The following is a 225981-nucleotide window of genomic DNA, read 5'->3' as shown; positions in this document are numbered from 1 at the left end:
CACCTAGCTTTAATGACCGAGCTTGAGTTTAATCCCCAGGACTCACAGGAAGGTAGAACCAACCCTGAAAGTTGTCCTTTAATCTCCCAAAACATGCCGTGACACGCACACACAGAGTGTTGGCCTTGCAAGCCTGGGGACCTGAGTTTGACTCTCCAGCATCCATGTAAAAGCCAAAAGCCACAACACACATCTGAAATCTCATTGTGTGTGGGGGGGGGTGGGGGGAGAGGCACAAACCAGAGTCAGGTGGATTCATGGAGTCATTAGCCAGCCAGCCTAACCCGTTAAGTGAGAGACCTTGCCTCAAAATGTAGGGTGGAAGCGGGAGAGATGGCTCAGTAGCTAAGAGCTGTTCTTCTGGAAACATAGATTCAGTTCTTAGCACCCGCATGGTGGCTTATAACAGGCTGTAACTCCAGTTCCAGGGGATCGGACACTCTCATCGGGCCTTAGCAGGCAGTAGGCATGCACTTGGTACACAAACATCCGTGCAGGCAAAGCACCCTGGTCTTGGTCACTGTTCTGTTGCTGTGAAGAGACGCCATGACCCAGGCAACTGCTGCAAGAGAAAAGCATTTAATTGGGGCCTTGTTTAGAGCAGTAACTGAGAACTACATCCAGATCCATAGAAAGAGAGCCACTCTGGGTTTGGCATGGACTTTTGAATCTCAAGGCCCACCCCCAGTGATGCACTTCCTCTAACAAGTCCACACCTCCTAATCCTTCTAATCCTTTCAAACAATGCCATTCCCCAGTGACTAAGCGTTCAAATATATCAGCCTTTGGGGGACATTCGTATTCAAACCAGCACACACCCATACACATTAAAAAAAATATTAAAAATATGAAAAACAACAAAACATGGAGTTCAGCATCGTGGTGCACATCTTTAATTCCTAGCGCTTTGGGAAACAGAGGCTGGCCGTCTCTGTGAGTTCAAAGCCAGCCAGGACTCTATAGGGAGACCTTTTATGAAAAATAAAATAGCTGAAGAGATTTTTGCCTGCATGTATGTGAAACCATGTTCATGCCTGGTACCCTCAGGGGTTAAAAGAGGGCATAAGATTCCTTTGAACTGAAATTATAGTTATGAGCCATCTGTAGGTGCTGGGAATCGAACCTGGATCCTCTTCAAGAACAATAAGTGCTCTTCCCTTCTGAGCCATCTCTCCAGTCATGTCCCCCACACCCAATTTTGATAAGTGAGCAGCTAGATAATAGTGTCTCAAAAAACAATAAAATAAAATAAAAAGGACTGGAGAGTTTGCTCAGTGGTTAGTTACAGAGGACCCAGGTTTGATACCCTGAACCCACATGGTGGCTCACAGCCATCTGTGATTCCAGTAACGGGGGATCCAACAGGTACACAAGTGATACACACACATGCGTGCAGGTAAAGCTTCATATGCATAAAATAAATAAATCTTTAAAAAATATCTGGGTGTGGTGGTGCATGCCTTTGATCCCAGTGTTCAGGAGACAGGGGCAGCCGGATCTCTGAATTTGAGGCCAGCCTGGTCTCCAGAGTGTTCTGGGGCAGCCAGGACTACACAGAGAAACCCTGTCCTTGGAAACCAAAATAAATAAATAATAAAATAGTGGTCAAGGGAGACAACCAAGGTGCACTTTTGGCTCCATGTGATCTTCTATATTGTGTACCTGCACACACATGTGCACATAAACCCACAAAAAGAGTTTTAATTATTTTAAATTTTTTATTTAGATTTTCTGTTTTATGTGTACAAGTATTTTGTCTGTGTGTATGTATGTGTACCACGTGCATGCCTGGTGCCTGTGGGGATCAAAAGAGGGCATCAGATCCCCTGGAACTGGAATGATGGATGGTTGTGAGCTACCATGTGGGTGCTAGGAATCGAACCCTGGTCCTCTGTAAGATTAACAAATGCTATTGATCCCTGAGCCCTCTCCACCAGGTGTGCCCACTTGCCCCGCCCCTCTCCGGTAAGTGAACTAGTACAATAGGGTACTTTGGATGGGGTCCTAATCTGATAAGTTAAGACAAGAGCCACTAGGGTTCCTTAAGGGGCTTAGGACATGTCTTATTGTAAAGGTGGTTCTGGCCAGAGTTTTAGAAAATTGTAGTTTTGTAACTGGAAAAGGAGAAACCCCCTTAAGAAAATGTTAATTGTACTGAAATTTGTGATACTTGGCTGGTGAGAGTCTTCAACCAGACTCTGGGGTAGGGTTCCTTTCCTTCTTCACATCTCCATAATCTTTCCTGTCTTTCTATCCTGCCTTTTTGCCAGCCCTCGTATATCTAATAAGTTCTGTTGTCTGTCTTCCCTCATCCCTCAAAGCCTCAGCTCTGGGCTTTTCATCCTCATGGCCAAACAGATGGCCATTGAGGCCTGGTTGTCTCCCTTTACTGACATTACTCACTTTGCCTGAGACATGTTAATTTTCTAAGGAAGCATGAAAAACAGGTTTCTGACTACTGGAAATATTTCCATTTAAGTTAACTCAAATTCTGGGAACAGGGCCAGTTGAAATGTCGAAGGAGTTGGGTGGTGGTGGCATAGGCGAATTTGATCCCAGCACTCAGGAGGCAGAGGCAGGCAGATCTCCAAGTTCAAGGACAGCCTGGTCTACAGAGTAAGTTCCAGGACAGCCAGAGCTACACAGAGAAACCCTGTTTCAACCCTCCCCCATTCCTCACCCCCACCCCCCCTAAAAAAAGATCAAATGAGACAAAGTTTAAAAACAGTATCTTAGGCAGGGCAGTGGTGGCACACACCTTTAATCCCAGCACTTGGGAGGCAGAGCCAGGCGGATCTCTGTGAGTTTGAGGCCAGCCTGGTCTACAGAGCGAGATCCAGGACAGGCACCAAAACTACACAGAGAAACCCTGTCACGGAAAAAAAAAAAAAAAAAAAAAAAAAAGGAATAGTAAGAGGGACGAACCCCTCAGACAAAATTAGCCTTAGAAGACGCTGACTTTACCCTTGGTAAGCAGGATTCTCTGGAGCTTCTGCAGTGGACTTCAGGGTGATCAGAGCCGCCTTTGTGGGAGCATTGACTGAGCACAGAGAGTTCATGGGGATCTTCTGGGCAACCCCCCTTCACCTCAGGGGGTTAAGAGTAACGAGTAGTCCAACCCATGACTTTTCTTCCAAGCTAGTCACTTTTGAAGCCAAAGATTATCTCTTTCAGGTATTTGAAATTATGTAGATGTCTTGACTGGGGTAGGGTGGCAAAAGATTGGGGGATTCAGAGAATACTGTCTTTGGTGACAATGCTGGACAGGAGTCCCTGATACATGCTGGTCCAAAGAGCTCACTGTTGCTGTTTATGAAACTGAATTTTCCTTTTAGTTTGAAATCTGCAGCTTATACTTTGTTCCAGCACGGGAGAAACTTATCCAACGTTTTACTGCCCCCCCCCATGTCCCCACCCACGTTCCACAAAAGAACTCTTTTCTCTCAAATTGACCTACACTCCCCCCCCCCCCCCCACCCCCCCCCCCCCCCCCCCCCCCGCTTTACATACAATGTGTAGGTGCACACATGCTAGCCAAGGATGTTAAAGAAGGAGATGTTATTGTTGGTCAGGTGCTTCTAGCCTCATTTTTCTTGCAGGAGCAACAAGGCCTGTGGGGCCCCGGTGGGTGCAGACAATGCCATGGCAGAGGTGGGTGGGGGGTGGGGGGGACTCCCTTCCGTCACTGGTCTCCTGATTCTGCTTGCTGGAGAAGGCTTTGAGTTCCAGGCTGTTGATTTGCCCCTTCTCCTCAGAAGCATCATAGACTTTGTCCCGGTAACAGAGAGATAGGGTCAAAGTCTGCCAAACAAAACACCTAAGAACCTGTAAGGTTGCCATGAAGCTGGCCCCTGGGTAAGATGGACCTTGCAGGCAATAGTCAGCACACAGCCTTGTGCTGGACTAGCGCTGTTTTTACCATAAAAAGATCCAGTGAGCACCAGTTTGGTATTGTTCTCGAGCCCGTAATTTCTGAAAAGACACAGGACTAAGAGGATTATTCTTTATAAATCTTGTGTTTCCAGTTCAAGGATTTAAGTCTCTGTTCACAGACCTAAAAACTGTTCATGGGTTGAGTATGAGACTGAAGTTCCAATCCCAGGCACCCACATGGATGCCAGGAGTGGTGGCTCACTTGTAATCCTAGCACATGACAGAGACGGGGGGAGCTCCAGGGCAAGTTGGCTCACTACATTAGATAAATGAGGGAGTTCTGGGTTTGACTGACAGACCCTGGTGAAGAGAGAAAGACACCCAACATCAATCTCTGGGCTCCACGTGCACACACGTACACATGTCCTCACATACATGTGCACCCACAAGAATATGGACATGCATACAGTCACTCATAGTAAGAAACAGAAAACAGGGTTCTCCAAGCTTTCCAGCTGGGCAAGATTAAACCCCATGGCAGAAACTTCTGCTCATGTCCCCTGTTTATTTCTGCTACCTTTTGTTAACCAGGTAAGTGGCTTGGGTTTCATCTCCAAAGATTAGAGATCAACTTTCAACTCCATTCCAGCTCTAAGCTTTAGGAGCCTCTGTCCTGGGCCCGGTTCAGGAAGTAAAGAAGCTTACCGAAGTAGCTTACCACAAGCAAGAATCTTTGTTACCCAAGGAGCCTGGAAATGCCTTTTTGGCCAAGTAACAGTGAGCTCTCTGGAGCAGCATGTGTCAGGGAACTTCTGGCCACCAAAGACAGTGTTTCTCCACCTTCTCAGAGTTTACCACCCTGATCCAGTCAAGACTTCTATGTAATTCCAGGCACCTATCTGGGGGATCTTTGACTTCAAAACTGACTATTTTGAAGCTCAAATTAAAAAATGCCAGTGTGGTGGCACACACCTATAATCCATCCAAATATGCAGGGTGCTGAGGCAGGAGAATCGCCGTGATTTTCAGGCTGTATAGTCCAGACTAGGTTGAACTCTGTATCAAGATTCTGTTGGGCAGGTGAGAAGGCTCAGGAGATACAGACTGTCAGACCTGTGGGCTTGAGTGCCACCCTGGAGCCCACATGGTGGAAGGAGAGAATCACCTCCACACGTGCTCATACACATCCTCAAAAATAAAAATGTCATCTAGGGGCTGCAGAGGTGGCTCTGGGGTTAACAGTGCAGGCTGCTCCTCCAAAGGACCTGGGTTCAATTCCCAGCCCTGACATGGTGGCTCATCTCCTGTAACTCCAGTTCCAGGGGCTCTGACACCCTCTCTGCCCTCCCTCCTCGGGCACCAGGCACACGCATGGTGCACAGACACACAGGCAAAATACCCGTCCACGTAAAATAATAATTGAAAAATCTTACTGTTAATAAAAAAAAAAAAAAAGGATTCTGTCGGGGTGACCTTCAAGACGACTCAGCAAGAAGTGTTTGCCGCTAAGCCTGATGCCCTGAGTTCCACCCCTGGAGCCTACCTGGTAGAAGGAGAAAACTGACTCTTACGTTGTTTTACAACTTCCCCCCTGTAGCACAGATGCCCACGCACAGACACACAAAACCAAACAAAACAAAAAAATTAACAAAATAAAGATGAAAAGATTTAAAGTTTTTTTTAAAGATGGCTCTGCTGGTCATAGATCTTTTGGCTCATCTGGACAGCCTAAGTCCAGGTCCCAGTATCCATGTCCGGGAGCTGACAGGCACCTGTCACTCCCCCTTGCATGGTGATAAAATGCCTCTGGTCTTAGGCACTAACTCTACATACATGTAAGGAGACACAGACACATACACGTATTTTCTTCCCTGAATTTTATGTATTGAGGTGCGGTATGTGCACATGAGTCCAGGTATCTGTGGAGGCTGGAAGAGAGTGTCAGAGTTCCTGGAGCTGAAATCACAGGTGGTTGTGATCTGATATGGGTGCTAGGAACTCAGGTCTCTGCTCAGCCGTCTCTCCAGCCCCTCATCCATATCATTTAAAACAATCAACCAGGCGGGCGGTGGTGGCACATGCCTTTAATCCCAGCACTCGGTAGACAGAGCCCGGCGGATCTCTGTGAGTTCGAGGCCAGCCTGGTCTACCGAGTGAGTTCCAGGAAAAGGCGCAAAGCTACACAGAGAAACCCTGTCTTGAGGGGAAAAAAAAAAAGAGGATCCCCAAGGCTCATTGGCCAGCTACCCTAACTACTTGCCCAGTTCCAGACCAATGAGAGGCCCTGTCTCAAAAGCCAGGGTGCAGCTGGTGGAAGGGATCAGCAGGTGAAGACCAGTGCTGTCAGCCAACCTCAGGACTCCAGGGGCTCCCCCGCATGGTAGAGGGAAGGGGCCCAGTCCCTCAAGTTGTCCCCTGACCTCTACCTGTGCCGGTACACACACACACACACACACACACACACACACACACACACACACACTTACACAAATGGATAGGAATAACAGCCAAAGCTGTCCTCTGGCCTCTATATAGATATGTGCGTGTGCACATGCCCAAACGTGCACACATGCACATTTGCCACACTCAAAAATTAAAAAGGACTCTGTCTTGGAAAAAAAATGAATAAAAAATAAGAATTAATAAAGCTCACACAAAGCCCCATCCCTCTGCTTTCTCTGCACCTCCAAGCATACAGCTGAACAGCAGCAACCTTAAAGGGTCTTTCCATAAACACAGGGCTTGGGTCCTCAGGTGCATATCCACAAGACTCAGAAAGTGTCATCCCTTGTGCCCTATACCCTATGATTCAAAGTAATTAGTTTGGCCTTTTTCCTTAGTTTCTTAAATCCTGAAATGAGATATGGATTGGGGGGTGTTTACAGTGGGGAGTTCCGGTCCTTCCGGTAAACCTGAGCTTTCTCTCTCTTCTGCAGTCCTCATGGGGAGGACAGGGAAGCAGGAAGAACAAGAGAAAAGAAGCAGCCGTCTAAAAGGAGACAATGAGGTGACAGGTCCCCCTGCCCTGGTGCTGTGTTTCCACCCTTCTTATTTTAAAGACTGGCCATTCCTGGCATGCCCTGGGGATCTGTCCCCTCTGGGACGCTCCTAAAGCACTTGGATCCCGAAACTGAACTTCTTTACCTGGTTTATACATAAACATACAGTAAGAGCCTGTTGGAGCTGGCGTTGTGCAGCCTGGGTCTGTTTCCTGGAAAAGGGTGTGCAGCCAGTGACAGACAATACATTTGTCTACATTTGTCTCTAGTCCTGTTCCCTCTGCAGCCCCGTTCTGTAAAGCCCTCGAAGGGAGCCACTCCAGCTTCCAGCATATCTTTGCTGTTTGGGGAGGCACACACTGGAGAGGATGATATTGTGGTCTGGTCTGCTCATGGCTCCTGAATTATTCACACTCAAGACTCTGGAAACTGTGTTTGAACGTGTTGAGAACTACTGGACTCCATCTCAGGTCCTAAGGGGAACCATAGAAATGTCCCCACTTCTCCCTGCTGCCGTTTGGAAGAAATAACCAAAAGTATAGCCTGGAGCTGTGCCGCTTGTCTGCCTTCATGCTCTCCCAGCACCGACCCCCTGCCGCTTTTAACCCGTTAGACCACAGTAGTGTGTTTTATATCCCCGAGTTTTGACATGCCATTCCTTTAAGCTGGATTCTCTGGCAGATTTGAACAGTTTTGCTTACTGAAGTTAATCGTATTATTTCAACCTCTTAAAGCTAGTACATAGCAGGACATGGTGCCTGATGCCTGTAAAATCCCAGCACGTAGAGATCAGTTTGGGGCTGGAGAGGTGGCTCAGTGGTTAAGGGCACTGGCTATTCCCCCAGTGAACTCAGGGGGTCCTGAGTTCAGTTCCCAGCAACCACAGATGGTTCCTGACCATCTGGGATCTGATGCCCTCTTCTGTCATGCAGGCACACATGCAAATAGAGCACTCATATGCATAAATTAATCTTTTTTTTTTTTTCTTTTTCAAGACAGGGTTTCTCTGTGTAGCTTTGAGCCTTTCCTGGAACTCATTCTGTAGTCCAGGCTGGCCTCGAACTCACAGAGATCCGCCTGCCTCTGCCTTTTGAGTGTTGGGATTAAAGGCGAGCGCCACCACCGCCTGGCAAATAAATCTTTAAAAAAGAAAGAAAGAAGTTTGAGGCCAGCCTAGGCTCCATAGTGAATTCTGGGACAGCCTTGTCTATAGAGTGAGACCCCTATAGATAGATAGATAGATAGATAGATAGATAGATAGATAGATAGATAGAAAGAAAGAAAGAAAGAAAGAAAATATAGAACATGGTACACAAGGCTGTCATATCAGCATTTGAGAGGTGAGGAGGATCAGGACCTCAAGATCATCTTCAGTCACGGCAACCCAGAGGCCAACCTGCGGTATACCAAAACCTATCTCAAAAATTTAACACAAGAACACTAAACAATAGCCAGGTGGACATGGCACACACCTTTAATCCCAACACTTGGGGAGGCAGGAAGATCTCTGAGGCCAGGCTGGTCTACAGAGTGAGTTCCAGGACAGCCAGGGCTTCACAGAGAAACCCTGTCTCGAAAAACAAACAACAACAACATGTCAGTTCATTTATTACATGGAGAACATTTTGCTTTCTCATATGTTTTTCCTAAATAGTTAGAGCCGTTGAGTGTCTTGGGAGACACAGGAGTGGTAGAATGGACTTGCCCTTGGAAGTCAGGCCTGAACTGACCTCCCTGCCCTTGTTAAGGAGTGGACAGGGAGTTCTCTCTAGAAAGGATGCCACTTTCAGCCATCCCTGCTCGAAGGGAATAACCTGTGGGAGAGAGCCAGTGCAGTGGAGGACTTTGGTTATGCTGGCAAGTGACTGGAAACACAGGGAGAGGGCTGGTGAGATGCCCCAGAGGGTAGAGATGCTCACTGCCGAAGCTTTGACCCCTGAGACCCACATCGGGGAAAGAAACAGCTCCTACAAGTTGCCCTCTGACCCTCATCTCCCTGTTTCTTTCTTTCTTTCTCTCTCTCTCTCTCTCTCTCTCTCTCTCTCTCTCTCTCTCTCACACACACACACACACACACACACACACACACACACACACACACACAATACACAAACACACAACACACGACATACACATAATAAAAATGGGGAGGGCCAGAGAATCTTGCCTGGCATGTGTGAAGACCCGTCTTCAGTCTCTAGCATGGGGCTTAGGGGGGTCCTCTCTTTCACTCCAGAAATCACTGATATTCGATCCCTCACAGAGGTGCTTCCTTCTTAGTGGGGAGGAGGGGAGAAATGCTGTTTCTAGTAGCTCTGCATTCAGCTCACTGAGCTGAATTTACAGTACACGATTTGTGCCCCTCTCCATCACTGTATGCCATTATGATTTTGCTTTTGTTTTGAATCAGGTTTCTTGCTATGTAGCTCAGGCTGGCCCCTAGACTCATGGCAGTCCCCTTGTCCCAGCCTTTCACGAGCTGGAATTTCAGGGGTATGCCACCATTAGTGTGTGTGTGTGTGTGTGTCTGTGTGTCTGTGTATGTGTGTGTGTAGACAAGGTCTTGCTTTGAATGTCCTAGTAATCACACTATATAGCTCAGGCTGACCTAGACTCATGACAATACTCTTGCCTCAGTCTCTCCCAAGTGATGGGATTACAGGTGTGTACCACCAGGCCCAATGTATTCATGTTGCTTTAAACCATTTTCCTTCCCATCTGAGATCTTTGAGCCAAGTTTATATTGGATTGCTAACTTCTTTCTCCTATACTACCTAGAGGGTGTCTCTAGCAGGCTCTGCCTAAGTTGACCCAGTTTCCGTAAGGAGACAGACCTGCTTGCCTGCTCAGGTAGGGGAGGAGGTGCTTTGAGGGGTGGAGAGTAGGAAAGTTGAGAGTCATGTGCTATGGAAAGATTTGGGCAAAGAGTAAAGTCCATCTACTGATTTGTTCCTAGCTTTCAGAAATCCAATACTGAGTGCCGGTGGGTCGGTGGTGGCGCATGCCATTAATCCCAGTACTCAGGAAGCAGAGGCAGGCCGATCTTTGTTGAGTTTGAGGCCAGCCTGGTCTACAGAGCAAGTTCCAGGACAGCCAGGGCTACACAGACAAACCCTGTCTCAAAAAACAAAACAACAACAAAAAAAGGAAATAAAAGAAAACCAATACTGAGCACATCAGACTATAGACCATTCTCACTTCCAGATTACCATCTTGGCTTTTGGATCAGTTGGAGTCAGATGAGTACTGATTTTGCCCAAGATGTGTCCCACAGCTCGTGCTTAGAGCCATTAAGAATGAGGAGAGCTCAGTTTACCGCTAGGACACAGCTTAGTCAAAGAGTGCTTGTTTAGTGAGTAGGAAGCCCCAGCTCGGTTCTCAGGATTACATAAAGCTGGGTGTGGTGGCACGTGCCTATAATCCCTGCATTTGGGAGATAAGTGCAGGAGGATCAGAGGTTCAAGATCATTCTCAACCACGTAGCAAGTTCGAGGACAGCCTGAAGAGAGAAAAGAGGAAAGAGGGGACTAGGCGTGGTGGCTTGTCCATGTAGAATATGTGTAATATGGGGAGGTGGAAACAGGTGGATCCTCAGGCTGGCTGACCAGCCAGCCTAGTATGCTTGGCAAGTTCCAGGCCTGTGAGAGACTCTGTGTCAACAACAGGTAAATGGCATCTGAGAAATGACACCTGAGACTGTCCCCTGGCCTCTATATGCACCAGCACACACATACATGCGTGCACATGTACACACACACACACACACACACACACACACACACACACACACACACTCCCAAAAGGAAACACCCCTCAGATCTTTCTGGAAACTGGGCCGTTTCAAAAAGGATCCAAGAATGAGCCACTGTTCCTGAGAGAGTCCCTCAACTGGAGAACCAGCTCAGCTTGTTCTGCCTCTTTAGAAAGAAATCCCTCAGCCAGGCGGTGGTGGTGCACGCCTTTAATCCCAGCACTTGGGAGGCAGAGCCAGGCGGATCTCCATGAGTTCAAGGCCAGCCTGGGTTACCAAGTGAGTTCCAGGTAAGGCGCAAAGCTACATAGGGAAACCCTGTCTCGAAAAACCAAAAAAAAAAAAAAAAAAAAAAGAAAGAAAGAAACCCCTCTCCTACAAGGGTCACTCTAAAAAAAGATTTTTTTTTTAATTTTATCTATTTACTTACTTATTTTGCTTTGCTTTGTTTTATATTGTTTGAGACAAGGTCTCCTGGAGCCCAGAATGGCCTTAAACTCAACTTTGTATCTGAGAATGACCTTAAACTCCTGCCCTTCCTGCCTCCATCTCTTGAATGCTAGGATGATGGGTGAGCTGCTATGCCAGGAATCCAACTCAAGGCTTTGTGCATGCTAGGCGAGCACCCCATCAGCTGAGCTCCAGCTCCAGCCCTAGCTTCGCTTTTGAAGGGAAGCTATACAGTGTATAGGAAAGAAGGCACCTCAGGGACAGGAGCGGTGCCTCGGTGGCCGGGAGCACGCACTGCTCTTGCACAGCACCTGCACTGGGTGGCTCAAAACGGTTTGTAACTCCAGCTCCAGGAGAATCCAATGCTTCTGGCCTCCAAGGGCACCTGTACTCATGTGCGTGCATGTGCACACACACACACACACACACACACACACACACACACACACTTTAAAAATAATAAAAATAAATCTTTAAAGGAAGAGCACACCTCAGAGAAGCAGGAGAGCTATGTTCTAATTCTGGTTCCAGCAGTGACAATCCTTGGGACATTGGCTTAACTGTTTTTGTTTTTGTTTTTTTGTTTTTTTCAAGACAGGGTGTAGGTTTGGTGCCTGTCCTGGAACTCACTCTGTAGCCCAGGCTGGCCTCGAACTCACAGAGATCCGCCTGGCTCTGCCTCCCGGGTGCTGGGATTAAAGGCGTGCACCACCACCGCCCAGCTGGCTTAACTGTTTTAAGCCTCAGTTTTTCCAAACAGAAAATGGGAAAATCCTCTCCCTTCTGAATGGGGGAGGGGAACATTCGAGGGAAGTCATGCATTAACACTCTGAGCTTTGTATTTGTTTTCAGAAAAAAGTCCCAAAGGCCATTTGTGGAGCTGATGATTTCTGAGCCCAGCCTGGCCTCCTTTGTCTTGGGATCCCTGACCACCTGGAGACTTGTGGCTAGTTCCAAAGGGTATGAGTATTCTGACCGTGTGCACCACGTGGGCTCTTCTGGTTGTTGCCCCCAAGGGAAACTTTAAGCAACCGTTTATAATTGTGGCTTGTTGGAACGCGGCCTGCAGCTCGGTGGCGTAGAGCTGTGGCTTCTTCTAAAAGTCTGATTCCAGAGCTCAGTCCATCCCAGGAGGTCAAGACAAGAGGAGTTGAAAATAATCTTAGAATTGTTCTCACACACCCAGGATCCCCAAGGTTAATTCTAGGGATCTCTGGTGAGATGAAAGGGAGGATTGTCCTGCCAGAGTGAGCACCAGACTGCACTTCAGGCTTGCTACGAGCTTTGCTCCACGTAAGATTTGGACAGGAAAACAGACATTCCTCCCCTGTGAGCCATCCATGTTCCCTTAAGATAGCTTTACAAATGAGCCACGCTTTCATGTGCCTGCCTTTGAGAAAGGCTTCAAAGGGCCCAGGACTCCTGGTGGCATCTCAAGTAGTTTTCTAGCTTCATCCTTGTTTCTGCAGATCTGCCCCTGGGGCATTTATTTCTGTTAGGAGAGTGGCAAAAGCAATCGAGGGTGTATATACATCTCCACCACGTAGATTCTTTTTAAAGATGTGTTTATTTCATTTTAAGTGTGTTAGTGCTTACCCGTGTGCAAGTACACCGTGTGTGTGGTGCCCCTAGAGTCCCAAGGAGGGCATCCGGGTTTTCTTTTGAGATTTTATTTTTATTTTATGTGTAAGAGTGTTTGCCTGAGTGTATGTCTGTGCACCATATGTGTGCAGTGCCCACAGAGGCTGTAAGAGAGCATTGGATCCATGGGACTGGAGTTACACAGTTTGGAAGAGCAAACAGTGCTCTTAACCACAGAGCCATCTCTCCAGCCTTTTTTCCTACAGAGTTTCTCTGTGTAGCTTTGGCTGTTCTGGAACTCCATCGTAGACCAGGCTGGCCTTGAACTCACAGAGATCTGCCTGCCTCTGCTTCCTGAGTGCTGGGATTAAAGGCGACGCCACCACCTCTCTCTCTCTCTCTCTCTCTCAACACACGGTCTTGCTATGTAGCCCTGGCTGGCCTATAACTAGATTTCATAGACCAAACTGGCCTTGAACTCACAAGAGATCCATTTGCTTCTGCCTCCCAAGTTCTAGGATCACAGACATAAACCATCATGCCTAGCTCTAAATACAGTTTTTTCTTGTCCTCCCCCCGAGGATTCCATTGCAATAAATTATCACTTTAATTCTTTAATACTTTGCTGTTTAATGCATTTTAAAAATCTCTCTTGACAAGCGGTGGTGGCCCACACCTTTAATCCCAACACTCAGGAGGCAAAGGCAGGTGGATCTCTGTGGGTTCAAGGCCAGCCTGGCCTACAGCTAGAGTTCTAGGACAGTCAGGGCTACACAGAGGGGGGGAAAAAACAAGCCAAAACAAACAAACAAACAAAAACCTCTCTCCTTAATTATTTTTTGAGACAAGATTTCATGTAGCCCAGGCTAGCCTCAAACTCACTATATAGCTTAGACTAGTCTTTTTGTTTTGTTTTGTAAGACAGGGTTTCTCTGTGTAGTTTTGGTGCCTGTCCTGGATCTCGCTCCGTAGACCAGGCTGGCCTCAAACTCACAGATCTGCTTGGCTCTGCCTCCTGAGTGCTGGGACTAAAGGCGCTCACCACCACTGCCCAACCTGAGGCTAGTCTTAAACCCCTGATCCTCCTGCTCCCACATCCTAAGTATTGACAGATGTTTACACTTTTTTTTTTTTAAATAAACATAGTGGGGCTGGAGAGATGGTTCATAGGTTAAGAGCAATTACTGTGTTGCAAAGGACCCGGTTCAGTTCCCAGAACCCACGTGGTGGCTCTCCAACATCTGTAACTCCAGTTTTAGGTGATTCAATACTCTCTTCTGACCTCAGACACTGCACTTATGTGGTGAAAATAAATACATACTGGCATAGCACTCATACACATAAAATAATATTTAAACATATTTTTTAAAGTTAAAAAGAAGCCAGGAGGCAATGGCCCACCCCTCTAATCCCAGCACTCAGGAGGCAGAGGCAAGCGGATCTCCGTGAGTTTGAGGCCAGCCTGGTCTACATAGAAGGTTCCAAGACAGCCGAAGCTATATAGAGAAAGCCTGTCTCAAAAACAAAGGAAAGTTTAGGCGTGATGGTGTAGAGGTGTTACAGCATTTGCCTAGCATGTGTGAGGCCATGGATTTGATCTTCAGCACACACACACATACACACACACACACACACACACACACACACACAAGTTTATTGTATCTTCAACAGAGAAGCTATCACTGAACCCTGAGATGGACTTCTCACCAATTCCACATTCCACTCTCCTGTGACCCTACCTTCTGCTACACATACCCAAAAAGAAAAATATACCTATAAATAACTGAGTATGGCTGTTAGTTTGGACTAAGCTGGAACCCAAGATTTTGTAGCCTTCACTTCCGAGTGCTGAGTTACAGGCGTGTGGCAGCATCCATGGTTCGATTCAGCTTCTTTTCTCTCTGATCCTGGTGTAGACCAGTCTGGCACCTCTATGAGGCAGTTTCTCTGCTTCTTGAGGACAGAAGTGTAACCTGTCTGCTACATCAGCTACAACTCAAAATCCAGAACCACTCTGGTAAAGGAGTGTGAGTGTGTCTATCTCAGAAGTTGGAGTCCTAAAGAACTGACGAGACAGGCACTCATACAGTGATTTCCAGGTCAGCCAGGGATGTGTGTCTCAGTAAACAAATAAATAAAAGGTAGATTGAAGGAAACCTCTGCATTTATACATCAGGATACATTGTCTATTTCCCAGGACCCCCCCCCCAAAAAAAAGTTTTTGTTCTGACCCTTTAGATTTCTTGTTTACTCTATAATGTAAAAGAAAACAAAAATAAAAACAAACAAACCCACCTCCCCCCTCCCCAGCCATGGCTCCTAATAGCAGTCTCTTCTCTTTCAACAGGATCTCTCTAAGATGGACATAGAAGACTGCAATGGCCGCTCCTATATGTCTGGTATGCCTTCTGTATGTCCCATTCAGACGGGCGTGGGAGCAGACACTGTGGATGAAGGCAGAGAGCCTTCAGCCCTGGCACCCGACTTCTACTTGACTAAATGTCAGTCACAGCTGCCACTCAGTGTGGTAGTGCTTGGAGGTAGTATGCATTCCCTGTGGTCTTCCATTCCTGATGGTGGTTCTTTCCAGGCTGTGGAGAGGGGAGGGAGTAAGAGTGGATGTTATGAAATGGATGACCCGAAGCAAGCAGATGGGAGGAGAATGTGGTTCTTTTTCATGTGTTATAAGGTCACCAGAACAGAGTTCTGTCCCACCCAAGTAGAGTGGACCGTCTTCAAAAACTTTAAAGTGGGCTGGAACAGTGGGGACTCTCACAAACTGTAGAACACTTTTTTTTTGTTTGTTTGTTTTTATTTTTCGAGACAGGGTTTCTCTGTGTAGTTTTGTGCCTGTCCTGGATTTCACTCTGTAGACCAGGCTGGCTTCGAACTCACAGAGATCCGCCTGGCTCTGCCTCCCAAGTGCTGGGATTAAAGGTGTGCACCACCACTGCCCAGTGGATAGCTCACATTTTTAATACCAACATTTAGAAGGCACAGGCAGACAGATTTCTGTGAATCTGAAGCCAGCTTGGTCTACACAGTGGATTCCAGGCCAGCTACATAGTAAGATCCTGTCTCAACCCCTACTACTGCGAAAAGTAACGTAATAAATAAATAAATAATTTTAAAAAGAAATCAAAAAATTTTAAAATAAGTAAAGGAATGACTCAATATTTTTAAAAGTGCTCCATGAGTAAACTCAAGTTTGTGTATGGTCAGCATTTGGGAGGCTGAGACAGGTGGATCTCTGTGAGTTCAAGGCCAGCCTGGTCTACAGAGAGAGTTCCAGGGTAGCCAGGGCTACACAGAGAAGCCCTGTCTCAAAACAAAACAAAACAAAATAATGATAATCATTGATACGGTCTGAATTCAGCCAGGAGGCCTATGGTTAACATCTTTTGAAGACAGGGACAGAGGACCCAATTCTCATTCTCCTCAGTCCCTTTCCACAAGCATAGCATGCTACAGACTGTTCATACCTGCTAAATATTCTTACAGAGGGAGAAGACATCATTACCTATTGCGAGAGTGGATTTTAGAAGTATCAGAACAATCAGTTTTAATGAGTTAAAGAGAAACAAGGAGAGGGGAGGACTGAGGTGCAGCGGGGGGGGGGGGGGGGGGGGGGGGGGAGGCTGCTTGCCTAGCATGCATGCATGCAGCAGGCTGTGGGTTTGAGCTGCATAAACCAAGCACTCCGGTGCATACCTGTAATCCCAGCACGGGAAATAAGGAGCTTTATCCAGCTAATTTTCTGAGTAGAGTCTGTTGTAGCCTGGGCTGGCCTTGCACTTGCCTTGTAGCCAAGGCTAGACTTAAACTCCTGGTGCCCCTCCCTGCACCTCCCCAGTGCTGAGATTATAGATGTGTGCTTCCAGTCTGGCTCAAAGTTAGCCTTTTTATTATTACTATTATTATTAATTTATGTGTATGCATGTCTATCTACTGTGTATGTGGGTACCCCAAGAGGACAGAAGAAGGCATCTGATCCCCTGGGACTGGAGTTACAGAAGGTTGTGAGCCACCACGTGGGTGCCGGGAACTGAACCTGGGTCCTCTGCAAGAACACCAAGTGTTCTTAACTGCTGAGCCATCTCTCCAGCCCCCTCAAAAGTTAGTCTTTAAGAATATATATATATATATAGCTAGGCGGTGATGGCGCACGCCTTTAATCCCAGCACTCGGGAGGCAGAGCCAGGTGGATCTCTGTGAGTTCGAGGCCAGCCTGGGCTACAGAGTGAGTTCCAGGAAAGGCGCAAAGCTACACAGAGAAACCCTGTCTCGAAAAAGCCAAAAAAAAAAAAAAAAAGAATATATATAATGTACACTGGGTTTACAGTATATATATATATATATACACACACACATACATACACACACACACACACACACACACACACATATATATATATTACTATCAGAATGTCAGGATCAAAGAAACAGGTATAGTATCACACCGCTATAATTTAGCCTCCTAGTACTTAGGAGGCTAAAGCAAGATCATGAGTTCTAAACCATCCTAAATTATACAGCAAGATCCTAACTCAAGCTAAAAATAAAATTGCTGGTCCTTGCAAGGTAGAGCAGAAGCAGACAGATCTCTATAAGTTCAAGGCCAGCTTGGTCTCAGAGGCAGCTTTAGGCCAGCCAAGGAGGTATCACAATACCTCACCTCAAAGCAACAACAAGAAAACACAGTACGGACTATGGTGGCCGTAATCCAGCACCCAGGAGACGGAAGCAGGAGGGTTATGAGCTCAGGGCTAGCTTGCACTGCATATTAAGAACCCATCTCAATAAAACAAGTCCAAGTGCCATCGTGGAAATGAGCTATGAGGTGCTTTATTAATTTTCTTTAAAGTGGAACCAATGAAGGGATTATTGGCACGCTCTGATGGAGATATCGAAGTCGGTCAGGCACACCTGAGAATCACGGTCCTCGTCTGGGTGATACACAGAAAGATACTGACTGGAGGAATTAGGTTAGGCACAGGTATGCAATGCTTGCCGCATGCTGGACAGAATGACACACTTCAGGTGGGCCGATTCAATGGAAAGAGGCCCTTCTGAGGAACCAGCCAATTCTCCCACCTCGGGTTCAGTCAAGTCTATTCACTATTGAGCAATGAGGACACGGAGAACCCAGTTAGCGAGGAGTGGTTACTGTCAGATGGATAAAATCCAATTCCTGCCGTAAGGTAGGCAAATGAGACGCTGTGAAGGAGGCTGGGGAAATGTCCCATGGGCTCTTTTCGGTAGTCTCTCTGGAGAACGTTGAACACTAAGCAGAAAATTCCTGAGGCCATTGGCTTCACTGTGCTCTGAAGCCAAGCTTTACTTCCTTAAGGCGGGTTGACGTCGCCTAGATGAGAAGTGGCCTCTGCACAGATGGTTTCTGAGTAAGAAGAGAAGCCCACACTGTGCCTGTGATTTGAGAACTCTAGATGTCAGCAGCTACCTTCCGAAAGACAAAGTCAGGGCAGGGCTGACATTAGGTCTAAAGAGTATCCCCTTCAGCTAGACCACGTAGTGGTGGCGCACGCCTTTAATCCCAGCACTCGGGAGGCAGAGGCAGGCGGATCTCTGTGAGTTCAAGGCCAGCCTGGTCTACAGAGCGAGTTCCAGGAAAGGCACCAAAGCTACACAGAGAAACCCTGTCTCGAAAAACCGGAGGAAAAAGAAAAAAAAAAAAGAGTGCCCCCTCGGGGCTAGACAGGGCCAAGACGGCGCAACTGAGGTGTCTAAGAACCAGTTACTGACCCCCCCACCCTCTCCTAGACTGATCCAGAAACAGAGGGTCAGCCCAGTGTCTACCCTTTAACAACCCTTTCTTGGGTCATCATAGATAGCTCTCTGCCTGAAGAGATGAGAGTAGATGGTCTTCCTTACTGGCCACCCTGAAAAGGTGGCATTCTCCTGTTCTTCCAAGGGGTTTTACCACCTCCCAGAACCCGCCGAAAGCCCCCTCCCCACGTCCATTTTAGAGATACAGATAATTCCCACGGGGAGAAGGGGAGGGAAGCAAGATTTACCACACAGATTCCCACCCGACCCCCACATACACCAAAAACAGAAACTGAGTTGCCCAAACCCGGCAAGCAGCTGAGGGGCCACTGCTTGTCCCGAGTGTCTTGGTGCTGTGAAAGGTTTCTGAGAGAACCTGAGGAGAGAAGGATGCTCCGATTGGCAACCCAAAGTTTCTCGGCCCCTCCCACCCCCAAATTCTTGGAATCAGAAAACCCAGTCTTGCGAAGTAGGTCAGCTCAGGAGTGAGCAGTTTCTCTGGAAGGGAGCAGGGGCCTCTTATCCTGATGGAGGACAGACTCATCCAGGACTCCAGCGGCGGGAGCCCCAGGGGCGCAGGAGGGAGCCGACAGGGAGACCGAACCAGCGATCTGAGAGGGCTCAGGGTCACAGATCTCCCCTTGTCAGGCTGGACTGCGATGCTGAGATCCCTCTTCCCGCGGCGGGGAAAGGGGGTTGTGGGAGGAGGGGAGATGGACAAGGGACTGAGTTTGCTGGGGGAGGAGCTTCCTGCCACTTTAGAGCCTGGAGGCTGCCCCTGTGTCCTGGGCCCCATGACCTCTGGGGCCTTGGCTTCTCTAGCTGGCAGAGGATTGGGCCTTCCCTGGGATACCCCCCTCCCTTCTCCCCACAAGCCTGCTCCTCTCTCTCTCTCTCTCTCTCTCTCTCTCTCTCTCTCTCTCTCTCTCTCTCTCTCTCTCTCCCCCCCCCCCCGTGTGTGTGCGTGTGTGTATGTGTGTGTGTGTGTGTGTATCTCTCTCTCTCTCTCTCTCTCTCTCTCTCTCTCTCTCTCTCTCTCACACACACACACACACACACACACACACACACACACACACACACACACTTGCCTCCCTCTCAAGCATTTGTTGTGCGGTTCCTCTTTGTCTGCTGGGCAGGAGGGCAAACACATCTGCCTCCCCTCCCTGTGTGCCTCCCGCTCCCACCCCGCCACTGTCTTGGAAGAGGGATGCGGTAGCCTAGCATCCCCCCACCCACCCGCACCACCACACACACACTTGTACATTTTCTCCTGCCCCCTCCCCAAGCACATCCACACCTCTCTCTCTCTCCCCACTACACACACACACACACACACACACACACACACACACACACACACACACGCACGCACACACGCACACACCCTGGGCTGAGCGGTCCTGCCGCCTGCAGCCGCGGGCCCCTGCTCACCGTGCGGCTGCCCCTGCCTGCGAAATGACGGCGGTTCCCCTCACTTCCAGGAATCCACGCTTCCTGGAAGGTGAGTGGCTGGGCTCACCCCTGCCTGCCACCGAGACGCAGACATGCACACACCACCCGCACTCCCGCGCCGTTTCCAAGGCGGCGGCCGCGTTCGCACCCCAGGGTCTCACCGGCAAGGGAAGGATAATGTAAGTTCAGGCAGAAGGCGGCTAGCGGAGCGGGGGAGGGGGGGTGATGGGGCTAGGGAGCCAATTCAGTAACAACTCCCAAGCCTGCGGAGAGGGAAAGGATGGGGGCTGTGTGTGTGCAGCGGGGGAGGGGGCGTTCCTCCCCGCACTTGGGGAGGATGGGAAAGGGTGTTTGGTGTTGCTAAGCGAAGACGACGGTGACTTGGACAGTGGGAGCTGGTGGTGACATCTTGATTAGGCCTTGGGGACAGAGGGAGGAATGCCGAAACAGGCCTGGGTGGGAATGGCTAGTGGAAAGACCTGAGGTGAGGGAGAGGAGTTTTGACAGCAGATGCTTCATCCCGGAGCAGAGGTGTGAGTGGCCTCAGCCTCCTGCCCACAATAGAGCCGGCGGGCGGGCGGGCGATAGCTGTCTTTCTTGGCTCGTGCACTCACTGGTCCCTGATAGCAGGCTGGCTAGCATCCTGCCACCTGGAGCCCATGGTCCAAGAAGAGAAAGCAGCAGGATGAGGTCCCTGGCAGAGAGGTGCAGAGGCTTGCCGAGCTCCAGGTTATCCCCCAGAGGCGACCAACCACTCAAGGGATGCAGGAGAGGGCTGGTCTCCGTCAGTGTGGGAAAGGCTGGCACTGCCTCCCATCCCTTCCCTCCAGCTTTTCTGCCCTTTCTCCACCTCCTGGTTGCTCTGATGTGAACCTCAGGATTTAGCTTTACTCCCTGGGGGTTCAGCCAATCCATGATGGCTTTGACCAAGAAAATGTCTCTGATACCTGAGAGCAGCCTTAATTCTTGGCTTTGACAGTCTGAGATTTCTTGGAAGTCCCGGGCATTTGAAATTCCCTCACTGGGGTTTCTGGGGCCTAGAGGGGAACTGATGAGTTCCCCAAATCTGACTTTTGTCCCTGTCAGCCTCGGGCTAGAAATCTAAATCCCTGGAGCCCCACAAAAAGACCTTCTGGCCTTTGACACAGATTCCTCCTTAGATTTTAGTGCCAGGAAAGTAGACTGGAGTCTGTTTTCCTCCTACCTTTATCCTAGGGATGACAGCGTCGAGGAGCCTCTGGGATTACTGGTGCTCCTCCAGGCTCCCGCTTTCTCTCCTGTTTCCAGCCCTTCATTGGGAGAGTCACAAAGAATGCTTTCCCCTCAATGTTCCGAAGTACCCCTGTAAGAATATTGTCCCGCCAGATAGCCCCTAGTCTCAGAGGCAGCCCCAGCTCCAGGAGGCTGGGACCAAGTATGGACTTCCAAGAAGCTCCTCATCATTTTAGGATCAAGGCTTTAGCAGGTCCCTCCTTACCAACATTGAGTGATTTGGAGCAAGTCAGCACTAACCTTTGAGAAGGAGTAAGAAGCTGGGTGTGGCGCATGCCTGTCACCCCAGTGCTTCCGAGGCTGAGGCAGGAGGACCGTTGGGTTTACTTAGCCTTCTTCGGCCTGTCCAAACTTCTAGCCTCAGTAAACTCAGTTGAAAGGGCATGTGTTAAAACTGGACCTGAATCTACAAGTCTTCACGGTTCGGGGACTGCTCACATCATGGTTTGCATCTTGAGGCAACTTTTATAAGAAAACCACGACTCATCTAAAGAGCCTCAGCTGGGGGAAATCGGATTCAAGCCAAAAGGCTTTTTCTATAGCTGGTGAACAGGGCTCCTCAGGCTTCCATGGGATAGAATGGGGAAATGGGACTTTAGGAGAGGATGTGAACGGGAAATGGTCCCAAAGTCCTGAGTGGTTGTTTTCTTCCCACTGACCAAAGCTGGAGAGGGATCCCTCAGGAGGGTGTGTTCCGGATTTCTTGCCTCAGGCCCAGGACTCCAACCATTTTATAATGGAATCTTTATTTTGTGAAAGTAAGTATGTGCATAGCTGGGAACTGGGTAAAGTATTAACCAAGGTGAACTCTAGGGATGAATTTTAGGGTCTCTCTCTCTCTCTCTTCTCTCTCTCTCTTCCATGTTTAGGCCTTATGTGCATATACCCATGCATGTTCATGTTAGCAGATAATATAGACGGATGTGATGTTTACCCCAGTAGGTATGTTCTTTTTACATGTATCTACGTATGTAATCTGTGTTTGTGTGTTTATCTACATGTGTTTTTATTTCATTCATATATTTATTTATGCAGAAAATTGTGGGGAGGGGGAGATTTTTGAAGACACTCGTGTTTTTCATGTATGTTATCAGATTTTTTAAAAAACATAATTTCAAAAGGCATTTTTAAAAAGTATTTGGTCAACAAGTTGAAATGGATGCATTTAGAATCATTGATATTTAGCTCTCGAGATAACATCAAATAGTAACTGTTCGATCGGGTCAACGAGAAAGCTCTCTAGAGCCTTCAAAGTTTGGCTGAATTTAGAGAGCTTCATGAGCTCACCCCCACCGAGACAGTAACTGGCCAAGCAGTGGTCAAGGACTCAGCATTATCTCCTCTGTGGTCCTACCCCAGCTCAGCCACTGCCGGCTTAGACACGTGACACAAACTTCTTCTGTGTCTCCTAATTCAAAAAATTAAAGTAACATTGCAGCACCTACTTCATGAGGTGGTTGCAGAGCTTCAAGAAGACAGTGTGTACGAGTACACACTCACTAAATATTAGCGGCTATCATCGTTGTTAACGGATATTATCATCAGGTTCTGGACAGTTCCAGATGCCCTCCCTGCAGACTCCAAAGCTGGGACTACTGGGAGCTCCAGAGAGAGCAGTACGAAAGAATGCCTGTTCCACCTCTCGTCAGGTCCCTGTCCTCTCTTCTACCTGGCCCGCCCAGCCCTGGCCCTGCTTCCTGCAGAGTTAGAGTGGGTGCCGCTCTTCCCCTCAGCCGTAGATAAAGGTAGGGTAGGCCAGACTCAGCTACTGAGTTCACGGAAGTCAAGGTCAGCACTGGGCACCAGGCCCCTGGGCTCACAAGGTAGGGTACTCACATTCAACCTACCTTGTACACGGCTGTAGGAAAAGGGCTTGGGAAATTTAACTGAAGTCTTTTTTTAAACAAGATTAGGCAGCAGACTGCAGAGGCTCCAGCCCAGCTTCACCTGCCGTCTGTTCTCTCCTCCAAGGTAGCGGGGACTCATCTCTGGAGAAGGAGTTCCTCGGGGCCCCAGTGGGGCCCTCGGTGAGCACCCCAAACAGCCAGCACTCCTCACCCAGCCGCTCACTTAGTGGTAAGTGTGACCCTCTGCCCCACTCCCGGCACTAGGCAGCACCATCTTTGTTTGGCCCTCCGTTTGCCTTCTCCTGGCCACCGTTTCCCCATCTTCTCCTTCTGGTTTCCTGCTCAGAAACTCTGAAGTGGGAAGGAGCCAAACACACACTGCTCTCCTAGCTTTTGAAAACAGTAAATAGCTAATGCCAGACTGGGGTAGAATGAAAAGGTGTATGGGTGACATTAAGATAAAGGTCCCAGCAGGGCATGGTGGCACACGCCTTTAGTCCCAGCACTCGGGAGGCAGAGGCGGGTGGATCTGAGTTCAAGGCCAGCCTGGTCTGCAAAGCTAGTTCCAGGACAGCCAGGGCTGCACAGAGAGACCCTGTTGTGTGTATGTGTGGAGAGGGGACCAGGGGGGCATAAAGGTTCCAAAGAAAAATTCTGGAGTTGGAGACAGAAGTGGTCATTGGGTAGGGAGAGGCAGAAAATGAACAGTAACAAGACTCACCACCTCCCATCCCACTTCGCCTGCCTGGCAGGATTCCCCCCCCCCCATACCCCTCCCCAGCTGGCCCTAGATCTGTGACATTCTCTAAATGGTTGAAATAGCCAGGAATGTAGGTCAGAGCTAGTGCCAGAGCTCCTCCCCTGTGTCCCCCTCAGGTTCCTTGGAAGAGGCGTAGGGGTTCAGTCCCTTAGGGGAGAATAAACCATACCTGTCTTCCAGGCCCACTCCACCTTTAGCCTGCCATCCCCTTCAGTCTCCCCAGGACGGTTTTCCCGCCACTGTTACTTGCTGGCTTCCTGCCTGAGGCCAACTCAGACATCAGTCTATGTGTCTTTCTTCCTCTTTTCTTTTCTTTCTTTTTCGTTTTTCTTTTTTAGACAGGGTCTTGCTGTGTAGCCTTGGCTGACCTGGAACTCACTCTATAGACCAGGCTGGCCTTAAACTTCCACAGATCCTTCTGGCTCTGCCTCCCGAGTGCCAGGATCAAAGGCGTGCGTCACCACTGCCCAACCAAACACCTTTCTTAATGAGGTGCAGGAGAGTGCAGGCAAAGGGTCCTCTAAGTCACCTCTTCTGCCAGCGAACAGAAGACATCCTGGTGCATTTCCTTTTTTTTTTCTTCTTCTTCTTCTTCTAAACCCTATTTGCCTGGTGGGGTGGTAGGTGGGAAAGACTGCTTTCAGTTCAGATGAGTTCTGGAACGACCCCGAAGATCATAAATAGGCTATTGCCCCTCCTGACATTTGTATACCTCAAGGTTTGCAGTCGCCCTGTTGGACTCTAGAAGTGTCGTTCTGCCCGGGGAGTGGTTGCCCCTTTGCCTGTCTCTATTCTAAACACCAGTCCCCTGACCCCCAGCCAACTCCATCAAGGTGGAGATGTACAGCGATGAGGAGTCGAGCCGACTGCTGGGGACAGACGAACGGCTCCTGGACAAAGATGACAGCGTCATCGTGGAGGACTCCTTGTCAGAGCCCTTGGGCTACTGCGATGGAAGCGGGCCAGAGCCTCACTCCCCTGGCGGCATCCGGCTACCCAATGGCAAGCTCAAGTGTGACGTCTGCGGCATGGTCTGTATCGGCCCCAACGTGCTCATGGTACACAAGCGCAGCCACACGGGTGAGTAAGAGCTCTGGGCGAGGCTGGCGCGAAGCAGGGGTGTGCTAGGACACTGGCGGGGGAAGAGGCTGAGGACACCCACTGCAGGCAGGGGTGGTTCAGAAAGGGAAGGGCGGATCCGAGCACGTTCTCTAGATGACGAAAGAGAGAAAGGGGTATGAGCCCCTCGGAACATCTGTAACCATCCCGACCCTTTTCTCCAGCTGTTGTGACAAGGAGAAGCTGCTACTCCTTTTCTCAGAGTGTAGAGAGAATGGGTCCTGGGGGCCTCTAGAAGGATTCTTGAAACTTCGGTATAGATTAGTGGTGGGGATGTGTGCATGTGTAAGGCCTTGTGGTGGATCTCAACACCAAAAAATGTTTGCAGATGTCAGAGGGAGAGCTGCCTATAGTCATTCCAAGAGGGACAGAGTTCCTGGGCCTTCTCATCTCATAATTTAAAAGGAGGTGTGGGAGGGGGGAACCTCTGCTTACCCTCCTCAGACTCTGAGCTGAAGCGTTTACCTAATTATTCTTTATCAATAAAAGATCGGGAGTCAGATATTAGGGTAAGAACCTGAATGATCAGAGAAGCTTTGTAGAAGCCACCAGTCACCTCCTACCAATATCTGACTCCCGATCTTTTATTGATAAAGAATAATTAGTTAAAGGCTTCACTATTTTGGGTAGTAGTCTTTTGGCAGGTCTTCTAGGTACAGTACTGGTTGCAAGTCACACACCTCTAATCCACAGCTTCCCAGGGTAAGGGGGGGCCCCCCAGGTGACGCCCTCAGAGTGCGCTCAGAGAACCTTCCCTCCACCCTCCAGCACCCTCATGCCAGTCTTCTGGAACCTGCTCTCTCACCTGCAGGGGAAAGACCCTTCCACTGCAATCAGTGCGGCGCCTCCTTCACGCAGAAGGGGAATCTGTTGCGCCACATCAAGCTGCACTCCGGGGAGGAAGCCCTTCAAATGTCCCCTTCTGCAACTACGCCTGCCGCCGGCGTGACGCGCTCACAGGCCACCTCCGCACACACTCAGGTCAGTGACTATCCAGAACCAGCAAAGAGGGTGACACCCAGCCTGCTCAGAAAAGAGCTTCAGGACTTCTCTGCATTGGAGGGGGGGTGGTGTCTGTCACTGAGGAGGAGTGGGAGCACTCACGGAGCATTCACGGAGCAGATAGAGTCCTCCCTGCCTTGCTGACTCGTGGCAGCAAGATCTGTGAGGAATTTGTGGGACTCTTTACTGGGGTATTTTACTGCCACATTCTGTGACATGAAGCAAAAGGAACATGGTTAACATTCCTGGCTTGTCCTTATGTTTGTTTTCTAAACGTTTTAATGATGCCAACACCATATGTGTCCCATCACCCGGGACTCTGAGCCCTGTGGGAGGGGGAGGGGACTTCTTCCCCCTCTCATTTGCACCAGGAAAACTACACCTGTCACCGTATTTTGTCACCGTCTTTTGTTTTTGTTTTGTTTCGAGACAGGGTTTCCCTGTGTAGTTTTGGAGCCTGTCCTGGAACTCACTCTGTAGCCCAGGCTGGCCTCGAACTCACAGAGATCCGCCTGGCTCTGCCTCCCGAGTGCTGGGATTTAAAGGCATGTGCCATCACCGCCCGGCACCTGGCACCATCTTTATCCCACTCTGACTCCCAAACTACCGAGGTCTCGGACAATCACTGCACCCTCTACTTCCTAGTGGTTCCTGTAAATATCTACAGGCCTCCCAAGCTGGAAGGAGGGGAACTAGACCTCCACATAGGAAAAGACCATCATCCCATTTCTGCTCTGCATCCCAAGAAATGGTGATTTTTTTTTCCTCACAGACAAAGCAAATCCAGAGAGAACCCAGGTACTGGAGAGGTGGGGGCAGGAAGGTCAGGTTTTCAACCAGGTTGGGCTCTGTGAGACCCTGTCTCAAAAATAACAAAGTAAATAAAAGACTTGGAGTCAGTATTGGTTGGAAGGAACTGGAGAAATAATGCTTCCTAGGTGTTTTACTAAGTGTTGGCCTCTTGGCTGGATTGAGCTGACAAGGAGAGGGCAACTGAGGGTTGAGGAGAGGAAAGAGGGGAGAGAATTGTCGTGTCTGACCTCAGAATCTTCCCTGGGCTTCTCTGTTTTTCTAAACCCTCCTGGGTAGGACGTAAGGGGACAGAGAGGCATTACAGCAACTTCCGCCTCCTCCATCCTGCCTTGTTCCAGATTCTCCCACGTAACGGGGACCTCTTTGTCTCTCTGTGTGTAGAGGAAGAGGTATAGTGATTATCACTAACTTATACTCTGTAATCTGCAGAGAATTTGTCTTGTATCTCCTTATGTGACCATCATAAGAATTTCAGACGCAGGCAGGGGAGTAAGAAAAAAAAAATTCCGGATGAAAATGCCCCACCCCCGGCACTCCACTTATTGAGACGGGGTCTCATGTAGCCCAAGCTGACCTCAAACTCCCTGTATAGCCAAGGATGACATTCACTTTCTGATGCTGATCTTCCTGCCTTCTGCCTGCTGAGTGCTGGGATTGCAGGGGTATACCACCACTCCTGCTTACGAGCCTGTGCAGATGGGACCTAAGACTTCCCACATGCTAGGCAAGCACACTAACAACTGAGCTTCAGCCCCTGCCCTAAAGCCCCCCACCCCAACTTGTTTAACAAGGAAACTGATGCTATGGGGAAGGAAATGAATGTTGTGGGCTACAGCCTAGCCTGCTCCCATCAAGGTCCCATGGCCAAAACATATGCTCCTTTTTCTCAGGGTCAAACTATTTACCTCTGGCTAGCCTAGAACTTGCCATGTAGACCAGGCTGGCTTCAAACTCACAGAGATCCAATTACATCTGCCTCCCAAGTGCTGGGATTAAAAATATGCACTATTAGCCAGGTGGCGGCGGCGGCGGCACACGCCTTTAGTCCTAGCACTCAGGAGGCAGATCTCTGTGAGTTCAAGGCCAGCTTGGTCTACAGAGCGAGTTCCAGGAGAGGCTCTAAAACGACACAGGGAAACCCTGTCTCAAGGGGGGCGGGGTGGGGGGGAACATATGCACTACTATGCCCCCAAATTCTTGACAAGGTCGATTGACTAGATTTCGAATGTTGTTTAGGAGACTAAGGGGGAAAGCAGACACACGTGCAGGTCCCATCTCTGTGAGATGCTTTCTGTTACAGATCACACTGTAAGAGACAAGGTTAGAGGACGGGTTCCTCTCCTGCCGTGTTAAACTGTTTCCCAGAGGGTCGTGGGTGGAGAGGGCCACTCATTTCATCCCTTAAGCACTTTGCTGACAGATGAAGGGCAGTGTGGCAAAGGTTGATTTAGTCATAGCCAAGCGTAGACTACGCCGGTGTGTGTGTGTGTGTGTGTGTGTGTGTGTGTGTGTGTGTGTGTGTGAATAACATCACTAATTCCCTAGCAAATGCCTTCTCCTGCCTCCTTGCTCGGTAGCAATAAACACAAAACATACAGTACCGTGCTCCTCTTCAGGTTTTTGTTTTCCCTCTCCTCTCAAAAAAAAAAAAAAAAAAAAAAAAAATCGCCTCCCAAGAGTTGTGTTTAAACTAAGCTACCAGTCTACCAGCCTTTGTTTTCCCATTTTCTTCCCTTCAGAGCTTTATAACACATTCTTTTTAAAACAAAAAGTAAGAACCCAGTTGTTCTCTTCCTCTTGCTCTTCTTCATCTCCTGTTCCTTTGCTCTTTGCCTCTCTTTCCGTCAGCGCTGGGCTCTCTGGGGCTCTCTTGGTAACTCCGCACAGTGACAGAAAAAGACGATGATCAGTAAAACCAGACAAGGGCTAGAGGTTAAAAAAAAAAAAAATACAAGTAAAGGCCAACCACTGCGGGCCCCTCCCGCGATGGGCAGATCTGAAGGCTCTCACTGCTCTGCGGCCTCAGCCCACCAATTTCCCTCCAGGCCAGAGCAGGGTGCTTGCAGCCAAAAAGTCCCCTTGTCTGATAAACAGTATTACACCCGCCTGCCACATGGAAAGGTTAAACCGCAGCCTGAGCCCCAGACCCCGAGATCCTGGGGTGGGGCCTGCTGTGCTTGCTTACCAGGGAGGATCCCCTACTAAGTCCCCTGGTCGTCACTTCCTTTCAGAAGCAGCTGGAGCACCTAGAATCCAGTGTGCAGCGATGTGCCAGGGGGCCCCCTCCCTTGGCGACAGCGTCAACTCTCCCCCAAGTTTGGTTCACCTGTTCTTTGTTGTAGGTGGGGCTGGGGAAGGGATGGCAAGCCCCGCCCCCACCCCACCCCCCACCCCGAAGTTGACAGCGTTCTTTCCTCTGCAGGCTCCTGCGTGCGGCTTCAGAGCCAGGTACGGGGCGCAGTTGGTTACTCTCACACTGCCTCTGCTCTCTCCCCCAGTCTCCTCTCCCACCGTGGGCAAACCCTACAAGTGCAACTACTGCGGCCGGAGCTACAAGCAGCAAAGCACCTTGGAGGAGCACAAGGAACGATGCCACAACTACCTACAGAGCCTCAGCACCGAAGCCCAGGCTCTGGCTGGGCAGCCAGGTGGGGCAGTGGATAGCGCCACAGGGGAGCTGAGGGCAGAGCCAAGAGTTCAGGCCAGGGTGATTCTAGCACCCCAGCGAACACAGGTTACACACTCAGTAAACCTTCCAAGCACCCGTTCGTTCGTAAGCATCCCCGCGAATGTCCAGCACAGCTCTGGGGCAGGTCTACAGGGAGATCCAAACAGAGGAAATCTGGACCCGTACCTTCAGTCTAATGGGAGAGAAAACACAAAGGACAGAGGATCAAGGGGTCGGTGTATATAACTGTCCTCAAATGGTCTGAAGTGTTACTAGATGTTACTAGAATGAGCTTTAGGTAGGGTAAAGAGCCCACAGTGACCCACGCCTTTAATTCCAGTGCTTAGAACACAGAGGCAGGTGGATCTCTGTGAGTCCAAGGCCAACCAGGGCTGCACAGTGAGATCCTGTTTAAAAACAAAAAGACGCTGGGCGGTGGTGGCGCACGCCTTTAATCCCAGCACTCGGGAGGCAGAGCCAGGCGGATCTCTGTGGGTTCGAGGCCAGCCTGGGCTACCAAGTGAGTTCCAGGAAAAGGCGCAAAGGTACACAGAGAAACCCTGTCTCGAAAAACAAAAAACAACAACAACAACAAAAAAAAACAAAAAGACAAAACAAAACAAAAAGTACAGCCGGGCGGTGGTGGCGCGCACCTTTAATCCCAGCACTCGGGAGGCAGAGCCAGGTGGATCTCTGTGAGTTTGAGGCCAGCCTGGGCTACAGAGCGAGATCCAGGACAGCCAGGACTGTTTCACAGAGAAATCCTATGTCAAAAACTAAAAATTTAAAAAAGAAAGAAAGAAAGTCAGCCCCGTTTCCCAGGTATAACCTTCATTGACTACTGACTGGCCGGCTTTCTGTAGGCAAAGGCTGCTGGACCACTGTCACTCATACTCAGCCGCTCCCACCTGCCCCTCCCACAGGTGATGAAATGCGAGACCTGGAGATGGTGCCTGACTCAATGCTGCACTCCTCCTCCGAGCGGCCAACATTCATTGATCGCTTGGCCAACAGCCTCACCAAACGCAAGCGTTCCACCCCCCAGAAGTTTGTAGGTAAGAAGAGTCCTGTTGGAGAGAAGACCGCAGCTTTACGCCATAGCTCCAATAACTCACAGCTCTGATTGACATTAGACCAGAGGCTTGGGTCTGGTGATTTGATTTTTTGGGGGAAAGCAGCCTAGCGGTCTCCATGGTGCTCAGAATGTCCCTGTGTGGATGGAGAGGGACGACATACTTCTAGAGACTTGGGGGATGTAGCTCAGTCTCTAAAACGCTTGCCTTGCAAGTATGAGAACTGGAGTCTTTATCCCCAGAACCTACCCAAGAATGCCAGCTGGGCATAGTGGCATGTGCTTGTAACTCTAGCCCTGGGAGGCAGAGACAGAGGGATGCCCTAGGGTCACTGGCCAGGCCGGCTAGCCTAATTGGTGAGCTCCAGGCCAATGACAGATCCTGTTTCAAAGGATGTGGATGGTACTCCTGAGGATGACACCAAAGGTTGTCCTCTGACCTCCGCATGTATGTACACATACATACACGTGCACCAGCACAGAGATGAATATGCACACCATGCACACACACAGAACATACATAAAAGACAGAGTAGAGAGTGGTCAGTACTGAGGACTCATCGGGGGTTTGAGCTTTTCCATCTTTTGAAAAATAACAAGGATTAGTCTGTGCGGGCTGGTCTTAGAGTCAGTGAGAGGAAGTGAGCATGTGGTTCCCTGACCTGAAAATGGCATTATCTCACTGAGGATCTGAAACTTTATAGAGAATAATGAGGATGAAACTTCAAAGAAATGCCTTGCCCCAAGACTACAGCTTTCCTTCAACCTGACCCTCTGGGGAGTAAATGGGGTGTATTAAATGATGTTACCTGGGACTGTGGGTATAGCTCAATGGTAGAAGATGTGCTTAGCATGTGTGAAGCCCAGGGTTGGGTCCCCAAAGCTAATTAATAATGATAATAATGATGCTGTTATATGTAGGCCCCTGGGCAATTCTGGGCATGACTTAGGGATTCTTCAAACCCAGTCCCGATGAGATCTTACTCTCCACAGGCGAAAAGCAGATGCGCTTCAGCCTCTCCGACCTCCCCTATGATGTGAACCCCGGCGGTGGCTATGAAAAGGATGTGGAGTTGGTGGCGCACCACGGCCTAGAGCCTGGTTTTGGAGGTTCTCTAGCCTTTGTGGGTACAGAGCATCTGCGTCCCCTCCGCCTCCCCCCGACCAACTGCATCTCGGAACTCACACCTGTCATCAGCTCTGTGTACACCCAGATGCAGCCCCTCCCCAGCCGACTGGAGCTTCCGGGGGTCCCGAGAAGCAGGTGAGGGACCTGAGGACCTGGGAGATGGAGGTCCCCTTCTCTATCGGGCCCGAGGCTCTCTGACTGACCCTGGGGCATCCCCCAGCAATGGTTGCCAGGATTCCACAGATACAGAGAGCAACCATGAAGATCGGATTGGCGGGGTGGTGTCCCTCCCTCAGGGTCCCCCACCTCAACCTCCTCCCACCATAGTGGTGGGCCGGCACAGTCCCGCCTATGCCAAAGAGGACCCCAAACCGCAGGAGGGGTTATTGCGGGGCACCCCAGGCCCCTCCAAGGAAGTGCTTCGGGTGGGTGGGTGAGAGTGGCGAGCCCGTGAAGGCCTTTAAGTGTGAACACTGCCGCATCCTCTTCCTGGACCATGTCATGTTCACCATCCACATGGGCTGCCACGGCTTCAGAGACCCTTTCGAGTGTAACATCTGTGGTTATCACAGCCAGGACCGGTATGAGTTCTCTTCCCACATTGTCCGGGGGGAACATAAGGTGGGCTAGCGACCTCTTCCCCCGGGCCTGTCCTCAGCCCACCGCTCCACTGTCCCACCTACAGGTGTCTAGCCCAATTCCTGTTACACCCAAGGAGTTCTGCATCCACTGACCACCTCACTTCACACTTGACTCAGACCCTCTTTGCCTATTCCCTTCTCCCCTGGCTGATGTAAGCATTGTGACAGACGAGTCTTTTTGCTTATATTTCTCCTCCTGAACTCCTCTCTCTCCCCGGCATTTTTGCTGTTTATTAACGACTTTTCCTCGACCTTTTTAAATGTACCACAGTCTCTGGCCGCTCCTTCACTCTCCTGCCCGTGGCTCCCGTCTGCTCTAAGCCTAGATTTTTTTTTCCCCCTTATGGATTCCCACCTCCTCCAACAGCCCCAGGGGTTGGAAGCTCCTCTTTGTACTTAGAGACAGGGAGCTTCTTGCTTTAATCCTGACCCTTATTTATCCGACTCTTCACTTTCGATGTTGATACCTCCCAGTGGCCCCACCTTAGCTCCGTGGCATTATTATCTCCTCTCTGGGACCCTTCTACCTGGTACTTCATACCTCTGGTACCCCTCTCACTCCAGGCAGCTTGCACTATATTCTTAAATGAATGAAGAATTTCCTCACTGGAAGTAGGAGGGGCTGTAGAAACTCTCCCCAGGAACTGTGGACTGAGGGTCCTCTTGACCTCACCTGGGAACACGAGCTCCCTAAAGCCTCCATTCAGGGCCTCCCTCCAGGATGTGATACCGCTCCTCCCTCTCCCCGGCTCACCCCTCAACACCACTCTGGTCTCAACCTGCCACTCCCCTCAGTGGTGGCTTTTCTCTCCTTGCAGTGCCCCCATCTTACATTCTCAGGGGCTAAAGCCAGGCCCTGCAACCCTGTCCGACAGACCGCGCGCTGCAGGTGCCTAGCTGAGAACCAGGGCGCGGGAAAGGGGGTGGGTAGAAGTCTCTCCTCCACCTTTCAAACTTTTTCACTCCAGTGACCTTCCTAGGCTCTCAGGGACTCCTTCTGTCCCCATTTTATGAGAAACTGGTGGGTTGCCGCCCAACAACCGGGGGTCTCTCAGCCCCATCAGTCACGCTGCCTTTTTCCTCTCCCTTCTAGCAGGATTCACCGTCTCATTCCCAGGCTCCTGGGCCCTGTTGTTATCAGTGGCAGGGAGAAAGGAATGTCTCTTTTCTCTCTGCTAATTTTCAGTATAACCAAAAATTGTCCCAGGATGAATGACACGTATGTGCCCGCCGACCATTCCACCCTTGTTCCAGCAAGAATGGGATGGACGCAACTAACCGGGCGTCATCCTTCACTGCCCTTCCATACTCGGCTCCCGACACAGGGCAGGAGGGGCACTCTTCTCTGGTGGTTGCAGGGACCCTGGCTATCTGGATAATTGAGGGTTCGTGAGACCGTGCAGGAGAAGGCATAGCTCCACCGCACGTGGAGGTCTCTCTCTATAGAGTTCCCTGCCAAGGCCACAGCCATCCCACTCTCTGCTTCTTTGAGATTCAAACCAAAGGCTGTTTTTCTATGTTTAAAGAAAATAAGAAAAAAAAAAAAAGAGTAAAAACCAAACACAGCACCTCATAAGTTATAAGTCTCGGTCTTCTCTCCTCCTTTCCCTCCATCTTCCTTCCCACGTGTCCTTTCTTCGCTGGCTCCTCCGCCTCCCTCTGCTTCTCTCTCTCCCTAGTAGGGATATTGAGGGGCACGAAGGGGTGGGCTACATCAGATCCTGGGAATGGGGCTGTTAAGCCTTCTGGAGAGTCTGCTTTCCCTATCATGAGAAGGGCGGGCTTGAAAACACTGTCTTCTCTTCCTTCTCCTGCGTTACGTGGCTTCCCAGAAGGGCCGGATTGACAGGGAGGAGCTTTGCGGGGTGGTTCTTCCTCCTTGACAATGTAGCAATAAGCAGGTGCTGCCAAAGGCAGAAAATGGGGTATGAGCTCCAGAGGGAGTGGTCCCCAGAGAAGGGAAGGGTGGGTCCCCGCAGCAGAACCTTGTCACTAACTCCTGGGATGGCAGCAGAGCTGTGGTTGGTGTCCGCACTTCTGAACTATTCTGGCCTTGGAGCCTCTTCCGGTTAGACCGGCTCCCACCTCTCCTGTGTCTGCCATGGATTTGGGGATACCTCAGAAGGACTAGTTCCTCTGAGGCATCAGAGCCTCTCAGTGCTCCATCCCTCCCTCCCTTTAGTCAGCCTTAGCACCTGTAACCCCCCAGAAACCTGAAGGATTATGCTCCGAGGCTCCCACAAGAGCAGAGATGGAAGGACAAGACCAGGTGCTAGGGAGGAGGGGGCATCCTGTCTCTCTCCCGCCCGTCACTGCACTTTAACCAGGGTCTTAGGTACAAAAATCCTACTTTTCAGAGCCTCCCAGCTCTGGAACCTCAAACATCCTCATGCTCTCTCCCAGCTCCTTTTGCATAAAAAAAAAAAAAAAAAAAAAGAAAAAGAAGAAAAATCAACAACAACAAAACACCAAAACCCACACAGAGAAAAGAGGTGTTTTCTTTTTTATTACTATTCAAAAATAACAATACAGAAAAGTTGGGGGAAGGGAGAGAATTTCTAAATAGACACTTTTCCAGACCTTTGTGTGTGTGTGTGTGTGTGTGTCAGTGTCCGGGCTGTGGAATTTTGTAATACTTCTGGCAGCTTCTTTCCTTGTGTAAATAATATATATATATATATATTTTTAACCAGAAATTATGAAGATCAAACATAGACACAGAAGCAAGTGCAATACCACCTCCCCTCCCCCAGGGTTCCTTTGTAGCCTGTTTCGTGTCCCCTTTGACCCTTGCCCTTTCACCTCTTCTCTCATCCTCTGGTCCCTTGCCTACCCCCCCTTCCCTCTTTCTAAAGAGTTTTTCTCCTTTCTCAAAGGGAGTTAAACCAGCTTTTGAGACTTACTGCAAAGCATTTTGTATCTGTAATATACTGTAAGTAAATATTTGTGTAATGGAGAAATACTACTGTAAGTTTTGTACTGTACTGGCTGAAGGTCTGTTATAAATAAACATGAGTAATTTAACAGCACTGTTTGTTCTTGGAGACTCCCTTTGTTTTCCTTCCGGGGAGAGAGGCAGACTTCATACCACCATTTCTCCCTTCACGATGTAGACGAGTCTAAGCTTGAGGGGGACCCAGACAAGACCACTGAAGTTGCTGGTCTAGCAGAGCAGATTGTTTTTGAGACAGGGTGTATGTAGCCTGGCTGGCCTGGAACTCACAGAGATCTGTCTACCTCTGCTTCCCAAATTCTGGGATTAAAAGTGTGGGCTACCATGACTGGCCTGTATTTTTTTGTTTGTTTGTTTTGTTTTGTTTTGTTTTGTTTTTCGAGACAGGGTTTCTCTGTGTAGCTTTGCGCCTTTCCTGGAACTCGCTTTGGAGACCAGGCTGGCCTCGAACTCACAGAGATCCGCCTGGCTCTGCCTCCTAAGTGCTGGGATTAAAGGCGTGCGCCACCACCCGCCCGGCCTATTTTTTTAGATTATAATTTGATTACAACATTTCTCCCTTCCCTGTCTTTCCTTCAAATCCTCCCCAGTTTCTTCCCAATTCAGGGTCTCCTTTTTTCCCCTTATCATTTTTGCATGCGCGCACACACACACACACACACACACACACACACACATATATACACACACATATATACATATATATTCCTAGATAGAGCCTGGTCAGTCTGTATAATGCTACATGTGTGTATGTTTCAGTGCTGACCATTGGCACTGGATAACCAACTGGTGTGCTCTTCCCTGGGGAGCACCTCTCTTGCACCTAGCTTTTGATGTGGTTCATAGGCATCATAGCTTGGTAGGCCTGTCTGTTGACTCCCTCCTTCGGAAGCTTGAACGGTGTCTCCTGGTACCACGAAAGGTGGTCCTCTGGGAGGAAGCATTCAGGTCAGTTTCAACTCAGGGGTCTCTGGGCCCTGTTTCTGAAGTGCATGCTGTCTTCAGAGGGGTAACCAAGGGCAATGGAAACAGGCCGTATGTTTGGGGGGGGGGTCCCTTGGACAGGAGTCTCTTACCAACAGTTCAAAAGAGGTGTTCTCTTTTTGATAATGTTTGGTGTTGGGGATTTTTTTAGGTGATCTTGGAGGGAGCACCATCATCCCTGATGAGAAGATTCATTAAAAAAGAAAAATATATGTGTAAATTTATACAGGGAGTTGTAGCACAAATTGTTAGAAGGTCTTATTAATAAAAACAAACCTGGAGCCAGGTATTGGGGTGAATGCTGAAAGATCAGAGAGACAGAACAAGCCACAGGCACCTCACCTCGCCAATTCCTCAGCTGATCCTGATTCCTCAGACTGGAAACCTCTGAGTCCTCATCCGAATGGATCTCAGCTGAACTGCTGCTAAAAGCCTAAAAGCTTAGCCAGGCTCTAGTTCCTGGTCCTCACACCTTATATACCTTTCTGCCTGCTGTCATCACTCCCTGGGATTAAAGGTGTGTGTCACCATGCCTGGCTGTTTCCAGTGTGGCTTTGAACTCACAGAGCTCCAGATGGATTTTTGCCTCCAGAATGTTAGGATTAAAGGTGTGAGTGCCACCATTTTCTGGCCTCTATGTCTGTCTAGTGGCTGTTCTGTTCTCTGACCCCAGATAAGTTTATTAGGGTACACAATATATTGGGGGACACAATATAACCACATTTCCCCTTTTTTGTCTAAAATAAAAAAGCTTATAACTAATACAAGAAAAACTATATCCAATAAGTATATATAATATATACAATCAAGAATTACATTAACAATGTCTAGTCCATTAACATTTGACAGATTCAGACAGAAAACTCCATTATATATATTAACAATGTTCAGTCCATTAACATTTGACAAATTCAGACAAAAAATTTTTATTACTTATCCTTTTTAAAACAAGTAGTTCCAGCTGGGCGGTGGTGGCGCACACCTTTAACCCCAGCACTCGGGAGGCAGAGGCAGGCGGATCTCTGTGAGTTCAAGGCCAGCCTGGTCTCCAAAGCGAGTTCCAGGAAAGGCGCAAAGCTACACAGAGAAACCCTGTCTTGGAAAAAAAAAAGTTCCTTTTTTTAAAAGTAGATTCAGTAATCTCCCTTTTATCTTATCAGGGAGTTATGTGTATTATAGGGTTTGGGGTAGATAGTTAATAGTATGATTTCTATGGCTTTTTCAGAAATCCTTATTGTTATTTTTTTAGATTTATTTATTTTATATCTATATATGAGTGCTCTATCTGCATGTACACCTTTATGCCAGGAGAGAGCATCAGATCCCACTATAGATGCGTGTAAACCACCATGTGGTGGCTGGGAATTGAACTCAGGACCTCTGGAGGAGCAGTCAGTGCTCTTAACCTCTGAGCCAGAGGTTGGGCTGAACCTCCAGCCTCCTTATTATTTTATCCACTTCCCTCTTCTGTATTTACCTCCCTCCCCCTTCCCATTTCTCCTCTCTAGTCTCCTTTACCTCCTCCCCCTTTTTTTCCTGTATTTACCTCCCTCCTCCTCCCTAAGAAGACCCCCCCTTTTCCATTTCCTTGATCAGATCACTTGTACTCTGCTACTCCCCTCTCTACTGCCCCCCAGTCCCTGTATCCTGGCGGTGGTTCTGTTTTACTTTCCTGATTTCTGCAGTTGCTCTAGGATATGTACTCACACCTGAAGACTTGGAGCTAGGAACTTTCTATGTGGGTGAACTTTCTGAGTCTGGGCTATCTCATTCACTGTGGTCTTTTCTAGGATTAAATATGGTCTATCTCATTCAATAGGTCCATCTGTTTCCCTGCAAAGTTCATGATTTTGGTTTTCGTTTGTCTGTTTGATGGCAGGTCACACTTGGCTACAAAATGAGTTCAAGACCAGTCTGGACTAAGTGACTATGTTTCAAAATAAAGTGAGAATAACTGTGTGTATCTGATAGACTTGCTCAGTTAAATCGAATGGGTACATACAAGGTAATAACTACAGTGCCTCCTCTGTGCTGATAGGAATAAAAAGGGAATTCAACCCAGGTATAGTGTCATACATCTTTGATCTCAACACTCCCAGCACTTTAATCCTAGAGACAGAGGCAGGCAATCCGAGTTCGAATCCAGCCTGGTCTACAGAGCGAGTTCCGGGACAACCAGGACTACACATAAGAAACCCTGTCTCACGCCGGGCGGTGGTGGCACACGCCTTTAATCCCAGCACTCGGGAGGCAGAGCCAGGCGGATCTCTTTGAGTTCGAGGCCAGCCTGGGCTACTAAGTGAGTTCCAGGAAAGGCGCAAAGCTACACAGAGAAACCCTGTCTCGAAAAACCAAAAAAAAAAAAAAAAAAAAAAGAAAAAGAAACCCTGTCTCAAATAAATAAATAAATAAATAGATAGATAGATAGATAAGTAAGTAAATAAATAAATAAATAAACAAATAAAGGTGGTTCAAAACAAATAAATAGTCCCATCCAAAAAAGAAAAATTTGTCTCATTTGAATCTTTTTTCTCTTTTTTTAATTTGTAATTTATTTACGTTGGTGTTTCGCCTGCATCGGTGTCTGTGTGAGGGTGTTGGATCTCCTGGAACAGGAGTTACAGACCGTTGTGAGCTGTCATGTGGGTGCTGGGAACTGAACCCGGGTCACTCTGGAAGAGTAGCCAGTGCTCTTAACCGCTGAGCCATCTCTCCAGCCCTCTTTTGAAGCTTTTATTTGGTTGGTTGGTTTTTTCGAGACAGGGTCTCACTGTGTAGCTATGATTATCCTGGAACTCACTCGGTAGCCCAGGCTGGCCTCGAACTCACAGAGATCCGCCTGCCTCTGCCTCCCGGGTGCTGGGATTAAAGGCATGCACCACCACCGCCCGGCTTGAGCCTTTTATTTGGAAGGATTAATTTACAAAATGGTTTATTTCCTCCTGGGTCTTCTATTTTTTTACTCCTCCGCCTAGAATCCAATTTCAAAGAAATGAAGTCATGGCGTCTCACGGTGGTGTAGCGCCGCCTTTAGTCTGTCCACTCCGGGCCAGAGTCCGCTCGGATTCATACTACAACTCCCACAATGCATCTCTTTAGGCCTCTCGGAACGGGGAGTGAGCGCCCCGACACCGAATTCCGGATAATTTCCGCTCTGGAGACAACGTAAACCGGATGTTATAGTGCCTTGAATTACTTCCTGGTTCGTAAACGTATAACATTTTAGTCTTCCGCCAGCCGATTAAATAGTCCCGTTGGTACTTTGCTCCACAGATAATTTGTAGGGACTTATTCTAACCCTACGTTTCATCGGAAACGCTAAATAATTAGGTAATTTTGAGTACAGTAGTTGCTAAGAGTAATTAGAATTACACATCTCTAAGATTCTACCCCCCCGGCCCCACCCCCCCGCGTGAGCGTAGGAATCTCGGACTATATAAGAGGGGCCGGCGAGGGGCCGGATCCTCTTTCGGGTCTTGGCTCCAGGATGGTGAGTATCGCCGCGTGGAGAGAGCGCGCGGCTGAGCCCTGGGTGGAAAGTAGGGTCTCGGGTTGCAGGGACTGGAGAGCCGGAGGCTCGGAGGAGGGAGTGGCCAGGTGTCCCCTCTAAGCCCGGGTTTGGAGTGCCTGGGACCTGTGTGGCTCGCCCTCTCAGGGCTGCGGGCGGTGACTGGCCGGAAAGGGCCGAAGCCGCGTGAGTCGCACCCCTTCTTGAACAGCGTGTCTTTTCTCACGTTCAGACCAAGAAAAGAAGAAACAACGGTCGGGCCAAAAAGGGCCGCGGCCATGTGCAGCCGATTCGCTGCACGAACTGCGCCCGGTGCGTGCCCAAAGACAAGGCCATTAAGAAGTTCGTCATTCGGAACATCGTCGAGGCCGCCGCTGTCAGGGACATCTCCGAAGCTAGTGTCTTCGACGGTAAGTGGGCCGCGGCCCCGAAGTGTGTAAGGACGAAGACGGAAAGGGTGTGCTTGGCTACCTTTGGTTTGCATTCAGCTTTGGGCAGAGGGTTCCCTTCATGGCTTAACGTTGAGGTTTGCGCTTGGAGTTTTTTTCTTTTTGGGGTGCAGATCGAGGCTCGTGCATGGTAGGCAAACCCTGCCTGCATCCCATCCCTTCACTACCTGTTTGGGAGAGGGGAGACCGAGGAAGCTGTAAGAGATAGACATCTGATAAACATAGTTCATTGAACTACTTTTAAAACATGTTAAGACTGAGTTGTAAATAAGGCTGAGTGCAGGCAGTTTATGAGTTTTCATTTTTGGCTGTTTCTGGAACTCACTACATAGACCAATATGGCCCCGAATTAACAGCAGAAATCCGCCTGCCTCTGCCTCCCTAGTGCTGGGATTAAAAGCATGTGCCACAACGCTTGGCCGGTGGTTTGTTTTTTTTTTTGTTTTTTTTTTAATGAGAATGGTAGGCGTTATACCTGTAAGCAGAGCTGACTCTTTCTCCTCCCCAGCTTGAGCTGTTCTCACTGTGTGACCCACTCTGGCTTCAAGTATTCCTTAGCCTTTTGAATGGCAACATCTCTTCCAAGAGACGGACTTTTATCTCAGTATATGTAGGCTGTGATATGTGCTTCCATGGTGGCAAGGTGGTTTTGGTTTGCAGGGGGTATTCGTTCATCTCAGGCTGCTGAATGGTTGCTTTGGGTAGGGAAGGTTTTGTGGAGGTGCCTTTATTTAGAGTTGATTCAAATAATTTTGACTAATAGAATAAGAGGGAGTAATGAGAAATGGACATCTATCTGAACTGCTTCTCTGTTCAGCCTATGTGCTTCCCAAGCTCTATGTCAAGCTGCATTACTGCGTGAGCTGTGCTATTCATAGCAAGGTAGTCAGGAATCGATCCCGTGAAGCCCGCAAGGACAGAACACCCCCACCACGATTTAGACCTGCTGTAAGTAAATCTTGCTTGTTTTTCCTTGAGACATGGGGTCTTAATCAGACAAGTATCCACTTCAGGTTTTAGTGTGCTATCATAGGTGTAACCTACAAGAGTTGGTAGGCTGTTTGCAATGGAAGAGTATGGTGTCTATCCTGAATTTGTTTATAGCCTGAAACCATGGTTAGTGGTGATGGGAGGTTCGTGGTTGGGTTCTTTGGTTTTTGTGATGCTGGGGACTTGCTACTTGCTACTGGTAAGTGCTCTGCCATTCGTGGTGGGTGGGTTTAGGTTTTTATTTTTCACACGGTTTCACTATGGCCTTAGGTAACCTAGGAGTCTTCTGTCTCTGGGGTGCTGGAATTAGTAGACTACCTCACCAGGCTTAAATACCTTCTTTTTAATTTAGTTCATCTCTCTTTCAGGGTGCTGCACCACGACCTCCACCAAAGCCCATGTAAAGAGATGGCTTCATAAAGACAGAAGAAAAAACACCTTGGAAAAATAAAATGGGACTTAACTTTTTGAATGTGTCTATGCTAGGTGTGAATTGTGTGTTATTTCATTTTCTGTGTGTGCTTCTGGAGACCGTAAGGCAGAACAAACCTGGTGTTGTTTTAGGCTCTGTGTACCTTATTTTTTGAGGTAGTCTCTGCAGGCTAGCCAGCTGGTAAGCTCCAGGATCCTGTTTATGTGTGAACCAAGCTCAACCTTTTTACGTGGGTTCTGGAGGATAAACTGAGTCAGCCAAGATTATCATATTCCTTTTGTAGGGAGGCTACTCACTGGCTTCCAGCCCTGCAGACTATAATTTGGTCATAGAATGCCAAATTTAATAAAGATGTATGTCAACCATACCCAGCTAAGTTGGCCAGTTAAGTTTTCCTGAAAGCTAAGGCAGTTGGTACCTTGGGCTAAAGAATGATTTGTAAATACAGTCCCAAGGAAAGACAGTGTCAAGGACCTGGAGGTGATCCTGTTTGCAAAACCTTTCATCACATTGAAGGCAAAGCTGTTGAAAGCTGATAGAAAATCAAGCTAAGAATTCTAGGTTGAAGTCTTTCCGTGTTTGTGACATGGTTGCTCCCTAGGTTTATGGGTTTGAGGTAAGGCCTCCTAGCTAGCCTAGGCTGTCCTTGGTGGGTTTGGTGCTAGTTAGTTGTGAGTCCCTGCACCTTCAAGATCTTTACCTCTTTCTCACTGACTGGCAAGGGTCAGCTCTTTCCTCTGAGTGTGGCATCCATCATCAGGTGCAGGAACAAGTACCTTTATCCTCATTCTGGCCCAAATTAACTCAGTGCAGAGTGGTTTGTTTTTCTGGCAGTATCCTATGATTAAGGGCTTAGCATTAATTAGTGGTGGTGCACACCTTTAATCCCCAAACTTGAGGAGACAGAGGCAGGCGGATCATAGGACAACCTGGTCTACAAAGCCAGTTCCAGGATTTCTGCAAAAACCTGTCTGGGGGGTGGGATTAGTGGAGCTGGACAGATGGTGTTAAAGAGTGCTTGTTGCTTGGGTTCAGTTCTAGTACCCACTCGGAGGTCCATGTCTATCCCTAAGCCTATTTCCAAGGCTTCCAGTACCATTCTTTGACCTCCAAGATTACCAGTCACACCTGTAATGCATTTACTTAAGTGTAGTTAAAACAAACTCCACCGCCGGGCGGTGGTGGCGCACGCCTTTAATCCCAGCACTCGGGAGGCAGAGCCAGGCGGATCTCTGTGAGTTCGAGGCCAGCCTGGGCTACCAAGTGAGTTCCAGGAAAAGGCGCAAAGCTGCACAGAGAAACCCTGTCTCGAAAAAACCAAAAAAAAAAAAACAAACTCCACCGCACACCTTTGAGGAGGTGGAGGCAGGTGGATCTTTGAGTTCAAGGAAGGCCACCCTGGTCTACAGAGCTAGTTCCAGGACAGCCAGGACTACACAGAAAAACCCTGTCTCAGAAAAAACAAAGAAACACTGGCTACTCTTTCAGAGGACCTGGTTTTGGTTCCTGGTACATACGTGACAACTCAGCTATAACTGGTTCTGGGGGATCAAAGATCTTTAAAAAGATGGTTTGGTGATTTTATTTTTACTTTTTGCCTTGATGGTCTAAAACTCACACTTGTTATCTGAGCATTTGGGAGTTTAAGGTCAGCTTGGGCTACAGAGCAAGATTGACCCAAATCGGGCTCTGGAGTTATCCTATCCCATTCAGTCAAAGCCAATTGCAAGTTAATCCTTGACTTGCAATACAACCAAGGCATCAATTGTCACCTCTGGGAAGGTCACCTAGGATACAGGCATCCATTTCCTACTTCAAAAAGGAAATTCGCCGGGCGGTGGTGGCGCACGCCTTTAATCCCAGCACTCGGGAGGCAGAGCCAGGCGGATCTCTGTGAGTTCGAGGCCAGCCTGGGCTACCAAGTGAGTCCCAGGAAAGGCGCAAAGCTACACAGAGAAACCCTGTCTTGAAAAACCAAAAAAAAAAAAAAGGCAAAAAGGAAATTCATACACTGTCAGAAGTGGCCTACAATTCATCTTTGTGTAGATGTGGGTGCTGATTCCTTTAGAGGCCTTGGAACTTAAGGAGCAGATGGCTGTGATAGCCTATATGGGTGCTGGGAGTTGAACCAGGGTCATTTGTAAGCAGTCTCCAGCTCCGCTTCAGATCAAAGCTAGCAGCCCACTGTTTAACCTGTTGACTGACGTACTAGTTGGTAGTGAAAATGGTACAATGTTAACCTTTCCACTAGGTTTTGTATGTTGCTGTTGTAATGGACATTGTTAGTGGAAGAGCTTGATGCAGCCTGGAATCTACCTAAATGAGGTGTCCATACTCAAAAGTGTCCAAAGCCGATGGGGCCTTTGGCTCTACCAACTGTAGTTTGGTGTTCAGCTGTGAGGTGGACATTATTAATGGAAAGATGTCCATGGAGGTCCTGGACTGCCTTTGCACACACTCTAATGCTTGGATTTCCCCTTTTGTATATCCCAGAACTAGTGTGGATAAGGAAGGTAGTCCTCATTACCTATTACTATGTAATTTTTTTCCTTTGGTTTTTCAAGACAGGATTTTACTGTGTAGCCCTCATAGTCCTGGAACTCACTCTGTAGACTAGGCTGGCCTCAAACTCACACCCTGCTTCTGCCTCCCAGGTGCAGGATTAAAAGTGTGTGCCACCACCACCAGGCTTTTTAAATATTTTTTGGTGTGGTTTGTTTTTCTCTGTGTAGCCCTGGCTGTCCTGGAACTAGCTATGTAGACCAGGCTGGCCTTGAACTGAGAGATCTGCCTGCCTCTGCCTCCTGAGTGCTGGGATTAAAGGCATGAGCCACCACCACCCGTCCAATCAGTCTTTAATATGTACTTTTAGCTTGTTTTTAAATTAAGTTGTTTTGCCGGGTGTTGTTGGCGCACGCCTTTAATCTCAGCGCTGGGAGGCAGAGCCAGGTGGATCTCTGCGAGTTCGAGGCCAGCCTGGGCTACCAAGTGAATTCCAGGAAAAGGTGCAAAGCTACACACAGAAACCCTGTCTCGAAAAACGAAAAAAAAAAAAAAAGTTAAGTTGTTTTTATTAAAACAGGCCAGAAGAGGGTGTTGGAATACCCTGGAACTGGAGTTACAGAGGGTGGTGAGCTGTCACATGTGTGGTTGCTGGGAACCAAATCCAGTCCTCTGAAGGAGCAGTCAGTGTTCTTAACTGCTGAGCCACCTCTCCAGCCCTAACTTTTTGGTTTGGTTTGTCCTGGAACTCGCTTTGAAGACCAGGCTGGTCTCGAACTCACAGATCCTCCTGCTTCTGCCTCCCGAGTGCTGGGATTAAAGGTGTGCACCACCACTCATGGCTTGGTTTGGTTTTTCAAGACAGGGTTTCTCTGAACAATCCTGGCTGTTCTGGAATTTGCTTTGTAAACCAGGCTGGCCTTGAACTCAGAGTTCTACCTGCCTCTGCCTCCCCAGTGCTGGGATTAAAGACGCACACCACTACTACCTGGCTTGTCTTTGTTTTCTGAGATAGGGTTACTGTGTGTAGCCCTGGCTGTTCTGGCCCCCCCTTTTTTTTTTAATGTGAACATTTATGTAGTGCTGGGGATTGAATTTGGGGCCTTTTGCATGCTGTATTAATTTTCTCCACCCTGACCAAATTGCCTGACAGAAATCATTTAAGGGAGGAAGGGCTTATTTGGATCCGTGGTTGCAGAAAGTGTAGTCCCATCATGGTCAGCAAGGTATGGCTGAAACATGTAAGGTTTATTTCCATTGTAGTGGACATAGGAAGCAGGAGCTGGGCAGGGGCTGGGCATGGTCACACACACCTGTAATCCTAGCATTCTGGAGGTGGAAGCAGGAGAATCAGGAGTTAGACCAGGTCCACCAAAACCTGTTGCTTTTGTTTTTAAGCTAGCTGGAGGGTTGGGGATATACCTCAGGTAGTAGAGCTGACCCGGTGTCTTAGGGTTTCTTTTGCTGTGACAAAACACTATGCCAGCAGCAGCTTGGGAAGGAAAGGGTTTACTTCATCTTTTACTTCCAGGTTATTACCATCACTAAGGGAAGTCAGGCAGGAACTTCAGCAGGGCAGACACCTGGAGGCAGGAAGCAGAAGCTATGGAGGAGTGCTGTTTTGCTGGTGTGCTCCCCAAGGCTTGCTCAGCCCCCTTGCTTATAGCCTCCAGGACTATCAGCTCAGGGGTCTTCCTAGATCAACCGTCAATTTAAAAAATGCACCACAGGCCAGTCTGGTGGGGCATTCTCTCTATTGAGGTTCCCTCTTCCCAAATGACTCTAGCTTGTGTCAAGTTAACATAAAACTAACCAGTATACCTACTGTGCAGGAAGGCCTGGGTCCTATCCCCAGCATAGCACAATCCAGGTGTGGTGATGTACACCTCTAGTTCCAACACTTGGGAGATAGGTACAGAAAGGTCAAGATTTCAGGGTCATCATCAGCTACATAATGAGTTCAAGACCAGCCTGAAATACATGAGACCCTCTCACAATAATTGAAAAAACATCAAAAACTTTTAACTGATTGGAACCAAGAGTGGTTGTAACCTCCACTAGTAACCTACTTCTGCTAATCAAGCTACTTCGTAAAGCTACCAAAGGCCTCTAAAATAGTGCCACACATGTGACCAAGCATTCAAGACCCATGGCTGTGAAGGTCGGTTCAGATTAGAATGAGAGCATGTATCCACCACAGCTTACCTCCACAACTATTTTTAACATACATTTTTTGGTTTTCTGTGAATGGGTGTTTTGCCTGCATGTGTTTTTGTGCACCACACGTGTGCCCATTAATCTTAGAGATCAGAGGGAGTCAGATGTGGAACTGGAGTTACAGATAGTTGTGGACCACTATGTGGGTGCCGGGAGCTGAACTTCTTGCAAGGACAAGAAGTCTGAGTCACATCTGCCCCTTGCCTTTAAATTTTTCTATTATATTTATTTATTTTGTGGGTGTGTGTGGTCATCAGGCCTGATGGCATGCACCCTTATCTTGCTGCCTCCCAAAGTCTATTCTTGCAGTCACTATGAGGGATATGGATATATCCATTTAATGTATTATGGAGTTTGTGACCCCTGAGAAAAGACTACAGACTCAATGAAATTATAAAGATTTATTCATTAGCTGCTAGCAGGACGATAGCCTTGAAGCCCCATGTCAGACTTGTCATGAATAAGGGGTGTGGGAAAGAGTTTTTAAAGGGGAAAACCCCAAGGAGACCTTCAATATGTCTGTCAAGCAGTTAAAGCAACTTAAAACAATTTATGAGAATCTGCATAAGCAAGTTACAGAAGCCACGAAAGCCATTAATCATAACAAGTTATATAGTCACAGCTGTACATTTTTGGGTGGGGGTGGGGGGTCACTGAGTCAGGGTTACTGGGAGCTTATCTTCCAGGGACTGAAATCAGAGACAAAGTTACCAAGATGGATGCCTGGTATAAAATGGGAGTTTCCTTAGCCATCGCAAATGAGTTAAGCTAATGAGTTCTATCAAAGTAGACTCAACATAGGTGAATGAACTAGAACTAGAATATAAATGTATTTGTTCAATAATTTTTTAAATTTTATTTTATGTGTATGGGTGTTTTGCCTGCTCGTTAAGTCTGTGCACCACACACGTGCAGTGCCCAAGGAGGCCAGACGAGGGCACCAGATCCCCGGAACTGGATTTACAGATGGTTTTTGAGACTCAGTGTGGTAACTAGACATGGAACCTGGGAACTCTGGAAGAACAGCCAGTGAGTGCTCTTAACTGCTGAGCTAGCTCTCCAGCCTTGTTCAATAAATATTCATTTCCTATATATTTGAGACTTTCTCTTTTTTTTTTTTTTTTTTTTTCCTTTTTTTTGGTTTTTCGAGACAGGGTTTCTCTGTGTAGCTTTGTGCCTTTCCTGGATCTCGCTCTGTAGACCAGGCTGGCCTTGAACTCAGACTTTCTTGAGAGTCCAAGTCCTATGTTATATAAAGCCAATTGGTTAAGAATCTAAAAGGTCGGGCGGTGGTGGCGCACGCCTTTAATCCCAGCACTCGGGAGGCAGAGCCAGGCGGATCTCTGTGAGTTCGAGGCCAGCCTGGGCTACAGAGTGAGTTCCAGGAAAAGGCGCAAAGCTACACAGAGAAACCCTGTCTCGAAAAAAAAAAAAAAAAAAAAAAAAAAGAATCTAAAAGATCCAGGTGTGGTGGCACACCCCTTTAATCCCAGTACCCCAGTACTTAGAAGGCAAAGACAGGTGATCTCTGAGTTTGAGACCAGCCTGTTCTACAGAGCTAGTTCTGGGACAGCCAGTCTACACAGAGAAATCATGTCTGGAAAAAAGCAAAAAACAACAACAAAAAAGATTTTATTTTTATTCATGTTCATGAATGAGTGTATGTATGCCATGTGTGTGGAGGTCACTAAAGAGGGCAGAAGTGGATATGAGGTCCCCTGGAATTGTGCTGGAAACCAAACTTGGGTCCTCTGGATAGCAGTACCCGCTCTTAACGGATGAGCCATCTATCCAGCCCCTTTGGTTGTGAAGCGTACACGGTCTCTCGTAGCCTAGGCTGGCCTCACTCACCAGGGTGACCTTGAATTTCTGATCCTCCTTCAGTGCTGGGACTGCAGGCACATGTGACCACACCTGAGTACGTGGTGCTGGGGATGGACCCCGGGCCTCATGCTCGCCAAGCACGCACTCTACCAACTGAACCACGTCTAACAACTCCGTCAGGGTAGCATCTCTCACCCCGCCTCCCCCGTCAGGTTTGTTCTTTGTGACTAGGTTTTATTCACTCTTAGACCAGTCTGGCCTGGAATTCAGAGATCCTCCTCCTCCTCTTCCTTCTGCCTTCCCAGTGCTGGGATCAAGGGTGTGTGCCACCATGCCCATCCCCAGGGTAGCCACTGCTTCTAAAATATATATATATATATTTATTTTTAGGTGTATGAGAGTTTTGCTTGCATGTATGTATGTGCACCGTGTGCATGCCTGGTGATTGTGGAGGTCAGAAGAGGGCCTTGGAGCTCTTGGAAATGGAATGACTGATGGTTGTTAGCCACCATGTAGGTACATGGGAAATTGAACCCAGGTCCTATAAAGGAGCAACCAGTGCCCTAACCACTGAGCCATCTCCACAGCCATGGTGGCTTTTTGTTGTTGTTGTTTTTCGAGACAAGGTTTCTCCGTGTAGTTTTGGTGCCTGTCCTGGATTTCACTCTGTAGACCAGGCTGGTCTCAAACTCACAGAGATCTGCCTGGTTCTGCCTCCTGAGTGCTGAGATTAAAGGCGTGTGCCACCACCACCCGGCTCATGGTGGCTTCTTGATAGAACTAACTACTGATGATTTGGGGTTTTTTTGTTTTGGTTTGGTTTTTGGTTTTTCTGTGTACTACTGATGATGTTTAATCATAAACCTAAAAAATACAAAGGAAAGTTAGAAATAGTGGTGCACACCTGTAATCCCAGAATTTAGGAAGTGGAAATGTATAATCTAGAGTTCAAGATCATCTTGAAGCCAGGCGTTGGTGGCCGGCGCCTTTAATCTCAGCGCTAGGGAGGCAGAGCCAGGCGGATCCCTGTGAGTTTGAGGCCAGCCTGGTCTACAGAGTGAGTTTTAGGATGGCCAGAGCAGCACAGAGAAGCCCTGTCTCAAAAAACCAAAACAAAAAAGGTCATCCTGAGGTACATAGGGAGTTCCCAGCAAAGTTTATGAGACCCTGTCTCAAATACCACCACCACGCCCCTAAAAAGGGGGGGGGGGCAGGTAAAGGCAAACAAGCCATTTGGATGAATGAGAAAAGACCTTTCCAGCGTTGGAAGTGATAGACAACGTACCTGAGGCAGGAGCATGCCTGCCAAGCTGTATGTCACAGAGAGCGAGGCCGGCGGTGGCGGAATAGTTCAGGCTTACGATCCTTTATCTTGGGGGCCTTGTTTGCTTTGTCGTGATTTTCAAGCCTACAGCAGTAATGCAGTGCATGTTTACTTAATATATAACATCCTAAAAGGGATTTGGAACAGCCACGAGGATCAGGCTCACTATTTCTGCTGCAAAATACAAGAAAATACATAGACATAAAGTATGTAAGCCAGATGCGGTGGTGCACTCCTGTGATCCCGGCACTTTGGATGAAAAGATGTGATGATTGCTACATGTTAGAAACCAGCCTAGTCGATATAGTGAGTTCCAGGCTGAGTTACATAGTGAAACCCTACTCATCCCTGAAGGTCCGCCGCATTGGGAAGCCGAGGCAGGAGGATTGGCGATTCTAGGTCAGCAAGGGCCACATGATGAGACCCTATCTCAAAACAGGTCTCTGTAACCCCACAGACCTGCAACCCCAACACTTGGTAAATGGAAGCAGGAGGATCAGGAGTTCCAGTCATCTCAGCTTCATAGGCTGAGGCCAATCTGGGCTACACGAGACCTTGTCTTAAAACAACAATAATAAAAAGCGGCAGTAATTCATTGAAGAGGTTATTTTTGCTGGGTTTTGTTTTTTTTTAATAGTGCTTTGGACAAAGCCTTGTACATACGAGGCAAGTGCCCTATCACTAAATTACATCTCCAACCCTTTGGTTTTACAATCCAGTCTTACAGTGCAGCTCACTGGCTTTGAACTTGCTGTATAGCCTAGGGTGGCCTCCAACTGGCAATCATCCTGCCCTTATCTCTCAAATGCTGGGATTACAGGGACGCACCACCATGCCTAGGGTTTGAAGCCTTCTGGGCCATAGAGCAATACAAAAGGGGCACAGCAATAAAGTTTGGGAAGTACTCATCTAGCATTTCAGAAGGAGCTGTAGTACAATAAAAATAATAGCGCACACACCTTTAATCCCAGCACTCAGAGGCAGGCAGATCTCTGAGTTTGAGGGCAGCCTGGTCTACAGAGTGAGTTCCAGGACAACCAGGGCTACACAGAGAAACCCTGTCTCAAAATAAAAAATAAACTCTTTTCATACAATATATTTTGATTCTATTCTTTCTCCTCCCCCCATATGTCTTCTTCTTATTTTTGATATAGAATCTCACTGTATATCTCTGGCTGGCCTGGAAATTGCTATATAGACCAGGCTGGCCTGGAACTCAAGATCCTCCCGCCTCTCCTCAACGCCTTCCAAGAACTGGGATTAAAGGTGTATACCACCGATACACCCAACCTTTTTTGTTTTGTTTTGAGATAGCATCACAAATAGCCCAGGCTGGCTCAAACTCTTTACGTACCTGAGAATGACCTTGAACTCCTGACCCCCCTGCCTCTACCATCCAAGTATGGAATTCTAGGTATTCAACACGATGTCCAACTCTAAAGTTGGTTTTTAAAGATGGGCCTCCTGGTTTTGCTAGCATTTGCATCCAGCCCTCAGGGTGGTGGGTGGGGAGGAGGAAATAGGATCAGGAGTTCAGTCATTCTCCATTCTTGGATACACAGTATGTTCAAGACCAGCTTGTGCTAAAGGAGACCCTGTCTCAAAGCAAACAAAATCAACACTTAAGGCTGGAACGAAGCTCAATGGCAGATCACATGCTTATTATGCGGGAGGCCCTGGGTTTGATCCTCAGCACCCTTATAGACAAAAACAAAACAAACCCCAACCATTTAGGGTTTTGAGGTTACCCCAGTAAAGCACATGCTTAGCCTGTGAGGTCCTGGGCTTAACCCTTAGCATTCCACTACCTGCCTCCCCAGAAGATTAATATTTTAATAGCTTTATTGAGTATCATCTATAGTGCAGGGATTGGTGCTGAACACCTGTAAGCCTAGTGTGAGAGAGAAAGAGAGAGATTCAAAGTGTACAGGGGAGTGGGGACCGTGAGATGACTCACATGTTCCTCAGCACGCCAAACAAACTTGGGTGCAACCATACAATGGGATCCTACTGAGCAATTAAAGGAGCCCATGTTTAATATATGCAACATGCACTCTGTGATGCTGGGGAAAAATTATACCCTGTAGGATTCCATTTACTCTAGAAAATGCAAAGTACTCAATAACGACAGAAAGCTAGACTGTGGTGCCTAGGAACGGTAGGAGTGACAGCATGGGGTATTTTTTTTTTTTTTTTTGATCATGGAGTATTATAAGAGCCAATTCTGGGGAGACCTACATGTTCATCTTGAATACGGTGGGGGTTTCATGGGTATACACATAGGCCAAATTTTTTTTTGCTGAGTACCTATAATCCCAACACTTGGAATGCTGAGGCAGGAGGATTACTTAGAGTTTGAGGTCAGTCTGAGCTACATAAGAAGCTCCAGGCCAACTCCAGTTACAAAATATGGACCCTGTCGATATAACGGGTACCTGTCCCCAAGAGTACCTGAGTACCATCCCTGGACTCACATGGTGGAAGGAGCAAGCCCAGCCACCTTCCCAGCCCCTGATTGTTTATTCTGTGTGTGTGTCATACACATGCAGGGAGGTCAGATGACAGCTTGCAGGAGTTAGTTCTCTCCTTCCACCACGGGGGTTCCAGAACTCGGATTGCCAGGCTTCGTGGCAAGGACCTTACCTACTGTGCTGTCTTGCTGAACCTATTTTTGTTTGTTTGTTTTTTTGACACAGGGTTTCTCGGTGTAGCCCTGGCTGTCCTGGAACTTGCGCTGTAGACCAGGCTGGCCTCGAACTCACAGAGATCCACCTGCCTCTGCCTCCCGAGTGCTGGGATTAAAGGCGTGCGCCATCACTGTCTGGCTATTTTTATTTTTGAAAGTGTCTGGTGTAGCCTCTGCTGGTTTTGAACTCAATATGTAGCTCAGGATGGCCTTGAACTTCTGATCTTCCTGTCTTCACTTTCTACTTTTTTCTCCCCCCATGTGTTTTGCCTGCATATATGTCTGTGTGAGGGTGTCATATCCTCTGGGACTGGATGGAGTTACAGACAGTTGTGAGCTGCCATGGGTTTGCTGGGAATTGAACTCAGGTCCTCTGAAGGAGCAGCCAGTGCTCTAAACCACTGACCCATCTCTCCAGCCCCACTTTCTACTTCTGTGTTTAATCCATATTAAAATCTTTCCTTCCAAGCTGTTCAGCGTGTTACATAGCTCAGTTTTCCTGGACCCTATGTTAAATCTCCGGTAATTGTGAGTTACCCCCAAATATATTGCTTTGATCATTAAAAAAAAAAAACCTTTCCTTAATAAACTTCACATTTGGAGCTAGGGATAGAGCTCAGTTCTCAGTAGAGTGCTTGCCTTGCTTGCACAAAGTTCAGTCACACTGTGTAAAACCAGACATGGCCATCTCAGCTCTCAGAAGGTAGAGACAGGAGGATCGGAAATTCAAGGGTATTCTCTCCTACACGCTAATTCAAAGCCAGTCTTGGCTACACTACACCTTTAAAACAAAACAAAACACTCACACAGCTGGGCATGGTGGCACATGCCTTTGATCCCAACAAGTAGGAGGCAGAGGCAGGCAGATTCTGTGAGTTCAAGTCCAGCCTGGTCTACATAACGAGTTCCAGGACAGCCAGAGCTACACAGAGAAACCATATCTCAAAAACCAAAATAACAACATACACACAACCCCCTCCCCAAATAAACCCTATAACATTGCTTCACCCTGAAACAAAACAAAGCAGTGACAGAAACCCTGTTATTCCTCTATTGAAATGTCTTTACATCTTTGTCGAAAAGTAATACATTGGCTCGGGCAATGGCTCAGTTGGTAAAGTGCTCATCTGGCACCCTGAGCATCTGAGTTCAAGCCCCAGAATCCATGTAAACATGCCAGCACAGTGACACACACTTGTAACCCAAGCAATGGAAAGATGGCTCTGAGGTTAAATGCACTCCTTAGCCAGAGTTCGGTTCCCAGCACCAACATCAGGCCAACATCTCTAACTCCATCCAGTTCCAGGGAATCCCACAACCTCTTCTGGCCTCCTTGAGTTCCTACACAAGAGGTGCACATTAATCCATGCAGATGCACACACACACATACTCAAAATAAATAATAAAGTAGATAAATATATCCCAGAGGTTTAATTATTTTAAATTAGTTCTTTTTTATATAATTTCTTTAACTTTATTTTATGTTCATTGGTGTGAAGGTGTCAGATCCCCTGGAACTGGAGTTACAGACAGTTGTGAGCTGTCATGTGGGTGCTGGGAATTGAACCTGGGTCCTCTGAAAGAAGAGCCAGTGCTCTTAACCTCTGAGCCATCTCTCCAGCCCCTTAAATTAGTTCTTATTTATTGTGTGTGCCTGCATGTTGTATGTGGGACAGTGAGGCATACTGTGAAGGTCAGAGGACAATTTTTGGGAGTCTGTTCTCTCCTTCCATCTTTTCGTGAATTCCATTTTTGTTTGTTTCTCTGTGTAGCCCTGGCTGTTCTGGAACTCGCGCTATAGATCAGGCTGGCCTCGAACTCAGAGATCTGCCTGCTTCCACCTGGGATTAAAGGCTTGTGCAACCGCCGCCCGGCAATTCTTTGATAGGAAGGGCTCTTGGGAACAATATTCTCAGAGCTCCTGCACATCTATAACAGTTTGTCTGTGTTCATTATGGTTGAAGGTTAATTCTGCTTTGGCTCATACACTGTTCCTTGAGTATTTAAAATATGTCAACTCCGTTCTTCTTACATCAAACATTGATGTCAAAAGTCTGGCAGGGCTTTGGTAGCACATGCCCAGAACCTGAACACAAGAAGCTGAAGCAAGGTTGGAGAGATGGCTCAGTGGTTCAGAGTACTTGCTGCTCTGGCAGAGGACCTGGGTTCGGTTATCAGCACCTACATGGCACATACATTAACTCCAGTTCTACGGGATCTAATACACTCTTCTAGCCTCTTTGGGCATACAAGTGTTGCACAGACAGGCAGACATATACACAGAAAAATAAGTGATAAATAACCAAATATTTGAGGCAGCAAGATGGCTTAGGAGGTAAAGGCACTTGCCACTGAAACGTGATGACCTGATTTTGATTGATATACGGGTTCCACATAATGGAAGAAGAAACCAACTCTTGCAAGTTGTCCTCTGACCTCCACACATATACTGTAGCACGAACACCCCCACACCCACTCACCACTGGCCCCCCTCCACACACACATACAATTAGATAAAGGTAATCTTGTTTGTTTGTTTGTAGATACAGAGTCTTTCTACATAGCCCTGGCTGTCCTGGAACTTGCTCTGTAGACCAGGCTGGCCTGAGACTCACAAAGATCCACCTGCATCAGCCTCCCAAGTGCTGGGATTAAAGGCTTGAGTCACCACAACCAGCTAGAAAGGTAATCTTTTTTATTTTGTTTTATTTGTTTTTGTTTTTCAAGACAGGGTTTCTCTGTGTAACAGCTCTAGCTGTCCTAGAACTCACTCTGTAGACCAGGCTGGCCTGAGACTCACAAAGATCCACCTGCATCAGCCTCCCAAGTGCTGGGATTAAAGGCTTGAGTCACCACAACCAGCTAGAAAGGTAATCTTTTTTGTTTCACAGAAATCTCCCTGCCTCTGCCTCCCGAGTACTGGGATTAAACGTTTAGCTAGGTAGTTAAAAAAAAAAACCAAAAACCAAAAAACAAAACAAGGCCAGGCTATGGTGGTGCACACCTTTAATCCCAGTACTCAGGAGGCAGAGCCAGGTGGATTCCAGGACAGCCAGGGCTACACAGTGAAACCCTGTCTCGAAAAACCAAAACCAAACAAACAAACAAATAAATAAATAAAATTTTTAAAAAATTAAAAAAAAAAGAAGAGCCGGGTGGTGGTGGCGCTTGCCTTTAATCCCAGCACTCGGGAGGCAGAGGCAGGTAGATCTCTGTGAGTTCGAGGCCAGCCTGGTCTGGTCTACAGAGTGAGTTCCAGGAGAGGCACAAAGCTACACAGAGAAACCCTGTCTCGGGGAAAAAAAAAAAAAAAAAAGGCGGGGGGGCTGAAACAAGGTCGTGATTTCAAGGCTACTCTGGGTTACAGCTAGACCAAAGCAACAGGACAAAACAGCAGTTACCTCTTTTCCCTGCCAGCTCACAGCTACCCTTCAATGACAATTGCTTACGTCCAGTATTTCAGGTGTCTGTTTTGGGACATCCACGGTGAAGTGACCCGTAGGCAGAGGGTGTTGACCAAGGAAGACAGATTAGGACGGCAGAGTGTGGTTACTGAGGACTCACCAACACTGACGGGATTGTGTCAGGTGGCAGCTGGGACTTGGAGTAAGAGGGACGAGGCTCACAGGAGAAAAATGGCTTCCGTCCAACCCTCTTTATCTCAAGCTAACACACAAAGGCGTCAGGCAAGTTTGTTGCCTAGGCTCATGCCGCAGTCCCAGCCACCCAGAGCACAGGACTGCTTGAGCCAGGTACATTCCTGCTGTTCACACCACCAGCGTTTTCGTGTGACGCACCACATATTGCTTTAATGGTTTTGTTTATCTGTAGCGTGCTGGGAAAGTGGGAGGATGGGCAGCAGCAGGTTAACTCGGGAGTAAACAGGGCGGTTACCCCACACACAGAGCAACTGCAGCCCACTCAAGCTGGGTCCTTACCATAACTATCATCTTTCATTCTTCGTGTGTGTGTGTGTGTGTGTGTGTGTGTGTGTGTGTGTGTGTGTGTGTGTGTGGTGGGTGGTGTGTGAGTGCATGTGTGTGTGGTTTGTGTGTATGGTGTGTGTGAGTGCATGTGTGTGTTCTTTGTGTGTGTGGTATATGTGTGCATGTGTGAAGACGTGAAATCAGTGTTAGATGTCTTCTCCAGTCACTATCTTGTTTTATTTTATGTGCATGAGTATTTTGCTTGTATGTCTGTCTGTGCACCACCTGCATGCTTGGTGTCTGAGGCGGTCAGAAGAGGGCATTGGATCCCCACTGAAACTCAAGTTACAGACGTTTTTGAGCTGCCGTTGGGTGCTGGGAATTGATCTTGGGTCCTCTGGAAGAATAGCCAATGCTCTTAACTGCTGAGCCATCTCTCCAGCCCCACTATGTCATATATTCTTTTGTTTACTTGAGACAGGGTCACATTGTATATCCCTGGTTGGCCTGGGACTCCATTTGTAGACCAGGTTGGCCTCAGACTTAGAGAGATCCACTTGCCTCTATGTCCCACTACCTTATTTTTTTTACATAGGGTCTCACTGAACCTGGAGCTCACCAATATAGCTCAACTGACTAGTCAGTAAGCCCCAGGAACCTTCCTGTCTCTGCCTCCTCAGATCTGGGGGGTCATGAGCTTGTGCTACTATGCCTAGCTTTTATGTAGGGGTTGGGGATCCAACTCGGGTCTTCAGGTTCATATGGCAAGCACTTTACTGAGATCCAGAGCCTCCGCCACCCCTAAACCTTTGGAAACAGGGTCTCAAGTATTTCTGACTGGCCTCAAATTCTCTCTGAAGCTGAGGATGACCTTCGACTCCTGATCCTCCTTCTCTTTGAGGCAGGTTCCCACCATGTTCCCTAGTCTGGCCTTGCATTTGATCTGTGGCCCAGGCAGGCCATGAATTTTGATCCTTTTTACCTAAGTCTCCCAAGGACCTGGGGCTACCAGCCTGTGCCGCAATGTCTAACTTACATGATTTTTACAAGTTTTATGTAAGTTATAGAATGTAACAGTATTCCTTTCTATTTAATTTATTGTTGTTCTCCCCCCACCCCACCCCGTGTGTGTGTGTGTGTGTGTGTGTGTGTGTGTGTGTGTGTGTGTGTGTGTGTTCTTCTTCACACCATGGCTCCATGGGTTCTGGGAATCAAACTCAGGTCTTGAGTGGCAAGCACTCTTACCAGCTGAGACATTTCACCAGCCCTTCCATTCACTTTATATTTGGACAATATCCATTCTTTCAATACATTACATTTTATGAATTCATCCATTAATGGGCATTTGTGTTGTTCCTATCTCACTGTTATTAGTATGAATAATTCATGCTGAGGATGTAGCTTGATGGTGCAGTGCTTGCCTAGCGTACACAAAGCCCAAATTCGATCTTCAGTACTACCAAAACAAAACAAACAACCACGCACAACTGTTTTGATGAGGACTTATTTCTCTTGTCTATATACTCAGGACTTGAACTGCTGGGTCATTTTCTCTTTGGCTCCATTAATAGACATAGTGTTCAGGATGAGCTAAATGATAGTCCCACCTGTAATCTGTTATTCACTCTAGGCTACACACATCGACACACTGGACCAGGCACAGCTCAAAGAGGCTGGGATAACAGTAGGGACTGTCAGCTGAGTTGCCTGAAGAATAATAATGAGAAGACCTGCAAACATTTAGCTGGAGGTAAGAAAACGAATGAGAAACAAAAGATGCCTTCAAGAATCTGAAGGATTGTTACACAGAAAGGGGACAAGGAAACTGTGCATGGTGACTCATACCTATGATCCCAACACCAAGGATGTTGAGGTAGGAGGATCACTGAGAGTTAAGGCCAGTCTTGGCTACTGGGTGAGACCCAGTCTCCAAAATAAATAAACAATCATGGACTGAATTTCAGCTTAAGACTAGGATAGAATTTCCAACCATTTCTGAAATGGTCCTAAACATGCTTTGGCCATTGTGTACTATGTAGTATACAAAGTGTCATTCTCGGCATCGGCAATTATAAAATCAAAATACCCATCAGCTGTGGGAAACATGAAGAAACTCTAGACCCTGGAGTATGAAACACTCAGCCAAGAGGATGAAGCTCGGCTGGTAGAGGACATGCCTCGCATGCAGGAAGCCCAATGTTCCATCCCCAGTACCACAAAAACTGGGAGTAGCAATGCATGCCAGTAATCCCAGAACCAGGGATGTAGAGACCAGATCAGAAAGAAGCTCACAGTCATCCTCAGCCTCCTAACTAGTTCAAGGTCAGACGGAGCTATTTGAGACCCTGTCTCAAGAAAAATAAAAATAGGAAATAGTCAAATATTCCCTTCATAAATGTGCTTTTGTTTGTTTATTTTGAGACAGGATCTTTCTATGTCGTCCTGGAACTTGCCATGAAAACTGGGTTGGCCTCAAACTAACAGAGATCCTCCGGTCTCTGCCTTCAAAGGCTGTGGTTAAAGGTGTGTGCCACAATACCCTGCATCTTTTGTTTTATTTGGGGGGAATTGTCTTAGTCACTTTTCTATTGCTGTGCTAAAACACCATGACCAAAGTGACTTGTAAAAGAAAAGTGTCTAGTTTCACTTACAGTTTCAGAGGACTGGTGTCCATGATGGCTGAGCAAAGAGACATCACATCCTGAACAAGGAGTCAGAGAGACACACTAGAGAAGGTGGAGACTTTTGAAACCTCAAGAGCCGGCCCCAGTGACACACCTCCTCCAACAAGGCTACAGCTCCTGATCCTTCCCAAACGTTTCACCAGCTGGGGACCGAGTGCTCAGACACATGAACCAGCGGGGGCTGTTCTCATTCAAACCACACAAGCATGCCATCCGAAATGGCCCCTGAAGGCCCATGTGTCACACACAGGCTTGGTTGCTGATGGGGTTTTAGGAAGTGGTTGGATCATAAGAGCTCTGACTTCATTAATAGATGAATCCACTGATTAATCTATTAAAGCCATTTCAGATTAATGGCTGTCTTTGGACATGAAAGAAAGTAGGATGTGGACCCCGAGATCTGAGAAAGTAGATCTCTTAGGGAGAGTGCCCTGGAAGTGTCTGTCCTGCCTCCAGCTCTTTCTGCTGGGTTGTAGCCTTCTCTCCAGCATGAAGGGACAGGCTTTGCTCCCCCACATTTTCCCCATCGTGATGTTCCGACTCCCCATGTGTGGGCACAGGAACAACAGACCCAAGTGACCATGGACCAAAACCTCTGCAACTGTGATTTCCCAACTCAATTTGTGTTCTCAGGTATCTTGTCACAGTGTGGGAAGGACTGTCACTTACGGAAAGGTCTTTGCTAGCACACCTCCTGGAGCTACACACAGGTCTGGCTCAGTTTCTAGGGTGATATAGAAGAAGAAAGACAAGGGGAAGGACACAAGTTTTTGTTTTCTTTTCTTTTGTTGTGTTTTTCCAGGCAGGGTTTCTCTGTGTAGCCCTGGCTGTCCTGGAACTCGCTCTATAGACCAGGCTGGTCTTGAACTCAGAGATTGGCCTCTTGAGTGCTGGGATCAAAGGTGTGTGCCACCATCGCCCTGCTAGGGCAGGAGTTTTGTGTCTTCAGATATAGAAGAGGATTTTAGATTCTAGCCATGGTTCTAGACCTTCCTTTCTTGTAAAGTATCTGTGTTGTGCACAAAGTTCATTCTTTGTTTTGCAATACCTGAGCTTTAAGATTACTTGAAGTGATTATGTGTGATAAAAAGCAGAGATAGAGGGTTGGGATGCAGCTCAGGTAGTAGAGTACCTGCTTAGCACACACACAGCCCTAGGCCAGATCCTGGCATGGAATAAAACCAGGCATGGTGACACATGCTTGTAATCCTAGTACTTATGCGTTGGAGTCAGCAAGACCAGAAGTTCAAAACCAAAGCTCAAAGTATGAAGTATGTGTGTGAGTATAAGCCTGCTTGTGCTACAGTGTGACATGTGCGTGGAGGTCAGAGGACAACTTTTGGGAGTATGTTCTTTCCTTCTGTAGTAGGTTTGGGGACTTGAACTCAAATCATCCGGCTTATGTGGAAAGCACCTTTTCCTGCCGAGCCGTCTCTCCGGCCCTGAATTTGTGTTACAAGTTCTCTTCCTCCAGAAAATGTTATTCAAATATTAATACATTTGATTTCAATAAAAAAAAGAGTTTGGTTGCCTGGCATGGTGGTGCTCAGCTGTAGTCACAGCAGGTGGGAAGCAGAAGCAGGAGAATCAGGAGTTCAAGGCCAGCCTCTGCTACAGCCTGGGCTACATGAGACCCTGAGTTCAAGGCCAGCCTCTGCTACAACCTGGGCTACATGAGACCTTGAGTTCAAGACCAGCCTCTGCTACAACCTGGGCTACATGAGACCCTGAGTTCAAGGCCAGCCTCTGCTACAGCTTGGGCTACATGAGACCCTGAGTTCAAGACCAGCCTCTGCTACAGCCTGGGCTACATGAGACCCTGAGTTCAAGGCCAGCCTCTGCTACAGCCTGGGCTACATGAGACCCTGGAAACAAACACAAAACAATAAAAGCTTTTGTTTTATTTTGTTTTTCAAGACAGGGTTTCTCTGTGTAGCCCTGGCTGTCCTGGAACTCATCGTTCTGTAGACCAGGCTGGCCTTGAACTCACAGAGATCCACCTGCCTCTGCCTCTGCCTCCTGAGTGCTGGGATTAAAGGCATGAGTCACCACTGCCCATCACAAAAGGTTTTTGTTGATATACTTTTGTACAAAAGATATGTACACATATAATATTTACCCTTTGATGTCTTCTAGTATAAGACTACATTAAATATTTTCTAGATTGGGCTTTTATCATTACTGCTCATACAGAATTAGAAGACAGCTATGCCCACCCTATACCACCGACACTGTGCTTCCTCTATACAACATTGATCAAAACAACCTAAACAAACACTGGACCTGGTCTCATAAGCCTATAACCCCAGCACTCTAGGAATCGAGGCAAGAGAATCAGAAGCTCCAGGTCATTCTTGGCTATATAGCCAGTTTGAGGCCAGGCTGAGTTACAAGACCTGCTGTCTCAAAATTAACTAACTAATTCAATCTTAAAAACAAACAAGCAAAGTCCCCATTTTAAAAAATGTTTTTAGTCAGTATGGTGGCACACGCTTTTAATTTCAGCACTGAGGAGAGAAAAGACAGAATTCTAGGCCAGCCTAGTTTATACATCAAGTTCCATGCCAGCAAGCCTACAAAGTGAGACCCTGCCTCAAATAAGTAAGTAAATAAATACATGTATTAAATTTGTTTAGTTAGTTATTTGTGTGTGCATACACTCATGACACAGCTTAGAGGTCAGAGAGCAATTTGCAGGAATCAGTTCTCTCCTTCCACCATGCAGGTCCAGGAACAGAACTCAGGTTTTGAGGCTTGGTATAGTCATCTCATTGGTCCACAAAAGCCTGCTTCTTCTTCTTCTTCTTTTTTTTTTTTTTGAGTTTATAAATTTATAATTTCCAAAACCAATCGAATTGTATATAACTATTAAATTAAATTTATCATGCCCAGTAGAATGAAAGATTAACTGTGGTAGCTACTTTTGCTGCCAGGGTCTCCACTGTGCTAGCTGTAGTAAGCAATTATGAAATGGTAATCCCAGAAACAGTAGCAGCGGTGGCCGCCACTGCTATAACAGCAACAACGGCAGCAGCAATGTCAGATTCTCTTCTGGAGCGTGTGGACGTCCACTGGCATGGATACAACTCCAGGAACACGAACCACCAAGGCCCATTTTTCTTGATCCCAGCACGACTTAGGCTGGCAGCTCTTCTGGAGAATCCAAAAGCATGGCTACAGTTCCTAGGAAAAGCCTGCTTCTTATCAGGTGTGACACTGCACATCTGTAATCTGATATTCTGTAGAACCCATAAATTCCAGAGTAGCCTGGGCAAGAGAGTAAATCCCCCACCCCCATACACATAGGCATACGTGACAACCTCTTCTTTCTTTTTCTTTCTCCTCCTCTTTCTTTCTTTCTTTCTTTCTTTCTTTCTTTCTTTCTTTCTTTCTTTCTTTCTTTCTTTCTTTCTCTCTTTTGGTTTTTTGAGACATCGTTTCTCTGTGTAGCCCTGACTGTCCTGGAACTCACTCTGTAGACCAGGCTGGACTTGAACTCAGAGATCTGCCTGCCTCTGCCTCCCGAGTGCTGGGATTAAAGGCTCATATATGACTTCTTTGGGGATACTGGAGATTAATGTTAGGGCCTCACACATACTAAGCAATTAGTTCTACTATTGAGCTGTATCCTTTCTTTCTCTTTGATAGATTCTCACTAAATTGACTGGTCGGGCCTTGAACTTGTGGTCCTCCTGCCTCAGCCTCCCAAAGAGCTAGGATTACAGGATTTAAAAAAAAAAAGATTTTTTAAAATCTTTGATATCGCCGGGCAGTGGTGGCGCACGCCTTTAATCCCAACACTCGGGAGGCAGAGCCAGGCGGATCTCTGTGAGTTCGAGGCCAGCCTGGGCTACCAAGTGAGTCCCAGGAAAGGCGCAAAGCTACACAGAGAAACCCTGTCTCGAAAAACCAAAAAAAAAAAAAAAAAAAAAAATCTTTGATATCAGAACAAACAGCTTTGTCCACCTTCAGTATTATACAGTTATTTTGTATTTCCTTAGTTTCTTCCTCCTCCTCCTGACAAAATGGCCAGCCTGGCGCTCACTATAAACACCAGATGGGCCTTGAATTTTCACCAGTCTTCCTGCCTCTGCCCTGTAAATGCTGGGGCCACAGGTGTGGGCTTGCAAGGCCAGCTGTGTTTACTAGTTCCTGCTCTTTGTTATTTTCCTTATTCCAAGCTAGCTTTGAATTTGCCCCGTAGCCCAGGATGGCCCACGTTACAGTTATGAGACACCACCTCTGACTCTCCAATTTTATGTCCATTTAATTCTTGCCTCAGCCAAATAACACAGAAAGCTGATGGGAAGCCATGCTCTCCCCTCTTCTGCAGAGAGAAGGCACAGTTCACATTCACTTGAAGAGACAACAACATACCTGTGTCGTCTTGCCCCAGGGCTCGGTGAACTCTCCTGTCCTCTACCATAAAATAACCAGGAGGCAGCTAACCAGAGGGACGTCTCCCAGAATCTCATGATAGCGATAACATCACACCGAGGACTGGTCAAGCCAGGAATGTCAGGCTCCTCACATAACTCGGTAAGGCATGCTGCCTTCATTTTAAAGGTCTTCTCAGAATTAACTGAAGAATACCCTGCAGTTGAATGGCCTCTGTCCTCTTCTCTTCCCTTCTTTACAGTACGATTCCAAGAGCTCTTGTCCATGAATGCATTGTATCCCTTCCTGACTTTCCCCCAGGGCCGGCCTCCAGGAAACTACTGCCATGTCCAACAGAGAGCAGCAACCAGCCAAAAAGAATCCAAAAGAAAACTGGGACTTTAACATATTGAGAAAATTAAAGTTAAAAAAAAAATTATGGGCCAGACAGCGGTGGCTCATGCATGCCTTTAATCCCAGAACTCAGGAGGCAGAGACAGGTGAGTTTGAGGCCAGTCTACACAGCAAATTCCAGGACAGCCAGGGCCACACAAAGAAACCTTGTTTTTTGTTTTGTTTTGTTTTTATTTGTTTGTTTGTTTTCCTCAAGACAAGGTTTCTCTCTGTAGCTTTAGAGCCTGTCCTGGAACTCACTCTGTAGACCAGGCTGGCCTCGAACTCACAGAGATCCTCCTGGCTCTGCCTCCTGAGTGCTGGGATTAAAGGTGTGTGCACCACCACTGCCCAGCGAGAAACCCTGTCTTGAAAAACAAAACAAAGCAAATGAACAGAAATGGCAGAATAGGGGCAGGAGATGGCTGACTGGTAAAGAGGTTTGCCATCAAACCAGAAGACCTGAGTTTGGTCCCTGAGACCTGATGGAAGGAAAAAAACCAACTCCTGGACGTTGACCTCCATATGCATGTCACACACACACACACACACACACACACACACACACACACACACACTATAATTTCATTTGTTTGTTTTTAATCTTTCCTGGAACTCAGAGAGATCCGCTTGCCTCTCCCACCTGAGTGCTGGCATTAAAGGTGTGTGCCACCACCACAAACGAACAAACAAAAAAACCAGAGGGGAGAGAAAGGATATAACAATATGTGTGTATCGTAACGGAAGTTATCCTATCTAGAGGAAAACAGAGTACGCAGGAGAAAGGGAAAAGTGGTAGAAACTCAGTTTCTATCCAAACATATTCAGAACATACTTGGATATGAAAGGTATGCACAGTCCTCTGAGTGGACTTTAGGAGAAAACTCTAATTTACCATCTTATGCCTACAAATAACTGGGTGATTCAACTCAGACACGTCACGGGAAGAGACATGGGCAATAGAGTAAAGTTTATGTTAATTGTCAATTAAATAGAAAACCACTTAAATGACACCCCTTACCATCTAGCACCTCTTTTCTTTAGATCCCATAAAAGAAGCCTCAGGCACTAACCTGGAGCTTTCACTTCTTTCACCCCAAGAAGCTCCCTCCATGTCTCTGGCAGCATTTCCAATCTGAGCCGTCACCTTGCCTTTGACTAAGCTTCCTCTCTGTTACGATTATTATTTCTTTTATTTTTGAAATTATAATAATTACATCAGCTCCCCCTTCCCTTTCCTCCCACATACTACTCCTTGCTCTTTCAAATTCATGGCTTCTCTTTTTTCATTAATGGTTGGTTGTTACCTGCATATACGTACGTATGTACATATTCCTAAATATAACCTGCTCTGTCTGTGTAATGTTATTTGTGTGTGTGTTTTCAGGACTGACCACTTGGTGTTAGGTAACCAATTGATGTTCTCTAAGACTGTTGAGGTCCCGTCTCTCCCGCATCCACTTCTGTCTGTCTATTGTTGCTCTCTTTGTTCAGCTCGTGTTTGGGCAGTCATTTTGGTGAGACTTTATGGGTGTAGCTTCTGACATTACTAAGAGACACAATCTCGCAGCAAACTCCCTGATCCTCCGACTTTTACAGTCTTTCCAAGCCCTCTTCTGGAATGTTCCCTCAGACTTAGGTTCCGGAGTTGTTTTGTAGATGTGTCCACTGGGACTGGGCTCCAGTTGATATCTTCCAATCTGTGTGTACCTATTTTCAATTCCTCTGAGTAAGACACCAAGAACCTGGAAGCACCCCATCCAGACACCGACCATTGGAAACAGTGACACTACCTCGAGCCAAGAACTGAGACGGTAGGATTGCTGTAGGTTTGAGGTCTCAAAAGCAGAAAGGGGGCTAATGAGATGGCTCTCTCACACACAAATAGAGAAATAAATGTAATTTAAAGATTATTGAGAGCCAGGCAGTGGTGGCACACGCCTTTAATTCCAGCACTCGGGAAGCAGAAGATCTTTGTGAGTTCGAGGCTAGCCTGGTCTACAGAGGCAGTTCCAGGACTACACAGAGAAACCCTGTCTCGAAAAAACCAAATGAACGAAAAAAAGGTACCTGCTACCAAGGCCTGACGGCCTGAGTTTGGTCTCCAGGATCCACATGGTGGACAGAGGGAACTAACTCCCCAACCCACCCACCCAAGTGGATCTGGACACATACATGTGAACTTGTGCACACACACACACACACACACACACACACACACACACACGCACGCACGCATGCTAAAGCAACCACAAAAGTCGAGGGGGTAAGAATGAAGAAAGATAATGGGACGCAGGGTAAAGAGAGTTCACAAAGCCTCCCTTCTTTCAATTAATGTATCTGTGGCAGCGATGAATATATTCATGGAAGCCTTGACAGAGCTGGTCAGCAAAACGGCAGTTTTGTGCACTGTTTATATCCCGGATGCTTAGGATGCGGTCTCGCTTAGTGGTGAAGAATGAATTGAGTGCCCAGAGCACAGAGACCTTGGATGTAGCTGGGAGTGGTGGGGTCGAGGATAACACAGCTGGCATTCACTGAAAGCTTTACCAAGGCTGAGAACAATGTCGTTACTGAGGGCTCTTGGCCTGCCTCTTCCTTACTTATTTCTTTATTTAGAGACATGATTTCCCTGTGTGTAGTCTTGAGCAGCCTGGAACTAGCTGTGTAACCCAGGCAAACTCCTGGCAATCTTCTTCCTGCCCCAGCCTCTCCAGTGGCTGGAGATTACAAGCCTGAGCCATGACACCCATGTCTGCCTCTTCCTCTTAAGTCCAAACAACCATATGGTAGATAGCACAGTTCTTTTTCTCTCTTGCTGGGCAATGAACTCAGGGCCCTGGACACACCAGGCAACCACTCCACACGCCAACCCTACAACCGATTTTGAGCAAGGAAACTTCTTTGAGAGAACAGGGCCTTGAGTAATGTCTTAGTTAGGGTTTCTATTGCTGTGACGAAACACCATGACCAAAGGCAAGTTGGGGAGGAAAGGGTTTATTTGGCTCACACTTCCACATCATAGTCCATCACTGAAGGAAGTCAGGTCAGGAACTCAAGCAGGGTGGGAACCTGGAGGCAGCAGCTGATGCAGAGGCCATGGAGGGGTGCTGCTTACTGGCTTGCTCCTCATGGCTTGCTCAGCCTATTTTCCTATAGAACCCAGGGCCACCAGCCTAGGGATGGTACCTAGGGATGGCTGGGCCTGCCTACGTCAATAACCAATTAAGAAAATGCCCTACAGCTGGGTATTATGGAGGTATTTTCTTTTCTTTTTTTTTTTTTTTTTTGAGACAGGATTTCTCTGTGTAGCTTTAGCTGTCCTGGAACTCACTCTGTAGCCCAGGCTGGCCTTGAACTCACAGAGATCCACCTGCCTCTGCTTCCTTAGTGCTGGGATTAAAGACATGAGCCACCAATGCCTGGCTGGAATTTTCTTAATTAAGATTCTCTCCTCTCAGATGACTTTAGCTTGTGTCAAATTGACATACAACTATCCAGCACACTGACCACATTGAAAGGCTCTTTGATTACGGGGTATGTGTGGGTGACCAGCCCCCACCTTTTACAGGGTTCCTATGAGGAGAGGAATAAGGAACTTGTAGATAGAATGATAGGCCTAGTGAGAAGAAGAAAAACAGAAACACAGGATAGCTTCTGGAGGGACCTGGGTCAATACCCAATGGCCCAGAACTTTATTCAAAAGGACTTTTTTTTTTTTTTTTTGGAGACAGGGTTTCTCTGTGTAGCTTTGCGCCTTTCCTGGAACTCACTTGGTAGCCCAGGTTGGCCTCGAACTCACAGCGATCCGCCTGGCTCTGCCTCCCGAGTGCTGGGATTAAAGGCGTGCGCCACCACCGCCCGGCTCAAAAGGACTTTTTATAACAATGCCAAGGAGGCGAGGCAAAGACCTCCCCCTTGCTAGATACAGCCAAGTGTAGACCCTTCCAAACACCTGGGACTTAGGCCCGTGGTCCAGTCATCCTCTTATGCAGTCCCGCTGCTAAAGTGAGCTCAGCTCTCACTAGGAGAACTCTGTGGGCTCCCACAGGTATGCAGGTGGAAGAGGAGACCCTTAAATAATCTTAAATAATCAGCACCTGATGGGAGGCGGCCCTCCATTGTTGTGCTGGCTGTCCATCAAACTTGAGTCAGTGTCTGTAGCCAAGCAACATTTGAACACTGAGCTACACCTCAGCCCTGAAAAGAGTTTGAATCTGACCAGATGAAGTCTAGGTATACTATCATAAGAAATCCTGGGTCAAATTCTGAGCCCCTCCCCTTCTGTCACCAGGAGATAGATTTGGAGAAAATTTAGAAGTTTCCAGTTCTGAAAAGCTGAGGTGACATCCTGGATCACATGCATTTTGTGGGTTTGGGTCTGGATACCAGAAATCGAAGCTACAGCTTCAAGAATACTAGAAGCTACAGCTTCAAGAATACTAGGGAAACACCATACACACACACACACACACACACACACACACACACACACACACACACACACACTTCTCTTTTGTGACAGGAGTCCTGGGTTCTATAGGAAAATAGGCTGAGCAAGCCATGAGGAGCAAGCCAGTAAGCAGGACCCCTCCAAGGCCTCTGCATTAGCTGCTGCCACCTGGTTCCAGCCCTGCTTGAGTTCCTGCCCTGACTTCCTGCCCTGACAGACAACTTCTAAGTTGTTCTGACTGGCCTTAAACCTGCTGGCCTCCTGCCTCAACCCGGCCTCCATTAATGGTTGTGCTCTTGCTTATACTAGTGTGAACATTATGTAAGAGGTCCAGGAAAGGCCAAGAGTAGATAAGCCCTTAGGTTGCACATCCGTTCAGGAGCAAGTTTAACCCCCGCGAGGGATGGGGGCAGGGGGGAAAATGTCTCAATGGTTAAGAGCACTTGCTCTTCCAAAGAACCAAGGTTCGAGTCCCCAGACCCACATGGCAGCTCACAGCAGTTTGTAACCCCAGTTCCAGGGGATCCGATGGCTTTTCTTCTGGTCTCCACAGGTACCTAAATGCGTTTGCCGAGAAATCGTGACCTGAGTACCATCCGCCAACCACATGTAAAAGTGGAAAAGAGATAACTGACTCCATGAAGCTATCTCCCGGCTTCCATGCACGCGCAAATGGTAGCACGCACGCGCGCCCCACATACACACGGTAAGAATAACAAACAATTTTTTAAAACAATTGTAGCGGGAGAGCTGGACACGGTGGTGCACATCTGTATTTGGAAGGTAGAAGCAGAAGGATCATTCCGAGTCTCAGATCGACACCGGTCTCAGCCTCATAATATATTCGAGGCCAGCCTGAGCTATAATGAGACCCTGTCTCTAAAACCAAACCAAAGCAAACAAAAACAATAAACAACAGAAAAGAAAGGAGTTTGCTAGTAGTCTTCCCCAGGGAAAGTTCTCCGGGCAAAATATGGAATGAGAACTAATTAAGAGATGTGAAATGCAACGGGTTGGCACCAGGGGGCGCCGGCCGGACCCGTCCGGGACCTAGCAACCCGGGGTTCGCCGCGCCACCTCCGCGCGTGCCGGGGGGTCCCGGGAGCCGTGCGGTTCGTGGGCGCCATCCGCGGGGACCTCTCCGCGCCCCTCTCCACCGTCCCCTCCGGGTGTGAGCGCCGCCGCCGGGGGTGTGCCCCTCGGGGTCCGCGGAAGAGAGGCGGGAACGGCGGCCGCCCGGACGGCGCGGTCCCCCGGAGACAGCTGTTCTCCGCGGCGGCCGTGGGGGGCAGCAGCGGGGACGGCGACAGGTGCGGGAGCCCCTCCCAGGGCAGACGGGCAAGGCGGGCTCCGGGGAGGGAAGGTCTGTTCCCAGGCTGGAAACCACCCCCGCCCCCCTGGGCAAATCCCCCCGAGAGGCCGGGCCGGCGCCGGGTCTGCGGGAGGAAGCGGCGGCCGGAGACAGTGCGATTTCACGCGGCCTCCGGGGCTCGGGTTCCCGGGCCGGATGCATGAGTTATGTTATAGGGGGGCTTTACGTCCCGGGGAAACTGAGGTGGCATGAACGGCCTCGGCTCAAAAACAACCTCCCACTCAAAAAAAATAGAAATATTCACACTCGCAAAGGAAAAAAAACAAAATCCCTCAAGTGATCCAACCGGCTCGGGGAGTTGAGTGATTTGGTTAGGGGGCGAGGCCAGCTTCCAGGGGGCTGGGCTTGGGCGCGCTCCCCACCCGCGCTCACCACCTTTCCCCCGGCCTGGGGACATTTGGAGTCTTGATCTCCTCTTAGCCATCTCCGGGGGAAATTGCTGGAGAGAGAGACCCCTCCTTGACCCTCTCGGCCAAGCAAGCCGCGGGCTGGCGGGGCGGGCGAGCTCGCTCCGGGCGGGTGTCCCAGGCTCACAACCACCGCCACTCCAGCCTCGCACGGGAGGGGGCGCGGCCGTGACTCACACCCCCTTCCCCCTCATTCCCTCCCTCGATCCCTCCCTCCCTCCCTCCCTCCCAGACAGACACCCTCCCCTGCCGTCCCGCTCCGGACTCCGACTCCCGGCTCCAGTTGCAGATTGCAACCTCCGCGGCCGCCGCCGCCGCCCCACCGATTCCCGCGGGCTGCTCAGGTGGCTGTCGCTTCGATGTCCTCCTAATCCAGGGCCCCCCCCCGGGCCAGACTCGGCTGGGACTCCCTTCACCCTCCGCTGGAATCATGAGGGCGATGGGGACGCTGCAGGTGCTGGGCTTCCTTCTCAGCCTGGCCCGGGGTTCCGAGATGGGCAGCTCTCAGGCAGGTAAGCGGCGCGGGGAGCCCCGGCAGCCTGGAAGCGGAGAGCGCGACCTGAGCGCGCGCAGACCCTGGGCCAGGGGTTCGGGTTCCGACGCGCTGAACTGGGGGGTGCGACCCCGAGTTTACAGGAGCCGCCCGAAAGGGGACCCCGTGGCTCGGTTCTCGGAGTGGGCTGGGCAGGGACTGCATTCCTGGATGCCCACCCTTCTCCCCAGGGCGTCGCTGACCCTCTGATGGGTCTTTTTTTCTGATCAGGTTGATGTGAACAGGAGTTTTGAGAGCCTTGCAGAGAGGGCGGGCAGGGACCTTTCTGTAAACCTGAGGAGCCTTGGCTCGAAGGGTCTCCGTTTGCTCTCGGGTTCCCTGGCCCCCACCCCACCCCAGGTTTCAGCAACCCCCCAGTTTCGTTGTTTTGCCGACAGGGCGGAGCTAGGCAAGGGTTGGAAGTTGTTGTTTTCTGATGTTGGAAAAACAAGAATGGCACCTCCTCTTCCGTGAGCGGGGTTGTCCTGAGAAGGTTGAGATTAACCTGAGGGCCAAGTCCAGGTGACATCAGAGAGGCCTCACGGAGGCTGCCCGCCTGCCTTCCCACAAGATAAGCTGGTCCCCGAGTTAACAACTTCTCTTTACCAATACCCAGGTCTATTCAACTAACATGTTGAGCATCTGCTATATACTATACTATTCCCGGGATATATACCCTGAGCTGGAGGTGTGGGGGAAAGGACAATTAGACCTGTTTCTCTCTCCCATCTGAGGTCACCTCTCCCACCTTCTGAACATTCTATTCCGTGAACTCGCTCCTAGACCCAACTTCTGCCCTGCCCCCATTCAATTTATTGTCTAACTTCAGACAGAGCCCAGACTGTGCTTCTCTGTGCCTCCTATTCCACGCCATCTGAGCCCATTCCTGTGGGCATCTCTGGGACCGTGGACACCTGAAGAGTTCTGGAGTTGGTGTAATTAAGTCCCACTGATCTCGCTCCTTCCCCCGCCCCCAGGTCTCAGCTTAGGGTACAGCCAGGGCCCCTTCCCCAGAGTGGGAGTGGGAGAGACCACCTGTGCTTACCCACAGTTGCTGGTCCTAAATTTAGCCCCTGGGATCTTGAGATGTGAACACTCCCAGCTGGTAGAGGGGGTGGTCTGGAGACTGGAGTGGGAAGGGCCAGGGAGTGACTGGATCACTCTTCCATCTGACTGTCGTTCCCCCCCCCCCCCCCCCGCGCCCCCTTAACCAGGAACCCAGGAGTCCGGGATTCCCACTACCCTCCCTAAGAGGCAGAGAGCAAGCGTGGTCGGGTCTCTCTCTCCCCTTTATCTCTATCCTGCAGCCTCTGGGCATCCGGCCCGTCTCAAGCCTTGTATAGCCCCTTTGTCCACGTGTGTGTGTGTGTGGCTGGGGCAAAGTGGAGGGGAGGCTCCTGAGGGGCTGGATGTTCTTGCTCTGTCCAACCCTAGTCAGTGCTCTCTGCATAAGAAGGGCTCTGAATCACTCCTCTTTGAGTTCAGGTCCCGCGCACAGGCAGTTCCCCCAGCTGCCTTGCCCAGGTCCCAGAGTTGCCTGGTTCCTCCTGTGGGTTGTTTATACTGCTGTCCTGCCCCGGCCCTTTGCCCCTGTTTGTAAAATGTGGACTTTACCCTCAGGGTGGCAGGTAACTGAGACCTGCAAGGTCTTGCAAAGCATAAGACACAAAGTGTACAAGGTACTGTGAGCAGGTGGGATGGACTGGCCACTTGTAACGCTTCCCAGGATGGAGCCCAGGGGAAGACCAATACATGTTTCTGAGGCAGGGGAACCAACCGTGTACGTGGTTGTGTGCCAGTCGCAAGCCGCGGTGTGACCGCGCACCTACACATCACTTCCCTGTACGGAGATCCTAGCTCCTCCCTTATCTGGGGAAGAAGGGTTGGCACCTTAACGTGGAAGAGGGGTGTCCTGCCGGGAAGGGGACAGGGGGTGTGGCTGTTTCAGAAATGACTAACTAGTCTTCCACTTCAGCCCAAGGACCCTGGGGTTCCCAGGTGCCCCTGGGAGCTCCTAGCCTGTTTATGCCTCCTTGCGGGATTGACCCACTCTTTCCATCCTGGAGATAGGGAAGAGGGTCTAGAGAAGGGGAAGACTAGAGGGGTGTCGGGGAAGCTGGGGCCTCTGACCCTCCCATGCTGCGCTCCTGCCCCGCCCCAGGGAAGGGTGGTTAGAACAGGTGGTTCGTACCCCTCACCCCCCCCCCCCCCCCCCCCCCCCCCCCCCCCCCCGCCCTCTCCATGTGCTTTCCTTTCTCTGTGTCGGAGGGAAGAGACTTAGAACTCCAAGGGCCAAGACTTCCTATAGCCCGTTGCCCTCCCCTTTTACAAGGGAAAAGTGGAAGGCCAAGACTGAAGTGTACTGGCCACTCTTCTGGGCTCTCCCCTGGAGTGCCTGCTGGAGAGCATTGCCCACAGTTAGAAGTCTTTTTAATGAATCCCTCTGACAGTGAATTTGGGAAGAAGGCTTTGTAGTGGAGAGTCTGTTCTGTTTCTCTCCAGAGCTGCACAGGGATGCTGGGGGAGCTGGAGCATGTTGGCTTAGTGGAAGGGAAACCAGAGTTCAGGAAGGGGGAGGCCGCCAGCTCCTTATCCAGCTTCAGAGACAAAGCTCCCATTGACCCCCACCCTACTACCAGGGTTTCTCCCTCCAGTGAGGTCACTTGTCTGAGCCCAAAGCTCCAGGGTAAGAGGGGGGTGCTGCTAAGGATGGGGTGTCTGGGGTAGGGTGGGGCAGCCCCCTCCTCCTGGATAGAATCGCCTCATTGTGGGCTGAACTGTGGCCCCAGGCACTGCCCCCATCCTCTGCCCCCATCCCACCCTCCGTAGACACAATAGGGGCTGTGTGCTAGCCCCAAAGAGATGTTTATTCCAGGGCCTAGAGAGGCAGGATGGGGGCAGAGAAGTAAGTGCCTTAGTTGAGGAGGAGTGGGTAATCAAAGTTTGATCCCTGCCTAACGTGTCCTTTCTAGGGAGAGGAAAAGTCCCCTGATGTCTTCCTTCTGTATTAACCCCTCTTTGCCCAAATTAGAACCTGAAAAGAGGCACAGTGGGGACTCTGGTGAGGAGAGCAAGAGAAGTGAGGAGGCCCCAGCCTTGGAGGCCTAGTGGGCAGGGTTAGAGGCAACTGAATGTAACTGAGGGCCACTGAGGGGCTTTCACAGAGGGACATCTAGCTTACCTATCCTACCTCCATTTTTACAGTGTGTCCTGGGACTCTGAATGGGCTGAGTGTGACTGGTGATGCTGAGAACCAGTACCAGACCCTGTACAAGCTGTACGAGAGGTGCGAGGTGGTGATGGGCAACCTTGAGATTGTGCTCACGGGACACAACGCCGACCTTTCCTTCCTGCAGGTGAGCATGCACAGCCCCTCCCTCAGCCTCTCCCCTCTCGGTTCCTCTTACCTTTCCCTCTCTCTCAGGACCACCCTCTGCTGCATTTAGCATTCCTAAGACTCAGTAGCTCCTAAGGCTCAAACCTGTGTACCTAGGAGGACAGTGACTATAATGGGGGAGGGGAGGTTCTGGTCCCATAACCAGGGATATGTAGACGCTGGCCACGAGAAAGGGACAGAACAGGTGGTGTTCTGGTAAAAAGAACTGTATAGTAAGCTGTTGTTAGTCTTTGGCTCTGTAGGGGATGCCTACCACCCAGCTCCCAAATAAATCCACACACGGAGGCTCACGGTTAATTATGAATGCCCAGCCTTAGCTTGGCTTAGTTTCTGGCCAGCTTTCCTTAACTTAAACTATCCCATCTACCTTTTGCCTCTGGGCTTTCCCTGTTCTCTTACTTCTGTAAATCTTACTCTTACTCTGTGCCTGGCTGTGTAGCCGGGTGGCTGGCTCCTGATGGTCTTCCTCCTTCCTCTCTTGTTTCTAGATCTCTCCTCCCAGATTTCTCCTTCTACATATTCTCTCTGCCTGCCAGCCCCGCCTGTCCTTCCTCCTGTCTCGATATTGGCCGTTCAGTTCTTTATTAGAACATCAGGTGTTTTAGACAGGCACAGTAACACAGCTTCACAGAGTTAAACAAATGCAACACAAACAAATCTGAAAATAGTATTCTACAACAGTAAGCCGAAGGACCCAGAGGCACCTGGAGAGATGAGGGAGGGACTAAGCCAGAGCCTTCCTCTTATGAGTGACTCTGAGAAGAAATATAGATAGGAAATGAGGTCCTTAGTCATTTCTGTGGCTGTTTGTTCACAAAAGTGGCACAGTAGTGTGACAGCATACTCCCTACAAATTAGGAACTAGAGAGAATTCAGAGCTGGGGTTATAGCTCAGTGGCAGGGTGCTGTCAGAACACGCATGAGGTCCTGGGATCAGTCCCTAGGGAGGCTGGGTACAGTGACATGCACCTGAGGAAACTCATCTGCTGAGGAAGCTGGGGTGGGACAATGCTTGATGGAGCCCAGGAGTTCAAGACCAGTGAGTTCAGGACTGGGGTTAGAGGGTCACCGTGTCTCCGTGGTAGAGCACTTGCCTAACATTAAAATAGTAGTAATAATAAAATGAGTTAAGGGTTCCCTTCCTCAGTGTCTTAAAGGAGAGGAAGCCTGAGGCCTCACCTCGTTGTCCATTCACTGACATGACCTGTTCTATCACAGTGGATCCGAGAGGTGACGGGCTACGTCCTCGTGGCCATGAACGAATTCTCTACACTACCCTTGCCTAACCTCCGCGTGGTACGGGGAACCCAGGTCTACGATGGAAAGTTTGCCATCTTTGTCATGTTGAATTATAACACCAACTCCAGCCACGCTCTGCGCCAGCTCCGCTTCACTCAGCTGACTGGTTAGTGTCCGAGGATTCCCTCTGGTTTTGCCCTCCGAGCCTCCCTGCTGACAGGCAAGCCCTGGAGGATGACCCAAGATGGCTCACTCTGAGCTCATTTTAGCTGCCCACTACCTTGGTGGTCTCCACGTCCTCCGTCCTTTAAGCAGTAGAGGGCCCCAGGAGGGAGCTGGGGGCGTCTGCTCCAGGGAGGGGGGAACCTTACTGTCTGTGGGGCGGGACTGGGAGTTGGATCTGTTGCCCATTCCTCCAACTTTGAAGTGCAAGCATCACTTGACATCCCTCCTTCCCTGGAGTCTTCCCTTTGCCCCGGCCAGCTGGAAGAGAGCAGGGGGTTACGCACCACCTGGGAACCCTCTGCTCTCCCTGTCCCAGTTGCTTGGAGAACACTCAGGTAAGCCTAGGGGATTGACTCAGGATGTCCTGTCCTGCTTTCTCTGCCCCTCCCCCACTGGCTAAACCAGATCTAGACAGGTGTCTGGAGAGGCAGGAGTTTCTGACTCCTCCTCTCCTAGGGCCAGCTTTTCCTGAAGCCTGAGTCTGACTGGACCACCATGTGGTCCCATGACTCCCCCACTCCCACTCCCCACCCCCAGGATCTGAGTGTCCTTGGGATGGGTAGGAAAGTACAGAAGAGGAGTTGTGCTGTGGTCTTCAGCCCGTCACTTTTCTTCCCACTACAGAGATTCTGTCCGGGGGTGTTTATATTGAGAAGAACGACAGACTTTGCCATATGGACACAATTGACTGGAAGGACATCGTGAGGGTCCAAGGGGCTGACATTGTGGTGAAGAACAATGGTAGAAACTGTAAGTGGTGGTGATCAAGCTGGTTCCCGTTGCCCCAGCAAACCAGAGTGACTCCTTTCCCATCCCTACTGGATCCTTTATCTGAACCCACCTTCCCCAGACAGTTACCCTAGGCCCTTGACCCAAGAGCCTGCCTGCCAGGAAGGACCAGGTCAGTCTCTTGGAATCCAAACCAGTGTATCCAGAAAAGAGGCCAAAGTTGTCTGGATGCTAAGCAGGGAGACCAGATCTGGACTAACCCCGATTGCTCTTGCCAATATGACATCTCCCTGCTGCCCTGACCTAGTCTACTGCTCCTGTTCACCCAGGCACAGAATCTGTTTGTCTGGGAGGAACCAAGTTCCTGGGATGGCACCGGGGCTGAGGTTGGCATCTGACCCAGTCCCTCCCCTTCAGCTGCCCAGTGGGTAGTGTGGGGGAGTGGCTCCACCCCTTGTTGACAGGTTCACTAGAGCCCAGCCCTGCTCTCCAAGGGCAGGGAGGGACACAGCCCAGGGCTCTTGCTTCCTGGGATTGAGGTGCTTGTGTGCTGACATCATACTCTGTTGATTCAAGCAAGCCTTTCTCAGCCCTGATGGCCCTGCTTCCCATCTAGGTCCACCCTGTCATGAGGTCTGCAAGGGGCGATGCTGGGGGCCTGGACCAGAAGACTGCCAGATATGTGGGTTTGAATTTCCTTCTACAGAGTTAAAGCTCACACCCTCTCGTACCCCTCCCTATGCAATCTGCCTGTGTCAAGCCTAACAGTCAAAATGAGCGGCGGCCTCTGAATTTAGGCTGACTGTCATACTCTTTTCATAGTGACCAAGACCATCTGTGCTCCTCAGTGTAACGGTCATTGCTTTGGGCCCAACCCCAACCAGTGCTGCCATGACGAGTGTGCAGGGGGCTGCTCGGGACCCCAGGACACAGATTGCTTTGTACGTAGTGGTGCCGTCTGCCTGTGCTCTGGAATGGGGGTACAGGCTTTGGGGAGGAGTAGGGGTATTTAGAAGATATAAATTTTAGGAATCGTTTTCATTCCCAGGCCTGCCGACACTTCAATGACAGTGGAGCTTGTGTGCCCCGGTGTCCGCAGCCTCTTGTGTACAACAAGCTAACGTTCCAGCTGGAACCCAACCCCCACACCAAGTACCAGTACGGAGGCGTCTGTGTTGCCAGCTGTCCCCGTGAGTGTTTGAGGGGAAGGGACAGTGATCGTGGACCCAAGATTCTCCACAAAAGTTTGGGATGCGAAAGGGAGCAAGTTAGATGTTAACTAACTTGATGTGATCATGTGACTTTACCAGTGAGTGACAGTCTATGCCAGTGCCCCTGACTGCTTCCTCCAGGCTGGCTGGGGCCGCTTGGAACCACCAGGAGCAAAGGGGGCTGTGAACATAGCTTAGCTGACAGAGTGCTTGCCTAGTGTGCCCAAAGCCCTGGGTTTGAAAGCCCCAAAACCACATAAACTGGGAGGGACCGTGTGCTGTAATCCCAGTGCTCGGAGACACAGACAGGAGCATCAGAAGCTCGTGGCCATCCTCAGCTACATGAGGAGTTTGATGCCAGGGCTAGAAACATGGCTCAGCAGTTGAGAACAGTTGCTGCCCTTCCAAAGGACTCAGCTCTTAATACCCATATCACAGTTCTAGTTCTAGGGGATCTGACATCCTCTTCTGGACTCCTTGGGTGCCAGGCACAAATGGGGTACACATACATACATACAGGCACTTATATATACACATAAAATAAATAGGAGGCTGGAGAGATGGCTCAGTGGTTAAGAGCACTTGCTGTTCTTCCGAAAGACCTGAGTTTGATTCCCAGCGCCCACACAGGGGTATCTGATGCCTCTGACCTTCAAGGGCACCTGTACACACACAGACAGATGCACATACACGTAATTAAACATAACAAAAATAAATCTTAAAAATATATAATTAGCCGGGCGGTGGTGGTGCATGCCTTTGATCCCAGCACTCAGGAGGCAGAGGCAGGCGGATCTCTGTGAGTTAAAGGGTAGCCTGGGCTACAGAATGAGTTCCAGGAAAGGTGCCAAAGTTACACAGAGAAACCCTGTCTCTCTCTCTCTTTTTTTTTTTTTTTTTATTTTTTTGGTTTTTCGAGACAGGGTTTCTCTGTGTAGCTTTGCGCCTTTCCTGGGACTCACTTGGTAGCCCAGGCTGGCCTCAAACTCACAGAGATCCACCTGCCTCTGCCTCCCGAGTGCTGGGATTAAAGGCGTGCGCCACCACCGCCCGGCAAGAAACCCTGTCTCAAAAAACCAATATATGTGTGTGTGTGTGTGTGTGTGTGTGTGTGTGTGTGTGTGTGTGTGTGTGTGTGTATAAATCTTTTTCTAAAAAAGGGTTTGAGGCCATGTTTTTTTTTTTTTTTTTAAGATTTATTATGTACTCTATGTATATGGGTGTTTTGTCTGTATGCAAAATTTCACAGCAGTGGAGGGCACTGGATCTCATGAGACTCTGTTAAAGATGGTTGTGAACCACCGTGTGGGTTCTGGGAATTGAACTCAGGACCTCTGGAAGAGCAGCCAGTGCTCTTAACCCGATGAGCCATCCCTCCAGCACCTTGAGGCCATCTTAAGAACAAAGAGATGGGGGCTAGAGAGATGGCTCAGAGGTTAAGAGCACTGGCTGTTCTTCCAGAGGTCCTGAGTTCAATTCCCAGCAACCACATGATGGCTCACAACCACTTGTAATGAGATCTGGCGCCCTCTTCTGATCTGCAAGCATGCATGTAGGCAGAATACTGTATACATAATAAATAAATAATAAATCTTTAAAAAAAAAAAAAGAAGAACAAAGAGATGGCTAATCTAGAGGACAGACCTGAGGAACCCTGGGGCTGTAGCTGGGGCAAATCTAATGCAGAGAAGAGGGAGGAGGGGTGAAGAGGAGGGGAAACAGGTGAAGAGTCTTCGCAGCTGGCAGTGTTATTCACATCTGATGGTGACCTCCTCTTTCCTAGATAACTTTGTGGTGGATCAGACATCTTGTGTCAGGGCTTGCCCTCCTGACAAGATGGAAGTAGATAAAAATGGACTCAAGATTTGTGAGCCTTGTGGAGGGTTGTGCCCTAAAGGTGAGCAGGACGCAGTGAGAAATTATACCCAGCCTTTTCTGAGGTGACCCAGAACCCAGCACTGAGAATGTTCCGTGTTTGCAGCCTGTGAGGGGACGGGCTCTGGAAGCCGCTTCCAGACTGTGGACTCTAGCAACATTGATGGGTTTGTGAACTGCACCAAGATCCTGGGCAACCTGGACTTCCTTATCACTGGCCTCAACGGGTAAGAGACTGCTTTCCCACCCTGACCACCAGCCCCATCCACCACACATCCACCACACGACCCGTTTCAATGGCTTAAATCTTTCCATTGCATCTGACTAGAAATGTAAGCATGAAATCTCAGGAGCTACAAAGGACGGGAGAGAATGCATAACTCCACCTTCTACCTGGAGCTTGCGTCCCTCAAGGGCATCCCTAAGCAACAGAGTATAACCCTGAGGAATGATATGGTACAGGGACAGTGTAGACCAGTGTGTAGACCAGCTCAAGTCTTCTAGAAGTTCTTCCTTAAATTTAAATAAAAGGAAGCTGGAGAGACAGCATAGTGGCTAAGATCACATACTGCTCCTCCACAGGTTCAAAGCTCTCTGTAACACCAGCTCCCGGAGGATCTGATGCCCCTAGCCTCAGTGGGTGCACGTGCGTGTTGGCAAACACACACACACACACACACACACACACACACACACACACACACGACTAAAAATAATGAAAACATTGTCTATCTTCATTTTTTAACACTATTGTTTTATTTTATGAGTATTTAACCTGCATGTATGTCTCTGCACCAATGCATGCACCTGGTGCCCACAGAGCTCTGAAGAGGGTGTTGAATCCCCTGGAACTGGAGTTATAGACAGTGGCTAAGGATCAAACCCAGGCCTTCTGCAAGAGCAGCTAGTGGTGTTTGTTTGTTTGATTGTTTGTTTGTTTCTTCAAGACAGGGTTTCTCTGTGTAGCCCTGGCTGTCCTAGAACTCACTCTGTAGACCAGGCTGGCCTCAAACTCACAGAGATCCGCCTGCCTCTGCCTCGCAAATGCTGAGATTAAAGGCGTGTGTCACCACTGCCCAGCTACTTTTTTGTTTTGTTTTTTGAGCATTTTTTAAAAAATCATTTCTCTCTTTTCCTCCCTGTACACACAGGTACACACACCCCTTACCTCAGTTTTGTTTCGAATGAGATAAGGTCTCCATTTGTAGCCCAGTTTGGCCTTGATCTTGTCACCCCTGTTCAGCCTCTCAAGAATTAGTGTTGAGGTTTCAGGTGTGTGCTATCACCTCTGTCCTAGTTTGTTTATTTTTTATGTGTGTGGGTGTTTTGCCTGCATGCATGTCCGTGCACTGTGTGCATGAAGTGCCTGAGGAGACCAGAAGAGGGCATCTGACTCTTTGGAGCTGGAGGTATAGACAGTTGTGAACAGCCTTGGGGCATTTCTTTTCTTTTTTGACGTGAGATGCTCCAGGCACATGTATTTATATTCCCCCCACCACCAGCATCTCTCCAAGGAGTTCTGTTTCCTTTAGATGAAGACTCTGATTTTGGAGCCAAGAGGCTGGTTACAGTACAACAGCGTATTTAAAGCCCTGGGTTTGATCCCAGTACTGGGGGAAATGACATCTAGAAACCATGGGTTGGAGTATGGTGTGTTTATTACCACTGAGTGCCATACCTCTACTTTGTTGAAGTTTGGATTTTTGTTTGTTTGTTTGTTTTTTGGTTTTTCGAGACAGGGTTTCTCTGTGTAGCTTTGCGCCTTTCCTGGATCTCACTCTGTAGCCCAGGCTGGCCTCGAACTCACAGAGATCCGCCTGGCTCTGCCTCCCGAGTGCTGGGATTAAAGGTGTGCGCCACTGTGCCCGGCTGTTGAGAAGTTTTTACTGTTCCCCCCATCCCCCAGAGACCCCTGGCACAAGATCCCTGCACTGGACCCAGAGAAGCTCAACGTTTTCAGGACAGTACGGGAGATCACAGGTGAGGAAGAAGAATGGTTTCCCTGGCTAGAAGGAGCAAATGACCCACCGGCATGCATCACAGTTAAACCACTTAGGAAGAGTCACACTCCAAAGCACAGTGAGGCAGGTGACAGGGAATCTGACGGAGAGAAGACCTCCTGCTTATATGCTTCTCTCCAACCCTTCAGGGTACCTAAACATCCAGTCCTGGCCTCCTCACATGCACAACTTCAGTGTTTTTTCCAACCTGACAACCATCGGGGGCAGAAGCCTCTACAAGTGAGTAAGGGTGTGGAGGTGGTATCGTCTCCAGACACTGAGATGGGCTCTTCTTATGAAATACAGTGCATTTCTCAACCAAGAGGCCCCGGTAGTCTGCTAACATGATGGAGTCAAGGCAAAAAGGGACGGGGAAAACCAAATGTGGTATTGTGATCTTAACACTGGGGAGACTGACTCAGGAGGCTCACAGCAAGTTCAAGACCAGTTTGGGCTACACAGTGAATTCCAGACCTGCCTCAGAAATGCAGTAAGACCTGTCTCAGAAAACACGTCTGATAAAAGAGGGGATTCCCTTGCCATGGCTCTAATTTAACCTGGAGCAAATTTGATGAGTGAAAATAAATCCCCTGTATGTCTAGTTTTCCCTTTGTTGTCTGCCCTCTAATTCTCCCCCCTCGTTCCAGCCGGGGCTTCTCCTTGTTGATCATGAAGAACTTGAATGTCACGTCACTGGGCCTCCGGTCCCTGAAGGAGATCAGCGCTGGGCGAGTCTACATAAGTGCCAATCAGCAGCTCTGCTACCACCACTCTCTGAACTGGACCAGACTGCTCCGGGGGCCTCCGGACGACAGGCTTGATATCAAGTATAATCGGCCTCGAAGAGACTGTGGTGAGAGAGAGGGCCTACCGGGTGAGAACAGGCGGTCTGGGAGGCGAGAGGACCCCGAGAGTGGGATAGGGTTGAGAGATGGAACCAGTGAGACGTGGGTGTGAGGGCGGAGGCAACACGGAGGAGTTCAGAAGAAGGCTTCCTGGGAGCCCTGGGTCTTTTCCTAACCGGTCTGTTTTTTTGTTGTTTTTTTTTTTCCAGTGGCAGAGGGTAAAGTGTGTGATCCACTGTGCTCCTCTGGGGGATGCTGGGGCCCAGGCCCTGGTCAGTGCTTGTCTTGTCGAAATTACAGCCGAGAAGGTGTCTGTGTGACTCACTGCAACTTTCTGAAGGGGTACAGTGTGGAGAAGGCCAAGAGGGTGGGAGGAAGGCCCGGGGGTGGGGGTGGGGGGAGGATGGATCAGCTCAGGTGCTGATGACCTTTAGTCTATGTTTCTTTCTCTTTCCCTCTCCCTCCTCCCTCCTCCCTCTCCCTCCCCCCCATTCTTCCCCATAGCCTACTTGCTCTGTAGCCCAGGCTAGCCTTAAATCCTTCTGCCTAAATCTTCCAAATGCCAGGATTACAGCTCTGAGCCACCATGTCTGGCTTGAGTGAGCAAGTGAGCAAGTGGCGGGAAGGGAGAGACACAGACAGACAGAGAGACAGACAGGACCCAGAGATCTTCCTGCTTCTGCTTCCTGAGCACTGAGATTAAATGTGTGTGCTACCACACCTGGTCCTCTATTGTTTTTATTAGACACTCTGTCGTCTAGGCAGGCCTTGAACTCATGGAAAGCCTCCTGCCGTAGCCTCCCAAGTGCTGGGATTACAGATGTGAGCCACCACTCCTGACTTTGTAGACAGCTTTCTGTCCTGTGCCTCGGTGGGCATGAAGTGGCAGGTCCTCATTACAGGAAGTGACCCCTCTTTCCGTCACCCCTTGCAGGGAACCTCGTGAGTTCGCTCACGACGGTGAGTGTTTCTCCTGCCACCCCGAGTGCCTACCCATGGAGGGCGCCAGCACATGCGATGGCCCGGTACAGTAGCAGCCCTGGGATCCTGAAGGGATGGGCTGGTCCTCACGGGGAAGGCTGGGATTAACCCTGAGATCTCATTCTAAACGTCCTCTTCTGCTCAGGGCTCTGACGCTTGTGCTCGATGTGCCCATTTTCGAGACGGGCCCCACTGTGTGAACAGCTGCCCCCATGGAATCCTAGGTGCCAAGGGTCCGATCTACAAGTACCCAGACGCTCAGAATGAATGTCGGCCCTGCCATGAGAACTGCACCCAGGGGTGAGTGACGGGCTGAGGAAGGAGGGGCCCAGGGAGAGAGGAGAACACAGAATCGGGGTGAGCAGAGAAGCATGAAGAAAAGGTTGGCTGCTTAAGACTCACTCCCAGCTATAAAGGACTGGAGGAAAAGAAACTCACGCCATGAAAGTATACCGTGGTTAGGGGAAGCTGGAGTGACCTCAGCTCAGGAGTTTCATTCAGGAGAGGCTCACTAGTGAGCCAGGGGTGGAGGAGGAGACTGCCAAGAAGGGTGGGAGTGGGGTGTCCTCTGTTTGGGGACTAGGTTTGGGGCTCCAGGATGAGGTGCCACAGTAGGCTTGTTCTGAAACAAGCTTTTATATATGAAGGCTTTGGGAGTTGAGTCTCTACTGTCTTTTTAATTGCTGTATAATTACGTTTATTATTGTAGCTATGGGGGCAGTGTGTGCGTGGGTACTACGGTTTACGGAGGTCAGATGACAGTGTGGGGAAGTGCATTCTCTCCGTCCCCTCGGTGGCTCCCCAGGGATCAGACTCAAGGGCCTGCACTGCTGAGCCACCTTCCTGGCCCGAGCCACCTTCCTGGCCCGAGCCTCTGCTGTCTGCTTACTGAGAGGGTGGTTTTCTTTCCTAGGTGTAAGGGACCAGAACCGCAGGACTGTTTGGGACAAACAGAGGTATTAATGAGGTAAGATGATGTTGGAGACTGCGGAACCCAGGAATATTTGGGAGAAAGTTTGGGGAAGATCCATGCTAGTCATTCTGCACCAGCTCATTCTGCCTTTTAAAAGATGTTATGTATGTTATGTGTATGGTTGTTTTGTCTGCGTGTACGTCTTTGCATGACTTGCTTACCTGGTCTCCTTGGAGGCCAGAAGAGGGCATGGGCTGTCTTGGAACTGGAGTTATGGATGCTTGTGACCCATCATGTAGGTGCTGGGACTTGAACTCAGGTCCTTCACAAGAGCAGCCAATGCTCTTAAACACTGAGCCTCTCTCCAGTGTCTCATTCTGCCCTTCTTTTAAAGTTTCAAAGTGTGTGTGTGTGTGTGTGTGTGTGTGTGTGTGTGTGTGTGTGTGTACAAGCCAGAAGAGGGCACCAGATCTCTTTACAGAGGGTTGTGAGCCACCATGTGGGTGCTGGGAATTGAACTCAGGGCCTCTGGAAGAGCAGCCAGTGCTCTTAACCTCTGAGTCATCTCTCCAGCCCCTATTTTTTATAATTTTATAATTTTGTTTTTATGACAGACAAGGTATCACTATATAGCCTTGGCTGACATGAAACTTGCTGTGTAGACCAGACTGGCCTATAATTCACAGAGATCCACTTGCCTCTGCCTCCCAAATACTGGGATTGAAGACCTGTACCACTATACCTACCTTTTAAAAAAATTTTTTTATATGTATTAGTAATGCCTGAAATGTGTGTATGTGCACCTTGTGTGCCCGGTGCTCAAGGAGGCCAGCAGAGGGCATGGGATTCCTCTGGATCTGCGGTTATGGATGGTTATGAGGCATGATGTGGGTTCTGGGAACCAAACCTGGGTCCTCTGTAAGAGCTCTTAACCACTGAGCCTCTCTCCAGTGTCTCAGCCTCCTCTCCACCCACCACCCTCTTTTTTTTTTCCCCCGAGACAAGGTTTCTCCATGTAGTTTTGGTGCCTATCCTGGACCTCACTCTGTAGACCAGGCTGGCCTCGAACTCACAGAGATCCACCTGGCTCTGCCTCCCGAGTGCTGGGATTAAAGGCGTGGGCCACCACCGCCCGGCCCACCCCTCTTTTTTCAGATAAAGACATTTTATTTTTAATTACACGTATTTGTGTGGGTATGTGCAGTTCAGTGCAAATATACTCAGAAGAGGGTGTCAGATCCCCTGTATCTGGAGTTACAGGTGGTTGTGAGCCACCATATGGGTGCTGGGAACTGAACTCAAGTCCTCTGCGAGATCAGCCAGTGCTTTTAACCACTGAGCCATCTCTCCAACTCCCCCCCCTTTAAATATTTGTCACTTATTCTTTGGAGATTTAGTGCATATATATATAATGTATTTTGATCATACCAATCCACCATTACCTTTCTCCAGACTCCCCTACTGCCCTTTCCCTGTCCCCTTCCTGATTCCCTGTCCTCCTTTTCATTATTGCTATTAATAATCCCAAGTCCATTTCGTGCCAGGCATACGTATGTGGGTGTGGAGCCATCCACTAGGGTCATTCTTTCCTTTTATATACACAGTCCAGCATCACGGGCTCAGGAATTGTGGCTTCCGGCATTCCCTTCCTAAAATTAACTTACACTAGCTTACAAGAGGGAAGTCTCCTATATGGTTGGCTCCTTCAGTGCTCATGGATATTAGTAGAGGTGATTGCTAACTCAGGTCTGCACCATATAAATGACATCTGTGAAGTTGCTGTAAACTTAGGGTGCTGGCCTTTTCTATATCCCATAGTAAAACTCATCTGGCAATGGCTGGGATGGTCGGACTGCCTGTGGCTCTCCTGATTCTGGGAGGCTCCTTTCTCTACTGGCGTGGACGCAGGATTCAGAATAAAAGGGCTATGAGGCGCTACTTGGAACGGGGTGAGGTGAGTATCAGCTTCACTTTGGGGGCACCCTTACAATCTGAGGGTAAGCGGTAGGATGGCGCTTACTCCTCTTCTCTCTCTGGAATTTAGTCCCTTTCCTTAAGGGGACAATGTAGAGCGATGGAGACAGCTCAGAATGCTTGCTTAACATGTGCAAGGACCTGGGTTCAATTCCAGAAACATGCATGTACACATGAGTCCACACCAGAAGTGGGAACATGTATTCTCATCTTGCTTTTGCCATTTGCCATGATTCTGAAGAAACCTCGGTTTAAGTAACTTAGATATAAACAATATTCATACTTCGGGCTGATGGGTAGAGTGGCCTGTGGAAGAGCTTTGAAAAGCTCCATCATTTTGGTACATGGCAGTAACTCCAGCCCTTAGAAGGCCGAGGCGGGGCCAGTCCGACCTACACAGTAAGCCCTCCTCTTAGTGAGAGGAGACAGGGACAGAAAACCAGGCCTAGCCTCGTGGGAAAGGTGGAGCAGACCATACCTCCTGTCCTCCTGCTGCTCAGAGGAAAACCAGCCCTCTGGGTCCTTCTCGTCAGACCAGCTGCTTCAGTCCTAGTGTTCCTGAAGGGCCCGCTGTTCCTCGACTATGATGCTTTCCAGGACTAAAGACAGTGTTTCTTCCTGCCCTCTGCTCTGGGCTCTGCCGCCCTCGGCATCTGCTGATGGGGAGTAGGTGGGACTGGGACTGTGGGGGTAGGCTTTTCTGAGCACCTCCTTCCTGTTCGCACCTCAGAGCATCGAGCCTCTGGACCCCAGCGAGAAAGCAAACAAAGTCTTGGCCAGAATCTTCAAAGAGACGGAGCTGAGGAAGCTTAAAGTGTTGGGCTCTGGTGTCTTTGGAACTGTGCACAAGGTGAGGAACAAACAGGAAGTCTGCACAAGTGGGAAAAAGATGGAGGGGGAATGGGAGAAGAGTGTTGGCAGAAGACTGACAGGAAAAGAATTATTTTTTACTCCATGTCCATCCCAACCTTTCTAGGGGGTTTGGATCCCTGAGGGTGAATCCATCAAGATTCCAGTCTGCATTAAAGTCATCGAAGACAAGAGTGGGCGCCAAAGTTTTCAATCTGTGACTGATGTAAGTGGAAGAGGCAATTCCATCTGCCGCTAGAAGAGAGGCAGTGTTGTGTCCTGGCATGTAGACATATGATCCTGTGTTGGCAGATAGTGTGTTAGGTCCACGTTAGGCATGTTAGAGGGACTTGCGTGTTAGAGGGACCTCTGGGTTGGGTGTGCTTTTTGTGGAGTGCATGTGAACACGTTACTTCCTGGCTAATACCTCTTATGTTTTGCAGCATATGCTGGCCATTGGTAGCCTAGACCATGCCCACATTGTACGGCTTCTGGGACTATGCCCAGGATCATCTCTGCAGCTTGTCACACAATACTTGCCTCTGGGCTCCCTCCTTGACTATGTGAGACAGCACCGTGGGGCCCTGGGGCCTCAGCTGCTGCTCAACTGGGGAGTACAGATTGCCAAGGTGAGAGGGGTCTGGAGGAGGCCCATGACAGCACCTGCCGGACCGGGGAAAGTCAGGGCAGAGGCGGGAGATCCAGGGTCGGAGGTGCTGAGGACGGTCTTCAGGGTCTGGGCAGCTCCTGTTGCTCAGTGACTGGCCCCCTCCTCCTCTAGGGTATGTATTACCTGGAGGAACATAGTATGGTGCACAGGGACCTCGCTCTCCGGAATGTGCTGCTCAAGTCACCGAGTCAGGTCCAGGTGGCAGATTTTGGTGTGGCTGACCTGTTGCCACCGGAAGACAAGCAGTTACTATACAGTGAGGCCAAGGTAAGGTGACAGGGGTCGGGCGGTGGTCGGGCAGGGTGAGCATGGATGCAGTCACTCACGGGGGCTCTTTCTGAGATGAGTAGGCGAGTCAGGGTCAATTCGGGGAGTGGGAGCTGAGAACGGAAGAAATCAAGGGACAATGGAAAACCTGGGGTTTTAAGACAGTAAGAGAATTTATGAAGATTAACTGGTAGCACCTTTAATTTTAATCTTCAGACTCCAATTAAGTGGATGGCCCTTGAGTGTATCCACTTTGGGAAATACACACACCAGAGTGATGTCTGGAGTTACGGTGAGCACACCTGGCTGCCCGCATGTCACCACCAGCCCAAGTCCCCCACTGTCCTTTGTATCTCCTCCTCTGAGGAACTATCCGCCTAACTAACTAAAGCAAAGGCTACCTTCCCTTTACTACTTTTAAACAGACTGTGTCTATTTTTCATACTTACTAGTTAATTTCTTCCTATATCAGGTGTTACGGTGTGGGAGTTGATGACTTTCGGGGCAGAGCCCTATGCGGGGCTGAGACTGGCTGAAATACCAGACCTGCTAGAGAAGGGGGAGCGGCTAGCACAGCCCCAGATCTGCACCATTGACGTCTACATGGTCATGGTCAAGTGTGAGTTGTCTGCTGACCCCTGCCTTGTCTGGCTCCCCCTCCTTCCTCCTCCACGGCTCTATTCCCTTCTGACTCTACCCTCTACATCTCATCCCCAGGCTGGATGATTGATGAGAATATTCGCCCGACCTTTAAAGAACTAGCCAATGAGTTCACCAGGATGGCCCGTGACCCACCACGATATCTGGTCATAAAGGTGGGTAGGGGCTAGAGGATGTCAAGTCTTTTAGAGAAAGGAAGACCTGGTTGGAACTAGAATCCACCTTAACGATTGTCTGCTCCTGTAGAGAGAGAGCGGGCCTGGAATACCTCCTGGGGCAGAGCCCTCTGCTCTGACGAACAAAGAGCTGGAAGAAGTAGAACTGGAGCCTGAACTGGACCTCGACCTAGACCTGGAGGCAGAGGAGGACAGCCTGGCAACCACACTGGGTTCTGCCCTCAGCTTACCAGTGGGAACGCTTCCCCGGCCACGTGGGGTAGGATACCTTCTAACTGCACAAGATTCTGCTCCATGAACCCTCATGAGCCCACTCAGAATCACCATTCATCAGCTTCCACGATAATTGATTTCTTCCTTCATTTTAACCCTTTCCTTTCCTTTCTCATCCTAGAGCCAGAGTCTTTTAAGTCCCTCATCTGGATACATGCCCATGAACCAGAGTAATCTCGGGGAGGCTTGTCTGGTAAGGTCTGCTGCCAGAGCTGGGGTGGCAGAGAGTCTTGCGGGCTTGGAGGTGTTGATAGAAATGTGGAGGGAGACGCTTCAAGGCCTGAAGGTTAATCAACGTCCTGCAGCAGAGGAGGCCCTGAACAACCGCACCTCCTTCTAAACCTGTTTAACTCTCCTTGCTCCTGTTACTTTCCTCCTTAGGATACGGCAGTTTTGGGGGGCAGTGAACAGTGCCCCCGTCCCATCTCTCTGCACCCAATTCCACGGGGACGTCTGGCATCAGAGTCCTCAGAGGGCCATGTGACTGGCTCTGAGGCTGAACTCCAAGAGAAAGTATCGGTGTGTAGAAGCCGGAGCCGCAGCCGCAGCCCTCGGCCACGTGGAGACAGTGCCTACCATTCACAGCGACACAGCCTGCTCACCCCCGTCACCCCGCTGTCCCCACCAGGGTTAGAGGAGGAGGATGTCAATGGCTATGTCATGCCAGACACACACCTCAAAGGTACTGGCTCTCCTCCAGCCTCTTCCTTAAAGCTTCTAATCTTTTTTTCTCCAAGCTCCCCTTAATTCTGTCATCTTCTCTGATATCTCCTAGTCATTTGTTTTCTAACCCACCCCCATTCCTTCTGGTTATTTCTCCGAAGTTCTATACATACTTGAAATTTTTCTCAACCACAGGTACACCCTCCTCCCGGGAAGGTACCCTTTCTTCAGTAGGACTCAGTTCTGTGCTGGGTACTGAAGAAGACGACGAAGACGAGGAGTATGAATACATGAACCGGAAGAGAAGGAGCAGCCCACCGCGGCCTCCTAGGCCTGGTTCCCTTGAGGAGCTGGGTTATGAGTACATGGATGTGGGCTCAGACCTCAGTGCCTCTCTGGGCAGTACGCAGAGTTGCCCACTCCATCCTATGGCCATCATGCCCTCTGCTGGCACAACTCCAGATGAGGACTATGAGTATATGAACCGTAGGCGGGGTGTGGGTGGTGCCGGGGGGGATTATGCAGCCATGGGGGCCTGCCCAGCAGCTGAACAAGGGTATGAAGAAATGCGAGCTTTCCAGGGGCCTGGCCATCATGCCCCCCACGTTCGCTATGCCCGCCTCAAAACTCTGCGTAGTTTAGAAGCCACCGACTCTGCCTTCGACAACCCTGATTACTGGCATAGCAGACTTTTCCCCAAAGCTGACGCCCAGAGAACTTAACCTCTGCTCCCGAGACTCTCCGGGAGCATCTGATGGCAGCTGGTGCCTCTTGAGGGTACCCCTTCCTCGCCCCCTCCTCCCCCAGGTCCCACTCCCATTTCTCCAGTCCTGGACAATGCCATCCAGTCTTTGGAGACTTGTAAACACATCCTTACACAATCCTGTGCTGTGTAGTCAGCTGTGCACTTTCTTCTCGTCCCCAGCCCCAGGGAAGAGAAGGTTTTCCTATTTGTCTACTTTCCCAAGCCCATTCCTCAGCTTCCTCAGGGAGACTCCCTGGAGATATGAAGGATCACTCTCTAAGCCCCTTTCTCTCAGGCTCTTACTTGTTAGAGTTAGACTTTGCTTTCGTTTCTCATCAGACTCTCCTAAGGAAGAGGAGATGAAATAGAGCTAGGAGAGGAAAGTAAAATTTTGGCTCATGAGACTCTTAATCCTATGCAAAGGTTGAGAAGCTTAAAGGTAGGAGTAGATACCAATAACTATGAATTAAACATTTACTATGAGCTAGGCATCGTCCAGCTGAACTCTGCCTGCACTATCTCAATTACAATCTCTACAATTTTTGTGAAGCAGAGCTGATCCTATTTTACCAATACAGGAGTCCTCTTGAGAGTTCCAAGATAGCCAATAGGTCCCTGAGTCTGTGCATAGTACTGAATCCTGTAGTTTTTGTTGTTTGTTTGGTTTTGGTTTTGTTTTTTCAAGACAGGGTTTCTCTGTGTTGTCCTGGCTGTCCTGGAACTCACTCTGTAGACCAGGCTGGCCTCGAGTTCAGAGATCCTCCTGCCTCTGCTTCCTGAGTGCTGGGATTAAAGGCATGTGCCACCATCGCCCAGCCTAAAATTCTTTTTTAAAAATATTTTAGTTGGTGTACAAAACTGAATGCTATAGTTTAGTGCCTTTTACATCTTACCTAAGAACTTTTCATCATGGCCATAATTCTTTTAGTTTGAAGTGCCACAGCAAAAGTAATCCTAATTTGTCTGTTTTTATAACTTCATGGAATTGCTATTATAAATCTTACCATATGATTTTTTCCCTCATATGAAGTCAAGAACTTTCACCTTTTCTCAAATGAAAAACACTTCTCTTTGGCATGTCTGAACTGCCAGCATTACTACTCTTGCATTCTGGGCCAATCTGTAGGTAAAATAAGGGTATTTGAATACAAGTACTATGATATCACTGTCAGTCAGTCTAATAACAAGTGGGTTATTAGGTGACTAATGGGCTATTAACTAATAACTAAGGTTATTTGGTATGGATGCACTAGGCAAAGAGATGATTCATCTACCAAGTGGGATAGAAAAGGATGGTTGTAATGGTGTACAATTTAAATTTTAGGGACTATTTATTTCAGGAACTTGTCATGTAACATTTTCAGATTGTAGTTGATCACAGGTTACTAAAACTGTGGACAGAAAAACCTCAGATAATGGGGGACTGAGCCTTGAAGAAATTAAGCAGCAGGTCCAGGGTTCAAAATCTTTCAATTCCAGTGCTTGTACTTTTACTATAAGGTGTCAGGGAGTACCATGTCAAGCTCTTGTAAGGGGCGCGCGTGTGTGTGTGTGTGTGTGTGTGTGTGTGTGTGTGTGTGTGTGTGTGTGTGTATGAAACAGGGTCTCACTCTGTAGACTGGCCTGGAATTACGTAGCCCAGGATGGCCTTGAACTGCAATCCTGTCTCAGCCTCCCAAAGGCTGTAAGTGTGAACTACCAGACTCCTTGTTAATGCACTGAATGGAGCAAATGCCAACGGCCACGTTTCCCTCCAGCACCCTGGCTTCTCATCTCAGGAAGGGGTGGAGACAACACAGAAGGACAAACAACTGGACGTTTTTGTGTAAGCCATAGCCCACATATGTTGTAGGTGATATACACTCCTTACAAGCCAATTCACAAAGGTTCCGAGACTCGTATTTTAAGAGCTATTCTGAACCAGTAATGAGAAACTTCTGGTGGGATAGAAAGAGGATCCATCTTCAGACCTCAGCCTTCCTGGATGGGAACTGGGGAAAAATGTCTTCTTGTACCATTAAAGTTTTTTGTTTTGTTTTTATACGTGTCTGAATAAAAATGCCAAAGTTTGTTTTTTTATTGTCAACTGAAAAGTGCATGAGACTGTCCCTTTTCTTTGCTTCTTAGCAATGGGTAGCTTTCTCTGCTCCTGACGTTCTTACTATGTCTTATCTAAAGTTCCCAAACCTTTATTTAAATTGTATTTTTAATTATGCGTATGTGAAGGAGTGGGGGTTGGCGATGGTGAATGCAGTGCCCAAGGAGGTCAAGAACGCTGGAGTTACAGGTGGTTGTAAACTGCTTGGCATGGGTGCTGGGAACTCCCTCTCCCCGCAGAAAAACCAGGTTATAACCGCTGAGCCATTTCTCCAGACCCTGTTTCTAGTCCTTTTTATTAACCGGTTTTACTGGGAATCGCTACAAAGTACCAAGTGTAAACTAAAAAGCCAAAAAAGCACAAAGCTGTGTGTGTGTTCCTACACAGGTGGAATACAGAAAGCTTGAAATGATTCGGAACTCATTCTCTTGAGAGTGACCAAATACCTCCTGAACACTTGGCTCAGATGCAAACCTACCGTCGGTCAACAGCGCCATTTTACCCTAGTGCAGTAGGAAGTCTGGCCTCAGATCGGCAGGTCACGGTAAATGAATAATCTCTCAGGCTGTCGTTAGTGCCCGCTCCAGCGCCCTAAGTCTTCCACCTCCGCTCGGCCGCGTCCCGCCCTCCCAGCGGAGGAGGAGGAGGACTGGACTAGTCAGGCCGGTCACGCCTGCCTACCCGGGAGTCCAAGGCTACGCACGGGATAACCGCCCTAGGTGTACAAACACTGACCCGGGTCCTCCAGCTCCACCCTGCTCCACCCTGCCCAGCGGCCTCTCTACCCTTTTCTCCGCGTAGCTCCGCCCCGCCTCGCTTAGCCCGCCCCCCTCTGTTACGAGTCCTGGCTCCGCTCTCCGGTGAATGAGGTTTTTCCCGGAGAGACCACGCTTTCCCCAACGGCTCCGCCTTCCCGCCGGAGCCAAACCCTTCCCAGCGTGCCCGGCGATTCCGGCGTGCGCAGACCTGGGAGGGCAAGGCCCCAGGGCCTGGCGGAGGGGCGCGAGGAGCAGGCTGGGAATTGTAGTTCCCGCGCCCACAAGGGCGACTGGAGGCTGGCCGCCGGCCGGACTCATTGTCCCAGTGTGCCCTGCGCCTCAGCCCGCGCGCTCGCAGCTTCTCGCTCTCTCCGCCCGCCCTCCTGCTCCCTTGCTTGCTCGCGCTTTCCTCGCGGATCGAAGAGACTCTGCCTACAGCTTGTGGCTGGGAAGGGAGACGGAGGCCGCAGCTCAGGGAAAGTGAAGCTGCAGTAGTGGTGGTAGGAAGATGTCGGGCGAAGACGAGCAGCAGGAGCAAACTATCGCCGAGGACCTGGTCGTGACCAAGTATAAGATGGGGGGCGACATCGCCAACCGTGAGTGCGGCCTCGGGGGTCTCGGAATCGAGGCTGAGAGGGAGAGGTTTGGGGCTGTCTCCGGAGGGGCTGGAGCGGCTGGGTCTTGCGGAGTGAGCCACCGAGGGGCGCGTGCCGACGACCGGGGGCGACGTGGTGGGGAGATCTGGTGTCGCCTCGGGGACTGAGCAGCCATGCCTGGGCTGGAGAGTGTGGAGGTGCGGGCCGGCGACCGCGAGGAGCGCAGAGAGGGGCCCAGACATGCTCCGACCCTAGGCGGTTGGTAAGGAGGCAAGGCGCGCCGTCTTCTGCCCATCACCCTTCGGTCTGTCCGGATCTCTGCTTCCTCCGACTGGCAGCAGTGAGGCCACCTCGAAAAGGAAGCTCCCAGCTGTTGGCGACAGAAGCGCCCCTCGGGCAGTCGCGGGTCTTGACCCGTGGGAGCCAGGCTGGCACGTGTTGCCAGGTCCCTGTGCGGACGGCTGGCTCCCCACTTCCTCTACTACCGTGCTTTCCCACCACGTGCTTTGCTGAAAAGTCTTTACTTAAGGTCTTCCTGGCGGGGGCCCCCTTCTCCCCTGGCCTGGCTCGAGGGACCGTTGGAGGGCACGTCTGGAGCCTCTCACACAGCTCTGGAAGAGGTTAATGACTGCTGCCCCAGCCTGTGAAATGGCCTTTAATACTTGTTCTTAGAGGCTTGACAGTGTTCTGCTTAGACACACAGCTGGAAAGAGGCGGGGAGGAACACTGATTTTAGGATCCTCATAAGCATTTCTTACTCGAGCTTTGCTCTTCTTCAGCAGTTGTCTGCCACTCGGGCGGATAACTTTGTTTTCTCTTTCCCCCGAGACAGGGTTTCTGTGCAGCCCTCCCTGCCTGCCTGTCTTGGTACTCCTATAGACCAGGCTGGCCTCAGAGATCTGCATATCTCTGGTTCCCAAGTGCTGGGATTAAAGGCGTGTGTCACCACGCCCGACTCTTCTTTCCATTTTTAAAGGCGACTTCCGGAGATAGAAACTCTTAGGGCTTTAAAATGGTCTTGACAAAATAGAAGAAGGTATGCCTTTGGTTAAACCCGAGGTTTTTTTTTCAGGATTCCAAAGAATAACCAAAACACTGAAAGAAATCAAACCTAGAATTCCCGTGGGTCATAAAGAGGACATATACAAAATAATACTCCTATTTGGAGTGATGTTTTAGTATTTGATGTTATTGGTTTAAATCAGACAAACTTTCCATCCCTACAATTTACAGCTTTAGGCAATTGTGACTTAAGATGATCGTTTTGAAACTGATCACATGTTTAAACCTTGAGTCCCCTGAATCTTTGAGGCCTTAGATTAATTCCCCTGGGCTTATACACTTGTATATGGGGAAATGCATCTACATAAATTTTGATTACTAACACCTAATTAGAGTGTCCAGGAAAGAAGGTAACATTTAACAATGCTTCAACTTTGACTCAGCAATTCTATGTGTACCTTCCCATTGTCCCTGACGCCTATAAATTTCCCTGCTCTGCCTGTGCATACAGGGTATCTTGGGTACAGTTCCCTAATGTTCATGGTTTTGTATACCATAACATCTTTGGAAGGTGCAAGGCCTTCTGTCTAGGTGACAAATGGAGAGAAGTGAGCATTAACCTTTTATTTTAGGAAAGGAAGGTAGAAAGTAAGGCTGGGTATGGTGGTGCATTCTTTTAGTGCCAGCACTTGTGGGGAGACAAAGGCAGGCTGGTCTCTGAGTTTCAGGACAGCCAGGGGTATATCTCAAAACAAACAAACAAACAAACAAACGTTGATATTGAAGGGGGATAGGTTATACTAGGACACAGTTTCCGCCTAAGACAATGGCACTAGGGAGTATTATAAAAATGAATTCAACTTCAGGTCCAATTAGATGATTAAATGCATGCAGGCTGACCTGATGGGATTCTGTCCCCAGGGGTACTTCGATCTTTGGTGGAAGCTTCCAGCTCAGGTGTGTCAGTGCTGAGCCTGTGCGAGAAAGGTGATGCCATGATTATGGAAGAGACAGGGAAAATCTTCAAGAAAGAAAAGGAAATGAAGAAAGGTAAAGGGGAAAGAATTCCCTTCTTAATTTCTCCCATTTGACCCCATCATCCAGTGGTCTGTAACTCAGTCAGTTACCCCCCTGTAACTCCACCCATCCCTGGTTAAGATGTTTGGAAATGTGGAGTAGCAAACGGGATGGGTATAGTTTCCTTCCCAATCTAAACTGAGTAAGTTTAAGCAAGCCCCTAAAATAAAAATCCCTTCCCTTTTCTAAAGGGCAACAAGTGTTCCCGAGACAGAGCAAGGCAGTAAGGTTGATGATTCTTTTTGCAGGTATTGCCTTTCCTACCAGCATTTCGGTAAATAACTGTGTGTGCCACTTCTCTCCTTTGAAGAGTGACCAGGACTATATACTCAAGGAAGGTGACTTGGTAAAAATGTAAGGTTAAGCCATTCTAGAGTAGTTGTCATTTTCCTACACATTGACACAATGTTGGCTCCTAATGCAGTATTCTGTTTTGCCTTTTAGTGACCTTGGGGTCCATGTGGATGGCTTCATTGCTAATGTGGCTCACACTTTTGTAATTGGTGTAGCTCAGGTAGGTAGCATTCTTTTCGACTTTGTTCAGTCTTGGTAGGGGGATGTACTGCCATTTATTATTTTTTTTAATCTCCACTCTGTAGTACCACATAGTTTTAGGATATCTAGAGAACCTCATGTAACTGGCTGACCTTGCGTAGAAACACACATTAGTGAGCTTTCAGGATGATGCTGGTTATATTTCTCCACAGGGGACCCACGTAACAGGTCGGAAAGCAGATGTCATTAAGGCAGCTCATCTTTGTGCCGAAGCCGCCTTACGACTGGTCAAGCCTGGAAACCAGGTGAGGTTCTTCTTCCAGTTGCAAAGCTTGACAGAAGCAAAGGTAAAGATGAATCAGGCCTCACCTAGGAACAGCAATAAACTGAGATCTACCACAGTTCATTTGAGGACAATGTAATTTCTTACTATGGAGCCTATAAAGGCCATTTTTAGATTTTTTTTTGTTTTTTTTTTTTTTTTTTTTTGGTTTTTCGAGACAGGGTTTCTCTGTGTAGCTTTGCGCCTTTCCTGGAACTCACTTGGTAGCCCAGGCTGGCCTCGAACTCACAGAGATCCGCCTGGCTCTGCCTCCCTAGTGCTGGGATTAAAGGCGTGCGCCACCACCGCCCGGCAGATTTTTTTTTTTTGTATGTGCACTTTAACCCCAAAATATTTGAGGTAGGTAACTAACAATGAAACAAGGTGGTTTTTTGTTTGTTTGTTTTTTTTGAAACAAGTTTTTTAAGACTGCATAAAAAGGATACCAAAAGTGCAGGCGAATTCATGCCTAAGAGACCAAACTCAGGAAGTCTAGAGCCGGTAGAGTTCTTATAGCTAACGTTAAGCATGTTAGATTGTCAGTGAACATTATCTCTGAAGTTTTAAGTTTTCAGAGAACCGCTCAAAACTTAAAGACATTGTCTTTTTTTCCTTTTTTGTGCTCTTGTTCCTCACACCTGTACTCAGTTTATATTTCATCCTCATGGTTACTGCTTGCATACTTTGTCCTTAAAAGTCTGCCCTTGTTTCCTTATGATGACATTGACTTCAGAGTTTGCTATTACTTTTATACACTTGTTATTTTTATTGGTTTTTTTGCATGATGGTTAGTCTGTAGCTGTGGAATCATGCAGTCTATGTACTAACTTTTTAAGTCATCTTTTTCCCCCCTGGTGTCACTGATTCCAACTTCCTCCCCCGAGATTACAGGTGTATGCCACCACACCTGGTCAAGAGTAGTCTTGAGCGGGCGGTGGTGGCGCATGCCTTTAATCCCAGCACTTGGGAGGCAGAGCCAGGCGGATCTCTGAGTTTGAGGCCAGCCTGGTCTACAGAGCGAGATCCAGAAAAGGCGCAAAGCTGCACAGAGAAACCCTGTCTTGGAAAAAAAATTAAAAATAAGCTTTATTGTTTCTGTTGTTTGTTCTCCATTGGGTAGAATGCTAAGGAATAAACTCTAGACTTGAATTGGAAAATGGGGGTTTGGGGCAAGGTTTCTCTACTGAATACTTGGTCAGCCTTGGAGGACAAAGCAGTTAACTTTTTTTTTTTGAGCGTGTTTCCTTGTCTTCTGGATTGGGATATAGATCTGCTCTGTTCTTTAAGAACTGTTGTCTACTTGGATCATCTTTTTTTTTTTTAAGATTTATTTATTATGTATACAGTGTTCTGTCTGCATGTATTCCTGAATGCTAGAAGAGGGCCTCAGATCTCATTACAGATGGTTGTGAGCCACCATGTGGTTGCTGGGAATTGAACTGGGACCTCTGGAAGAGCAGCCAGTGCTCTTAACCTGAGCCATCTCTCTAGCCCCAACTTGGATCATCTTTATGAGAGCAATTTTTTGTTTGTTTTTATTTTGAGACAGGGTTTCTCTGTATAGCCCTGACTGACCTGGAATTCATTCTGTAGACCAAGCTGGCTTGAGAGACATGTGGCACCATAGCCAGGCTGCATTTTTTTTTTTTTTTTTTTTTTTTTTTTGGTTTTTCGAGACAGGGTTTCTCTGTGTAGCTTTGCGCCTTTCCTGGAACTCGCTTTGGAGACCAGGCTGGCCTCGAACTCACAGAGATCCGCCTGGCTCTGCCTCCCGAGTGCTGGGATTAAAGGCGTGCGCCACCACCGCCCGGCCTAGGCTGCATTTTTTAAATAAATGTTTTAGTTTATAGGAATGATAAGATTGTGAATGAGAATCACTGGCACTTGATGAGGGGATGTTGAGAATAAGTTGGAAAATACAGATATCTCACCTTTTGTTCACTCTTGTACTTCTAGAACACACAAGTGACAGAAGCCTGGAACAAAGTTGCTCACTCATTTAATTGCACGCCAATAGAAGGTGAGATCTCAGATAATGGGGTTAAAGGTCTGACCATGAGTGGTGTGGTAGAATTAAGGATCCCTCCTGGCTCTGGCTTTGTCTAAGGCAGAAACTTCTCTATGCCGTTTCCATAGCCAGGCAGGCATAATTGCACCATCAACTCCTTACCTGAGTGGATCTGGAAGCTGTTAGGGGGCTGTACAGCTGGTACCATGGGCTTTATCCTGTCTACAGGTATGCTCTCACACCAACTGAAGCAGCATGTGATCGATGGAGAGAAAACCATTATCCAGAATCCTACAGACCAGCAGAAGTGGGTGCCACCCCGTTCTTTGCCTTTTACCATACTGCACTAGCTGTCAGATTTTAAATATGAGTGCAGGTACCCTTAGAAGCCAGAGGCATCAATCCCCTGGGAGCTAGAGCTGGAGGCAGTGGTAAGCCCACCTGGTTTGGGTGCTGAGAACTGAACTCAGGTCCTCTAAGGAGCAGTATGTGCTCTTAATTAATGAAGCATCTTTCTTTTGGGGAGTTGTTAGCCCTGGTGCTGAGAGCACAGGCTTGCACCCTTAGGTCTGGCTTACTCTTAGGGTTCCCTCCATTCCTTTTAGGAAGGACCATGAAAAGGCTGAATTTGAGGTACATGAAGTTTATGCTGTGGATGTCCTCGTGAGCTCAGGAGAAGGCAAGGTAAAAATTTGATAATTAGCCAAAGGGGTGACTTGAAGGTGTGCTCACCAGACCATATTTGACCTGACTCAACTCTCTTAGGCCAAAGATGCAGGACAGAGAACCACCATTTACAAGCGCGACCCCTCTAAACAATACGGCCTGAAAATGAAAACTTCACGTGCCTTTTTCAGTGAGGTGGAGAGACGTTTTGATGCCATGCCGTTTACTTTAAGGTACTGCATAGAGCAACAGGACTGGAACCAGTCTGACTCAGTGTGTGCACCCAGAAGCATCCTCCCTCCCTCCCTCCCTCCTGCCCAGACTTGTAGCTCCTGCCTGAATGCACGTCCTCTTCTGCCCATCTCCTTGTTGAATACAGTACAGAAGAGCAACCCCAAACACGGTTTCTGTGTGAGGGTAGAAGTGGTTTAAACACGCGTAGCTGAGTATGGTGGCACATACTCGTGGTTCCGCAGTGGAGGCTGAGGCAGGAAGCAGAGTTTAAGTTAGCCTGAGCTACATTGAGCAAGAACCTGTCTTCAACAACAGGCCCAGTTGCCTGTGCAAGACTGCAAGCCTAAGTTCCACCCCTGACACCCACCTACCAGCTTCAGAAAGTCGTCCTCTGGCCTGCACCCCAGCCCTGCACCCCAGCCCTGCCCCCAGCCCCATCACACCTGCAGTCACACTAATAAAACAAGTGTTGATGACCTGGGGGTTGTTAAGGAGATCTGAATCTGTCTCTCTTCCCAGAGCATTTGAAGATGAGAAGAAGGCTCGAATGGGTGTGGTAGAGTGTGCCAAACATGAGTTACTACAACCATTTAATGTTCTCTATGAGAAGGAGGGTGAGTCCTAAGAAGGGTTTCATTTTAGAGCCCCCCGTTACACGCTTCCCTCCCTTTAACTTCAGAAAAGAACTAAGTGTAGCTGGGATTTCTTGTTTTCCCATAGGTGAATTTGTTGCCCAGTTTAAATTTACAGTCCTCCTCATGCCCAATGGCCCCATGAGGATAACCAGTGGTCCCTTTGAGCCTGAACTCTACAAGTCTGAGATGGAAGTCCAGGATGCAGAGCTAAAGGTTAGTGTTGAATGGAAAATGGGGAACATGGGGCACTTACCTATGGAAAGTCCTGAAAAGAATTGCCAGAGTAGGTGGGGCATTTCGTCTGTCTCACATTTCTCAGGGTTTGCCTTCCTCCTGTCTTCCAGGCTCTTCTCCAGAGTTCTGCAAGTCGAAAAACCCAGAAAAAGAAGAAAAAGAAGGTGTGTAATGATCTTCTGGTGGGAGACCTTTTCTGATAATGGTGGGGTATGAGCTCGCCCTTCTCTGCCTCAAGCTACTTGGGAGTTGGTGCCAAAGGAGTTAGGAATTGATGTCTTTTTCTTTGTTTCTTTCTTTGTTTATTTTTGGAATGTAGGCCTCCAAGACTGCAGAAAATGCTACCAGTGGAGAAACACTAGAAGAGAATGAAGCTGGGGACTGAGGTGGGTCCCGTACCCCAGCTCGTCACTCCTGCCTCCCCCTTCCCACCGCACCCCAGGCTCTGAAGTGCAGTTGTCTTCTCCACCCGAGCCACCAGCAGAGCGGGGTCTTCTGCCCTCATCCCAGCCCCCCACCCACTCACTCACCCACTCTTTCCAACGAAAAGCCAGCTCCAACTGACTCTGGTCTTGGGAGGCCAGGCTTCCCGAAAGCCACTGAAGACTACTTTCAGTAGAAAAAGAAATTGAATAATAAAATCAGGAGTCAAAATCCATCGTCTTCAAGCCCCTCTTTCTGGCCTTTTCTACTCTGCTTGGTCAAGGTTTGTGGCCCTACAACAGAACCAAGGGGCTAAATTAGCCACCACCACTAAAACCTCAGCTCAAGTTTATGTCACCAATGTCCTTTTCTGTTTCCCACTGTCACCGAGTATTCAATCTGCCTTCAAGGAGGAAGACTGGTATTTTTTATTCACCTGTGGCAGATTCCTCATGATGTATCTATCTGGTTAGGCCCTTCCCATTTTTGATGCTGAAGTCTCTGATAAGAAGAGATTCTTATCATCTATCAAATGGATTCTCATTTGTAAACCTTTGTAGTCATCTTTGTCCTGCAGAGTCCCTGCATCTGCCCATTTTCATAATTGTACAGCAGTAATTATGCCCAACCACGGTTTTTGTTGGTTTTATGTGTCCACGTCCCGCCCCCCCCAACCTCTGGAACCAGTAGGTTTTTCCTCATGTTCCATCTTTGAACCTACATTGAAAATCCCAATGGGTTTTTTGTTGTTCACCATTTGATTTTTTTTTTTTTTTTGGTTTGAGACAGGGTCTCACTGTGTAGCTCTGGCTGTCCTGGAACTCACTCTGTAGACCAGGCTGGCCTCAGAGACCCGCCTGCCTCTGCTTCATGAGTGCTGGAACCAAAGGCGTGCGCCACCACGCCCAGCTTCCTGTTTGAAATATTTTGAGTTCCCTCCCATGAAAGAAAACCCAGGAAGCAGAGGAGTAGACTGAAGAGAAGTGACTTTCAGAAGCTGTGGACTTGATGACTTTCTGGGGGTTTGTAAAGAAAGGTTACAAGTTGTACCTCTGGCATGATGTCCCAGGGAACCAAGGCTCCCATTAACTGAAGAGGTTTCTGAAATGACATGGCATTAAAATAAATTTGGATTTGCTCATAATGTTAATGCGTTTATTCTCTTTTTTTTTTTTTTGTCATTGTGGTGGTGGTGGGAATGGAACAATTTCTCTGTGTGGCTCTGGCTGTTGGAAAACTGCAGACCAGGCTGGCCTTTCTGCTTCTGCCCCTTGGGAGGACTGAATGTGTGCACCACCACTGTCCAGCTGATCTACCTCTTAACAAGCTTTTCCTGTTGCTTACAGAGGTTGGAAGACTGTCACTCAAGGAAGTGATGATCAACTGAAGGACTATCCAGTTAGGAAGTAACACCTTGTATCTGTTTTTAGAAGTTTTCTCTGTAGCCCTGGCTGTACTGGAACTCTTGTGTAGACCAGGCTGACTTTGAACTTTCAGATCCTTCTGCCTCTGACTGCCTCCCAAGTGCTAGGATTAAAGGCGTGTGCCACCTAACTGGTTTTGTAATCCCAAAATGACTACTTAATCTGGAACTTTGGTAAAGTATGCAAGCGTTGTTAAGACTGCAAAGGCAATGTGTGGTAAGTTTGCCGTAGTTCCTAAATGCTGGGATTACGGTATATGTCAACTACACCTCTGTGTGTGTGTGTGTGTGTGTGTGTGTGTGTGTGTGTGTGTGTGTGTGTGTGTGTGTGTGAGCGCGCATGCTAGGCAAGCACTCTACCAACTGAACTACATCCTGAGTCGTTCAAATTGTCTGTTAGACAAGTCTTCAGTGCCGAGTTGTGATGGTCTTGAGTAATGTTACTATATATGAACCACTGCTGAGCTATGAATACTTGAGCAAAAGCTGAAGGATGACTACACACATCCTCTGTTACAGAGTAGTGTATGTTTGGTTTGGTTTTCCTGCGCTCTTTCTATGAGTAATCCTCCTTCCTCAGCCTCTAGTGCTGGTGTTCAGTGTGCCCCCACACCTGCTTATTGAGAGAGACTGTAGAGGGACAGGATAATGAGTCCTACTCAATTTTTCTGCAAACTTAAAACCACTGAAAGTAAACTAAACATTAGCCAGATTCCCTCAGAGTTCATATAAACTGGTAATACAGATTTGTAAAATGTTCTTTTTTCTTATTTTGAGACATTAGCTCAGCTGTCAAATTCCATTAGGGTTTTTATTTGCATTTTTGAAACATTCAGTCAAGCTGGAGTTGTAGGTCGGTGAATAGTGCTTAGTTAATTTAGCAAGATCCTATCTCAAAATGTGAAGGGCTGCTGGGTGGCGTTAGCACACACCTGTAATCACAGCCCTCGGGAGGCAGAGGCAGGTGGATCTCTGTGAGTTTGAGGCCAGCCTGGTCTACAGAGTGAGATCCAGGATAGGCACCAAAACTACACAGAGAGACCCTGTCTTAACCCCCCCGCCAAAAAAAAAGTGAAGGGCTAAACTGGGTTTAAACTAATGCCTTACCAGTATTCCCAGCACCCTGGAGGCAAAGGCAGGCAAGTCCTTAAGTTCTAGGACTGACAGGGCCTATATGTTGAAAGGTGTCTGAAAAAGGAAACTGGAAGGGTTAAAATTGGGAATGGCTCAGTTAATGGTTAAATCCCAGCAGTTTGTCTTCTGACTTTTTTGTTTTGTTTTTGAGAAAGGGTCTCTTAGGGGTTGGGGATTTAGCTTAGTAGTAGAGAGATTGCCTAGCAAGCGCAAGGCCCTGGATTCGGTCCTCAGCTGGCGGGGGTTGGGGGTGGAGGGGGTGTTTAAGAGAGAGAAAGGGTCTCTTTATGGAACTCACTATGTAGATAGATTCAGATGGCTTCAAACTCAGAGATCCACCGTGGACACAATGAGGAAATGTTAAGGAAACCACTGGAAAGGAAGGATTATAATCGATATGCCAGATATGGTTTTACATGCTTTTTTTTTTTTCTTCGAGACAGGGTTTCTCTGTGTAGTTTTGGTGTTTATCCTGGATCTCTTTCTGTAGCCCAGGCTGGCCTCGAACTCACAGAGGTCTGCCTGGCTCTGCCTCCCGAGTGCTGGGATTAAAGGTGTGTGCCACCACCGCCCGTCTAACACACAGGGTCTTAAGTAGCACAGGCAAGCCTGGAACTCACTGGCTTCAAATTCATCTCCTTGCCATTGTCTCCTGGGTGATGAGGTTAAAGGTGTGTGCCACCGTATCCTGGTAGCCAAACATCATAGGAACTGCTTTTTAGTAATTCAGGTAGTTATCACCCGACAATAAAGACTAGGAAGCTGTGTGTTTGTTGTTTTGAGACAGGGTTTCTCTATGCAGTCATGGATGTTCTGGAACTCACTCTGTAGACCAAACTGGCCTCAAACTCAGAGAGATCTACCTGTCTTTGCCTCCTTGAGTGCTGGGATCAAAGGTGTGCACCACCACTGCCCAGCTGGGAAGAGTATCTTCCAGATCTAATCTGGGTCTGTTTCTGCTGGAATCTTATATAAGGACATGGAGGGAGGAAGCTTTTGCTCTTTGACAGCATGTCGGTGCCTGCTAGCAAGCCCATTCCTAGACTAGCATTAGAGCCTACTTCTTCAAGGCTCCAGCCTAAACTGAAGAGCATCTGAGACATCCAGCCTTGTGGACTGAGCAACCACTGGATTCTTCGACTTTCTATTCACAGCCAGCCAGAGTTCTACTAGCCAGACTGTGGCCTGTAAATCATTCTAATAAACTCCCTTTCTATATAGAGAGATATTCTATAAATTGTTACCCTTGAGAACTCTAATACATTACCCTAAAAGGGGAGTTAAAGGGCTCCTAGCTTAACGTAAGAGTTGTAGGCCAGGGGTGGTGGTGCACACTTTTAATCCCAGCACTTGGGAGGCAGAGGCAGGTGGATCTCTGTGAGTTCAAAGTCAGCCTGGATTACACAGTGAATTCCTGTCTCGAAAAACCAAGAGTTCTAAGCCCATGAGACCCTCTCAAAGCAGTGACAAGTGACAGGTGTGGTCCAAAGGACCTGAGTTCATTCCCAGCACCCATGCTGGACATCTCACAACAGCTTGTGGAGACAGCTTCGGGGATCCAAATACCCTCTTCTAGCCTCAGCTGACACCTGCACACCCCTGCTACGCAAACACAGAATAACAAATCAAAAAAAAAAAAATTTCCTAGGTATAGTGGCTTAAAACCAAAGTACCATGATTATGTCTCTTTGTAGTATAAAAGCTTTCTCAACTTGCCATTTTATACCTTCCCATTTCTAATTTTTGTTTGTTTGTTTTGTTTTTCAAGACAGGATTGTTTTGTGTAGCCATGGCTGTCCTGGAATTCACTCTGTAGACCAGGCTAGCCTTGAACTAAGAGGTCGGCCTGCCTTTGCCTCCAGAGTGCTGGGATTAAAGGCCTGTGCTACCTCTACTCGGCTGTTTCTAAAATCTTAAATCTTTAGAATTTCGGAGATCAACTATTTCCACAGCAGTTTAACTGGGGGAGGGTTCTATGTGTGTGTGTTTGTGTGTGGGTTTGTCAAACCAAAAATGAAATTAGGGGCCGGGCGGTGGTGGCGCACGCCTTTAATCCCAGCACTCGGGAGGGAGGCAGAGACAGGCGGATCTCTGTGAGTTCGAGGCCGGCCTCGGCTACCAAGTGAGTTTCAGGAAAGGCGCAAAGCTACACAGAGAAACCCTGTCTCAAAAAACCAAAAAAAAAAAAAAAAAAAAGAAATTAGGAATTATTTATTTAATTATTTACTTTATTATTTATGTATGTATTTATTTAGGCAGGGCCTAACTATGTAGACCAGGTCTCTACTCAGACACCTGCCTGCCTCCCTATCTGCCTCCCAAGGGTCCCAAGAGTTGGTATTAAAGGCGAGCACCATGTATTTATTTAGGCAGGACCTCACTAATGTAGACCAGGCTGGTCTCTAACTCAGAGAGCTCTCCCTGCCTCTGCATCTGCCTCCCACGGATCCCAAGAGTTGGTATTAAAGGCGTGCACCAACATGTCAGGCGAAAACCAGTAATTTTGTTCTGTTTTGTTTTGTTTTTCGAGACAGGGTTTCCCTGTGTAGTTTTGGTTCCTGTCCTGGATCTCACTCTGTAGACCAGGCTGGCCTCGAACTCACAGAGATCCACCTGGCTCTGCCTCCGGAGTGCTGGGAGCAAAGGCGTGCGCCACCACCGCCCGGCGAAAACCAGTAAACTCGTATTACACGCCACACCTATTCATAGTAAAATGGAGGAGGTATTTACCAAGAAACTGCAACTCCCAAGAAGCAACGAGGGAGAAGACGGAAGTTATTTTTTTCCATCTACTTTTTTCAGTCCCATGGTGGAAACAGGTGCTGGTGCTGAAATAATACCATGTCCTTAAAATAAATCTTAGAGGAGGCGGGGCTTAACAACTCGCCCTCAAAATATTTTGTTTCCTCGGGTAAGGCACCCGGAAGTCAGTTACTCGCTCCACTAGCCCCGCCCCTAGGGGGAGCGAGGGGGTGTCACCGGAAGTGACGACACGAGCAGCCATTAAATAGCAGTAGGCCGCACTCCGCGGTCTCTCGGCCTTAGCGCCATCTTCCTGGGTGAGTCTCCCCGGCGGCGGCGTCTGGGCTTTTGAGTCCCATCCGTGGACATCTGACGTCTGCGTCGACCATCACCGCAGCAGACTAACTGTCCCTTGTCTCTCTCTGCCCTAGGGACCCCTGCGCCATGAGAGCGAAGGTGAGCGCTTCCCCGGTGTCGAGCTGCGGCGGCGGGCGGAGATGCGGGCAGCGGTCTCCGCCGTGGCGCCTCGCTCGGCTTCCAAAGGGGCCCCAGTGATGCTGGGTGGGCGAGGCGGGCCGCGGCGCCCTGGAGGCCTGGGTCGGGAAGGGCGGGAGCCCGGGGGTTGGAGCCCTACGAGGCGCCGGGGTCCGGACGCGGCCGGTGTCGCTGCCAGCTCCCGGGTCCTTTGTGCACCGCTTCCCCCGCGGAGTGCCGTGACCCGTGTCTGAGCCTGTTGCTAACGTCCTTTTCCTCTTTCCCTCCCGTGATGGGGTTTTCAGTGGAGGAAGAAGCGGATGCGCAGGTACGTTGGCGGACCACGGAGAGAGAGGGGCGGTGGGGCGCGGCTCGGTGGGGTCGGGCGCGTGGCGCCGTGGTGGGAACTGACTGCACTGCGGGTGAATTTCATCAGCCTTTATATCCGGTGCGGATCGGTTTTTAACGGCTGAAAGGGGGAAAAAAAACAAAACAAACCCGCCTGGTTCGTGTGTGTTTTCCCGTGACAGGCTGAAGCGCAAGAGGAGAAAGATGAGGCAGAGGTCCAAGTGAACGGGGCTTGTGCACCGCGGGGCCGGAAGCTAAGGCATGCCGGAGCCCGGGGCTTTGCAGGTCCCCGGGCTGTGTGCTGCCCTCGCGGGAGTCGGACGGACCTGGACCATCATCGCCACCGGCGGCTCGCCCCGACCCCCTGAGACCCCGCCGCCCTCCGCCGCGGACTCGTTCTGTTCCCACTGTGGCCGGGTGTAACTCGTGTACAATAAACCATCTTTGTCGCTGTCTCAGCTGAGGAATCACACTGCTGTCGCGTGTCTCTTGCGGCTCCGTTGGGTGGGGAGTCTTTGTAGTGTGTGGTCCGCGCCGCGGAGCGTCCGGGACCTGCGCGGGCTCCGGCCTGGGTTCTCGGGAGCCGGCCGTGCGGTGCGCGCCTGAGGTCGTGCGACGAAGTCCGCGCGACCCCCGCGCCCGCCCCGCTGCTGGCGGGCTCCGCCGCCACTGCGCAGAAGTCGGCGCGGTTTGTGTTCCGGGTCCGCCTGGGCCGTGTTGCCATGGTGACGCGCAAGGCTCGCTGGGAGCTTCCTGCGGCGAGCGGCCCGCCGAGTCGACCATAGAGTGGTTCCGGGTCTGGCGGCTAGAGCGTCGCTCCTTCCGCAGGAAGCGGAAGAGCCGTAGGGTGGGCGGCTCTTTGTCGAAGCTAGAGGACCGGCAGGCGGCAGCAGCAACTACGGCGGCGGCGGCAGGTGAGGGAGGCGGGAGGCTGAGGTGGAGGCCGCGCCCGGAGGGGAGGAGCCGGGGCCGGCCCAGAGGCCGCGCTCGGCCGGGCCGCACGAGCCCCCCTCCGCCCGGGCCGGCCCTGCTCTCCCCGGCCACCCGGGCAGAGCCCCTCTAATGACGGACCCCGCCGCACGGGCGCACGCCACCCGTGACGTCACAGCCCTGCCCATCCCTCGGCCTGATGTCACCCCTTCCCGCTCGCCGGGCGCTCCCCGGAGCCGCCGAGCGGACCCGGGCAAACTCCAGGACTTCGGTGAACTCCGGGGTGCCGGGGGCCGCTTTCGTCGCCGCCCCCAGGCCGAGTCCGCCCTCACACTGCGCTGTCAGAGTTGTGGCCCTTGCCCAGCGCCCAGGTTCCGACTCTGATCCCCGTACCCTCATCTGGAGGTAAAGCTCCCCTCACCCTCCACCGAGAACCCAGCTTCCCAGGCTTTAGTGGTCGGTTCCAGCCCTTCTCCTCCTCCCTCTGAGGTGACGTTCAGTTTGAACTTGTAAGAGAATCCTGAAAAGCCACAAAGCTCTTGGGGTCTTGTCAGAATTCATTCCGATTTATGAAAACCATCCCATAACCTTCACGCTTTTTCCCTCTTCCACCCAAATCTCTGGTCTTTTTGTTTCTTGTTCAGAACCCAGCAGTGATGTGGAAGTGGAGACTCACAGGAGCCCCGGACTTCACCTGAGCTACCTCAGGTATTAATTCGGGGACCATTGGGTGAGGAAGAGTATCATATCCGGTTATCCACTTCTGGTGGGGCTTGAAGCACAGGTCAGGCTTTAAGGACATCCTTCAACTGGTCGTTATCTTTTAGTAGGTGGTTGTCATCTCTTTACCACTCGCTCCTTTCATTCTGGGGCCGCTCCGTCCCGTTGTGTCTCTGGCCTCCGATCTGGTTAGTCATTTTAGGGAAATCTAAAAGTAAAGTCAAGGAAACAGTGTGAGTGAGAAATGTCAAAGCGAGGGAACTCGAGAAAAGGTATCCTTATGCCCAGAGGGAAATACATGAACTCCTGTTTGGACAGCAGGGGGAGCCTGAATACTACTTAGGAAACCTTTAGACGGTTAGACACGTGGTAGCAGGGACTCCAGTCCTACTGGGGGATAGAGAGAAGAGGGCTAGAATTAGGGCAGTGGACTGACACTCCAGAGCTCTCTTGGGAAATAGGAGACTTGAAAAGCTTTTATAGAGTCTATAAATAAAGAGGATTTTTATGGGGTAAGGAGTGCCATGGTTTGATGTTAGTGGGATCTTTTCATGGAGGGGGGTGGAGAATGTCGAAAGAAAGGTCACTATTCCCATGAGATTAACTCCTTCCCACCTTGACCTTGCCACAGTTTTGTCCTGGGGACCTAGAGGTAGAGCTTAGAACTTCTTTGCCTGAAGTGGAGGGGTCTGTGTGTAGAGCAGGCCAGGAGAGTAACAGCTTTAAAAACCGCCGTCCAGCTGGTGACACCAGTCACCTGAGCAGTCACCAGGATTTCTAAAATACATGGAGACTTGGGCTAAGTTCACATGGGAGAGGGGCAAAGGCATGTTTTGTTCCTGGCACCCCTTCACCCACGAGCTCTCAAAGCTAAATAGCCCTTCTTAGAGCACTGTTTCCAGTCTCAGTCTCTCACACGCCAACACCTGTTTTAATTTCCCTCCCACAAATTAAGAAGGGGAGGTAAATCTAACACTGCTCTCCCTGCCCCCTTCTTGGCTCATCATCATTAGTAAGGGTGGTTTCATCCCAGCTCTCTCCCTTCTCTGTTAGCCAGGCAAGTGTGAATCACTCCAACCAAGACCAGGTGCACAAGGGCCTGGGAGGGACTTCTGGCAAGTCAGCCAGGCCAGCTAGAATTCTCCTCCCTTAGATTCCCCATCTCCAGAGCCACTGCCCCAGAGGACTGCCCTCTGCGTAGTCAGGAAGAGCGGGAGCTTCTGGAGGAACCCTTTTGAACACCATTTTCTTTTTTAACAGTCACCAAGAGTGGCAAGAAAAGGAAGAAAACCCTGAGTTGGGGGGCACCAGGATGCCTGACCGGGACAACTATGCCAACGGCACGGGGAGCAGCGGTGGAGGCCCTGGAGGTGGTGGCAGTGAGGAGGCCAGTGGAGCAGGGACAGGCAGTGGGGGGGCCACCTCAGATGCCATCTGTAGAGACTTCCTGAGGAATGTGTGCAAGCGTGGCAAGCGCTGTCGATACCGCCACCCAGACATGAGTGAGGTGTCCAACCTGGGGGTGAGCAAAAATGAATTTATTTTCTGCCATGACTTCCAAAACAAGGAGTGTAGCCGCCCAAACTGCCGCTTCATCCATGGCTCCAAGGAGGACGAGGATGGATATAAGAAGACCGGAGAGCTCCCCCCTCGGCTGAGGCAGAAAGTGGCGGCTGGGCTGGGTCTTTCGCCTGCTGACCTACCCAACGGTAAGGAGGAGGTCCCCATCTGCCGTGACTTCCTCAAAGGCGACTGTCAGAGAGGGACCAAGTGCAAGTTCCGTCACCTGCAGAGGGATTTTGAGTTTGAGGCTCGCGGTGGAGGGGGTGCTGGAGGTGGAGGCTCAGCAGGCTCCGTGCCCCCGGGACGACGCCACGACCTCTATGATATCTACGACCTACCTGAGAGGGGCTTTGAGGACCACGAACCAGGCCCTAAGCGCCGGAGAGGTGGCTGCTGCCCTCCTGATGGCCCCCATTTTGAGTCCTATGAATATAGCTTGGCTCCGCCCCGTGGAGTCGAGTGCAGACTGCTAGAGGAGGAGAATGCCATGCTCAGGAAACGGGTGGAGGAGCTAAAGAAACAGGTCAGCAACCTACTGGCCACCAATGAGGTACTTCTGGAACAAAATGCCCAATTCCGCAATCAGGCCAAGGTCATGACCCTGAGCTCCACTGCCCCAGCGACTGAGCAAACCCTGGCCCCCACCGTGGGTACTGTTGCCACTTTTAACCATGGCATTGCCCAGACTCACACTACTCTGAGCAGCCAGGCTCTGCAGCCTCGCCCTGTGTCCCAGCAAGAACTCGTGGCCCCTGCTGGAGCCCCAGCTGCGCCCCCAACCAATGCTGCACCTCCTGCTGCTCCACCACCCCCACCTCCACACTTGAACCCAGAGATCACGCCACTGTCAGCCGCCCTGGCTCAAACCATCGCCCAGGGGATGGCACCCCCACCTGTTTCCATGGCCCCCGTGGCTGTATCTGTGGCTCCTGTGGCTCCTGTGGCTGTGTCCATGGCCCAGCCCTTGGCAGGAATCACAATGAGCCACACGACTACTCCTATGGTGACTTACCCCATCGCTTCCCAGAGCATGCGCATCACAGCCATGCCACACTGACAGGACTAATGGATACTCTACTCCCTGTTACAGTGTCAGGGGCTGGGATCATGGGGCCCTTCCCCACTTGCCTAGCCCTCCCTGGCCCTGTCTGAGGGGCCACTCAAAAACTAGGACAAGAGACTATAAGGAATCTACTTCGTAGGAGCATCTCCTGAGGCAGGGCTGTGCTGGTGTGTTCTCCCCACTCTTGAAAGGGTCCTCTTGTCCTTCAGGCCTCACTCATACAGAGGCTTGCATAGGAGTTGAGACTGGAAGCCAGCAGAAAGAAAGGACTGAGGGACTGTGTTCACTCATAGGAAGTTGGAGATGTCCCTGGTCTTGTCCTCACTTGTGAACAGCACAGGTTCCAGCACTGGTATGGGAAAGAAAAATTCCCCACCCAGAGGGAGAGCCAGGAAAGATCAGGAAAGTGGGTGGTCAGGAGAGAAGGCCTCGTATGAGCCTTCAGATGATTTGGGGCCCAGAATTGCTCATGGGCCCCTGGGAAGCCTGGGACCATAATACTCCAACCCAAAGACTAGGGGAACATTCACTTACCAAGCTTGGCCTGGAAATCTGTAGGGCAGTGCCCACTACTTTCCAAAGAAATAAATGAACGTTATTTTTTAACAAAGGAAGTGAAAATTGACTTAGAGGGCTGTTGGGGAAGATGGGAGCATAAAATAGACTTGATGACAAAAATAAGGTAAAGACCTCCTCTTGTAGCTTGTGTCAGTTGGTGGATGCCAGCGACGAAGGGTAGAGATGTAAAATGGCCAAATGGGACTTTGGTCTGGGGAAGGCACTTTGAGGGATAAAAGAAATGGAGCCACCTAGTCTAGTTTAAAAATAGCCCCATCTGTTTCTAGTCTCTGTCTTCATGTGCTGTTCCCAGGTTACCTTAGTAACCAGGGCTCTTAGGGTCATTTAGGGGGGTAGGTACGAAGGAGGGTGTGTGTGCTGAGAAATGGGGATATGGGTGTTGTGGAGTTGACAGACACTTCCCTTACTCAAACATAGGACAGGTGGTGGTGCCTCTCTGAGTTGTTGATGGCAGTTTATGTCCTGCTCCAACACTTCTTTATGGCCAGAGCTTTAAGCTTTCCAGGCTTCAGACATGCTAGGAAAAGGCAGTTGTGGTATTAGCATACCTCTAATTCTAGCACTTGGAAGGAGGTGACCAGAGGATCAGGAGTTCAAGGTCAAGGTCAACCTGAGGCCTCATCTCAAAAAAATATAGGAAGAGGTGTTGATTCTTCTCTGTGTCTCTGCACAAGACCAGAAGGTTTTAAGCCATTCAAGGGTCGTTGAGAACAATGGCCCCAGTACCTAAATTTCAGTGTCTCCTCCATCTGTGGCTAAAAACTCGGGTGTCTAAGGGGCAGCAAACTGGTACAACAAGTGGTGGTTGTGCTTGCCTCCTCCTTTGCTCTCTTGTTTGGTGGAGCACTCGGGGTGGTCACACCTGCGTTTGGAGATGGGATGCTAGATCATGGCCAGTCCTTGAAAAGGAATGTTTTAAAATTGGGGAATGCTGTAGCACATGCCAGTAGTCCCAGCTACTCACAAGGCTGAAGTGAGGAAAGAAGTAAAGACAAAATGTGGGTCCGTTGAGATGGTGAGACGCCTCAGCAGATGAGGCGGGTAAAGGCACCTGCTGCCAACCATGTTGACCTGAGTTCAAGCCCCGAGTTCCACACAGAAGAGAACCAACTCCAACATGTACTATGGCCTGTATGGCCTGTACATGCTCTCTCTCTCTCTCTCTCACACACACACACACACACTTTTCCTTTTTTTAAAGATTTATTATGTACATATACAGTGTTCTGCCTGCATGTGTCCCTGCAGGCCAGAAGAGGGCACCAGATCTCATTATAGATGGTTGTGAGCCACCATATGGTTGCTGGGAATTGAACTCGGTGGTCTTAAGCACTGAGCCATCTCTCCAGCCCATCCTCCTTTGTGGGGGGGCGCGGAGGAGTTGAGACAGGGTTTCTCTGTGTGGTCCTGGCTGTCCTGGGTCTCCTGTAGACCAAGCTGGCCTTGAACTCAGAGATTCAATTGCCTCTCCCTCCCAAGTGCTGAGATTAAATAAAGGTGTGAGCCCCCATATCTGGCACATAAAAATTTTTTTAATGGGCAAATACTACTTACAAATTTTAGAAATATCTTGTTAAACTTAATGTTTGTTCTTGACACAATTTTGGATTATTAGAAGAGATGGCATATAAATTATTAGGAATATGATTACACATACCGTCATGAATTCTCAAATCCTGCCTTCACTTCCTTTATGCCAGATGTCTAAGAAGAAGTGCTGTGAGAACTGTAGATGACAGATGTATGAATGCATTCCAGCTGCAGATCACCAGCAACACATGTGGTTGGCCAAGCTGGTTTAATATTCATTGCAGTGGAAGAGAAAGTGTGCCATTGAGCATCAGAGTATGCCACATGAAGGTGACAGGACTTGGGGGGGTACATGGTGGCACAAACCTGTAGTCCCAGCACTTGGAAGGAAGAGGCTCTTGCAGAGGACCTAAGTTTGATTCCTAGTACCCACATTGGGTAGCTCTCAACCACCTGTAACCCCGTCTCTAGGGAGTGTCTTGACATTTGGACTCTGAGGGTGCCTGCACAATGCCACATGTACATACCCACACACAAACACATGTCTACACACACACACACACACACACACACACACACACACACACACATTTATATATTTTAATTTTAAAAGGGGAGAAACTTGATTTGGGATTTGAGTAAGTGGTTTGGGGGTTTAAGGAAGTGAGTGTTGTTCTGGATTGGATATGGTCAAAGGAGGCAGGGATCATCCTATAACTGGGCATCTTTATCTAAAACGAGGGCAGGCCACAGGGATGCTAGAGCTGCGATGCTGATGGACCAACGGCCTCTCTAGCTTAGAAGCAGATGTTTGTTTCTTTGTGGCTTGCACACTAACTTGTTTTTGTGAAATTGTGAACTGGTTTTATTTCTTATTTTTTATCTTCATCACAGTCATTGAATGACAGTCTGGTGCTAGTATTTTATATCTGGTTCAACACCAAAACTCTGAGCCTATCAGCTCAATGATGAAACCTGGCCGGCTCTGTCCCGCCAGCTCCTAGACATCAGGAGATTGTGTGTATGTGTGTGTGTATACGTGCTCCACCAGGTTCATATTCCCAGTTCCAGTACTCCCCTCTTCCCAAACAAAACGGAGAGGTGACTCAGTGGTTAAGTGCACTGGCTACTCTTCCAGGGGACCAGGTTTGATTCCCAGCACCCACATGGCTGCTCACGGCAGGCAGTCCGTTCCTCCAGTTCCAGGGGATCCAACATCCTCTTCTGGCTTTTGTGGGCTCTGCAAACAAGTGGTGCAAAGACATGTACTCACCGGGCGGTCGTGATGCACGCCTTTAATCCCAGTACTCAGGAGGCAGAGGCAGGCGGATCTCTGTGAGTTCGAGGCCAGCCTGGTCTACAGAGTGAGATCCAGGACAGCCAGGGCTACACAGAGAAACCCTGTCTCGAAAAACCAAAACCAAACAAACAAAAGACATGTACTCAAGCACACACAAATACCCATAAAATAAATTATCAACAGAAAAGCATTCAAGGTCAGCCTTGGCTACTTAACAGGTTCAAAGCCAGTCAGGTCAGGGTTACATGAGACCCTGTCTCAACAAAAACAAGAAACCACACTGTGAATTTTTCCTGGGAAAAGGTTAACAATCCCCTATTCACCTCAGGGTACGAACAACAGACCATAGTAATGAGCCATTTGAATCTAGCTTGATAAGCCAAAGAGTTGTTATTTTATTTATTTATTTGGTTTTCTCTGTGCAGCCCTGGCTCTATAGACCAGGCTGGCCTTGAACTCAGAGATCTGCCTGCCTCTGCCTCCCCAGTGCTGGGATTAAAGGTGTGTGCCACCACCGCCCGGCTCAGTAGGTTTACTTTAAGGACCATGAGTGAAGTGATACCCAACAGCCATATCCAAGTGTTCCCTCAACATGCATGATAATTTCCATAGACTTCATGAGTGGAGTCTCCCCACCGTGCTTTATATACTCAAGCGCCTCCTGAGACCGTGTGAAGCTGGGGCAGGATGGCACAGGAGGGAGTGAACTGCTGGAATATCACATGGAGGCCTCTAGTGACCCTACACCATCTTTGGGGCAGCTTCAGCAGGCTGAGGATCTTGCTGAGGGGTTTCTGTAGGGTTCTCATAGCTGCTCTGATCGAGAGGAGAGTGGGGCTAAGACAGGAGCCTCAGACCAAATGGCCAAGGGCAAAAGGCAGAGACCCGAGTAGCCAAACTAGCTGATTATATAGGAATCAGAGAAGCTGGGAGAAGGGCAGCCCAAACCTGGGCTGGAGAGTTTGGAGCAGATGGCAGGATGTGCTAGCCACGAGGAGTCTGTAACAGGTAGGGACTGAGGGAGACCGGTGGTGTGAGTCCACCTTGATAAGTTAATAGCACCTCAATTAGCCTTCTGCCCGAGTTTGAGACCTAACAGAGTGCTTGCTACTTTATACAGGAGCCAAACTACCACCATCTGCAAGTTCTGCTGGGCCTGCTCACAAAAGCTCATCACAGCTGGGCCTGTTGACTATTCCCCTCTCTCCTAGGAGGAGGAGGCAGGAGGGTCGTGGGAGCCAACCCTGCCAACCAGCTGTAGGCAGTTCTGCCCTAACTGCCTTGGGCTCATGGCTCGTGGGGGTGGGGCTAGAGGACGTAGGTGGGAGGCTGAGGGGAAGGGGTCTTCTCTACGCAGCCATGAGGAAGCCATCATCCCTCCTGGGTGCAGGTTGTCCAGTGTGGTCGCTTTAAGGTCACCTCTGCTCCTGCTCATAACTTCCTGCTGGCTGCTCTGTAAGTAAGCCTGACTCACTGGTTCCCCGGTGAACTTGGGTGGAACTGTACCTAGTCTTTGGAACTTTAGAATTAGGGGTAGGCATTGTGTATGTCCACAGGGAAGGAATTTTCCCAACACTTGCCATAGTTGGCAGGCTATAACAAAATCTGGGAAGAGATTGGGAAGAACATGGCATTGCTCCTGCTAGAAGCATGAGCCAGACAGCTGAAGTGTCACTGTCTGAAGGTAGATTGGTTACAGAGGGAATTTTGACAGGGTGGCCTGTCCCCAGAGGGTTTGTGGGGGCAGTGGCAGGGGCATGGGCAGTATGGAGGAAACCGACACACGTAACTGGTGGGACCACCTGAAAGTGGGGCATCTGTAGGGGAGTCCCTGGTGGCATTCTGTGTGGTACCACTGACACCTGCTTGATGAGTGTGTCCATATGAGTATGGAGGCACCCTGAGAGTGACACACCAAAGCCCGGGTACCGGAAGTGGCTGCAGAGGTCGCTGGAATGCTATTGGGGACAGTAAGAAATCATTTCTGGGCCAGATGTGGTGACCCATACTTTTAACCTCAGCACTTTTAATCCCAGTAGGTATTAAAAGTTTATCTCTGAGGTTGAAGGCAGCCCGGGCTACATAGCGAAACCCTCCTAGACAACAACACGTGAGTGCCTCTTAAATGAATCAAGCATGGGGAAGTGATTCTCAAAGCGTTCAAAAGCCGGTTGTTGCTGTGGAATTCTTGGGAGCTTTATGGTTGTAGAAGGCCCAAGTGATACTCACCAAGGTGATGAGGAAAAGTCTGCAACAGCTGAGGCCTGTACATGCTAACGGCTGAACAGGGGTATCTACGGAGAGTAGAGATGGGTGTTCCAGCGGACATAAGGCTGCTAGTCTCGAGTCCCAGTGCCCAGAGCGGGTCATCTCCCTGGGTTGTTGGCCACAGAGGTCCTAGAGGCCCCTGAAACCATAAAGGCTACTGACAGGTGGTCGGTTGCAATGGTAACCTGTTGCTGAAGATGTCACTTGGAGAGATAGAGCTAGGGTTGGGCAGAAAGTCTTCCTTCCTGCCAGCTAGCTCCTATAAATTCCAGAAGGTGCGACGAGGGATGCTGGGGCGGACTAAGTCCAAAAACCCTATCTAGCTGCGGCTCCTGTGTGCCTTACGGTGGGTGTGGCAGCCAGTGGGACACTGGCACTGACTGTGGACAGAACGGAAGGCCGCCTCCCAGGAGGCAAGACCTGTCTAGAACTGGGAAGTAGACAAGTATCTGACCAGAGACGCCGTAGGCGCTATTGGAGAAGCAATTGCTATCGCCTGGTCAAAGGACGCACTAGCCCGGGTGACTGCCCACGTTTGTGCTTACAGTCACAGGCTGTTAACACAGGTCACGTCCATTCGGATTATTTCCCATTTCTGTTTTTCATCCGTTTTCCTCACTGGTGTTTGTAGTAGAGGACATACGCGTGAGCCTTGCCATCAGCCACCTTCTGGAAACAGAAGGATGAAGAAAGGGCACACGGGTGGGTACCTCACTGGAGTTAGAACGGTCAATGTGTGTCGCCCACTCCTGGGCTCAGGGACCCTTGTGGGAGAGGGGTGGAAAGGAATGTAAGCGCTGGAAGAAAAGGGAGAGGTTTTGTGCAGGACCGTCTTCCAACACAAACGGCTGCCTTGGAGTTCTGCTGGGCCTGCTCACAGAAGCTCATCACAGCTGGGCCTGTTGACTATTCCCCTCTCTCCTAGAAGGAGGAGGCAGGAGGGTCGTGGGAGCCAACCCTGCCAACCAGCTGTAGGCAGTTCTGCCCTAACTGCCTTGGGCTCATGGCTCGTGGGGGTGGGGCTAGAGGACGTAGGTGGGAGGCTGAGGGGAAGGGGTCTTCTCTACGCAGCCATGAGGAAGCCATCATCCCTCCTGGGTGCAGGCTGTCCAGTGTGGCAGCTTTAAGGTCACCTCTGCTCCTGCTCATAACTTCCTGCTGGCTGCTCTGTAAGTAAGCCTGACTCACTGGTTCCCCGGTGAACTTGGGTGGAACTGTACCTAGTCTTTGGAACTTTAGAATTAGGGGTAGGCATTGTGTATGTCCACAGGGAAGGAATTTGCCCAGCTTCTTAGGTGGGTGCTGGGGTTGGAACTCTGTTCCTCCTGATTGGACAGCAAGCACTCTCTCTGCCACTGAGCCAGCTCTCTCCCGGTTATAGGTTTTTAAAGATCGTTGGCAAACCAGAGAGGCAGGTGGAAAAAAGCCAAACCAACCAAATAGCAAATAATTTTGAAGAGAAGGCTGAATCAAAAAAGCAATGTCTCAGATATCTGAGCAGATCATAGTAGTGTACACCTACAATCCTAGTTACTCAAGAGGCTGAGGCAGGAAGATTGCTAAATTGGAGGCTAGCCTGGACAACTTGTCAAATAATAAAAAGGAATGTGGGAACAGTGTGTCCTATGCTTTTAATCCCAGCAACCTGGAAATAATGGCAGGTGGATCTCTGGGTTCCAGGTCAGCCAGGGCTACACCGTAAGACCCTATCCTGAAATAAATAATACAAGATGGGGGAAGTTGGCTGTACACAGAGGGAAGCCCTGTGCTGTGCAAATGAAATTATATGAAATAAACGGGGTTCTAGAATAATAGCCGACATTCACTTAGTACTTACTATGAGCCAAGGCACAATGCTAGGCACTTTACATATAGTATATACGGTGCCCACACTCATCATTTAAACACACACATACACACACACATACACACACATACACACACACACACTTATGTTTAAAAACACAGTTGAGTGTGGTGGTTCACACCTGGAATTCCAGCATTTGGAAGGGCTGAAGCAGGAGGATCAGGAATTCAAGGACAGCCTCAACTACACAGCAGGCCCCAATCACCCGGGGCTACAAGAAACCTTAGATCAAATAAAGAAAACTGGGTCTAGGGAGAGATGAGTCCGAGTTAAGAACACTGGATGCTCTTCCACAGAACCTGGGTGTGACTCCCAGCGTGCACGCGCACGCACACCCCCCCCCCACACACACACACCCCACTACTCACAACCTTCTGTAACTATACCCTCTCCTGGCCTCCTCAGGTACCAGGCACTCATGTGCCACACAGACCTACAGGCAGGTAAAACACCCATCTATATAAAATAAAAATTTTAAGAAACTGAAAACAAAAGATACACGTATATTCTGCTAGGTTTCTGCGATTGCTGAGGATTGGGGCCAGCATTCAATTAGACAGTCTTTTTGTTTTTTGTTTTGTTTTGTTTTTTGAGACAGGGTTTCTCTGTGTAGCTTTGCGCCTTTCCTGGAACTCACTCTCTAGCCCAGGCTGGCCTCGAACTCACAGAGATCCGCCTGGCTCTGCCTCCCGAGTGCTGGGATTAAAGGCGTGTGCACCACCGCCACCGCCCGGCTTCAATTAGACAGTCTTGACTCCAGACGATAATAAAGCTCTGACAGCAACCAAGGAGGGACAGTAGCCTTTGAAGATAAGTAAAGAAGAGCGTCCCCTCAAATCCTGTCTCTCCTTCCGTCCTCCAAAGTGTGCTGAGATGGAATAGGGCATCAGACCCGGTGCTTCCCGCTGGAGGCAATGATACCGATAACCCGCGTCCTCAGGTCCAGGAAGTGCCATCAGACGCTGCCCCTACACGATGCAGCCACCAGGTGGCGCCGGAGGCGCAAGATCGAGGTCAGACGGAGCCCCACCCTGTGTGCCCAGAAGGCAGGCAACGCCGTTACCCTGCGGCTGCCGGGTCGCCGCTGCGGCAACCTTCCTGAAGGTGTTCTGTACACCCTTGGGGTCTTCTTTAAAACTTTTTAAAATCAGTAACAATAACTATTTTCTAACAGGTCACGTTTCTATTGCTTCAGCGTTTTCCTCTCAGAAAACACAAGTTTTAGAACTGGATCGCTTGGCCCTTTCTCTTCTTGGCTCCTCCCAGTTCAAAATGCTCGCCTCTCTCATGGCCAGCATCCTCCCGGGTCTGCAGCCGGGCTCCACACACGCAAGCCCGAGCACAGTCGTCTTTGTGGTTTTGGCCCTCTCTCAGAACACAGGATTTGTCTGCCCCCCCCCCCCCCCCAACCACTCTGATTCTGAGCGTGCAGCGGGGAGCCCTTGCCCTTCTCATACTGGGTCACTTGGTGAGGCTGATGCTTGCCACAGTTCTTACAGAAAGTCCTTCGGGTTTTAGGCACGTTGACCGTCTGCAGCAGAGGTGTCTATGCGATCGATGAAAACGAAAGACCCGGTTTCCGACGGCCTCGACCGCACGGACCGAACAGGAAAGGGCCCGCCCGTGTGGTGCCTTCAGAGGTCTCAGGATGTGGATGGGTGAGGAAGAGAGGGCAGAAATGTGCCTCCAGAGCTCAGCCTGTCTGCTCAGCAGGAGCCCTTTCCTCTGCTGATGCTTGGAGTTCTGGTGGGTAGAGAGCGCTCCAGCTAAGTTCCTCACTTTGCAGCCGTATTTCCGGCAAGCAGATCACCTATCACTTTTCCAACCTCTGTCGTCTTCTCCCACTTGTATACTTCTGGGAATGTGGAGAGCCTGGGTTAGAGATAGAGAACCGTGCCTCAGAAAGCTCTGCGATAGGATGGAGCAGTCTAGAGAAAGGGAAGTGAAGCTTAAGATTACTCTGTGATGCAGTACCGCTGTTGAGTCCTGTTTCTGCAGCGGAAGTAGGGTCGGTTGGTTACTAGAGAGAGAGTAGGTCTGTAGCTGTGTGTGTGTGTGTGTGTGTGTGTGTCTGTCTGTCTGTCTGTCTGTCTGTCTGTCTTAGTCACTCTCTTGTTGCTGTGAAGAGACACCATGACCAAGGTAGCACTTACAAGTGAAAGCATTTGTCTGATGTAGTGGCGCACGCCTTTAATCCCAGCACTCAGGATGCAGAGGCAGGTGGATCTCTCTCTGTGAGTTTGAGGCCAGCCTGGTCTACAAAGTGAGTTCCAGGACAGCCAGGACTGTTACATAGAGAAACACTGTCTCAAAAAAGAAACAAATAACAACAACAACATGAAGGAGAAGGAGAAGGAGAAGGAGGAAAGAGAGAGAGAGAGAGAGAGAGAGAGAGAGAGAGAGAGAGAGAAAGAAAGAAAGAAAAGAGCCGGGCGGTGGTGGCGCACGCCTTTAATCCCAGCACTCGGGAGGCAGAGCCAGGTGGATCTCTGTGAGTTCGAGGCCAGCCTGGGCTACCAAGTGAGTCCCAGGAAAGGCTCAAAGCTACACAGAGAAACCCTGTCTCGAAAAACCAAAAAAAAAAAAAAAAAAGAAAAGAAAGAAAGCAAGCATTTTACTGGGGGCTCGCTTACACTTCTAGAAGTTTAGTCCATTATCATCTTGATAGGGAGCATGGGGCAGGTAAGCCTGGTGCTGGAGAAGTAGCTCAGAGCTACATCCTCCTGATGTCTAGGCTTGGCATGGGCTTTTGAAACCTTCAAGTCCACCCCCAGAGACACACTTCTTCCAATAAAGCCACACCTCTTAATCCTTTTCAAATAGTGCCAATCCTTGATGACTAAGCATTCAAATGCAAGAGCCCATGGGGGCCATGCTTCTTCAAACCACCACAAGCTGGTAGGTTTTATCTGGCTGTGCTTGTTTTATTAAAGCTGCTTTAAGCCCTTCCAGTCCATCCTCTCTCACTCAGTCTAGCCAATACTTTGGGCCCTTATCCTGGGTCTAGTAGGACCTAGAGGACCAGGGGATGATGAATAATTCTAGAAAGGTCATGCAGCTCACAGGCACCTGTCATCTTTTTTGAGACAGAGTCTCAGGTAACCTAGGCTGTCCTTGAATTTACTTTGTGGCTGGGGATAACTTTGAATTTCTAATCCTCCTGCCTCTACCTTTCGAGTGCTGAGATTACAGGTTTGTGCCACCATATTTGGTTTTATATGGTACTGGAGATGGAACCCAGGGCTTTACCTATGCTAGATGTCTTAGTTTGGGTTTCTGTTGCTGTGACGAAACACCATGACCAGAAGCAAGTTAGGGAGGAAAGGGTTTATTTGGCTTATGCTTCCATGTCATAGTCCATCACTGAAGGAAGTCAGGAACTCAAGCAGGGCGGGAACCTGGAGGTAGGAGCTGATGCAGAGGTCATGGAGGGGTGCTGCTTACTGGCTTGCTCATCATGGTTTACTCAGCCTGCTTTCTTATAGAACCCAGGACCATCAGCCCAGGGATGGCACCACCTACAATGGGCTGGGCCCTTCCACACCAATCACTAATTAAGAAAATGCCTTTCAGCCAGATATTTGTTTGCTTTGTTTTTGTTTTTTGAGACAGGATTTCTCTGTGTAGCCCTGGCTTTCCTGGAACTCACTCTGTAGACCAGGCTGGCCTCGAACTCACAGAGATCTGCCTGCCTCTGCCTCCCGAGTGCTGGGATTAAAGGTGTGTGCACCACCTCCTCTTATAGTCAGATCTTATGGAGGCATTTTCTCGATCGAGGCTTCTTCCTCTCTGATGACTCTAGCTTGTGTCAAGTTGACATAAAACCAACCAGTAAACTAGGCAAGCATTCAAACAACCAAGCCATATCCTCAACCCTTACCCGTCAGCTTGATCGGAGAAGCATGGACCCACCAGCATATGTCCTGCAGAGGGGAGGGTCACCACAGAGGCAATGTCCTCCCTGCCTCCAGGGAAGCCACACTTCAGCAAGAGCCTGACCTATTCCAGCAGATCCCAGTACTGGTAGAAAAAAAGCTGAAGGAGCCAACGGGCTCCTTCCAAGTCCTTAAAAGTGACCCCTGAGGACTTCATCTGATCGTCACAAGAACAAAACACAGGTGTTTATTTTTGGCCACTTACATGGTCTTAAACACCCAAGGAAAATGTAAGCAAAACAGTAACGTTATAAAATAAAATTCTACCAACCCCCGACTGGGATTCTCATCCTGGCCTGGTTTAGTTGGGGCCACCAAAGCTCTTAAAAGTCCTACAAAGACAGTCATTCAATTAAATAGCTACAGCTCGTGTAAAAACCTTCCTTGTCTTTGAAACTCCCAACTTTGGAGGGCCTTCCACTGCATCTCAGGTGACAAAGTTACCAGGAGGCTTGTTTCTTACCAAACCCACAGTCAGACTTAAATCCTGCTACCACTGCCAGGTCCCAGTGCTTGCCCACAGCTGGAAGATGGTATTAGCTTAGAGGAAGCAGTCATTGCCACCAGTACGTGTCTCCCACCACTGAGGACTTTCTCAAACTCTGGGCAAAGGATGTCCAAGCTTTGCTGTGTGATCACCATCCCCCCCCCCACACCCCTTTGACCTTAAGGCCTTTTTTTCTTTTTAAGATGTATTTATGTATTTTATATATCTGAGTGCTCCGCTGGCATGTATGCCTGCACTCCTGGAGAGGGCATCAGATTCCACTATGGATGGTTGTGAGCCACCATGCGGTTTCTGGGGATTGAACTGATAACCTCTGGAAGAGCAGCCAGTGCTCTTAATCACTGAGCCATTTTTTTTTTTCTTTTTTTGTTTTTCGAGACAGGGTTTCTCTGTGTAGCTTTGCGCCTTTTCCTGGAACTCACTCTGTAGCCCAGGCTGGCCTCGAACTCACAGAGATCCGCCTGGCTCTGCCTCCTGAGTGCTGGGATTAAAGGTGTGCGCCACCACCGCCCGGCTTCACTGAGCCATTTTTAAGTGGTCCCTTAAAAGGTAGCTCGAGCCTTTATGGGTCTGATCCCAGGACAGATCAGCAGTGCCAACCAGCACCAACCCACATGCCTCTCAGTCTTGAAGCAATTCCTCAATGATTCATCTTGGTGACCCAGTCATGGGGAAATGCCAAAAAAAAACCAAAAATCTAAAGCCAAAAATAAAGACAGGACCAGTGAGGTGGTTTGGTGTCTGCCATCAAGCTTGACAACCGGGGGACCCACATGGTGGAAACAGAATCAAGCCCCGCAAGTTACCCAACACAGACAGTGGTGGCTCACTCCTTTATTCCCAGCACTTGGGAGGCAGAAGTAGGTGGATCTCAGTAAGTTCAAGGTCATCCTGGTCTACAGAGTAAGTTCCAGGACAGCCAGGACTACACAGAGAAACCCTGTCTCAAAAAACAATTTTATTTTATGCATAAGGATTGCCCCCACCCCAGTCAGCTCAGAACACACTGAAGACGCCAAGTTCTTAGCACAAAGATTTATTACCCCGGAGGGGCAAGCAGGGGTGGGGGTAGAGGTTGGGGGCTGCCTCTGGATTGGACAAAGACAGACAGCAAGCAGCAGCATTTTTTTTCCCCCTCCATGAGTAGGTTTTTAAGGAGAAAAAGGGGGAAGTGTGTGTTAGTATGAGTACTTCCTGCTGATATTGGGCTATCTTTGTTAGGGAATCAGGGGAGCTGGAACTTTGGTCAAGGTTGGGAAGAGCAGGCTGTGCTCGTTGCTGTCCAGGCTCTACAAGACCATCTGGGGCTAGGGAGGAATAGGCAAGATTGGAGCAGTCTGTGAGGCTGGACCATCTGGGGCTAGCTGCTTTGGAGCTACCTAGGATGCAGGTTCCAAGGGAACATCTGGGGCTGCTGAGTCGCTGGAGCAGTTTGGACTTGACTTGAAATCTCCTGGGACAGATAGACTAGGAACAGAAGGTAGGGTTAAGGAGTTTAGGGGAAAATTTTTATCTTGGATATACATTTGAAACTTTTAGACCCATGGTCTTGGTAGTTGGGGGAGGAGAGTCCCCAAGACCAGGGAAAGGGGGAGAGATTCCACCTTTAATAATAGACAGATGGGGAAATTTAGGCTGTTGGTTGATGGGAGTACTTATCTGAGGCCCATTTGACTTGTGACAGATGGATTCAAGTTGATTTCCTGAAGGTTATACAAATTTTTAAAGTTTATAAAAAAAGTTTTAGATATGTTAGCATTACTATTATAATCTATACTGAAATCTATATTGTAAAAAGGGCAGAAGATTTGTGTCTTTGAGTCATAGTCAACGTTTGGGGATCCAAACAAGAACATGGAGACAAGGAAACCTGAAACAACTTTTCATGCACCTTAAATCACTTTCTTAGACCCTCACAACTTATTTACATACACTCTTACCCTCAGACCTTAGACCGTTATAACTTTCATTTACAGACTTTCACAACTAAGCTTTTACATCCTCAACCTCCATAACTTGTATCATTTTCTTAGACTGTCATAACTTCAGACCTTTATAACTTGGTGAGCGGGAAAGGTAGGGGGTCATATAATGGAGGTGGGGTTAGTTCACTGACATACATTGTAGGTTTGAGTTAGGTTCTGTAAAAAAAAAAAAAAAGTTTTATCTGGGGGCTAGAGAGGAGATGTCCCAGCAGTTAAAAGCACTGACTGCTCTTCCAGAGAACCTGGGTTCAGTTCCCAGTACCCACATGGCAGCTCCCAGCTGTCTTTAACTTCAAAAGCTGACACCCTCACACAGACATACATGCAGGCAAGACACCAATGCACATAAAACTTTTTTAAATATATAATTTATTTTTATTTTATCTGCTGGGGTGAGAGTCAGGTGAGTTTGGAGAAAGGATAGAAGAGATTTAATATTAGAGTGAAATATTTGATGTAAGTAGTAAATGATGTCCTGTGTGGAAGGGTTAGGGGGAGTGTTGTCTGAGTTATATAGAAGAGCAGCCTGTAGCTAAGTGGGGTGAGTGTTAAAGGATGAAAGGGCAGCCTGATGAGCCGACATGTCGACATCATTATTGCCTTTAGTGAGAATGGAGGGGTCAGTCAGTGTGCCTTGCAGTGAACCAAGCCAATCTGAGAGATTAAAAGAGAAGCCTTGAGGAGTTATGGATAAATGAGGAGTTAGTAATTGTGTTGTCTTTTTGTTGTTGTTTGTTTTGGTTTTTCAAGACAGAGTTTCTCTGTGTGTATTTTCTTGGCTGTCCTGGAACTTGCTCTGTAGACCAGGCTGGCCTCCAACTCACAGAGATCCACCTGCTGCTCCTGCCTCCCAAGTGCTGGGATTAAAGGTGAGCACCACCATTTCCCGCTTACGTTGTCTTTTGTATTTAGAAGTCCTCATTCCTTCCAGATGACTGAGTGTGTTAGCAAGATATGGAAAGCATATTTTGAGTCAATAAATTATGTATTTTTGGCAAATTGGAAGGCTATGGGCAAGGCTGTTAATTCTGCTGTTGATTGGTAGTGCGTGGGGGTAAGGAGGTTGGCATCGTGTGAGACCACTGTATATCCTTCAGCACAGTGGCCATCTGACAGAAAGGAGACGCCATCTGCATAAAAAGTGTAGGTAGAGGAGAGAAGTAGCTAAAGGACCGTCTTATATGTGAGAGGAATAGGGGAGGAGGTCTTCGAGAGTCTTTGGACAGCAGTGTAGAGGATCTGGGGAACGTTGAGGCAAATAAGCGTGGATGGATTGAGGGAGGACAGGTAAGGAATGTGAATCATGTGTTTTTGATAGAAGTTTGGAGGGATGGAATCCAAGATGGTGGGAGGAGTTGGAGTCCTCTGTAAGTTAGGAGTTGAGAAAGAGAGTCGTGAGACTAGATTGTGAGGGGTGAATCCCAGAGTTAATTGGTTAGATTTAGGAGTAGAGGGGCCGCAGCAAGAGCTTGTGGACAGGGAGGCCAGCCACAGAAGGTGTTGCCTAGAGTTTCTCCAGCAAGTCTACACCTTCTGATCCCTCTCAGGTAGCACCACCCCTAATGACCATGCACTTAAACACAGGAGCCTATGCGGGCCATACCTATTCAAACCACCGCAGCTAGGAACTGAACCTAGGCTGTGGCGAGAGATTCCACAGAGCCATTGCATCTGGCTTGAATTCCTAGGCTTTGAACTACCTTTTGTTTAAAGTCCGAGATTCTTATCTGAGTTCTTCCTGAAGGAATTCCAGAGCTTTTGCAAAACTTAGTAATGAGAGAATCTGCAAACCATGAGGTCTCAAGGCTGAGAATTGTTTACCCAAATGGTTCCTTCAAACAACTCCAGATAAGAGGTCTTGATGCTCAGAAATTGCTTGCTAAAGGCGTAAATTGTGTAACGATAGAGAGGCTTTTTGCGAAGTAACGGGAAGTAATGGGCAGTCAGTTCATCAGAAGCTGGCTCGCTCTGATGCTTTTTGCTAAGCCTGAAATTACATTCTGGAGTGACCCCTTTTCTTCAATGGACCCATGCAAAACAGAATACTGGCATTGGGTCCTCTGCAAGAGTACCCAGTGCTCTTTACCGCTGACCTGTCATCTCTGCAGCCCCACAGTATTTACACTCTTTATTAAATTTCTCTATTGGGAACCAGGCATGGTGCCACATCCCAACACTTACAGTGCTGAGGCAGGGGGATCAGGAGTTTAAGGCCAGCCATTGCTACTTTGAGTCTGAGATATGAAAGCCTGTCTCAAAAACAAAACAAAAAACAAAAAAGACCCGGAGAGATTGCTCAGTGGTTAGGAACATACACTGCTCTTCCAGAGGTCCTGAGTTCAATTCTCAACACCCATATTATGTAGATCACAACCCTAGCTCCAGGACCTCTGACATCTCTTGCCTCCTCAGGCCCCTGCACACATACATCCGCACACAGGCACATATGCACACGATTAGAAATAATGAAAAATCTTTTTTCACACAAAACAATGAAAAAGCCCACAACTCTATTATACCGAGCTTTGCAGAAGCTGCAAAGCCCATGACCTGAGTTCAAGCCCTGGAGCCCAGGGTGGAAGGGCCGGCTCCTGAAAGCTGTCCTCGGAGCTCAGCATGCATATACAACATATATATATATATGTATGTATGTGTGTGACTATGTCATATTTCTATTCCATATAAAGGTGGAAAGAGAACTTCACAAGGATATTCTCTGACCTACACATGCACACACTACACATAAAAATAATTTTTTTTTTTGCCGGGCGGTGGTGGCGCACGCCTTTAATCCCAGCACTCGGGAGGCAGAGCCAGGCGGATCTCTGTGAGTTCGAGGCCAGCCTGGTCTCCAAAGCGAGTTCCAGGAAAGGCGCAAAGCTACACAGAGAAACCCTGTCTCGAAAAAACCAAAAAAAAAAAAAAAATAATAATAATTTTTTTTCAAAAGACCAGGTTTGGTGGTGTATACCTTTAATCTCACCATTTGGGAGGCAGAGGCAGTGGGATTTCTGCAATTTCTGTGAGTTCAAAGCCAGCCTGGTCTACATAATGAGTTCCAGGCCAGCCAGGGCAACATAGTGAGATCATTTATTAAAGCCGTCTGTGTACCACAGGGTGCACGGGGAGGTCAGAGGACAGAGGTCAGAGGACAGCGCTCAGGAGTTGGCTTTCCACTTCCGCCACATGGGTCTGGGGCACTGGACTCAGCTCGTCAGGCTTGGTGGCACGTGCCTTCACCCAGAGCGCCGTCTCTGCGGCGGCTCTCTGCCTTATTTTTTTGAGAACACATCTCACTGAAGTTGGAACTTCTAAGTGGGCTAGTCTGGCCGGTCAGCAAGCCCTTGAAATCTTCCTCTCCGTCTTCCCATAGCTGGGATTCAGGCACATGCTGCCACACTCAGCTGTGTGTGTTTTGGGGGGCCCATGTGGAGGTCAGAGTTCATCCTTCAGATGTCAGCCCTTACCTCTCTACTTCTCAGGCAGGCTTGCTCTGCTTCTTCATAAACCAGGCTAGCTGGCTCTGGAGCCTTTGGAGAGTTTCCTGTTTCCACCTCCCATTGCCTGAAGGTTCCCAAATGCTTTTACAGGAGTGTGGGGATCTGAACTCAGGTCCCCAGGCTTGTGGAGCAAAGGCCTTTCTTTACCACCGAGCTTTTGTTTGTAGGTGCAGAGGACTGAGCTCAGGTCCTCACGGGCTGTACGGATTGAGCCGTCTCCCAGCCCCCAGGCCCCCCTTCCTCTTTCCCTCCTTTCTGCATTCCTTCCTTCCCTTGGTTTCTGCTGTGTCTCTCAGGCTGCCTTAGCCTCCCAAATACTGGGATTACCGCCGCGAGCCATCCTGCTCAGCATAATACATTTTCCTGTGAGAAGTGTTAGAATCCTTAGACATTCCCAACGTCTTATGTGTACTTGACACAAGCGAGGGTCATCTGAGAGGAGGGAACCTGGATTGAGAAAATGCCTCCATTAGATGGGGCTGTGGGCAAGCCTGTAGAGCATTTTCTTTTCTTTTTTTTTTTTTTTTTTTTTTTTTTGGTTTTTTTGAGACAGGGTTTCTCTGTGTAGCTTTGCGCCTCTCCTGGAACTCACTTGGTAGCCCAGACTGGCCTCGAACTCACAGAGATCCGCCTGGCTCTGCCTCCCGAGTGCTGGGATTAAAGGCGTGCGCCACCACCGCCCGGCCAGAGCATTTTCTTAATTAGTGATTGATGGGGAGAACCTAGCCCGCGGTGGGTGGTCCTGGGTTCTATTGGAAAGCAGGCTGAGCAAGCCGTGAGGAGCAAGTCAGTAAGCAGCGACCTCCATGGCCTCTGCATCGGCTCCTGCCTCCAGGTTCTTTCTCAGTTCCTGTCTTCTGAGTTCCTGAGTTCCGACTTCCTTCACTGATGGACTACGATGTGTAAGTGTAAGCCAAATAGACCTTTCCTCCCCAACTTGCTTTTGGTTGTGGTGTTTCATGGAAGCCAACAGTCACCCTAACTAAGATACCTAGCATCAGGAAATTATTGGAAAATGTAATTGCTGCTGCAGTGGGAACCTCCCCCACTTTCGGCGTCTGGTGTCGGTTTAGTCTTCGTTTGCCCTCTGTGATAGAGATGACTAACCCCGAGATTCTAAAAAGAAACAAAACCTCATTTGTTATGTCTCTTCTCCCCTTGCCCACTTCCTACAAGGCTGGAGTATCAGAATTCCAATTCCAATTCTCCGGCTCTTTAGTTGTTTCATTTCACAGACAAGGTAGGGGACTGAGGACAGGATCAATAGGTTGGCAGTCCCAGGCTTCCATTCCAAATAGGGTCATTTCCCTCGCGTTTTGTAAGGGCAGCCAGGAAAAGCTCAGAAGATAAAGAATATTCTGAGACCCCAAACTTGGGAAAGTTGACAAAGAAAATGTAAGATTCGGACCAGCACTGCCCAACAACCACCTGAAATGGGTAGAGAGACGATACTGACCCGGGGCAAGCCCTCCAGACTAGCTCGCTCGGAACTCAGTAATTAGAGTAGCGGCTCTGCATGACGTCACTCCACAGGCGCTCCAATCCCACGTGGGAGGAGCAGTTGCTCCCGCCCCTTTGGGTGGGACGCCACGCCCTGTCCTTCCTATGGCCAATCAAAGACTGCCTTTTGGTTTCTTTCCTCCTCCTTTTCCCGCCACCCAGCCCTCCCATCTTGACCCGCTGGTCCAATCACCGAGGTCCTGCCACCCCAAGCCCTCCAGCTTCCCCGGTCTGCGCGGCGCGAACCAACCCCAACGGGCAGGGGCAGGGGCGTGGCGTGGCTGGAGGTCCCCGGGAGCACTATATATCCCGGGGGGGAGGCGCTGGACCAGACACGGAGCTGCAGGCAGAGTACTCCCAGAGGCTGCCCCATGGAGCGCTCCCCTGAAGAAGAGGACGCGGGCCCCGGGCCCGCGGGGCAGCCCCCGGCCGCCGACCCCGCGAGGGACCCGGGCTCCTCCGGGGTCCCACCTGCTGGCCCGGGCGCAGCGAGCGAGGCCCTGGCCGTGCTGACTTCCTTCGGGCGGCGCCTGTTGGTGCTGGTGCCGGTGTACCTGGCGGGGGCAGCGGGTCTCAGCGTGGGTTTCGTGCTCTTTGGCCTCGCGCTCTACCTGGGCTGGCGCCGGGTCCGCGATGGGAAGGCACGGAGCCTGCGGGCAGCGAGGCAGCTGCTGGATGACGAGGAGCGGATCACGGCGAAAACGCTGTACATGAGCGACCGGGAATTACCTGCCTGGGTGAGTTGCCACTTCACTGCCCTTGGTGCAGTCGGTACAGCTCTGCCTAGTGCTTCGGCTCGGGCTCTCCCTGCCCGTGGAGTCAGCTCCCGGGACCGCGGCCCCCAGACTCTGCCCCGGCCGTCCCGTTAGCGCTGGCTTGCCGGGACGCGCCACTCCCGGACCGCCCGCCCGCCCACACTCTCCGCCCACCCTTGCCGCAGAGCGGATGCTTCCACGGAATCGGGACTTCTCCCGCAGCCTGCTCCGGCTCCGGCGGTCCCAGCCCCGGCTCCCTCCCGGGCGAGCGTGGGGAACGCTCCCCGTCCCCGACTTCTGGGGCCACTCGCGCCTTGGCCACGCTGCCTCTGGGGATCCCTCCGCCCCACCCCCGAGGCCGCCCGGGGGAGGTTCCCTCGCCTTTGCTAGCTCTTTCAAGGCTTTTTATCGACTTCAGGGCATGAGGGTTTCCCCGTTTCCTGCCGTGTTCCCAGGTGCCCGCTGGGACCCACCCAGCCCCGCCAGCATTGTTCAGCACCTGGAAAGGACCCACCGCAGTCGCCTTCTGGTCTCGGGGCAGCCGGGCTGCAGGGCAGCCAAGGCAGCTGCTGGGCCAAGGGAGGGGGGTGCCGGGAAGAGGGTAGTGAGGCTGCTTTAGTTCCCGCTGCGCTCTCCCTTCGCACCCTGGGCGGCCCCACCCTTTTCCGGACTGTGGGCAGCCTTCGCCCGCCTGCTCAGCGGACCCAGGCCCTCCTGGGCTGAAACAGATGCCTCTCTCTGGCCTTGCTAAAGCTGAGCTCCTTCCTCCCTGGTACCCTCCCTACCCTTCCCAGTAGAGGTGCCAGTTAGGTAGAGAGTGGCAAACAGAGTCACACTTACCATGCCCTGGAGAGAAAAAGGAAGAGGTGGTTCTGTCTACCCCATGCAGCAACTGTTACCCCTACTCCTTCTCAGGGGAATTAATCCTCTCCCACCCCCACCCCCACCCATGCAGAGCACAGGTGTCCTTTCCCGTAAAAGGAGTCACCCAGGGGGGGGGGGGGAGAGAGAGAGAGAGAGAGAGAGAGACCGACGGAGACCTCTGCGGAGGCCTGCGCAGGCTCTAGCGCACCAGGCCTAAAGTAGCTCTTCCAGCCCCTCCCTAAGTTATCAAAGGGTCGGTTTCTTATTCACCTTCCTATACAAGAGCCCACGCCCACTCCCAGGGGAGCAGGGCAGGCTGGACAAAGGAACCAGGACTTCTTCGTCCCAGGATTCCCTAGAGCTCCGATTTGACAGGCTCTCCTCCTGAAAGAATGTGCCCTTCTCTTAAGACTCCTCCCCCTCCCCCTCTCCCTCTCCTGCCCCAGAAGCTGCCATTTCGCATCTCTTCCCTATTTGAAGCATCTATAGATGCAGTCCTGCATCCTACCAGCTCCTCCTTGTTAAAGAAGCCTGTGTGCCCAAATTCTAAGGACAGAAGTCTCCTGCCCCCAGGGTTTTAAGCATAAATCTGTATTAAAACCTTTATCTTACTGGGCGTGGTGGCATATTTAATCCCAGCGCTTGGGAGGCAGAAGCAGGTGGATCTCTGTGAGCTGGAGGCCATCCTGGTCTATGTAGTGAGTTCTGGGACAGCCAGGGCTTCATCATGAGACTCTGTCTACAAACAAAACAACTTTGTGCTGTCTTTCTTTTTTTAAATGATACATAGCCTCATATAGCCCAGGCTAGGTTTGAACTCCAATCCTCCTGCCTCTACCTTCCAAGTGTTGGGAATATAGGATTGTGTCCCTATGCCCAGCCAAAACCTCTTAACAAACTCAAATTTTGCTTCAAGAGGAAGGAAGAGGGAAAGAGGGAGGGAAGAAGCCCCAGCCCACCCAGCCCCTGGGTGTGAGGAGTCCCTGCTAGAGGGACATGCTCCATGTCCTCCGTGTGCGGTCACTGGCCGTTTAGGAGGCATGCAGAGCATGCTTGTCCCTGACTCTGCCGTCCTCACTTCCAGGTCAGCTTCCCAGATGTGGAAAAGGCTGAATGGCTGAACAAGGTGAGGACTGTCTTGGTTTTGATTTTCCCCGAGTCGAGGCCTTCCCACACTTCAGTTCAGAGCCTAGTCCTCAAAGCTGCCCACGGGGATGACTGCCCCAAAGGTGGCCTCAGAGTCCTGATCCTCGCAGCTCAGCATCACTCTTCAGAAAACAGCGATGTGCTGTCATGCCCAGGTGGAACTTGCCTTTAGACCAGTGGTTCTCAACCTCCCTAGTGCTGCGACCCTTTAGTACAGCTCCTCATGCTGTGGTGACCCCCAACCATAAAAGTATTTTCCTTGCTACTTCATAACTGTAATTTTGCTACTGTTATGAACCGTAACGTAAACATCTGTGTTTTCTGATGGTCTTAGAAGCCCCCGGGGTCGTGACCCACAGGTTGAGAACCACTGCTTTGGCGGGAAAGCAGGCTCTCCTCTGATTGTCCCCTTCCCTCCCAGATTGTGGCCCAGGTGTGGCCCTTCCTAGGCCAGTACATGGAGAAGCTCCTGGCGGAAACGGTGGCGCCAGCTGTCCGGGGCGCCAACCCCCATCTGCAGACGTTCACGTTTACGCGAGTGGAGCTGGGTGAAAAGGTCCGCATGGGAGGAAATGGATAAGGGTTGGGAGGCACCCCAAGGGCTGAGATGTTCCTCTTTCCTCCTGCCTCTGAGATCTCCTCTCTCTTTAGCCAGTACGCATCATCGGAGTCAAGGTTCACCCTAGTCAGAGAAAAGATCAGATTCTCTTGGACTTGAACGTCAGGTAACTGGCCCCCTCCCCACTCCCTGTGGGTGGGTCTGGGTCCACGCGTCCTGGCCGCTTCACGCGCCCCGCTCTCCACTGAAGCCTAGCTCTGACCTTTGATCTTTCCTCGCTGCCTGCCAGCTATGTAGGTGATGTGCAGATCGACGTGGAGGTGAAGAAGTATTTCTGCAAAGCAGGACTCAAGGGCATGCAGGTGGGCGGATGTCAGGGGCCTCACCGCAGAGTCTGCCCTGAGTTTCACGGGCTCTGGGAAGTGGGGGAGGACACAGGGCCTCTTCCGGGGAAGACTTTGGTCTCCTTGCTCTTCTCTAGCTACACGGAGTCTTGCGGGTGATTCTGGAGCCACTCACCGGGGACCTTCCTATCGTGGGGGCTGTGTCGATGTTCTTTATCAAACGCCCGGTAAGAGAGAACACTGGTGGGGGGCGGGAGGCAGGCTGGTGGGGGGCGGGAGAGGAGGAGGTACAGGAGGTAGCTGTGGGGATTGAGGAGACTGAGTGTGACTGTACGCCCTAGGATCCGTCCCGACTCTGTCCTTTTCTTCCAGACGCTGGACATCAACTGGACAGGGATGACCAATCTGCTGGACATCCCAGGACTTAGGTATTCGGCACCTTTATCCCAGCCTGGGGCTGGGGGTTCAGGGATGCAAAGCAGTGAAACCGAAACCTGTGCCTGCAAGACCTCACTGCAGTTGGGGAGGTTGGACGTAAACTCCAGGGAAGTTTCAGAACGGGGAAACAGAGCAAGCAAGGCTGGTGAGAAGGCTCAGTGAGATGGGCAAAGGCGTTTGCTGCCAAGCCTGATGGGTACCGAATGGTTGGCCTCACACCTCCACACATAACCCTGTGGCATGCATGAGCACATGCGTATGAAACAAATGTAATTAGAAAAAAGCTACTTCCTAAACTGTAATCCAGCAGCTGGGGGTTGGAGGAGTTCAGTGCCAGCGTGGGCTACATAACAAATCCTGACCCAGCCAGGGATATACAGTGAGACTTAAAAGATTGTAATCTCTCTCTGCAGGAGGAAACACAGCTGAGGGGTGTGTGGGGGCCTAGAACGTGAGCCCTTTTCTTTTCTATTTCCCTTTCAGCTCGCTCTCTGACACCATGATCATGGACTCCATCGCTGCTTTCCTTGTGTTACCCAACCGACTGTTGGTGCCCCTGGTACCCGACCTTCAGGATGTGGCCCAGCTGCGTTCCCCACTACCCAGGGTATGGTATCTGAGTAGCTGACCTCTCTCAAGGGCCCTGTGCCTAGGTTCTTAGTTGCTCACCAGTTGGCTCCTAACCCCAGGGCATTATTCGGATTCACCTCCTGGCTGCCCGAGGGCTGAGTTCCAAGGACAAGTACGTGAAAGGCCTGATTGAGGGCAAATCAGACCCCTATGCACTCGTCCGTGTGGGCACCCAGACATTCTGCAGCCGCGTCATAGATGAGGACCTCAACCCTCACTGGGGAGAGACGTACGAGGTAGGAAGCTGAGGACCGGGGGTGGGGGGGTGGGGGGTGGGTGGCGGTGGCAGAAGCTGCTGATTGGACGGCCCTCACAGCTGCAGCTCATGAGACCTTAGTCCACTGTGTTCTTCAGGTGATAGTGCACGAGGTCCCAGGACAGGAGATCGAGGTGGAGGTGTTTGACAAAGATCCCGATAAAGATGATTTTCTGGGAAGGTGAGGCTGCCAATTTTAGATTCTAAAGTCCCAGTACTCCGAAGACTCTGGAGGTGGTAGAGCATGGGAGTGCGCGCACGCGCGCGCGCGCGCACACACACACGCTCACACACACACTCTCCCCCCCCACCACCCCCCTTTCTCTCACACAGTAAGATCCTCTTGGGGCCAGAGAGATGGCTCAGCCGTTAAGCATATGTACTGTTCTTGCAGAGGACCCAAGTTCAATTCCTAGCACCCATGGGAGGCTTACAACCTCCTATAACTCCAGTCCCCTGACCTCCCAGGCACCTTCACTTACACATGTACACCCACACACAGAATTTTTAAACGTAAATAAAAAAGGATTCTCTGGTTATTCCTGGATGGTGAGTGGGAGGAGACGGAGTCACTACTACTTATCATTCCCCTTTTCTCCTCACTGCCCCGTCTCCTCCCCTCCTACCCCCACCCCTTTCCAGAATGAAATTGGATGTGGGGAAGGTATTACAGGCTGGAGTCCTGGATGATGTAAGTTGGGAGAAGAGGGATGTGGGAGTGACCTATGGGCAACTGATAGCTGCTGCCTTGGTGGAGGATGGCTAGGTAGGTGTCTGATCCCTACGTCTCACTCTCTTCAACTCCCTGCAGTGGTACCCTCTACAGGGTGGGCAAGGCCAAGTTCATTTGAGGCTAGAATGGCTAGCCCTTTTGAGAGACGCAGAAAAACTGGACCAGGTAAGCTGCCTAGGAAGCAGGAGGCAGGCAGGGGTGACGTGTGGGGTGTGGGGGTCAGGAGGACGAGGTCTGACCACTGGTACCTCCTCCCAGGTTCTGCAGTGGAACCGGGGCATCACTTCCCGACCCGACCCCCCATCAGCTGCTATCCTGGTTGTCTACCTGGATCGGGCCCAGGACCTTCCTGTGAGTTTGGCTTTTAGAGTGACGACCAGAGCCTTGGGGAAAGAAAGGGTGCCCCCTCCTCGGCTGAGGACGCAGATGCCCCCGCCTGCGGAGGGGTAGCACGGAGGCTCTAAGGAGGGGTCAGGTCTGCCGACCCCCCCCCTTCCTTCATCAAACCCGACACCCGACACTCCATGGATGACGTCTAAATTCTACCCCCACAGCTGAAGAAGGGGAACAAGGAGCCCAACCCCATGGTACAACTGTCCGTTCAGGACGTGACCCACGAGAGCAAGGTAAGGCTCAGGCTCCTCTTCAGGGTGCTCCAGCTGGAATGATGCTGGTCCCTGTCCTTAACTTATCATCACCTCAGGCGGCTTACGGCACCAACTGCCCGGTATGGGAAGAAGCTTTCCGGTTTTTCCTGCAAGACCCTCGAAGCCAGGAGCTTGATGTACAGGTGAGAGCTGCCTTACCCTGCCTCCCCGAGGTATTATGGTACATTGTGTTCCTTAGATGTGTGTGTGTAAGATGCTGGGGATTAATTCAAGGCCTCATTTGTTCTTGACATTAGATTAGGGTTTTTGTTTTCAGACAGGGTCTCTCAACCAAGCTCTGCTTGTCCCAGAGACCCACTTGCTTCTTCCTCCCGAGTGCTGGGATTAAAGGCGTGAGCCACCACGTCCAGTTTTGTTTTTTGATAGGGTCTCACTGTGTAGACCAGGCTGGCCTCAAACTCAGAAATCCACCTGCCTCTCTGCCTTAGTGTCTAAAGGTGTGTGCTACCACACCAGGCCTAGAATTGATTTTTGTAATTGGTAACTCTGTACTTGAAATGAGTAATTTTTATGGTGTGCAAATTGTGTCCCAGTAAAATGAACATTCTAAGGGTCATAGAAAAGTCATGAAAGCCAGGGTCATAGGTTCCTTGCTTACTGGTCAGTTTTATAGAGGAAACACAGAGGTGCTGACTGTACAGCCTCTGAGGATGGCCAGGGAAGACATGGGGGGCTAGAGCAGGTCGGATTTGGAGACGGGGGTGGGGGGGGTGGGGTGGGTAGCAAAGCCCTGGCTCAGTGGGTGAAGATATACAGCCTGGTGACTGGAGCTCAATCCCCAGAATCTACATAAAGGTAGGAAGAGATCCAACTCCACAAAACTGCCCTCTGACCCGTACACGTGTGCATGGGACACATTCCATGTAAGTCATGCATTCACACACAAGGAACAGTTTTTCCCCAAACATTTGTAGAGTTTGTGAAGGAACTAAGATTTCAACTGAGTCTAAAGGAGAGACAAGTAGGGTTGAACAAGGCAGGAGGGAGGGAATGAGAAGTTCCTCGGGACGGAACAAGGAAAGGTAGGACGACAGTGGTGTTGAAAAAGATGACAGATGCCCCGAGGGAAACAAAAGGTTTGTAACTGTCTGGAGGGGAAGGGTGGAGTCCTGTTACAGCTTCCTCAGTTCACATTTGCCTCACCCCTCCTGTGTGCCAGGTGAAGGACGACTCCAGGGCCCTGACTTTAGGGGCGCTAACTCTCCCTCTGGCTCGCCTGTTGACGGCCTCTGAACTCACCCTGGACCAGTGGTTCCAGCTCAGCAGCTCAGGCCCAAACTCCAGGCTCTACATGAAACTGGTCATGCGGGTATGGTGGTGGCGGAAGCGCTGGGTGCTGGGGAGGCCTGTGGATCCCCTGGTAGTCAGAGCATGGAAGGGGGGCACATTCAGATCAAAGGCCTAGCCTCACATTGACCTCTGTTCACGTCTCACAGAGTGAGATGAGCCCAGTCAAGGCAAGGGAGCCAGATCCCTAGAGCCCCTGCTGTCCTCCAGCCTGCTCGGTGATCAGCTGCAATCACACTGTCTTTCACAGATCTTATACTTAGATTCATCGGAGATCTGCTTCCCCACTGTACCTGGTGCCCAGGACCTGGACAGGGACAGCCTCCAGGCGGGCAGCAGTGTGGATGCCCCACCTCGGCCCTGCCACACAACGCCTCACAGCCACTTTGGGACTGAGGTAGAGAAGGTCCTGTTTGCCCACACTTCGCCAAGCCTGTGTGCCAGGGCTGGTTCTGAGGCCTTGCCCCATCTGTCCTTCCTGCAGAATGTTCTTCGGATCCATGTATTAGAGGCTCAGGACCTAATTGCCAAAGACCGTTTCTTGGGGGGATTGGTGAAGGGCAAATCAGACCCCTACGTCAAGCTGAAGGTGGCAGGGAGAAGCTTCCGGACCCATGTTGTTCGGGAAGATCTCAATCCCCGATGGAATGAGGTTTTTGAGGTCAGAACTGGGTTGGCCTGGACTCCTGTCTGCCCCCCAGTGCTACCAATCCTCCGTGGGCAGTCATTTGAAGAGGAAGAGAGAAATCCCTTTATCTGCCTGTTTTCTTCCATTAGGTGATTGTCACATCGATTCCAGGCCAAGAGCTTGAGATTGAGGTCTTTGATAAGGACCTGGACAAGGATGACTTTTTGGGCAGGTAGGAGGGAGCTCAGGTGGATAATGCTGGGCCCCACAGGCTGTGGTATTGACCATCAGCCCCTTGTCTTCGTTCTTTACAGGTACAAAGTGAGTCTCACCACAGTCCTCAACAGTGGCTTCCTTGACGAGGTGAGCATGAGGTGAGACCCACGCCCCCTTTTCCATCATGCCTATCCTCTCATCCTCAAGACTTTCCCTGCCTGTCTCTGCAGTGGCTGACCCTGGAGGATGTCCCATCTGGCCGCCTACACTTGCGCCTGGAGCGGCTGACCCCTAGACCTACCGCTGCTGAGTTAGAAGAGGTGAGGAGAACATCTGAGACAGGATGGAGCGGGGTGAGGTCGTCTGTCAGCCCCCTCCACAGCCCGCCTTGTGTCCCAGGTGCTGCAGGTCAACAGTCTGATCCAGACTCAGAAGAGTTCAGAGCTGGCGGCAGCCCTGCTCTCTGTCTACTTGGAACGGGCGGAAGATCTGCCGGTGAGCAGCTCCCAGCCCCGGTAGCTTCGTGGCCCTTGTGGCCCCTCTTCAGGTTCCCTTGGGTGTGAGTGCACCTTGTAGATTTGGGAGAGTAAGTGGTCCCCCTGGAGGATGGTGCTGGGGTGAGATTATTTATCCAAAGCCATGAGGTGAGGGTGGGGGCTATGAAATGCAAAGGAGAGGTGGTTATGGCTTTAATTTGTAAATTCATAACTGATACTGTCCTTCCAGCTCCGAAAAGGCACCAAGCCTCCCAGCCCTTATGCTACCCTCACTGTGGGAGAGACTTCCCATAAAACCAAGGTAGGAGAAAATGCTTTGTAATGAGGATCCTTCACTGCCCAGAGTGGGAGGGAAGAGGCCGGAAGACTGAGTACCCACCACTGATCATAACCCTCATCTCCAACAGACTGTTTCCCAAACGTCAGCCCCTATCTGGGAGGAGAGTGCTTCCTTTCTCATCAGGAAGCCACATGCCGAGAGCCTGGAGCTTCAGGTACTGCAGACTCCATCCACAGACCCTGCGAAAGCCCTTGATGGCACACACCTGTAATCACTTGGGAATCTAAAGCAGGAGGATTGCCCTGAGTTCAAAGCCAGTCCGGGCTAGAAAGACCCTGTTTCAAAACAAAAGAAAAAAGGGGTGGGAGGGAGAGGAAGGAAGGACACTTGTGTCCTTAACCTTGGGGGGTCACTCTGTTACGGGAGGACAGTAACCAGAGAATACTTACAGAAGTGTAACTGAGTGTAAAGGTGAGGGGAGAGAAGGCGAGGTCCCACCAGATGAGGTGGGGCAGTGAGAAAAGCATCCTTGGGAGACGTCTGAACTTAAGGGAAGATAGGCTTTACCCAACCAGTCTGGAGAGAGGTCAGTGACAGGTCTCAGCCTCCGGACTGGGCAGCTTACACACACATAGATACACACATAAAACAGGAATGCCCTGCAGGGTGAGGGGAAAAAATGGAAGAAAGCCAGGCGGTGGTGGTACATGTCTTTAATCCCAGCACTTGGGAGGCAGAGCCAGGCGGATCTCTGTGAGTTCGAGGCCAGCCTGGGCTACCAAGTGAGTTCCAGGAAAAGGCGCAAAGCTACACAGAGAAACCCTGTCTCGAAAAAACAAAAAAAAAAAAAAGAATAAAAACTTATTATAGAGAGACTTATAATAGAACAGGGACCTCTCAATATCATGCTAAGGATTTGGGATGTAGCTCTGGTAGAGTGCTAGCGTAGCATGCTAAGTCCCCAGCACTAAAAAAGAATTTGGGCTGGAGGTGGTCGGTGCATACCTGTGACTCTCTCTGCACTTGGGAGGTGGAGGCAGGAAGATCAGAAGCGTTTTTGAGGAGTGTTCACACTGCAGACATGTGGAGGTCAGAGGACGGCCTTGGATGACATCACTTGACTGCCGACTGAGCTACATCCCCAGGCCTTTTTTTTTCCCTTTTGAGACTATGTAGCCCTGGCTGGCCTCAAACTCTGAGATCTACCTGCTTCTGCCTCCTGAGTGCTGAGATTAAAGGTGTGCATCACCACGCCTGGCGACTGACTTTTAGTTTTTGCCGTTCTTTTTTCCACTCTGCTGGTACTACTGGTAAACCTGTGAGAGCTTATGAAGCAGAAGGTAGAGACTAAGTTAGGAAAAGCTAGCCATGGTGGCACACACTTGTAATCCCAGCCCTGGGGGAGGCTGAGGTAGGATCACAAGGATCTGAAGGCAGCCTGGATGAGGCTATTTTCGGGGGGTGGGGCTAGCAGCTGTAATGTACTGTTCCTCCCTAAGGGGACTCTCGCCAAAACCACCCCAGTGTTTGGCTCATAAATGCCAAGCTTCAATAATTGACCAGTGCATTTGCCCCACAGGTTCGGGGTGAAGGGACCGGCACCCTGGGCTCCGTATCCCTGCCTCTCTCCGAGCTGCTCCAGGCAGACCGACTCTGCTTGGACAACTGGTTTGCGCTCAGTAACGGTCAGGGCCAGGTGCTAATAAGAGCACAGCTGGGGGTGAGTACCCGGGTGGGCAGAGGCCTGGCGGCTCAGGGCTGAACCCCAAAGGGTGGGAGCAGAGGTGGTGCCCTTCTAGTGAGGAGACGCCCAGCTCACAGCTCTCCTGCCCCCAGATCCTGGTGTCCCAGCACTCCGGAGTGGAAGCCCACAGCCACAGCGCCTCCTCTCTCAGTGAGGAACCCGAGGCCCCGGGGGCCCCCGCTCACGCCACCTCCCCAGTCTTGGAGGTCAGGCATCGCCTCCCGCATGGTGACAGGTAAGACTGCCATGAAGTGGTGTGCAGGCAAGAATATGAAGTCTGACTCACGGGTTTCCTAGATGCCATCTGTCCGTCTTCCCACAGCCCCTCGGAGGCTCCTGTTGGGCCTCTGGGCCAGGTGAGACTGACGGTTTGGTACCACAGCGACGAGCAGAAGCTGGTCAGCATTGTTCACAGCTGCCGGTGAGACCCTGCCCACCTGTCCTCCTCTGCGGTCCCCGCATCCTCAGTGCCCCTCGGGCGCTTCAGTGCCCACACCCTCTGTTGCAGGGCCCTTCGGCAAAACGGCCGCGATCTCCCGGACCCCTACGTGTCGCTGCTGCTGCTGCCGGACAAGAATCGAGGCACCAAGAGGAAGACCTCTCAGAAGAAGAGGACCCTCAACCCCGACTTCAACGAACGGTCAGTGAAGGGGCGTTGACACGGAGAGGCGGGCCGTCAGCTGGGCTCTGATACCTAGTGCCTTCCCAGGTTTGAGTGGGAGCTGCCGCTGGATGGGTCTCTCAGGCGAAAGCTCGATGTTTCTGTGAAGTCAAACTCCTCCTTCATGTCAAGAGAGCGTGAGCTTCTGGGGAAGGTAAGAGGCAAGAATTAAAGCTGCTGGAGCCACCGCTGCCTGTTCAGGAGGGGACAACCAGGGTGCCACCTGGGAAGTGACCCTATCCTCTCTACTGCTGTTTGAGGTCATGTGACAAGCTCTTTGGAAATATCAAAGTGACCTCTTGCCCCTGCCGTCCTCTCACCCAGGTGCAGCTGGATCTGGCTGAGATCGACCTCTCCCAGGGTGCAGCCCAGTGGTGAGTGTCTGGAAGGAGTGGGTGGGAGTGGGCGGGGCTGGTTAGGTGCAGTGGGGAAATCCCAATCACAGGAAGAAAAGAGATGTCGTGGATTCCGTTAAGCACAGAAGCTACAGGCCTGTCTTTCACTTATGAGAGAAGACAACTGGCCTCATGGCTGTGGTCCCAGCCTGTGGGGAGCTGGAGAACTGAGTTCCAGCCAGCCTGGACAGACAGATGTGAGTCTTTCTTCTGCTTGAGCTCTGTCCTTGTCCCCCAGGTATGACCTGATGGATGACAGAGACAAGGGCGGTCCCTAGGAGCTGGAGACGACAGCCTGACGTCTGTCTTCTTGCAGCGCCCCTTGCCTCCGTGTGGTGAGCCGACCGCTAGCTCCAGGGCTGAGCCTGAGCCCTTTGCCTTCTGGGCCCGTATCAGGGTCTTTGCCTGACCAAAGAGGATCGTCTATAACCCCTTACTGCACGGCCTTTATCCTTTGGGCTCCTAGGGCAGGGACCTACGCTGGCTCGTTCCTGTTCTGCCTGCACCTCACTCTCTCCCCCAACTCCTCAGGGCCTCACGCACCTGTGCCTGGCCACCGGCAGCACTGGCAGTGAGTGGTATGAGCTCATGCCAAACACAGCCTTTGGAAAGCTCTTTTTTTTACATAATAAAAAACAGGAAAACAGTGCTTCACAAACTTGCACGTCATCCTTGCCCAGGGCCATGCTCATCTTAGAGCCTGAGCACCAGGAAGAATACATGTGGGTGTGAAGGTAGACAGGCTTACCTCTTGGACTGCATGTAGAAAATGTACGGCTTCACCCTGCCTTACTCAATCCACTCTTAAATATCCATGCTATGATGGCTACATGTCTGGTTCACTTGGTGGGGAGTGGGAACACTTAGGTCCTATCCACCTCCAAGTCATTAGAATTGGTCTTGAAGCCCCACGTGGTAACACTCAGATGGGCAGAAAGGACTCTGGACAGCAGGGCTGGTGTTTGGACCAAGCGCAGAGGTTGTAAGCTCTGTCTAATCTGTTATTGGGTTCTGTACCACCTGTCAATCCACTATATATTCTATTAAACATCAAGCTCAAACCAACTGTGGCCCTTTCCCTTAAAGATGGGAACTCCAACCTATCCGTCACATCTCTCCAACCGTCAAAAGCCTTCATTCAATTTGAAAAGGTCTGTTTACTTAGTTGAAACCTGTGAGACTGCCGTAACCAGGAGACTTGGTCCCACTGAGATGGCAAAGGCTCCTGTGTGAGGTATCAGGGTGTCAGGGGAGATTGGAGCTCATCTACCGACCACCACCATCCCTAAACCACCAAGTCCCACCACAGCACAAGGCTCCTAGTGTCAAGGACAGCAGCCACGTCCAAAATGGCTTTAGGGCCATCTGAGAGCTGAGAAATATTTCATATCTGGATCTACTCACCTTGCAGGAGTTTTCTCTTCACTGAAACAGGGTCTCCTGTATCCCAGGCTGCCGAGGATGACCTTGAACTTCTTTTCCTCCGAGTGCTGGGATCACAGGTGTGCACTGCTACAACTGGCCTGTTTTTTTGTTACTATTATTTTTTTTTTTTATTAAGACAGAGTCAGACTGTAGCCCAGCATGGCCTCAAACTCTAAAGATATATATAGCCCAAGACCTGCTGTTTAGAAATATAACCAGAGGTTTTGTTATATATGATTTCAAAAGACACTCTGTAGTAGTAAATTTTCTCAGGTACTGCCTGGCCCTGAGGTCCTGTGTTCCTCCAGTCTTGCCTGGCCCCTCAGCTGCTTATAATCATGCAGAGGCTTAATATTAATTATAAGCTGTATGACCTATGGCAGGTCTCTTGCTAGCTAGCTCTTATACTTTAACTCAACCCATAACTATTAATCTATGTATCACCATGTGTTCCCTGGCTTTACCTGCATCCCATTATATGTTACTCCTAGGATGGCGGTCTGGTATCTCTCCCACTTGCCTTTCTCTTTCCTGTCTCTCTCCTTGGATTTCCCACCTGCCTCTAAGCTGCCTTGCCATAGGCTAAAGCAGCTTATTAACCAATGGGAACATATATTCACAGCGTACAGAAGGACATCCCCCAGCAACACTCGACCTACTTCACTTTTTCTGTTTTTTTTTTTTTTTTTTTTTTTTCTTTATTGTAGCCCTGGCTGTCCTGGTACTTATAGACCAGGCTGGCCTCAAACTCAGAGATCTGCCTGCCTCTGCTTCTCAAGTGCTGGGATTAAAGGTGTGTGCCACCACCGCCTGGCTGCTACTTCACCACTTTAATTAAATTTCTAGAAAACCAGAAGACTTGGCACACTTCTATTCTGGAAGGCTCTTACTCTTTCCCAAGCTTCAAGTCAGGCTACAAAAGACAGGAGGAGTACTAGATTATACAGCGGCCATGAGACAACACAGTACACAGTTGTCCTTAAATGTGAGGATGAAGTTTTCAGGAGGGGCTGGAGAGCTGGCTCAGTGGTTAAAAGCACTTGCTGTGTTAGCAGAGGACCCAGGTTTGATCCCCAGCACCCGCATGGTAGCTCACAACTGTCTGTAACCTCAGTTCCAGGGGATCCAACAGGCATGCATGTGGTGTACACATGCATACAGGCAAAACATTCACAAAGTAAATCTAAAAATAATCACTCTTTGTTTTAAAAGGGATATGAAGAATCAGCTGTTGTGGAATTAAATATACTTATTTCTCAAAACAGTTTTGTTTTTTTCTGTACCCAGGATCTTATGCATGCTAGCTCTACCGATGAGATACAGCCTTAGTTCTTTTAATTTTGAGGGGGGCAGTCTCCCCAAGTTGTCCAGACTAGCCTTGATCTTGTGATCCTCCTGCCTCAGCTTCCCAAGTGGCTGAGACTACAGGTCTATGCCACTGGACCTGGCTTGTGGTGTATGTATGCATTCATGTGTTGCAGGTATGCTTGAGTGTGTGTATGGAGGTCAGAAGTCAACTGCTGTCCCTCAACCGGCCACCTTCGCTTTTCATTTTATCGCAGTGATTTAGTGTGTGTGTACATGTGCACATGTACCGGTAGCTCTATGTATGTGAAGGTCAGAGGACAACTTGGAGGAGTTAGTTTTCTCCTTCTGCCTTGTGGGTCTAGGAATCAAGGTAGTCAGCCTTACCCACTGAACCATTCTGCAGGTCCTCGGCTCTTGTCTTCTGAGATAGGATCTTACCATGTGCCCTTGGCTGGCCTGGTACTTGCTATGTAGACCAGGCTGCCCTCGATCTCATTGAGATTTGCCGCCTCCTATGTGCCGGCCCAAACTCAGGTTCTTATGCTTGTATAGCCAGCTATCTCCCCAGGAAATAGTTTTGAAACATCTTGCTGCACAGCCCAGGCTTGCCTTAAACAGTCCTCCTGCCTCTGCCTCCAGAGTTCTGGAATTACAAGCACACTTCAGCATGCCCAGCCGTTTTCACTGTGTGTGTGTGTGTGTGTAGTTAGGGTGCAAACCCAGGGCTTCACACATGCCAGCCTAATGCTCTACCACTGAGCTATAGCCTTAGCCAGCCCCCAAACAATGCACTTTTAACAGTGACAGACCGGCTACTCCCTTCTTGGAATATGGCTTTATTGACCCAAACTATGAGTAGTTAAGTGAGTGTGGCAACTCGGTCATCTGGCCAGACTTTCCCCTTTTCCCCACACACAGTCCTCCGGCATTCCTGTGGGCAGTGCACTAGCCCTAAGGAGTTAACGCTTTCCCAGCCCCCTCTCTGACTTGGTTTATGACCCAGTTATAGTCAACAAGATGTAAAAGGAAGTCAGCTGGGAACTAGAAATTTAACAGAAAGCAGTTAAAGTCTGGCAGGCATCGTGGTGCATGCTTTTAATCCCAGTACACAGGAGGCCAGCCTGATAGAGTTCCAGACAGCCAGGGCTATAAAGAGACCCTGTCTCAAAATAAATACTGCTCTTGCCCAGGACCAACTTCGGTTCCCACTACCTACCTGGTGGCTCACAGCAGTCTGACTCCAGTTCCAAGGGATCCGATGCTCTCTCCTCCCCTCTTGGACACTGAGCACCAGGCATGTACATGGTGCATGTACATATCTGAGGGCAAAATGCCCATACGTGAACCAGGCGGTGGTGGCACACATCTTTAATCCCAGCACTCAGAAGGCAAGATAGATGGATCTCTAGGTTCCAGGACAGCCTGATCTACAGACTGAGTTCTAGGACAGGCTCCAAAGCTACACAGAGAAATCCTGTCTCGAAAAAATTAAAAAAAAAAAAAAAGTGCCCATACACAAAAATAAGTCTAAATATTTAAAAACACACATGCAGCCAGGTGGTGGTGGCCCACGCCTTTAATCCCAGCACTCGGGAAGCACAGGCAGGTGAATCTCTTGAGTTCCAGGCCAGCCTGGTCTGCAGAGTGAGTTCCAGGACAGCCAGGGCTACAGAGAAACCCTGTCTTGAAAAAAACAAACAAACAAACAAACAAGGGGGCTGGAGAGATGGCTCAGAGGTTAAGAGCACTGACTGTTCTTCCAGAGGTCCTGAGTTCAATTCCCAGCAACCACATGGTGGCTCACAACCATCTGTAATGAGATCTGGTGCCCTCTTCTGGCCTGCAGTCATACATGCTGTATACATAATAAAAATAAATAAATCTTAAAAAAAAAAAAAAAAGCGCCGGGTGGTGGTGGAGCACGCCTTTAATCCCAGCACTCGGGAGGCAGAGGCAGGCGGATCTCTGTGAGTTCGAGGCCAGCCTGGGCTACCAAGTGAGTTCCAGGAAAGGTGCAAAGCTACACAGAGAAACCCTGTCTCGAAAAACCAAAAAAAAAAAAAAAAAAAAAAAAAAAAGCTTAAAAAAACAAACAAACAAACAAACAAAAAGCCCCACACGTGGGCTGGAAGGATGGCTGGGCAGTTAAGAGCACTGGCTGCTCTTGCAGAGGACACAGGGTTCCATTCCCAGCACCCACATGACAGCTCACAAGTGTCTGTGACTCCAGTCTCAGGGATCTTATGCCCTCTTCTGGACTCTGGACACCAGGTACACAGTAGGTAAGGTAGTCAGTGGGTAAAAGCAGTTGCCACAGAGTCTTTTTGTTGTTTTGTTTTTCAAGGCAGATTATTAGTTAGGGTTTCTATCGCTGTGAAGAAACACCATGATCACCGCAACTCTACTAAGGAAAACACTTAACTGAGTGGCTGACAGTTCCAGAGGTTATGCCATTATTACCATGGTGGGACATGGCAGTGTGCAGCAGACGTGGTGCTGGAGAAGGAGCTGAGAGCTCTACATCTTGATCCTCAGGCATCGGCAGGAATCTATGTCCACACGGGCAGAGCTTGGGTACAGGAGACCTCAAAGCTCACCCCCACAGTGACATACTTCCTCCAACAAGGCCACACCTAATAGTGCCACTCCCTATGATCTTATAGGGGCCAGTTACATTCAAACTACCACACAGGGTTTCTCTGTGTAGCCCTGGTTCTCCTGGAACTCACTCTGTAGACCAGGCTGGCCTCAACTCAGAGATCTGCCTGTCGAGTGCTGAGATTAAAGGTGTGCGCCACCACTGCCCAGCTTGCCACAAAGTCTTGATGACCTGAGTTTGAGCCCTAGACCCACATAGAGGTGGAAGAAGTTGTGACCTTGACACATAAGCCCACAGATACATCATCCACATACAAATAAAATTTGGGGAGGTGTTTTTTGAAAGTCTCACTTTGTGGCCCTGGCTGGCCTGAAATTGACAGAGATCTGCCCCAGGTGGATCTCTGAGGAGCTCCAGGACAGCCAAGGCTATATAGTGAGACCTTGTCTCAAAAGCTCAATTTAAAGTATCTGAGTTAACTGGAGCCCAGGGAGCCCTCTCCCTTCTTTTACAGCATCTATTTCAAATCTTTACCACGTTCTAGAGTCATCTCTGACTACTTCCTCCTTAGCAAGTCAAAGCACCTCACCAGTTTCAGGGTGGAAATGTAAACAGTTTAATGCAAGGCAATGCTGCCATCCCTCAGGCCTCCCATGTCCTTCCCTGCTTACATGAGTTGTAATGTCATATCTACTCTTGACTTTTGCCAGGCATCCATTCATTCTACAAATATTTCAGGATTGCATATGAGCCAAGTGACCTGGTTCTGCTTGATGCTGGACAGTGATTGTGTGTATGCTCGAGAGAGAGTGTGTGTGTGTGTGTGTGTGTGTGTGTGTGTGTGTGTGTGTGTGCATCTGTGTGCGTGTGCGTGGTGGAAGAGGGCATAAAAGACCAAGGGAACAACCTGAGCAACTAAGACAGGATATCTCTGAAGATCTGCAAGCTACTGGGTGTGGCTGGACAGAAGTTCGGCCAGTACAGGAAATACATGTTTGAAACTGTGCTCCCTGGTGGGCTGTGCCAGCATGCTGGGCAAGAGCTCAGTCTCTGATCTATACCCACCGCCAAATCTTTATCAAAACACATGAAAGCTGGTAAGAGCTGGTCATTGTGGCTGGTGCCTGTGACCCCAGCACTCAGGAGGCTAAGGCGGAGGACCGTCATAGTCTAAGGATAGAGTGGGCCGTATAGTGAGTTCCAGGACAGCCTGGGTACAGAGTAAGGTCCTGTCTCTAAAAAACAAAGAACCAGCGACAAAAAGCTGTTTGGGGGGCAAATGCTGTAATCTCAGCACTTGGGAGGTGAAGGATCAGGAGTTCACTGCCTTCCTCCGGTATAAACCAGTCCCAGGCCAGCCCTGTCTCACAACAAAAATAAAATACACACAGGCCGGATTTCAAATAGGGAAGGATTTCAAATAGGGAGGGGACAGAAGTACATTCTGAGGTGGGTGGGCAAAATGGCTATCTGTTAAAGCCACTGGCCACCAACTGCAACAACCCGAGTTTGACCCCAGAACCCACACAGTAGAAAGAACCAATTCTCACAAGTTGTCCTCTGACCTTAGCACCCACCCACCTCCACAAAAACAAAAACCTTCTTTATTTTTATTTTTTTGGTTTTTTGAGACAGGGTTTCTCTGTAGCTTTGGAGCCTGTCCTGGAACTCACTCTGTAGACCAGGCTGGCCTCGAACTCACAGAAATCCGCCTGGCTCTGCCTCTGAGTGCTGGGATTAAAGGCATGCACCACCACCGCCCGGCTCCAAAAACCTTTTTTTTTTTTGTTTTTTTGTTTTTGTTTTTTCGAGACAGGGTTTCTCTGTGTAGCTTTGCGCCTTTTCCTGGAACTCACTTGGTAGCCCAGGCTGGCCTTGAACTCACAGAGATCCGCCTGGCTCTGCCTCCCGAGTGCTGGGATTAAAGGCGTGCGCCACCACCGCCTGGCCAAAAACCTTTTTTTTTAAAAGTACATTTTGAAGGCTGAGTTTGGTGGCACATGCCTTTAACCCTAGCACTCAGGAGGCAGAGGCAGGAAGATCTCCAAGTTTGTCTATATAGTGAATCCAGGACAGCCAGGACTATAGCGAGAGACCTTTTAAAAAAAAAGTACATTTTGAAATTATCACTGTTTATTAAGGGTTGGATTACCCATGTGCTTGGTAGTTTGTTCTCTGTGCTTTCCAATGGGCTAAAAAAAACTACAAGATTTCTAGGCCCCAGCACAGACTCCGAGGAGCAATCTACAAGTTTGCTGGCATACAAAGTTCCCAGGAGATTTTAAAGAACAGCTAATTCTGTGACTTCTGCCTTAGAAAAGGAAACTGGCTTTACTTGTTAAAACCAACTTTCCTATTTATATCTTGCATCTCACACAGATCTATAAAAAGAGCCTAAGAAGGGCTTCGTGAGCTATCGTAAGACCTCCTCATTATCATCCTTTTTATTGGGGGTTACTACTTTCTCAGGATTTTTATTGCTGTGATGAAACACCAGGACCAACATCAAGCTGGAAAGGAAAGGGTTTGTTCTGCTTATATTTCCAGGTAACACTTTATGATGGAGGAAGTCAGGGCAGGGACTCACGCAGGGCAGGAACCTGGAGGCAGGAGCTGATTCAGAGGCCGTGGAGGGGAGCTGCTTCCTGGCTTGCTCACCCTGCTTTCTTATAGCACACAGGACTGGCAGCCCAGGGATGGCAACACCCTCATTGGGCTGGCCCACCAACATCAATCACTAAGAAAATGCCCTACAGACTTTCCCATCTTATGGAGGCATTTTCTCAATTGAGGTTCCCATCTCTCAAATGACACCCTGTGTCAGGGTGACATCAGACCAAAGATAATGATCCTTGTCAACTTGACACACAAACACATCACTATTAAGTCATAACCCTTCCTTTTTTGTTCATTTCCACGACCACACATAAATATCAACATTACAATATAAAAATCCCCAAATTGCCGGGCGGTGGTGGCGCACGCCTTTAATCCCAGCACTCGGGAGGCAGAGGCAGGCGGATCTCTGTGAGGTCGAGGCCAGCCTGGTCTACAGAGCGAGATCCAGGAATGGCGCAAAGCTACACAGAGAAACCCTGTCTCGAAAAACAAAAAACAAACAAACAAACAAACAAAAATTCAAACATTAGGGGCTGGAGCGATGGCTCAGAGGTTAAGAGCACAGGCTGCTCTTCCAGAGGACCCAGGTTCAATTCCCATCACCTACATGGCTGCTCACATCTGTAGCTCCAGTTCTAGGGGATTTGGCACCCTCACACAGACATATATGCAGGCAAAGCACCAATGCACATAAAAATAAATCTTAAAAATATTCAAACAGTGGAAGTCAAAAGTCTATTTAAAATATTCAAAATGGATCAACTGTGGGTTCCTATAAAATAAAAAAATTAGACCAGGTGGTGGTGGCAGCACACATCTTTAATCCCAGCACTCAGGAGGCAGAGGCAGGCGGATTTCTGAGTTCCAGGCCAGCCTGGTCTACAGAGCCAGTTCCAGCCAGGACAGTCAGGACTACACAAAGAAACACTGTCTCAAAAAACAAAAACAAGTTACTTTCTTACCTCAAGACCAACCAGTTTACAGTTATAATCTGAATAAAGCAAAACCAAATTCCAACAACTCAGCCTCAGAACTCAGCGTCCAATGCTGGGATTCGCTCCCGAGCTGGGCTCTCCCGAGGGTTTGTGTCCCTTCTCTGGCCCCACTCTCTGCAGCACGTACCTTGTCTTTTAGGTCAGGCTGGTTCCACCCCGCACTGCTGCTGTTCTTGGTGGTCATCCCCTGGCACTGGCACCTACACAGTGCTGGGGTCTTCTGCTACAACTGGGGCGAGCTTTCACCAATAGCCTCTCCTGGGCTCTCTTCTCCAGCCTGCCACAGCTGCTCTTATATGACCCTTTCGTGCCTTCAAAGCAGTCTCAGTTGGGTGACTCTTACACTACCAAGTTCGCGGCCAGCATGAGGCTCAACCTTGGCTGCCTCTGGAACACAGCTTCTGTGTGCTAACTCTGAGGAAACACGTTTTACCTCAATAAATCACAGCTGGTTCTTCAGCCCCAGCTGACCAGCATCAACTTCCCAGAAAAACAAAGATTTTCCTTTAGTGGTGCCGGCCTCTTGTTAATCACAGCTGATCCTTCAGCTCCTGCTGACCAGACAGCAGATTCTTCACACAAGAGGCCGGCAGTCTTTGCTTCCCTCTGAACTTCACAAGCCAGGCTTGAGTTCTGCACTGCCCTTGATATTTGTGTCCTTCAAGATCCCGCAGAACAGCCTACTGAGTTCTGAGCACTCAGTGCTCTTCTAGCCCAGTGCCCAAATGTCACCACGGTCTACCAACAGCAAACATACACTACCAGTCAGGTCTGTCAGGGATCTAGCCCACAATCCTGGTAACAGTTCCTGTCTTAGGCTTTTTACTACTGTGATGAAACACCACGACGAAAAGCAGCTTGGAGATGAAAGAGTTTGTTTTGCTTACATTTCCAGGTATCAGTCCCGTCACTGAGGGAAGTCAGGGCAGGAACTCAAGCAGGGCAGGAACCCGGAGGCAGGAGGGAGGCAGGAGCTGATGCAGAGGCCTTGGAGGAGTGCTGCTTACTGGCTTGCTCCCCTTGGCTTGTTCAGCCTGCTTTCTTATAGAACCCAGGACCACCAGCCCAGGGATGGGACCACCCACAATGGGCTGGGCCCTCTCCTACTAATCAATAATTAAGAAAATGCCCGACAGCCTTGCCCACACACAGCCCATCGCATGGAGGCATTTTCTCAGGTGCAGTTCCCTCCTCTCCGATGACTCTAATTTGTGTCAGGTTAACATAGAAAGTAGCCAGAACACTTATCTTTGCTAACTTTTGTCTTTCTGTTGACTCAGAAAATGAGTGGTCTCCCACCTAAGCTATTGTCCATCTCCACACATCAGCTAGTGTGTGAGGTGAACCAGCAGCTACTTGAGCTTCTGAAATGATGTGCTACTGTGCACCCATCAAGACTTCTTTCCTTTCAGGGGTCCCTGTGAGTTCCAGACCAGCCAGTGAGACCATTTAAAACAAACAGAAAACAAAAGAAGTCACACAGGATACGTATCTAAGAGCACAGGGTGGGCTTCCTGAGAGACCTTGCCTCAAAACAAGTCTTTCTTTTTTGAATGTGATGGAGACTGACCCTAAAACCTGCACCACTGTAGACCACTGCTCTACCGCTAAGCTCTACCTAAGCCCTTTATTCTCTTGTTTTGGAGATAGACTCTCTGATACCTGTTTGTTCTTCCATGAAGGTACCGTGTCTGCTTCACTGGTGTAAGACGAGGTCTTCGTGCGCTTCAGGTTGGACCCAGACGACACAGCCAGGCTGACTCTGAACGTCTGATTCTGGCTCCACCTCCCGAATGCGAGGGTGTCCGTGTGTGCGGCCACGCCCACTTTGTCTGGCACTGGCACTTAATCCAGGACCTTGTGAATGCCGGGGAACACTATCAATGGAGCTATGTTCCCAGTCCAAGAGAGCCGCTCTCCTAACGCCCACCTCCCCTGTACACAGAGCTAAATCCTCAATCTCTCGATTGGATTTTTAATATACCCTTTTTCCTTTGGATGTATATATTTGAATTATATTGAAACTAACATTAGAATAAAGTGAGTACGGTGACACACGGCTATAATGTTGGTGAGGTTCTGAGATCTATTCCTAACACTTGGAAAAAAACCAACGTCAGTACAAGTTATGAGCTAACAAGCCATCTAAAATGTGGCCTTTTTCTAAATTGTCTTGTAACTATTTATGATTAATGTATTCCTTCTCCCTCTTCCATCTTTTCACACCTCTTAATCCTCCAAAAATGTCAAACAAGGGGATGTTGGACGTGGGGGCACAGCTCAGGCCTTCCAGCACCCAGAGGCAGAGGCAGGAGGTTCGGGAGTTCAGACAAGATTGGGTGATGTCAGACCGTCTCAAAACAAACACAAAAAAGTGGAACAGAAATCCTAACCTTGTGAAGTAAATCTTCCCTGACATGTTTGTAGCACTTACACTCCATTCTGTCTTACACATGTGAACATGTCTAATCACGGGGCAGGAGAAATGACTCCATGTTTAAGAGCACTGGACACCCTCACAGCCCTGTCCAACTTTCCGTAACTCCGGTTCCAAGGGATCCAATTCGGTCTGTGCCCTCCCCAGGCACCAGGCATGCACATGGTGCACACACATACATGGAGGCAAAACACTCACTCGTAAAAATAAAGCCTTGGGCACATGGTGACACACGCCTTTAATCTCAGCACTTGAGAGGGAGGGACTGGTGGATCTCTGTGAGTTCCAGGCCAGCCTGGTCTAAACAGTGAGTCCCAGGACAGTCAGGGCTATGTAGAGAGACTCTGCCTCAATAAATAAATAGACAAACAAACCTTAAAAATGTTAACATGTCTAATTATGAGAGGGTCAAATGAGAATACAGGCTTGTCGAGCCCACACTCTTTTGTCACCTCCACGGAAAGTGACCCCAGTCTCAGGAGCAGAGCCTAGGAATATTGTTTCCTATATCATGTTATTTATTTATTTATTTATTTTTCTTTCTGTTTTCTGGGACTGTATCTCGGGTAGCCTAGGCTGGCTTGAACTCTGGACGTAAGGTCAATGACATCTGATTCTTCCTGCCTCCACCTCTCTGAGTGCCGGGACCCAGAGCTTTGAGCTTGGTAAGCAAACACTCTTACCAACTGAGCTACGTCCCCAGCACCCGTGCAGACCTTGTTACTTTTCGGAGCTTTCTCCAGCCAGGGAAAAGTGCGTTTCTGGCCACCAAGTTGGCTCGCGCCTCATTCTCCCTACGTCGCCGCTGGGAGCTTTCTACCCTGAGCTATTTCTGGTCCACTCGCTTTCACAAGCTCTCGTACGGGGCACCCGGCCAGAGTATTTACTCATCTGGCCCGGGACGGTGGTCCGGTTCCCGCTCTGCACCCAGACCTCCGGTAAACGCCCGGGAGGAAGGGCGAGCGCTCAGGCTGGGCACTGGTGTCTGAAAGGGAAGGGCTGCAGAGCCCAGCGCTGCATTTCGAGGAGGGCATCTCTGAGCCCCGGGGGAGACCGCGGTGCACGGGCCTCACCAGAAGCCTGCACGCGTTAGAGTCGGGGCAGATGACCAGGCCCAACTGCAAACCTTAACCAGCTTCCTGAGATCAAATGTAAACATGAAGAGGAAAAAGAAAATTCAAAACTTTGCAAGTTACTGCTGCCAGCCACACCGCTCCGCGGGCTTGGCCCTTCGCAGCTAAGCGCTGGAGGAAGGGCAAGCCGCCCCGCCCCGCCCCGAGCCTCGCGGGCGTCCGTGGGCCCGCAGCCGTGGACTCAGGGGTGGGGACGCTTCAAGCCCTCTCGGTTCCGGAACCCGCGCACACTGCGGAGCCTGAGTCACCAACTGCCACCGCGGGCCGGAAGTCACCGCCACCTCTCACCGCTGGAGAAAAGGTTTCCGGAGAGCCAGGGAGCGTGCACGGACTACGACTCCCGGCATGCTCCGCGGCCGCCGCAGTTAACCCTTCAGGGCCCGGAGCAGCCCTGCGTTTCGCCCCCGCCCCTTCCTCGCACCCGGCAAGGTGAGTTTTGCAGGGTTGGGTGGGCCTTTTCCCTCTAAGGTTTAGGAGTGTGAATAAGAGAAACAGGTGTGTTGTCTGCAGAAGGATTTCTTACTTTCCAAAAATGGGGCACTTTGCAGTGAAAAGATTCTGCCGCCCTTTGAGACACACTATCACTCCCAGATCCCCAGGGCCTACCTAACTGGAATGACCAGTCTCTCAGAATGCTACCTAAATCTTCTTTCTCCGAGAATAGAGGGGCCAGAACCTCCTTCTAGCTCCCAAACACCTCTTCTCTTTGCCACAGCTTCCAGCAAGGTTTGTGAATCAAAGCTGAGCTCTGTTTTTTATTATGCTCCTAATTGGGGTGTGGGAATACCCATGAAACCCGTAGGAGATCCTGTAACCTTTCGGATCAGAGCATCTAGGCTTGGGTTTGTCTCCCATAGCCCTCCCTTTGTGTGTGTGTGTGTGTGTGTGTGTGTGTGTGTGTGTGTGTGTGTGTGTGTCTGTCTGTGTTCCCTCCAAGCTTATTAGGCATCCTACCTAGCCTTTTGTCTGATTTGATTAACAGAACCTTGTGGAAAAAAACGTTCTTTCTTTGGAAGTATGTGTGGCAGATGTTAAACCTAAACCTTGTTTACACCTGCACCCCTAAGTCAACACTAGGTGCAGCAGACAGTGGGTAATGTCATGTTTTGGTTGCTGTGCACAGTTCCAGTTTGGGGGTAGGTGAGGGCCCAGGGACAGGGTCTACATGTCCTAATGATCATTAACTGTGGGTTTGGGCGGAAGAGAGGGGAAAGACCTCATCACCTTTTTGGTTGTTGTTTTTCGAGACATCATTTCTCTGTATAGCAGCCCTGGCGGTCCTGGAACTCACTCTGTAGACCAGGCTGGCCTTGAACTCACAGAGATCCGATTGCCTCTGTTTCCTGAGTGCTGGGGTTAAAGGCGTGCACCACCACTACCCGGCTACCACCTTTTACTGTTTTCAGAACTTATTTAAAAATTTCCCACTTCACACTAGGCTCCTATACTGGCCAGCCCCCCCCCCCCCCTCCATCGCCAAATCCTTCCATTGCCTGGGTCCTCTACAGTGTAAAGCTAATGCCAGTTTTCGTTTGTCGAGCTCCCCCCCACCCCTTATCTCAGTATCACTGACAAGCATCCTATTCTTACCCTGGGGGTTGAGAAGTCTCCTGTTTCTTCCCCCTACCTTTAAAGAAAACAATATTCTAGTCAGCTCTGGGGGAGGAGCAGTAGAGGGAGGAAAACTTTGGGGCAGGAGTCCTGGACTACAGGAGGCCAGGGGAGTGAAGGCAGACAGGCAAAACTCTCCTGTCCCTCACCCTTGCCACCGCCAACTGGCTCCCTGCCCCTGCCCCCGCCCCTTGACATCCCAGACTCCCTGCCTATTTAAACAGAGATGGGTGCCCCCATCGGCACACTGTCCTTTGGCCACCTGACATCATGCCTCCCAAGAAAGATGTTCCTGTGAAGAAACCAGCAGGGCCCTCCATCTCTAAGCCTGCTGCCAAGCCTACAGCAGGGACCCCTCCAGCCAAGACCAAGGCTGAGCCAGCTGCCCCCCAGACCCCTGCCAAAACCCAGGAGCCCCCTGTTGACCTCTCCAAAGTGGTGGTGAGTGCCAGGAAAGTGTGAATTTGGAAGGGGTGGTTCACGGATGCTATACAGTCCGGGGGGCTAGGGGATATGTGTGTGCGTGGGGGGGGGGGGGTGGTAGGGAATGAATGAACAATGTAATGAGATTGGGGGTTCCTAGGCCAGGCCAGTTTCAAGGTGAAGGGAGAGAGCTGCTATCTACCCCTGGCTAGCTGTTTAACTCAAAAGGCCACATCTCTGAACTTCAGGGGAGACCGAAGAGGACAGGCTTGTTAGACAATCACAGCTGGGGACAGGGGTAAATTTAGCCTTTGTTCAGCCCCCAGTTATGTGAGGGATGCAGGACTCGGGCAGTGGAGGGAACAGGTGGCATGGGATTAACCCTGTTCCCAGGAAACCCTCCCCCTATAATTCCTCTTGGGATTCTCCCAAAGCCCAGAGCAGGGAATGGACTGAAGTGGCGGGGCTCCCAGCCTCACCCCTTTGGGCCCCTCCCCACAAGTGGCAGCCAGTGGGCTGGGAGAGTGAGAGAGGGATTGAAAAGGCCCTGTCATCTCTCCTCATTTGCTCTTTTCCCCCCTACAGATCGAGTTTAACAAGGACCAGCTGGAGGGTGAGGAGAAGCCATTTCCTAAGCCCCATTGTCCTATCCCAAACCCCTGGTCAGATTCTCTGTTCTCTTAACTACAGTCCTGACCTTGAAACCCCTCCCACACTTGTCCTGTTCTCCTCCCTGGTTTGGTCCAGCTGTAGCACACAGTGCTCTGCCCAGCTCTAGCACGTAATTTCCGAACGAAACTTCCCTTGTGTCTGGAGGTGATGGGATCCCTGGTCAACATTGCCTTCTCCTTACATCTCAGAGTTCAGAGAGGCCTTTGAGCTGTTTGACCGAACAGGTGATGGCAAGATCCTGTACAGCCAGTGTGGGGACCTGATGAGAGCCCTGGGCCAGAACCCTACCAACGCCGAGGTGCTCAAGGTCCTGGGGAACCCCAAGAGTGATGGTGAGAGGAACCTTGGAATATGTGGGCTTTCGGTTTTCTTTTTCTTGGTGTTGGAGGCTGAATACAGGGTTCTGCCCTGGGACACTGAGCTCCCTTTCTTTTTAAATATGTGTCATCCCTGTGCTGGGGCCCAGGCTAATCTCAGGATCGTTCCGATTTTAGTATATGTGCTGCCGAAGTGAGCACAACTGACCTCCATTTCTGACTTTCTTCCCCCCGCCCCCCAAGACAGGGTCTCAGTATCCTAGCCAAGAATAACTTTAAATTCTGATCTTCCACCTCCTCTCTACTTCTGCCTACCAGAGTGCTGGGATCACTACAGTATGTGAGGTGCTGGAGTTGAACCCAGTGCCTTGTACATGGTAGGCAAGCCCTTTACTACTGAGCTATACCCTACTCTTTTACTGAGACAGGTTCTCACTGAGTTACTCAGGGTGGCCTTGACATCACTCTGGCATCAGCTGCCCTTGAACCTGCAGCTCTATCCCAGCAGCACTAACAGCCCTGGCTGTCCTAGGACTCATTACACAGACGAGGCTGGCCTCAAATTCACAGAGATCTGCCTTCGTCTGCCTCGGAGTGCTGGAACTGAAGGTGTGAGCCACCACACATGGATTAGCAGTTTTCGCTTTCTATCTTGAGTGTGTCCTACCACTCCACTACATCCCCAGTGCTTCCTTTTTTATTTTTCTGTCCAGATAAAGTCTCACTAAATTGTTCTGGCTAGCCTTGAATTTGCCTGGTCACTCTGCCTCCCAACAGTATCGGTTTCCCATGACAGAACATTGGTAAGGTGACCAAGGATGCTGGGCTGGATCTCAGGACTTCAAAAGCTGTTCAACACAGCAGGAAAACATCCTGAATGCTGAAGGGGATGAAAGTCACTATGGGAGGGATGGATGCTGCTAGATCCTACACCTCAATAATGACCTCTCTCTCACCTCTAATCTCTAATTTCCAGAGCTGAAGTCCCGACGTGTGGACTTCGAGACGTTCCTGCCCATGCTCCAAGCAGTGGCCAAGAACCGGGACCAAGGCACATATGAGGACTACCTGGAGGGGCTTCGTGTTTTTGACAAAGAGGGCAACGGCAAAGTCATGGGGGCAGAGCTCAGACATGTTCTTACCACTCTGGGTGAGGCCGGGACCAGAACTGTGGGATGGAGAAGGGGGTGGGCCAGGAGGAGCCAGGTAAAGCCTGGAATGGGCTTAGAGTCCTGCAGTCATGGGAGGGCACTGGGAAGAGCTGTGGAGGCAGAATCTGAGGGACTCGCTCATCCAGAGGCTAAAGTGTCCAGCACCGGGCAGAGCAGAGGGAGTGAGGTGTGAGCCTCATGTTCCCCGCGGCGAGCCGGACTCGTGCGGGTCCATGCACGTCACCCCCTGCCGCTGGTTTCCTGTCTGTCGGCTTTCCCCAGTTCCAAGGCACCGCGGATGTGGGCCACAAGGAAAGAAAAGAGCAGGGTGGGAGGAGTGGCTCGGCTGGGGCGGCGGGAGCTCTAACTGTGCTTGGGGTCCAGGAGAGAAGATGACCGAGGAAGAAGTGGAGACTGTCCTGGCTGGCCACGAGGACAGCAACGGCTGCATCAACTATGAGGGTGAGGGGGCAGGAGCAGACCAGGGCATGCCGAGTCCTGGGTGTGGGTGGGGGCGCCCTCAATTACCGGAAGTTCGGTGGGTCACCCTCGGGCCAGCTTCTCAAGTCCTCACCCCGTCTCGTGCAGCCTTCCTGAAGCACATCCTGAGCCTCTGAGCTCCAGAGTCCTCCAGCTCCTCGGCCCACCCGACAGAAGAGCAGGCCGTCCGTGCGTCCGTCTGGACAGCTTCTTACCCCCGACACACAGATGCATAGGTCCGATACTTACCCACCTCCCGCGCGGCTCGGAGCGCGTTCCTGCCACTAGGCGGCACTTAGAGTTTTGAAATAAAGACGTGGTTCCTGCTTTGGTCTCCGACTGTTTTCTTCTGCGGACGCGGGAGGAGGGACGTGGGTAGCCCCGTCTCCTGCCGAAGCCCAAACGCCTGCTCTTCGCGCAGTTCGGAAGAGAGCGCCTTCCATAAAGTCACAGCCCGGGCCCGGGGCAGAGGGCGGGGCCTCTCCCCGGGTTACTAATGTAGTGACGTCATCTGCATGAGCCCAGGCCGGCATCCCCATTGGAGGAGACTGCAGGTGACGTCACCCGCCGCGGGCCGTACTAAGGCTGGGGCTGGGTCCGGCGTCGGAGCCATTACTGCCGGAAAAGGTCCTGCAGAGCCGAGCAGCCGAGATGGTGCGTGCGCCCGGGTATCGGGGGGTCGGGGGGCTGGGGGCACGGAGGGAGCCGCGGTCGGGGGAGAGAAGCCAGCGGATGTGGGCGAGGGCCAGCCCGGGCCCTGGAAGGTTGGAGGTGGGGATTGGAAGGGCGAGGGCTCTGCCTGGGGAAGCGAGTCCTCGGCTTGGAACGGGAGCTGTGGTTTGGCTTGTGAGGCCGGGATAGAAGCTCGCGGGGTTGGACTCCGGGTGCTGACCAATCCCTTCTTCTCCGAGCAGTGTGACTTCACCGAGGACCAGACCGCAGGTAGGCAGTCTCTGACCCCCACCTGAGGTCCCCCTTCCCGTGAGGGACACCCTCCTCCAGTTTCTGTTCTCTGATCCCAGCCTGTCATCTCTTGAGCACTCCCGGCAGTGCCCCATGGATTTCCTTCTCCTCCTCTCTGGATCCTCCATTTTCTTTTCTCATTCTTCCTTCCTTCCCCTTCCACTCTAGATCTGAGCCCCAAGCGCTGGGTGAGTTTTAGGTGGTGTGGGCATGTGAAACAACTTGTTTGATAAATGCCTGTTGTGTGTCGGGTCTATTTACGCCTGTGTTCTGCATCTTCTAATCTGCCACTTTTGCCTCTCCTGTGATAACTGTCCCCTCCTTAAGCTTGGATTGTGTAAAGAGCGGTGACTTGATATTTTGTGAAGATGGGGACTGGGAAGTCTGCTAAGGATGTGATTTAGCTCCCCATTCCCAGAAGATAAGATCTCCGTAAGGGGAAGGGTGGGAAGTGGGAGGCTAGAATGACCCTGGAGTCCCTAGCCACGGCTCCTACTTCCTTATATGGACAGGACCTAGCTGGGCGGTGGCAGATTCCTACCGAGTAGTGTAGTAGTGAAGAGCCTAGCCTGCTGCAGGCTCAGGGGGTGTGTAAATAAACAGATGGCTACCACCTTGTGCTAAGGGGGAGAAGAGGCTGTGTGTCTTTATGTGGGACATTTGAGCTGGTAGAAATAGATCCCTATGAGCAGTCTTGGGTGTACAGGACGAGGTATCTCGTTTCTCCAGCATGATTAAAGTTGAACTGGCAGCAGAGGTCTGCAGTAAGGACTGGCTTACCCCCAGTGCTGTTGTCCATCTGAATCCTTAGAATTCAAGGAGGCGTTCCAGCTGTTTGACCGAACAGGTGATGGCAAAATCCTGTACAGCCAATGTGGGGACGTGATGAGGGCCTTGGGCCAGAACCCTACCAACGCCGAGGTGCTCAAGGTCCTGGGGAACCCCAAGAGTGATGGTAAGCTGCTTAAGAACTTAGCATGCCAGCAGGTTTATCTTCGTAGGGCCCCAAATAGCCAGTGCCATAGACTTCCCCTCTCGGCCAGAGTCCTCAGTTCACTTGTGTTCCAACGTGTGCTTTCTCACACCTGACACTTTACCTCCTGCCCGGCAGAGATGAATGTGAAGGTGCTGGACTTCGAGCACTTCCTGCCCATGCTGCAGACTGTGGCCAAGAACAAGGACCAGGGAACCTATGAGGATTATGTTGAAGGCCTTCGTGTGTTTGACAAGGAAGGGAACGGCACCGTCATGGGTGCTGAAATCCGTCACGTCCTTGTCACACTGGGTAAGGCTCTGTGACCTTGTTCTGGAGCTGAGCTGCCACCCTGATATACCTCACCCGTCACCCAGTTGTACAAACTTTCTTTCCTCTCAGGAGAGAAGATGACGGAGGAGGAAGTAGAGATGCTGGTGGCGGGGCATGAGGACAGCAACGGCTGTATCAACTACGAAGGTAAGGGATGGATCGTGAACTGGAGTCTTTGAGGAGGAAACGGTCTTTCAGGGCACGTTAAGGACAGCACCTGAAGTGTTTTATGCCTAGACTTGGCTCCAAAAGGGAGCCAGGAGTCAGGGGCAAGGCCCAGTCCAGCCTGGGAGGGGGCTGTCGGGGTTAACAGTAACGGAAGGGGTGATGGAGTGTCACGGGTGGGTCAGGAATGGGAAGTAAACAGAATGTCTGTCCCCCACTGCCTGACCCCGCCACCCCATGTCTGTGTCTTGTCTTCACCATTAATGTCTCTTCCTTCCTGCAGCATTTGTGAGGCATATCCTGTCGGGGTGACGGGCCCGTGGGGCGGGTACGGCTCCTCCCAGCCTCTCTAGAATCTCCCTGGTGTTCCCTTTTCTTCCCAACCTGTGCTCTCCTCTCCAGCCCCTGCCCATAGCCCACTACCAGCTGACTTCCTCCCGGCATGATCCTGCATGGAGCTGGCTCGGGAGGGGCGGGGCTCCTCAGTGAGGGAGGCAGCTTGGGGGTGTGGTGCTCCTTCCTTCTCTCCGGCCTGAGGTTTGACTTACAGGGTCTTGGTGCTGGTGTCTAGAAACCTCACCAGCTTGTAGACAAGGCTTGCCTTAAGGTGGATCTTTGGCCCTGGGGCATGGAGAGTTGGCAAAGGGGGATGGGCTGCTTGCCCCATTCTGCTGCTGTAACAGAGTTCTTTCTCCATCCCTCTGCTGGACAGCTTGGGGTCCCCTAACCCAGAGCTGTCCTCTCCTCCTGCCAGTGCTTACAGTAGCTGTAGGAGTAGTTGAGAACTTTGCTGCCTCTGCTGTGTTCTTGCTACTCAGCGTGGGGTGGGGGGCTGACAGCTGCTGGGGGGGGAGCCAGGGACAGAGAACTGGTCACTCAAGGTGGCCCTTTTGCAAAGTGACCCCAAGGTCGGTTGCTGTGGGCATGTTCCTCACGCCGCCTTCATGGTCTTGTAGTCTCTGGCCCGTAGTGCACCCCTCCCCAGCCCTTTCCTTGGCTTACTCCACCTCTCCTCTCCACAGAGCTTGTCCGGATGGTGCTGAATGGCTGAGGATATTTCCAGATCCCGAGCCTGTGCCTTGCCCAGTGTGAGATTTCTCTGTGGCCCCCTCCTGGGCTCCATTATCACAGCACCTTGCCCATCTGGTCTCTTCTGGATGTTTGCCTTCACAAAATAAAATTTTCTCTCTTTGCCCTAGTTTGGTTGTTTCCTTTCCTGAGCAGGGTGAGGGAGGAAAAGGTGAGGAGGTTCTGTATCTGTCCTGAGACAAAGCTCAAAGTTGAGGGTGGGGTTAGGGAAACTGGAACAGGGCCTGAAGTAATGACCACGGCCTCATTAACGAAAGGCTCCCCTTTGGGGAATGAAGAAAGTCAAATCCCTAGAGGATCAAAGCTAGCTGTATATTTGTGTGTGGGGGGGTATCCTTTTGTTCTATTCTGTGTCAAGTTAAATTTCTTGGCCTTAGGGCTTCTCTGAAACGGGCCCCCACCCTCCCAGTCCTGAACACTTTGTAGGAAAGCTTGTCAGTGTTTACTGGAACTAAAATGCCAGGACATATTAGTCCTGCCCAGCCTCTTGTACATCTGCAGGGCTGGGGGCCAATAACAACAGGAGTAGGTGAGTGCCTGCCTCCCCCTAATAAGGGAAGGAATGTAAAAAATTGTCTAGAAGGGTGTAGATCCATGCAGTAGGGATGTGCTTCCAAGAGCTATTTTCAGAGTAGGCGAGAGGTGCTTTTTGAGGCTGCAGTGAGTCCTAATTGCTGGGTTGCCTTCGGGTTCTTGTGGCAAGAGACTGACACCTGTGGGCCTGTGACAAATGTCCACATTTATCCAGGAAGGGACTCCAGGAAGGCTGCCCCAGCCCAGTCTGCCCCCTGCCTAGCAGCCACAGGTAAGAGAACACAGAGGCATCCACAAGGTGGAACTGAAAGCAAATTAATTTATAAAAAAAGAAAAAAAAAAGGAAAGGAAAGGAAAGAAAGAAAAGAACAAAGAAAAGAAACTTTTACAGAAAACTTTGAACAGAAGGAAGGTGCCAAGATGCAGAGGAAAGAAACACTGGGCAGGAGGACCAAGCAGGTGTGGAGCCTGGAGTCCTGCGGGGGGCAGTGGGGAGCAGAGCCATGCTGCGCTGCGCCCAGTCTTTGTCCTCATTTGGGGAGGGAATTCCTAGCTATCAGTGAGGGCCTGTCAGGCTTGGTGGAGAGGGCAGAAGTTAGCGGTGTCCCACTGTCAAAAGTAGGTCTTAAGTGCTTTTCAAATTGTCAGGGTTTACAAACTCCCCATCCTCTTGGAGCTCCCTGTTCCATGCCTTCTAAGCACTCACAGATACGACCAGGGAAAGCAGGAAGAACAGCCCCAACTGTGGCCCTTTCTTCCTCTAACACCTACCACGGAATCCCCCCAAAATATGCTTCCCCACCAAATACACATACGCTGACATCAACTAAGCAGGTGACTTTTAAAAACAAACACAATGCTGACATCCAGAGGGAAGGTCATTGGCTGAGCTGGGCTGGCCTGGAACAGCAGCAATGACAAGCGGCAGGAGGGATTAGCGTGAATAAACTGGAACCGGTGAGGGAGCTGACTCAGTACTACCAAGGGGCTCAGGGAGACAGGCTTGGTACCCTATTCCATCCCCACAGCTCACCCTCAAACCCTAACTCCTCTTAAAACCTGCCCTTTCCCCTCCAAGTTATCTTTTGTGGGCTCCAATGTGTCGTCTTTTTAAAACCTCCCTTTTAAAGGGCTCTGTTTCCGTGTTATCCACTTCAAAACTGCAGTGAGTCTGAAGGGGGTAAAAACCCTCGGAAGTGGTTAGTAGAACCTCTATAAACATCTTTCCCTACCCCTTCCTTTGAGGCACCGTCTCCATCCTATTCTCTCTCCCAGGCATCAGAAACATCTTTTAGTCAGAAGTCCATGGTTAAGAACTGGATATAAAACTGCACACCTCTGCTGGGCATGGTGGGGACGGTGAAGGGGCAGGAGGAGCTTTCCTTACGTAGTGATGAACTCTCCAGGCTGAGGGAGGGTCCCAGTAGTGGGGGAGGGCTGTTCCTGGAACTGTGATCTCCATGGGGAGTGAGGGGGAGAGATGGCTGGCTGGTTCCTCACTGTGGAGGTGGCACAGGGGTGACTGTGCCTGGGCTCGGAGCTGTGGGGTCTGGAGGCAGGGGGGTGCCTGGGTCTGTGGAGAAAAGGAAGGTAAATAAATGAGCTGCAGCAAGCAGAGAGATGGATCCAGCCCCAGGCTCCACACACAAACAGAACTGGGCATGGCATGCAGTGGGTGGGTAGATGAATGAGGTACCCACTCTGTTTAACTTCTTTTTCCCCAATACCCTTTTCCACCTGACACTGGGAAAATCTCCTCACACCCCAAACCATCCTCCTGCCCCCAAGGACTCTAAATGGGGCATCTGAATGTGGTGGGAACAAGCAAAGGGATGCCATCGTCATGCAAATGGGTAGCTAGTTTCCAGGTTCACAACTGAGGTCCTCTGTGCCACTGGACTCCTCCAGGACCCACCAGTGAAAGGCCCCAACGTCATCCCAGAGGTGGCAGCTGCCAAATGGGGAAATGGAGGACGGCCAGAGAGGCCCTTCCTCCTGGGTCTAGTTTTACCGGAGTGCTGAAAACGGTCGTGGAGTTCTAGCGTCTAACCCTTTCCCCTCTCGCCCTCCCTCCCACCGTGTGGAACCCTCTCCCTCACCCTTTCCCCTTCTGGCCCCTTCTCACCTGGCAGTGGGCTGGCACTGGGCAGGAGGTTGCCCTGAACAGCCGCCACAATGGCAGGGCTCTGGGCTGCGGCGGATCCGAGCCCCGGCCCGAGAGGCAAGGAAGATGGCATGGTGGTGGTCGCCGGCAGGTTAGGATGTAGAGGGTTCGCCATGGACACAGGCAGGTTAGGTGGGGGGATAGTGCCCGGGGCAAACGGGAGATGGTGGTGATGCCCATGCAGGTTAGGAGGAGGGGGAAGGTTAATACTAATGGAGTCAGCTAGACTACCAAATGGGATGATGGATGGAGCAGCAGGAGGAGGAGGAGGCGGCATGCCAAAAGGCAAACCCAAAGGAGCATTACCCGCCACGCCTGGGTGCCCGCTGCCTGGCACTGCCCCTGGCATCATTGAGGGAGGAGTTTGTTGGTTGGGGAACGGTGAGGGGCCTAGAAATAAAGAGAACGAAGAGTTGGGGAGAGTAAAATCTTATACACCAGCTCAAGCTTCACTAGCCACTAGCTGGTGACAACCCCCGCCCCTTCCTGACACTGGAACCCGTGGTAAATTCTTGGAATAAAACTCCAGATATCCCTGATAGTTTGGGGACATAATATAATGGAGCCCATGTGTAGAAACTACAACCAACTCTTTATCTCCAGGCCCATCAGGTATTCCCTTCACAGGAACCAGAACATCTGCAGGCTCCCTACAGCCAACAACACTCAGAACCCATACTCACCATGGGGTCCAGGGGGGGGTACCCCTGGTGGGACTGCCCCAGGCTGGGGGGCTCCAGCTGCTTGTGGCTGCTGTGGCCCTGCAGTTGACCCTGCTTGCCCGATCTGTTCAGAAGGGCCCAAGCTTCCAGGAGGGGCCCCACCGCCAGCAGGAGCAGGGGCCACAGCTGCTGGAGCCACAGCTAGACCATGGGCTGTGGGTGGCCCAGCAGCCCCGGCTGGGGGTATGGGCTGGGAGCCTGGGGGCAGGGTTGGCGGCTGCTGCTGCTGCTGCTGCTGCTGGTGCATCTGCTGGAAGTGCTGCTGCCTGGCCCTCATCTCCGCGTACTTCAGCTGCTCCATGTGGAAGGCCTGCCGGTCGGCCAGGAGCTGCTGCCTCTGATACTCCAGCTGCCGATGCCGATGGAATATTGTTACCAGGCTCCAGAAGATCCCTGGGCAAGTGCCTTGCCCCCCACTTTTTCTTTTGAAAATAACTGATCTCTCAAGCACCTCACTCTTTCCAGATTCTAAGACCGCCACGGCTCCCACTATCCGTATGGTTCCTCGCTGCACTGGAGTGCGTCTGGTGTGGTTCTGGCTCATTTCAATCCCAAACTCTGAATTTATTACTCTGATCTGAAAATGCTTCCGGTTCCTACCAACTCAAGTTCTTTTCCTTCAAAATCAGCTAAAAACTGTTCTTAGGCAGCCATCCCAGATGGACTGACTGGCCTCTGAATTTTGATTTTATTCTGAATCTCTCAGCACTTATTTTTATTTATTTGTTTGTTTGTTTATTTATTTCCCAAAACAGGGTTTCTCTGTGTAGCTTTGGAACCTGTCCTGGAACTCACTCTGTAGACCAGGCTGGCCTCGACCTCACAGAGATCCGCCTGCCCCCCTACTGCTAGGACTAAAGGTGTGTGCCACCACACCAGCTGAAAAATTTTAAAGTTTTTTTTTTTTTTTTTTTTTTTTTTCTGGAGCTGAGGACCGAACCCAGGGCCTACTGAGCTAAATCCCCAACCCTTAAAGTTATTTTTAATGATATGCATGTACACGTGTCTGTGTGTGGGGTATATGCATGTGAGTGTGGTGTCCATGAAAGGCCCCTTAGGGCCTTTTGGAAGAATAGTCTGTTCCCAACTGCTACACCACTCTATCCCCTAGAAAAATCTCTTAATATGAATTTTCTGGGTAGTTTAAGCATTGTTAACTGTTTCTGATATCTTTTTTTTTAATATCTCCTATTGAATATTTGATGTTTCTGAGAGCAGAGTCCTCATCTTCTATTTCTTTTTAAGCCGTCAAGGAAACTGAATCCATACTTGTCTGTCCTATCTATTTCCCAAATTGACTTCCCTAGTCTCTTATCATCTCTTAAATCCATCCAGTCACTCAGCTTTATGAGACTCTAGTAAGAGGCAAGCTTTGCTGCAGAGGTCAAAGGCCTCATCAACGGCCCGCCTGTGGCCTGTGGGTCTCAGCTGAGAGGCTCCCCACCCTTCTCCCCTCGCCTGTGATGTCCTGTCAGCCTCAGGACCCCCAAGCCCAGGCTTCTGCTGGCCCCTGATTGGACACTACTCACTGCTTCTCGCTCCCGATCCATTATCGTTTCCAGCTCCTCAAAATGGCGGAGTTTGATCTCTAGTTTCTTCATCTGGGTCTCCACCAACAGGGCCACCAAAGACTTGATCTTCCTCTCCTCAACAGCAGCCAAATGCTAGGCAAGGAGTGTGACAGGGTCAGCCAGAGGGTCAGCTGCAGACATTCCGGGGAGAGGGAAGGGCGGGGGCTGGCAGCCTTAAGGAGGAAGAGCTGGGATCACAACTCAGAACAGAATAACTCATTTTTTTTTTTTTAATAAAAAGCATGTAGAAAAAGAATAGCAAGAGATAAGACAAGTCAAAGAAATCCAAGGGCTGGAAAGAGCCAGTGATAAGAGACTGAGATGACTAACTCAGTCGGGATAAGGTAGGAAGGAACAGCCAACACTTCGGGAGTGAGGCAGGAAGGGCGTCAGAGAGGTGGGCAGCCTCTGCCCTGAGGGCCGCCCTTACCTTGGCCTTGACTGCGGCAGCGGCCAGGGCGGCGGCAGCAGCGGTGGAGAGGTTGCCTTCACCAATGTCTCGCTCCACCTTCGTCTTCCTCTCGCCCTCGGACTCGCCGCCCACTTCCTTCAGCACCTCCTCCTGCCCTTCTTTCGGCTCCTTCTCTTTCTCAGGATCACCTGTTCCGGGACAAGGCTGGGTTAGCCTGTAACTGCACATTTGCCCCGTGTGCACCGCCACTCTGGACGGCTCACCTATCGGGTCCCCGTCACTCTTCTCGGACTCCTTCTCGCTGTCCCCTTCCTTCCCTTTCTCTTCATCCTTCCTGGGAGCCTCACTGGCTTCCTCCTTCGCTTCCTCCTCGGCAGCTCCTGCTCCTTCTCGTGCTTCCTGCAGTTTCCAGAAGAAAGGGAGACATTAGGGGATGCAGTTCTCACAGGGGCCCGGGCTGGAGACTGACTCGACCTCCTTCTTTGTGTGTGCATGTGTAGTATGTGGTGCGTGCCCGTCGATGGGTGTGTAAGCCTACGTGTGTACATGCCAAGGCCAGAGCAGGACACTGGGTATCTTATTACCTTAAGACAGGTCCCCCCTCCAATGGGGTCCCACAGAGGGGTGACAGGCACATAGAACAATGCAAAACTTTTAACATGGGTGCTAGGGATTCTAATTCAGATTTGCAGAATGAGCACTCTCACCCACGGAACCATCTCCTCAGCCCCATGTGACCCCTCACTTCAGGAGACTGCCCTTCCACTGGATTCCTTATCTCCACAGGCTGTACTAAGCAGCCTCTTCCAGACCCAGTCACTCCCTCTGTACCTTAGGCTCCTTCTTCTCATCTGCTGCCTGGCCCTCTGCCCGTGCCTCGTCAGTCCCGCTTTCCTCTGGACCCATGGGGAAAGGAAAGAAAGGAGAGATGTCTGATAAGTCCTGTCTATGTGACAATTTCCCAGTAGCCAAAAACCTCAGGGACAGGACCAGTAGGAGCCCAATTCCCTATAGAGACACCATGAAGGAAAATAAAACCCCACAGATTTCCTCTCCCACTTGTGCTGTGATGGGGCAAGAGGAGGGTGGGATGGCACCGGCACCGGGAGGCCAGGGGCCCTGGCTCTCGGCGAACGGGAAGAGCTCTAGAAGCCTGTGCTCACCAATGCGCTCGGGCTCGTCAGAGGTGGTCCCTGCAATGCCGCTGCTTTCGAGACCAAAGGCAGGGTCTGCCTTGCCTGTGACCTTGGCGGCTTCTTCCACTTTCCGCACGTGGGCTTCCACCAAGGCTGTGGGCACCTCTTCCTTCATTTTGGAAAACTCTTCTGTAAGACCCAGGGGGAAGAGGCTGGGATGTAGCAGGTGGACAGTCCTGGTTATCCCTGTGAAAGCTTTCCTACAGGCCCGTCTTCCTCCAGGACCAACATGGAGTTTAGACAGGTGCCTGACCTAGGGCGGCAACAGACGGGCCAGCAGGGAGCCAGACTTGAGGAGGTTTCAACTGTGAGCATCTACCCCTGCAAAAGCAATCTAAGAAGGCCGACCCTCTCCCCCAAATTACCTAGGGCTGACTTGGCAGCAGCGGAGGCCACTCGGGGGTCGACGACAGAGGCCAGGAAGGCAACAGTGCTCATGACAGGGTTGCCTGACTGACTGAAGGGGATGGGCTGGTAGGCCAGAGGGCCCAGGGAGGCCTCTGAGTCCTCCAGGTACGGGTCTTCAATGGGAAGGCGAAGAAAGTGCAAGATGCACTCATCCTGCGTGCGGCTTCCCACATGTTCAGACACTTTGTTCCAGTCATCCTTGTACATTTCCAGAGCCTGGTGGTGGTGGTGGAGACACAACTCTGCTTACTTGGCCACTTTCCTCGAAGGTCAACTCCCCATCCTACCAAGGGCATCTGGTTTCAAAGCTTTGTGTTCTGGTATGTCTGTACTCTGCTGGATCCAAGGGGATCTCCAAGTGGCACTAAGAAGGATATGGGATTACGAAAAGGCCCAAATCCTTGACCTGGAGCTGTTCCTGGGACAGGTGTGACAGGCACCAGAAAGAAGAGCAAGATCATGCTCCACTCACACCAGACTGCACGTGTGTCCCCCACTCACAGGGCAGCTGCACCCCAGCCACTCCTCCCTCACAGCAGAGCTCCCCTGGCTTTGCCCCAGTCACCTCCAGGAGCAGCAGCGTCTCCTGCTCGGTCCACTCCCGGGTGGCGCTGGCCGCAGCTTTGCTCTGCAGAGAGACGGGGACGTCAGGACAGAGGCATCTAAGCCGTGTGGACTGCAGGTTCTCAGCCCGGGCTGGCCGCACCTCATACCTTGGAGGGAACATTCTTCTTTGTGTACATGTCTGTGCGCAGTCCAAAGTTCTGCATGTCCGTTGGTTTCTCTTTGCCTTTGTCAGGAAAGTTGAGCATTTGCTGGGAAGCAGAGCTCTGCTATTTGCGGAAGGGAAAAAGAGGTGAACGTAAGTAGCCACAGGGGCCAGAGGCAGAGCGAGAGAGAGAGAGAGAGAGAGAGAGAGAGAGAGAGAGAGAGAGAGAGAGAGCGAGAGAGCGAGAGAGCGAGAGAGCGAGAGAGCGAGAGAGAGAGAGAGAGAGAGAGAGAGAGAGAGAGAGAGAGAAGCTTCCTTCCCGAAGCCAGGGAATCCCTGGGCGGGACTTCCTCCCTTACTGCTGTGGTTCCTCTGCTCTCTTGTCTCTTCTTCCCAGGCAGGGGCCCCCCAGTGAAGGGGCAAATAAACAGCCCAGCGGGGTCTGCACCCCACCTACCAGCTCTGGCTTGCCCTTAGCCGTCTCTGGCACCAGGTCATCCAGCTCTTTGCCCTTCCGCCCAGCCTTGGTATCAGCATCAACCTGGCGGCCCTGGGGGACAGAGCTTGGCGTCATGGAGGCTGGGCAGGAAATGGCCAGGCCAAGGCCTTGGAGGCCTAAAGATCAAATGCTGGGCGGCCCACAAGCTCTGGGGACACTCATGCCACCGTCCCATGCTGCCTCCATGATTAATTAGACATGTAGTTGGCATGATAGACATCTGTAGTCACATGTATCTTTACAGACTCTCTAAGGAGCTGGACAGTAGCTGGACTGAATCCTAGATTCAGTCTGTGTCTTTGTGTAAGCCACATAATGTTTTCTTCTCTTTTAAAATAATGTATGAAATGGAAATGGAAAAAAATGAAGGTGATAATAATTATGAGGCAAAAATGAAAAAAATATGGGCAAGATGACAAAGTATAAAAATTTCACACACGTTATTGCAAGCAATTTCTCTATCTGCTCCACCTCCTACATCAGCCTGTCTGTTCCTGGGCTGAGGAGCAACTTCTCTCCCTCAGCTAGTGCTTACAGCTTAGCTATCAGAGCTAAAAGAGGGTACTAAACACATGGGCTGATTCCTGTGGCCCCTTCCAACTCATGGTAAAGGAAGAAACCCTACAACACTCCTGAATCATTACTCTAAAAAATATCAAAATAAAAAAGTAAACAGAAAAAGAGAAGTCCAAAGAAGCCCCATCTTACCCACCCAGCCTTGTCCCCAGTGCCCCTCACCCTACCTGTGGGGTCTTGGGTTGAAGAGGAACCAGCCCCGATGGTGTGTCCGCCAAGACATGGAAGTGAGAAGTGGGTGGAGGCCCCATTGGGGTTGGTCGGCTCTCAGCATCTACCTGGTAGTTAATAAGACCCCACTGTTCCAGGAAGGCATGGACCCTGTGAGAGAAAGCAAGGCTGGGCCATATGGGAAAGCCAGAAAGGAGGAAGGTTCCTCCCATCACCCACTCATCACCTGGAGACACCCAGGTACACACCCTCAGCCCAGGATCCTCTCCATGACCACATCCTAGTGACCATCTCTTCCTAGACAGCTAGCAAAGCCGTCCAACTGTCTTTCCGCTAAGGACACAGCCCTCTGTCCTCCTTCACATCACATTTCCAACCCCTAAGTCACTCACTCCTCAAACCTGCCATGCAGGGCCTTTCCCTAGGTGTGTTCTCCTTGTTCCCTATTTTCCCGCAAGTATCTGCAGCTCTGCCAGGACACACAGACAGACGTCCTCTCAAACCCACTCTCCTCAGAAGCAAGACCCACCTCATGATAGCGCAGACATCACCTGCCAAGTTCCGCCGACAGGCAGTGGATGTCAGATACTCCTGGGGATTCAGTCGGTAAGTGTCAATCATGAAGTTTCGATATGCCAGGTAGCTTAGAAGAGTCAGAAAGACGAGTAAGAGGAAGAAAATTAATGTTTGTTGAGGCCGAAGGAGAAGAAAAATGGGGAAAGTGGCAGTGACCCTCCTGGGTGACAAAGACAGAGAAGGTCATTTAACTCAACTGAGCACCCAGCATTCTAACTGTGTAGTGGTCTAATGTTTCCTGCTGGGGGCCGACCAGGCAGAAGACCCAGGTTCAGTTCTCAGCGCCCTCATGGTGGCTCATAATCATCCATAACTCCAGTTCCAGGGAATCTGATGCCCCCTTCTGAACTCCATGAGCACCAGGCACACGTGGTACACACACACACACACACACACACACACACAAGCTAAACACTCAGACATAAAATCATAAATCTAAAATACAAATGTTTCTTGCATTCTGCTTGATGCCTTTTTTAATTAAATGAATTGGCACCTTACTTTTACCTGGGATTCCTACCCTCCCAAGTGCTGAGGTTACAGGATGGACCATCATGCTCAATTTACCCAACTTTTGAAATAATAATTTAAAGGTAAGAAAAAATGCCTGTTTCCCAAGACACTAAGTCAAAGTCCTTACCCATGCAACTAGCCAATCGGCCTCATGCTGGAGAAGAACCTTCAAGATTGCTTTTTTTTAAATTTTTTTTCTTTCGGTTTTTCGAGACAGGGTTTCTCTGTGTAGCCCTGGCTGTCCTGGAACTCACTCTGTAGACCAGGCTGGCCTCGAACTCAGAGATCCGCCTGCCTCTGCTTCCGGAGTGCTGGGATTAAAGGCATGAGCCACCACCGCCCGGCTTGATGATTTTTTTTTTTTAATTTATCATTTTTGAGACAGTCTTGTGTAGGTATAGGCTGGCCTTCAGCTAGATCTGCATCACAACTCCACATCCCAAACGCTGAGATTATATACCACCATCCTGGCTTTTAATTCTTGATTTTTATTTATTTACTTATTTAGGGTCAAGGTCTCACATAGCCCAAGCTAGCTAGATAGCCAAGGACAGCCTTGAACTGCCAATCCTCCTGCCTCTGCCTCCCAAGTGCTAAGATTACAAATATGTAACACTCCATTTTTTAAAGTTAGTTTTTACGTATGATAGTTTATCAATTTATTTACACTATTCTTCACATGTAGGCAGTCTACAGCACACATGTGGAGGCTGGACGACGACTTCCATGAGCTGATTCTCTCCTCGCCAGGGATCAAACTCAGGAGAGATGTAGACTGCTGAGCCACGCTGTGATCTCTCCCATCCCCCTCTCTTTTTTCCTTTTAAACTCTTACTTTCTCATATACTTTTATTTACTAATTCTGTGTAGGTGTGCATGAGCACCGTGTGGACCCTGGGTTGTCGGGTCCGGCATCAGGGCTTCTACCCCTCAAACCATCTACTCACTTTCTCTGCCTTTTTTTCTTTTTTAATTAATCAATTGTGTGCGCGTGCGCGCGCATGCATGCTTCAAGGCATGTGTATGGAGGTCAGAGGACAACCTATGGGAGTCCATTCTCTCCCTCCACCACGTGGGTTCTGGGGATCAAACGCAGCCCACCAGGCTTGGTGGCAAGCTCCCTTACCCACTGAGCCATCTCACAGACCCTTCGTTTGTTTTTGCTTTAAAAAAAGATTTATTATATTTTGGGGGCTGGAGACATGGTCCAGTGGTTAAGAGCACTTCTTCTTGTAGAAGACCCTGGTTCAGTCCCCAGCATCCACAGCGTGGCTCACAACCACCCGAACCCTAGTCCTAGGGGATCTGACACCCTCTTCTGACCTCCAAAGGCACCTGCACATACACGGTGCATGCTCATACATGTAGGAGAAGCACTGGTACACATCAACAAATTAAAAAATATCTAGACTTATTTTATTATGTGTGGGGGTATGTGCACTTGCATGCAGATACTCCTGGAGCTGAGTTATAGGTAGTTGAAAGCCACTTGATATGGAAGCTAGGAACCAAACTCAGGTCCTCTGCAAGAACAGTTCACACTCATAACCACAGATTATCTCCACACACACCCCTCTTTTTTTGTTTGTTTGTTTGAGGCAGAGTCTCTCTATATAGCACTGGCTGTCCTGGAACTCATTCTGTAGACCAGGCTGGAAGCTGGCCTTGAACTCACAGAGATCCACCTGCCTCTGCCTCCAGAGTGCTGGATTAAAGACATGCGCCACCATGTCTGGCTTTTTTTTTTTTCTTTCTTGAAACAAGATTTCACTTTGTAGTTCAAGCTAGTCTGGAACTTGCTTTGTAGCCCAGACTGGCCTCCAACTTGTGACCTTGCCTCAGCTGCTCAAATGCTGGGATTACAGATGTAATTTGTATTTTGAAGTTAAAAGATTTAAAGTCAGATGCCAGTCTTGTCGTGATAATGTTGTCAAGCTATCTGAAACTTAAGACTCCTTTGGTGTCACACAGGGTGTCCATGGGGAACTACCTATGTCTGGCATATTGTAGCTCATAAAATGGCAGCTGCTTTTGCTGGACCACTCACAGTGGCCTGTAACTCCAGCTCCAACAGTTCCAACACCCTTTTCTGGCCTCTGTGGGTGCTGCACTCACATGCACATACCCACACACATACAATAATTTAAAAATTAAAATAAATCTTGGAGGGCAGTGGTGGTGTACGCCTTTAATCCCAGCACTCGGGAGGCAGAGGCAGGTGGATCTCTGTGAGTTTGAGACTAGCCTGGTCTACAGAGTGAGTTCCAGGACAACCAAAGCTATACAGAGAAACTCTGTCTCGAACCCCCCCGCCCTGCAAAAAAAAAACCCTCTTAATATTAAAAAAAAAAAAAAAAAAAAAAGGCCTATCAACCTCGTAAGACTAGCCAGTGCATGGTGGAGACTAAGTCAGTGCTGCGGGTGAGACGCTCAGTAGATGTCAGCAGTTCTCATTGAGTACTCCTGAAAGCATACCACATGGAATCATGTCATTTGGCCACTAACTCCGTTTTCTTCCTGACAAACCCTGGCCTCTTCAGGAAGGAAGAGACCCATACCAAGCTATGGAGAAAGCAACAGGTGAGAGAAGATGACCCCACAGAGGGGAGGCTGAGCAGCAGCAGCAGCAGGAAGTGCAGAGGAAACTTCCCCAGTTCTCAGCCTCGTCCGCCCTGTCATGTGCTCACTCAACGCCCCTCACCACAGTCCATTTCCAAGCCAGAGAGATGAGTAAGAAGTTTGCAGAGGGTCGGGGTGGGAGGTTATTAGAAGAGAGTGTGTCCTACAAGACACACATGGAAAACAGCAACTATCCGATTCAATAAACACCAACTCGTAGCCCTAAACCTGTGATTTTATTATTTGTTTTTGAGATCAGGTCTCACTATCTAGCCCTGGCTGGCCTCGATCTATGTAGATGAGACTCAAACTCACAGAGCTCTGCCTGCCTCTGCCCTCTGCCTGCACGGTGGTGCTGGGACAGAGCTCTGCCTGCCTGTGCCCTCTGCCTGCACGGTGGTGCTGGGACAGAGCTCCTGTGCACATTAGGCACCAGTTCCACTTCAGAGCCACATTCTCCAGCCCTAGTCCTGGACTCTACATGCTACTCTTCCAGATGTGAACTCCATCTGGTATTTCTCAGAACTGGACTTTCCTTCTCGTCCCTCCGATTTGAGCTCTTACTTCAGCCTCCACGTGCAGACGTGAACTGCCAGGGTTGGCCTTATCTTGTTTTTCTATCAGGATTTCAACCTAGTCATAGTCATTTACACTTTAATTGAAGTTGCTGCATACACTAGGGTTACGTGCGTTTCAGATAACACGACAATCATGGACTGAGATTCTCCGCATTTGTTAAAATGTGAAGCAGTGGCAGCATGGGGCAGGTACTTGTTTTATACAGAGCACGCTCTACGTTATCATCCTCAGGCACACCTAGAGAACAGGCTTTAAAGGGTTAGGCTGTGGCTGCCTAGTGGCATCTCTCATGTCTCCCTGGAAGCCTAACAGAGCCTGGTTGGATGTTGCTAATCTGGAGGGGTGAATGCAGAAAGGACACCAAAGAGAGTCATGAGCTGAAATCTTACATCTCTGGAGTCTTGGACTTGTTCTTGCCGTTGAAGAACTCAGGGAGAGCCCTCCGTTCGATGGCGTGGACACTGCAAGAGAAGTTATAACGGATTCAGAAGGTACTAGGGGCGGGAGAGAAGCCCTAAAGGAGTGAGGTCATAAGCGCCCTGAACTGTAGAGGGGAGCCGGAAACTCCTCTGGAAGGAAGCACACCGCCAACCTCGCTGAGGCAGGAAACAGGACGGCACAAGGGAAGAGGAACCGAGGGATAAGTTGGCACAGTACCTGTTGTAGTCAAACCAGGCGGCGTAGCTGGGAATGATGATGTGGTGGGTCTGCTCAGTCACGTTGTCCTCATGCAGGTCTGGGTTCTTGGTCTGCTCCCCTTTGTTGCCGGTACTGCTCTCATCCTCATCCTGTGAGTACGGAGGCTGCTGGACACTCAGCACTCCCACGCCCCGCCTAGCATCCCTCAGTCTCTCCTACACCCAGGAGCATGGACACTAACAAGAGGTGATGAGGAGGAGCCCCATGGGCCCTGGGGCTCTGAGTGGGCTGCAGCTCTGAGCAGCAGCTAGATTAATCTATGGTGGGAAAAGCCCAGGCAGAAGGAACTGTATAGTCACAATCACACAGAGAGGTAGAGCCTCTCTAAACTGGCTCCACCTTGCCCGTGGTCTCCATGCTTTCGTCCTCCTGTTCATCTGAAAGAGAAAGAAGGCCAGATGTAAGGTCAGAGCCTCCAGAGGAGCAAGGGCCTCCTGGAAAGCCAGAAGGCTGGGGGAAGGTGAGCTCTCTCTGCTCGGCACTGCCTCCTTAAGGCTCCCGGTCTTACCCAGGTCAGTCATGGTGCCTCCTTTGACTGGGGCCGACTCCGAGTCCTTCTTAGTGTTGACTGCCAGGAGAAAGAGCCACTGTATTAGACATGTTAGCCAAAATCAAGCCCTCAATTCTCAACTGTTAATAGTTTTTACATATCTTGCTTTCTCAAAAAAACTTTGAAACACACTAATTTACTGCCTTACCCAACCAATGATTTCATTTAGCTTCCTATCTATGTGTATAAACACCTATGATTCTCCTGCCTCAGCATCCTGAGGGCCATTCCTGTGTTTGACTGGTCCTTGTTTTCCTATATCTTCTATGAATTTGAACTGGATCATCTATAGACAAGCAGTTGGACACCACCCTTGGTGTCCTGGCAACTGAACCTAGAGTCTCCTGCATGCACGCAAGCGCCCCACCGGAGTGCAGCCTCGGCCCTGAGCCTTCCGTTTTTATTTTGAGACTGTCTCATGTATTCCAGGCTTCCACCTTGCTGTGTGACCAGGAGTGACCCCGATTCTCCAGCCTGCACTTCTGAGTGCTGGGATCACGGTCCGCACCATAGCCCCCCCAGCTCCTCAGCACTCTTTCTGTTCTTTTTCCTCAATTTTTTTTTTTTATTTTGGCTTTAGCTTTTTGAAACAGCCTCAGGCTGGAGAGATGGTTCTGTGGTTAAGAGTACTGGCTGCTTTTACAGAGGTCCTTAGTTCAATCCCCAGCATTTACATGGTGGTTCGCAACCATCTATAACTGCAGTCCCACAGAATCTCTCACATTTTAGTCAAGGGCTAAATCTTAGGAGCACTGATCTAACTTGCATGTGATGTGTGTCTTGGGAAAATTTGAAATTTACTCTAACAAACCCAGGCATGGTGGTTGGTTTGAAGCCTGAGACCTCTAGCTTTTAAGGTTCTCAGGATTGTTTGGTGATACTGGCACTGAAGCAGGAAATGCCAAGCCAAAGACTCATAGCAGAGAGTTCAAACTGTTGTTTATTGCTGAAAAGTGATGATCCCAAATGCATGAATATTTTTAAAGTGAGAAACCTAGCAGTCAGAAAAAAGCAGTAGTGTGTGCTTTTGGCTGCTTCCAGATCCAAGCTTGACTTCTTCAGAAGGATTCTGCTCTAGAGTTCTGAGTAGAAGAGGACTACCAGATTTGCATTGTGGCACTGCAGACACAAGTACAGCCTCATGAGAGCATTTCAAGAGCTGATGCCAAATAGGAGAGGGATCTCTCACAGGGTCAAGAACTGACTCCTAGAATGAGGACTGGTCTATGCCTACCCATACACTTTGTGCACTGACATTTAAAGCTGAGGATTTACTGCAGGTATATCTTAATTCTGAGGCTGTGTTTTGTATTCACCAGTAAAATGGGCAAGAAAGATGCCTGTGAAGCTCCAGCTATTCAAGCCAATCCTCAAAGGAAGACTGTGTTTCAGAGGTCACTGTGCTCTGATTTGAGATGCAGAGAATAGCATGAGCTGAGTAAATCTAACCATCTGAAGTTTTCAATAAAAACAGAAGATTTGGAGCAGGAAGTCCTGGATATCTATACCAAAATTTATGTATTTCCATAATAGGAAGGATTTCAAAGGAGTCATAGATTGAAAGGCTCCCCAACATAAGATGCAGGGAGGAATGCAGGGATCCCCTGAAATGGGCTGAATACCTCCACAGTGATGGACCAGATCCTATGCACAAGTTCCAGTTAGAGTCTGAACTGATGCAACATTGCTTGGGCATGTGTGTTCCTGTCTTCCAGCACATGGAACAGGAATTTTGGATGACTTCTGTACATGCCTAACGGGAAAGTTGTAACTTATGGAGCCATGAATGCCTGATGACCTAGAACAATTTACCAGAACTCTAGGGGTGGATAGCAGAGTGGTAGGTGGGGCCTAAGAAGGTAAAATCCATGGAGGAGACCATTGTAAACCCCAGAGCAGATCTGATCTGGTGTTTGCAAAATTTATGTGATCAGGGCAGTGGGGTACTATGCTCTAAAAAGCTAGTGGGCAGGTAAAGCCTAAACAGGCTTTAGGCCAGTTCCCAGCAGTGAGGCTTGAAATTTAGACAGGTTCAAAAGCTTTCAGGAAAGAAACATTCAAAAATGGCAAGGGGGTGCCTCCTCAATCTGTTTCATCCTCTCTTTGTTAGGAAGGAAATGAATAGTGGGAGTTCTTTCATTGGACTCAGCTGATAAAATTCATCCAGGAAGTTTCAGGAAACATTTTGGTGGATTTTATGGATGCCCAGTTGGCATTTAGTGGTGAGGAATGGAGCTTCACTAGCTTTTGAGGCAGAGGCAGGTGGATCTCTGTGAGTTCAAGGCCAGCCTGGTCTACAGAGTGAGTTCCAGGACAGCCAGGCTCCAAAGCTACACAGAGAAACCCTGTCTCAAAAAAAAAAAAAAAAAAAAAAAAAAAAAAAAAAAATCTGCCCAGGCTGAGTAAAATAGGGATAGGAGAGTCTAAGGCTACAGAAGGCTCAGACTGGACATAAGACACTTTAGGCTCAAAAAATGAAGACAGTTCAATTTTCCTTTCAAGCCTCAGGTACAGTTAGTGGTTTGGCCTGTGATGAAACATTTAAGGTCAAAATACTGTGACAGCAGTAAGGTGTGAGCCATTTAGCAAAAGCAGGCTGTTGGTGATGTGCCTGCAAGTGGAGCTAGCAACTGTTAATGAGTTTGCATCTTACTGAGGATTACAGGGGCTTCACCAGGTTGCCAGGACTCTTGTCTTGTCAAGAGCAAGTGCTGTTGCAAAACCAAAGCTTTCTTTTCAGCTTAACATTAGATAGCATCAAAACTTTCCAACAGGATTTTAGAAACACAATATTGAGAAGAGCCTTGTGAGAGTCAGCTGGTACCATGAGCATGTCATGCAGTCTGGCTGCTGAATGCTGTCAGCTAGAGAGGCAATGCTTGGCACAAGCCTTGTAAAAATTTGAGGCAGCATCGTCTAGGCCGGAGAGCACAAGGAAAGGGAATTTCTGAGGTACAGGGCTTAGGACTACAGCAATGCTGACTCAAATGAGAGAGCTCCCTCATGCTTAGAATGGCTCAGGAAGTGAATGACAATGGTTCACAGCTTGGAAAGCTTCTCTGCACAGCTGGGTTTGGCTCTTCTCACTGATTGGTTGGCATTGATTCCATGAAACCCTCAGGGGACTCTGTGCATCTGGGCAGAGTGTTTAAACAAATATCAATTTCACCTGCCCCATGAGAGATTAGGCTTTGGGGAGTCATGAGAGGGCTAGGAGGCCTCAAGGACACACTTCCTGTGCCAGAGGAGCCATGTAAGTGCAGAATGCCTCTGGGCACTGTATGCAGGCACCATGGTGCTTTCTCTGGTGGGAGGAGGACTTCAGGGCTCAAAGGCAATGAGACTGTTGAACTGGTGTTCCCTGCTTGGATGATTTAGGTCTTTTAATTGGTAATCATAGCTTGTTAAGGCTTGTCAGTGTTCAAAAAGGGATGGTATATCTGACATATTCAAACTGGTTACTTGTGAGGACAGGTCTGCTAACAGGAAGTTCCCATTTGGACTCACTTCTCAGCTTGAGACTTGCCTTCCAAGGGTTGCTTTTAGGATCCAGTGGCACTGCCTTGATTCATGTCAGTCAGGAAATGTGTGGTTTCCTGTCATGGTAACAATTTTATAGCATATTTATGCTCTCCTCTTGGCGGCATCACAAATAACCAGGCCAGTTTCCAGGAAATCATTGCAAATGTTTACCATGGCACAAAGGATGTTCCAGTTGACATTATCAAAGCCAGGCTTCTAGACTGGACTTCACAGCATGAGAAGTTGTGTCATCAGAACTCTCAAGTTGTTCTTTAAGGAGAAGTGGGCTCATGTGGCCTGTTTACCCTTAGTCATTCACATGTCAGAAATCTCTAGGTCAGGAAAAAAAATTCCTTTTTCCATCAGGAACAAGTGTAAACTGGGACAGGAATGCAGGTGACCTTTGATCCCTTGTCTGAATTCATGTGCCAACTCAAGCTATGACTGCCTTGAGTTCTGGCAACTAGTGTGACTCTCTTGAGAAGAAGGGGAACATTTCCATGTAACAGGGACTGAGAGCCAAATCAAAAACTGTTAATCTGGATGGAGCTCAGGAAAATGCAATTTTGGACTTTGGCCTTCCCAAAGGACAGTTTTTTCTTTTTTATTTTTGACATTTTAGATATGAATGGCTCACATGTGCTCAGAGTCTGTGTGTTCAGGAGGCATCTGCAACTCTTAGCATTCAAGGCTTTAAAAAAGCTTCAGCCTTACTCTAACTGTAGTGCAATACTGGGACCTTGTCTCCTGGTGTCTTGTGGGTTAAGCCCTGATGTCTACAATGTTTTCCAGCTGTCCCATTGGTACACAGAGATCAGGTGTCTTATGATCTTGGCTGTTTGTATTGATTTTGGGATCCTGTCCTGGAGCTTGTGGGCTACTGTGAGATCCTTTAGGTCTGTTGGATTTACCAGTTGAGAATCCAGAAAGAATGGGTGAAAAGTTCATTGCTGGACTTGTGTGTCTGACAATGGCCTGCAGTCAGGACCTTTTTTTAATGCTGGTAGAGGAACTTTTAGATGTGCTCTACTGTGATGTTTGTTTCTGTGAATCAAGGCATTTCTGTGCTGGCATGAGCTGAGGGAGACATTTCAATCCAAGTCTGAGTGGCATTTGGCTTGGGCCAAGGCATTTACAGTGTGCTTCAATCTTAAGGAAGCACAGGAATGCTCAAATTGATGGACCAATTCTTTGAGGTTTTTAGCATGAACTTAAGTGATTGAGGAAGTTATTGTACTTGCTTAACTCACCCAAAGTAACTAGGGATGACCATTGTGCTCCCAAAAAACCAAACAAGGAAATAAACAATCCAGAAACAGCGCCTTCTTGCTCTGCCAGACGGCTTCTGTGTCTGGCGGCTGCTGCTTCTCCTGACCACCCGGAGACCCCATCCTCACCTGTCAGGGTAGTAGCCCCAGTGCAGAAGAACTTGTTTGTCCCTCTTCATGACTGGCCGCACCCATTCCTCTGAGAACAGAGAAGAGAGAGATGAGTGGGGGGCACAAAGAGCGACCAGACAGAGGCTTTACTTAAGTGTTCTCCTGCTCCAACAGGAGACTCAGGAACTCATGGGATGAGGATTCAGGACTGCAATGCTCGGAACCTCAGGTGGTGGACAGTGATCCAAGTCACCCTCCATCACGGCCGAGGACAAGAAAACCTGGTCTCACCTTCTTCCAGGTTCCCTGGGACAGGATACACAACATGGGAGGCGTTGCTCTTATCCTCGGTGATGGTTCCCTGGACAGCACAAGGAAAAGCATGTAAATCTACTTCCTCTTGAATTACTCTTGGGTATAAATAAAAGAATTAAAATATAACCACGGATCTCCCTTTCTAATGACATCTTTCTTGTGGTGGCATTAAAATTAGTTTGTATTTTCTAGCAACACCACCTAAGTGGCAAGGAAACACAGTGGTAATGATGTGTTAGCAGTGGAGAAAAGCCAAAGAATTAAATGTCCCACAGACAGCCCTCTGCATAGATACCCTACATATTGGAGGTGTTTGTGTGTGCAGAAGGTAGAGGACAGCTACAAGGGTCCTTTACATTTCTGAGACAGTTAACCAGGAGCCTGACACTCCAACTAGATTAGCTGGTTAACGGCCCCCAGGATCTACTTGGTTCTACCCCCAGCACTGGAGTTACAGGTACGAACCGCAACATCCAGGCTTCACGTGTTCTGAGGATCCAGACCCAGGTCTTCATGCTTAGAGACCTACCCATAGGGAATTTAAATGGACTGTATGTGCCTACCCATAATATCTGCTTCTTATTAAATAGCTCCCAAGAGCGGAGATTTTGTTGTGGTTGTTTTAACAGTATCACTCTACAGTCCAGGCAGGTCTGAACACACTATGTAGCCAAGCATGACTTTGAACTTTTGATCTTTCTGCTTCTACTTCTCAATTGCCAGGGCATATCACTGCACCTGATTCCAAGGTTGCATTTATCTGAAATCAGGTATGTCTAGTTCAGTGGAAGATGGTCTCCTTCATCCAGGCCAATGCAATGCCAAGGAGCAGTGATCACCCTATCAGGCCTGGGAAACGGAGGAGACAAACAGGACCAGTGCTACTCAAAGACTTGACTGTAGTTTTCTACTGTGGCGGGGGACAGGACAGAAGAAAATGCTGTGCAGGCTGCTGCCTGGTGAAGATACCATCAGTCATGGAGGAAGAGTGCAGCAATGGTAACAATGAGTAAACCAGTCAGGAGGACAGAAGCCCCGACTCACCTGCCCTCCCTCACACTCACCTGATGCCTCTTAACAATGTCCTTTAATTTCCCTAGCAGTTTGGGCTCAATCTCTGGGCACAGGAAAATGTTAGGTCGAGACAGGCAATTATTCTGTGAGAAGAAGTAGATGAGATGAGGGAAGACCATTCTGTACTCTTACTTCGGACAGGGAAATAGGCAGGAGATGTGCTTGAGTATTACCTGTACCAAGGACTTCTCAATGGTCATGAACATTTCCACATTGCGGTCCATGCGTGACGGATTCTGGAAATCGTAACGCCGCCTTGTAAAGGGACAATAATCTAGTAAATTACAGTTTATGTCTGGGGAAAAGGGAAGGGTACAGGACTTTTTTTTCTTTTTTAATTTATATTTTTATTTTACGTGTATGGGTGTTTTGCCTGCTTGTGTGCACCATGTGCCTGAGGAGGCCACAAGAGGTCACGGGATCCCCTGGAACTGGGGTTACAGAAGGTTGTGAGCAGCTGTGTGGGAATGGGACCAGGTCCTCTGGAAGAGCAGCCAGTGTTCTTAACCACTGAGCCATGTCTTTAACCCCAAGGGTACATAACTTCTTTTTTTTTTCCTTTTTGGTTTTTCAAGATAGAGTTTCTCTGTGTAACAGCCTCAGCTATCCTAGAACTCACTCTGTAGCCCAGGCTGGCCTCGAACTCACAGAGATCTGTCTTGTTCTGCCTCCCAAGTGCTGGGATTGAAGGTGTGTGACACCAACTCCCAGCTTGGTACGTAACTTCTTAACAGGGGAAGTTAGGAGATAATCTTGTCATCAATTTTGTCCCAATCACAGAGACGAAGGGTTCCTAGTCTCCTACGTGCCACTCTGTGTTTAATCCAAAAGGACAAAGTCTGAGACGCCGGCCTAGAGCCCCCTCCCCACAGACTCCACACCCACTCATTCGTTGTGGGGACTCTTCTGGCTATCACATCTATTTTCCTGATCCATCAAAATAAAAAGACACAGGATTTCTAATGTGTTCCTTCACTTCAGAAGGACCCCAGGAAGTAATGGGAATTTTCTCTAAACTAAACATAAAAAGCAGAGAGAAGGCATCTCACCATCCCTGGTCACTCTTGAATTTGTAGGCAGCTGCAAGAATGTGGCACAGGGATCCTCCTGCTTTGAAATCTAGGAAACATTTGATCTACAAAATTGAGAGAGGGAAAAAGTGTGTGAAAGTTACATTGTAAAAAAAATTTTTTTTGTCACATACACATCCTGCCACAGAAATCCCACTCTGAAATGACCTCCCTCTCCACTGCTTTGTTTTGTTTGTCTGTTTTTAAGACAATGTCTCACTATGTAGCCCTGGCTGGCCTAGAACCCACATGTAGACCAAGCTGGGCTGGAACTTGTAGCAATTCCCCTGCCTCTATCTCCTGGGTACTGGGATTAAAGGTGTACACCACTATGCTCGTCCCTCAGAGTTGGGACCCACGTGTCACTGCATCATTTGACCTGGAAAAGTTAGAAAAGAAACCAATATTCATAAAGAAGATGTCACTTTGGACCCAGCACTCCACTGGATTATCTCATGTACTACTGACGAAACACTACAAAGTAGGTCTATTTAGTTCACGTGGTGATGAAATTATTAAGACTCATAAGGGTTACCCCACAGTCACCATGTAGCAGAACCAGGACTAAATACCACTTTATGCAAATCCAAATCTCATTGCCCCTTGTAAGGAATTACATGTAATAATTGTGGGGCGCGTGTGCGCGCTCGTGGAGGTCACAGGGCGGTGTGCTCTCCTTGCAGTGTGGAGGTTGTTCAAGAGACTAGGAATGAGCACGTTATCTGCTGAACCATCCTCCTTTGTGGCACCGAAGATACAATCCAGGGCGTCTCACAGGCTAGGCAAGTACTCTCTCTACCAGAGCTATATCTCCAGAACCCCTTTTCTAAAATTTTAAGACAGGGTGTTGCCAAGTTTCCTTGGCTGGCTTCAATCTGTAATCTTCCTGACTCCGGCTTCTTCTTCTTCTTCTTTGTTTTGTTTTTTGAGACAGGGTTTCTCTTTGTAGACCTGGCTGTCCTCGAACTCACAGAGATCCACCTGTCTCTGCCTCCCGAGTGCTGGGATTAAAGATGTGCACCGCCATGCCTGGCTGTGACTCAGGCTCCTAAGTGAGGGTATATCAGATGTGGGCCACCACACCTGCCCTCAAACCCCACTCTTGTATTTTACCTTTCTAGATTTATTTATTTTGTGTATAAGTGTTTTGCCTTGCTGTGCATCATACGAGTATCCATGAAGGTCGGAAGAATCCCTGGAGTTGGAGTTATGGATGGCTGTAAACCACCATGTGGGTGCTGGGAATCAAACCCAGGTCCTCTGCAAGTGCTCCTAACCACTGAGCCATCTCTCCTGCTCCCAAACTTCAGACCCTTTTAAATCAAACCATGAGAGAGACACCGGAGGACTAAAGCCCCCATTCTCAGATTACTTGTTGCACAGAGTTCTTCCACAATGACAGGAGAGTCAACTGGGGGCTAATTCAAGCCGTACTCCCCTGACTACTAACGGAGACTATCACTGTGGGAAATAAATCTACAAACATGAAATTTGAAGGAAAAAAAGGTGGGTTTTATTTTTGTTTTTCTTTTGAGACAGGGTCTCATAATACAGCACACACTATCTGAACTGCTATGTAGATCAGGCTAGCCCTCAACTTTTGATTCTCCTACCTCAACCTCCCTAATTCCGAGATTACGTGCACGTAGGGGAAAAAAAATTAGAGCGAAACAACAAAACATTCCCTTTCCAGTTTGGAGGACGCGTCCCCCTCCCCCGGTGGCACTCACCGGCAGTTTAGTAAGGGGTGCATTGCTGACATGTTTGCCAAAAACCTCTTCCTGAAACTGGAGCAGCTGTACAACCAGGCTAGACAGGGACTTGTTGGTCGGTGGTTCTGCTTGTATGTACTGAGGAAGGAGGGAAAGGGAGAGACACAGACTCCAGACAGGTTCTCCACCACCTCCCACTGCTTTCCCGTGAGTTCTTGGAAGCCCCTGGGACAGACAAAAGTGTGCCTGCCTCCTCCACACGTCTGTCTGTACCGGGAGGGCTCTGGCAGCTCCTGTGCCCCAGTCCAGGTTGCCGGGGACGGGCAGCTCTGCACTCCTCTTTAGCTGCACCCCGACGCCGGCACTGCGGGACACCCTGAGAGCTGGCCACCTCGTCCCCAACCAACAGTAACATCCTGTAGGTTTAGGGAGTTCAAGGCAAGACAACAAGTACCCCTTTGAGGCTCTGCGTGGCACAACAATCTTATTTCTTGGGGGAACACGATAAAAAACCAGGCTTCCACCCATCACGGTGCCTTAAGAGAGCCAAGCGGCGAGGCAGGGCAAGCTGGCTTCAAAACTCAGCCATGGTGGAAGCAAAACCTCAAACGTTTTGCTTCCACCGAAACCAGACGTGGTTGTCCTTGTGGGGTCTCCTCTCCAGCAAGGAGCGCGGACCGCGCACCTGTCCTGGTAACAAGCAGGAAGACAACATCTTCCTATCCCTTCCGAGGAAACAATGCCCTCAGACACTGCCGTCCCACGCTACCCGGGATCCTACCTTTCGGTTCTGCTCACTGAGCCGGGAAGCTGATTTTCCCTTTTCCCTTTTGACCCTGATTCCCTCTACCCTAAGGAGAGCCGGCACCTCTGGCCGGGAGGTGTGAAAAGATCCGTGAAGGGAGAAGCCCATGACAAAGAACTTGAAAGCTGAATCAGGTCACAGCTGTCGATCCCCTCGGGGCTCCAGACTCCGACCCTAGGTCGGGGCTCCCTTCCAAAGGTCAAAAGCAGACCACCGGGAACCGGAGCCTCCCGCCGGGGCTGCGCACAAGCCCCAGGCCCAGCAGCTGTTTGTCAAGAGGCTGGCAGAGGACCCAGCCGGTCTCAGAGCCAGGGTCAGCGGGGGTCCCGGGGCTGCCCGCCACAGTCTGACGGCCTGCCAGGCTGGGGTGGGGAGAGTTGGGGCTGTGAAAGCGAGCTGGGGGGCGCGGGGACGAACCCTTGGCCCGGGGGGAAGCAGGCCGTGCCCGGAAAGGGGGAAAGGCCGAGCGAGCGTCAGTGAAAACACAAGGATGAGATCTGTCTAAAAAATGATAATGATGATAATAATAAAGGGCAGGCAGGGCTTCTCGAACCCTTTTGTTCGCCACCCCACGATTTCCAGAGGCGGGGTGGGGGTGGGGACCGGCGATCGGAAGCCTGCCCCGGCCTGGGGACCTGCTCGAACCCAAAGCCACGCCAGGCCGGCCGGGTGGCAGAGCGGCGGCTGCATCGTGAGGCCGGGGGAGGTCTGCGGGGCTGCTGCCCTGCGACTCTGTGCGCGCCCCGGTCCCCCGGGGAAGAAGGCGGTGTGCAGGGGGGGCCTGGGGGAGACAGGTGACTCCCCCCAGGTGGAGACCCGGCCATCGGGCCCGCTCGATGCCTGTCTACCCTCCCGCCTTCCCCATCCGCCTCTGCACCGACACAAAGCACCGACCGACCGACCGACGGACCGACCGGGGAGGCCTGGGCCGCGCCGGGACCCGGCTCGGCGGGGCACCGCGGCTCGCACACCCGCGGCTCGTACATCCCGGCTCGTACATCCCGGCTCGCACACCCCGCGGCTCGCACACCCCGGCTCGCACCCCGCGGCTTGCACACCCCGCGGCTCGCACACCCCGGCTCGCACACCCCGGCTCGCACCCCGCGGCTTGCACACCCCGGCTCGTACACCGCGGCTCGCACACCCCGCGGCTTGCACACCCCGGCTCGTACACCGCGGCTCGCACACCCCGCGGCTCGCACACCCCGCGGCTGGCCCGCCCTGGAGGGGCCGGTTGAGGGCGAGAGCGATCGGGCCCCGGGGCCGGCCGCCGCCCCGAGCCGCGAGCCGCCGCGGGGGAGCGCGGGGCAGAGGGCAGGGCGGGGGCGGGGTGGGGGAGGGGCGCGGGGCCGGGGGCGGGAGGGAGGGGCGGGCGGGCGCGGCGGCCCGAGGGTGGGCCGGCCCCCGGGGAGCCGGCGGGCGAGCGGGCGAGCCCTTTGTCCCGGCCGGTCGGGCCCGGGCCGGGCGCCCTACCTTCTTGTAGTTCTTGCCGAGCCAGAGCCGCACGTTGTCGAACTGGGCCACGGTGTCCGCGGCCTCGTAGTACTTCACGTTGGGGCCGCCGTCCTTCTTCCGCACCGCCATCTTCTCGGGCTCGGGCCCCGCCGCCGCCGCCCGCCCGCCCGCCCCGCTCAGCTCAGCTCAGCTCAGCTCCCGCCTCCCCTCCTCCGCCCGCCCTCCCGCCGCCTCCCGCCGCCGCGGCCGCCGCCTCCCGCCGCCTGGGCTGGCCCCGGCCTGCGGAGCGCCCCCTGCCGGCGGCCCGGCCCGGCGCGGCGGCGGGAGGGCGGGCGAGCGGGCGGGCGGGCGCACCCGGGCAGCGGCGGCTGCTCGCCCGCCGGGGTCGGTCTGTCTGGCGGCGGAGGGGGCTCCCTCTTGCACCGCGCGGGGACGCCGGTCTCCGGGAGCCCCGCCCCGGCGCCCCGGGGGCCCCCATCGTGCTCGTCCCCGCGGCACCCCGAGCCCTTTCGCTCCGACAAGTTCCTTTCGCGGGTTCCCTTTCTCTTTCAGCCCCCCGGGGGTCCCCGGCGCACCCCGCACCCTGCGGCGCCCGCCACCCCCGGGGGCCCCGGGGCAGGGGGGGTCTTGCCCGTCGTCTCCGATGAAGGAACGGGTTGGGCGAGCCCCGAACCCCCGACCGTCCCGGGCCGGGCCGGGAGGGAGCCGAGGGGTCGCCCGAGCCGTGCGCGGCCGCCGCGCGGACCCTTTCTGTAAGCCCGCGGCGGAGCGCAGTTTTGGGAGTCACGGTGGCCGAGTGGTTAAGGCGTTGGACTCGAAATCCAATGGGGTTTCCCCGCACAGGTTCGAATCCTGTTCGTGACGGCAGTCTTTTTTTTTTTTTTTTTTTTTTTAACCCTCCCCTTCCTATTTAAATGAGGAAATAAAAAGACCGCACCACTTCATTGGGTCAGGTCGGGGTAGCGTAGAAGCTGAATTATATAGACACAGCTGTATTGGCCGCTAGCATCCCAGGCACTTGGAGAATTCTGTAACGGTTCATGGGATAATGAAGGATTTGAGTGAAGATGTGTTTTGTTTGGGACTGTGGATGTTATGCAATGATAGGCAAGCCTGAAATTTCCAGGACAAGAGGGCATCTTTGAAATTCATGGCCTGATGACCCTGGAGACCCAAGAAACAAACATTCTCTCATTTGGATTTTTCTTTTTTAAATTTTAGGCAGGACCTCATGTATCCAGGCTGCCCTTGACCTTGTCCTGTAGCTAAGAATGACCTTGAACTTCTGATCCTCCGGCCCTACCTTCCAAGTGCTGGGGTTACAGGTGTGTATGAGCATACCAGGTTCACGTGGTGCTGGGGACCGAATCGGGGGTTCAGGTATATGCTAAGCAAGCCTTCATTTGAATTTTCTTGAGATTAACTTCGTGTATTACAGGCCTATAGAAACTTAACCACCGCAGATCTGCAGCCGAGACAATAACTTGGTATTGAGTATTCGTTGAGTACCAGAAACAGGTTAAAATCTCTATGTATATTAACCAAGCTAGGGAACTCATCCTTTCTCAACCTCTTATGATTTCACCTTCCCTACTTCTTGGAGACTTGTTCTTTTTATATTTAATTTCTTGCATAGCAAAATCTTCTCCATCCTTGGAGCTCTGAGAATTCATGGAGCTTTTTATGTATTTGTACTGGTTTCCACCATCATATGGGTATCTTACCCTCCTAACACTCTGTCTAGCCTCACGGCCATCACTGAATCCTCGGCATTCCTTAGGCTAGCTCTCCTCAATGCCCCGACTCATTCCAGCCGGATCCTATACTTCTTCCACCACCAATGAGTTGCGTGCAAGGAATCTTTCTGTTCCTTTGCTTTTTCAGACAGTCTCACTGCAGCCCAGAGTGGCCTGCTTGAGACTCTCGGCAGTCCTTCGGCCTCGGTCCGCTGACTGCTAAGATTACATTTGAGCTACCACACTCACCTTGCAAGGAATCTCTTCTTTCGTAAAAAATAAATAAATAAAATAAAAATAAAAAACTCTATTTATTCCGCCTTCTAAATATGTTTTAAATCAGCCCAGTTGCGTGGTGGTCCTACCACTTGTCAATCTTTGAGAAGATGCAGTAGGCTGGGGCGTGTCTTTAGGCAGGCAGAGGCAGGTGGATCTCTGGGAGTTCAAAGCCAGCCTGGTCTAGAGAGTGAGTTCCAGGACAGCCAGAGCTACAGAGTGAGACCCTGTCTACCTATGAGGATCATGAGTTTCTATGTTCGGGTGTATTGAGGCAGCCACACAGCCGCTAACCTTAACCCCTGCCATGGCTGCTTGTGTGGCACGACCTAACACTTAACCACTCTTCACAGGTTTTTATTCCATTCCATCCCCTGGTTATCTGGCCTTGTCCAGGCTGTTCTGTGTTGACAAGCTCTTCCTCATCCTTGTGTCCTTGGTCTCCTCTGGTCGGATGTGATATCTCAGGGGTACAGTGCCAGCACTTGGGAAAACACACCGGGAAGATTGCTGTCAGTTCAAGGTCCGGCCAAGCTGCACTGACTGGAGACGCAGCTGAGCTGGTGGAGTACTGCAGCATGTGAGGCCTTGGGTTCAGTTCCTAGAACTTCATGAACTGGGTGTGATGGGCACATACCTGTAATCCCAGCACTCGGAAGGTGGAAGCAGGGGGATCGGGGAAGTTCAAAATCCTCTTCTGCTACATTGCAAGTCTGAGGCTATCCTGTGCTACATAAGACCTGTCTTAAAAAAAAAGAAAGAAAAGACACTTTCTGACCTCCTCCTGCTCCTCCCATCCTCCACTTCCTCATTGTACGGGAAGTCTTCTTCACACTCAAGTCTTTACCTTGTTATGTGAATGAATGGACCCGTGTTCTCATCTTCATTCAGACTGGGCTGTACGTGTCCTGAGAGTTAGGATGCAGTTTTGTTTTGATCTCTTCAACAAGGCTTTAAACACAGTTGTGATCGAAGATGTATCACAGTAACTAATAGAATCCCGTTTTTCCGCATGCTTTCAGATTAAACTCTCTGGAGAGTCAAAGGAAGAATTGACCAGCAGAGGGCAGTCAACAATCGTGAAGGGAAGAAGGCCCCCACGGTGAACAAAATGGAGGCTGCGGATGGAGGGGACCTCCCAGCTGGGGAGTACTTGAAGATCCTCTGTCCACTGGAAGCCTCAGGTGTGAGACACCACTCCAGGGTTTCTAACCTGCGTGTCCAAGAGATACTTCAGATTTCTCCTTGGGCATGGTGGCACATCCTTGTGATCCCAGCAAAGACAAGGCTGAGGCAGGAGGATCATGAATTAGAGGTCAACCTGGGCTACATAATGAGTTCAAGGCCAATCTGGGCTGTAATGAGGCCCTGTCTCAAAACACAATTTTAAAAGACTTATTTTTATTGCTATATCTCACCACTGTAGGCTCACTAATTCTACTCTTTCAACCCTTCTCTACCCATCTATCCTTTTGACTTCATGGTGAATGAACTGTCCCCTCCCTGTTCTCGAATATATTTACATCCCACTCAGTGCTTTAATTCTCAGCTCATCTTCTCCTTTCTGTCTTCACTGAGGGTTACAATCCTGCTCGTTCTGCCCTCCTATGAAATCTTCCATAACACCTTTGTCTTGGGGTTTCTGTTGCTGGGACGAAACACCATGACCTAAAAAAGTTGGGAAGGAAAGGGTTTATTTGGCTTGTGCTTCCATATCTTAGTCCATCACTGAAGGAAGTCAGGACAGGAAATCTAACAAGGCAGGATCCTGGAGGCAGGAGCTGATGCAGAGGCCATGGGAGGGGTGCTGCTTACTGGCTTGTTCATCATGGTTTACTCAGCCTGCTTTCTTATAGAACCCAGGGCCACCTGCCCAGGGATGGCACCACCCACAGTGGGCTGGGCCCTTCCCCAACAATCACTAAGAAAATGCCTTACAGCTGGATCTTATGGAATTTTTTTTTTTTTCCAGTTGGGGTTTCTTCCTCTCAGATGACTGTAGCCCATGTCAAGTTGTTTTGTGGAAAAATCCTTTTGTACACTGAAGATGTGTTGTTCTCATTGGTTTAATAAAAAGCTAAATGGCCAATAGCCAGGCAGGAGTAGGTATAGGAGGAAGAGCCAGACAGAGAGAACTCCTAGAAGAAGGTGGAGCCACCAACCAGATGCAGAGGAAGCAGGACGTGTAGGTGAGGTAACAAGCCATGAGCCATGTGGCAGCATGTAAATTAATAAATATGGGTTAGTTTAAGTTGTAAAAGCTACTTAGTAACAAGCCTAAGCTATCGGCTAAGCATTTATAATTAATAAGTCTCTATGTTGTTATTTGGGAGCTGGCTGTCAGGACAGAAATTTCCACCTACAAAGTTGACATAAAATTAGTCAGCACAACCTTGAAATTCTCCTGTTCCACTGGGTCAGAATTCATGAATTCAGAACAGATAAAACCAGGCACCTCTACTTGACAATTCCAAATCACTATTTTCTTGTTTGTTAGTTTACTTAATTAATTTAGACAGGGTCTTTCTAGGTAGCCCAGGCTAGCCTAGGATTGGCTATGTATCCCAGGCTAGTCAAGCCTATCCTCCTCTTTCCTCAGCCTCTTCAGTGCTGGAATTATAGGCAAGCTCCACCACCCCTGTGCGCTTTGGTTGATTGGTTGAGACAGAATCTCATTGTGTAACCCAGAGTGTCCTGGAACTCACTATGTAGACCACACTGGCCTCCAACTCAGAGAACCACCTACCTCTGTCTCTTGAGTACTGGAATTAAAGGTGAGCACCACCTTGCCTGGCCTGTTTTGTTTTATGGGGTTTCACTGGAACTTGCTGTGTTATCTAAAACGGCCTCCAACTCCTGTCCCCTCTTGTGCTGGGGATTGAACCTGGGATCCTGGCATGCAAGTCCACTGAGCTCCATCTCTAGCCTGGACATGAATTCTCAGTCCTCTCACCCCAGCCTTCCACGTGCCTGCAGTACAGAGGTGTAACCCTTAAATGGCTCCAATCCAGAGAACGGAGAGATGATGCATTCTCAGAAACAAGCACACAGAAAAGCGGGATCAGGTGGACAGGGCCCTCTGATGAGGAAGCTCAGTGTGTTTATTATACACAATTGAACAGAGAGGCGGGAGGCAGGTTATCGAATACATCCGAAGTAGGTGTCAAGATTACCATACAGCTGAACAAGGAAGTAGGTTCAGTTAACCTCAGCAGAAGTCTCTGTAGGGGATCAGTCTTAAGGCTGTATCAGGAAGGAGGGATAAAGCTATGGTGGACATTTTCTGCATAGACTCAACTTCTGCACATGGATGAGAGGAAGGCTTTGCCATCCCTCTGAGCCTCATGGGGGGCGGGGGTTGCCACTTTTCCATGGGTCTCGGGTTGCGGCACTTGACATGACTGTGCCTGTGTCAAGGCTGCATTCATTCAGGACATCCTGTTCCCCACGCAGTAAGTTTGAATGTGTGTGTATATGTGGTATGTTGCTGTACATGAGAATATGCCTGTGGGGTGAGAAGACCATTTCCAGGAGTCCCTCTACCGTGCGGACTCAGGATCAAGCCGAGGTCTTCTGGCTGGGCAGCACCTTTGACTGCTGAACCATATTACTGGCACTGGTTTTTATTCTTATTTTTCAAATAAATGTCTTCTTGTCTCTAGCTTCCTACTATCTGGATACCTTCTGGATTAAAATTATTTCTTTAAATTTCATATACGTGTACTATATTTACAACATTTCTTCTTCCCTTCTCCCACCAACCATTTCACCCCCCAGCCCCCAAATTCATGGCTTTTTTTTCTTTCTTTTGAGGCATGGTTTCACTATGAAGCCTAGGCTGGTCTTGAATTTGAAAATTCACCAACCTCTACTCTCCACCTCATAAGAGCTGGAATTAAGGGTGTGCGCCACTATGCCCAACCTTCTCCTTTCTCTCTCTCTCTCTCTCTCTCTCTCTCTCTCTCTCTCTCTCTCTCTCTCACACACACACACACACACACACACACACTTACATAAATATATATGCCAGATGTGGTGGCACACATGCCTTTAACCCCAGCACTTGGGAGGCAGAGACTGGAGAATTTGTGAGTTCGAGGCCAGCCTGGTCTACAGAGGGAGTTCCAGGACAGCCAGGGCTACAGAGAGAGACCCTGTCTAGAAAAACATATATATAAAACCTGCTGAGTTTATGAGCGAATTTAGTGTTGTTCATATGTGGTTTTTTTTTTAGGGCTAACAACTGATTGGATAATCAGTTAGGGGGCTCAACCTTGGAAATGACTAATTTAATTCTTCCTCTCTCAATTGCTTGTAGCTTTTCATCTAGAGGTGGGGCTCCTTGAGATTTCCCTCATCCATGTTGGTATGTCAACTGGTACTGGGACTGTTCAGGTCTTGTTTGGCCATATTGTTGAGGTTTCACGGGTGAGCTTCCTGTCATATAAAGACACAATCTCACAGCAAATGTTCTCATCCTCTGGCTCTTACAATCTTTCTGCCCCCTTTTCCTCAATGTTCCAAGCCGTAGATGTAGGGATTGTGTTGTAGATGTATCAGTTGGTACTGGATACCCTACAGTCAGTTGTTTCTCTGCATTTTGATCAGTTGTGGCTTTCTGTAATGGTCTTGTCTGCTTCAAAATGAAGCTTTTCTTGTGAGGGGTGAGAGCTACATGTATCTGTTGTGGAATATTAGTTAAAGGTGTGTTATATTCTTTTATGCTGTGGAATTTTACTGATGCAAAGATGTACTGCATTATTTTATGTTGCATTTGTTTAACTCCATAAAACTGTGTTACTTTGCCTGTCTAAAACACCTGATTGGTCTAATAAAAAGCTGAACAGCTAGGCAGGAGAGAGGCAGAGCTGGCATTCAGAGAGAATAAACAGGAAGAGGAGAGAGAAGAAAAGGAGGAGAGGAGGGCACCAGGGGCCAGCCACCCAGCCAGCAAAGGAGTAAGAAGTAAAGAAACACATATAAAGCAGAGAAAGGTAAAAGCCTAGAGGCAAAGGTAGACAGGATAATTTAAGAGCTGGCTAGAAACAAGCCAAACTAAGGCCAGGCATTCAAAAGTAAGACCAAGTCTCCATGTATTTATTTGGGAGCTGGATGGTGGGCCCCCAAAGAATAAAGAGTAAAAAACAACTACACTCATCTGTGGGCATTAGGGTAAGCATTTAGGAAATTATACTGGTTCAAGAAGTGACAGTGATGGGTCCTCTAAGACCCATGACCTCACCAGCCACAATAGCTTAACCAAGCCCCCTATGGAGTGGGCCTTAAGTCCAGTCAACAGTCACCATTGCATGTTTAGGGTTATCTTGCCATGCTGGTCATTGTTGTGGTTCATGGACTCTATAGTTGGGCAGGATATTGACTGGTTTTCCCCTTTGACAGCTTACGTAAGACTTTCTGGTACTTTGAAAGCTTGTCCCTGGAAGAGACTGTCAGGTCGGATCCGGGTTGATTCCTCCAAGTCCTATAGAACCCCTTTCTTTTTAACCTTCTAGTCTTCCCAGTAGATAATTTACATCTAAGAGGTTGGTCATTTCCATGTGACAGCCAGTCCCTGCTAGTCTCATGGCTCTTCTATCAACAGCAGCAGGTTAATATCACTCTCCAATGACCTCAGCTACAAACCAAAATAGTTTTTATGTAACAAATTGATTTTTAAAATATTTTAATCTTCTATTTATGTGTATATACGTATATATGTTAGTGCCCATGGAGGCCAGAAGAGGGCATCAGGTTCCCTGGGCTGGAATCACAGGCAGTTCTGAGCTGCCCAACATGAGTCCTGAGATCTGAATTCAGATCAAAAACGGTGAGTGCTCTTAACCTTATTGTAATCATTCTCCTGCCCTAATTTTACACACACACACACACACACACACACACACACACACACACACACACAATGGGGAGACGTGACGGTAGGAAGAATCCAACACTCAATAGATTAATACCGGCTTCCAAATTAATGACTTGCTCAAATTTTAAAAGGCTTGGTTAAGCTTTTGTGGTTTATCCTAAAGCAAGTCAGCAGAGGAGTTGGGCTAACCCAACCTTAACCTACAACTGCTAGGAAGGACGCCATGCACAAGCATTTCAGCTCCTCACAGCCGGTTTACAAGCCACTTTAAAATGACTCATTCCAAATTACTTGAAAAAAATTAGTCAACTGTATCGTGTATCTTTTGTTCTGTAGTTTACCCAAGTCTCATTCATTGTCTTCTATTTCTTTGTGTGTCTTCTCTAAGTACAGCCTTTTGAGATAGATTTCAGGTAGCTTTGGAACTCAGTAAGTAGCAGATGAGGTTTCCTGTCCCTCTTGCATTTACCTCCCACAAACTGGGATTTTAGGTTTGTCTTACCACAGGTTATTTCAGACAGGGCTGGCTTCGTACTTAATATAGTCTGTACTCAACAGCACACTTCCTACTTCCAATTATGGAGTGTTGGGATTATAGGCATGCACCACCTACTCTATTATTATTTGCATTAATTCCTAGAATTTACTGATCACCTCTGAGCCAATAACTTCTAAATCCATCTTTTATTTTTGACAATTTTTTATTTTGTGTGTGTGTCAGTGCGCATGTATACTACATGTAAGCAGGTGCCCAAAGAAGCCGTAAGATGGTAGTGGATCTCGTGAGCTGTAGTTACGGGCGGTTGTGAGCTGCTTGACATGGCTGCTGAACTCAGGTCCTCTGGAAGAGTAGCAAGCACCCTTAGCTGTTCAGCCATCCCTCCAGGTCAATCCAGCCACAGCCCCCGCCCCACATACAACACAGTCACCTTGTGTGTTCGTAAGCAGGCATATAGAGGTCACAGGACTACCCGTGGGAGTCCCTTCTCTCCTTCATGTCAGTCCCAAGATGACTCAGGCCATCAGGCTCAGCAAAAGCACCTCCACCTGATCAACGACCTTGCTAGCCCTCTGCAGACCAGGAGGGCCTTGAACTCACAGTCCTGCCTCAGCCTCTAAAGTGCTAAGATACAGGTGTGGGGCACTAAGCTGGGACTCAAACCCAGGCCTTGTAAACGCCAGGTAAGTACTCTAACTTACAACTCTAAGCCCATGACTTTTTGTTTTAAATTTTATTTTTATTTCATGTGCATTGGTGTTTTTGCCTGCATGTCTGTCTGTATGAGCATGTCAGATACCCTGAAACTGGAGTTACAGTTGTGAGTTGTCATGTGGGTGCTGGGAGTTGAACCTGGGTCCTCTGTAAGAACAGCCAGAGCCCTTAACTGCTAAGCCATTTCCCCAGCCTCCCCCCCACCCAACCCCCCCCCTGCCTTTTTTGAGACAAGGTTTCTTGGTGTAGTCCTGGCTGTACTGGATCTCGCTCTGTAGATCAGGCTGGCCTCAAACTCACCGAGATCCACCTGCCTCTGGGTGCTGGGATTAAAGGCGTATGATGACATCATTTTCTTGCTTTCTTTCCATTTCTACCAAAGTTGGAAGTCACTCAAAACTCACCAGTAAAATCCTATTCCCTACCATGAATTGCAAGAATTGTCCTCTGCTTATTAGTTCCTTCAATAAACTGTCCTCAGGATTGCATGCCAGTCCCCTCCTCCTTCAACACAGCCTCCATTTGCCTTTGCTTTTACCCAAGTTGTGACTCAAGCTAAAACAGGGTTGAGGGAGGGGACAGGGAGTCCAGGCTAGACCACTGTTAGACACGGTGAACTTAAAACCAGAAGATATGTTAAAACCTAGCAGAGGTCAGCTGTTTGGGACCCTTACAGCATTGTTTTTTTCCCAAAATGTGAGGCCACATGTGAAAGTTGTGAGACTTACATAAACCAGGGCGACCATTCTCTTGAAAGACCCTAAGAGCCGGCAATCAGAGGCCTGTTCCTCTATGGCGGGGCTCCTCTGCTGCAGCCAACCCCCTTCTCTCAGAGGAGAGGGGACAAGGATGAAACAGGAAGAGAAAATGAAAAGGGAATTTTTTTTTTTTTTTTTGAGGCAAGATTTCTCTGCATGGCAGCCCTGGCTGTCCTGGATCTCACTCTGTAGACCAGGCTGACATCGAACTCAAAGTGATCGCCTGCCTCTGCCTCCCAAGTGCTGGAATTAAAGGTGTGCACCACCACCACCGGGCTAATTTTTTTTTTTTTTAATGTAGCCAACTTAAAAAAAAGGCAACCGTACAATGAAGAGGTTGGGATAATGGTGGGACAGTCGAGTATATTCTGATGTCACCAAAATGAAGATTTCTCCTGATGTCTTCTATGCTCAGAACTTGTTAACCTTAATCAAAACTTGCTTAGTAGAGTTAGAACTATTTAAAGGACACTATTGGGCCAGGCCACCCCAGAGGCTAAGGATCAACCCAGGCAACCCAGGCAACTTTCAAAGAGGGCCAAGGACCAAGCTTGGTGGTAGATCTGTTTCCCCAGCATGCACAAGGCCTAGACTCCATTCCCACTATTGCAAAAACCAAAGACCTGGAGGCAGAGCCGTGTTTGGCAGCATGTACATCCCTGCACACAAGAGGCTGAGGCAGGGGGACCACATGTAAGAGGCCAGCTTAGGCTTCAAAGCAAGACCCTGCCTAAAAGAACAGAAATTCAAATGTGGTGTAGGGGGGTACACATCTGTCATTGCGGAATTGGGAAGCCATGAGAATAGGGGATTCAGTAATAGCCTGGGCCACATGAGACACTGCCGTTCCCAAAAACAAAACAAAACAACAACAATAAAAAAAAACCGGTGGGGCCTGTAAGATGGCGTGGGGTGAAGGTGATTGCCACTAAGCCTGATACTACTCTCCAACAAGCTGTCCTCTGATCACGGTGTGTGTGCATTAACACACACACACAGATAAACGGGAAAAAGCTGACCAAAGCTCAAACCAACCATTGTTCTAACAAAGGCTACCCTAGGAATCCAAACGAGGAAGGTAAAGCAATAAAAGTAATGGAGTGTCTTGGGTTGGATCCAGGGTTAGATAAAAATTAGCCAGGAGACACGTGCACCTGTATAGAGACCCCCATACACACACCTGCACCTGTGCACAGATACCCCCCAGACACCTGCACACAGACTCACACAGACCCCCCAAGACACCTGCACCTGTGCACATACCCCCATATACACACCTGTGCACAGACCCACAACAGATACACACTTTTTTTTTGTTTTTCGAGACAGGGTTTCTCTGTGTAGCTTTGCGCCTGTCCTGGAACTCGCTCAGTAGACCAGGCTGGCCTCGAACTCACAGAGATCCGCCTGGCTCCGCCTCCCGGGTGCTGGGATTAAAGGTGTGTGCCGCCACTGCCCGGCAATACACACATTTTTAAAAAAATATTTTCTTGGGAAAATGAGAGAAGTGTGCATTGGATATGGATTTATTTGGCAATACAAAAGTGTTCTGAATGTTTAACTAATGTATGTGTGTATGAAGTGTAAGTCAGAGGACAGTTTTATGGACTGTTTTTCTCCATCCACCTTTATGCTCTTGGGGATCAAACCCAGGCCTGGATCAGTGGCAAACACCTTTGCCTGCAGAACCACCTCATGGACCCAACTGAATTAAAAAAAAAAAAAAATTTAAAACCACCGATCTTATTCCCTTCTTTTCTAGGTCTCCCACCTTACAATTTTAGAACAGGTTGGCTTTTTCAGTAAAACATTAAGTCTTTTTGACTCAACTTTGCTGACACAAGGCAACAGAGGGCTATGGATGTACCAGTGCGGCAGAACTGTTTGCCCCATGTGCAAGCCACAGGAGAGCAGGACTGTGTTCCACTGTGGTTTTGCGGGGATTGTTTTTGGTTTTTTGAGACGGGGTTTCTCTGTGTTGTCCTGGTTGTCCTGGAACTTGCTCTGTAGACCAGGCTGGCCTCGAACTCACAGAGATCCACCTGTCTTTGCCTCCCGAGTGCTGGGATTAAAGGTGTGCGCCATCACTGCCTGGCCCACTGTGTTGTTTTAAAGCAACAGCAGGCAGCAGGTTGCAAGATGTAGTCTTCAGACCTCTCTGATCTACAAAGAACTTCTCAAAAAAACCTTCCTGATTCCCGGAGCCCATGGTTTATCGTCCTTTGCCCATATGTTGTTAGATCCCAGCACGGTCTCTCTTACTGTACTCATGCCTGTTAGGTAGGGTACCATTTTGCATGAACCTCTCTCATCCTGGTGAGTACTTTGTAGGGTAGACTAGTGAGTACTTGTCCTGTCCCTCAACTGTCCCAAAAACCTATGAAGCTGGGGACAGTTTCATTTGGTGGAAAACCTGCCTATCATGTGGGAAGAGTTCCAAGCCCCAGCACTGAAAACACCAGGGGTGATGGCCCACACCTGTAATCTCAACCCTCAGGAGGACCAAATGTTCAAGGTCATCGTTGTATTAACGGAGAAGGGATTTATCTATTGTGTGTGCATACATGTGTACCCACAGAGACCAAGAGGGGTATAAGATCCCATGAAGTTGCTGTTAGAAGTGTTTGTAAACTGCCTGATCTGGGTGCTGGGAATTCAACTCCAGTCTTCCAATAGAGCAGCATGAGCTCCTAATTACTGAGCTCTGTCTCCAGCTATTACACAGCAGTGAGGTGAGGATAAGAGACCTGTGTTGGTGGCTATTCTTGGTCATCAACTTGACTACATCTATAATTAACTAAAACCCAAGTGGCTGCGTACATGTGTGAGGGATTTTTTAATTAAATCATTTGAAGTAGTAAGACTCACTTTTAATCTGGATCCTTTGAGGTGGGAAGATCCACCTTTGATCCAGATCTTTTTTTTGAGAATTTTTTTGGAAACAGGGTTTCTCTGAAGCTTTGGACCCTGTCCTGGAACTCACTCTATAGACCAGGCTGGCTCAAACTCACAGAGATCCACCTATCTCTGTCTCCCGAATACTGGGATCAAAGGCATGTGCCACCACCGCTTGGCACGATCCAGATCTTTTACGGTGGGGTGATTCACCTTTAATCTGGGCCACAGCCTCTGGTGGCCGCCTATACAAAAGACATGGAAAAAGAAAACTCTCTCTCTCTCTCTCATTGCCTGCTTGCCCTCACTCTCCCTTGCAAGTCCATTCCTTCACTGGCATTAGAACCTACGTCTTCAGGATTCCAGCATATACAGAGACCAGCTGAGACATCCAGCCTCATGAGCTAAATCAATTTTGGATTTCTTTGATCTCCATTGATAGACAGCCGTTGCTGGACTAGCTGAACCACAGCCTCTTAAGCCACCCCTCTCCTCAGGCAGATGCGGTGGTTTGAAAAAAAAAAATGGCCCTCAAAGGGAGTGGCATTATTAGGAGGGTTGGTCATGTTAGAGGAAGTATGTCACTGTGGAGCTGAGCTTTGAGATCTCATATATGCTCAAGCCACATCCAGTAAGACAGACCACTTCCTGTGAGTCAAGCCACACAGGACTCTCAGCTCCTTCTCCAGCACCATGTCTGTCTGCACACCATCACGTCGCACCATGATGACAATGGTCTAAACCTCTGAAAATGTCAGCCACCCTAATTAAATGCTTTTCCTTTATTCCTTTATAAGAGTTGCCGTGGTCGTGTTGTCTCTTCACAGCAACAGAAACCCTAAGACAGCAGGTTGGTCTGTGTAGCCCTGGTCGTGTTGTCTCTTCACAGCAACAGAAACCCTAAGACAGCAGGGTTGTCTGTGTAGCCCTGGTTGTGTTGTCTCTTCACAGCAACAGAAACCCTAAGACAGCAGGTTTGTCTGTGTAGCCCTGGTTGTGTTGTCTCTTCACAGCAACAGAAACCCTAAGACAGCAGGGTTTGTCTGTGTAGCCCTGGCTGTCCAGGAACACAGAACTCCACCTGCCTCCTGAGTGCTGGGATTAAAAGCATGTGCCACCAACGCTCAGCTGTCAACCACCTTAATAAATCCCCTACACACACACACACACACACACACACACACACACACTCGCTCGCTCGCACGCACGCACACAGTTCTGTTCTTCTAGAGAACACTGACCAATACACATTTGGTACTGGAAGTAGATCTAGAGCAACAGAAGTACAAGGGTAAGTTTTTAAGTATCTGGAACAGGCTTTCCAGCTTGCCAACCCTACAGTTACTGCAGCCTCCCCTGGGAGCTCGAGTACTGAAGGCCCATGGTGTGAAGTGTTTCACAAACTTGAGGAGACAAATGCATTTGATTATCCCGAGTCACCGATTGGGCGAGGCAACAGATTTGGGGACTCTATATAAAAACTTGACTACTTCTGGAAAAATAAAGAAAATGATGATTCTGGCTGGTTGCTGCTACATCTCTGGATTAATTGACAAAGGGAAAGAATGAGCTCTGTGATAAAAATTAACCAGCTCCAGGGTTCTACACACAGTCTACGGGGTTCTAAGTGTGCCCTGGAAGAGAATCCTCTCCTCAGTAGCCACAGCGCTCAAGCTGCAGACAACCAAAGGAAGCACTCATCATAAGACTGGCGGAATTACCAAGAAAACTCAAGTCCCAGCCTCAGAGGATGTCAGCAGGCACAGGAAGGGCACTGACTGGCAAAGACTGCAGTCCCATAGCTTGGGATGAAGATATGTGAGAGGACCATGGAGGCTGAGAACTTTGAACCTTCGGCTTCTCAAGGGTTTACCTCACCCGAGGAAGTAGTCTCTCCACCCTCAGAAAAAGATGAACTTCTACCCCCACAACCTGAAATATTGCCTCTCCAAATGGGCAAAGGATGTGAAGATACTCCTGTCCTGAAATAAATAAATAAAAACAAACAAACAAATACAACCAAAACAAAAAAAGGTAAATTCAGCAGAGGAACTCAGTAATCAAGTAGAGAGGATGATTGTTCTGTGGACAGGCAGCCTCTTTCCCAGCCATCCCTGTCACTGCCCAATGGGCATATGAACAAAGTGGCCATGGTGGCAGATGGAGGTTGTATGTGGGCTCAACCACATAGACTGCCACTCACCAAAGCTGACCTGGCTACAACTTCGACCTGGTGGCAGGTTGACTACCGTTCACCACTTCCTCCATGGAAAGGATAACACTCTGTCCTTACTGAAGTAGATACTTATTCTGGTTATGGATCTGCCTTTCCTGAACATAATTCTTTTGCCAAAACCACTATCTGTGGAGTTACAGAATGCCTTATCCACCAACATGTTATTCCACACAGTATTGCTTCTGACCAAGGAACTTACTTCACAACTATAAAAGTGTGACAGTGGACTCACAATCATGGAGTCCACTAGTCTTACCATGTTCCCCACCACTCTGAAGTAGCTGGTCTGACAGAAAGATGGAATGGCCTTTTGAAGAGTTACAGTGCCAAGGAGTTGGCACAGCATGGAGGGCTGAGGCAGGCAGGGTTCTCCAGAAGGCAGCATACGTATCTTTAAATCAGCGTCCAATACATGGTGTGGTTTTTCCTATAGCTAAGATCCACGGGTCCAGGAGCCAAGAGGTGGAAAAAGAAACAGTTCCACTATCACTCCTAGTGACCCACAAAGACAAATGTTGCTTCCTGTTCCTGCAACCTTACATTCTGGTTCCAGACTAGGGAGCGTTCCTGCCAGGAGAACCGACATTCCACTGAACCAGCAGCTCAGAGTCCCACCTGGCCGCCACTCTGGGCTTTGGATGTCCTTCACCATCAGGCCAAGAAGGGAACAGCAGAGTTAGGAGGTCAGATCCATACTACCACGAGGAAACTGGCTTGCTTTTCCACAATGGAGGTAAGAAGGACTATGTCTGGAGTGCAGGAGGTCTTTCAGGGTTACCTCTTGGTGCAACCATGTCCTGTAATTAAAGTCAGCGGGAAACTACAGTCTAATCATCCAGGCAGGATGACCAAGGGCACAGACCCCTCAGGAATGAAGGTACAGGTCACTCCTGAAGGAAAAGAGCCAAGACTTATTGAAGTGCTTGTTGAAGGTAGAGGAGATACAGAATGGGTAGTAAAGGAAGGTAGTTATAAATGCCAGCTAAGGCCAAATGACCAGTTACAGAAATTAGGATTATAGTTGACATGTTTCTGTCCAATTCTGTTACGAATGTGTGTACTGGCTAGTTTTATATCCACTTGACAAAAGCCAGCATTAAAGGAGCTGAGGGAGCCTCAACTGAGAAAATGCCTCCATAAATATGGGACTAGAGGCAAGCCTGCAGGGCATTTTCTTTGTGCATGATGTGTGTGTGTGTGTGTGGGGGGGAACAGCCCATTGTGGGTGGTGCCATCCCTGGGTTTATTAAGAAAGCAAGCTGAACAAGCCATGAGAAGCAAGCCAATAAGCAGCATCCCTCCATGGCCTCTGCATCAGTTCCTGCCTCCAGGTTCCCATCCTGACTTCCTTCAATGATGAACAGTGATGTGGGAGCATAAGACAAATAAACTCTCCCCACCCCCAAGTTGCTTTATTATGGTGTTTCATCACAGCAGTAATAACCCTGACTAAATCAATGTGTTTGTATAGATAATTGTGTTTTCTTTCTTCTGGCTCAAAACAGGGTTTCTCTGTGTACCCCTGGCTGTTCTAGAACTCACTCTGTTGACCAGGCTGGCCTCAAACTCAACATCAACAGATCTGCTTGTCTCTGCCTCCCAGGTGCTGGGATTAAAGGTGTATTCTACCACATTGTCTCGATTTATCATGTAATGTAGCATCAATTAAGATGATATCAGTGGTTCTCATATTTACATTACCAAGAGAAGTATTCTAGAATTTATGTGTTTGCAGTTGTATGAGGGATAGTTAATATCATGTCAAGCATAATCGTGACATGGTTATTGCTTCCATTTGGAGATTAAGTGTGACACTGGAGATATGATGGTGTGTCAAGGTGACAAGGGGTGGACATGTAATGCCTGTTCTTAGTTGTCAACTTGACTACATCTGGAATTAACTAAAACCCAAGTGGCTCAGTACATCTGTGAAGGATTTCTTTTTTTGTTTGTTTGTTTTTTTGTTTTTCGAGACAGGGTTTCTCTGTGTAGCTTTGCACCTTTCCTGGATCTCGCTCTGCAGACCAGGCTGGCCTTGAACTCACAGAGATCCGCCTGGCTCTGCCTCCAGAGTGCTGGGATTAAAGGCGTGCGCCACCACCGCCCAGCCAGATTTCTTTTATTAAATCATTTTAAGTGCGAAGACCCACTTTCAATCTGGATCTTTTGAGGTAGGAAGATAAACCTTTAATCTGGGTCATATCTTTTAGTGGCAGTCTATGTAAAGGACATGGAACAAGCAAGCTCTTGTTCTTTGCCTGCTTGCTTTCGCTGGCAAGGTCATTCTTTCATTGGCACTAGGGCCTACTTCTTCAGGATTCCAGCATATACTGAAGAGCAGATGAGACATCCAGCCTCAATGAACAACTACTGGATTCTTGGACCTTACATTGGTAGACAGCCATTGTTGGACTAGCTGGACCACAGCCTGTAAGTTACTCTAATAAATCTTCTTTATATCTATCATCTACCTATCTACCTACCTACTTATTTATTGATCTATCAATTCATTATATAAGTTGTGTTCCTCTAGAGAACCATGACTAATAAAAGACCTTTGTCTTAAAAAATAAAAGTCTATGGAGCATGTGTGGTGGCAGAGACAGGCAGAGATCTCAGAGTTCAAGGCTACAGCAAGTTCCCGGCAAGCCAGTCAAGGTTACACAGTGAGAACCTGTCTTTAAAAAACTGTCTAGCCTAAAGAAGATCAGGCACCATTCAAGATATTCAAAATTAACTGCTGGGGATGGAGAGATGGCTCAGCGGTTAAGAGTACTGGCTCCTCTTTCAGAGGATCCAGGTTCAATCCCAGCATCCACATGGTAGCTCACAACCCTTTATATTTCCAGTCCTAGGAGACCAAATACTCTCTGCTCTTCTTAGAAACCAGGCATGCACGTGGCACAGACACATATGCAAGTAAACACTCATACACATAAAATTAGAAATCAACCACACAAAACCTGCTTCAAGGTGAGAAAGAGGGTGACAGCCTCACAGCAGATGGCTCAACACTTCCCATCAGTTTCTGGGCATCATGCAGAGTCAGGGTAAGAGAATGTCCTTTCCCCAACTACGTGTCAGGAGGGTTCCATTAGATTCACATTAGCTTCAACATGTTAGCTTCAACAAATTTCAAATAGCATTGAGGGATAGAGAGAAGGCTCAGTGTTTAAGAGCACTGGCTGCTCTTTCATAGGTTCTGGGTTCAAACCCAAGCACACACATGGTGGCTCACAACCAACTATCTGTGACTCCAGATACAAGGGATCCAAAGCCCTCTTTCTGGACTCTATGGGCAACAACCATGCATGTGGTGTACACACACACATACATACATACATACATACACACATACATACATACACACACATACATACATATATACAGGCAAAACACTCATACATATCATCTTTAAAAAATATACACACACACTCTTGGTGGTTTCTCACAGTAGGGAGAAGGTAGTAACAAAAAAATGTTTAGCGAGCCGGGCGGTGGTGGCGCACACCTTTAATCCCAGCACTCGGGAGGCAGAGCCAGGCGAATCTCTGTGAGTTCGAGGCCAGCCTGGGCTACCAAGTGAGTTCCAGAAAAGGCGCAAAGCTACACAGAGAAACCCTGTCTAGAAAAACAAAAAACAAAACAAAACAAAAAAATGTTTAGCAAACGTGTGTGAGCACATGTTTAACATGTGTGTGCTCACCCTAGTTTCCAGGGGGTCAGAGAGGGTGCTGGGTGTCCCGTTTATTACGCTCGACTCATCCCCCAACCTTTTTTGTTGTTGTTTTTTCGAGGCAGGGTTTCTTTGTTTAACAGCTCTGCCTGTCCTGGAACTCGCTCTGTAGCCCAGGCTGGCCTCGGACTCACACAGATCCGCCTGCCTCTGCCTCCCGAGTGCTGGGAATAAAGGCGTGCGCCACCACCGCCCAGCTGTTAAGACATTCTTGACCATGCTCAGTTTTTATGCAGCTGCTGGGATTTGAACGCAGACCTTCATGCTTGTGCAGCAAGAATTCTTACCTCCAGAGCCGTCTCCCTGGCCCAGGAAAGTCCTCATCAGGTTTGAAACAACAGAACAGCTGTTTCAGGTTCCCTCCCACATTTACGCCAGGAGACCCCAGGGAACAGAAGCCTCCCCAGTTTTAGTAGGCTTCTAGATCGAGAATGCTTGCTGGAAAAAGTGGTGCCAGCAAGTCTTCTGTAGTGTTCCCCAAATGCAGGAGCACTCAGGAAAACAATTCAGGCTTCAGGCGCACTCCGAAGAGAATGCAGTGAAGATCACCGGAGGCAGGAGGGCGCAGGACACAAAGCATGTGATATATGCACGACTCTAGACGCAAGTCAGGCTCGGGTACATTACCAAGCAAAGAAGATGGGCAACTGACATGAAAGGTCAAAGCGAGGAAGACTTCTGCATCGGGGATCGATTAAGAAGAATTTAGAGTTGAGTGACAGATTTATTAGTGCAGTGAACACCATGGGCAGCACAACCAGAGAACTGCAGACACCGGAGCAGAGGGGCTCAGAAGCTTCGCTTCCTCATCATCCGAGAGGAAGGAAGGAAGGGACAGTGTGGGCAGGAGTGAAGAAACGCAGTAACCGACAAAATAGAGCAGCCTTTCCAAATTCCTGAGCACAGTGCCCTGGAGCTGGAACATCCAACTTTCCCTCATGGTCCTCAACTACCTAGACCAACAGCCGGCCTGGACTGAAACTCCCAAAGAGAAGCTAGTATACAGTGAGGGGAGCCCTGACCGCACCAACCCCACTCCAGCTGTGCTTTAAAGTCATCGCACCTACCAGTCCTCCTTGCTGACTCTACCAGACACTGCAGGGGTCCAGCAGTGACCCAGAGAGCCCTGATGGACCCCAAGTCCTTAGATGGACTTGGGTTAGGCAGTGTATTCAGCCTGTTTTTGGAGACATAATTTGTATCCCATTTGAAGGTTAGAACCCAGATAAACAGAAGTTTCCTCAGGAAACATGAGAAGAGTTGCCTTCAAAATGCATATGCCAATTCTAGGGTTTCACGCGGAGACTGAGAGGGCGGGAGCAAACTTCTTCCTGGGGCATGGGCACTGGTGCTGGACTGCCACAGCTGAAGTTCCTGTCTCAGATGGGGTGATGAAGGGGAGGGTCAGAGCAGGTATCAGAGCAAAGACTGCTAAAATGCAAACACAGAAACCAGATCCTACCCAGTCCACCCTACCCAGAATCCCCACAATAGGAACAGCAAAAGAAAGGTTTTAAGTTTTGATTTTTTTTCTTTTTTCCTTTCTTTAAAAAAAAAAGTAAATAAATTAAATTGCCAACAGTGTGGCCAGTCTGGAGAGTAGGAGAGCCCTAACCAGGCCATCCTATGGAAACAAAATTGGGTAACAGCAGGGGTCTGTGACTCGCGCAATATGAACCAACAATGCTGAAGGAAATCAAACTAACTACAATCACAGGGCTGGAGAGGGGCCTATGGAGGTCCCATGGACACGCCACACGAGGCGGTACCTGTCCTAGTCAGCAGAGCCAGACAGCAGCTTCCTGCTGAGTGTGTGAACCCAGCGTCTAACCCCCACTCAGCCCTGCCCTAATTATGAAAAAGTGTAGGAAAGAGTTCAAATGGGCACCTCAGTGTCCCACGCTGCACACCCAGCAAGGCCTGCACCTCCCAGGTGGGCTACACAGGGATGTGCTGGGCACAGAGGTCCAATCTTCCCCAAGAGCTGTCAGTGATGACCAGGTCCTGACCTCGCTGGTTACTAAGAGGTTGTGGGCACACCCTTAGCACTTCTGCTGGATGTCTGCGTGGAGTCAGCAAGCCTGCCTGCTCCGATTCCCTGGTTTTGGAAGAGAGGGACAATTAGAGATTCCTCACTCCACCCTGATCCTCTAGGGAAAACAAATTTCTTTGTGCTTTCTGAAAATATTTGGGAACTGGGGATCTCAGGCAGGGGAATACAGAGGTGGGGTTTCTCCACCCACTTCACAGACATGGTGGGGGAAGGAATATGGCCAAAGGCAGGAACTGGGTTCACCTGCTGGAAGGCTGAGCAAAGTGCCCCAGGTCCTTTGTGCCACAAGAGCAGGGAGTGTGTGTGGCTCAACTACACGTGGCACAAGGACAGTGGGAAACTCAGGGCTCGGTGGCTGGAGCAATGGGTTCCAATTCTACCTCTTCCTAACAGCCAGTTGCACGCTCTCAGATCTCCTCCACACCGTGTGCAAAGATCATGACGAGCCCTGGCTCCTGCACCATGTCATCGCCCATGTGCTGGTTCTCGCAGGCCATCACTACAACAGCCTGCTTGCCAGGGATGCGCTTGGCCACGTAGTTCTCATAGTAGCGCCGGTTCATCTGTCTGGTCTCTAGTGTGGCCAGACCCTGGGGCCAGCTGCGTTCATGGGCATTTTCAATCAGCTCGTTGACAATAGAGGCCGGGCAGCCGCTCTCCACCAGGGAGCGCTTGATTACAGCCTGGAGCACAGCGTCAGGGGTGGAGATCATCCCTCCCCAGCGGGTCACTCTTGCTGGCTGTAGGGAGTTCACCCACCTGTGTAGAGGGGTTGGGATGGTCATTCCAGCTCATGCCTGTCTCTGCTTTGGCTTTTTCTCCTAACAGAAATGACCACCCCCTCTGTGGGACAATTGACTTTCTTTCCAGCATTGGTCCAGAGAAACCAAATCTTTCCCTATTTGGTCCTGTCCAGGTCACATCACTCGACATATTCATTCAATTCCACAAGTCTGGACTGTTATTCTTTTTTTTTTTTTTTTGGTTTTTCGAGACAGGGTTTCTTTGTGTAGCTTTGCACCTTTCCTGGAACTCACTTGGTAGCCCAGGCTGGCCTCGAACTCACAGAGATCCGCCTGGCTCTGCCTCCCGAGTGCTGGGATTAAAGGCGTGCACTACCACCGCCCGGCTTGGACTGTTATTCTTTGAAATCTCAGTGCCTAGCAGACTGCAGCAACTGCTCACCCAGGGTGTGCTGAATGAAGAAGTGTGTCCTCCACACTATTGGCTCTTTCTAGCTCCACACTCACAGCTCAGCCTGTCAACTATACAGGCCTCCCATACATCACATCCTTGTTCAGTTGCTTGTTTCTGCTGCATTTCAGATACTTTCTCTGGACACACTGCCTCTCCTCTGGTGGTTTGTTTTTTGTTTTTTCAAGACAGGGTTTCTCTGTGTGGCCCTGGCTGTCCTGGAACTCACTCTGTAGACCAGGCTGTCCTGGAACTCACAGAGATCCACCTGCCTCTGTGTTCTGAGTGCTGGGACTAACGGCGTGCGCCACCACAGCCCGGCTCCTCTGGGTTTTAAATTACCCCTCAGCTAACTGACAAACTGCATTCTCAGGCAGGATTCCTCCTCCATCCACCCCAGTGAACGAGAGATCCACACTGGAACTGAGGGTTTGCTAGTCTTTCTGCCCCTGCCCTTCACCCAACAGTGGCCTGCTCTAGTTCTCTTAGTGCCCTTCTCTGCCACTCTCCTGCTCCTCCTCCTCAGGGCCTTGGGGCCAGGACATGGAGAGACACTCACTCGAGGATCTCGTTGTACTCGATCGTCTCCTCCAGGTTCTGAAGGTTGGGGTTGACGCTGCGGATTGCACGCATATACGCCTTCAGCAGCTGGATATCTCGCTTCTGTTGGGTGGAAGGAGAACCAGAGGGGACAGGTAAGCCAAAGAACAGATCTGAGAATGAGGGTGCTTGGGAGATCTGAGGAACAGGTACTACAAGTTTCTTTGGGAAGACAGAGGAATGCCTTCTCACTCCAGCTGTCTCCCCAGGACTCAGCAGAGTGGCTTCATGAAGAAGGCGAATGAACAGCGTGGGTGGGGGAAGGAAGTGAGGACAGCCCCAAATGACTCTCCACTAAGCTGCAGGCAGAGCATCTGCTCATCCAGGCTGCAGATGAGGACACAGAACGAGGCATCACGGTAGTGCTTGTGATGGGCAGGAGGAGGCTTACAGAGGGGTGGACATGACCCCCCATTTTCTGGGTGCTTGTGACGGGCAGGAGGAGGTTTACAGAGGGGTGGACACGACCCCCCATTTTCTGGGTGCTTGTGACGGGCAGGAGGAGGTTTACAGAGGGGTGGACACGACCCCCCCGTTTTCTGGGTGCTTGTGACGGGCAGGAGGAGGCTTACAGAGAGGTGGACACGACCCCCCATTTTCTGGCCCACCTGTTCTGCCAGCTGGTGCTTGTGCTCAGCGGACGTCTTCTCCAGTTCTGCGATTCGAGTCTGCTGCTGCTGCACCACGGAGCGCAGGTGCTTGATGCAGTTGTGATTTGGCAGCTCGTCTTTGGGCATCTCCAGGCTGCAGTCCAGAGTGGGACAAGAGCGGACAGGCTGTTCAACAGGACATGTGGGCTAACGGCGTATTCTGTGACAGAACGCTGCTCAGCAGCTTTCTGCTACTCACACTTCTAACCATCCTTTCAGGCCTTCCTCTCTTCGCTTTCTTCTCCTGAACATGACACTGGCCTACACTGAACTTTCACCCTTCAAGACTCAGTGCTGTGGAGGACCCCACCAACACCTTAGCACAGGGTCTCCTGTAGCCCAGACTGGCCTCCAACTTGTACCAAGGATGACTTTGAACTTCTGATCTCCTGCCTCCACCTCCCAAGCGCTGGGATCCCAGGTGACCACCATGCTGGCTCATGTGGTGTCGGGGACAGAACCAGCTCTGTGTATACAGGAAAGCAAGCATTCTACCAACTAGAAGAAACACTTCCCCACCCCCACCCCCCACTGCTGTCCTCCTGAGCCTTTCAGAGCCAGCCTGATTCTTAGGATGCCGTTCTAAATTAAGAGGGAAATTGTTGGATTCTCCCTGCACACATATTCCTTCTGAGGAGTCCTGGATCACTGTCCCAGGTACCAGCATTTAATCAACTATCTCCCACCTCACACAGACAGAAAATAGGGCACAAGGGAACACGAGAGGCTAGGAACTGGAGCAGGCAGCCTGACAAAGAGCACACTGGACTGGAGGAAGTCAAGTGCCTCGATCTTCAGTGTTATCAGAGGTCACTGGATTGCTGCCCTCTTTATTTTAACAATGTAAGAGCAAAATGACCATAGTTGGAAAATGAGATCTCCAGGCAGGGAGCCAAGGTCAGAAGTGTCCACTGTCTGCAGGGATGTGAATGGGGTGGAGGGAGGGAATCTCACCCACAGCCCTGTTCACAGGTCACAGGCCGCTTCGGGTTGTGCTCGCAGTCACTGAGGTGGGACATGAGGTTGTCAAGCCGGACAACAGCACTACAGCCAAACACAGCGTTGTCACAGGCGATCTGCAGCTTTGACAGCATGTTCCGCATGATCCGAGGCACTGGGCGCAGGTGGGCGACCGTGACAACGCTGCGGTCTACCGGACACGTCTGCTGCTGAGAGAACCACTGGGTGATGCAGGCGTTGCAGAAAGCATGCTCACAGTGAGGTGCCTGGAGGGGCAGGAGGGGATTAACAGGAGCTGAGAGTCTGGATCTGACAACTACGAAGCCAATCAAGCCTCCCAGCAGATTCTAGGACCAGAGGTCAGGGGTCAGGGGTCATGGGGTCATGGTAAATTATAGATCTATTTTGGGCAGGGCATTTTTGGGTCAGGCATAAGACTTACTTCCTGTGCTCAAGAGTACAAGTGAGTCGTGAGACAAGACAAACAAGCAAAGGTTATGTAACAGTAAGAGACAGATGACACCCCAGGACACTGGAGCGACGAGAAGTTAGTCACCAACTGCTGACAGGACTGCACACACAGTCACTCCTAAGTAAGTCCAGAGGGAGGGAGAGGTAAGCTCTTTCCAGGCAAGGCTGGCCACAGCAGATCCTTACCGAGAGGAGTTTTATACACAGGTCTTGAAGAATGATTTGGATGCAGTTTAGAGGGCAAAGCTTCACTAACCACAGCAGAAATAACAGAGAACAAGAGCTGAGCAGTGGTGGTGCACGCCTTTAATCCCAGCACTTGAGAGGCAGAAGCAGGCAGAACTCCCCAAGTTCAAGGCCAGCCTGGTCTACATAGTGAGTTCTAGAAACCCGTCTAGAAAAAAGAGTATAAGAGCTATTCACAGCAATGCATGTCGGCAGTGCATGGCCTGAGGCAGAAGTCTCTCGAATGCCTGAGGTTGATCCCTAGGACACACACAGCAAGAGGATCTCTGCAAATTGTCTGCTAAGTTCCAGGGACTCCGTGTGTATTCATGAGTACACACACCCCACACACATACACACACACACACTGAATAAATAAGTAAATGTAAAAAAAAAAAAATCCAGGTGTGTGGTGCACATCTGTAATCCCAGCTCTAGGGAGCAGGGCAGGCAGATCTCTTAAAGTTCCATGCCAGCCTGGTCTACATAGTAAGACCTTGTCTCAACAAACAACTGTCCCCCGCAAACCCCTAAACAAATCCACAGGGGCTGGAAAGACGGCTCAGCAGTTAACGGCACTGGCTGCTTTTCCCACATGGCAGCTCACAACAACCTCTAACTCCGTTTTAGGGGATCCGGCAGTTTCTTTTGACATCCTCAGAAACTTAATACATGTGGAATTTCCCCTCTCTCTCTTACACACACACACACACACACATAAAAATTAAAAATATTTTTAAAAATGAAAGAAAAACAAAATACCCAACAACAAAGCTAGTAGCCGGAGTCAGGAAAACTTTGAGAGAGAAGAGATTTCTCTGTGTAGACTCAAGTTCTCCTCTGGGGCTTGTCCTAACCTTTCCACGAGGTGTTGCCCGAGTCACAGTAACTGCTACACCCGGGCTCCTAAACAGGACTAGCACTTTCTATGGAATGACACTGTCCTCAGTTTTAAGATCATGGGGGGGCTCCCAGCACTCAGAAGGTGAAACTGAGGCAGGAGGGTCTCAAGGTCCAGACTAGTTGGATTACATACCCATATTCTGTTTCAAAAACCAAAGCAACCCCTGCCTCTAGCCCTCCCGCAAAATAAAACATATATAAAGATGTACTTTATTTCTTTGAGAAGGTTCCCTGGTCCCTGTGAAGACACTTTCTGGCACCCTGTAATGGGCAACAGTATCTAAGTCAGGTTAACTTTTGACATATTGTGTGTATTTGGGGTGTGCAAGTGCACACGAACCATGGAGCTTCTCCCCTTTCCCATGGGTTCCAGAGAGTAAACTCAGGTTGCCAGGCTTGTGCGGAATGTGCTTAACCACTGAGCCATCTCACGGGCTCAAGTTCCACTTTTTAGAGACCCAAAACCAGGCCTGGGAGGATGGCTCAGCAGGTAAAGGTGTTTGCTACCAAGCACGATGGCAGCAGAGAACCAACGCCCACAGATTGACCTTTGACCTCCACATGTGTCATGGCACACCTGTGCCCATCCACATATATACACAAAACAATAAATAAATAGTAAGTGTAACATGTTCATTAAAAGGAAGTCAAATAAACTAATAAAAAAGCTATCTATGAACAAGTACAATAAAAAAAATTAAACCCTCAGCATATATATTTCTCCAAACTTTTGCCCATGTTTTTTGAAACAAAGTCACATGTAGACTGTCCTGTCCCTGAAATAGCTATGCAGGGAAGGCTGATCTTGAACCCCTAAGTACCACCACACTTGGGTCGTCTTTTTTTGTTTTTTGTTTTTTTCGAGACAGGGTTTCTCTGTATATTCCCGGCTGTCCTGGATCTTGCTCTGTAGACCAGGCTGGCCTTGAACTCACAGAGATCCGCCTGGCTCTGTGCTGGGATTACAGGTGTGTGCCACCGCCGCCCGGCACACGAGGGTCATCTTAAAATCTAAACACACTAAGAAGAAAACCAAACCTGAGGTCTGTCTCCATCTCTAGCTACTAACCCATTTCAAGCTCCCATCATATCCTCTCTGACCTAAATTATTAAGTATGCCTTCCAACTGGTTTCTCTTGCCTCTTATTATCCAGTCTACATTTATCAGTTAGAATGATCCTTTCAAAGTGCAAACCGGGGCTGGGGATATAGCTCAGAGGTAGAAAACCTGCCTAACAAGAACATGATCAAAAAGTGAAAAAGAAAAGAGTGGGCTGAGTCCCTTCCTTCCTTCTCTAAACACTTGCTTTCATCTGTAAGACACTAACCAGAGAGGGGCTGGAGAGAGGGCGCAGGACACAGGTGCCTGCCACCACGCTGATGACCTGAGTTCAATACCCAGGACTCATGTTCTAGGAAAAGAGAACCAGCTTCTACAAGTTGTCCTCTTGACTTGTGTGTCGAGTACATAAACACATGCACACACAAACACACACACACATGCACACATATTCTAAATGTAATTTTAAAATTAGATTTTTAAAGATTTAATTTGCATTTTAAAATGTAATTAAATTACATTAGAAAATACTTTTAAATTTTTATTTGTTTATTCTTTGGTTTTTTGAGACAGGGTTTCTCTGTGTAGCCCAAGCTGGACTGGACTTGCTTTGTAGACCAGGCTGGCCTCGAACTCACAGAGATCCACTTGTTTCTGCCTCTCAAGTCTTGGGATTAAAGGCATGCGCCACCAGGCCCAGCTACTATTTTGATTTCTTTTAAAAATTGTTATTTGTGTGTACAGAGTTGGGGGGCAGGAGAGAGGGCAGGGCAGGGGACAGGCAGGGCAGGGGACTTCTCCCACCATGGGACCCAGGCACTGATCCCAGGTCCCAGATGGCTTGCCAAGAGCTTGTGCCCACTGAGCCATCCCACCAGCACACAAGGGCGGCGTCCACACTGGCCTCCAGCGTCAGGTCCTCCTGCTTCCCCCTCACCAGCCTATCTAACTTCATGAGCCACAACCAGCCTGATCATTTTTTTGAATTCACTTATTTTTATTTTATGTGCATAAGTGTTTGCCAGCATGTCTCTACGTCTCCTCCCACGCTTGATGCTCTCAGAGGCCAGAAGAGGGCCATGGATTCCCTAGAACTGGAGTTACAGGGCTGTCTGTAGGTGCTGAGACTCAACCCTGATCCTCTCAGTCAATGGTCTTAACCACTGAGCCATCTCTCCTGCCCCGACCTTTTTTTTTTTTTCAAATTAGGAAAGAGTTTTTCACACCATACAACTGGACAACAATACAATGTGCAGAAAGTGAGACCTTGGAACACTCAGTCCTAACGGGACGTCCTCATCAAACCCCTCGACACAGGGCTCCGGGAATCCTGAAGAGGAGGTGGAAAGGTTTTAAGAGCCAGAGGATGGAAGACAGCAGGTGTCACGGCCTTCTAGACACAACAGGACTGAGGCATGGGTGAACTCAGAGACGGTGGCAGCATGCACGGGGCCTGGGTCCCAGCCAGATGGGGTCCCAGCAGGGGACATGAGCCCCATTCCCAACCCAGAAGCTATCTCCAGTTGATAACCACTACCAAGGAAAAATTAGTTTTCCCCTTGTCCTTTAAAAATTTTTATCTTTATTATTTTTAATTATGTGTAGGTGTGAATGCCTGTTAGGGGGGACATGTACATGAGTGTAGGTGCCTGAGGAGCAGAGGTTTTGGAACCTCACTAGGCTGGAGTTAAAGGCAATTGGGAGCCACCAGACATGGTTGCTGGTAATCAATCTTGGGTTCTCTGGGACATCAGCGATTACTCTTCACGACTGAGCCATCTCTCCAGCTGCAGCTTGATCTCGTAATCATTTCAATGTATTACCCATTCATAAAAAGTAAACAGTTCAGTGGTAGGACAAGTGCACGCAGGCCCTTGGAAATAGACCAACTACCACGAAGGCCGCCTGCCTACTCCCTGAGGAGGTAAGCACTGGAGACGGGCGGGTGGCTGCTGACTTCAGGCGCACTAACAACCATTCATCCCTCAACAAGTGTCTCGCCTTAAATACAGTGCCAGAAACAGACAATGCCCTGCCAAGGCCGGAGGGCAAGGCCGGGGAACAGGACCCACCCTCGGACCCCTGACACCACCAGACAGTCGCTCCACACACGTCTAATGTGCTTTAATAGCAACAGGCTACAAAGACATAGAAAAGATTCTGGTTCCAGCACTGACAGCCACTGTGGTGGAGTCTGAACTTCATTCTGCTCAACCTCTGCTCCTTTTGGTGGCTGAAAACTGGAGAGAACAGATCAACTCAAAGATTCGAGGGAAGCCCTGTGAATTGTCTAAAAGCAGCAAGTGAGATGGCTTTAACTGGTGCGTCCTGGTTTGGAAAACTGTATTATCGCAATTGGCCGAGTGGCAAAGGACAAACTGGTACTTGCAGAACGAGGGCACTCAGGCTCATGGAGGATGATGTCCCATGAATGTCACTGACAGTGATTAGCCTTACAGTTTGCCTGGCAATTCCCAGCTTCTCAAACCTGTCCCAGGAGAACACAAATGACTCAGAGCCTGGTCCGGCTGGTAATGACCTATTGACCTGGCAGCTTTCACACCAAAATGCAAGGTATATGGCTACACCAAACCTTCCCAGTAGATCCCAGGAAGAAAGCAGAGTGCCCATCTGTCATATGTTAGACTAGAGCCCCAGGAAGGCAGCTGATTGCACAAAGCATCACAGTCCAAGCGCAGCAAGAACTGATCCAGAAAGTCCAGAAGGTCAGTCACGGACAGAACACAGACCTTAAGTTCTTAGAAGAAAAGCAACTACCAAGCCACTGTGGGAAGGAGCAAGAGCTGATTACTGGAAACCACACACATCTCTGTGACCAACTCCAGAACGTCATGATTTTTCTCGTAACCACAAATTCTCCTCTGTACCAAAGCTCTACCGGGCGCAGGAGTGGGCGAAGACCACAGGGACTCTCCTGGGAGTCCCCTCCTGAGAGTGCTTTGGTAGTTTTACTGCCATAGGCTGTCCCCACATGCCTGCACTCAGACCCACTCACCTGCACTGGCTCCTCCAAGACTCCACTGCAGATAGGGCAGATAAGGTCCTCGTCAACATCCCCCTGGAAACGTGTTACATCATACCCCATGTCTCATCACTGAAACCCAGGTCCTGAAAGCAGGAACAGGAAAAAGAGGTCACTTCAGAAAAAGCCACATCTATGTGGTCAAAGCATCACTTGCTGCCCAAATCCATTCGCTTATCCAACAGACATTCTCTGGGAATCTAGTATCTGTCAGGTATGTGAGCAATAAATCCAGGTGGAAGCAGACATTACGTAAGCATGCACATAAATCACAATGCAATCTAAGTGTCAGTGGAGGCTTATAAGGACAGGGCTCCTAACCCAGGCTGGAAGAAGGGAGGGTCCTCAGGGCAGTAAGAGCTGGCTGGGTGTAAGACTGGGACAGCGGAGCATTAGGCCCAGATGGGCTCAGAAAAAGGCTGGCCTGAGGGGTACAAAGAACTGTCAAGACACAAGTCTGAACAGGCGAGCAAGGGCCAGGCCACCAGGAATCCTATGTAGAATTTGGACTTTGTCACAAAGGCCATGAGAGGTCCCAATGACATTTCTCTTTTGTGGTGAGTGCTTGCCTATTGTACACAAGTCCCTGGATTCAATCATCAGCATCAAAAGCAACCTTTACTCCCAGCACTCAGGAAGCAGAGGCAGACTCTGTGAGTTCGAGGCCAGCCTGGTCTACATAGTGAGTTGTAGGACAATCAGGGCTACATAGTAAGCCCTTGTCTCAAAAAACCAAAACCAACAAACAAAAAAAACCCCAAGGTGTCAACAGGGGAGAGACTGGAGACAAGAAAAAAAACTATAGGTAGGCAATAAGAATCTGAACTAAGTGCTTGTGATGGGGAGATGAATTCAGAAGAACAAGGACAGAGAATAGCAATGTCATGCCCTGCCTTTAGCTTCTACGGTCAGTGAACAATGTCTACGGCTTCTCTGTATCACCCAACCGGTGGGCTAATAGGGTCAAGAGTACTTGATCCTGGAGCAGCTGACGCATCAACCTGTGGTACTCTTGAAGAGACAAGTCAGATCTCAGGAACTTAGGATCAGACCACCCAGGAATAGTTTTCTAATTTATTACTAGTGTGTAGGACGGGGCACACAAGCCACAGTACATACATGGAGGTCTGTGGTGGTTTGAATAAGCACTATGCCCTACAGGCTCAGGTATGTGAACACCTGGTTGCCTGTTGGCGGTGTTATTTGAGGACAGTTGCACCCCATTTCCTGTTCTCTGCCTGCTCCTGTTCATGCCAGCAAGCCCAAGGCCTTCCCCACCACTATGGACTCTCATCCTCTGGAACCTTGAGCCAAAACAATCCCTTCCTTGAGTTGTTCTTGGTCATGGTGTTTCATCACAGCAACAGAAAAGTAACTAGACAGTTATGTTTGGTAATTTACACCCTCCTGAATTTTTAAAAAGTTTATATAGAAGCAAAATACCATCTTAGCATCACCTAGGATGTCTGTCAGGGAAGAATGAATTAAGAACAGAGCGTTGCAAGACAGTGTCTACACACCCATAACCCGGCACTCAGGAGGCAGAGGCAGGGGGATCATGTCAAGCCGAAGGCCAGCCTGCTCCACATAGTCCCAAGCTACAAGCTACAGAGTGACTCTATCTCAGAACCAAACACGAGGCTGGGGAGGCGGCTTAGGAGGAAGAGTGTGTAAATATGAGGACCACGCTGGGAGGCAGAGATGGGGTCCCGGGGTGAGCTCCGAAGCTCAGTGAGAGATCCGGGCTCAGAAATTAAGGGAACAACAGGGGAAAACTCCGGTCTCTACACACATGCTCACATGCATGCACACACAGTAATCAAAGAGCCAGTCAAGGTTCATGCTTAGCTCAGTAGGAGTGTCTGGCTGGCACATTCATGGCTGTTCAATCCTCAGCATAACAGAAACATGAAAAATAAGAGTTTGTTAAAAAAAAAAATCCTGCTTGCTGCAGACTTGGGCGTAACACAGTGTAGACTGCTTGCCTAGAGTGTGTGGATTCAGTGCCTGACACTAGGAAAGGAAACCTGTCTAGCATGTGCAGTGACACATTCCTTTATTCCTAGCACTTGAGAGCCTGAGGGAGGTGTCTTGCCACAAGTTCAAGGCCAGCCTGAGCTATATATACAGTGAGTTCTAGTCTACCCTGGGTCACAGAGAGACCTGCTGTGGGATGTTCTGTATGGCAAATATGTTGCTGATTAGTCAATAAATAAAACACTGATTGGCCATTGGCTAGGCAGGAAGTGTAGGAGGGACAAGGAGGAGAATAAAGCTGGGAAGTGGAAGGCTGAGTGAGAGAGACACTGCCAGCCGCCATGATGAGAAACAGCATGTGAAGATGCCGGTAAGGCATGAGCCATGTGGCAAGGTATAGATTAATAGAAATGGATTAATTTAAGCTGTAAGAACAGTTAGCAAGAAGTCTGCCACGGCCATACAGTCTGAAACCAATATAAGTCTCTGTGTTTACTTGGTCGGGTCTGACAGGTGAGAGAGATTTGTCCTGACTGTGGGCCATCATAAAAAAGAACAAAAAACACCTTCTTAACCTATAGTGTGTGTATGTGTGTGTGTATAACCACTCTAGCTATCCTGGAACTCCCTCTGTAGACCAGGCTGGCCTCAAATTCACTGAGATCCACCTGCCTCTGCCTCCCAAGGGCTGGGATTAAAGGTGTGCACCTCCACTGCCCAGTCAAAATTCTTTTTTTGTAGGTGGCCGTCTTGTACACTGTAGAATGCTATTTATTTATTTATTTATTTATTTATTTATTTATTTATTTATTTAATGCTGAATGCGTTTATTGAAGGAGGGAGGAGGTCTTGAATACAGGCTTACAGCACAATAGCAGAACCCCGGAGGGCAGAAGTTCGATACTGATGTTTTACAATCTTGCATCTAAGCTGTTAACGCCCATTATGCAGGGTTAGGGAAGGATCTTCCCTTAAGCATTCAGGAGGACACTGTAGAATGTTAAGGACCTCTGATCTTTATCCACCAGAAGTCTATAGTATTTCCCAAATTGTGACAACCAAACACCTTTCCAGATACTGAGTGGAAAAAACTATCCTTGGTTGAGGACCACTGTTCTAGGAAATGATGAAGTCGGCATCCCGGGGCATGACACAGGCCTTCTGGCACAGATAAAAGAGCAGAAAGCAGAACACAAAACAGTCTGCACCAGGACACAGAGCAGTGACAGTGTTGCTTGCCCAGCATGCGTTAAGCTCCAGTTCAATCCCAACGCTGCTCAAAATAGCAAAACAAACAGAAGTCAAAAACAGCTTAGTGCTGCATCATCCACACACTCAAGAGACAGAGGCAGGTGAACCATGAGTTTGCAGCCAGGCTGGGCTTCACTGTGTCAGTGAAACCTTAAGAAACAAAAAGCATGCCTGGTGGTGGTGAGGCACACCTTTAAGAGGGTGAGAGTCAGTGCTAGACGGTCTGGCACACTCACTGTTACAGTTAGAATTAAGCCAAAGCTTTGGTGCCCACTGACAGATTTCCTTTATGAACATAATTTGTGTGTTTTAACTTTTTATTTTGATGATTCTGACTTATACCCTTCATCCTGATTCTCAAAGTATTTTTGAAATTGTATTTTATTTTATGTTTGGGTGTTTTGCCTGCATGTATATATGCATACCACATGCATGCCTGGTGCCCACGGAGGCCAGAAGAGGGCGTTGGAGCCTTTGACTCCTTTGGAACTGGAGTAACAGATGATTGTGAGTCACCATGTGGGAGCTGGGAAACAAACCCAGATCCTCTGAAGAGCAGCCATTAACTGAGCCATCTCTCCAATCAATTCTCAAATTGTCACATTAATAAGTTTCTCTATAAAAATATGTAAGTGGATATATTTTAGCTGAGCATGGGGCCTCACACATGGTACACAGAACACACGCAGGCAAAACATCCACACACACAAAATAAAAATGGACATCTCTAGAGGGAAAATTCTGAGAGTAATGTTTAGACTTGACACCTTCTAAAGTAAACTTTGTTCTTTCACAATTTCATACATTTTTCTCCTACCCTGGCAGCTCCCCCTCCTCCCTACAAATCTCCTTCCCCTATTTATTAGTTTAGTTTTGTTTAGTGTCCCACAGAGCTACAGTACAGCTCTCTGTGTGACCTTCAGTTTGGGACAACTCACGAGACTGGTGGGCTGGTTCACCAGTGAACACACAACTAAACACTATGCCTTCTCGTCTCCCCAGTCTACCGGCTGCTAACAGATCCGCAAGTGGGGCCCTGTAAGCCCCTCCCCTCCACAGCTGACTGTTAGGAGGGTCTGGATGGTTGACACCTTTATCTCTAAACACTTTACCTCATATTTCCTGCAAAAATATTCCTATATAAGGACAGTAAACTTACCAAAATAAAAAAACTGATGTTAAAAGCTATTAACTGGGGATTGGAGATTTAGCTCAGTGGTAGAGCACTTGCCTAGCAAGCACAAGGCCCTGGGTTCGATCCTCAGCTCTGGAGGAAAAAAAAAAAACCTATTAACTGGCCGGGCAGTGGTGGCGCACGCCTCTAGTCCCAGCACTCGGGAGGCAGAGCCAGGCAGATCTCTGTGAGTTCGAGGCCAGCCTGGGCTACAAAGTTCCAGGAAAGGTGCAAAGCTACACAAAGAAATCCTATCTCGATAAACCAAAAACAAAAAACAAACAAACAAAAAAAGCTATTAAATTATTTCAATTTTGCCAGATATTCCAATATTATCACTTTTACTGAAAGAATATACAATTTTACACATGGCAATGAGTTGTCAAGAATCTTTAAATTCTTTTAATCTAAAATAAAGTCCTTCAGCCCAGCAGTGGTGGCATACACATTAAAGTTTGAGCCTAGTCTGATCTATAGAGATTGTTCCAGGACAGCCAGGGCTACACAGAGAAACCCTGTCTTGAAAAACAAAAACAAACAACAACAACAAAAATCTGGCCAATAAAATAAGAACACCTCTCAATTTGGGTTTGTCTGATATTTTCTCAAGACTAAACTACGGTTATTTGGGGCAAAATACCAAGGAAGTGATATGTGAATTCAGCAAAAGAGACCAAGAGCAGAACTGCTGGTCTGGACTGACCTCTGAGATACTGTGTGGCACCTTGGCTCAAGGCTGGCTGCTAAATTTCTCTGCTGTGGGGCTACTACTTTTCCCTTGGTAATGAATGACCCCACAAAGAGACACTTGGAGTGTGCGCACATCTAAAGAATTCTATGTAAGAAGTTGAAATGAGCTGGGCATGGTGGCACACACCCTTTGATCCCGCCACTCAGGAGGAAGAGGCAGAGGGACCTCAGTTCGAGGCCAGTCCCACAGGTCTACACAGCAAGTTTCAGGAGAACCAGGAAGGGCCTGTACAGTGAGACCCTGTCTCAAAAGAACTGACATGACCAATTTTCTGGGTTTTGTGTTTTGCTACTTTTTTGTTTGTTTGGTTTTGGTTTTGGGAGACAGGATTTCTTTGTGTAGCCCTGGCTGTCCTGGAACTCACTCTGTAGCCCAGGCTGGCCTCGAACTCACAGAGATCCTCCTGGCTCTGCCTCCCGAGTGCTGGGGCTAAAGGTGTGTGTCGCCACCACCAGCTGCTTTGCTCTGTGTTTTTCTTTTTAAACCTGCACTGGTGTTCTGCCTGTATGTCTGTGTGAGGATTGGATCCTGGAGTTACAGACAGGCATGAGCTGTCATGTGGGTGCTGGGAATTGAACCCAGGTCCTCTGGAAGAGCAGCCAGGGCTCTTACCCACTGAGCCATCTCTCCAGCCCTTTTGCTGTGTTTTTAAGACAGGTCTCAAGTAATACACAGGAGAGCTTTGAACTGGCTCCGTAGCAGATCACCTTGAACTCTTGATCTTCTTGCTTCTGCCTCTCACGTGCCAGGGGTGTGGACATGTGTTACCACACACAGCGAGTTTCCCGTTTTGTGGTTTCTAACTTGTAAGAGGGTATACAAAGGCAAACCAGCAAACTAACCTCTGACTTTCTTCCCCTGTTCCCTGGTCAGGGCACTAAGCACATGCCGGCAGGCCTCCTGTTCAGTGCTGGGGGCTGGGTCTGGGGTTTTGTGCAACTGAGCGACACTCCCAGGTCCTAAGCCTCGACTAGTTTTGCATTTCCCTCGTGACTGGAAGTTTGCATGGCCGCCAGTTCTTCCTGGTCAAACTGCTGCGGGTAAAGCGCTGCTTTTTGGTTTTGTCTTGTTTTTTAGCACACAAACAAATCTCTTTCCTGAAGGAGGTACAGGTTCCCGGGGATCAGATACCATCTTCTGTCCTCCTTGAGTACCATGCTCACACATGGTATACAAACACACAAACATACACTTTGAGTACCACGCTCACACATGGTATACAAACATACACTTTGAGTACCACGCTCACACATGGAATACAAACATACACTTTGAGTACCACGCTCACACATGGAATACAAACATACATACACTTTGAGTACCACGCTCACACATGGAATACAAACATACACCTTGAGTACCACGCTCACACATGGTATACAAACATACACTTTGAGTACCACGCTCACACATGGTATACAAACATACACTTTGAGTACCACGCTCACACATGGTATACAAACATACACTCAGGCAAAACACTCATACACACAAAATACTTTTTTGTTTTGTTTTGTGTGGAACTCACTAAGTAGACCACAGAGATCCACCTGTCTCTGCTTAGGATTAAAGGTATACACCATTATGTCCAGTTAAAATAAATTTAAAACAGAAACAAAAAATAGCTCATGAAGTTGGGAGGAAAAGTGGAGGAATAGAGAGGAACTGGAGGGAAACTGGGGTGTGTGTGTGTGATCAAAACACATTATATGCACCTATGAAATTCTCAAAAAAATCTATCAAGTTAGAAAAACTTACTTTTTATGCTCACTCTGGCAGCACATATACTAAAATTGAAACAATAAAGAGAAGATGAGCATGGCCTTGTGCAAGGACTTGTGAAAGTGTTGTTTATTGTGTATGTGTGTGGATATAGTGTATATGTGTATGGAGGTCAGGGGTCAACGTCAGCGTCTTTCCTCCTTCACTGTTTTTTTAATTAATTAATTTTGTCTTTATGTGTCCTGGTGTCTGACCATCACGTCTGTCTGTGCACCACACGCATGCAGTACCCAGAGGCCAGAAGAAGGTGCTGGATCTCCTGGAACTGGCCTTACAGGCAGTTGTGACCCACCACGTGGGTGCTGAGAAATGCTGAGCCTCTTTGGCCCTTAAGTTTTTGGGTTTTGGGTTTTTTTTGTTGTTGTTTTTGTTTTTTTGAGACAGGGTTTCTCTGTGTAGTTTTGGTGCCTGTCCTGGATCTTGCTCTGTAGCCCAGGCTGGCCTTGAACTCACAGAGATCAGCCTGCCTCTGCCTCCCAAGTGCTGAGATTAAAAGCATGCACCACCAACTACCCAGCCAAGCCCTTAAGTTTTGAGAAAAGTTCTCTCAATGAACCTGGATGGCCAGCTGTCTTTGGATTCACCTGTCTGTCCCTGTGAGGCCCCAGGGTAACAGGCACCAGTTCAGTCATCGTGCCTGGCTTTGACATGGGTGCCAGAGATCTGAACTCAGGTCCTCACGCTTGTCTGGTGGGG

General features: G+C 49.5%; 10 protein-coding genes, 3 long non-coding RNA genes, 2 other non-coding genes and 2 pseudogenes across 26 annotated transcripts in view; 10 read left to right on the top strand and 7 right to left on the bottom strand.

Moving 5' to 3' along the window:
• Window positions 1-17479: 17479 nt before the first annotated feature.
• LOC128119935 (uncharacterized) lies at window positions 17480-21926 on the bottom strand. Of its 2 annotated transcripts, none has more exons than XR_008221732.1 (2): window positions 20058-21926; window positions 17480-18817 (listed from the first exon to the last, which is right to left on the bottom strand). It is a non-coding gene; the product is annotated as an uncharacterized LOC128119935 (long non-coding RNA). The 2 variants fall into 2 exon arrangements; XR_008221733.1 differs by lacking the exon at window positions 20058-21926 and adding an exon at window positions 19876-19980.
• On the top strand, window positions 19440-35248 carry Ikzf4 (IKAROS family zinc finger 4). Its single transcript, XM_052753678.1, is given in 10 exon segments — window positions 19440-19945; window positions 23140-23244; window positions 24595-24855; window positions 25706-25797; window positions 25800-25875; window positions 29208-29357; window positions 30301-30432; window positions 31443-31696; window positions 31698-32006; window positions 32008-35248. Coding segments are annotated over 10 exon segments (1626 nt in total). The 5' UTR covers window positions 19440-19899; the 3' UTR covers window positions 32209-35248.
• Window positions 35249-39545: 4297 nt separating this feature from the next.
• Rps26 (ribosomal protein S26) lies at window positions 39546-41583 on the top strand. Its single transcript, XM_052753677.1, has 4 exons — window positions 39546-39646; window positions 39897-40074; window positions 40931-41061; window positions 41472-41583. Exons 1-4 carry the CDS (start codon window positions 39644-39646, stop codon window positions 41505-41507), a joined length of 348 nt encoding a protein of 115 aa, XP_052609637.1. The 5' UTR covers window positions 39546-39643; the 3' UTR covers window positions 41508-41583.
• Window positions 41584-65199: 23616 nt separating this feature from the next.
• On the top strand, window positions 65200-91994 carry Erbb3 (erb-b2 receptor tyrosine kinase 3). Of its 2 annotated transcripts, XM_052753672.1 has the most exons (30): window positions 65200-65283; window positions 68476-68628; window positions 69934-70213; window positions 73438-73589; window positions 74849-75035; window positions 75719-75844; window positions 76440-76505; window positions 76646-76764; window positions 76872-77013; window positions 78818-78931; window positions 79016-79136; window positions 80816-80889; window positions 81059-81149; window positions 81557-81762; window positions 81964-82096; window positions 82689-82779; window positions 82881-83035; window positions 83649-83702; window positions 85467-85602; window positions 86353-86472; window positions 86599-86697; window positions 86915-87100; window positions 87253-87408; window positions 87625-87700; window positions 87881-88027; window positions 88126-88223; window positions 88315-88503; window positions 88639-88710; window positions 88899-89199; window positions 89376-91994. In XM_052753672.1, exons 3-30 carry the CDS (start codon window positions 70132-70134, stop codon window positions 89900-89902), a joined length of 4020 nt encoding a protein of 1339 aa, XP_052609632.1. In that variant the 5' UTR covers window positions 65200-65283; window positions 68476-68628; window positions 69934-70131; the 3' UTR covers window positions 89903-91994. The 2 variants fall into 2 exon arrangements, with proteins under 2 accessions (XP_052609632.1, XP_052609631.1); XM_052753671.1 differs by lacking the exons at window positions 65200-65283; window positions 68476-68628 and adding an exon at window positions 69010-69232.
• Window positions 91995-92854: 860 nt separating this feature from the next.
• Window positions 92855-101623, top strand: Pa2g4 (proliferation-associated 2G4). Its single transcript, XM_052753676.1, has 14 exons — window positions 92855-93377; window positions 95301-95429; window positions 95705-95810; window positions 95901-95970; window positions 96164-96256; window positions 98230-98293; window positions 98510-98588; window positions 98887-98965; window positions 99047-99180; window positions 99701-99795; window positions 99902-100029; window positions 100161-100214; window positions 100370-100436; window positions 101263-101623. The coding sequence occupies exons 1-13, from the start codon at window positions 93290-93292 to the stop codon at window positions 100433-100435; spliced, it is 1185 nt and encodes a 394-aa protein (XP_052609636.1). The 5' UTR covers window positions 92855-93289; the 3' UTR covers window position 100436; window positions 101263-101623.
• LOC128119932 (uncharacterized) lies at window positions 93384-105875 on the bottom strand. Of its 2 annotated transcripts, XR_008221731.1 has the most exons (5): window positions 105761-105875; window positions 100070-100176; window positions 96104-96282; window positions 95280-95353; window positions 93384-94080 (listed from the first exon to the last, which is right to left on the bottom strand). It is a non-coding gene; the product is annotated as an uncharacterized LOC128119932 (long non-coding RNA). The 2 variants fall into 2 exon arrangements; XR_008221730.1 differs by lacking the exon at window positions 93384-94080 and having other exon boundaries at window positions 94989-95353.
• Window positions 105876-107405: 1530 nt separating this feature from the next.
• On the top strand, window positions 107406-112959 carry Zc3h10 (zinc finger CCCH-type containing 10). 2 transcript variants are annotated; one of them, XM_052753673.1, is made up of 3 exons: window positions 107406-107508; window positions 108169-108232; window positions 109505-112959. In XM_052753673.1, exon 3 carries the CDS (start codon window positions 109557-109559, stop codon window positions 110862-110864), a length of 1308 nt encoding a protein of 435 aa, XP_052609633.1. In that variant the 5' UTR covers window positions 107406-107508; window positions 108169-108232; window positions 109505-109556; the 3' UTR covers window positions 110865-112959. The 2 variants fall into 2 exon arrangements, with proteins under 2 accessions (XP_052609633.1, XP_052609635.1); XM_052753675.1 differs by lacking the exon at window positions 107406-107508 and adding an exon at window positions 107515-107929.
• A 6049-nt stretch (window positions 112960-119008) lies between these two features.
• LOC128119966 (60S ribosomal protein L36a-like) lies at window positions 119009-122991 on the bottom strand (annotated as a pseudogene).
• A 7049-nt stretch (window positions 122992-130040) lies between these two features.
• Esyt1 (extended synaptotagmin 1) lies at window positions 130041-143008 on the top strand. The gene is made up of 31 exons (XM_052753665.1): window positions 130041-130579; window positions 132546-132587; window positions 133029-133163; window positions 133259-133332; window positions 133456-133528; window positions 133648-133737; window positions 133883-133938; window positions 134432-134555; window positions 134638-134814; window positions 134933-135015; window positions 135477-135525; window positions 135646-135732; window positions 135826-135918; window positions 136122-136193; window positions 136271-136357; window positions 137395-137544; window positions 137773-137919; window positions 138007-138183; window positions 138300-138382; window positions 138465-138513; window positions 138597-138686; window positions 138766-138861; window positions 139093-139164; window positions 139271-139357; window positions 140723-140863; window positions 140980-141122; window positions 141210-141308; window positions 141396-141527; window positions 141597-141702; window positions 141873-141922; window positions 142182-143008. The coding sequence occupies exons 1-31, from the start codon at window positions 130214-130216 to the stop codon at window positions 142219-142221; spliced, it is 3270 nt and encodes a 1089-aa protein (XP_052609625.1). The 5' UTR covers window positions 130041-130213; the 3' UTR covers window positions 142222-143008.
• Window positions 141582-154646, bottom strand: LOC128119928 (uncharacterized). Its single transcript, XR_008221729.1, has 3 exons — window positions 151017-154646; window positions 143348-146150; window positions 141582-141693 (listed from the first exon to the last, which is right to left on the bottom strand). It is a non-coding gene; the product is annotated as an uncharacterized LOC128119928 (long non-coding RNA).
• A 126-nt stretch (window positions 154647-154772) lies between these two features.
• Window positions 154773-159439, top strand: Myl6b (myosin light chain 6B). 2 transcript variants are annotated; one of them, XM_052753666.1, is made up of 7 exons: window positions 154773-154888; window positions 156295-156511; window positions 157079-157106; window positions 157354-157497; window positions 158459-158632; window positions 159018-159095; window positions 159222-159439. In XM_052753666.1, exons 2-7 carry the CDS (start codon window positions 156341-156343, stop codon window positions 159248-159250), a joined length of 624 nt encoding a protein of 207 aa, XP_052609626.1. In that variant the 5' UTR covers window positions 154773-154888; window positions 156295-156340; the 3' UTR covers window positions 159251-159439. The 2 variants fall into 2 exon arrangements, with proteins under 2 accessions (XP_052609626.1, XP_052609627.1); XM_052753667.1 differs by lacking the exon at window positions 154773-154888 and adding an exon at window positions 154957-155185.
• On the bottom strand, window positions 157578-157683 carry LOC128120136 (U6 spliceosomal RNA). Its single transcript, XR_008221783.1, has one exon. It is a non-coding gene; the product is annotated as a U6 spliceosomal RNA (small nuclear RNA).
• A 224-nt stretch (window positions 159440-159663) lies between the features above and the next one.
• Myl6 (myosin light chain 6) lies at window positions 159664-162745 on the top strand. Of its 3 annotated transcripts, XM_052753670.1 has the most exons (7): window positions 159664-159767; window positions 160028-160055; window positions 160888-161031; window positions 161188-161361; window positions 161452-161529; window positions 161831-161875; window positions 162570-162745. In XM_052753670.1, the coding sequence occupies exons 1-6, from the start codon at window positions 159765-159767 to the stop codon at window positions 161857-161859; spliced, it is 456 nt and encodes a 151-aa protein (XP_052609630.1). In that variant the 5' UTR covers window positions 159664-159764; the 3' UTR covers window positions 161860-161875; window positions 162570-162745. The 3 variants fall into 3 exon arrangements, with proteins under 3 accessions (XP_052609630.1, XP_052609629.1, XP_052609628.1); XM_052753669.1 differs by lacking the exon at window positions 161831-161875; XM_052753668.1 differs by lacking the exons at window positions 161831-161875; window positions 162570-162745 and having other exon boundaries at window positions 161452-161806.
• Window positions 162746-163469: 724 nt separating this feature from the next.
• On the bottom strand, window positions 163470-188632 carry Smarcc2 (SWI/SNF related, matrix associated, actin dependent regulator of chromatin subfamily c member 2). Its single transcript, XM_052753737.1, has 27 exons — window positions 188485-188632; window positions 186225-186344; window positions 184474-184559; window positions 183598-183679; window positions 183415-183507; window positions 182327-182396; window positions 182054-182123; window positions 178947-178953; window positions 177093-177171; window positions 176924-176961; window positions 176543-176673; window positions 176275-176346; window positions 172128-172241; window positions 171595-171748; window positions 170810-170902; window positions 170357-170476; window positions 170209-170271; window positions 169601-169859; window positions 169203-169364; window positions 168871-168935; window positions 168303-168438; window positions 168058-168227; window positions 167586-167720; window positions 166018-166405; window positions 165641-165724; window positions 165296-165361; window positions 163470-164743 (listed from the first exon to the last, which is right to left on the bottom strand). Exons 1-27 carry the CDS (start codon window positions 188593-188595, stop codon window positions 164667-164669), a joined length of 3045 nt encoding a protein of 1014 aa, XP_052609697.1. The 5' UTR covers window positions 188596-188632; the 3' UTR covers window positions 163470-164666.
• Window positions 188633-189248: 616 nt separating this feature from the next.
• On the top strand, window positions 189249-189330 carry Trnas-cga (transfer RNA serine (anticodon CGA)). Its single transcript has one exon. It is a non-coding gene; the product is annotated as a tRNA-Ser (tRNA).
• Window positions 189331-207902: 18572 nt separating this feature from the next.
• Window positions 207903-225981, bottom strand: part of Rnf41 (ring finger protein 41) — a 30970-nt gene continuing 12891 nt past the window's right edge. For all 5 annotated transcript variants that reach the window (XM_052753661.1, XM_052753660.1, XM_052753656.1 and 2 more), the window contains exons 3-7: window positions 218324-218436; window positions 212643-212914; window positions 211647-211782; window positions 210998-211101; window positions 207903-210003 (exon numbers count right to left, since the gene is read on the bottom strand). In XM_052753661.1, coding sequence (XP_052609621.1) covers window positions 209652-210003; window positions 210998-211101; window positions 211647-211782; window positions 212643-212914; window positions 218324-218413 — 954 coding nt within the window. In that variant the 5' untranslated portion in view covers window positions 218414-218436 and the 3' untranslated portion in view covers window positions 207903-209651. The remainder of the gene's footprint in view (window positions 210004-210997; window positions 211102-211646; window positions 211783-212642; window positions 212915-218323; window positions 218437-225981) is intronic.
• Window positions 225267-225365, top strand: LOC128120137 (uncharacterized; annotated as a pseudogene).

This window comes from Peromyscus californicus, unplaced genomic scaffold (genome assembly GCF_007827085.1).
Source record: "Peromyscus californicus insignis strain IS unplaced genomic scaffold, ASM782708v3 Scaffold_24__1_contigs__length_46423439, whole genome shotgun sequence".
NCBI classification, from domain to species: Eukaryota; Metazoa; Chordata; class Mammalia; order Rodentia; family Cricetidae; genus Peromyscus; species Peromyscus californicus.
This window is presented reverse-complemented; position numbering and strand designations above follow the sequence as displayed.

Coding starts and splice junctions, on each gene's coding strand:
- Rps26 (XM_052753677.1), top strand. Junction 40,075..40,930: donor CGAAGCTAGTGTCTTCGACG/GTAAGTGGGCCG, acceptor TTCTCTGTTCAG/CCTATGTGCTTCCCAAGCTC. Junction 41,062..41,471: donor CACCACGATTTAGACCTGCT/GTAAGTAAATCT, acceptor TCTCTCTTTCAG/GGTGCTGCACCACGACCTCC.
- Erbb3 (XM_052753672.1), top strand. CDS start 70,132: ATGAGGGCGATGGGGACGCTGCAGGTGCTGGGCTTCCTTCTCAGCCTG. Junction 73,590..74,848: donor CCGACCTTTCCTTCCTGCAG/GTGAGCATGCAC, acceptor GTTCTATCACAG/TGGATCCGAGAGGTGACGGG. Junction 87,701..87,880: donor GAGTGATGTCTGGAGTTACG/GTGAGCACACCT, acceptor TTCCTATATCAG/GTGTTACGGTGTGGGAGTTG.
- Pa2g4 (XM_052753676.1), top strand. CDS start 93,290: ATGTCGGGCGAAGACGAGCAGCAGGAGCAAACTATCGCCGAGGACCTG. Junction 95,971..96,163: donor TTGTAATTGGTGTAGCTCAG/GTAGGTAGCATT, acceptor ATTTCTCCACAG/GGGACCCACGTAACAGGTCG. Junction 96,257..98,229: donor TGGTCAAGCCTGGAAACCAG/GTGAGGTTCTTC, acceptor TTGTACTTCTAG/AACACACAAGTGACAGAAGC.
- Zc3h10 (XM_052753673.1), top strand. CDS start 109,557: ATGCCTGACCGGGACAACTATGCCAACGGCACGGGGAGCAGCGGTGGA.
- Esyt1 (XM_052753665.1), top strand. CDS start 130,214: ATGGAGCGCTCCCCTGAAGAAGAGGACGCGGGCCCCGGGCCCGCGGGG. Junction 138,687..138,765: donor CCGCTGCTGAGTTAGAAGAG/GTGAGGAGAACA, acceptor CTTGTGTCCCAG/GTGCTGCAGGTCAACAGTCT. Junction 141,528..141,596: donor AACCCCGACTTCAACGAACG/GTCAGTGAAGGG, acceptor GTGCCTTCCCAG/GTTTGAGTGGGAGCTGCCGC.
- Myl6b (XM_052753666.1), top strand. CDS start 156,341: ATGCCTCCCAAGAAAGATGTTCCTGTGAAGAAACCAGCAGGGCCCTCC. Junction 156,512..157,078: donor TTGACCTCTCCAAAGTGGTG/GTGAGTGCCAGG, acceptor TCCCCCCTACAG/ATCGAGTTTAACAAGGACCA. Junction 157,107..157,353: donor TAACAAGGACCAGCTGGAGG/GTGAGGAGAAGC, acceptor CTTACATCTCAG/AGTTCAGAGAGGCCTTTGAG.
- Myl6 (XM_052753668.1), top strand. Junction 160,056..160,887: donor CACCGAGGACCAGACCGCAG/GTAGGCAGTCTC, acceptor CTGAATCCTTAG/AATTCAAGGAGGCGTTCCAG. Junction 161,362..161,451: donor TCACGTCCTTGTCACACTGG/GTAAGGCTCTGT, acceptor CTTTCCTCTCAG/GAGAGAAGATGACGGAGGAG.
- Smarcc2 (XM_052753737.1), bottom strand. CDS start 188,595: ATGGCGGTGCGGAAGAAGGACGGCGGCCCCAACGTGAAGTACTACGAG. Junction 170,477..170,809: donor CTAAGGGCAAGCCAGAGCTG/GTAGGTGGGGTG, acceptor TTCCGCAAATAG/CAGAGCTCTGCTTCCCAGCA. Junction 168,228..168,302: donor GAGTGACGGGGACCCGATAG/GTGAGCCGTCCA, acceptor GTCCCGGAACAG/GTGATCCTGAGAAAGAGAAG.